Source organism: Lemur catta, chromosome 14 (assembly GCF_020740605.2).
Source record: "Lemur catta isolate mLemCat1 chromosome 14, mLemCat1.pri, whole genome shotgun sequence".
In the NCBI taxonomy this organism is placed as follows: Eukaryota; Metazoa; Chordata; class Mammalia; order Primates; family Lemuridae; genus Lemur; species Lemur catta.
Window position 1 is genome coordinate 10,353,985 of NC_059141.1, and position 288,358 is coordinate 10,642,342.

General features: G+C 39.3%; 1 protein-coding gene and 4 long non-coding RNA genes across 18 annotated transcripts; 2 read left to right on the plus strand and 3 right to left on the minus strand.

The window, feature by feature from the left end:
* Nucleotides 1-30,787: 30,787 nt before the first annotated feature.
* On the minus strand, nt 30,788-112,441 carry LOC123649610. 2 transcript variants are annotated; one of them, XR_006739087.1, is made up of 4 exons: nt 112,416-112,441; nt 110,407-110,547; nt 52,404-52,442; nt 30,788-31,196 (listed from the first exon to the last, which is right to left on the minus strand). It is a non-coding gene; the product is annotated as an uncharacterized LOC123649610 (long non-coding RNA). The 2 variants fall into 2 exon arrangements; XR_006739088.1 differs by lacking the exon at nt 112,416-112,441 and adding an exon at nt 112,299-112,313.
* A 56-nt stretch (nt 112,442-112,497) lies between these two features.
* FAM204A (family with sequence similarity 204 member A) lies at nt 112,498-147,410 on the plus strand. 6 transcript variants are annotated; one of them, XM_045567751.1, is made up of 9 exons: nt 112,498-112,580; nt 112,927-113,128; nt 118,771-119,012; nt 119,577-119,664; nt 119,796-119,826; nt 120,051-120,150; nt 130,036-130,125; nt 144,830-144,936; nt 145,235-147,410. In XM_045567751.1, exons 3-9 carry the CDS (start codon nt 118,779-118,781, stop codon nt 145,284-145,286), a joined length of 702 nt encoding a protein of 233 aa, XP_045423707.1. In that variant the 5' UTR covers nt 112,498-112,580; nt 112,927-113,128; nt 118,771-118,778; the 3' UTR covers nt 145,287-147,410. The 6 variants fall into 6 exon arrangements, with proteins under 6 accessions (XP_045423707.1, XP_045423705.1, XP_045423708.1 ...); XM_045567752.1 differs by having other exon boundaries at nt 112,535-112,580; nt 112,923-113,128; XM_045567750.1 differs by having other exon boundaries at nt 112,535-112,580; nt 118,774-119,012.
* Nucleotides 147,411-165,471: 18,061 nt separating this feature from the next.
* On the minus strand, nt 165,472-183,901 carry LOC123649692. Of its 3 annotated transcripts, XR_006739113.1 has the most exons (4): nt 183,864-183,901; nt 182,000-182,366; nt 168,906-169,611; nt 165,472-166,130 (listed from the first exon to the last, which is right to left on the minus strand). It is a non-coding gene; the product is annotated as an uncharacterized LOC123649692 (long non-coding RNA). The 3 variants fall into 3 exon arrangements; XR_006739112.1 differs by lacking the exon at nt 183,864-183,901 and having other exon boundaries at nt 182,000-183,515; XR_006739111.1 differs by lacking the exons at nt 182,000-182,366; nt 183,864-183,901 and having other exon boundaries at nt 168,906-175,688.
* Nucleotides 183,902-184,031: 130 nt separating this feature from the next.
* LOC123649693 lies at nt 184,032-191,731 on the minus strand. The gene is made up of 3 exons (XR_006739114.1): nt 191,438-191,731; nt 185,432-185,880; nt 184,032-185,114 (listed from the first exon to the last, which is right to left on the minus strand). It is a non-coding gene; the product is annotated as an uncharacterized LOC123649693 (long non-coding RNA).
* On the plus strand, nt 189,022-212,553 carry LOC123649695. Of its 6 annotated transcripts, XR_006739115.1 has the most exons (5): nt 189,022-189,098; nt 193,610-193,795; nt 194,358-194,556; nt 207,968-208,031; nt 210,557-210,762. It is a non-coding gene; the product is annotated as an uncharacterized LOC123649695 (long non-coding RNA). The 6 variants fall into 6 exon arrangements; XR_006739119.1 differs by lacking the exons at nt 207,968-208,031; nt 210,557-210,762 and adding an exon at nt 212,021-212,553; XR_006739120.1 differs by lacking the exons at nt 207,968-208,031; nt 210,557-210,762 and adding an exon at nt 211,820-211,990.
* The last annotated feature ends 75,805 nt before the right edge of the window (nt 212,554-288,358 follow it).

The window sequence follows — 288,358 nt, forward strand, 5'->3', positions numbered from 1 at the left end:
GCTCACAGAATCCAAAAGAAACACAAATCAGATTCCAAAAGCCTGGATGATAATTTGTACATCCCTACAGAACCCTTTCTAGAAAGGGCAGCAGAGGGAAAACCGCACACACAACACACAGCCAAACTTCTCAAATGTCCTCTTTTCATCTTTCTCTCCAAAGTGCTCCAACTCATTCTTATCCCATTTTTTTCAAAACTCCAGCCCACACAGTGGCTCCCTGCGCCTCTGCTCCCTGCGGCTCCTTCTGTGCTCCGGCCCTCCCTGCCGCAGGGCGATTCTCCTGTTCTCAGCTTCCTCCGACCTGCATTTCCATCTGTCCATGGCCACGTAGCAGCAAGTGCGAGGCCAGGAGCCAAGTGTTGAGGGAACTCTCCTCTTTAGGAGAGAGGGGCAAGGTCTCACGCTGTAATACACATGGTGTCCATGAAACATTTTCATGTCATGTTGGACAGACATTTTTGAAAAGTAGCTTAGGCTATTAGGGGATGATTGGGAAGTAAAAGCAAATAGTATTTGAGGAGGGAGCTGAGGATGATACTAGAAGGGATAGGGGCAGCAAAGGGCAGCAGAGAGGAGAGGGGTGTGCTAGAGGGGGCCTGAGTATCACCAGCCACCTGGGATCCCTGAGCTGTGTTTTCCGCATTCCTAACAAATAGCAGACGGCTCTGGAACCTTTATCACTGTTCTAGGCACTTTTATGTGGATTGATTTATTCTCACACCAATCCTAGGAGATAGGAACTTTGGTATCCCCATACTACAGATGAGTCAACCGCAGCATAGCAGATCTCAGTGACCTGTCTGAGGTCACAAAGCCAGAACTCAAAAGCACGCAAAGCCTGGCCCCAGACCCTACATTCTTACCCATGGTATCATCCAGCCTCCAGTCACACAGAGGGGCACCCAGGGACTACTCCAACACTGTAGATTAGTCTGCACCAAATGAAGCCTTTTAGAGGAAAAGAAAGGAGGCCTTTGCCTGCACAACTGTTCCCCTGAGCCTAAAACTGTGCTGGAGCATGGTCAGTCCTTGAGAAATATCTGGTGACAGACAGACAGACAAGGGTGTCTTGTGGGAAGGGGATAATTTTAGCATGAGAGGAGAAAGGGAGAGATCTCTCTATAGCCATGCAATGGAGAATTTTCCCACAAATCCTATACTAGATGGGCCAATACTTAGGGTTTCATGTCAAAAAATAACCAGCCATCCAGGAAGACGCAAAGCTATCAGAGTGGTTTCGGCCGAGTGGAAATTGCTTTTTTGTTTTTCCTTAGAAAAATATAGCCTGGAAGCATAAGGGATGTATCCTTAGAATAAACCTTCTTAAGAATTACACAAATATGCCAACATCAAAGGATGTGAGTGGAAGCATCAGGAACGTTGCCTGGCATAGGAACAATATGTCCCAGCAGGACATCGCAGAGAAAAGAACAGAGAATGTCCAGACACTATAATTTTGCTTTTGTTTTAAAACAGTTTATAAAGGATAAGAAGGACTCTTCTAAGGTGCTGGCTCAGGGGCCCAGTTTAAACAAATGCCATTGAGACCCACTAATACAAACTCTAAGTCCACTGTAGCCTCAGGGGACTTCTTCGCCTCTGTGGACATCAGAATTGTCCCTGTGCTTCTTGATGGGACTTGCAATAAAAGCAGAGGAATCACTGCAGAAGGTCAATTTTTAAAAAAGATTTTCTAGTGCAGTTTTTCCTACCCAATGTTAAGCTTTGGATTAGCATCCAAAAATGAAGGTTATTTCTTTCTATCCAGCTCTAATTCTGAATCTGTGGAGGGCTGCCCGTCCTGTTTAGTGCAGAGAATTTCACAGGCGGTAAACAGCATCTGGGCATCGCTTACCTCCTTTGATGTTTAACACAATTTACAATGAAAGCTTTGGGAGACATTTAAAACCGTGCAGGGTCCTAAATCATTAAAGGAATGTGGTGCTAGACTTAAAAATGATAATTGAATGCATTCAACAATAAAGCTGCCAAATCTTAGTGGCCTGTTTGCTAGAGGCTCTTTTGGAGAAACTGAGCTAGACTAAAAAAAAAAAAAAAAAAAGCACATGGCAGAACTTCTCAAATAAGAAATTGTTGTTGTTACACAATTGAAAAATGGATTGACGTAGGTAAAAAGAAAAAGAAAAATAGATTAGCTAATAAAATAAAAAATACTAAATGATCAGAACATAATCATACTAGACACTTTTTGGCACGTTTGACCCAGATACCCTCCTACTTCTGTGAGCCCCTGTAATTGTCAGACCATATACATATAATCCCTTTTCACTAGGGCCGAGTACAGCCTGGTTTGCCTGGGACAGTCCTAATTGATGTCTGTTATCATGATGAAAATTTAAAAAAATTTTATTATGGGAAACTTCTAAAATATATACAAATACACAGAATAGAATAGCAAAGCTCCATGTATCCTTGTTTCTTCTCCTGTACTTATTTTTAAACAAATCCCAGGCATCATAATTATAAAAAAAAAGAATTTTTTTTAAAAAAGCATAACCATAATACCATTATCACACCTAAAATAATGAACAATAATTCTAATATAATCAAATATCAAGTAAGTCTAAATTTTTTACTTTTCTCAAACATGTTGTAAACGTGTTCTTTTTAAAGTTTTTGGTTTGAATTAGGATTCAAATAAGGGCACATATTGATGTGTTTATTAAATCTCTTTTCATCAATAGGTTTCCTCTTTTTTTTTCCTTTCAATTTACTATTTTGGCATCATTATTAGTTCATGGATTTAATAATATTTTACGTTTTAATTCATAACAGTTATTATCCTTATTGATGTTCACATTATCTCATGTTTGGCCAGTGGAAACTCCTTCAAGTTAGCTCTTGAGTTCTTTGACACGGTCCCAATAGTCTTTGTTAGCTTCCTTGCTTCTAATATAACAAGCTGGCCCTCATTCATCTTGTACATTTCCTGCATCAATCCTGGAGTCAACTATTGCTCCAAGAAACCCTGTTTTCTTTTAATGAGACAGTATTTAAAGACCACAATCTGGGCACTTAGGCTGCTCATTACTGTTGGTTTCATGGTTTCTGGGCTTTTCTGGTGGATACAGCTAGGAAAATTTTAAAGATAAAACATATCATGAGTTTACGCTGATACTTCCAATTCAAGTTCAGGATTACAGGGGTTTTATTTAAAACTTTTATCTTGCATTTGCATCTTCATTTTCTCACACTGAGGATACTGAATCACCAGTCCTTATACCGATGCCTTTCCCACTATTCTGATCTCACATATTTGGAGTTCTTTCATATTCATAACAGTTGATCTTCAGTATTTGTATTTTGATGTAAATTTGGCTGGATAAAAAATATAATATTACATTTTCTTTCCTTGATTATCTTAAATATATCATTCCATTTTCTTTTGGCATAAAGCACTATTATGCAACAGTCTGATGGTAATCTTATTAATGGTTTATTTCTAAATGTCTTGGTCTTTCTTGTTTGGATACCTAAAAGATTTTCTTCTTCTTAAAGTCAAGTGGTTTTTCTTTTCTTTTCTTTTTTTTTTTTTTGAGGCAAGGTTTCCCTCTGTGTCCCAGGCTAGAGTGCAGTGGTGTCATCAGAGCTCACTGCAACCTCACACTCCTGGATTCAAGCAATCCTCCTGCCTCAGCCTCCTGAGTAGCAAGGACTCCAGGCATGTGCCACCATGCCTGGATAATTTTTCTATTTCGTTGCAGAGACAGAGTCTTGCTCTTGCTCAGGCTGGTCTCTAACTTCCAGCCTCAAGCAATCCTCCTACCTCAGCCTCCCAAAGTGCTGGGATTATAGGCATGAGCCATCGCACCCAGCCTAGTTTTTCAAGACTAAATTTCAGTGTTAGTTTTTCTGAGCTTTCTCCCCTTCTTTCTTTCCTTTCCCTCCCTTCCTTCCTTTTCAGATCCATGCTGTGTCCTTTCAATATGTAGTTTCAAATGACTTTTTATTTCAGGAGAGTTTTCTTCAATTGTAGCTTTCAGTATTTGATCTATTCCACTGCTTTGGTTTTCTTCTTTGAGGTGGGGGACTCCCATTATACATATGTTGCCTTATTAAAAAATTTTTGGCCTATCTCCTATATTTGCCGTTTTCTTTTGAATCCTTTTTATATCTTTATTTTTTTCTAATTAAATTTTTTTTTCCTTTTTGCCTTATAGCTCATAAGGCATTATGTTCTGTGTTTACTCACTTATATATTTCTTATAATTTGTTCTTAATTTATGACATGATTTATTATTTTATTTCTAAATTTTTCCTGAGTCCTATAACCTCATTTCTGAATTTTTAAAGTTCTGACCTATGATTTTCTTTTATATTTTCCATAATTTTATATAAATTTCTCTTTTTCTTTTAGCTCATTTTGAAATATTAGTTACACTCCTTATCAATTTTATGGGCATCTTTTCTGACACACTACTTATTCTCTTTTTTAAAATAATAACTTTGTATGGGATTCAATCACAGTCGTATTTTGTTGGTCATTATTATGTAAAGCTAGCTTTCTTTTACTTTTAGGTGGGAAGGGTAGAGTTACAGCATTTTTTTCTCATTTCACAGTTCTAGAGCTCCCTTTTCTGAATTTTTCCCATAGAGTCATAAAAAAAAATGAGGATACATACTTCAGAAAATGGCCCCCTATGTTGCCTACCCACAGTTTTATCTGGATCTTATTTTTTTCCTGCTGTCCCTGTCCTATTCTGGATTCTACTCCCAACATTTCTCCTTAGTGAGGAGCTATGTTCTTGAAGCCAATTTTACTTTGTTTGTTTTGAGAGTTCATAAGGCCCAGACCACTGTAGCCCCTCCAGACTCTTCCACAGGCCTTTGTGCTCCCTGAGAATTGGAGTGTGCAAAAATTCCTCTCACTTTTAGTTGTTGCCTTCAAGTTGACCTGCCACATTTCCAGAATGTATCTGTGGGGGATCTGGGGCATCCTGTTCTCAGGGCCATTTTATGCCCCACAGCTTCCTTTTGCTTCTACCCACACAGAGACCACATAGATCTTGTAGCTCTTAAAGATTTATTTGCTTTTGGAATTTATAGGGATACCTGTCACTTAGGCTTTTTGGGTAGATACTGCTCATGGGTTTTGGTTTTGGTTTCCTATTTGCTCTAACTGTAATTAGGGAAGGGTTAGGGAGATTAAAAAACTATAATGCTACTACTGCATATTCTAAGCATTTCTTCCCAATGTAATTTTTTTTGGTTTGCTTTTGTTTTGATTTTTTTTTGTTTCTTTTTTTAATTTCAGAATATTATGAGGGTGCAAACGTTTTGGTTACATGGATTGCCTTTGTACAGTTTGAGTCAAAGTTATAAGTGTGCCCATCACTCAGATAGTGTGCATTGTACCCATTAGGTGTAAATTTACCCATCCTTTCCTCTCCCCTCCCACCTGCTTGATTTCCATTGAGTTTTACTTCCATATGTGCATGTAAGTGTTGATCAATTACTTCCAATTTAGTATTGAGTGCATGTGGTGTTTGTTTTTCCATTCTTGCAATACTTTACTTAGAAGAATGGTGAACAGTTCCATCCAGGTTGTTACAAAAGGTATTAGTTCACCATTTTTTATGGCTGAGTAGTACTCCATGGTACATATACCACATTTTATTAATCCACTCATGTATTAACAGGCACTTGGGTTGTTTCCACGTCTTTGTGGTTGTGAATTGTGCTTCAGTAAACATTTGAGTGAAAGTATCTTTATGATAAAATCACTTTTTTTCCTTTGCATACTCAATAGTGGGATTGCTGGATCAAATGGTAGGTCTACTTTTAGTTCTTTGAGGTATTGCCATACTACTTTCAATAGAGGTTGTACTAGTTTGCAGTCCTACCAACAGTGTGTAAGTGTTCCTTTCTCTCTGCATCTGATGCCAGCATCTGTTGTTTTGAGACTTTTTGATAAAAGCTATTCTCACTGGAGTTACGTGATATCTCATTGTGGTTTTGATTTGCATTTCCTTGATGATTAGAGATGTCAAGCATTTTTACATACGTTTGTTGACCATTTGTCTATCTTCTTTTGAAACGCTTCTGTTCATGTCTTTTGCCCAATTTTTAATAGGGTTGTTTGGTTTTTTTCTTAATGATTTGCTTGAGTTCTTTGTAGATTCTGATTGTTATCCTTTTATCAGATGTATAGCATGCAAATATTTTCTCCCCTTCTGTAGGTTGTCTATTTGCTACATCATACCAAACAGGGAAAAACTGAGAGTATTCCCACTTAGAACTGGAATGAGACAAAGTTGCCCACTGTCACCACTTCTATTCAACATAGTGCTGGAAGTCCTAGCCAGAGCAATCAGGAAAGAGAAGGAAATTGAGAGTATCCAAATGGGGAAAGAGGAGGTCAAATTATTATTCTTTGTTGATGATATGATCTTATATCTAGAAAAACTCAAATATTTACCAAGAGAGACTCCTGGAATTGACAAATAAATTCAGCAAAGTCTCAGGTTACAAAATCAATGTACACAAATCAGTAGCATTTCTATACACCAATGACAGTAAAGTTGAGAATCTAATCAAAGACTTGGAAAATTGGATAACCACATGTAGAAGACAGAAACAGGATCTGCACCTCTCACCACTGACAAAAATGAATTCGTAATGGGTAACTGACTTAAACCCATAGATATCAGCCTAGGCAAAGAATTTATGAAGAAGACCCCAAAAGCAATCACAGCAACAACAAAAATAAATAAATGGGACCTGATCAAATTAAAAAGCTTCTGCACAGCCAAGGAAACAATCAATAGAGCAAACAGACAACCTCACAATGTAATTCGTAATAGAATCTTTTTTTTTTCTTTTTTCTTTTAGAAGTGAAGTTTGGATGATAAATTACATGGTTAACTTACTTATCCTCAATCAGAAATCCAAATGACTGTGAAAACCAAAAGATTTTGAACTCATCTGGGGTTCAAGCCTGATCTGAATTTACTTGACAGCAAAACCTTACCTGGCCTGACTTCAAGGTATTTATAAATTTTATTTGTTCCATTTATTATGAATATTCATACATTTTCCTGCAGAGATGTTCATGTCTTTAATTTTAGAATGTGGCCCCAGACCCAGTAATGATGTTATATAATATACAGTATATGAACCACATTTCCATTATGAAATATGAAAAGCTGTAAAAAATGATATGCATTTGCATCCAAAAATTTCAGATAAGGAATTGCAGACCTATAAAAGACTTCACCCTCATTGTCACTGAAAATTATAGCAGGATGGACATGTGTCCAAAGCCAGTACATCAGCTCCTCTCTCCCTGAAATCAGAAACAGGGACTGTGGGATGCTGGTGGGGCTGTGTATATCCAAGGCTTGAACTGAAAGGACCATAGAATCTCCTGGGGCAGCAACGTCCAATTCACATGTGTGGAGAGACAGAAAAGGTTAACTAAAGACACAGAGAGGTGCATAGAACAGGTTTAAAAAGGTCAGCTGTGAAGAGAAACCACAGGACTGGAAGCAGAGAGTAAATGTTGCTTATTTCAGATTTCCAGTTCATGATTTCAATCACTCATGAGGCCCTCCCTCCCTCAGGTTCCTTGAGTCACCCCTGTGTCCTTCTAATCAAACCCACTGTATTGCCTTAGCCAGCTGGGATGGATCTCTGCTATTTGCAGCCAGAGTGCCTTTAATAGGACACACCTATGGATATGAATCTTCTCCCCCAGTGCCACCTCACACAGTGTTTCCACTAGATCTCAACACAAAATGGTGCAAAGTCAGAGTCTAACCACTTACCCACTAGCTCATTTATTTATCAGAGAAGCTCTGAACTAGCACCCAGGGCTGCAGCACAGATATGACCCAAAGAAATGAGATGTAAAGGAATGAAAGGCATTGTCCCCACCTTCGAGGAACAGCTTCAGAGTTCAATCAACGACATTTTTCTTGTGGCTGTCCCCCCTCTATCAGACGCTTTCCTCTAAGGCAGAAGTGAACATCTAAAAATAGTGTAAATGTCACAGCTGCAGAAATGAGAGGAGGGTCTGACCAGGATCATCTCACGCAAAGCACAAAAAGCCCTTAGATTTGGAAGAATTTGGAATTCACTCATTCAACCAACAATCCTCCATGTGTCAGACACTGTGCTAGGCTCTGGGGAGATGGCAAGAAGTAGAACAGAACAAAATCCTGGTCTTTGTAGAGCTAACATTGCCCTGGCAGAAGATAGATGGCAAGCAAACAAATGAATCGTCAGATGGATGAGAATTACGAAGAACAGTACATCAGGAAAAGGGAAGAGGGAATCACATGTGGGGTGAGGGTTGCGCTGTTATGAGATGCTCAGGGAAGGGGAGGGCAGTATAGCACCAGGTGAGACAGGTAGTGGGGCTGGTCAGGTGATGGCCAGGTAAGACTCAGGTAACGGTTCTCCCAGGCCACTTCAGGGACTTGGGTTTTTAATCTGAGTGTGGTGGGAGGTGCTTGGAGAGTTCTGAGCCCGAGTGCCATGGTCACTCCACCTGCTGGGCAGGGAACAGACTGCAGGAGGCAGGGCAGGAGCCGGGAGACCTGGGGGCTGCTGCAAAGCTCCAGGGAGAGGTGGTGGCGGCGGGTCCTGGGAGGCGGAGTGGAGGTGGGATTCTGTGCTCAGGACCATGTGTGTTCCTCTTCCAACTCTGGAGTCAAATTTGCCTGATTCTTCCTGGGAGTTTTAACAGTGTGTTATTTTTATGATAATTATGTGTTGCAGGTTTATTGGCATCCCATGTTTGATGTAGCAATTTATGAAACAATGACACCATTTCATACCTTTCATCTTAGGGTTTGAAGACGATGACACATTTTCTGCTCTGAAGAAGCCAATTAATTAACCTGATTCCAACCTTTCTGCAGAGGAGGGTGCTACTATGCCCATTTCAGAGCCAGTAGACTGAGGCCTTGCATTGCACATAAAGCCCATTTAGCCTTCAGTTATTCCCTCTGTACTTCATGAGCAGAATTTTGATTTCATAATATCCTCATCCAATTTTTTTTTTTGAACTTTTGGAACTTACATGTAGGTAGAAATGGGAAATATTTAGTCTGGAATCTTCATGGTAGAAAAAGGGGTAGGAATTCTAAATAAGAAGTTGACTTCCCTTCCCAGATATATTCGGGAATGAAGATTCTAGAAACCCTGTACAGTGGAGCTACTTCTCATGTACATTTAACATGGGCAAATTTCAACTCTTAAGTTTAGAGAGAAAAGGCAGAAGAGACGTGGCCAGGTGGGAGAATGTTCCCATGGAAGGTCAGGCATGTATGTGTTCGCCTGGCTCAGCAATTCCATGTGTCATCCACTGGTGGACATCAGCCAGAGTGACCCAGTGTCCTTAGTGGGTCCCAGTTCCAATTTCGAGCTTATTGCTTCTCTTAGCATGGCCTTGTTTTGAAAGATTTGCATTTTGGCTTCCTAAGTCTAAGCCAACTATTTGATCTGGTGCTCAATCAAAGAAACTGATTTGCTCCCATGCTGGAGGAAAAACCATCTGTGCTAAATGGTCTGATAAATCCGTATTCCCCCAGGAGAGGCATGGTACAGTCTTGTACTCCCTGGGCGACGGGAGGCATTTTTAAGAATAAGATGAATTTGCACTGTGTACCCTCTTGTTCCTACCTCTCTGCTGTGGGGTCTTAGGCTGGGCGTCAGGGGTCTTCCAAGAAGATCTAAGAAGCGTGGGCACTCCAGGAGAGAGGGGCCCCTTGTGTGTAATTGGAACTGATGTGCACTTGTTTGCCAAAAGGCAGTCAAGTTTATCTTGGAATTTTTCTGCCAAAGTCATGGTCATCTGTAACTATGTGGGCTGATGCACCTCTGGAGGCTTAGGAGAGCAGAGTAGTCAAGGATTCTTTGGATTCAGGACAGATTGAATAATCTTTTTGAGAGTAAGAAGCTGCTGCCTCCAGGCCCAATCCGTTCCTCTGCTTTCTCTGTGGAGGAGAAAACCAGGCAGTACCAGTCACACATACATGTGTGTCTTTTCTGATTGGTCTTGGTTGCAGCAATAGGCCAGCTGGCTGTTTCAGAAAAAAATAAAGAGCTCAATGCACATTGCCTGTGTTGGCCAGAATTCTACCACTCTGCCAAGGATGTCAGAGGGGCAGCATCTGCACCCATGGCTGTCATGGGCATTCAGGCTCTTGGATAACAAGATAAAGGGCAAAAGCTGAATTTTCTTGTGCCAAGAGGAGGAATAGTATCAGAGCCAAGAAGATCAAACCACTGCTGCCGAGAGTGGTTAAATGGTACCCATTAACCTCTGTCAGAACTGGAGCCCTGGAGCGGGAATTTTGCCAAAAATCAGCCCTGAATGAATAATAAGGTTTGGCTGAGTCAGTATAAGCATGGGATGGGGGCATGGGAATTTATAGTGAAAGGAGCTAAGCTGTTCCATCCCCAGTCTGTAAAGACGAACCCCAGGGTTCGAATCATGCATTTGGTGAACCGCTGGGAGGAAGGTCCATCCCTTGTCCCATGGAGGAAGTGGACAAAGGGGGTTCCTGCTTGTTGCGGTCATGCTCCTGGCAAGCGCCACTTCAGATGGGGAGTGTGCATATCATTCCAGGCCAGGAGTTGGCCCATGTTGAGTGTCTGTCTTCTGAGAACTGCTTCCCTGCTTCCTGTTCCTGGCATCTAGGGGACTTGAAGTTTCCTACCACCACTAGGATTTGTTGGCTCTCTTTTTCGCCCTGGCAAGAAAAGAATACTCGCCACATGTTAAACGACGGTTACATTGAAACGAGGATTTCAAGTGCTTTGCTAGAGAAAGGATTGGAGACACTGATCACCTGAGGGTGTCATTTGAAAGCCCACAAGCAAATACCCAAACACCACTCCGGAAGAGATTTCTCTTTCTCATTCTTTGATAGCTGATGAGCCTGGCTTAGCTTCTTAGCAAAAACCACCTTTCCCCCTACTAATGAATTTGGGTGTTCACCGCAGCCAGGCAAATAAGCTAAACACTGCACTGAGCTTGATGGGACGGTCATTAACAAAAGCCATTTATCCCAAAGCAAAGAGCCCTAAAATGAGGCCAAGAGCAGCACACTCCTGCTGTCTGAACAACTCACTGCTTAGTAGAGTTGTTGCTTCTGATTTGTTCTGGATCTTGTACTGTTTGGGTTTCATTTTTCCAGTCACTTAAACGTTCCCAGTCATTTAATGTTAAGGAAAACTGATCACTTCTTTCAGGAGTCAATTCCGCTTTTCTCAAGTGAAGCAGGTCTGCAGAACCTGAGGTTAGAAGAGGTTCCATCCCAGGTCACCCGCCTCTCTGACGGGGAAGCAAAGTAGGAGCTCATTTTTAGAGGGTCTTTATTAAAGGAAATTTAATAAGCAATTTTTGAGCAAATGTACTTTAGAATAGTATTTTTAAAACTGTAGATGATAACCACAAGTAGTTTAGGACCAGCCCAGCATTAAAAAAAAAAAAAAAAGAGTGAACTGAAACAGAGCAGAGCAGGACTGAGCAGAGCATGTCACCTACAATAAAGGTAAGACTCACGTCTTGAAATTTTGTTCCAGTTGCATGTATGTAAGTGTGACTGGGTCACAATGGAAAATACATTTCTTATAGCGGATCATAGTCAAGAAGGCTGGAAGGTCACGGTGTATAAGTGACTTGGATTCCAGTCTCAATTCTGCCACTGCCTCTATGACCTTGGGCAAGCCATTTTCCTCCTATGAGTCTTGGTTTCTCATCTGTAAAATGAAGCAATTCTCCATAACGTTTCTTCAGTTCTAAAATCCAATGATTAAAATTCCAAAAGGAATCAATTTCAGCATTTAACAATTATTAATCACACAAACATAAAAATTCTTCTGCATCGTAGACCTCTGTCTTCTGTGTTTGGAAAGAAATTCTTCCCAAGGGTCTCTCAAGTATGCGGACCATATAGATGGGCAAAGCCCAAGAGGGTAGAAGCTACTTTATTAAACCAACTTGGCTCAGGGACAATCCCTTTAGGTTTCCAATGGAAATTTTATACCATATTTCTCTGGTTACACTACAATTATATTTTGGTTATATTTGAAAATATACACTCATTCTCTTTTGGATGGTGGGGAAAGGCAAGTGATTGCTCAGGAAATGCTGAACTTGATTTGTGTTATGCCTGGTGGGGTATCAAAGCAGCATTGATCTAATAAGAGCAACTAAGAAGACCAAGAGTAAGTCCAGCCCCTGGGTGGACAGCGATTGAGGGCTGCTTATTGCTAGGCTGAGGTTCTTTTCCAAGACAGTCTTTAAAACTCTTGATTCTTTCCCTTCTAAATTCAGAAGCACAGAAGAGTGAAATTTGGATGGACCACATGCTATTACTTGGATCTCATTCTGGCTGCTGGGTATCATCTTCCAAATTAATATCTCCCCAAGTTCACAGAGAGAAAAACTGAGGCACCTCAGGCACAGCCAGGAGTCAGCTGTGTTCTGAGAGTTAAAAAGTCTCCCTTTGGGAATGGGTTCTGCTATACAGCTGGAGTGTGGATGAAAATGGGTTCCTGTTCTTCAATCTCAGGTCTGAATATAAACTTGAGCTTTGCAACAACCAAAAAGCATTATGTTCATTACTACCATCTGAGTTCATTGTCTAACTTTACCAGTGAAATTTTGTAGCCACCAAAATGTCAGAATGGGAAAGAAGCATCCAAAACCATCTCATTCAATGCCCTTATTTTCAGAAGAGGAAAATGAGGCGCCCACTTCTAGCCACCTTTTCAATGTGTGGATGCATCAAATGCTTGGGTCTCTTTCCATAAATTCTATGGAGATATTATTTTTCTCTTGAAGGCTGAATGTTGGTAACTGGTTGGCTAATTGTAAATGGAGCTTTGCTTTACCTTGGCTTTTGCAATATTGAATTTGAGTATTGGTAAACACAGTGCTTACCAATGCCATACAAAAATCTGACATCTCCTATCCGTGACAAAGTCCTCTCAAAACTCAAAGCCTGAGATGCCCCTACATATACAAGAAAAGTAGTGGGTGGGGGGAGGGGACTTTTTTACCTTTGATTTTGACCCCATTCTCATAAATGATGCAAAATGTGTCATTTATATTAATAGCCCAGAAGAGCAGTTGCCAGTTGTAATATAAAAAATGATACCACAGAAACTGAGACCTGGTTGTGGCAGATACTCTGTCAAAGGAATGATTTATAATCTGGAAATACAAGCGGCAAGAGAGGCCCACCAGCTAGGGCTGTATCATCTAAAGCAATCAAATCCCACAAATATAAAGCAATTTTGTATTACCATTTCCAAGTGCTCCCACAATAAGGACTCTTGTATGCCCAAGTTTAATATTCAGAGCAGAAACCACAAACTCTAACAGCCGCTCCTGGTCAAGATAGTTAATAACAGTTCCCAGGCAAAGGCAGCTGTAATAGCATCGCTCCAAGCAGCTAGGGATTTGCTTGTATGTCAGCTTCTCTCTCTCTCTCTGAGAACTAGAAAATGATGGTGGGTCAGACATCCATTTGCTTTATATATTGATATAATTTCATCAGAATTTATGATGTGGGAATTATTGCACAGGCAAGAAATGTAATCTAACCTTCATCTCACACAATGCAGGAAAGGATTCTATGTTTTTGAGAAAAATATATGGACTTGTTGAATCAGATTACGCACATGCAATCCTAATGGATTTCAATATTTCCTTGGACAAGTCATTGCTATTTGCATCATATGTATTAAATCGGCTTGTATATAAGACATTTTTACAAATAATAAAGAATTATAATGCCATTTCTTCTTTCATTTTCTCAAGTTCTGGCATGTGTGTTCATCTGGTAAATTTTAAACATCTGTGCGTGTGTAATAGTTTATCCTAATTTCTGCAGCCCACATTTAGACTCTTAATATCCAAATATTGCAATAACTTATATAATTCTCTTTCATCCTTACAAAGAGTTTGTGGAACTTCAAATGTCAAGTGGAGTAAATGTTGACAGCCTTCGAGGACCATGTCATGGATGATCATCACAGTGAGTCCATAAGTCCTCCTGTTGTTTGGCTTTTGGAGCCATTTTTATTCCCTTAAATTCTATAGCCCCCTTCCACTGGGAATCTGCATATAAAATATGTTTTAAAATTAAGGGCTTTCAAGATGGCACTTGTTTCACCTAGAACTAAATGTTCTTCAAATCAAAAATTCTTTTCATGTATTTTAAGAAAGAAATAACATCTTACAAATTCAGAGCAGTGCCCTAAACCTGTATGTCTACACAAGCATCTTTTTGTAATAATTTCTGATTTCTGCTACTGACATGGCTATGTAGATCAATGACCATGGTTAATCTAGGCAACCAAAAGTCACTGTTAAAATTGTTCTATATATGGTTCTGTTGAATTGCAAATACATAGTCCAGGTAAGATGTACATAATCTGGAACTCAGTTTTTGAAAATATGTACCTAAAAGAAGGTGTCTTTAATCCCAATAGGAAAAACTTATGTTAAGTTGCCTGATGTCTCTAAATGATAATAGCTACTCTTCATTTTGTACCTAGGGCCACATACTATACCAGGTGCCTAACGTACATCATCTCCTGTCCTTACCTCCCCTCTACTTCGAGGTCACCATTATTACCCTTATTTCACAAATGAAGAAGTTAGTGCTCAGAAAGGTTAAGTGCCTTGCTCAAGGACACACGAGTAGTAAGAGGTACAGCCTGCATTTGAATCAAGGTGTGATGGATTCCAGAACTTGGCTTCTTTTTAGTGCTTCCTGTGGCTGCTCCTTCCCAAAGGCTGGCCAGGTTAGGGCTCCTTTCCACTGTTTTTTGAACACCCCAAAGCCATTCCCACCTCTTTGTTCCCAGTTATCTCCTGCTACAGAAGTTCCAAAGTACTTTCTGAGCCATAAGCAGAGATATATGGAGGTGGGCAGGTTCAGGCAGCCATTTGTTTCCTTGAAAGACGAACAGGATCAGAAGCAGCCGAACAAACAGCCCTACCCCTTCTCCTCCCTGCCTTGCAAGGGATGTAGTAGCTGGTGATGCAGCAGCCAGCTTGCAACCATGAGGAGAAACTGAGAGCATTTCAGACATTGCCGAGCAATGGAACCAGTGCTAGCGGCTTCCCACCTCCACATGTCTTATTACGTAAGAAAAACAAACTCCTAAAATGTTTTATGTAGGGGTTTTGCAGCCAAATGTTCCCTACGGTACACCCACCACCCACCATATAGAAAATTCATTCAGTCCCTTATTTTTCACAGGAGAGACTGAGGAAGGGTTTTCTTACCCCTGAGCCTCTGGAGGGTCGAATCTGGTGAGGAGGGGCTGGGTGACTGGCTCCCGGTCAGAAGCCACGGATGGGATGTTTAAAAGTTCAGATGACCCTAAGCACAGATGTGAGAGTCTCAGGAGAGGGGTAAACCCAACAACATTTGCTATCACTTGAGAATCACTTTATTATCTTACTCACTAAATCCACTCTTGTCTTTTGAGAGGGTTCTTGATCACCGAATAATAATGTGTTTGAATAAAGTTGCCGAGTTGTGAAGCCACATGGGATTTAACTTTCCGTAATCTCCTTCCACCAGTCTTGTCCATCCTTATTTCCATCCTGGTTGTTCCATTAGGACAGGGTTGCCAGATTTAGCAAATAAAAATACAACACATCTGGATTTCAGATAAGCAACGGATAAGTTTTTTACAGTAAGTATGTCCTATGGAGTATTTGGGGTAAGTATGACCCATGGCATATTTGGGACATATTTTATCTGGCAACTCTCCTTGAAAACTCTGTCTTCAGCCCAAAGAGTTCACACCAGGCCACCCACAAAGCGCATAAAGTATCTCCTGTACTCGACCACTCCATGTTCTCTGCTTGCGATACTTTACTTTCTCATCTGCACCAATTCTTAGGGTTTTTTTTTTTTTTCAAATCCCCACTTCTGCTCAACCCCTTTGATTCCAGAGTCTGACGGGGTGATTTCTATCTCCAACTTTCGGCTCTTTGCTGTGGGTGGATCCACCAGGAGCTCCTTCTTCACACAAACACGCCTATTGAACCCTCCCTCGAGCAGCACCGCCCTCACAGACCGTCCCCCCAGCATGGGGCCAGGAAGACAATCTCTCCTATGTCAATGGTGATAGTAGCTTTATTTCCACTTTGATGATGACATGTTGTTCATCCATTTATTTATTGGACAAACAGTGATTTATTTATTTATTTATTCATTGGACAAACATACTGTAATTTATGCCAGGCACTGTGGGGAAAAAGTGAATAAGACATGGTGCCTGACTTTGAGGAGCCCACAGTGAGTTGCAGAGATGACCTAACAGCAAATGACTGTGATACGGTGCTAGCAATGCTGACACGCAAGTAGACAATGCTCACAGGATCAGAGAAGAAAACGGCCTTCTGAATTTACCAGGGGCATAAATGTTACTCCTCTAGCCTGGCTGCTCTTCCTGTCCCTTATCCAAATCCAATCTTGCCTATTGGCTCGGTTTTATACAATTTCCCACTGATCCATCACTTGCTTTATTGATTTCATGGTGTCAGTCTGGCACCTACGCTGGAAATTCCAGAGGGCAGGCACGCCACCTCCTTTAGGTCTGCCTGCCTGCCTCGGCGCAATGAAGGTCCTCAACAATATTTGTAGAGTGAAACAGTGATGTGCCTTTTAAAGCAGGGCTTTTAAAAAATGGAGGAAACGAGAGGATTATGTGGCTTTTTAAGGGCTACGGCAGAAGTAAGCTGCTGAGCAGCAATTAGAGGTCACAGCTTTGGAATTTGTGGTTACTAGTTGAACTGGTAGAGTCAAGCAAGGGTGGTATACACATAATTCCCAGCTCCATCCAAAGTAGAATATCTCTGGGCCATATCCTGTTAGTTACCTCAAAACAGACCTGATGTGTTGTTTTTAAGCATTCCTAAACTACATAATATTTACACAAACACTCGCAACGTGGAAAGCCTTCTTCTCGTCTGTAGTGTGTCATCACGTATCTTTAGGGGTCCCTGTTGGATCCTTTTAGCTGGCCAGGGTCTCTGCACCCATGTATTTAGAGAATCACTTCTGCCTGTTTGACTATTCTGTAGGTCTGTTTTTACTTGAGAGCACGCAGAATGGAAATGCGGCTGTTAAATTAATCAGGCCTTGGTGAAATATGTCTACTAGTAAGATTACTGAAATTTACATTTTTGTTACTCTTCGATGCAGGCAGGCCTTTAACTCCTCTTTGCAAGATCTTTCCAGAACACATCTCAAGAGATCCAACTACTCCGATAATAATGTTGGTAATGTTGGGGCAATGTGAAAGGGGGAACTAACTCTATTACTGTGGTTTACTTTTAACGCTCACGTAGGGATAAGGGGCTAAGCGGGGGCTTACACTAGACCAGGCAGGGCTGGAAAGTGTGGTTACCCCCTCCAGCAGCTCGAGGCCCTAATCAGATTGTCTTGTTGAGTTGTGCTGCCTAGAAGGCCCTGTGCTTGCGCACAGAAAGTTGATGAAAAGGCAGCTCTTATTATAGATTTTCACTGGGAAAATGTGCTCTACTTACATCAAGAATGCTCAAAAATAATACTGATTATCATTACTGCCTGAGAAAAGTGACAGCTGTTAGCATTTTGAATTTGTACAATGTCAAATGGGTTAAATGACAGAATGACCCCATTGATCTAGTTCATGCTGCAGAACATCTGATTTGGATGAAGTCAATTAAACATACCTTGTGGCCAACCTTGTTTGTTTGCTTGTTTCTCATTCCACTGTGATCCTCACCTAAGCTCATATTGCCGCAGACACAGTTTACTGCAAAGCCTCCTAACAGCTCTGTTGCCTCCAGTGCTCCTTATTCAGCCTATATATTAACTCCCAACTGGTACTTTAAAAATATCTTCTCTAGAGGGATCAAACTAGAACCACAGGAACCTCCTCCTTTTAAATTCTTTCAATAATCTTTAACATCATCTGAAACATAGGCTACTTCCAGAAGTTTCAGCAAAGATTGGAAAATGAAATTTAAGAATGCAAGAATAAACAGAATTAAAAGTAGCTTTGAAAATTGGTTTGAAATGTGAGAAAAGACTCCTCCTGAAATGAGTATTTACCAAAATACCCAAAATATTTCTGAGGATGGCTGGAATTTATATTCAAAGAGATAACCAAAGATGCATAATTATTAAACATACACATCCTGATATGGGGAGAAAGAAAGACAGGGAAGGAGGGAAGGAGAGAAGAAAGGATGGCAGGAGAGAGAGAGAAAAAGGAAGAGAGAGAGAAAGAAAGAAGGAAGGAAGAAAATACTGAGTAAAAAAGAAAACAGAATTAGCTCATCATTGGAAATAATAAAAATCAGAATTAAAATACTGAAATTATATCAGTAAGATGGAAGGTAAACTAGAGTCATATAAGCCAAATATACAGCAAAAACAAACAAACAAAAAAATAGAGAATAGATCCAAGGTGAGTAATAGGAACTCCTGAAGAAGAGAGGAATATGTGTACATGAGGCTGCAAACTGAGAAGGCTCATAAAGTCAGTGTGAGACAGACAGAGACCAGCACCAAAATAGAGCCTCGTGAAAAGAAAAAGGATGTTGCTAGTTTACAAGTGAAAATATTGAGGTTACTTGTAAGGGAAAATAAACCGGAGAGGCTTTTTATTCTTTCTCACTTAAATGATCAAAGTTAGAAACACTGGAATAACATTTTGAGAAGAAAGAATGTGGCTAAAGAATGCTTTTCATTCAGGCAACTGAGTGAGTCCTTCATTTATTCATGTAGCTTGGAGCTCTTAGGAAACGTGGAGGGCTCCGGGGCTACGGGGGAAGGGTAGCAACATAGCTATGGGGGATGGGAGGGAATCATCCAGGGAGCAGCAGAGTGCAGAGGGCTGGGAGAGGGAAGGCTGGGTGGACTTAAGGATAATCATTAAGAATGATTATCAACTGTTTCCAATAATAACTGTACCCATCTTCAGAGGTGGGACCTTAGCCTACAAGCCAAAGAGGGAAAATGAAATCTCCAATCACAGAATAATCCCTATACAGATCTGATATACACAAACTAGAGAAGGGGGCTTGCTTTGTTGTGGTATGTGTTATTGATATTAATAGTTTCATTTTACAAATAGGGAACTGAGGCTCAGTGAAACCAAGAGATTGGATTACATTCTTGATTTTAAATCCAATGACCTTTTCCCTTGTGGATTTCATAAGAACCGTACAATATGACAACAAAAGACAGATCAAATATAGTAGTAATTATTTCACCGCCATCATGACTATCCTAAGCACTTATAGTACTGCCTGGCACATAGTAGGCCCTCAAATAAACGTATTTCAAATGATTGGCTTACTTCATTAATTAGCTAATTAATTAAAACTGTAAATGCTCGAAAGTGCTTCCATTAAAAGGTAAACTATCAAAATCAATTACATAATTCAATAGAAGAGACACACTTAAAAGGAATATATTTATACAAATATAGTAAAACAAAAGCACGAGGAAGAGGTATTAAAACAGAAAAAAGAAAGTAGGATCTAGATTATTAATAGCAGTAACATACTTTCATACAACAAAGTATAATAAGGATAAGCCAATGACAAAAGATTAACAAAGGCACAAGAATTCTGAACAAAATACTTACAAAAAAATCTCTAAAATTCCAGGTGGAAAAGATGAAGTGCCTTTAGAGTAGGAGATTTAAACCTCATATTATCTCCCTACATATCAAATAAGTAAACAAAAAGACATTGAGAAGGTTGAAAAGATATATAATGATGGAATTAATAAATATGTGCTAGATTTTTATCCTCTAACATGGAACAGTCCTTGTTTATGTATCCTTAGAATATTTAGAAACTGAACACAAAATAATTCCACAAGGAAAATCTTAATAAACTTTAAATCCCCAAACTACAATTTGTTAAAACTATGCTAAATGGACCCCAAATTACTAAATATCTCAGAATTTATATATGTATTAAACACAATACAATTGTTTTAAGAGCAGACAAGTAAGAAAATAATGGTAATTTTAAAACCTATATAGCTATATACATATGTAAGTTCTGAAAGCATAACTTAGACTTTTTAAAATTAGATGTCTTATTCCAAAAATATAAAGTGACATAATATTCAATTTTAGGATTGTAGAAAAGAGAGTAAACAATAAGCCGAAGCAAATAAGTAGAAGATAATAATAAAGATACAAGCAGGAAAAAGTAAATTATGAATATGAAATTAAATAATTGATAAATTTAAGCACTAATTCTTTTAAAATATTAATATATTAGAAAAACCTCTGGAAAATGTAATTGGGAAGAAAAATCAAGAAACAAAATTATACATAAAACTATCAAATAATATTACCACTTTTCTCACCAACATCAAAAGGCCAAAAGAACCCATAGATTAATATAAGGAATAGAAAATTCCTATTATATTAAATTGTTTTGAACATAGAAAAATATGACATATTACCTAATTCAGTCTCCATGAAAATATAGTTTAATCAATATAATTCTCATTCAAAACAAGATGAAGATAACAGAAAACAGGATTAGAAAGACCTATTAATATATATGTAAAATTCTGAAATAAAATGTAGTAAGAATCATTCAGTAATACTTTAAGAAAATAATAGCCCAGAGCACTGAGTTTATTTCTAGAATGCATGAAAAGTTCAAACTAAGAACTAAGAATAAAATTACTGAAAAATAATTTGTGAAATAATTTATACTTGTAGATTAAATAAGAAAAAAACCATATAATAAATATAGCAAAAAAAGAATTGGACAAACATTATTTATTTCTAACTTTAAAAATTTAATTGGAATAGAATATTCTTAATATGCTAATGAGAACCAATTTAAAATACAAATAACTAATGTTGATAGACATTGTGAGGAGTGACTTTAAAATCATAAGCTCTAAAAAGTACCTATGGTCAGGTAGTCTATGGTATTGGTTAAATACTTTTAATGATCAGCTCTGCTGGGAGAAGACTGACATCTTCTAATAAAGACTGATAAGCTTAGAAAGCATTTGTGCTCCAATAGAAAGCTGCTCACTTGCTTCAGGCCAAAGAATTATGTTGGGTCAGTGACAAGATTCTATGGCACAGAGAGTTACCTACCAAATAGGTATTTTTGCCCCTTCTCTCTCAAATGGACAAAAGTTTTACTTAGGCACATTCTGCTGACTAAAAAGATGACATCTTTACCTGGCTCCATTACAGTAGCTAGATGGGATCATGGGTCTCAGTTACGGCCAATGGGCTGTGGAACTTCTGGGAAGTCTTGTTAAAATGTGGGTGGTGTACCTTTCTTTCCTCCTCCTTCCTTCTTCCTGTTGTGTGGAATGAGGATATGATGACTGGTGCTGCAACAGCCATTTTGGAGTATGCAGGTGAAGGCCTTTGTGGGTGGAAGCAGAAAGCTCTTCCATCAGAGACTCAGCTTGAAGGAGACTAAGCCTTTAATAAATATATGATACATATTCATATGTATCATATATTTATATATGATAAATATATATTTATATAAATTTATATATTTATATAAATTGTGTTTAGCTAAATATATGTATACTTATTGCTGTGAATCTGTGAGACTAACTCATTTGAGCCATGGTTTCATGAATCTCTATTACTCACACCTGAATTTTATCCTAAGTCATAAAATTCCTAAGAAATAATTTTGAATTGACTCTAATATTCAGATAAATGTGAGATAGGTTCCAAAGTCCATGATAATTTTAGCTTAGTTAGTTTTTAAGAGTAGAAACGTTAACACATTGACTACTGAAAACTAATCTTCTGTATATTTAAAAAAAAAACACAACAATTTCCACAATCAGATGACTAAGTAAGGTACTTCACTTTGGAAGACTTTTGACTATAAATAAATTAAAGATGAGGAATGTCCATCAAGATGATGGTTGAGGTTTGGGTTTTATAACAGTTAATGTACAGTTTTCTTTCTAGCAATAAATAAATATATATAATAAACATATGATATATATTTATGTAAATTATGTTTAGCTAAATATATGTATACTTATTGCTATAAATATACATTTATTTTATATTTATTGCTAGAAAATATACAATTTCTATAATTGGTTAGCAATATGCATAGTTTTAGCCAAATACAAATTAAACATACAAAATAAATTACATTCTTTTATACCAATAAAAAGTAATTAGAAATTACACAAGGGCCTTGTTTACAATAACATTCAAAAATATAAAAACCTAAGAAATAGCATAATAAATTATATCAATGACTTATATAAAGAAATCTTTATTGGAAAATAGAAAAGCTTAGAATAAATGACGCATACAATACTATTGATTTGTCCTAAGATTACATATAGGCTAAAGTAATCCAGAAGTTTGAAATTCCAGAAGTTTATTTTGGAAAAAACAAAAATAATTCATGACTTCATTTGGAAAAGTAAATGGGTATGATTCTCAAAAAAGTTTTTTTTTTTTTTTAAAAAGCCAATCCTATCAAATATACCACACTATAAAACAACAGCAATAAAAAAGACAAGACTAGAATGCTAACAAATAAAATACATCAGTGAAACAAGACAGATACCCATAAATTAAATAAAAAAATTAATACACAGTAAAGCATCATAAGCAATAAGGAAATGAAGAGAATGAGAAAAAATGCTTTATTCCTTACTTCCTATATACTAAAAATAATCTGCATGGAAAGCCTAAAATAATCAAAATCAGTGAAAATCAGCCAAAAATAAAATAGAATCTCAGATATTTGGAGGGATGAGAACTTTCTAAAGATTGGAGCAACTGAAGGAATTACAAAGTAATAAATTGCAAACGAATTTCAAAATGCCTCTACAGCGAAAATATAGAACATAAAAATAAATTGTAGCAGCCTATTAGAAAATATATTTATATAAAAAATGACAAACTAGTACTTTTTATAGTATAATAAAGATCTTAATCACCTTTGTAAGAATAATATTAAGATTTATTATAATAAACAAATGGACCAGATTTGCCCAATTTAAGTATGAAGAAATACATATAATTTGTTTTAATGTTTAAATTAGCTAGTAATAAAAATGCAGATAAAAAGTACCATCTATTTCTTTTAAGTAAAAACTAAACTACCTAATACCTAATGATTATGAGATTTTTTTACTGAAATTGGCAAATAATAATTGTTGGAATTAGTAGAAGTTAACATAATCCTCTTGGAAAAAATTTTAGTAATATAATTCAGGATCTGTGAAATGTTTCTACTCTCTGACACAGCACACTCTTGGGAATTAATTCAAAGGAAATAATTAGGAAGTAAAATATGGTATACGGAGGAACATATTTACTGAAGTATCATTTGTAACAGCAAAAAAATTTTTTTAAAAACTCAAAAAGGATAAAAAGGAACTAAAAAGCAACCATTACAAATTATAATTATAAATATTATGCAACAATAAAGAAGTTTTACATGATAACATTAAGTAAAAAAAAGCATATCATAAAATTGTATAATCATTGTAGTACAGTTGTATAAAATGTGGGTAACAGTCTGAAAGAAAGAATGAAGAAATTCTAAGAGTGGTATCATGCTGAAATTACGGGTGATTTTCCTTGTTAAAGTGTTATGTATTTTGGTTAGGAAAACCATTTTGATCAGAGTGTGTGTGTGTGTGTGTGTGTGTGTGTATGTGTGTGTGTGTGTATGGTGTCGTGGTTAGGAATTATGTGAACTTGAACAGGTTTCTGGAGATCTTTAAGGTTCAGTTTGCCCATTTATAAAAAGGAGATAATAAAAGGAGCCACTTCATTGAGCTGTTACAGGGACTTAATGAGGTAATACACATAAACACAAAGTACCAATGCCTGGCACTAAGTAAAAGTTCATCAAGGTTATGGAAGGAACAATGACTTTGGGAATGATGGTGATGATCCTACTGTTGTTGCTGTATCCCTGTTTGTATGTTTCCACTGGTTCTCCACTGTTCACAGAAAATTATTCAAATTTCAAATCTTGACATTTAAAGGTCACCATCATTTTGCCCATCCTATCTACCTAATTTCATTTTCAACTCCCTAAGATGAGTTTTCTGCTCTAGTCAAGCCAATCTGAGATTTTTTGTACAGTTTTGTAAACATTTGGCTACTGAACAAATACTGAGAAACAGTCATACTTAGGCAGTTCTTCACATGCTGCAGGTACATTTATAGTCTAGAGGAGGGAGACAGAAAACAGACAGCTGAACAAACAGAACAAGAAAATTTCAGTCACAGGCCAGGCTGCTATTGTGCTGTTCTGCACTGTTCTGGTTGTGTTGGTTAAGGGCAGATTACACCCACTCTGATTGGTGGGTACCTGTCCCATACCTGTTGTTAAATATTTAATATCACAACTGTTGTTAAGTATTTTAAATATTACACAGGAAAATCAGCATCATGTCCATTTGTTTGCTTGGTTATTATTACTTTTTTTTTTTTTTTTTTTTTGAGACAGAGTGTCACTTTGTTGCCCGGGCTAGAGTGAGTGCCGTGGCGTCAGCCTCGCTCACAGCAACCTCAAACTCCTGGGCTTAAGCGATCCTACTGCCTCAGCCTCCCGAGTAGCTGGGACTACAGGCATGTGCCACCATGCCCGGCTAATTTTTTCTATATATATTTTTAGTTGTCCAGATAGTTTATTTCTATTTTTAGTAGAGACGGGGTCTCGCTCAGGCTGGTCTCGAACTCCTGACCTTGAGCGATCCACCCGCCTCGGCCTCCCAGAGTGCTAGGATTACAGGCGTCAGCCACCGCGCCCGGCCTATTATTACTTTTAATAATAAAAATAAGTCCTCTTCACCAACCCAAACTCTTACCATTTTTCAAAGCTCAACCCACAGTCAACCCTCTGCAACTCAGTCCTCTGCAAGATGCCTCCTCCCAGTGTTCTGTTCTGCTCACTTCTCGTTTCTCTGAACATTGTTATCTGTTTCCATTTTTCTCTAACTGGACAGGAAGATCCCCAGGGCTGAAAACATGCTGCTGTTGACTGGTTGGGTTTGCTTTTTGTTTTTGTTAATTCTTAAGAATTTCTCACAGTTTCTATCCCAATGCTGAACATAATATGTGCACCCTATAAATATGTATTTAAATAAATGGAACATTTTAACCAAGAAAAGATCATTTATTCATCATAATTCTGGTTTACCTCAAGAGGAGGTATCCAAATTGACCCATCAATAACTCCAAAAGGAGATTTTTGAAATTATTTTCCCTAGGCCTGCTTCTGTAAGAGAGCAGTTCTGAGAGCAAATGGGTGCCTTGATCTATGGCCTGGCCGGGAACAGTGTCAGATGTACAGTTATGCCACATTAGGTGATTTCCTTACAACAAGGCTCTTTAACCAATATGTGAGCAATAGCTAAAATCTTGGGGCCGTCTTGCTTAATTGAAGTTCCTTCTTTCTAAGATGGTACCTTGTTGCCAATACCTAGACATCCAACTCGGAGGAGGAAACACAAGACGTAAAGATGATAGCTTCGTGATCAACTTGGATTGAGAGCATAACTTAGAGCAAAGGCTCTATCCTCACCTTGAAAGTGCCCTGTTATAAAGAAATCAGTCAGCTTTATGCTGGCAATGCCCCAGCTCTGTATTAACTTCCAGATTAATGTCAGATCATACCCCGGGAATTATTCATGAAGCCCCTCTGTACAATGTGATTGCAGATTTTGGCATCCAGAGTGAAGTCTCATTGTTTTATAGATTAGCTTCTCTTCCTGTACTACGGAAGAGACAATGATCTGACACAACTTAGTCTAGGGGGAAAAGGAGTTCATGTTTTTCACATGAAAAAGCATTTGTCAAGTGAGAGATCCCAGGTCTCACTTACACTCCACCTTGAGAATGGAGACCCGCAGCCACACTGAGAAGGCGCTGGCTCCAGACCCATGAATGGCGACTTTCATTGTGGATCTTTCCCAAGTGAATGGAAATGGCTCTTTATCTACGCTTAGGAATTAGTTTTACCAAACTGTAGCTCTGCTAATCTCTACTACATCATCACCAAATGTCATTTCTGTGTGTGGATGAGGAAGCCTACCTGTTTCCAGGCAAGGGTACCAATCAGCAAACATACTGCAATGAATCATTGAAGACTATTCAATGTAACCAAAATATTAATGCACACTCAGAAGAGGTTTAATATTTTACTGCAAATGTCGTTACCTTAGTAATCAGCATGTCTTCATTGTGAGACTTTAGATTGTTCAGAGTGTGACTTTTAAAGGTGAAGAATGGCAGCTTGTTTCTTGTTTAAGCGGAGTTTGCTTATTTTACTATGTTTACAACAAAGATAATGGTCTTGAGCCATTTTACATGGGTCCATCTGGTACATGAGTTCTTTACTTTCTACGAGATAAATGTATGTGTGTTCATGAATGTGTATCTAGGGATATGTATGTGTGTATGTATACATATATATGCTAAACATGAATATATGCATATATAACTTTTATATAAAATAAATATATTTTTATGGTTCTAATTAAAATCTCTTATGGAAAAATTTAACAGAACATTTATCAAAATGGGTGATATACTAACCTAATAAGAACTTATATTTTTCTCCTCATTAAATTACATTAAGTTAAAGCCATCAATCTGTATATCCTAGGTTCTTGGTCAGTATTAGCAGGTTAACAGGTTTGCCTAACAGATTTTTCAGTTTGTGAAATTTTTCTGGAAGAATAAGTCTATGAACTACAATTTGAATTTGAACCAACTTTCTCCCTGTTGTCTCTGTTCCCCAATTATCAGATTAACCATTTTTTATTCAGCTGTTTGTCCGAGATCTATATCTATCTACATATACATCAACAGAGTATTGGGAAATCATCTGGATCATTTAATTCAATGATTTAGATACCTGAGCAATAATATTCTCACATGTATCTCACCTCTACTTGACTATATGTTTATAGATTTGACCTGAAAATGATTAGTTACTGAGAAAGGAGATTAAGGAAGTCAGACAAATCAGCAAGAGATTTGGTAAATCCATTATGAAAAACCACATAGAGTTTTCTCAAAAAATTAGAAATAAAATTACCATATGATCCAGCAATTCCACTTTTGGGTTTTTACCCAAAAGATTTGAAATTACTCTGTTGAAGAAATGTCTGCACTCCCATTCACAATAGCCATGTTACGGAATCATCTAGGTGGCCATCAACAGGTAAATGGATAAAGAAAATGTGGTATGTGCACACAAGGGGACGCTATTCAGCCTTAAAAAAGAAGGAGATTCTGTCATTTGTGACAGCATGGATGCAACTGGAGAACCTCATGCTAAGTGAAATAAGCCAGGCATAGCAAGACAAACACAGTGTGTTCTCACTTATAGGTGGAATCTAAAACAATTGAACACATAGAACAGGGAGGAGAATGGTGGTTACAGAGGCTGGGGGCGGGGGGGAAAGGGGAGATGATGATCAAAGGGTATAAGATCTCAACTGGACAGGAGAAATATTTTTTCTGAGTTCTATTGCATAGCATGGTGAATATAGTTAATAGAGTATTGTACATTTAAAAATTGCTAAGAGAATAAATATCAAATGTTCTCACCACAAAAAATGTTTAAGTATTTGAGGCGCTGGGTATGTTAACTAGTTTGATTTAATTATTTCCCATTGTATTCATAAATCATAATACCTCTTTGAACCCCAGAAATTAATACAATTATAAATTATCAATTTATAATTTTAAAGGGAGTAGAAGGTATGTTACTAAAAATAGGAGTTTCACCCACACTGGTAAAAAGGAGGCCACCGCCATGGGCTCATTCTGTGACCCAAGAATGTTAACCTCAATTTGTTTTCCTCGTTGGAAATTCATTAAATAAAGAAAAACATAATTTAATATACTGTAGATTCTAATAATAATTTCACTTGAAGTTTTATACAGATATGGTTTATCTTGGCCTGGTGAACTACATGCAATTATTTCCCTCTTAGATCACTTTAGCTATTTGGAAAATTTGATAAGAGGGGGATTCATTATACACTGTATACACTATATATATATATATCTGTGTCTTATACCTACAAATGCTGCACTTCATAGCAGAGAAAAAATATCTTCTGGCAGATCTGCAATATCCCCAGTTCCTCTTCAGCAACCCTTAAGAGTGTTTGAGTTAGCACCTGTGCAAGCCTACCGACCCACTTTAATTCTGAGAACCCTTCAAGAATATTCTGTACCACAGTAGCATAGAATTTTTATCAAGCACTGAAAATGCAATTTTATTTCATATAGATGAAACCTTGAGTATAAGGATGTAATGTTTTGCTCTGGTGTATTACTACTGAATTTATGTTGCAAATCCCATGTTATTTTTTGTGGGCAAATATGTCCCTTCTACTTCTTGGTTTTCCTAAACATGAAGTCTCCCAACCCTGGATAAGTAGGACTTCATAGCTCTTCTATCATTCTTTTAGAACATTATGACATTTTCCAACACAGAGATCTCTCAAAACAAAGGAATCTCTTGGCAAATTACAAAGTAGGACCTCCAGATGAGGTTTTGTGTTCCATGATGGTCTTTTTAGACCACTCTTCACCTTTAATTACTTGTTTACTATCTGTGTGTCCCATCTGTCTGTCAGCTCCAGATTGTAGGGACTGTGTCTGTCTTGTTCATGTCTCTGTTCTCTCTAGCCTCAGGTCCATCTGTAGGCACAGAGAGGGCACACACCAAATATTTGTTGAATGAGTGTATGGATAGTCTCCTCTTTAATGTGTGCCTAATCCATAAAGCCATTTCAACTCTTAGCCTTCCTTTGTAAAGTCCTACAAAGAAGATCAACAATTCCTGTGAAGTTAGCTCTTTTTCTCAAGAATTGTGATATAAAGAATATTATCAATCGCATACTTCAACATCTTGCTGCCAGAGAAAGCCAAGAAGACACTTCTCTGAGTAAGATTTCACTGAAAGTTTTGTTTCTTTTCCTGGAGATGTGTCCATTCTCAATTTAGAAGCTCTACTACTCATTCCCTTTGAGTAAATGTTAAAAATCCTTAAAACAAAGATCTGGAAAATCTGTACTCCTGTCTGTTCCACCAAGGGCATTTAACTGAGATCTCTTATATTGTGCCATTTATATGATACTACCCAGCACAGCACTCATGGAGTGCTTTCTATGTGCTAAGCATATATATAATATACATATGGGTTTTAACCCCTTACAACAGCTGTAGGAGGCAAATAGTATTATAACTTCATAAAAGTTATACAAAAAAGTAAACTCAAGCTTGGAGAAGTTATTTTTCTTGTCCAAGGTCACACAGTTATTAAGAGTCAGATTTGCACCCAGGCAGTCTGGTTTCATGGCCTTAACCTTCATGATATTCTGCTTCTTAATGCTGTGAGAATATTATGAGGGTGGTCCTGATTTTGTATTATTTTTTCCCCGCTGCCAGATCCTTGGTGCCAGGGAAGGGGCACATACAGCACTTGAGTGTCAGAGAGAGATGTTAGAATTTTTCATGGTTTTCACTCTGACAAATTCTCTCCATGTTTAAAACAAAAAAAAGGTAGCTATGCTTACAAACAGAAGAGGCAGAATAAACTGTTGTGCCTGTACATATTAAGAGAGAAAAATGCATTTCTAAGAAGCTCTGGTAGAAAAGGAAAAATTTATTTCTTAAAACACCAAAATGCTTTGCTGTGGCTGGGTGAAAAATCTACCCATCTTAAGGAGAAATCTTCCGGCTATTTCTGCCGTGTAAGCAGCCGTCGATCCATCCAGCAGAGGGCAGACGAGGTAGCAAAAATCTCCAGGTTTCCTCCAATTGTGCTGCCTGGGCTCTTAGGCAACTCTGGGGGCTTAAGGCAGAGGCTGAGGATGCAGGGTAAGGTGGTTGTTGCCAGGCCCTTAGTACAGGGATAAACATTCCTGTTTCTATGGGAGGATAAATGGACAATAAAAAACCCTCGACAGAAGGATCTGGCATGTCTCTAGTTTGGATATTGTGTGTGTGAGAAAATTTGATGCTTGTGTGTTAAATTTGGCATCAAAACACAGTTGACTCCAAACACTCTGGCAGGGACCTCGATTCTGTTTTCATTAAGGAAAACGAAAATGGGAGTGGGAAGGAAGCTGATGGGAAATCACAGAGCTTAGAGGAAGTTTAAACTCTTCAGCAATAAACTTAAGTTGTCGGAGATGAAAAAGAATTTTTGTTGTTGCTTTATTTTATCAGCATTTTCACAATACATGGTGGTGGTAAGGCCAGGAGGTTCCGAATTAGGGGACCAAGGGTTGTGCCTGTCTCTGCCATTTTTACATTTGTGAACTGTCACTCTCCTGATGTTCTTGTCTCATGACAGTGTTGTGAGGACTCACGAGGGGCTGGGTCATTGAAGTCAGCATCTTAATATTTTCATAGAAAATGGTCTTCAAAATCACGAATTCTATGCTGGGGTTTATACACTGTTATAATTTGGGAACTCTTTTGAACTCAAAGTTATTTTGAAAACATGTGGTGTGTGTCCTGTAGTATGAGACAAAACTAGGAATTCAAAATATTCTGGTGAGCTCTCAAGGATGATCTGTGACAGCCATGATAACTCCACGCAGATACGGACTGGCTGACTCCTCAGCACAGCATCGACTGCCCTTTCTTCCAGAGTGTTCTGTGGAATGAGTTGTGGATCATACTGATTACCAGGCCTTCAGAGCGGGGTAATGATGCAACAGCACATTCTGTGGCCTTTCCCCTCGCTATATTTTATTTTTGCAGTTGAACAACACGGAATGGGCAAAAGGCTGTTGTCTTCTCATTTTGACAATAACGTAGCAATAAAACAATAATAAATAAATGAAATATGCACTTGGCTAGGAATCAGTGGGCTGAATTTCAGAGCAACACCAGTTTCCACGGCCGGGTTATCGGTGCTGCTTCTTCATAATGGAATTACCAGCAGCCTGCTCAGCAGTGGTGGGTGAGGGGCCTGCTCTCACAAAACACCCAGGGGATTGGGATCTGACACTCAGGGGTCTCAGCAGCTCCTGATATCATGATTTGTGCTTTCCTGGCCGAGGCAGGTGAACTCTTCATCTGCAAGTCATCAGGTTGAGCCCCCACTGGGACGGACACAGCCAGGAGCGGGTCTGTCCTTCAAAGGGCATGATTCTTTTCTGTGCAGAAAAATAGGAGCAGCAGCCAGAAACTTCAATCAGCGCTTTCAGATACCAAAACTATGACACTACCACACTGGTGTCATTAAAGCTAACTAACCATATTAAACGAATATTAAAATATGGGCTCCTTTGCATAACATAATGAGCAAAATCGCTTTTAAGTTTCTCCCGGTGCTTTGAGGTGAGGTGGCATTTACATTCCCAAACTTTGAAGTCGGAACAAAATGTACAGGTAGAGGGTACTAGATCAAATAATAACCAACTTCAAAAAGCATTTTGGCTGTTGGATGTCCCAGGGCTAATTTCCTCTAGACATTTTAAATGTAAATGTCTAAACTCATTTAAAAATTGTAAATTGGTCTAGGTTCAATCAAAAAGCATCCTGACGCAGAACAGGGAGACTAGGCTAATTGTCATTTGTTTGTCAAATGAATTCCATTTGGAAAGCAATGAAACCTCCAAGCTAATTCTTTTAAGGTGAGCTGGTAGTTGTATTATCAGTTAAATGCAGTAAAATGCATAATCATACGATGATAATGAAAACTGAACCTGTGTTAGCGCTGGGGCTCTGCCTGCCACAGGGCATAGAGTGATGAAACTTAAGTACTATAATGTTGCCTCGGCCACAATGGTACCAAGTCTGGTCTTTAGCCTTACAGACACTTTCTTTGCATTTTAAAAAACTTTATCAAAGCACCGTGGCAATATAGAAAATGTCAAAGTGAAATGCACTGTAGGCAAATTGAGATTTCATTAAGTTTAAATTTATTGCTTTTGACTGATGTATTACCATGCTTGTTAAGAACCAGTAATTTGGAATATCTGTCTGCCTGGTAAAATAGCTTTGTCTCCTTGCATATTACTTTGTATAGACTTTGAAAGACCACAATAATTCAGAGTGAGCATGGGATGTTTTTTAGCAGTGTTTGGAAAATTGTTAGGCATCCAGTCTCGCATTCTGATAAACTTCCACACACTTCGCCAACGTATTGGAGGTTAATTGTAGAACTCACATTTAAGGGACTTTTGTGAGTCTTACCAAATGGTATGATGGATCCAAAAGTGGAGAATTGAAAATGTCTCTTCTGCTGGTATGTTTCTTCTTCATACTCATGACAGTGGGCAAAGATGAGTGATGAATGACAAATGATGATCAGGCAACGGAGAAACAGAACTATAGTGATTTAGGGAAGGCAGATGGTGTAGTTCAACCTAGATATTTTATGAACAAGGAAAGGGAGACCCAGAGGTTACACAGCTCTGGCAGAGGTAGATGAGATCCCAGGGTGCTCTGTGGTCATTAGGGTCTCAGCCTCAGTGTCAGCTCCTTGGAGAAAGGCCTCCCCTCCCAGGTCTAGCCTTGAGGCCCTGGCCCACCAGCATTGTGGGTCTCTAATACAGCAGTTGACAAACGTTTTACTCAAAGGGACACCCAGCAGGCTAAGGGGCAAAATTGATAATGTTGTGTAGGTACTTAAATGACAGCAGAGAAAAATTTGCACAATATTTTTATGATGAAACTCAGAATAATTGAGTACAATGTTTTGTAATGTAAGTCTATGAATGAGAAGAAAGGAATTCTTTTTTGGGAGGATAATATTTTACCCATTGGGGTCCAAATGTAGAGACCATTCTTAGCTCATGGGCCATATAAAAACAGGCAGTGGGACGGCTCTGGCCACAGGGCATAGTTTGCAGCCCCTGATCCAGCACATCACACTAATGGAGTTTTCTCCACTGGACACAACACTCTCTGGAATTACCTTCTGATTGTTCCCTGTTTAATTATCAATCCACTCTCACTAGAAATCAAGGTCCGTGAGAACAGAGGCCTTGTCTGTTTGGGCTGCCTCTGTTATCTCCAGCTCCATGAATAGTATTTATTATTTGTGTGCCTGGTACATGGTGGTTACTCAATTTATGTTAGGTAAATATAGAGTGAATTCAGAGTTTACCACCAAACCAAATATTTAATAATATATGTAATCTACCAAAGGGATGGGAGATGCTCATTGTTTCTATAGTACATCTTATCTGCCTTACAGCAGTGGTATTATTTGGAATGAGAAATAAATAACTCAAACTTCAGGTTATTTCTGATTCATATCAAATTTTAGTCCCTAAATTCCTTTCTGATTTTACTATTACAAGGAAATGATAATTAACCACAACATGGCATATTTAACTAATAACACCCTAACTATATCTTGTTCATGATCATAAGTGAGTTGCACTCTGTCCAGCTGCCATGTCACTTCTCAACCTCCCAGTCTGAGCTTTCTGCAGGGGGAAAGCAGGACCCATGCAGCCATGCTCATGGGGTCAGGTTAACACCCTTGTGAAACCTTTCCTGAGGACCCCAACTTCATTCAGCCCCCTCCTCTGAATACTGTGTACTCTGCATCATGCACTGAGCTTGCTCTATTCTGTTTCATGGTAGCACTTGATTCTCATTCTTTCATGGGTGTCAGTGTTATCTGCCCACATGGACTGGGTAAGCCCCTGAGGGCAGAGCCCCTCTCCTGTTTCATTGATATGCCATACAATTCCTATTTCAGGCATGAATTTGCATTTTTTTATTAGAAGAACAAGATAAAAATCATTAAAAAGCTCATACCAAGAATTTTGTCTTAAAACACACATGTACACACAAAAAGTGAAGAACTTCTCAAGGTATTCATAGTCAGCTCAATTTCTTACGTCACTAATTTACAGTGAAGATTCGTAATCAAAATTGAGACCTTGAGTCACTTCAAATGTGTAATCCATAAATAATTTTTTCATTATTATCAGTATAAAAAGCATTTTATGAAGGTGTTTCACATCTAGGTTTTTGGCAAGGTTTTCTTGTTGGCTTCCAATTAATCAAGGAATTCAAGGAACCAACAGAATCAGGTTTGCCTAGACTATACTTAGTAGAAATATGAACTCTTTAGGAATCTGTTGTCTACATATATCTATCTCCTGAGTGACTACCTCTAAGATCCTTCCCAGAATCTCTGATACAAGCAGTCTATTCCATAAGACTCTGTTGGAATGAAGCAATCTCTGTTTTGCTAGCCTAATGAAAAGAATTAGTAGGAAGACAGAAACGGCCAGATTCCCAGGGGAGGCACCGATCATTTCCACACTCATTAACATCAGAGGGTCTGGCAGGGAGACATGTCCCATTGGTGTTCTGACCCAGGACTGGCCTTTATGGCAGTGGTTCTTAACTGGGGGAGAAAGGTCAATTTTGTCCCTCCTGGGACATCTGGCAATGTCTGGAGACATTCTTGATTATCTCAACTTGGGAAGAGGAATGTTAGTGGCATCTTGTGGGTAAAAGCCAGGGTTACTACTAAACTTCCTTCAGTGCACAGCGCAACCCCCACAAGAAAGAATTATCTGGCCCCAAATGTCTATAGAGCCACTATTGAGAAGCTTTTTTTTTTTTTTTAAGGCAAGCTTTCTTCATTCCTTAGCTTCCACAGTGCAGATAGAGAGCTGGGCTTTTTTGTCTTGACATTTGGATCATACATAATGGGACCAAATAATGCCAATGATGATGAGATCAATGGAATCTGAAATTCAACATGGAGAGGTGCACCAGAGAGTGTCAGTCCTTTGAAGCACATTAGGTCAATGAATTTGGAGGAAGAGGTACACCAAAATACCACTTCCCCCATGGTCAGCATGACCATCGGTTGCCTGAACAACTCACATATCCCGGTTGAACTGTACCTTTTATAGTCCTCCAGCACCCTTTGAAATCTCACTGCATTATCAATTTACTAAGCCCTAACTAACCAAATCACTTATTTACTAGAGAGTCTAATTTATAATGGGAACTATATATATATTTAAACTCTAGATCATAGTCTAGAATAACAACTCACTCAATGTATGTTCCATTACCTTCTGCAACCATAACAACAACTAGATCTAAATGATGACTCTGAAGCAGTATATGACCCTGACTCAGCAATGAAAGATGATTTGGAGACACACATTATTTCATAAGGCAGGGGAGTTAAGAGGAATTTCAGCCAGAGTTGAAGAAAGGAGTTTCTTGGAACTGCTAATCAGAAAATTAAGTCAATTTTCATATTTTAATTTATCAACATTTTATGGTATGTTAAAATATTACATATTGATAAAAAACACTATGGCTTTCTCTGAGTTATCTATAATTCTTTGAGTTATCTATCTCTGAGTTATCCATGGTTCCTTATCTACAGTTCTTTATAGTTACTAGAGCTTTACTGGATTGAATCTCTTGAAACAAGTACCTAATATTATGCTCCAACTATACAAGATATGTTTAATTGGGGCTATATATTTACAATCCTCACAACAATCCACTGGAGTTTGTATTATTAGCTGCATTTCATAGATCTCAGTATTGAGGTTTAGAGCTACTAAATCAGTGGTCCCCAACCTTTTTGGCACCAGGGACCAGTTTCATGGAAGACAATTTTTCCACAGATGGGGGAAGGAGGGAGGCAGAGCTCAGGCGGTGATGCAAATGATGGGGAGTGGCTGTAAATACAGATGAAGCTTTGCTCCCCCACCTGCCGCTCACCTCCTGCTATGCACACACACACCCCTTGCTAAGTTTCATGGAAGACAATTTTTCCACAGGGATTGGGAGGGTTGAAGGGTAGCAGTGGAACTCTGTGGCCCAATCCCTAACAGGCCATGGACTGGAACTGGTCTGCAGACTGGGGGGTGTGGGACAGCAGTACTAAATGACTTGTCCAAGGTCATATAGCTGGAAAGGACATCGCTATCTATGAACCCAAGTTTATAAAGCTTAACCACTGCATGCATATATTGAAATGCTTAAATGCTCTTTGTGGTTGTTGGGTGAAATTTTTATGACTCCATATCAAAGTGGTAAAAAATACAGTAAAAATCTGTTAAGTATTTGATTAGTCTGATCAGTCTGGGCAATCTATATCTCTAATTTCTGAGGACACAAAAGGGAGTTTTATGGAGGGAATTATTTGAGTTTACATCACCCTAATCAAGTTGACTGGGAAATAAACAAACAAATCAACAAAAAAACAAATAAACCAACCTTCATTTGACTCTAGAGCAAGAATTTTCAAAATGTGGTACCTAAACCAGCAACATCAGCATCCCCTGGGAACTCGTTATCAATGCAAATGATAAGACCTCATCCCAAATCTACTAAATCAGAATCCCTGAGGGTGGAGCCAACATTCTATTTAAACAAACTATCCATTATTCTGTTGGACATGCATATTTGAGAACCTCTGTCCTAGATATAACCTATATGTTACCCACTGGTGCACTTGTGCTCATAACCTCCACGCTTATTACATCTCCGGCACTTTAATTGAATTTTTTCACATTCTTTGCCCTGCTTTTATTGGTAAGAAACAGTTGACAATAATAAGCTGAAATCTCAGACTTGTTTAAAAAGCCAGCTTCCCCAGGTGTATCCTAATAAATTCAACATGTGGTCAGCTCAATCTCACACCTTTTCTACAACTATAGAATTATAGGATGCTAACTGATAGACTCAGCGTGAATTTGGCAGTGCTGCAACTTCCTGAATTTAGGTGGATTTTATTTAGGATAGTTTTAGAATTTGATGTAACTTAGATTTGATAAAGTTATTTTAAAAATTGGTAATGCATATTGGATGTGAATGATAGCTCTTAATTATATGAAATAGTTAAGTATTTTTAAACCATTCTGAGTCAATGGGAGATTGCTGTTTACTTCTTTTCACTCTGGAGCCAGCTAGCCAAATTTTTAATAGAAAACAAAGTGCTTTCTTTGGGTGGTCATTATAAAACAGAAAAACATGCTGATTCTTAGAGAATTCCTGCTTCATACACACAACTTCCAAATTCAAAAAATTATAGAACATAAGTGGCTCATAAAAAAATAATTAGAGTGCCTGTTTTGGGGAGAGAGTCCTCATTTTGATCCTTCTCTTCTGTCCTATGATGTCTCTTGGGAACTAGCCCAGGTTGGGAGGTTGGTGAAAGAAAACTAATGTTCTACTCAGCAGGCTACTGCCATCCCCCCTGCAGGGACATTAGACATTTGCCTTGAATGCATCTGCCAAAGATCATACTTTTTAACTTAATTCTGCTGGACTTGTAAGATCCAACATGCAAATTCATGTATCAATACACTCATTTATGGAAATGAGGCAAGAACTAGTCAAGATAGTGGAGAAAAGAAGTGGTAGTCCTGTTCTAAGTTATCCGTCTGCCATCCTATCCTCTGGATTCCATTGAGATGATCTTAATTCAGGCATAGATACAAGTTTCAATAAATACTCTCTATAAAGGGAGATTGTTTAATTCCATATTAGAACATACAAAACTGTGCAGCATAAAAATATATTTACTGCAGTTGCCATTAATGTTGCTATAGGAGGGAGGCAGGACAAACACATCACCTTGAATAAGTTTTACCTTTTTCCACCTTATCTCTTAACGTGTTATTGAGTAGTGAATGGTTTGTGGACCATGTTTATTTCAGCTCTGGAAATAGGGTCTGCCTCTCAGGAGAAAAAAGATAGATGTTTCAAACCTCTAGCAGTGGTAAGTGGCCCTATGTGAATAAATTTGAAAAAGGGAGGCTCTATAAATCTTCGCTATTAGCATTATGATGCCTTGCATGAGGAAACTTGTGCTAGAGAAAAGTTGGAAGCCATGCTACACATAAGAAGCGAATAAAACCCTAACCAACTGCCCCTACGCCTGACACACATACCCCCACCACGCCCCGCCCACCCCCCATACACACACCAGTTCAGCCTCCAGGCCCTTCAGTGTCTGGAAGCAACAGAAGCAAAGGCCCCATTTGGCTCAGGGTCTCCAAGTCCTGTTAAACATAAGTGTCAGACAGCCGTTAAAGTCTAGTCTGCAGGACAGTATCCGTGGATCTGTAAAATAGCACCTATCGGACAAAGATATTGGAGCCATCTGCATAGCTGCCTCACGAGTGCAAAATCACTCCTGGTGGAGGCAGACATTTGGAAACAGATAAAACCCATGAAGAATGCCTTTTTTTGACTTCAGAGATTAATGTAGATGTGAACACATTACTGCTGTTTTAGGGAGACTCTTCTCTGTTACAGATAACCGGGGCTGGGAATATTGGATTACCTAATAATGGCTCGCTTTAGTTCTGCCATCAGCACTTATCAGGTACATTAGTTTAAAACCTGCAATTTTGAACTTAGCATTATTGAGCTTTCCGAAGATTAAATTACTGAACTTTTGTTGGTGAGTGTCTCTGCGAAATTTCCTGAAAAGGATAGTCCTCCTTTGTATGAAAGTGAAGCCAAATCACATACTTTATTGATATTTATAGACATACAAATGATAGTGCTAATGTACTTTAATGTCTGTCTCCTTGATGGAAAGGCTATGGGCTGTGTTTTTGGGCTTTTGTTTTTCTTAAGATAATGTGGAGTACTGTAGTCTCTTTGTGAGCTTAATCAGAGTAGGTAGCTTTTTTTTTTTTCCCCTTTTTGTTTCCCCAAAGCCTTATTTCAAAAGAAGGCTTACACTAAAAATGTTTTTCAAAAAAAGGCTCCATGTTTGCCCCTGATATGGGTATAGTCTTTGCAGTGTTCCAGCACCTAAAATACATTCCTACCTCTGTCTCCTTAGTGGCTTAGGTGGAAAATTTAGGAGCATGGATGCTTTAACAACAGCAAGTCGATTTTAACACTCTGTACTAGAAAATACCTGCACTGAGGGAGAGACTCTTAATCTCCAAGCCATGAAGATTTAATGTTTTCAGAGTAATTTTACAGACATTCTGCCTGCCAATGCCCAGTAGGGTTTAGAGTTCTCGAGTCACCATAGGCTTAAGCATCCAGGCATGAACCAACTTTGTAATTCTGAGCAAGAGTAATCAATGTTGATCTGTGGTGACTGGGCAGAATTAAGAGATAATTTACCTGCCCTCTCTTTAGGGAGTTTGTATACAACTTCTGCTCATTACAGGTGATTTAAAAGCCAACTTATGGCAAAGACAGAAAGGAAACCAGAATATCCCAGCCAAAATTGTTAATAAAGTCTTGAATTTCTCTGAGAAAGGAAGGAATATGAAAAGATAATGGTTACGTTGCCTGCACATATTGTTAAGATGCTGGGGAAAGAAGTGGGATTTGTTAGAACAAAAACAAAAATAAAAATTCAGTGTACACCAAAGACCATTTCTATTCTGGTCATTCTTAACATTCTGAAGGCTTAGGTTTCTGACAGTCATTGGCAAGATGGATTTTTGATCACTGGTGTGTCCATGATGTTCATAGTTAAAATGTATTTTTGATCTGAACAACATCTAGGGCTTGGTAATATTTTGATTAAAAACTGAACTGACTGAAAAGTTTGTAGGAAATATAAACAGCAGGCCAAGATGAGTAAGATGCTTTATACTTAATTTTTTATATTGCTAAAATAGCAAAGCTCAAGCTATTTCATGTTATTATCATAATCCATAAGCATTTAGCAACCTATGTAAATGGTATTTGCCACTCAAGTAACACAAAGAACTCTATCTTAGTAAGTCAGAAAACTGTAATCTGTTCCCATATCATTTCTAATGTCCTGGTAGAGGGCTCAGTTTCATTTAATCAGAAGATATTTTTAGTGGTGAGTTGCTCTAAGTGGCAAATCTAAAAGTAATGCTCTTAGAATCCCACTGATATTAGACAGAAAATTCTGAATTATCTCTCTCTACTGCACTGGTTCTGAATTCTAAATTTGGACATCAAGGAATCTTTCCAGGGGACTCTGTTTTCCTAGCATGAATTAGAATACAGAGTGGGCTGAGATTTGCCCCCATCCTTCTTTCTAGACACCCCTAGCTTGTATTTCTCACTGGTATATATACACGTGTTTATTACACAGATTCACTCCCAGGTGTGGGAATGTATGTAAATACAATTATCTACAATCTTTTAAATGATTCTTTGAGTCTGGTCAAACTCTCCAAAGGGTCTCTGGCTTCAAATAGAGCTTTAAGTAAATAGTTGATTTTATTTTTTATTCAAGTGTCAGGAGACCATCTACTTAGGCTTTTTCCCTGGCCATTTAAATCACCGATGCATGAAGTCAGTGAGAGGAATGGAGTAATTGCTCTTTAAACAAGACACACCGTCTTCAACTGCAGGATAAAGCCAGGAGTTAGATTCTGCCTGGGACGCCGAATTCTCCCGGAGCACAAAGGGAGCGCAGAAGACAAACAGGTGTGGGGCACACTAACGGCACATAGGGTTCCACAGTTCCTTCTCAGAGATCTCAGAGATGGTGACTCCAGAGAGGCGAAGAAAGGAAAAGCCAAGAGCGAGAGGTCACCTCGATAAGTACAAAGAAGTCGCTCCCAGTGCTTTATCCCATTGTGCCTGTTACACTTATTGGTGTGAATAATGTTGTTTTGTTTTCAGAAAGACAGTCATGAGTGAAAAAAAGAGCCGTGAGTGATAAGCCGAGCTCAGGAAATTTGAGAATGACACATTTGTGATAATATATGTTAATTTAGTTGGAGAGATGTGAATATTTTCATAAAGAACAAAGAGAAAGACAGACTACAGCTTAGATTCACTTGTTTAGACTTTTATATAAGCATTACCCATGTTCAAAATGCACAAATCTCCTGGAAACAGTTTTTTTTTTTTTAAATACATCTTGTTGTGGTGGCTTATTTATTAAAATTACCATATTTTTCTTGCTTTGGAGATAAAAACTCTAGTGGAGCCAGACTTCAAATAGATGATGTTCTGAGCACATCAAAACAAAGAAAGTGTTTCTGAAACCAAATGAAAGCATTTTTTGAATGACTCCCTCATCCATTCACGTCTCCTTTCAGCTTAGCGGCTCTGGCTCAGATAAAGTCCCAAACACCTCACAGCCTATTCAAAAGTATCAGATTCAATTGGAGGTGAAGAAAATGGGCTATCTGCAATATTCATGAGTTGGGAACTTCCCAAGTTTGACCATTGTCTCAATGACTTTACAACTGCTTGGGGTATGCATTACATAACAGATAGTCACAGGCACCCAGCACTTCTATCAAGCCAAGCCTTGTAAGTGAGTCCAAAGGATGCCCTCACCCTGCCCTGCCCCAGCCCCATTCTTTCCTAATTCACGTCCCAAGAAAAATACTGCCCAGTCTTTGAAGTCTGCTATCCTACTCCTTGGTTTACCAGACTGAACTAAAGGCCTCGATAACACTTCTTCAAGTTCGTGAACTAAAATGTTTTGTTTTCACAGCATTTGGGGTAGTTTTTTTCTCTAATTGGAACAAAGCGCAGTTTAACACACCAACACTTTCTGAAATAAAGAGACAGATTCATTTATTGGGACAAGGTGAGACCTAAGCAAGAAAGTATTAAACGGTCTGGGTAACCCTGGTTCTGTTCTGCCCCGTAGGAGCAGAATTTTCAAGGTCCTACTATTGAATAAGGAGTTGCAAGATGAAAGTTCTACCACTTTTAATATTTCCTCTTCAAAATAACTGTCTTCTGCCTAACACTCAACTGTAACTGAGGTCAAACACAAGTACCTAGAATCTTATACATAGGGTTATGGAAAGGACCCCTGGATTGGAGCACCAGCTCTGTGTTTAAATTGTGACCTTGGGCAAGCAACCAGATTTTTTTTGGCCAGTTTTTCCATCTAAATAATGAGGGTTCTGAATTTCATCTCTAAAGCCACACCATTTTATCTCTGTTGTTCTCCTTCTACCCCAAACAACATCTGAGTGAGATGGTAAGCCAAGTGTAAAGTCTAAGACTGACCCTGAACCTGGTGGAGAAAATTGAGAGCAAAGGCCTTAGAAATACCAACAAAGCTGGTTAAGTATCTGTAGAGGGTTGAATTATGTCCCCCAAAAAGATATGTGCACATCCTAACCCCCTGAACCTATGAACGTGACCTTATTTGGAAAAGGGATCTTTGTAGATGTAATTAATCAAGTTAAAGAGCTCAAGATGAGATCATTTTGGATTACCTGAGTGGGCCCTAAATCCAAAGACATGGTGCCCCTAAAAGAGACAGAAAAGGTGAAGACACAGACACAGAGGGGAAGGCAAAGTGAAGACAGGGGCAGAGATTGGAGTGATGCAGCCACAAGCCAGGGAACGCCCGAGGCCGCCAGAAGCTGGAAGACAGAAGGAATAAGTCTCTCCTTGAGCCTTCTGAGGGTGCACAACCCCTCTGTTCCCTTGATTTCACACTTCTAGACTCCAGAACTTTAAGGGAATAAAATTCTGCTACTTTTTTTTCTTTTGAAACAGAGTCTTGCTCTTGTCGCCCAGGCAAGAGTGCAGTGGCGTCATCATAGCTCACTGCAACCTCCAACTCCTGGACTCAAGCGACCCTCCTGCCTCAGCCTCCTGAGTAGCTGGGACTACAGGCACACACCACCACACCCAGGTAATTTTTCTATTTTTAATAGAGTCAGAGTCTTGCTCTTGCTCAGGCTGGTCTCGAACTCCTGACCTCAAGCAATCCTCCCTCCTCAGCCTCCCAGTGCTAGGAAAATTCTGCCATTTTAAGCCATCCAGTTTGTGGCAACCCTAGGAAACTAATTCAGTGCCAGTTTGGCTGCCCCACATTTTTTCCCTGAGAGGCCACAGGCACACTCTGTCCACAGGGTGCATGGGGCTACGCCAGGCACAGCTGCCATGTCTCTTCTTCTCACACGCCAGTGTTGACTCAGGAAAGACGAGCATAAGACACATTGGAAAGCTGCAGTGCTATTGGCCATATCTGAGCTGCTCCCTCAGGAGAAGGCAGCTTGCCTCTTCTGGCTTCACCATATGTCTCCCCTCTGTCTGCCATGGTAGCATGGAAAGTCCAGCCACTTAACTTCAAGTCTGTGCTCCTTGAAGGAGTGACTGGCCCACTTGTACATTTTCAGAAAGATTTCAGGAGGTAAAATTTTTCCAGGCAGGGTTTATTAGCAGTCATGGGCTGATCTCAGGCGAAGGCAAAGGATGCAGAAAGGAGTGTCTGCTCTGCTGTCCTTACCTGAATCTTCCTGACCACCTGCAGAGAGCATCTGGGTACCCGTTTGGGTGGGAAAGAAAGAAGGAAGATTTCATGGGGATGGCCAACATGTAGGACTGTAAGGGAGGAACTCTAGCTGGTAACCCAACCCTCAGAGAGGTCGTCTCAGTCACTTCCATGCAATTCTGCAGTTCTCCGAGCTCCCAGTGTCTTCTTGCAGGAAGGGAGGCTGACAGAGATGAACTCGTTGGAGATGTAGCTTCCCCCTGCAGCTCTCGCCCTCAGGTCTGGAGCTCCAACATACCACGTCCCCAAGTGAGAGGCCCAGGAGGGAGGTGGGATGCCTTGGCACGGCTCACAAGGACCTCCACAGTCCACTGGGTCCCTTCTCATCCCTGTCCAGGCTCATCTGTCATGTCCACCTCAACCTGAACGCCTTGGCTTTGCTGGACGGCTCCCTGCTTGCCGTCCTCCACTTTCCATCCATCTGACCAGCGCTGGTCTCCCTTCAGAGTTCAGCTTAGAGGTCACTGCTTCGGGGAAGTCCTTGGAAGTCTATATTGGGTTATGTGCTTTTTGAGGAGCTAAGCCACCTTGACAGAACTCTGCCTGTTTCACTGAATTGCCAACAACATTTTCTCTACCTGCCTTTATCTCCCACATACACTCTTTGGGGACGAGTAGCATGTCTGCTTTTGCCATTTTCATTGTGCTTTATGTATCTGTAATCACATATATGACACATTAATATGGCCTTATAAGAATTTCAGGCATTACATAAACATGAAAATAAAAAGTGTATGCCCCCCTCACCCTAACTAGACCCTCAGCGTCCAAATGGTGACGTCTGACAACTGTTTGGCAAAACTCCTATTCCTAGTTCTGAATCTTTGCATTCATAAACATGTGTACACACACTCCATCTATCTATCTACCTTCTCTTTCACGTTACTGTATGTTTTTTTTTTTTTTTTTTACAGCTTGTTGTTTTCCTTTCACATCATGTGTTGGAGATCTTGTCATGTCAATACATAGTGATCAACATAATTTCATAGTAACTCACTTGCCGATAGATAGACAATCAGGTCATTGTCACTATTATGGGTCAGGTAGCAAGGCTCATCCCCGTTCATACATACTGGTGCACAAATATAACTATTTTTTTGGACAAATATAATTGCTGAGTTAAATTTTTAGCCACTCTGACGATTTCCACAGGGACCCTTCCTCCCCCTTTTCCTTTGCCTCTTCCCTCGGAGCTTTCCCAGAACTGGTCCTATTCTAAGGGGCATTCTACCTCTTTTTTTGAGCTGTAGTTTCTGCTAGACTCTAGCTTTATTTTTCCATAGATTTGATCCCTTCTATCTTTCAGAAATTTCCCAAATCTCTGGCTAGTCTCTCATATTTCCCAGCACTGTTATGAAGAGGCACAAACACTCACACCCTCGTTCTGATGATTTGTGGGAAGTAGAATGTGGGAGGAGGTTAGACCCGTGGGCTTAGCCTGCTCTCTTGAGCCAAGTTGTGACAACTGCTCCACATCCAGTGCCCAGCATCAGTACTTGACAACTGTGTTGCATGGAAAAAGTATTTCTTGAGAAAATAAATAAATTTTTGCTTTAGGCAGGTACCAACATTTGATCAAGGACAAAAGTTCCCTTAAAGGGACTGATTAGGAGCTAAGTGTGGTGGCTCACACCTGTAATCTTAGCACTCTGAGAGGCCAGGGAGGAGGATTGCTTGAGGTCAGGAGTTTGAGATTGGGCTGAGCAAGGGTGATACCCTGCCGTCTCTACTAAAAATAGAAAAATTAGCTGGGAGTGGTGGTACACGCCTGTAGTTCCAGCTACTTGGGAGGCTGAGGCAGGAGGATTACTGGAGCCCAGGAGTTTGAGATTGTAGTGAGCCATGATGATGCCATTGTACTCTAGCCAGGACAACAGAACAAGACTCTGTCTCAAAAAAAAAAGGGACTGATTTGGTACTGATTTCTGTATTAGTGGATTATCCTACAATTACGGACTCACAATTACAAGACATTACGCAGCTAACTACCTATGCAGGAGTAAAAGTGGAATTGGTTTGAGGGAAAACATTTGCATCCTTAACTTCCATGTAAGTTCAGTATAAAAGACTATTCCTCCTTGTTCACGCAGGCCTTGAAAGCGCCTACCAGACAGTAACAAGTAAATTTAGTGAAACTCTATTTGATGACTTGTGTCCGATAAAAAGACGTGTTGGCATACATGTCAGGCACTCAGCTGCTTTTTAAATTTCCTTCAGAGATGTGATACCACTTAGATTTAAAGGGATACGTGGCTGTTAATGGGGCAGCATCAAAGGATGCTTAAAAACAAGAACATGCCCAGAATGCTTAGCTTAAATTTGCCAAGTTCCACTTGAGATTCGCGGAAACACTCTAGCAACCTGGATTCCATTTATTGGACCCAAACGGGCGCTCCTCTCCAGCCCCGCGCTCCCTCGCGTGCGCCTGCTGACAGGTGCTGCAGATGTGAGGCCTGCCGGGCCTTCCTCGGCAGCCATCTGTTGGCGAGGCCTTCGCTCCTCCAGGCAACAGGCGTGTTGATAAGAATATACACTTTCTGCAGTTGACAGACTTTGCTATTCAAAACACTGTTAAAAAAATGGCTATAGGAATTTAATTAGCAACTTCCATTAAGAGATTAGATGAGAAGAACAAAGAGAAACCAAGGGAAAGGCTTCTTAATAAAACCGGAGAAGCCACAGAATTATTCATAGCATAACAAAGGAAATGGAGAATCTGCTCCGTAAATTGTTAGAGGTGACAGATATATTCTGATGTTTTCTCACGGCCCGGTTGGTCTGTGACTAATGAGGCACAGCGTGAAGGGAGGAACTTTAAAGAGCACCTCTTAGTGGCTCTATAAAGTAGCAGGTGTGGCAGTGAGCAGTGCTGCAATGCGGGGAACCTGTGCGATTTCAGGTGCAGATGTGTGGCCCCTGGAGTCTGTGGCTAGCTGACCTAGCTCCCACGTTCAGGGACTGACCCAAGTGGGTCAACTGGCCTATCACTGTGCCATGGCCTCCGTCTGCCTCCAGCAGCTGACTCACGGGTGTGTGTGGGGTCCACAAGGGCAAGAGACTATAAATGGGCCAGAACAAATCCATTCCTTCTACTAAGAAAACAGTTTCCAAGAAGGTATTTTGCAGTATCATTGCTATGGGTAATGGGCAAGGGCAGATATTTGGTTCTTAATGTAAGGTCAGGGGAATCGCAGACTTCATTTTGTTTATACCCCTTGTCTTGGCTAACAAAACAAATGCTTGGCTCAAGATCCGATGACTGAAGACCCAGTTTCTGTGACTCCTATGATTCCTTAATGCCAACACTCTTCCTAAAGAAGGCATAGCAAAGGAAGCAGGTGAAGAAATAGGCCAAGTAGAAGTGCATTCTGGAAAGCAGGCTACAGCCCCAAATGCTAACAACCATTCCTCACCAGTAGCCAATTCCATCAGAATGAACTGTTTCCCCAAGCCTCTGAGACAAAATGGTTTCTGTGTTACAAAGCATCTTCTGATTTTGATCTTATTTAAGGGGTTAATAAATAGATTCACATGGGAATCCCCAGTGCCATATCAAATAGTATCAATGGAAACACCTAGCTCATTATTCTCAGCTTTTAATTGACATAAACTCAGATATAGTAAGATTATCTTTACACTTTCCAGAGGAAGTCCTGGTATCCACAGAAAATCTGAAAATATAAAGATTTACATAAATTTGGGTTTGCACAAAAACTGACTGATGCTGTAAGTCTGTCAAACGCGTGTGTGCATACATTTTAATAGACATATATGTTTAGCAAAGTTAAAATGAAATTCTTATGAGATTAACTATCCTTAGCTCCAAAGTCAAAATTAGGTAAAAAATTGCATTAATTAATAATTGAGTCATAGCCTACATACTGTCAATACAGGATATCTCTGTAATGGGTTGTAGTTACTAAAAGGTTAATTAATTATTTTTATTTCCAAGAAAAAAAATAAGGCTAATTCAAAATAATGAGATAGGTAGGTGGATTTAAGGTGGGGTGGGGGGAGCTAGAAAATTCCTGATGGCTTGGCAAAAGAGCCAAAGGAAATTAGCATCGTCGTCTTTTGTTCTTGTGAATTCAAAAGCCGTTTCTTGTAGTTGTTAGTGTAAAATGAACTAAATTAGAGAATGTGTGATTTCGGTGGTTGCTAAATGTAGCCTGGCCTACTTTTTGTGGTCATAAGGGCTGCTCTCATGCCTTTGTAGGTTGACACAGTGATGGCCTCGACCCCTTCTGGAGCTCAGACGTCCTGGTGGGCTTTCCGATGCCACCGCTCCCTCCTGCTCACCTCCTGCTGACCAACCCCTTTCTTCATCCACCCTGAACAAAGGTCACGTATGATGCATGGCTTATAGCTAAACAGTCTTTATAATGAAGATGGAGAATCACTGATCTGTGTTTCTACAGAAAGAAAGGGCTAGAAAGGGCGACTGGCAATAAACATGATTTCTTGACACTGTTGGTAAACGAGGTCCCCACTCCCACCCCATAGTTCCCTTTCCCCCTCTGCAATGCTCTAGGAGACCCACAAAACATACTTTTCTCTGGATCTGCTTCTTCTAACCCCAAATTTCAAATTGAACAAATTTTTCTCTTTCCTTCATGTACCTAGGAAGTAAAGGGGCTTTTGTGGTCACTTCTGGTGTCCTGCAGTGTCCCCATTGCTCTTGGGTTTCCTCTGGCTATCAGCCTGGCTTAGCCCTTTGAGCTCTGTGCTATAATCCTGTGGAGCTCTCCCAGGCCTCAGCTCCATGTAAGAATACATCTGTTCCTCAAATACCTCTTGAGCACTTGCCACGTGTTAGGCTCTGTTCTAGGCACTGGAGATAATGAGGAAGGAAGGAAGGAAGAAAGGAAAGAAGTAAGAAAGGAAGGAAGAAAGAACTATCTGCCCTCATTGAGCTTACACTATGGTGGAGAGAGCCAGGCAATAAACAAGTAAAGAATGATGTTAGGTGCCATGAGTTTGCATGAGCCTAGAGGAAAGATTGGAAATTCATTTTAAATGTGCTAACTTCAGGGGAGAGAGGAGATTTACATGTGGGTCTCTGAGTAGGAGTTAGAAGGTGATCCTCCCATAGGGCAGGGGCCATCTCTGGCTTGTGTACTTTAGGGGTCCAATGAGAAAAATGAATATCAAACATATCCAATAGCTCCCTTATAGGGGGGCTAGGGGGGCCCTGTGATTTCTTTTCTTTTTTTTTTAACCAACCAACAGAAGCTCACAGAGCTAAGACTTAAACCTATAGTCAGTTCAAGAAGAAGCATGCACATGAAAATTAAACACCTCCTTAGATTTTTATTTTAAACAAACACGGAACAGAAAATCTTAGAATGAGGACGCATGCTTGGCTCCTGATCTTGAGAAGTCAGAGGTGGCCAAAGCTATTCGGAGATGGAGGGGGCTATCTGATCTTTAGGGAACAGCCATCCAGCTGTCCCCAAGATTATCCTTAGAAGAGAGACACTGTCTCTCCATCCTGCAGTATCTCTTTTAAACTTATGTTTAAATAGCTATACTTAAATGATAAGGCACTAGCCTTTCACCTCCAGGATCCTAACTGGATTCAAACTCTAGTCTTCTGGGAAATGAGTTTGGTCCTCTAAGCTAAGCCTCGTAGACAAAAGTCCTTATCTCTAAACTCCAAGCATAATTCAGCCCATCATGGCAGGACTGGAAGTCTGCTCTTGGGGAAAGAAAGGGAATGAGCTGGGGTTGAAAGTAAATTATTGAAGTAGTTAAATCAATCCTGAATTCAAATCCCAACTATTTAAATGATAGCACCTCTCTGTCCAGACTACAAAACTGCTTTTCAGCACCAGGCTTTCTAGCTGTATTCCGAAAGGGGAGGAAAGTCACTTAGAGCAGTTAAGCCTCCAAAAATGAGGTCAAAGCTGCAAAGAAGCACAAGCTTGAGCACCTTAATAAATTTAAATTTTCTTTGAATAGTTTCCTTATCTACCTTGGAAGAATACCGCACGTCTTTGCCCCATATGTGCTGCAAGCAACGGCCACGACTTTTATCTCTAATATACTTGAAGATGTCTAAACATGTCGGGGAAATATCATGTGCAAAGATTGTGTGTTCTAAAGCAAATTCAGTCAGTTTAGAATAACATAACCAATGTTGTCCCCAAACACTCTAAAAAATAAAAATAGAATAGAATAAAAAAGGGACGACAGAAGAACTTGTCTCCAGTTTCCCCTACTTGACTCAGAAAGGAATAATTGCAGGGAAGGAGCTTTGACAACTTAGCCTATTGATGAGGAATATGCTATTGAGGGATACTTTGACTGTTTTGAATAGTTTGCTTTCCAGGTATTTGGAGTCAGGCATGTATTTCCCCCTGCTTTTGGCAGGCTCCCACCCCTCCATGTTCCGTTTATCAAGTTAGCATTTTGCTCACAATAAAATGGATGACAGTTTCATTACAGAATGGCATCACTTGTCAAACTTTGAATTACTGATCATAAAAATATCTGGTATGCTTTGAAGGATTGTTGGAGGACTTCCATTTTTATACATATATATTTTTATCAGTAGGACTGTTTAGTGCAACAAGGGAAGAGCAGAAGTGGGGTGGGGGGTGGGGGGCAGAAATCCAACCTGGCTGAGGAGCCCAGGGTTTGCTGTATCCTACCCATACAAACAAGCCTCTATCACAGCTCTAGACAGCAGAAATAAAAGGGAGCTTTTTGGCTCACAGCTATAAAAAAAATTATCATAGTGATGAAGTTCCTCAGCCATCAACAGAGCTGTGATAACGCTGTTTGATGATGATTTTCCCATGAATGTTAAACAGCCGCCACTGCGGAGGCAAAGGAGCTTATCTGCACCTAATACTGATCTCTAATTCCTGCCCTTCTTGAACCATCCATTTTCTAACAGCATTAACTGGCAAATTTACATCCCATCTTAATGCTGCTAAAGAGGACAGGAGATGAAGAGTAAATGACAGCAGTGTAATGAGGGTGGCTTTTTTCTCCTTTCTCTTTAATGGCTGAAGATTTACACAATTGTCTGTAAGCTTATATAGAGAGCTTACCTGAACCTTTTCCCAGCATGGATTCAACTTACAGGAGCTTTTGTTAACTAAACACACATAAATATTTTTAAGGAGGTTTAATAGTGTGACTTCAAAAGAAAGCCAAATGATGGAAAAAGAAAAAAAAAATTAAATGTCATAAATAATATAAATGTCTTAAAGGGCTAATGATTTCTGAACAAACAAGGTTGTAAAAATAATGTTCTATTAGGTAACTGCAAAACTAAAAAGATTTCAAATATTAAGGAATGATGAACTAAAATAAGGATTTAAAGAGAGCTGTGTTCCCTATGCCACCAAGACCCGGGATTTCTCTGATCATATAACATCCATCAAAATGCTACCTGTTCACTAACAGGGTGTGAAGAGATAGAAGGTAATTTCAATGGTAAATCTGCATGTACGGAGCTACAATCGCTAGATGTGGGAAAATCCCATTTGTGCATCCTGATGATAAAAGTAAACCAAATAAGAATCACCATGGACGAGCCATTTAACTAACATCACAGGCTGCAAACCTTGAAGTTGTCTTTGACTTTTCCCTCTCTTTCATCCCCTTTATCCAATCCATTACCAATCTTGCTTTTTCTTCCTTTGAAATGTTTTTAAAATGTGTTCCCTTTTTTCTCCCACCACCCCAACCCTTGTCTCTAGCACCTCTCAATTTAAATATTATAGATTCCCCCTGTTTTCCCTGCTTCTAGCCTCTGTGGGTCCATCCAAAGTATTATTAAAATAATACTGTGGTATTTTCACCATACAATCTGACTTAAAAAAATATATTAGCATCCCTTGCCCCAACTGCTTTCAGCAATGGTTCTTGAAATGTGGTCCACAACAATAAGTACTTAGGCATGAAATTAATGAAAGATGTATAAGACCTGTGCATTGAAAACTATAAAACATTGCAAAGGGAAATCAAAGACCTAAATAGATGGAGAGCTGTACCATATTCAAAGATTAGAACAGAGATTGGCAAACTTTTTCTGTGAAGGATCAGACAGTAAATATTGTTAGTTTGTGGAATATTCTTCTTTGTTTTATTTTTATTTCCCTTTCAAAATGTAAAACTCATTCTTAGCTTGGGAGTATACAAAAATAGGCTATATTTGGCCCACAAACCAGAGTTTGCTAATTCCTGGGTTAGAAGATTCAATACTGTTAAGATGACAATAAGATGGCAGTCTTCCCAAATTGATCCATGGCTTTGAATGCAATACCAACCAAAAATCCTCACAGGCTTTTTTGAAGAAATTAATAAGTTGGTTTTTAAAATTGTATGGAAAAGCAAAGTACTTATAAGAGCTAAAACAATTTAGAAAAAGAAGATCAGAATTGGAGGACTCAGACTACCCGATTTGCTGACTTACCATAAAGCTATAATAATCAAGACGATGACGCACTAAAATAGATCAAGGAACAGAATACAGAGTCCAGAAATGGATTTGCAATTAAATGGTCAATTGATTTTGATCAAAGATACCAAGGTAATTCAATGGAAAAAAGATAGTCTTTTTAACAAATGGTGCTGGAACAACTGGATATCTGTATATTAAAAAAGGAACCTAACCACTACCTCATACCATACACAAAAATTAACTCAAAATAGATAATTTTTTAAAAATAAAAATTGATGAGTTTCATCAAGATTAAAATCATCTTTTCTTTCAAAGATGTAATTAAGAAAACAAAAAGTAAAGTGACAGACTGGGAGAAAATTTTGCAAAACATAAATCCTACATAAGGTCTGTACCCAGAATATCTAAAAAATGCTTACAATTTAATAAGACAAAAAAAAACAATTAAAAAATGGGTAATTGACTAGAAACTTCACAAAAGAAGACAGCCAATAAGCATATGAAAACATGTTCAACATCACTAGTCATAAAAGAAATGCAGATTAAAACTACAATCAGAAACAACTACACACCCACTAGAAAAGGTCAAGTATAAAGACTGACAATACCAGGTAATGGCAAGGATGTGGAATAATTGGAGCTCTCATGCATGGCAGGTTGGGATGCTAAAAGGTGCAGCCACCTTGGAAAACACTATTTCAGAACCATATAAAATTAAACACGTACTTACAAAATGATCCAGCAATTTCATCCACAGGTATTTACCTAGGAGAAATGAAAACATATCCATATAAAAAATGTGTAGGTGAATGTTGATAGCATTATTGTTTATAGCCAAGAACTGGAAGCAGCCCAAATATCTAATAGCTGCTCAATGTAATAAATAAATTGTGGTATAATTCACTCAATGGAATTCTACTTAGCAATAAAAAGGAACAAAATATTAATATATGCAAGGATAAATTTTTAAAATATCATGCTAAATGAAAGAAGACAAACATAAGACTATGAATGATTCCACTTATATGAAATTCTAGAAAAGACAAAACTACAGTGATGGAAATCAGATCGCTGGTGGCCTAGAGCTAGCAGGGAGGGGAGGGAAATGAGTGCCAAGTGACACAAAGGCATTTGAGAACTGTTCCATACTTTGAGACTGGTATTAAATTTCATTACACTGTACATTTAAAACTGATGAATTTTTTTATATATAAATAATACCTTAACAAATGAAAAAGAGAGAAACAAACTACAAAACTTCAAGTTTTGGTGTCGTATATATAATAAGAAGGTTATCCACAATTATCTGAAAGGAGTATTAAAATACTCCTCCCTTTTCCAACTACATATCTGTGTTAGAATAGACTTTCTTCATTTGCTCCAACCAAAGAAACATACCAAATCATATTAAAGGCAGAAGCAGATATGAGAATCCAGCTGCCTTCTATTAAGCTAGACATGAAAGAAATTTTGAAATATGTAATAATAACATCATTCTTCTAATTTTTTGTTTTGGAAAATATAGTTATTCCTAAAGGTGTTATTTATGTTAACATATAATGGGTTTATCACAGTCATTTAATATGTTAATGTTAAAAATTTTACCGTTTAAAAAATTTTTGTTTCAATTTCTGTATGGTAAATACCAACAGATAAAACCTATGTAAACAAAAGCTCGTTGGGGTTCTCAATAATTGTTAGGAGCATGAAGGGGTCCTAAACCCTTTAAGAACTGCTGCCTTATAGGACTGAACCCAAACCAAGTTTCAAAGTTCTGCATAACTAGGATGCTCTTATCCTCTGGCTTTATCTTCAGTACCCTTAACTGGAACTTTCTCTCCAGCTGGGCTGAGGTTTCTCTCCATTTCTGATTTCCAGGCCAGTCTCATGACTACCTTATGTCGTTCTCCACCTTAAAGTTCTCCCTAATCTTACCAACTATGTGACTTGGGCAACTTTTTTTTTTTATCCTGCAGTTTCCTCATTTGTGGAGATCATAATACAACGAACTTAATAGAATCACTGTGAGGAATAAATGAGTTTATGCAAAGCACTTAGAACATTACCTGGCAGATAGCAAGCTCTCAGTCCTCATGAGATTGGACTGTACTTGTCATTGCCATTGTTACCTTCCCTGCCTCTCATCTTTGCAAATGCTCCTTCTCCATGTTCCCTAGACCAACCTCTCCTAGCCTAAAACTGACATCCATAATGAACGAGTGCCACTCAGTTTTGCTCTTTTTTTTCCCAACTGCTCAAAACATTTTCATTTTACCTCTCAAACTATATCTAAAGCCCCTTTAAACCAAACTTTTTTCTTAGGCATATTTTACTTAACACAGAACTAGGCAAGCAATATCTAACTTACTTAACAAATACTGACTGCATTGTTTTTACAGTTTCTAGCCCTGTAGCATGGGAACAATTATAGTGTCTTTATTATCTACCTCATGGATATGTTGTGATAATATATGCAAAGAAATCTAATTTCCTTTAATGATGAAAAGATCCATAAGCCAAACCAAGCCCTCTTCTTTGTGTCCCAGTTTGTCCCAGGGCCATGATAAGGAATCTTTTCAGACACCAATTATTGTTAAAAGGATACCTTATTTATATTTTCCCTTAGTACTCTGTATTCCTTTGGTGTATTGAATTTTTAATACGTCACAATGCTGTTCTGTCAAATAAGCATTAGGGAACTAGCAAAACTTTGGCTTTATAGGACACATGAAGATGACATTTTCTATTGACCTTGTTAAATACATTTTCACTTAAAATTTGCATCATCAAGTTTCTGCCCATGATATTCTCAGGAGGAATGGGGTTAATTCATTAAAATCCGAAATGAACATGACCTCACTGGCATTTTCAAATCATTTTTGCAACATTATTATAACTACCTTATTATGTACAGAATTTTTTCAGATATGGTGGTCACTAAATTTTAGCCAAAATCCCAACTTTTCTCAATGTTGAGCCTAAGAAATCTTGAGTAAAATAATTTCAAGATGTTGTGCCTACACCCAAGGCATATGTGGGAAGGTATCACACTGAATTAATCGCATTGACTCTATGCACACCAGAGGGAGAATATTAATTCATTTAAGAAACATTTACTGAGCATAAACTATGTACCTGGCACTGGGGAGATAGGGGAGGGGCTGATTCTAGCAGCAGGACACAGAGCACAAATGAAAGCTAAATAAATGAGATAATTTCAGATGGTGATAAGTGCAATGACTGCAATAAAATTGGACAAGAGTACACAGAATGACTGGGCCCGGATGTTATTTGGATAGAACAAGCTGAAATTGCAAGTAGTTATTTCACCGCTGTTCAAACTATACATCTAATGAAAAAATGCTAAGAGGGATTACCTCTGTGCGGGGTGATTTTATTGTCTTTGCACTGTTCTGTGTTTTCCTAATTTTTTACATGAGCATGTACTACTTTCATAATCAAAGCAAAATTATATGTACAAGACTTTACTCTGATAGCAACCAAATTCAGACTGTGTTGACCCTGTGAGTACAGAGACCATAGAGATCTAAAATTCTAAACAGAAACTATTATCTGTGATTTTTATATTCATTATTCAGCTGCCTATTAAATGAGTTATTATTCTTAAAGCACCTAGAAGAGTGCTTAGCACCTAGTTAGTGTTTGTTTGTGTGTTTGCTAAATTAATAAATAGGTAAATATGGTGAAATGATGTCTAACTTAGTTTAACAAACAACTTTGGGGAAAACTACCATGTACAAATCTATTTTCTAAGGAATTGTGGAGTATAAAATAATGAACACAACATGGTCTGAGATTCTATTTAACTAGGTGTCCTGTACTAGGATGAATTGAATTACTTCCCCTTTGTGATTGCACTGCTTCCTCCTGTAGATGAGAAATCTAAACACCCTCTGAAGGATGTTCGTTACAGTTTATACACAGGCGCCATAAAAAAACTGTGGTTATTTGTGTGGGTGAAGTGTGGCAAGTGATAGAAACATCCCCCAAGAAGAGATGACCTGAACCCAGGCATGGTGAGTTGTTTGCAAACACAACGTAGTCCTTGACATTTCTGGGAATAATCATTCATTATGTTTACATTTGCTTCACATCGTCATGTAGAAACAACCCAACACAAACTTTCTGCCAGAAGACAGCAGCTAGTGACATTAAACAAAATATGTACATCTAGTCCTTGTTTTGTGAAGGTATTTCTCATATGAGAGGCTGGAATTAATGGATTTCCATTGTGGATACAGTCACGGTGGACATCTGTGAGCCAGTTCTGAGGACAGCCTCGGAACCCCTTGCGTGGGATTTCTTCTCTTCAGCAGACAGAAGGCGAATTTTTATAACATAAGAGAGTTTCTTCCTGTTCTCACTTCTTGTCAAATCTCAGCCCCCAAAAATGTCCTAAAAAGCCCATCTTGAAAGTACTTTTGGGAGGCAAAAAAAAAAAAAAAATCACAGACAATTTTAATCTGGCAAATACAGGCAGTTTTCACTTTTCAGCCCCTCATTCTTCATATTTCTGCTTATTCAGCACTGCTTAATATGGATCTAAACAGGAAGTTTCCAACTTACAGATGTGCTTGGTTCTAAAATTTACCATTAGGTTGATTATGTGGATTTGAGAACAGTTTCCCTCAGGAAAAAGAAATGTTTTGAATGAATGTCAGGCTCCCAGGCAAGACCAAAAGCAAATTTAACTCAACGTCCCTTAAACATGATAGCCTAAGGGAAGAAGAGAGTTGGTGTGGGAATGTGTACTTGCTTGGATATGGATTATTCGTCTCCAGAACGGTCCCCAATCAACTGGATGTTGTTTTCTGGAGGAACCTTTTGTAACTTTTGAATTTTGAACCAATGGAAATGTTATCTATTCCAACATTTTAAATTTTTTAAAAAAGGACCACTTATAAATTGATATAATATGAGGCTCTGGTCTCAGGAACAGGAAGTAAACTCAGAGGAAGACAGAATTTTACTTTCCTTCCTGCTTCATAGCTGGTCCTATGTAAAATTTGGGAAAGCAGCAACAAGAAACTTTATTTTTCTCTTTCTTATATCTCTCTTCTGCCTCCTGGTGACCCTAAACTCTGCCTCAGATGCCCTTATGACTCCACTAACCTCCCTCCTCTCTCCTTGCAGTATCATCTGTTGTAAGAATGCTTCCCCTCATCTCCAAAGTCTTTAGTTATTTTACTTACTTTTCCTCCTCCCCATATCCCATCAAACTTCATATTCACCCCTTAAAACTTATTGGGAGGTGAGCAGCTGTATTAAATTGCTTTACAGTGAACATGAATGAAAATTTCCCAACTTTCAATGAATTATTTGCATAGTTCAAAGGAATGGTTCTTAAGGGAAAACAAGAAATGTAGGTATTGCAGGGTAGGTACGTTTTGGACCTGGTGGACAGTTCCTGGATCAGCCTGCTCTAAAATCCCTGTGTTCCTCCATATCTCCATGGACAACTCCACTAAAAGCTTTGGGTTCCCCCCTGCAAGGTCTCTCATGGAGGTAGCTGGAGGGACCCCAACCTGTGTTCCCCCATTGGGGTGGCTGGAGTGGGCCCAGCTGGGTGCTGTTCAGGCCGATGGGGGCTGTGTGTGACCCCAGGGTCAGAGCTTGAGCAAAGCACTCCACCTGAGATGTCGAGAGTGGCTGGAGCTAGACAACTGAGGAAGTCAGAGACCTTGAAGTGCACTGAGGCCAAGCTGGGAGAGCTTCAGTCAGTTTCAACACCGAAGGACAAAAGAGAGACATGAAATAGGAAATAAAGTCACCAGTCCGGATCCTGGTAGACCTGGAACAGGTGAGAATGATGAAAAGGAGGTTTTGGGTAACAGCCATGGGCCAGACTTTACTGTCCCTGGCTTCCCATGATGACCATCAGCTGAGTGGTCCATGGAATGCCTTATAGGTATGGAGCTGAACAATGTGTACAAACAAGCATTGTTCTTTGGTCTGCAACTATGGCCCTGACTTCCTGAGGTTGTTTTCTGAATAAACACTTGGAAAATTATGAGTATGCATTCAAGATTTTGCTTTGTAATACCATGCTTTAAGATGTCATAAAGTAGCATCTGTGGTTTGTCCACAACTGTTGTTTCCTATCACCCCCAGCAAAGATATCTTTTGAAGTTTTTTTTTTTTAATTGCTTTCTTGCTGTCAGTACTAGTTCTAATATCAGAGAAACCAGAACTTTCCACCTGAGCTGCCAATAAGGGTGTTTGGTCCCTGTAGGCTTAGCCTTGGCTAGGTCTGCTCATACACTAGACATCCCTCCCCAGGGTCTAGTAGGCTTTGAAACCCTAACCTTTGATGTTTAGGCACCTGGAGTGGACAGAGCTCTGGCTGTCTCATGAGTCCTGAGCCATGGTCTCTTTCCTCTACCCAAGTGCAAGACAAGCCTGCCCATCTGGCCCTTCTATCCCAGCCTCTGCTACCTGCCGTCTCCCTGGCACCCAGCAGAGCCCTATGTCCAGCTCCCTCTCCTAGGATCTGCCAGCTCCCTTCTCTTAGAGCTAGACTAGTTTCCAGATGCCTGTGCCTAGTCCTGAGAATGGATTTGTCATCCAATCACCTAGGGTTGTCTGGATATTGAAAACTAAGTCCATCCAGAATTCTCAACACTCTACTCTTTCTACTACCTGAACTACTTACTGTAAATGTATCCTCTATGTCTCACGTTAACTTGAACCTCTGCCTGGTCCTGGCTGTTTCTTAACTGCTTCCTCCCATCCCTCCAGCCCTTGCACTTCATTATGGGGCACGATAGTTTCCCTAGCTTCTGTTGGAGCTGGTTCCAGCTCACAAGCAGCCCGTGGCATGGCTCCTAGCATGTCCCTTGGCCAAGGACTTTCATCACATTGGAGGGTTCCTGCTCAGGCTTTCTGTGGCCAACGCCTTGATTATTCAAATGGCTGCATCTCAGAGTCCATTTGCTGATAGTAACAACATTGCTACAGCACTGTAGAATTTGTCGTACACTATCTAATTTGATATGCATAAAACCCTATGAAATAGGTACAGATAAGAAAGCTAAGGCTCTGAGTCATTTGCTCTAAATTACTTGGCTGAAGTAACTAAGTGGCTAAGTTAGGAGCTAGATCTGGGTACTCTTTCCTCTAACATGCTGCCACCTCTGGTGATGTAGGTCACCACAAGAAAGTCAAGTCTGATTGGTTTATGATCTTGATCAAGAAGCTGTGAGTTATATTCCTTCATTCAATAAATGTTCACTGAGTGCCCATTATGTGCCAAGCACTCTTCCTAAGCACTGCTTAGGACACATCAGTCAACAAAAGGGGACAAAAAACCCAGTTCTCACAGCACTTGCACTTAGTGGTCTATTCCTTAGGAATGCTAGATTGTTAGTCCTGAGTTCAGACATGACTCTGCCCCTAGCTTATTCTCAACAAATGGAGATAACTGTACTAGTGACTTCAGGCCTTGTCCAGCCTTGGATTTGGGCGTCAGTGGTTTGGCCCTCGAGGAAGCCTTTCAGTCAGGAGCTGTCAGTCTCCCAGGGAGTCCCTGATTTGTTCACTACCTCTTGGCAGCAAAACAACGACAGCAAATCTGGACAATACTGTTGAAAATTATCTCAGAGAAGAAGCAAGAAATAAGATAACACTATTATTCCTTAGTGCAGCTGTTGAAAAGTGTTGGTGATTCAATAGACAGGGCACATTTTAATGTCAATATTTCCAGCGAGGCCGAATAAAAGCAACTCTACTATGCAGCTTGATTTTCATCTGGTAATACAAAAAAAACTATTTCACTGGTAAAAATCATTTTAGGGGAAAAACACACAAACTAAATCTGGGCTAAAAATCTAGCATTTTTGTGGTGCATATTGAGCTTTAGCACAGGAAATAATACATAGTTGATTGGATTCACAAAATAAGCCTAAGAGATCTGATACATGCTGTAATTATCTTAGAATCTTTTGTACCACGGGAGCATGAAAACCCGACTCCCTGTGCTGTCAGAAATGTTTTCTTTCATTCCTTTTTTTTCTCTTTTTCTAATCTTCCTTAAAATATTGGTGTGAATTAAACTCACCGAGGAGGAAACCAGTGAACATCTTCTATAATGCAGTTATGAAAATAAAAGCAGAGTTGTTATTACTCCCATCTGCGATGCCAGATGTTTGCAGACTGGTGTGGGAGTTGCGGCACATTTCTGACCCCAAACTCAAGACCTGGTTAAATGTGTTTAAAATATCCTCTTTCCTGCTCCAAACATGAAAATGCAATGGAGGAAGAGCAAAAACAAAAACATTAATACCTATAGGCTGCTAAGAGGGCATGGGAGATAATCACAGGCAATGCCAAGTGGCTTAATCGGAATTTGGTGGTATGCATTGTTTATGACACAGAAGGAGGGCAGAAAGATTGGATCGCACCATGCAGGCTTCTGTTATTTTAATAAAACCACACCCTGTCTGACTACCGCCGAAAGCAGGAAGTCCAGTATAGGAAGTTTCCTCAGAACTTCTATCTTGAAATGTCAGAGATAATATAAATTTTCCTTTATTCATACATCCAGAGGGTCAAGAGTGGACACATATAACAAAACTGAAAATACTCTGTAATCAATTGTAATATTTCTTTGTCATTTGTTTAAGGCCAAATGGTCTGCCCATTTATCATCTTAACACGAAGGTCTGAGGAAATGCTCTCATCTGGGATCAGTTCCGCTGCCCATCACTTTGTTCATCCATAATCTTTGGAGAGTGGGGCTCCCTTTGCAGGCTCTAATGAGAGAGCATGGGGAAATGATATGTCTGGCAGAGTACTGAACTTTTGCTAACAATCTCTAGACTTCTAGAAGTTTCTTTTAAGTACAAAACATTTGAGAAGTGCCCCTGATAATATACGTGCAATTTGATAGGCCTATAACACTTAGTTTTTCAAAGTTCAGAACAAACATATAATAATTGTATTGACCCGCAATGGCATGAAATAGTTTTCATGACAGTTTGATGACAAGGATATGAGGAAAGAGTTTCTACACAGGAAAGATCATGCATCTCCTTAACTCTGTTGACAGTAAAATATGGATTTCAGCTTAGTCTGTGGCTCAGGAATACACTATTGAAATAGTAGTTTTATGTCTTTCTTTTCTAAGACCAAACAGGATTATAAGTATGACTTACTGAACAAAAACCTCAAGGATTTCAAAAAAATAATTGAACTTTATGAAAACATAAATTAATTAGATGATAAGAATTTGTATCATATTAAGGCTAATGAATTTCTTAAAGTTTATATTTATAAACAATTGCTAGTGTACTTTCCTTCTAAATTTAGTCATGAAGCCTACATAAATTTTTTGATGTGAATAATTTTTATATATTCTAGTTATATAAAAAAACCTGGAATGATTAATTCCAGATAATTTATTTGTACTGTACAGAATAATCCCTTAATGTATCTGTTTTGAAAGTTTGGACTTTCATGTGTCATTTTTTTTTTAGATGACCCAAATGTGTCACATATCTTCAATTTTCTATGTCCTGTGATTTATAATCAATAATTAAACAGAGATGGAGGGAAAGGATGAAATACCTTTGTTTCCTTGCCTAATGGTATAGAGAAAACTACAGATTACTCTAGATCCCATTTAATCCAAAGGTTTTATAATAAAGTTTTATTAGAAACCAATGTTTATTAAGACTTTTAAAAGACTAAATAATTCTTCTAAGCCACAAGGTTTTCCATCTTGCATACACAGATTTTTATGAAGTCTTCATATAATGTATAGACAATAGCAAAGCAGTTGTCTATCTCAGTTTTCTCACCTCCAAAATGAAGAATTTAAAAATTTCCATCTATTAAATAATAACTCTAAAAATCTCACAGTAGTAAATAATTCCCAGCAAGTAGAAGAAAACTGGTTATAAGAAGATTTGGGTGTATGCACTTTACAATGGGCTTGGGGCCTCAGAACTGAAATTTTAACCCCTTTGTATATGTTTTCTGCATACGGACATGCTATCATGTCAGTATACAAAATGCTAATGGATCTCTACTTATTCATAATCAATGGGAGTCATTACTCTGGCTTCTTGCATGCTCTGCTCAACATACTATTATTTGCATCTCACATTTAAGACAGAGAGGTCTGTTCCTCACTTCCCTTGTGGATAGAGCTGGGAATGAGAGCATGATATCCAAGAGCTTAACAGCAAAATCTGAAACACATTCAGAGGGCTGTCCTCAACAGATGTCTTAGTGAGAGCTCCAAAGTGGGGCCAGGGAAGAGTGGAAAGTTAGGTCACACTGTGAGGAGAGAAGTAACTTGCCAAGGAGTCAGTGCAAAAAGCAAGAAAAGGGCTCTTGAATTTATTGCTTGGGTGTGGGATCTGGTTCTCTCTCTGGGATCTGGGGAACAAGTGTTCCTTCTGGCTTTATCCTGGAGGGAACTACTGAATCTTGGTCTACAGGAATGCAGAGGATTTGTATGACCTTTTGGACACTGCATTTAGAAGTTTCAAAGGCTAACAGGCCTTGAAGGGACAAGGAACAGCAGAGGGTGGGATCAGCTCAATCCTAGCTCTGAGTTTACCAGCAGTGGGGTCTTACACAACTTTACGTAACATATGAGCCTTGATGTTTTCATCTGTGAAATGAGAATACAATTCACCCCTCACAAGCTTTAGGGAGGAAAGGGGCTACCACAGATGGGCCAACTAGCCCCCTTCAGACCTCTCTTCCCCAAGGGGGTCAGCCCTTGCCCTTTCCAAACCCATCCAATTATTGGCTGATTTGTTTTAAGTCTCCTGCTCAACTTGTCTCTTTTCTTCTACCCACAAACAGGGCTAGTTTTACTGATCCTAGAACCACTTCCTTGGCTCTGCTGCCTCCTCATACTATTATTCCCACTTGCAACCTTTCCTTCAGAACTGAAACTCTTAGGAGAGAAATAATCTACATCTTCTGCATCTACCAAGCCCCTCTTCAGCTCACTGCAACCTGGCTTCAGCCCCATAACGCTAACAAAACCAGTAGTCAGGCTACCTTGGCATCTGCAGGTCATTGTGATGCAAATGGCTACACACAGAAGTATTTATACATGTATTATATACATACACACATACACACACACACATGCGCACGGTTCAGTACACCCATATATTTCATTGCTCCAGCAACTGAGAGGTTCTAGAAGCAATGACACTCCAGTAGCAAAGCACTTAGTTAGTGTCCAGATCTTGGTTTCCAATACCATTCTCTAATAAAGGGAACCAGGGCTCCTTAGAGAAACAGCTGATTTTAGAACTGGGACAAGAAGCACACAAGGTGATTCTGGAGCATACTGTAATGCCAGAAAGTAAGTGTCTTAATGTCTTAGTGAGTTCAGGCTGCTGTAACAAAAATACCCTAGACTGCGTGGTTTAAACACTAGAAATTGAGGCTGGGAAGTCCAAGATCAGAATACCAGCATGGCAGGGTTCTGCTGAGGGCCTTCCTCTGGGTTTGTAGACAGATGTCTTTTAAGTTCTCACATGGCAGAGACAGAGAGAGAGAAGAAGAAGAAACAAGCTCCCTCCTGTCTCTTCTTATTAGGGTTCTTATTCCATCATGAGGGCTCCATTTTTGTGACTTAATTACTTCCCAAAGGTCCTATCTCCAAATACCATCACATCGGAAATCAGAGTTTCAACATATGAATTTTGAGGGGACAAAACATTCAGTCTGTGGCAGTAAGGAAGTTTAAAAAAAAAAAACTCACAATAATAGGGATATATCAAAAAGACACAGGAGTCAACCAAAAAAACTCCTAAAGGCCAAAGCTGGAAAAATGTAAGCAAAATAATAATAATAAATTAGTACTGGATTATAACCCACAGTATAAATAAATATCCATGGTGATATAAATAAATGATTGCATATATAAATAAGTGGGGGAGAACAGAGAAATCTCACATGCATAAGAATTTCAAATAATTTATTTAATTGGAATTCTCTATCCTCAACAAGGTGGAGCATAACTTCCCATTCCTTTAGTGTGGATTGTGCATAGTGACTTGCTTCCAAAGAGTATAGTATGAAAATGGGAAAAAAGGATTTACTTTATAGGGGACAAACCTGACAACCACTATCTTAGCCAGGCGATGCAAGTTAATATCAGCAGTAAAAATTTCTGTTGATAGTATGTACCTTTCATATGATGAAAATGGCAGTTTACCTCTGTCAGTCTTGCTCCCAAAAGTCCATATCCCCTCAGATATGGAAATCATGAAGAAAAACCTCAGATAAATCTCAACTGAGAGACATGCTACAAAATACCTGACCAGTACTCCTCAAGTACTCCTCAAAACTGTTGAGGTCATCAGAAACAAGAAAAATCTGACAAACTGTCATAGCCAAGAATAGCTTATGGAAATACAATGACTAATCATAGCATGGCATCCTGGATGAGACCTTAGAACAGGAAAAGGACATTAGGTAAAAGCTAAGGGAATCTAAATAAAGTAGGGACTTCAATTAATGATAACATATCAATGTTGGGTCATTAGTTGTAACAGATGTAGCATACTAATGTAAAATGTTCATAATGGGGGAAGTTGAACAGCCAAGTACATGTTGAGTACATGTTGCAAGATCTCACTTACATGAAGCTACAAGAACAGCAAAGATAATCGATAGTTTTAGAAGTCAGGATAGTTTTAGAAGTCAGGATTTGGGGAGAAGGGAGAGGGTAAGGACTGGGAGAGACACAGGGAGTTTCTAGGGAGCTAGTAATGTTAATTTTCTTTGTGATTTTGTGGACACGTTCACCCAGTGATAATTCATCATAATGTTGTCCTTTCCCAATGGGTAAATTCACCTTCAAATAGATGAGAAGCTAATTTAAAAGATACTTTTGAATTCAATGACTATTAGCTTTAATCAAACTGGTCTAAACAATTTTTCCATTTAATATGTATTTTAAAAGTAAGTTATCCATCAAGAACAAGGGAAAGACAATCACTTTTACCATTGCCATTCAACATTTTTTTCTGGAAATTCTAGCCAGAATAATTAGAGAAGAAAAAGAAATAAAAGGTATCCAAATTGGATAGGAAGAAATAAAACTATCTCTACTCACAGGTAACATAATCCTATATATGAAAAATTTTTAAAGAATCCATAAGAAAACTGCTAAAGCTAAAAATCAAATTCAGCAAAGTGGCAGAACTCAATATAAACACACAAAAATAATCTATTATCTATATACCTGCAAGGAACAATCCAAAAAGAAAATTAAGAAACCAATTCCATTTACAATAGTATCTAAAACAATAAAATATCTGGGAATAAATTTAACCAAGGAGGTGAAAGACTTGTTTAATAAAAACTATAAAACATGACTAAAAGAAATTAAATAAGACCTAAATAAATGGAAACCCACTCATGTTCATGGACTGGAAGACCATATTGTTAAGATGGCAATACTTTCCAAAGTGATCTACAGATTCAATGCAATCCCTATAAAATTTCTAAGAGCCTTCTTTTTTTCAAATTCTCAAATTCATATGAATTGTAAGGGGACCCAGATAACCAAAACAATCTTGAAAAACAAGAACAAAGTTGGAGGACTCATACCTCCTGATTTCAAAACTTAGTACAAAGGTATGGTAATCAAAACAATGTGATATTGGCATAAGGATAAACCAGTGGAATACAATTAAGAGTCCAGAAACAAACCCAAACATTTATGGCCAATTGACTTTTGACAAGGATTCCTACTCCATTCAATGGAAAAAGAACAGTCTTTTTAACAAATGGTCTTGGGACAAATGGATTTCCATAGGCAAATGAATGAAATTGGGCCTTTACCTCACACCATATACAAAAATCAACTCAAAATGAATCAGCCACCTAAATAGAAGAACTAAAGCCAAATAGAAGAAAACATAGGAGTAAATCTTCTTGACCTTAAATTTGGCAATGAATTCTTAGATATGACCTAAAAGCACAAACAAAAGAAAAAACAGATACATTGGACTTAGCCAAAATTTAAAACTTTTGTGCATCAAAGGACACCATCAAGAAAGTACATAGATGATCTACAGAATGAAAGAAAGTATTTGCAAATTATATACATGATAAGGATTTAATATCCAAATATATAAAGAACTTCTAAAACTCAACAACACAAGAAATCTAAAACTAAAAAATGGGCATTTCTCCAAAAAAGATATACAAATGGCCAATAAGCACATAAAAAGAGCTCAACATTATTAGTCATTAGGGAAATGCAAATAAAAATCACAGTAAGATATTAATTCACACCTACTAGAACAGCTAAAAAAAAAAAAACCCAGAAAATATCAAACGTCGGCAGAATGCAGAAAAATTGGAACCCTCCCTTGTACATTGCTTGAGAGAATGTAAAATGGTGAAATGTAGCTGTTGTGGACAATGACTTGGTGGTTCCTCAAAAGCTAAGCAAAGAGTTACCATATGTATTTGTCTGCTTGGGCTGCCATGTGAAATACCATAGACTGGGTGGCTTAAATAAGAGGAATTTATTTCTTACAGTTCTGGAGGCTGGTAAGTCCAAGATCAAGGTGCCAGTTGCTTTAGTTCTTGGTGAGAACTCTCTTGCTTGTGGAAAGAGAACTCTGGTGTATCTTCCTCTTCTTATAAGAGCACTAATGCCATTATGGGGGCCTCATTCTTACAACCTTGTCTAAACCTAATTACTTGCCAAAGGCCTCATTTCCAAATACCATCACATTGGGTATCAGAGTTTCAACATATAGATTTGGGGGTGACACATTTCCCTAGCATCATACAACCCAATAATTCTACTCCTAGATATATACACAAAATAATTGAAAGCAGGGATTCAAACAGGTAGTTGTACACCACTATTCATTGCAGCATTATTCATAATAGCCAAAAGATGGAAACATCTCAAGTGTTCATCAACAAATGAACAGATAAACAAAATGTTATATACATACAAAGGAATAATCTTCAACTATAAAAATGAATGGAGTTCTGATACAAGGCTCAACATGAATGAATCTTGAAGCCATTATGCCAAATGAAGTAAACTAGACACAAAAAGATAACTAATGTATGATTCCACTTACATGAAATATCTAGAACAGGCAAATGCGTAGAGACAGGAAACAGATTAGAGTTTAACATAAGTTGGGGGGAGGGGGAAATGGGGAGTTATTGCTTAATGTATACAGTTTCTGTTTGGGGTGACGAAAAGTTCTAGAAAAAGATAATGGCAATGGTTATACAACACTGTGTATGTAATTAATACCACTGGATGTACACTTAAAAATAGTTAAAATGACAAATTTTATGTTATATATATATTACCACAATAAAAATTTCAAAAAAAAGTTAGTGTACATAAGAACCGTAGAGAGAGAGAGAGAGAAAGTAAATTATCCATTATGAACTTTTATTCAATTTTGGGTTCAACCTGTTGCTATACTGTATGATAGAGTAAATATTTATATATTTGTATTTTCCCCTTTCCTCTCCATTCACACAATTACACCTCTGGTCTAGATCTAGTTTTTCCTCCCCTGTATTACTGCACTAGTTGATCTTAGGGGTCCACTCCAAAGATTTTATCTATCTATATATCTATGTATCTATCTATCTAATGGTGATGGTTGTACAACATTGGGCATTTAAATAAAGCTCCTGAGTTGTACACTTTAAAGGGGTTAAAATGGCACATTGTATGTTATACATATTTTACCACAATAAAAAGCAAAAATAAAAAATTTAAAGATCAGGGAGATTAGAGAAGTTGCAATTAAGTAACTGGTAGAGATTAGATCCAAATGCAGTTCCTACTGATTCTATGGTCTACATATGGTTAGACACATAAGAATTAAAACTGCGTAGAACTATCTATCACTTAGGATTTTTGAGCCAAGAGGTAATAGAGCAAAAGAGACCTTTACCTATGATCACCCTAGTGGAAAGGATAGGCATGGAGAAAAAGTGGACCCCAAGAAGACAAGAGTGGTGCACCACTCCTAGCAGAAATGAGGTAGTTGAAGAAGGCCTCTCATTATCCTAACACATTCAGGAATGTGTCCTCATCTCCCAACCAGATGAATGTTAGTATCACCAACGAAATTGAGCTCATTATAATTGGCCCTTGGGCACTAGATGTCTGAGAATACAAACCCCTCTACAGACTGTCTCCCTTCTATGGAGACAATGATTAAGTTAATGTATGATCAATGGGGACAGAGGAAGGGCAGAAGACAAGGTAAGATATAAAGGATATATTTTTTCTACCTTTTACCCAAATTAAATCATAACTGACATTAACACCTAATTTTATTTGTCTTATCTCCCTAGGTACAAATTTCAAAGTTCTACCTGCCTTTTTGCCAAGGAACCCAGGTTTTATTGTTGTCTTTACATATGGACTATAACATAAAAATAGGTAAATATATCGGCACCTATCAGTACATGTGATTACTGATGGGGAAGGAAGGAGTGTAAGGTCAGGACAGGGTGTGGATACTGGCGGGAGGGTTAAATTCCCACCTGCCTACATTCTCTGGCTTTAAATGCTGTTTCCGCACATCTGCGGTTAGAAGAGAGGCCACAGTCTTCTATTGCTGCTGCAGCTGAAGCTAAGTTGACAAATCATATTTTGCAGCCCGTGGAGACCCAGCAGAACTATCTGGAGACACAAAAACTACTGACACTTATGCTCTACTCCTTGGTTCTCACATTTTCCCCCAAGAGACTTAAGCGATAGAGTTTTAGAGAACTTGCCAGATTTTTATATTCTAACAAGGCAAAAAAAGAAAAAAAAAAAAAAACCCAAAGCAGGTCTATTAATTCAATGAGAATTTTACATACTTATGTGTTCAACTGCCATCCCTTAGGATGCTCAGGGCTTTCCACTACAGGAAGGAGTATATTGAAGCTGAAAGAAGATATTCCTAAAAATATAGCACAGAAGAGGTTTCATTATGTTGGTATATAGCAAAACAACAGACATGCAAATCGAAAGGTCTCTTGGGCTACATAGCAATATAAAAATGAAATAAGAGTTTAAATGTTAATAACACTTAGGAAAGTACCTAGCAATGTGAGGATTGCATTTAATCTCATAGACTTGAAGCGCCTTGAGAGCAGTGACCACATCAAGTGAGCAGTCATGTCCACTGCTGCATCTCCAGTGTCCAGCACAGACACAGAGTAGGTGCTCAATGTGTATTTGCTGAATGGATGGATAGTAATACCACTTAAGTTGACTTCAGCAATGTCTTATAATCATTCTAACTGCATTACAAGTAAAAGAGACTCTAAATGGTGACATTGGAGTAATACAGCAGGATTTTCATGCACTGTTGGAAAAAAACATTGCTTCAGTGCACAGTTGCTGCAGATGTGAATTTAAATCTAAAATAATTATACTTGTAAATGTTTTAAGGTTGCATGGTAATTTGAGGCTGATTCAGCTGGCTACTCATTTATCATAATTTGAAGTGAGTGGAAAGAAATCAGAAATTACAACTCTTAACTACTTTTCAAGGTTGCATCTCTCCTTCTACCTCATTGTGTCTCATTTTTTAAAAATTGGTTTTGTCCTGCTGTTGTACCTACCCAGTCTGACTCATAGGAGGATTCCCATATCCCTAGTTATCTTGGGCTAGATGTGGCAAATCTCTTCTATCTTTGGTTTGCCTGCAGTGAGTTGGAATATCTCAAAACTAACTTCACATACTCCATTATGGAGCGTCCCCTCTCGTGGGTCACATATCCCACATCCTCAGTCTCATTTGGCTTAAGTGCCACAATCTGTGACAAAGTTTGAATGGTCAGGAGCTAGAACAACATACCCCTCTGAGCTTTCCTTTCCTAGGTTATATGTGGAGCTAATATTACTTACCTTGCAATATTAAAATAAGAATAAAAGAATGTGTATAAAGTACCTAGTACTGTGATTGGAACACATTAGGGATTCAATTAATGGTTTGGTTGCTTTTCCCATTTTATTTTTCTAAACATAAGTCAATATCAAATCTGTAAAGACTTTATCACCTGATACTATAATATTTCCACTGGGAAATTAAAACACATACACACACAGAGCTCTTGGATCATTTTTTAAAAAGGAATCCAATGAATGCATTTAAAATATCTGTCTAACGTTATGTAGTATTAAAAAAGTAGTCATATTCACCCTTTGAAACTTAAATTCGCTCTCTAACCACCTAACCTCTGGAAGTTCTCTGCCTGACTATTAAAAGCAGATGATGAATCACACTAAGAAGAAACTCTTATTGCTTCTGGATTCTTACCATTACTGCAAATCCGTAAATTGCCCAGAACTACAGCTTTGAAGGCTGTTAGCTACTAAGATTTATATTATGAATTTGCACTTAATCTTTGATCCTGACATATCTTTTAAGCTTCCTATTTAATTATTTACTAGATATACCTTTAAAAGCCCCTTTGAACCAGCCCTCCCCATGGCTGCTGTGCACCGCTCTTACCTCTGCGCAGGTGTTGTAGATCCTGTCTTCCTAGGGCCTGTGCTGCACCTGCCTGTCTGTGTCTGGGGGACTCTCCTAAAGGACTGATCAAGGAACTTGTCTTGGTCTGGAACTCAGTCACTGACATTTTGACTGACATTGAGCATGAAAATCACATTACCCTGGTTGTATAAAACCTTCACTGGCTACCTGTAAAGTACAGGATTATGTGTAAAGTCCTAGTTATTAACTTACAAGTCCTTAAATTGACTTGGGTTTGAATACCTCAGAGACATTCTGGAACCATACATCCCCAGTCGTTTTCTTTGGTCTCACTCAATTGGATTAGTTCTTTTTGGCTGAAGACATTGAGCTACAGGGCATTTTTAATGTTTGCTCTCTACTTATGGAATTTATTAACCATGGAGGTCAGGCTGTCTTACTCTCTGTCAAGCTTTCAGTCCAAATTTAAGAGGTACCTTTTCCAGATTGCTGATTTGGTTAAATAAGCCATAAATCGATCAACTGTTGTTTAGTTTTTGAATCATTGTTCCTCTTTGGTATTTTCATGAATCTGCTCTAAGAGTTTGTTTGACATGTCACAATTACATTTTATATTATTCCACTTAATATCTTTTTTTCCCCCACATGCTGGCTTGAAACACTGTCAAAGTGAATTTACTAATTAAATGCTTTGCATGACATATTACCTTTTCCCATCTGCTTCAGAGGATGTCACAAGGACAATGAGATGTTACATGCAAAAGTACTTGGATTGTGAAACATCAGGTTTTAAATTCAATTATGTACATATATTCACCTTATTTTGGTTATTAATCAGTCACTCCACTGTTATGGTGCTCAAAAATTAATTGTTGAATGATGAGTGAATGCCAGACACAAAGGGGAACACAGGTATAGGTCATGGATTTCTTCAGCAAATTTTAATCTAGTTTCTTTTGATAAGGCATAAATATGTCTAAAGTTAGCTAACAATAAGACAGTTAAATAGCAGTCAGAGACAACAAAGAAAAATATGGCACAGGATACCACAAAATTAATGGCCAAATGTATTCCACATATAATTATACCTCTGTAATTTCTTTCTTTTTTTATTTCAGAGTATTACAGGGGTACAAACGTTTTGGTTACATGAATTGCTTTTGTGCCATTTGAGTCAAAGTTATAAGTGTGCCCAGCACTAAGATAGTGTGCACGGTACCGGTTAGGTGTAAATTTATCTGTCCATCCCCTCACCTGCTTGGTTTCCCCAGAGTTTTGTGAAGCCTCCTCAGGCTGGTGCAGAGAGGGGGAAATCTGATTGTGAGAGGCTAGATTTGCACTGGACTCATGCGTGTGTGTAGGAATGGAGCAGGCAAAAAAGTGGTGGGGAAGTTGTAGGGTATTCCAAGAAGATGTAATAATGGCAGGAAAGAATAATTCACCATGGTTTTATTTAATCTGGAGGAGGGGCATATAAATTAAATCCATATCCTGGAAGATGATTTAGGGGGGAAAACATAGTAAGTAGGGCTTTAGGACATATTTATCAAATTAAGAGATTCCTCATTTTTTTAAATGAGGAGAAAATATTTATTTCATTTTTCTTAAACTCTCAAGACACTTGGTTGGGGTCAGAGTGATGGGTTAGGCAAGGATGGGGATATCGGGAAAGTTCTTTAGGGAAGTGAAAATAGACTCAGTGACTGGTTGTATTCTCCTTTCTGCTTTGGCTTCTCCACTTGAGGACTGGTTGGTGGGACTGCAGAGATGAAGTGCGAGAGCTAATGTTAGAACTTGATTGCTTATTTGAGCATCACTGCTGCAAATATTTAAACATATGAAATCTCCCTTAAAGCTCTCCCATATCAGTCTTTGAATCCTGTTCGGAAAGAAATGTATTCTCAACATGGCATAAGAAAGCACAGTCAGTTCAATCCAATCCAATTCAATTCAGGTCAGCAAGTAACTACCATGGCCTTCTGTGCCGTGTCATCATTGTTGCCACCGTCAGGAGGCAAAGGGAAGTAGCAGAGCTCAGAATCTACTTGCAAAGATAAGCTTCACATGTGGGAAACTTTCATCCATCTGGTGGGACAGAGACTAAGTACTAAGATTAGTACTGAGCATTGTCCATCTGTAGTCCCAGAATTCAGACGGAGGAAGAGAAAGGATTTATTCTGGCTCAGTGGGGTGGGAGACTCATTCCTCAAAGTGTGGTCCACAGACCAGCAGTGCTAGCATCACTTGGAAGTTTGATAAAAATTCAGAACCTCAGACCTCATCTCAGACTGCTGAGTCAGAATCTTCATTTTAATGAGACCCCAGGTAGTTCATGCACATCCCAGTTTAGGAAGCTCTGTGTCAGAAGACACTAACCAAGCTGTGCGAGATTGAAAACATTCAACAGACACTCTGAAGAAAAGAAACCTAGGCCTGTGGGGTGCTTTGTACTCCAATTTTAGTTTAGTACTCCCTAAATCTCTCCTTCTGGCATATCTCCTGGACTTTAATGGACCTTGCACAGAGTAGCCAAGGACATGGCTGGCGTCAAGTACAAGGAAAGTGCCGCTTAATGGCCAACCCTGTTGAAATGTACTCCTGAGTTCCGAGAGAAAAGTAGGAACATTTGGAAGGTGGGCACAGACTTGGGAATAGGCAAGGACTGAAAATGCCCTTCGAGCATGTCTGGCTCCATGCATAAGTGCCTGCAGCTATGGATTTGAGCCATTGCTTTCAACAGTTAAAAGAACTATACATGTGCCAAAAAAGAAAAAAAGAAAGAAAGAAGAAGAAGAAAAAAAAGAAAACAACCAAAAAACCCACCAACTTGTTTCTGTCATATGAGTTCATGCTTGTCTAGTTTGAATTAATTAGTTTATTATGAGGCAGGAAGAGAACAGACATTTTAATGGAATTGGCAAAACCCAAGCTACAATGCCCAACAGAATAAACTAGAAGTAAACAGTTATGCCATGACTTTCTTCATATGAAAAGAGTTCCTCACGCCTAGAATTAATAGTGATTAAACAGCTACACAGAACATCTTACAGTTATTACAATGCCTTCCTTCCTTCCTTCTTTCCTTTCTATCTTTCTATTAATATAAGCTTTAAAAATAATGTAGTACTCATGCAAATCAAAACTAGCAGAAAGCTTGCCAAGGCCAAGATGTAATTGAAGATGGCATTTAAGCCTTGTGTCTCCTTTGTCTCCAGAGATATCATCATAAAATAAAAGACTTCATCAGGTAATGTTTTCTTCATTATTCAACATCACAATTCTGAAGCGAAAAAAGATAATTAGCCATACGGTACTGTCGACATATAGTTTATGAAGAGCTTCTAGTTAATTAGTTATGGTAAAAGGTTTCCATATAGTCATAATTACTTCATATTTCAGAGGAAAAGAAGCAAACATACATGTATTTTATTTTACCTGGTGACAAGTTTATCAAAGTGATGCTGATGTTTTGATGATCCTTCGGCACCTTCTTCAGACTTCCCAGGATATAATGCAAAGTGTCAGAAGGGGATTTTAACAGCACGAGTCTTGTTAACTTTAATAGGAGCTACACATCTAAAATCTTTACACATCATCTTGCTAGATTCTATAAGAAAATATCATGTTCTTGGTGTCCTGAATTTCTTTTGTCATAGATGCAAGGCTTACCTATGAACTAATTCAGAGAATGGTCACAGTAATTTTGTTAACGTGTGAAACAAGCCACCTTCATGAGAATACTTTCTCTATTCTAATTTCTAGGGTCAGCTGCTGAACTAAAACTGATGACAAAAATAATATACTGGGAAATGTAGCATTCTATATTTGTTTAAAACAATTTTAATTTATAAAACTCTTTTTTTTCACTAAGTGTTTATACTAAATTGGTTATGCAAGACTGCAATCTAATTAAGAAATGAAGAGAACTTGAAAATAAAATCAATCTTCTTGGTTTTCCTGTTTGTGTCTGTACCAGTTCCAATAATGTCTTAGCTGAGGGAACAGCCCAATGACCTCTGTCATGTCCTATGCCCACCTGGGTGCTCTGGAGCACAGGTTATCTAATCTCTAGTGATTCCCACCCCTCAGGGAGAAAATTAATCAGGTAGCAACATGCCCTTGATTGTTAATCTCTGAAGATGCCACATGGCTGATGTACTCGTAAGTGTACAATCAAGGTATACTCAACCATGGGGCTAGAACACAATTTTTCTCAATACCAGCTGAATTCTTTATTTATTAGAACAGAAGACGGAAACCTGAGATATGTGCTAAGAAGGCATATGGACTGCTTTTCTGCAGCACCATGCAAAATGCTAGTGTCACCTTATCTACTGCAAGTTGCCAGCTGGTCAGCTTCAAGAGTTGGTAGCAGGGCTCATGCTCTCTACTCCTGCCATATTGCCTGATAGTATAATACTTGTAGATAGCTATATGGGAATAATAATAGTTGTCATTTCTTGAGTGCTTAGTGATGTCTGCACTATATTGCATACTATATGGATTTTTTTCACTTAGTTAAGGCCTTGCCACCTGTTAGATGAGTGACTTGGGGGCAAGGTACTTAAACTTTCCAAGCCTTGGTTTCCTCATTTATACAATGAGACTAATAACAGGATTAAGACAGATAATGCAAGGAGAATAGCACAATGCCAGACACACAGTAAATGCTAAGTAAATATCAGCTACTGTTATTTTTATTCTGAGAATAACTCAAGACTTAAGTACTTTTTATTATACTCATTTAACAGATGATGAAACTCAAATTTAAGGAGGTTAAATCATATAGTTAATATGTAGCAGAGCTGGAATCCAAAGCCAGGTCCCAAACCCAAGCTATTAGCCTTATCAGAAATAACTGTCGTAACCCTGAACCATTATCTTCTCCCTTGACTTTGTCCCTGGACTCTCCCATCCTGGAGACATAATGGAAAATAGGATCTAAAGCTTTAGTTCCTAGGATTTAACATTGTTGCTTGGCTTTTGTGTGCATCTGGGGGAACTAGGAGCCTGATCTGTGTGTCCCTACATTGCTTGCTTCAACTTGCCAGACTTTAACTGCCTTCTATTTATAATTTATTTACTTCTATTTGAAGGTGGTGGGGGGAGAAGAAGCGCCCAGCTAGAACTTCCCAGACACTTGTTATCCTAGTCTGCTTGACCGGTCTCTTGTGATGAATGGCACGGCTCTCACTGCTCGGGCTTTTTCTCTATAATCCTCCCGGCATGGTTTCTGTTTCCAACATTCTTCTCCAGGATGCTAACACATTTTTCTTGGATAAGTCAGGAAGAGACCTCCTCATTTCCCTAGCCAGAGAAAAATAAGTCTCAACAGTCAGCACCTCCAACATCCCTTCCACCTTTTCAAGTGAACCAAAAAAGGCAATGTATTCTTAGCATAGGTTTCAAGTTTGCTAAATACAATCTACAGTGTGCAGATATATTGATTACATAGGAATCATGCTAATAAACTATGGTTTTCATAGCCTAACTGAAGAAAGTGACTAAGTAAATTATATTTGATTGGGGGCATGAAGAGCCTGAATAAGCAAGATCAAAGAGTCACCGTGTTGTCATTAATGTGATTCATATCTGGCATCCTTATTTCCACCCTAAATGTAAACATATGAGTTATGCTCCAGACATGAAATTATGACACAGAGTAATGCCCCAGTAAAGAAGAGCCATCTTGAATCTTATTTCTTTGAGATAATTAAGATAGTATTTACTATTTCTATGTATTTTTAATGGGAATATTTTTAGCTACGATTGTAATCACTAATAATCATCCTTCAACCTAGGAAACAAATATAGATTTAGAATGACAAAATAATGCTTGGAAGTAATCTCTCTTTGTTTCTTCTTAAAGGAAGAAAAATGTTTTAGTATTTTTAAAGTGAATGGTTTCTAAAATTTGTGATAGTTCAGGTCCAATTAACATTTTAAGCTTGTTTATACAGAACACCACAATATTCAAAGTTCCTGAATAAATAATTCTCAATTAAGTGTGTTAATTAATTCTCAATTAATCATGCTAACTTACACTAATTTCTAATGTAATTACAAAATTGAAGATTAACCTGGAAATTTGGAGGAGCAATGTTTCTGTTAACTAAATAGGAATAAATTATACAGGCAAGAGCAGAGGTAGGGTTCTTTTTATTTTGTTTGGCTAGCTCGATGCCTACGAAGTACAACAATGAAATCTGGGGACATCTGCCTTTAGTACCTAATCCACTTGCAAAATTGTGGAGTCAACTGTATCTTCCATTTCACTCCCACCTGTGTCCCTTGTCTTCAACATTCCTTAAGTTTTCAAAAGCTGCAACTAACAATGAGACCAACTCTAGCCATAAAATGAAAAATAAGACCAGGTCCTTCTAAAGCATTTTGTCAGTATCTGCCAAGACTGTTGAAAAGCCACAAAATTGCTAGACTTGTTGACTATTTAAAGGGACTAAAAAAGTGTGAGAAATCTTTGTTTGCTGAACTGAAATTAAAGACTCTCCAGGTCATGCCCATTATGATTGTGGCTTGAATTACAAGGATCACTGTCTTATGAAGGTTCAAATACATGTAAGAGAAAATCAGAGTAGAGTAGCTGCTGGTGGTGATAAAGAATGCCATGCCTTAACCATCGTAAGAAGTGGGCACGTCTAGCCCTGATTTCACAAAGTACCGCACTTTGCACACTAAAGGATATTTACAGAGTTTGAGGGGCTAAATTTCTCTATGACTTACTGATATTCAATCAGTTAATAACCACAGTGTGTGTGTGTGTGTGTGTGTGTGTGTGAGTGCATTCCCCAGTGCCAGGCTCTGTGCTAAATCTCGAGTATAGAAAGATGAAAAAGTAAAGCCCTAGCTCTCAAGAAGCTCTCACTCCAGCAGAGGTGATGGATGCTTCATACTTTTCTCAGCAGAAGATTGCTGCTTAGAGAACACAAGTTTATCAATAGGAAAAAAAGAAAAGAAGAAAAAGACAAGACTACTAGGGAGAATTTGGGGAATCAAAAAGACAGAGCACTTTGAGAATATGACTCATTGAGCAACAATTTCCATCTCACAGTTCACATTACGGACCTATCCCAGACTCATGGACGGAAGTATTTTGAAGGTTTACACAGAGTGGAATAATTCATCTCATTGCAAAGCTATAAGGAAAGGGTCATCCTTGTTTCCTTCACCTAGAGGCTCCAGGAGAGGTATTTTCCCATGAGCTAGTAATGAAGAATCCACTGGAATCTGATATAATCCTTATTTCCCCTCCACAAAGCTTGCTGACTTATGTTAGGTCCTAAACCCACTTTTAACTCCTAATGAAAACAAATGTTCTTCTTCTGAGGCAGGGCATCTGTGGACCTGGAGAGCTGAGAAAAATAACAAACAAATGTTTCTCAAGTACTTTAAATATCCAAAATGAATTTGCCACATTAGAGCCAAGTATTATTAATGACAGGAATTGCTAACGTGCTAAGAACAAAGGAAAGTGCCAAGCACTTAATCATTCATCTTACACTTTTTAATTTATTGTGCGTTTCTTTAATAGCAAAACTGATCTTGTTATAAATTATTAGTCATAAATCACTTGGTTAAAATCTTCTGACTGTTCATTTGAGTAAACCATAAGGTATATTTCTGCTATAATTTAAAAAGCTACCAAATGAGCTATAATTCATTTACTATTAACATCCAAATAAGAGTTATAAACCAAAAGAAGAAAATGAGTCATGGTTGCATTGCAAGAATTCACTTCAGAGAAATACTAAGGTTATTTACTTATATTATTTTCAGTACATTGGGATTAGCTATTATTTGCAACTCAATCACTGGTAGCACTCTGTTTCATGATAGAAAGTGCAAGATACATGATTAATCCTGACATGTTACCTATTAACATTAATCTAGATTACTGTCTTCCAACACTAGTTTGTTTCAACTCCAGGGTATTTCCAACTACCTTAAGAGATTTTACAGAATTCTTCCAAATTCCCCAAACAAAATTAATTTTAATTCACATTAATGTTAAAAATAAATATATGCCATATGGGAGACTAAGGGACAGAAAACAGAAAACTAAACTAATAACTTAGACCAAGATTCCAAATCATGTGCCAACTCAAGGATTTAGATAACACTTTTTAAAACATAAACTCTCAATAAATAGGAGTATCATTCTGAAAACCGAGAAAAATATTACTGAGTTTTAAGCCCTCAAACTACATTTTGAGGTCTCTTGATGGAACACTTTTCTTTACGATGCACTGATTCTAGCTTCAAAATCATTTACAAACTTCCTTGTTCTTTCTAAGTTTAGGTGCGGATAATGTTTCACCCCTACATACTGCTGCATGGTTTATAACACACTTTCACATGCAGTATCTCACCTGGTAAGCAATGCTGGTGACATGTTTGGCCATGGAGAAAGAGAAACTGAAGAGGCTATCTCAGTGAATGATCTACACTAGACATAATCTCAGGTGGAATACAGGTTATTCTACACTGCTGAGAGTTTGATAGTAGCCTTGGGGCACACTTGGGAAGCAATGGGGGATAGAGAAAGCTGCTGCTTTGCTTTCACCCTCTCAGCTCCAACACCACCTATAGAAGCTAAATGATGCACGAATTTGGCTTCCCTCTATCCCACTCCCAAATAAATTAGAGGGAGGGATGGTTGGGAGCCAGTGGCAGGGGGGATAAAAGAAAATGGTGGGTTTAGCATAAACTGAATTTAAAGTAAGCAGTGTGGGTAGGGATCATATGGAGAAACTGGGTGAGCAGGTAGGTAGACCATGTGGATGGCAAGTGGACAGCTCAGAATGGGGCCCTTTGAAATGACACCTACTGATGAAAGCACTTGATATGCAAAAGGAGAGCCAGAGAGAGGCTCACTCACTTGTTTAAAAAGACCAACCCTTACACACAAATTACAAAGATGTTGTGCTTGTTATAATACTCAGGGTATCAAGAGTGTTTTTTAAGCCAAAATTTCATCCCTGTTTGTGATAATATGAACCTAACCCATATTCTGATTTTAATACTTACTCAGAAGAACATACTTAGAAATAATACCTAGTTTTAATGTTTTGAGCACGAATATAATTTTCAATATACCTAAAACTAAATAAATTTACTGATGATATCATTATAAGAAGGAAAATACTAAGGAAGCTATTAATAATTTGGGAATTCTGGTTCACCTAGGTAATGTTAGATCTACCTACTGAAGAATTACATTAGACTCTGATATTAGTAAAATGCAAAGCGGGGTGGATATGATTTTTCATGCTATTACGGTATTCTCTGAATCTCTCCCTGCAGGTGGTGGACACAGAAAAATATAAACAGACTTTGAAGGAGTTTCTGGCCCCTGTATGACAGCCAAGAATCATAAAACTAATTATCTTTAGTTGTTTTAGTAACAGTTGTTCATCCAACTTTTTGAAAACTCTTCAGCAGTCTATGATCCTGGCTTCAAGAAGTACAGTTCAGCATAATAAACAGATATATCAACAAATAAGATTAACACAGTAAGGTAAGGGCTGCAAAAGAGTTATGCACAAAAAATTCTAGAAGCTCATAGAAGGGAGTGATAAGCTCCTTCTAGGGGAGGTAGGAAAACTTTCTCAGAAAAGGCAGCATTTAGATTCGCAAATGAAGAAGAGGAGTTACCAAGTATAAGAGAAGGGCATTCAAGGCAGAGGCAAGAGCAAATGAAAATGCATGAAGGTATATTAATAAAATGTACGTTCCAGGAAGAGGGAGATGTGTTGTATGCCCAGGGCATGGAGTGCATGGCAGACAAACAGAGAATAAGGGAAAGTGTACAACGTAGCAGGAGGGTAGATGTAAAGGGGGAAAGTTCTGGAAATCAAGGCACTTATAATACAAAAATCTCCAGGAAAATAATATTGGACTTGGAAATCACTTTAGCCTTGTACTTTCTCCCAATTCTGAACCTTCTAGTAGTTGATTCAAGAGAATACCAACCTAAAGATAGAAATCAACAAGAAAACACAACTTTATCTCTAGAAATATGCTTTACAATTTATTTGCTGGAACACACTTATTTTATACTGAACTCATGGCTTATTTTTAATATTTAAAAATACTAAAAAAAATCTAGAAAGGATTTGTGCCTTGATTGTTAAGAAGTGCCAGATCCTTACAATTCTATTGGAAAAGTAAACGACTTCATGTGTACAAACATAATAAAACCACAATCCACATTTACTACTGAACACTTACAAATGAGACCAAATTTTCACCTCCTGTGTGTTTCCTCTAGCTATAATCTTCCCAACTCTACTAAGAAGCTGCTGGGAAGTATGCCTATCATGAAAATTGCTCAATTTTCAAAATGATCTATGAATCATAATGGGAATCTTGGTAGTTAAGTGCCTACAATAACATAAAAATGCCTCCCAGCCCTTAAACAGGTGGTAGAAAGAGGTCAGAAATGACCCTTACAAGGGTCTTTTTTAAAATCCATTTAAATCTGAATCTCCCAGATAACATTAAATGTTTAAAAACTAGAGGATGGTTATAATAAGATATATAAGCTTACGGTATGATAATATGATGAGAAACATAGCCAAGTTCCTGGGTTAAATCCTGGGTCCATCACTTATGAGCTGTGTGACCTTGGGCAAGTTATTTACCCTCTCTGTGCATCAGTTTCTACAAAATGCATGCAATAATAGTACCTACTATAATGGGGTTATTATAAGTGTGCTGAGTATCTTCTCTTTGCCCCTCTAGTTCCACCTCTAACCTCTCTCTACCCTGCTTATGTACCCTGGAAGACCAGCTCATACAAGTGGCATCAATGAGCTCTTTGCTCTTGGTTGTCTGTTGGGTTTGGCTGATGGGAGGCACTGGCAGGAGAGTGGAGGCAGGAGGAGAGTGGGGATGGAGTGTTTACCCCTCTTGCTCCCTTGCTGCCACGTTGCCATGGGTTGTCTGCAACCCAATGCTCCTATCAAGCGGCCTCTGGGAAGAGACTCTCTCTGGGTACGTCTAACCATTCCCTCTCTGTGATCCTTTAGAAAGGCCAGGGGATGGTAAAGGCTCCCTGCTGCTGTGAGCCAGGGTGTTGCACAATCCCCTAGTGCACTTTCTAAATCCCACTCACACGTTTGTAAATATTCCTTTTATTCAATTCGCTTCAATTTATCCAATTTGAGCATGCCATCTGTTTCCTGCCAGGATCCTGGCTAACAGAATGAGTTCCCCTTTGTAAAGCACTTAGAATAAGAGTAGGCCCATGGTAAGCACTATATAAGTATTTAATAAACAAATAAAATAAATGAGATTTAGGAACTTTTTTGTAGTTGACATTAAACATATCTTTCTGTACCCTGCTATACAAAGCAAAATCTTCAGAAGCTTTTTCCCAAATAAAACTGTTCTTTTCAATAGACTTTTTGTGTATGGAATAACCATCATTCTATTTTTAATCATGTTTGTAGTGCTTTGGTTAAAAAATTCTGTTAAGTAAAATATTATTAAAGTTGTTTTTTATTCGACATGAGCCTATGGGGAATTTATATAACTATATCCATTATAATCATTACATATATTATTTTTTCCTTTTTAATATTATACTTTGTTGTCCTTTATATACCTTTTATCATATGTGCAAGATTGTCTCCTTTGGTGTTTTAAAACAGTTTGGAATGTAAATATCTATATTTTTTATTCAAATCATCAAAGAGAACAGTATTTCACAGATGTTTCTAAAATTTTAAATGTATCTGATAAAAACCAAAGGCTTGTTTTGTGTGCTAAAGACAAGAGATTTTTGCATGTCGATTCCACCTTTTCCATCCTTCATTTCTTGAATCTAAAGTTCTGAGACCTCTTTCTCCTCACCCCCATTTTATTCCAGGATATTTATCTATTTTGTATACTACTACTTTTTCAAAATCACTTAAATCAGATAGCAGGAGCAGCCTTCTAGTTTGAGATTTTGTTTACTGATTCCCGTTTTGACAAGTGGTTACCTCAGATCTTAGTGGTAACATCTCCAGTATTTTTAAATTCTAATTCATTTCCTAATATTCTGCAGTACGGCCTCAAGCAAACTGCAAAAAAGAAAAAGTCTGAGACTTCATGGATCTGAGGGTATCCTTTGTTTTGCACTTACACATGGATGACTGGCCTAAATGGGATATTTCAAGGTCCCCAATTTTTTCCTAAGGGTTCTATAGATGTTATGCCAGCATCTTGCAATAATTGCTATAGTAGAGAAACATGAAGATAATCAGGATTTTATCATTTTGAAATTAAGCAAGTTTGCTGGCTAGAAGACCAAAAACAATAATTATGTCTTTTACTCCAGCAACAAACATTTGGAAAATATGAATCTATTTTTAAAAGACACTATTTACAAAACAACTAAAAGTATATGGTATCTAGGAACAAATTTGCCAAAAATTACGAAACTTTATTGAAATACATTTAAAAAGATCTAAATAAATAGATATATTACACTCATGAATAAGAATAAGAAGACTTAGTATTATAAAGATGTCAATTCTCCTCCCTAAAATCTATATATTCACTGTAACTAGGACTATTGGTTATATTATGAAAAAGATGTGTTTCTATCTCACACCATACAAAATAAAGTCAATGTAGATTCAAGACCTAAATATGAAGGCAAAATGTTAAGACTTTTAGAAGAAAAGAAAGTAGAACATCATTATTATCTCATGGTATGGAAGGGTTTCTTAAGTAAGATGAAAAACCACAAGCCACATAGAAAAATGATTAATATTACACTTTAAAATTAAAGACTTTTACTCATTAAGAAACACCATTTAAAAGTAAAAAAAAAAAAAAAAGGAAAATAAAGAAAGCCACAGACTGGGAGAAGGTATTTGCAAAATATCTAACCGACAAGGATGAATATAGAACTCAGTAAGAAAAAAGACAAACAATTCAATAGAAAAATGGTCAAAAGACAGAAACAGATATTTCATAGAAAACTATGGATTACTAACAAATGAATAGAAAGGTGATCAATCTTAATAGAATCAAGAAGGACTAAAATAAGATCACAGAAGATACCATTTTGTACCAGCTGTATTGGCCAAAAAATTAAAAGTTCTGAGGATATGAACTATTGATAAAGATGTGAAACAGTAGAAACTCATAGAATGATAGGCTGGAGTGTAAGTTGTTACAATTACTTTGGACAGGCATTTAATGTTATCCAACGAACATGCACATATCCTCCTATGATCCACTAGTTCCACTTTTAGAGTAGTGGCTCTCAAACTTGACAGTGCATCAGAATCTCCTGGAGGGTTCATTAAAACACAGATTGCTGTCTGCACCCTCAGAGTTTCTGATTCAGTAGGTCTGTGGTGAAGTCCCATTACAGTATTTGTAATGCCAACAAGATCCCAGGTGCCACTCAGGCTGCTGGTACAGGACCACACTTTGAAAACCACTATGCTAGAGAAACTCCCTAACATATACTTATGAATTCATGTACAAGAAAGTTCACAGCATCATTTTTGGTAATAACAAAAAATTGCTTATTGCAAAGTCAAATATAGCAAGAAAAAAATTGTAACTAACCAAATATTCATGGAAGGGAGGATGAAAAAATAAATTGCAATTTTTTCATTAAACATTGTGAAGTGGTAAAAATGAATGAACAGCAGCTACGTGCATCAACCTAAATGAATATCGGAAAATACAATGTTAAATACAAAAAACAAGTTTCAGAAGAAAACAGAGTATAATACCATTTATTTTGAGTTTAAAAGCATCCACAATTAAACTATATATTGTTTAACAGTAAGTGTGCTTATATTAAAAAGTTAAGGTAATGATAAAACTCAATATAATGGTTACTATGTGGAGGTGAGTGGAGAGAGGGAAAATCAGAGAAGGGAAAATAGTGGAGTGTCCAACAATATTTGGTTATGTTTTGTTTTTTGATTTTTTTTTTTTTAGAGATGGGGTCTCGCTGTGTTGCCCAGGCTAGAGTGCAGTGGTGCAGTGGCTATTCACAGGCGTGATCATAGCGCAAGACAGCCTCAAATTCCTGAGCTCAAGAGATCCTCCCACCTCATCTTCCTCCTGAGTAGCTAGCTTGTCTTATTTCTTAAACTAGATGGAGAGTACACAAATGTTTGACATATTATTTTTAGGTTGCTCATGATATATGAAATATCTAAAAAATAAATTTAAAATAACTCTATGAAATTGAAAATGGACCCTGAGCTTTCACTTTCAAAGTTGAAAACTCCCGGGGTGGGGAAAAAAAGAAAGTTGAAAACTCTCATGTCCCCGTTTTAAGTGGCTAAGGATATTTCTTGGTTTATGATATTACTTTTTTTCAGTTCTGAAAAATGTTACTCTGGTGTGACTTTTTTTCGTGCCTTTACTATTTGTTTGATCTTGAGGATATTTTTTCACACAATTTAGATATCCCTGTTATTATCCTTTTTATCAGTCATCTTTTCTTGAATTTTTCATTTCTACCATATTCCAAACATACTTCTTACATTTATCATCTATTTCATTGTTTTACTTTCTAGCATCATCCATCTCATGAGAATGTTTTCTTTTTTAAAAAAAATTTAATAGAATATTTTATTTAGCCCAATATATCCAAAATACAATAGTTTTAACATGTAACTGATATTTTAAAACTTATTAATGGGCTATTTTACATTCCTTTTTCCTACTAAGTCTTTTTTTTTTAATTTCAGAATATTACAGGGGTGTAAATGTTTAAGTTACATATATTGCCATCTTTCATGATGACTTTCATTTACAGCTAGATTCCATCCATTTAAATTTTATTTTGCCATGGGAAAAAAAATATAAATTTTTTAGGTTTATCTCCAGCCAAGGATTCTTGACTGAGATCCATGAAATCTCTGAAATCATATGTAAAATTTATGTTTGTGATTTTTTTTTAATCTGGGGAAGCGATCCATATTTTTTGCCAGACTCCTTAAAGTGTTTAATTCTGAGAACTATTCTGTTCTTTTTACGTTGGGGAAAATCTGCCTCAAATTATTTTTCTGTTAATTTATTCTCCATTAAGTTTTCCTTATTGGTAAAAATCTTTTTTTATTTTACAGTTATCTTAACAGGGTATCACAGATCAGTTTCTTAATTTACATTTTGATTAATAATCCAGATATTTTCATGGATCTAAACCAAAAAATTAAAGCTAAAATTTTAATTCCTGACCACAGTACTGAACATTCTAGGAATCAGGTTATGAATCAGAGGCACAATAAGATATCAAATCTTCTCCATTTTTGTTGTATAAAAAATCATGAAAGTGAATACAGAAATCTTTGACGAGAAGGGGTTGTTTATAGCTGGCAGAATTTTGGAAAATGTGTTGGAGGAATTGGCATTTCCCCTGAGCCTGTAGATGGGTAGGGACAGGAAGAAAAAGTAGGGAAGGGGAAAGACAAATGAGGTAGGGGAGCAGCATGGTAAAGACAAGGTATCAGAAAAGTGCACGAGAGTTTGGTAAAATGAGGCATTTAAAAGGTTGAAAGTACGTATACAGTGGCAGCATGAGATGTGTTTTGCCCTTTGTTTCCTTTTTGGTAATATTTACAAACAGTGAAATGCACAGATCTTTAGAAACGAGTTTTAACAAATGCATGCAGTTGTATAATATGTTCCCAAACTCTATGAATACAGAATATTATCATCATCCCAGGAAGTTTCCACATGCCCCTTTCCAGTCATTTCCAGCCCTTACTACCCACTCCCTCAAAGGCAATCATTGTTTTGATCTTTCAACATAGATTAGTATAGCCTGTTCTCAAACTTCACATAAACGGAATTATACAGTATAATAAGTCCTGTTTTTGAAAGACTTCTTTCACACAACATAATGTTTTTGAGATTATTTATGTTGTTGCCTGTATTGGTAGCTTGTTTCTCTTTATGGCTGAGTAATATTCAATTGTATGAATATACCATGGTTTGTTTAACCATTCTGTTGATGGGATGTTTATAACTTTCAACTGTTATGAATAAAGCTGCTGTGAACATTCTTGTATACATTTATTTTTTGCGGATATATGCTTTCACGTCTCTTGGGGAAATAACTCTAAGTGGGGTTGCTGGATCATAGGATAAGTGAATGTTTGCGTTAAAAACAACTGCCAGGTTGTTTCCTATTTTACACACCCATAACGATGTATTAGAGTTCTGGTAGTTCCATATCCTCACCAATGTATGGGGTTGTCAGTCTTCTCAATTTCAGTGGTCATATAATTATATCTCACTATGGTTTTAATTTGTATTTTCCTTATGATTTGATGTTGAGCATCTTTTTATAAACTTATTGGATACACACACACATATATATCTCCAATACATATACTATATATATGTATGTGTGTGTATGCATATGTGCACATACATCTTTATAAAGTGTGTCCAAATTTTTCCCATTTTTCATTGGATTATTTGCTTTAGTCTCTTTACTATTGACTTGCAGGAGTTCTTTATATATTTTGGATACAAACTTTTTCTTAGATGTATTTTTTGTGAATATTTTCTCCCAGTCTGTGATTTACCTATTCATTTTAGCAAGGGTATCTTTTGATTAGCAGAAATTTCTGATTTTGTTTATGTCTAATTTATTAATTTTTTGTGTTACGATTATTGTTTTCTGTATCTGGTCTAAGGAAGTTTGGTTTACTGCTAAGTCTTGAAGATATTCTCTCATTTTCTTCCAAAAGTTTATACTTTTAGCCGTTATGGTTAGGTCTATGATCCATCTCAAAGCAATTTTCATGTATGGTGTGAAGTAGAAGCTGAGGTTCTTATTTTTCCATATGTGTATTGAGTTGTTCTGGCACCATTTGTTGAACTGACTTCTCCATTGGATTTATTTCATTAATTTCTGTTCTTTATTTTTTCCTTTTCCTTTCTTTTAATTAATTCTGATTTACTTTGTTCTTATTTTTATAGGCCAAATCCTAGGCCATTAATTTTATTCCATTCTTTTATTTTCTATTATAAGCATTTTAAGCTATAAATTTCTTTCTAAGCACTGCTTTAGCTGCACCCTAAAAATTTTGATATGTTGTTTTCACTGTCACTCAGGTCAAAATATTTTCTAATTTCCCTTATGTTTTCTTCTTTAACCTATAAATTATATATAATATATAATTTGTCATTTAGTTTTTAAATATTAGGGAAGATATAGATACATTTTTACCATTGATTTCTAATTTAATTCCTTTGTGCTCAGAGGACATACACTGCTTTCAATCTTTTCACATTTGTTTAGAATTATTGTATGACCCAAATATAGTATGTCTTGATGAATGTTCTACGTGTGCTTGAAAAAATGTGCATGTTGCTGATATTGGTGTGGTATTCTATAACTATCAATTAGGTTAAGATGGTTGATAATGTTCTTTAAATTACCCATATCTTTATTCATTTATTTTGCTTAATTTTTTAAAATCAAATGTTAAGAATGGAGGGTTAAAATCTCCAACTATAAATGTAGATTTGTCTATTTTCCTTTTTTAATTGTCAGTTTTTATAAAAATGCATTTTGAAATTCTGTTGTAGGACACATATATTTAGAATTGTTATGTCTTTCTGATGCAATATATCATATATGTGAAACCTAAAACTACATTTTAGAATAGACCCATCTCTCCATGACATTTATCGTGTATATTACATCTACATACATTAAATTTCCTCAATACTCTTTCTATTCCATTTTCTTTCTGAGACTTAATTATTATGTATGCTAGATCTTTTTATATTGTTCCACAGGTCCCTGAAGCTCTGTTCATTTTTCCCCAGTATTTTTTCATATGTTCTTCAGACAGAATTATGTCTATTGATCTGTCTTCAAGTGCTCTGACTTTTTCTTCAGTAATTTTCATTTGCTGTCAGGCCCATAATACAAAATTTATTTCAAGCATTGTATTTTTGGTTTTAGAATTTCCATTCAGTCCTTTTCTATGGTTTCTAGTTCTCTATTGAGATTTTTGTCTTCATTAATTCTTTACAAACATATTTTCCTTTACATTCATGAACATAATTAAAATAGCTGATTTAAAATCCTTATCTTGCTGGAAGCAGTGGCATGTGCCTGTAGTCTCAGCTACTTGGGAGGCTGACGTGGGAGGATCACTGGAGCCCAGGAGTTCTGGGATGCAGTACGCTATGCCAGTCAGGTGTCCACACTTAGTTTGGCATCAATATGGTGACCTCCCAGGAGTAGAGGACCACCAGTTTGCCTAAGGCAAAGGAGGGGTGACCTGGCCCAGGATGGAAATGGAGCAGGTCAAAACTCTCGTGCTGATCCGTAGTGGGATTGCGCCTGTGAACAGTCACTGCACTCCAGCCTGGACAACATAGTGAGATCCCATTTCTTAAGAAAAATACAGTAAAATCCTTGTCTGCTAATTACTTATCTTAGTGTCAGGGTCCATGGATTGCCTTTGGCTTACAGTTTTGTTTTTTCTTCATATATCTAGCATTTTCGATAGTATCCAGGAAACTGTGAATGATATGTTATAGAGCCTCTGGATTCTGTTATATTCCTCTGAAGAGTACTGATTTGTTTTAAGCAGATAGCTAACTTGACTGACTTCAAACTCCAAAGTGTCTCCCTTGCAGTGAACAGCAACAGAAATCTCTGTTTAGTTCTCCTAACCTTAGCTGGGCTACTTAAACACATGGTTCAGGGGTCAGCCAAAGACTTGTGCAGAGTTTATACCTAGAACATGTTACTTCCCCAATTTGGCTCTCTTCTTTCCAGGATTCCTCCCTCACTTTCCAATTACTGTAATCATCCTGAACTCTATCTCCTGGCTCTTCATTCCAGTAAGTCTACAGTTTTTCTATTCAAGTTCTAGTCACCTTTATTTGGCATTGGTTGGGTCTTGCTTTCCAGCAAAGAGTTGTAATAACGGGAAACTTTCCCATTGCCATTCTATTCTTCCAAATGCAGATTCCCCTCCCTTGTCCGCCTGCTTTGTTGTTCTAAATTGGCTCTGCATAGCTGCTTTTTATATTTTGCCCAAAACTCATAACTGTTATATTTAGGAGGATTACAGAAGCCAGAAGTCCATTTCATTTCTATTTCAAGTTTGTATTCCGTGGTTATTCTTCTTCTCCATTATTTATTACTTTTTCCTTTTTGGGTCCCAGGGCTTCTGCTGCCCAGAGTCTCATAGCCTCTCCTGAAAACATTCCCAACAGGCCCCATCTTTGTAATTACAGAGGCCCAAATAAAGCCCAAGGAGCCAGACAGGGTATAATGATGTGCTATCAATTACCTTGTCTTAGTTCATACCTGGCATTTTCTTTGAAAGCAGTATAGTTTACAGATCAAGTCAGAAAATATTTACTGAGTGTGTACAAGGTACAGGCTCTGTGATAGGCCTTTTGAATACATTGATAAACAAAACAGTCAGGTATCTTTGCCCTTGGGGAGTTAACATTATGAAGTAGGACACAGACAATAACTGATAGACATAATTAGAAACTTCTGCTAATCAAAATATGCCATTGAGAAAGTGAATAGGTAAATCACAGACTGGGAGAAAATATTCGCAAAACATATATATAACAAAGGGTTGGTATCCCAAATATATAAAGAACTCCTACAAGTCAATAATAAAGAGATGAAGGCAAATAACTCAATGAAAAATGGGGAAAAATTTGGACACACTTTATGAAGATGTGTGTGCATATATATATCTCTATACGCAAATATACATATATATGGTGTATGTATTGGAAATATACGTGTTAATATAGACCTAATAATGTTATAGTATGTATTAATAGTATAGAAGGTGGTAATTTACCACCTTCATCCTCATTTCCAAAGCAGTTTTGGTTGTTTGAAATTGCAGTCATTCCAACATATTCATTTCCCTTAACTTTATTGACTTGTTAGAGTTATTTTTTTTTTCAGAACTAAGAAACAGGCAGCGAGCCCTGAAGGAAAAGCACTTAGCATTAGCCGCTGCTGTGACTCAATTTCACCACTGGGTGGGAAAAAATGGAAGGAGCTAAAGAGTAATCACAAAGGGATAGACGGCAAAGGAAAAGCACAGTTCAGTTATTGCTAAATTCAACCTAATCTTAACTCTCCATGTGACCTCTATTCTACCTTTAGTGCAAGGATCACACAATCAAGTGGAGTAATTTCATCACAGAATAGTTGTATTGTGCACAGAAACTAAGAAAATATTTATTTGGCACAGGATTGTGTGTGTGTGTGTATGTGTGTGTATTCCACTTTTCTCAATAGCTGGATTTTTCATATATTATATATAATATATATGTGTATATGCATGTGTGTGTGCATATGTATTCTACTTGCATTAATACATATGTATTTCATATATTACACATGCATGCATATGTAATATATGTGTATAAATTATATTATAGGCCTTCAACAAGCCACTTTGTATTCATTATGTTTCTTACTTTCTGTATTTCCTGCTGCTTTGACATCTTGAGGTCCTGCTGATCCTGCAGAGACTGCCCCTCCTGGGGTTAGTCAGTTCCTGGAGACAGTAAACACCTCCCCAGGAGTACCTTTCATATACAAACCAACCAATCCAAAGCACACACCCCCAGCCACCTCCTTTATCAGGCTCTTATGCTCAGGGACACATCCCTTCGTCGTAATTACCCAAGGGCTGGGTACCAGAAGTCTCAGAATAGTCCCTGTATCCGTGGCCCGGTGAAATTTCTCAAGCTAGCCACTCCTAAACCTGCCTACCCTGCTGCCTTTCCCTCAGAAACTTCAATAAGGGCTGCTGCCCACGTTTCCACTTAATCCCTCTGCCCCCTGCCTGGCCTTCCTGCTTTTTCCACGTGGTCCCACATGTGTGTGCCCTGCCTCCTGTGCCTCACCTACTGTTTCTAGGGACCTGTGAATATAAGAACTTCCTCCTTCCTAGCAGTTATTTCTGTGTCCACATAGGTCAGTATACCTGATTAAAACAAATCCCAGGTACATTTTAAAACATACTTTTAAAGCTCTTTTGAGGTATGGTGTTCCTTGTATGAAAAATTTTTTGTATATGTGCACCATCATCATCATCATTGCTCACATTTCATAAGCTATGATCCAAACTTTGGGGTATTTAATCTTCACAATAACCCTACAAAGTAGAAACTATCATTATTCCCATTTTACAGATGAAGAAACTGAGGTATAAAGAGGTTAACCCACCCAAGTTGGAACTAAGATTTAAACTCAGTTCTGTCTGACAAAGCCATTATTCTTAACCATGGGTCAGCAAATGTTTTTTGCAAAGGGGCAGATAGTAAATATTTTAGGCTTTGCAGGACTTATGACTTCTGTTGTGCCTACTCATCTCTGTCTTTGTAGTAGGAAAGCAGCCATAGGCAACAATTAATGAGCATAGCTCTGTTCCAGTACAACTTTATTTATAAAAATAGGTGGTGGGCTTGAGTTGGCTCATGTGTCTGTTGTACTTTCCCTGCTCTCACTAGTCTCCACTGCCTCCATGATGGCAAAGATTCTGATTAAGACTGAAAACTGTTCCTCTCTATCACTTAATAACAGTGCTTGTCAGAGGCAAGTCACTTGACCACTCTGGCTCTCAGACCTTCACTGCTCTGGACTTCAATCCCTTAGATCTTGGTGGGAACAGAAAATTGACTTACATTGCAGCTATGAACTCTATAATTCTGGGTTTTGAAGAATCGAGCTTAGCCACAAGGAGTTGTGGATGGTCATAGAAAAGGAAAGAGTATGTTAATGTCCATGAGGGTGGCTGAATCCATCTAAAGGATACATTCATATGTAAATTGTCAAAGAGCCTTATTTCTTTTACCTCCAAAACAGTACATGGAATGGTGTACCATGTCATAGCCACCAGGTGGACAAGCTGGCAATTCTGTTTAGGGCAAAGAGCACGCCTGGTGAATTTTCATATGCATCAAGCACAATGCTAGGCACTTGATAATCCTTATTTCACTCACAATACTCATATGTGGGCAGCTGTGGCCATTTGAGGGTGAAAGAGAATGGAAAGGATGTCAATATCCAGAGGGTTGTAGGCAAGGGCCCCTCAGAACAATGCCTCATTTGTGAACCTGACAGATCCAGAAACTATTATTTTTATGGCTAGTGATGACACACTCAGTTACTATATTAATGGCTGTATGCTCTGATGCATAGGCCAGAGTATCAATTTATTCATTTAACCAGGTGTATTCACACCTAATGGGCAGTTGGTTCAACAATATGTGCTAAGACCTTGGGAACAAAGATAGAGAAGAGGACACGGTCTTTGCAATGAAGGAACTTTTGGAGGGTCATTGTACATCTCTGAGGGATATGATGGGTTTTGGGTGGAGATGGATTAGGGACAATCTGAAAGTGGGTTGGGGAACACTCACCTAGAGCCTACCTATGGGACAGAAGGAAGAACACAGAACTGGCCGCCCAGGAGATCTTTAACCCTTGCTCTGCTCCATCTCCTTTTGAGACTTTGAACAATGATAATGGCGAATATATACTGAGCTCTTACAATACACCTGGTACTGTTTGCTAAGTGCCTTACATATATGACCTGACAAACTGAATCTGAATTCCCAAGTGTGACAGTGTAGTCCTCTTGTGATTGAGCCCCGGCATCTCATGCTAGTTTTTTCTGCTGTACATGCACCCTACCCTGCAGCCATACTGCACTGCTGTCATCACTTTCACTTTCCAACTTTAGTTGACATGATCTCTTCCACCTGAATTGCTTTCTCCAACTCAGTCCGTCATAAAGCTGGCCATCTTTCCAGGCCCAGCACACAAGCTAACTCTTCTCCGAAAATTGTCCTTGGCAGGGACCTCTTTTCTGAATACCTATAAAACTTTGCACCTCACTCAATGGCACTTAGGTATCTTTTTTAAAAAAAATCCATCTTAACACACTTGGTTCTGATTATAAAAGTAAAACATTGCTCATTGTAAATAACTCAAACAATAATGGTGAAGTTTTTGTAAAAACACATCACACTCCCCTCGTGATTTAAGTTCCTCAAGACTGTGTTTTATTCATCTTTATATCTCCCCAGAATCTGCCCCCTTTAGTGCCAGATGTCTATTACTACATGCTTGGTTCATAGTGAGAACTAAATAAGTATTTATTTGAGTGAATGAATAAATTTTGCTTAGGACTTTTATTGCTAAACCTAGAGCTGATCTTTAAAAAGTATGTGTGACTTGTGGTTAATGATATTATTAACATGTCTTTATTTCTAATATTATGATAACTCTCTAAAAATTACTAATAAAATTATTTTATTGCTAGATTAATAAAATGCCTGTGCTTTTTTGGAGTGTTGGGCTAAATCCATCTAGGATCATTTGGTATTACTGGAAATTCTATTGCCTCTATCTTTAGACCACTTTAGAGATGAATTATAATATTTAATCCATGCTGAGAACATTTCAGTACTTCAGGTTGTTCACCTTTCAAAGTTCCTCAGGTATCTGCAAGAATTTGTAGTTAAAATATTCCTGGGTTGTAGGTCTTAACTACATTGAAAATTGACTGCACATTTTTATCATTAAATCATGAGCATCAGGTGACTTTCACATTTCTGCCGAAAGCATGTTTCTTATTAGGCTAAAGCTTTTCAGTCTGTACAATTAATGGTTCATAGCACACTAGGGAACATTTATTAATTTTCATTTTACTTGTTTTTTGAAGGTTATGGGGGTTAAGGGTTCTAAGTTGGAGTTATTGAAATTTTAAAAGGTGTAAATAGGTAAATATTATGGTTCCTGGAAAAGTGAGACATTTTTCCCTTTAAGTATGTGATTAATATTACTAATAAAAATGTCATCAGCCTTCCCTGCCAGGGTGATGCAGTTAGAAAGACATTTTGTATGTATGTGTGTGGTTTACTTTCCATATCTAATATGACATTTTGAGAGACTGTTTAATATAAGAAAATTACTTTTAAAAATAGATTCTTGATGCTTTGTTAGTCTTATGCAATAATTCTAAATGAAAAATAGTATCTTCCTATGCATTTATTAAAGATTTTGCTTGACTATATTTGATAGCTTATATCGGTGCTTGAGACATAGGAATTTTTTCTCTCTCATCACATTATGCAACACGAATACCATTATTGTTGAAGGCTAAATTTCTGGAAATAGGCCTTCCTATACTTTTGAGGATAGATCACTTATTTTATTAATATATTTCAATTTACTTTCATTCATAAGCAAGTTTCTTTAGTAGTTATTTCCTTATGCTACCATTCATAGTACATGGCATTGATTACAGTAATATATAATAAAATATTTAATTTTGACATCAAAGCAGTACTTTTTAAACAGCTGTATTGAGATATAATTCACATATCATATAGTTTACCTATTTAAAGCATAGAATTTAATGGTTTTTAGTCTATCCACAGAGTTGTGCAACCATCACCACAATCTGATTTTAAAACCTTTTAGTCACCCCAAAAAGAACTCCTGTACCCATTAGTAGTCACTCCCCATTTTCTTCACCTGACCAGCCCTAGGTAATCACTAATCTACTTTCTGTCTGCAGGAAAAAAAAAGAAAAGCAGCACGTTACAAACAAATTTTAATTATCTCAAAGTTTTGGTAATCTTATAACCTTATTAAAACTAATAATTCAATATAATACTCGGTTACATAATGGCATTTTTCATCTTCCTACAATTTTTATCTTTAAAATGAAGCATTAGGTTTGTAATAATTTCAAATCCATTGTTAAATGGCTAGTGTTATGCTTGCCTGCGCTGCCCTTCCAATTGGTTGATACTACAAGAGTTTTATATTTAAACCTACACAAATGCAGAAATGTTAAGTCAGAAATATGGTGAATATTTAAATGGTTAGCATGAAATATGCTCAGAGCAGAATAACTTAGGCAACTATATTGTCTCTCCTATTTATTCTTCAGTTCCTTCTCCCTCACCAACACATAAACACACACAGAGACACACACCCACTCACACAGTAGTCATGGCCACATATAGTGAGCAGACTTTGTGCAGGGACAAGAAGAAATAGCAGTACATGCCCAGTATTGGTATTTTCTTATGCACGTTATAAAAATAACATGCATTGTGTATTTTGATTGCATATACATATGGTTTATTTCTAAATCACAGTGGGAGTCACAGAATATTAGAAGGCTAGGAGTGCTAAAGCAGAAAGCAGAAATATATAAAATAGTACTCTAGGTAGATGCTTGATTCTACTGATTTTATTCAGAGCATTATCAGAAAACCTGGGGATGATTCATCTGGTTACTCATTTGTTCAACATCCAGTTATTGACTGATGACAATGAAAAGGGCACAGTGCAAGGCCCCATGTAACAATAAACAGCTAAAATTCAGCTTCCTTGGGAAGTGTCATCCAATTTCAGCACATAAAAGGGTGGGCTTTCTTCTCACAAGGCAAGTGCTCAACGAATCATGCATCTTTTCCTTTTTCTTGAAAAACTGCAGCCTATATTTTGCAGGAAGATTCAACATAATTGGTATATACCCATCTTTTTAGGTGAATTAGGCCTTAACTGACAGATAACCCATTTTGTTCTAAAATTCAGCAAACTCTCAGAAAATCTTATTCCACACAATCTTTTGAATATGTGATTTGCCATTTATATTTGATGGCCTTAAGAAAAAAAGTTATAAAAAGGTATTAATGCAAGTAGATAATAAAGCTGCATTCTATAAATCTATAGCAGCTTACAGTAATCATTAAAGCATGCAAAAGCCTTTCATCTATTCAAAAATATGCAGTGCACAGAATGTCTGCTAAGGTGCATGACAAGTCAGAGTTAAATATATATTAATAAATGAATTAGCTTCATAAATAATAGCCATAATGACATTTTAGGAGACAATAAGTCTGAGGATTGTCAGAAAACGGTTGATGTATGAGCTTCACGTCTCAGTGATTCTTCAAAATGAATAGGCTTTGCGAGATAGTTCAGACCCGCGACCAGCCTATTTCCTTGAATAATTTACTTGTTGTCAATTTGTACAGCCACATTACACATGCAAATTGTGCTGCCTGTGCAAACACCACTTGGAGATGATAAAAACAAATTTACGAAGGCTATAGAAGAAGGATTTATTTCACTTTCTCACCCAGGTCAAGCAATACATGTATCTGACGATTGTGTGTACCCAATTTTGTTGTAATTATATCAGCAAATTATTCCTTATAATCTTATTATTTTTAGCAGTCTCCTTGTGCTTGGGATAATTAGCTTTCTTCACTCAGTGTAAAAACAATTCAACTTGCCAGCCAGGTAGGGCATAGCTCCATTATCTGTTTTGGGTTTAAATTTATTCCCTATATTCTTGGACACTTTGTGTAAATTAAAAATTTCATAGTCCCTAATACTGTACACGCTGTTCATTCAGTGATGAATTAAGGCCCCTAAACCTCTCCGTTTGCTATTAGATATCTCACCCACTTTATATGTTAATCTGTGCTAATGAATTCCACAACCCCTAGCCACAGTGAGATGACTAAAATTATTACCACTTACAGAGATATGCCTTTTTCATTTAAAGTTCAATTCAAATTGCTCGCATAAACAGTCTGCCACACAAAGATACCTCCTATAAAGGAGAGTTACTTACCTATAAGTAGAGTTCTCTGAAGGTAGTATTATCTTTGGATGCACATTCCTAGGTCACGTGCCCTCAGGTCTGTGGCATGGGGGGAGAGAATTCCTAGCTGATGGGTAGGTCTTTCTTTCCTTGGGGCTCTTCATTAGCTCCCTGGCCTGTATTCCTGAGGGTGACTTGTGCCACACCCCTTCACACAACCAATCCAATTCTTAGTTAAACAAGCCCCACGGCTGAAGGCCTGGTTACCATGAACAATTGCTGATGCTCAAGAAACACAGTTTCCACCTGAATGAAGTTACCTATAAAATAATGTGCCTATTAACTGAAAAAAAAAGCTAGTTTTTTAAAACATATAATATGTAATTTAAAATCTATACAATACTTATTTACTTTGTATATAAGTAACATTTTTATTATGGAACTAATACCCTCTCATTATGGAAAACTTAGAAAATATACATTAAAAAAAGAATAAAAATCACACCAACAGTCCTACCACCCAGTGATAGGTATCTGCTATCTGTTCTTACAGACTAGTTTTTTACTTAGATACCCCCTTAAAATGACAACAAAATCACCTTATCATGTCTCAGTCTTATCATGTCCCTCTTCAACCCAATCCAACCAGAGGTTCCAGGACAGGGTGCCTGCCCCATTTGCCCCTGTCTTCAACTTAACCCATTTTAAGAATGTTGTTTGCTGTCTTCCTCTAAAGTTGAGTGATTCCCAGAGTTTCAGGTGCTGAGCCCTTTCCTCCTTCCCCTTCTCTCTCCTCAACAAAACATTCAAACAAGTTATCCTGCTTTAGCTCTAATGTACTCTGTGATTGCCACCTTCCAAAATAATCTTTCATAAATGATACTACAGGCCCAAAGTGTGAGGGGCAGTCTTAAGGTAGGTCCTTCATTGTACTCTGTACACATGGAGTGTCTCAGGAATATGGGGGGTGGTTTATTTTCGCTGCTGCCTCTGCGTTTGTGCCTCACAACCACTGTGGAAGCAGCCAGAGCAAGTGCCGTTATTCTTGTTTTGCAGATGAAAACATCTAAAGTCTGGGAGGCTAAGTCACTTGCCTAGGAGAAAAGAATTAGTATCCAGGTCTTTGTGACTCCTGAACACAGGACTCCCCATTTTAATTCTTGCCCTTAATTGTCACTTATGACTTTGGACCTTAGGGCACTTGGTGTATTTTCAGTATTTCTCCTTAAAGACAGATCATTTTCAAAGGTAAATCTTTGGACACCTTGTAGATTCAGAGATTCATACATTATTTTATTTTTAGGTTCCTTAATTATTTATTACCTTGAGAAGGCTATTTACATTAAGCAAATATTTTGCTTCAGGAGAGTTTATAATAGTCTACCTTTTATAGTATCCTCTGCTTAAAAGTCAAAACAACTTCTTGGGAATGAGATTTTTCAGTCTGTAGTTAAGATATACCCACAGATGAACTTAATTTGATACCACACCTGGATACAGTATGATTAGGATCCAGCCTAAGCCCTTCCCACTCTGTTTGCTCTTCTCTTTTTGCCACAGGGTCACTCACAGCATTAAGTGCCCATGCAGTTAGGATGGCAAATCACATGTGACATATGGTATGGGAATAACATCAACTTAAAGGAACAATTTAATACATCATTTTACAATTTGAAACCATCACATGGATGATAGATTGAGCCTCCTATAATTAACCTACATTAATATTTGGCAGATTCAGATGCATAGCTCTTAACATCTAATCTCACACAAAGTGCTTTATGTTCTTCAGTAATACAACTCAAATGTATTACTGTAATTCAGCAACTTCTCTGGAACACAGTGTGTTCACCTAATTATCTCATCTCCATTTATGAATCACAATTGGGAGGCTGGTTCTAGCAAGACCAAGCGTAGAAAAATGTGAAGTAGGCGAGGGTGGCTTTCTGCATCTCGACGATCCTCAGGAGGGGCTCCCTCCTTCCTCCTCCCAGTCTTCCCCCACCCCTTCTGGATGCCCTGTGGCCTGCTGGTCTTCCTCCCCCTCATTAAAACCACCTTTCCTGAACCCAGATAGTCATCAGTCACATTGCAGTGCAGTTAACTACTAAAGCTTATTGTGTTTTCACTCCCAGGATTACTTTTGCTTTGACAGGGACAAACTCTGGAGAAAATATTTAGGGACCAGGAAAATGTCCCAATGACCATCAAATGATGTGACTTGGCTCAATGTTCTCCATTGCTATAGACATTTTAGCTGTAGAATTGTTGAATGCCATTTGGGAGATCTGGGTTCCTTTCTGGGTCCATGTGACAATGTACTTTCTTTTTCTTTTCTTTTTTTTTTGGCACCCCATATACAAAACTGGGATAATAAGAAACCTCTCACATGATTATTGTGAGGAATAAATTAGTTAATATGCATAAAAGCACTTGGAATAGTACTGGCATTTAGAAGGTACTCAGTTCATTTTTTAGATACTCTTCTTTCCCTTCCTCATCATCCTTTTGTTTCTTGAGGGAAGCATTGTGGTACAGAAGAAAGCACACAGGCGATCCTGGGCTCAGAGCCACACTCTGCCATTTGCTAGCTATGTGATCCTGAGCATATGACCTTTCTGAACTTTAATTTCCTTTAGTATAACACAGTGATAATAAGAGTAACTCATATGGTTTTCATGAAAATTAAGTGAGATAACGAATATCTTATGTTTAGTAAGGTGTTTTGTACCTAGCAAACACACATTAGTGAATTATTATTATTAATGCTAATAAAGACAGAAGACATACAGATATTTAAATTCAACAACACAATTTAAAAAATATAAATCGTCTCTTACAGTCTATTAAATATGAATGTCAGCTTGTTTGCATTTAAATAGTGTTTTCAGGTTTATGAACCATAGACAACATTTTCTTTCTATGAATATTTTCCTACTATCCAAAGCAAACAAACAACTGAAAAACACAATGGTATTATTTGGAGAAACCATTTCAGTGAAATAATAAGGAGATGCTAGTGACTGAACTATTGGTATAAAGAAAGGTTTAATATATGGGAAAATATGAAGTATATGTTAATAAGACTTCAATGAACAAAAAAAGTAAAAAAACAAAATACAGAAATTCTGTTAAGCAAAATTACGGATAAAGGTTCTTGAATTTCTATTTAATTGAAAAATTAGCAAACTTGGAAAACTATTTTTTCTGTCAGCATTTTTCAAGTCCCTTTACTAGTTAAAAATAGTTTATCATTATATTAAAATAGAATGTAAAATAATTATCTTTATGTCAGAAAAGAATGAATCCTATATATACCATATTAAAATAATAATACATAATTTACTTTATAATTTCAGGGTACTTTTTTTAAAGAAAAGAAATTGGTTCTAACTGTTTCCATTAAACTCCCTGAATTTTACTTCTTTCCTTCCTCCATAGAAACAATTGCCAAATTCTTTATATTTATTCCCTCTTTTTCTTTTTTTTTCCAGAGCCTATGCCTGAAATAGAAAACACAATCTTTTATTTGGGGTTCAGTCCTATCAATACTTTTTACCCAGATTATTGCTATAGCCAACTAATAGGCTTCCCTAACTACAGTATACATGTCTCTATTAACCTGTCTTTTAAGAATCTCCACAATTTCATCTCTACTCAATTTTTCCATTTTTCTGATGGTGAAACTGAGGTTCAAGAAGTTTAGATAGTTGAACATAGTCACACATCTTTGTGACTTCACAGTCCAGGGTCTTATTAAACCATGCTACTTTTCTCTAAATATGGCCTATTATTTCCGAAGTTTTCTTAAAATGCATTTTCCTATCATACACACCTGTTAAGCTATTTATGTCCTTCCTAAGGCCAATATATATCCTACCTTTACCAAGAAACTCTCCTGGAATCCCAGTCTGACTTCACTGCTTCCTACTTACTGCAATCATGATACTTCACTCTAATTTCAACATAGCACTTAATATTTTCTGCTTTATATTAGGGTTATTTACATCTATCTGTCTCCCCAACTAGATTTTGGATTCTTGGATGGCATGCACCATGTCTTGTCTGTCTTATTTAATCATCCTTCCCTTTCATCCAGTGTTTCCCACATTCAGTGTTTCCCACAGTGCTTTGCATCTAACAGATATTATATCAATGTTAAATAAATTGAATTAAAATTCCATTTTAAAGAGAAGAGAGTGGGGTTCTGTGTTTTGTAGGAAACTTGAGTGTGTGTTTTCAGTTCTAATGGCAATTTTTAAGAAAAATAGCAATTATTAATTAGGTATTCTTGCGTAGAATACTTTTTCTCAACAAGGATACATTCTGTATAGGTGAAGAAAATTTGTGCCAAGTTTATTCATTATTTGTCATTTAAATATTTACCAAGTTCCCAGTGTCTAGCACTGTAGATAAATGATGCAACTGTCAAGGTGGTACTGAACCTAAGTAGTATCAGTCCTTGATCTTAAAGAATATAAGCTGAAATGAATAAACTCTAACAACAAAAAGATTTTGTGAGAAACAAAAAGAATGTTTAAGAAGATATGCACACCTGTCTGAATTGCAAACACTTCTACTTCCCAAGTAAGCTCCTGTCTGACAAAACTTTCCACACATAGTAACTATAAACTCTGAAAGAAGCAAAATAACTGCTTGAAGGCATTGAAGAAGAAATAAAAGTAGGCAGATACTGGAGAGGTCAGATACTTGGAAGAAGAGGAAGGCAAAGGGTGTATTTACCATTGTTTTGCAGCTTTATAAAATTTATTTTTATTTTTATTTTTTAGAGACAGGGTCTCACTATGTTACCTAGGCTGGTGCGCAATGGCACAATCATACCTCACTGTAAGCTTGAACTCCTGGGCTTAAGGGATTCTACTGCCTCAGCTTCCCAAGTAGTTAGGACTACAGGTGGGGGCCATCTCATCCAGCTAATTTTTTAATTTTTAGTGGAGATGGGGATCTTGCTATGTTGCCCAGGCTGATCTTAGACTCCTGGCCTCAAGTAATTCTCCTGCCTTGGCCTCCCAAAGTGCTAGGATTAAGGCAGAAGCTACTGCATCCAGCCTGTTTTCCAGTTTTTATTGTGAGAGCAGGCCACAGCCAGAGCTGTGTAGGAAGGCTAGAACTTGAATAGAAATCTGGTCTTACATGGGAAAGAGTTTGGGTCAATAATAGCTGCTAGATAGCGAAGTGGAATATTGGAAAGAAGAGAGATAGAGGGTGATCCTAAATTCTACATATAAACTATGCCCTACTCCTGGATGACCCTTGAACTATGCAAGTGAAGCACAGACTTCAAGGAGTCCAGCTAAGGCTAAAATAACTGAACTTAAATTTGTGTTGCATCTATTGCCAGGGAGACAAAGCTTGCACTTTGGGCTTAACCAAGTTAACTGTCTGCTTTTTTTAAAAAAAACTAATATTCTTTGGAGAAGCATGATAGACTCCAGACTGTGTACAACATATCCTTCATAATTTCCAGGATAAAATCCAAAGTTACTTGTTATATAAAGATACAGGAAAACATGAACCAGTTACAAGAAAAAAGAAAGTCAGTGGAGACTAACTCTGAGATGACAAGGTTGGAATCAAAAGATTGGAATTTTAAAGTATTAGTAATTACGCTTAAGGGCTTAAAGGAAAATATATTACAATAATGAAAAGATATGAAACCTCAGTTGAGAAATATAAATTATAAAAAAGAACTAAATAGAAATTCCAGATCAGAAAAAATATATAAAGTAAAAATTCACTGGATGGTTTAAACGCAGAATGGATATGATAGAAAAATCAAGAGAACTTGAAGACAGATCAGTAGAAATGATATACTCTGAAGAACAGAGGAAAAAATATTTTAAAAAATGCTCAGAGCCTCAGAATCCTGTAAACAAATATCAAAATATCTAATATTGGAGTAAAGTAATGAGAGAATGAATTAGAGAAAGTATTTGAAGAATGATCAAAAATTCCCCATATTTGGCTAAAGATATAAATTTTATAGTTTGAGAAGCTCAGAGAACTTCAAGCAAAATGTATAAAACATAAAAAGCACATCTAGAAACATAGTCAAACTGTTAAAAACCAAAGATAAGGAGACAATCTTGCAAGCAGCCAGAGAAAAATGACCTATTTTCTACTTGGGAGCAATGATTTGAAGGACTTTTAACATCACATCAGGAACAATGGAGGCTAAAAGTGGAACAACAGCTTTAAAATAATAAAATCATCAACCTAGAATTCTATATCTAGAAAAATATCCTTCAAGAATGAAGGAGAGTTTCACTTCTACCTAGGATGTAGAAAGCTGCAAAGAGCATTGATCTTATCCTAAAAATAAAAAAGTGCTATGTAAATAACAAAATTATAAATTGCCTTGAATCCACAGGAGTCTAAGTTCACAGGGCAAACAAGTAACTGGAAATCCAAGGAATGACAGTTTCCTTCAGGAAGCAATGAGATAAGAGCACTGTCTCCTGAGAAAAACACAGAAAAAAGGAACAAAGATGAAATGGCACAAATAGAAAATATCTAGAAAGATGGTACATTTAAACCTCACTGTTATCTATAATTACATTAAATATAACCGCTCCATCTATAATTAAAAGAGATTGATAGGATAAAAATGCAAGACCCAAGTATGAATTGTCTATAAGAACATACTTTAAATGTAAATGCATAGATATGTTAAGAATAAAATAATGAAAGAAGATATGTCACACAAAAACTAATTTAAAAAAAGCTAGAGTGTCTATATTGATATCAAACAAAATAGACTTCAGAACAAGGACTATTACCAAGGAGAAAGATGGCTATTACATAATGACAAAAAGGATAATTCACAAAGAAGTCATAAAACCCCTAAATATATATACACCTAAAAACATAGCTTCAAATACCAGAAGCAAAACATTTAAATGAGAGATAGACATATCCATAATAATGGTTGGAAAATTCAACATTCCTCTTAGTAATCAGTTGAACAAGTTGACAGAAAATCAGTAAGGAAATAGAAAACCTTAACAATGCTAGCAACCAACTTGACCTAATTGATGTTCATAGAACAATCTACTCAACAACAACAACATGTGTGATCAAAAATTTTAAATTATTTTTATATAATACCAATGAACAGTTGGAAATTGAAATTAAATATAGTTCCAATATGGTTTGCAATAACAATTTACAATATGGCATAAAACTATTAAATAGTTAGGTATAAATCTAAAAAAAAGTGTGTGATCTACATGCCAGAAACCACAAATTATTCATGAAAGAAATTTAGAAAAACCTAAATAAATAAAGAGGTAAACTACCCATGAGTTAGAAGACTTAATAATGTTAAGATAGCAATTCTCTCCAAATTGATTTATAGATTTAATGCATTCCCAATAAAAATCTCAGCAGTATTTTTTGTAGAAATTAACAAACTAATTTTAAAATTTGTATCCATAAGAAAACAAACTAGAATAGTCAAAACAATTTTGAAAAAAAAGAATGTAGTTGGAAGACTCACACTACTTGATTCCAAAACTCATCATAAAGCCACTGTAATTAAAACAGTGTGGTATTAGAGAAATGATACACACATGGACAAGAGGAACAGAATTGAGGGTCCAGCACAAAGATCTACACATACATGGTTAATTTGATTTTTAACAAAGGTGCAAAGGCAATTCAATGGATGAGGAGTTTCAACAAATCATGCTGGAACAATTGGATATCTAGGAGCCAAAAAATAAACCTTAACTTATGCTTTGTACCATATATATAACTGATGCAAAATGGATCACAAACCTTTCTAGAATAAAACAGAGAGAATAATATTTGTGACCTTGAATAAAGCAAGGATTTCTTAGACGTAATAAAAAGCACAAACCATAAAAAAATTGATTAATTGAACTGCATTAAAACTGAAAACTTCTGCTCTTAGAAGCACATTGTTAAGAAAGTCAAAAGACAAGCCAGAGACATCATAATTCATTAGAGAAATTAAAATTGATACCACAACGAGATAACACTACACACTTATTTGAACAGCTAAATTTTTTTTAACGTCCATACCAAAGAATGTGGAGCAACAGGAATTCTCATACATTGCTGATGGGAATACACAATGGTACAACCCCTTTCGAAAACAGCTTGCAGTTTCTTGCATGGTTAAACATAAACTTATCAGGCAACTCAGCAATCCCATGCCTAGATAATACCCAAGAGAAATGAAAAGCTTTTTTTTTGCCTCCACAAAACCTATATGTGGGTGTTTTTAGCATCTTTAGTCATAACTTATAACTCCTCAAATTATGAAACTGAAAACAATCCAAATATCCTTCAAGTGATGAATAAATTATATTAGAGCTAAACAATGGAATATATTACTTAGTAATAAAAAGGAACAAACTGCTGACACATGCAATAACATGCATGATCCTCACATGCTTTAACACATTGACTGCCACACTGGAAAAAAAAACTTTTACCCTGGGGCCATGGTGTTTTATTAAAACAAAACAATCCTTTCTAATTTGTTATTTTTTATGTTTTCTGTGTGTGAGTTATATGCAGCACAATCCATGTTCATACAATTAAATTGTCAATATTAATTGTAACAATAAGAACATCAACAAGTAAGATTTTCATGAACCAATTGCAGGGTTTTGCTTCATGTGGCTCTGGGCTCAAAACTAGCCTGAGTTATATGCAGCTCACATGGCAGTCAATGTGTTCAACTATGTGAACTAGGCCTGATTCAAAAGACTACATACTATTTTATTTCATTTATATGACTCCATTACGGAAATGGCAAAACCATGAGCATAGAGAACCTTTCAGTGGTTTACAGGAGCTGGAGGTGGGAGAAGCGGTTGACTACGAAGTGGCATGAGGGAACTTGAGTTGATGGCAATATTCTGTATATTGATTGTGGTCATGTTTACATGACTATATGCATTTGTCAAATCTCATGGTGTACACATTATAAGGGGTGAATTTATATTGTATGTAAATTATACTGTATATAAATTATACCTCAATAAACTTCACTTGAAACAAAAAAGAATGAAGGTAAAGATAAAAGAAAATTAAGAAAATCTGTCGCCAGCAAACTTATACTACAAGACATGCTAAAGGAAATTCTTTAGAATGAAGGTAAATGAAAACAGATGTAAGCTCAGATTTATAGGATGGGATGAAGAGTATCGGAAATAGTAAATATATGGAAGAAATAGTCTTTTTTCCCTTTATTCTTTTAAAATACATATATAGTTATACAGTTTAAAGCAAAAATGATTCACTTAAGTGTGAGATTTACAATTTATGTAGATACAGTATATATGACAACAACAAGAATGGGTCAAGAGCATTAAATGAACCTGTAAAGTTCCAAGGTTTCTATATATTAAATGAACTGTTAAAATATTAACTTTAAATGGCCTGTGAAAAGTTAAGAATGGATACTGTAATCCCTAGAATGACCATTAAAAATAAAACAAGGAGGTATAGATAAAAAGCAAATGTATGAATTAGAATGCATTTCTAGAAAGGATCTGAAAGTAGCTTGGGAAGAAGGAAGACCTTGCTCTAGGGGTGGGGAAAAGCTGAGAGCTGAGAGGGCAAGAAGTTAAGGTCTATGTGGCTCAGCAGCTGATGTGGTTGGTAGGCTGAAAACGTGTCTATAATTCAAGACCACAGAGTGCAGCATGCTTTTCTTAACTGAAATTAAATGGGTGTAAACTTACCCAAAGTTTGTAGAAAGCAATTTGAATAAATTTCAAAGACAGAATATAGTAAGGTGAAGATTATGTGAGGCAGATCATTAAGGATGTTATCAATTTACAAATACATGGTTTCAAGTATTTATTTCTAAATAGTGATAGGAAAATCAGAATAGTTATTTCATTAGAGGCAATGTTCTGAGTGGTGATTAGATTCCTAGGCCATAGAAGATAATGCCACATTGCAATACAAACCAAACAAAATATTTAAATAATAACACTGAATAAGAAATGACTTCCCCTTACTTTGAATGGTAGAAACTTTGGAAAAGATTCCGAAGGGTTATTCTGGGCACATTCAAGGTGAGATGTTTTAATTAGGTTTTTCACTTTAAACTTACAACTTTCTTTTTCTTCACAAGCACATTGTCGCCTTGTGCTCAGAAGTTATGATTACTGTGGTGGGTAGTGGTGTATTGTGGGTTACAAAAAAGAGGATGGGGAAGAAGACACTGAAGTTACTGGACTAAAACTGGTGAAGAGGTTTCTAGATGATGTACCTGTTATTGTTGTCCCTGTATTTGTGTGGAAGAGATTAGCTGATGTGGAATTTTCATGCCCCTTTGACCTTCAAAAATCAAAGGAGAGGCAGAGAGAACTTTTTAGGCTCTCTCAACACCAAAAGGAAAATGTGCTGGGTCATCCCCCAAGAGGAGTACCAGGAGGCCACCTACACGATCACCAATCACCTAGAACAGCTTCGTTGTTGTTTAGAATAAACTGAAAATGTGGTGCTGAGGGTGGAAAGGAGGTTGTTTGTAGGGGGTGTTTGAAAGTCAGATTTAATTAAAGATGTGTTCTGAAAATTTTAGTAAAAAAGGTATCCCCAAGGGCTTGGTTGAATTCATAAAACTGAACACAGAATGTAGGGAGCAATAATAAGAGTAAAGTCATGAAAGCAAGAATGGGAGGGAATGAATAAATGAATGGGGAAAATATTAGACTTGATGCTCAGAATTGCCTCTTATACTCCCATTGCTTTGGCCAGATGCTGATTATTTTTTCTATAAGGCCTTCTAGCTAGGTGCCTTTCATGTTGGTTCAGCTACCTCCAAATCCACCTTTCATAATCACCAGACTATAGCATCAGTCTCACTGGAGCATCTACTTCGACTTGTCACTCTCTGGACTGGGATCCTACCATTCTCTCTACTGTATCAAGTTAGAACTTATCTGTTTGCCTTAGGGGAGGCTCCATAGTCTGGCCCAAGCTGGTTTCTTATGTCTTCCCTAAATGATGGCATTCTTGTCACTCTGCATTTGTTCATATGATGTTCCTAAGCCACCTTCCCCATATTCCTTTTCATACCATGCACTGACATCTCCACTTCTGCCATCCATCCATCCTCTCCACAAACATTTACTGAATACCTACCGCCCGACAAGCACTGTCATGCAGGAGCTCGCAACCTATCAGAGGAGATGACCCATGACAACTAATTGTATTTCAATCTGATAAAACCCTAGCTATGCTAAGTACCAACTATCATGAAGACACAGAGAAAAAAGGTGTGAACTGCATGAGTCAGGAAAGGTTTAACTCAGGATGTAATATTTGATCTAGGTTTTGAAGGATGAAAAGAAGTTTAACAGAGAAAGGTATACCTTTAAAAGAGAAAGGTATTTCAGATAAAGGAAATAGTATATGCTAAATTCCATCTAGCTTATATTTCCATTCTTAGGACTTCCATAGTTTGTACTTACATCATGAACCTCACGATTTTAGTACTTACTGTATAAAATACATCATTTATAACCATATTACATGTCTCAGACTACAAACTTCTTGACAGGCCAGTTCCTATACAGTACTTCTTATGAATTCTCAACCTTAGCACAGTGCTGAGCATTGGGCACAAAGTAAGGATCACAAAGGTATTGATAAATTAATACGATACTATATCAACATTTATGGGCTTCATAGTTTTTACATGTAAGGGAAAGAAGCTAATATTTACTGGCCATTGACTACAAGCCAGGCTCTATGTGAAAGTTTTACATGTGTTCCTTCATTTAGAGAGATTAATCAGGCAGTGAGGTATTTTGAGAAATGAGGGTATTTGGAAAAGGGAGACTAACATCAACTTCAATGCAGCAAACCAAGAATGATTGAAGAGGATGCCTTGACAGGATCTGATCACTCACTAGGTACTGAGAGGGAAGGAAAGAGAGGAGACATTTTGCTCCCAAAGCCTCTCTCTTCATGAGCTCCCAGTGGATGCAAGATTTCACTGTGTAGTAATGACGTCTATACTTTATTGATGACATTGTGCTGGGATTCATCAGGAACCTCCTCTTGAGGCAGTATGCAACAGTGGGGAAAGTGTGAGCTTTAGAGTCCAGTGAAACTTCCTCACCCTGGTTCTGCACGTTACTAGCTGCGTAGCATTAAGCAAGTTTCTTAAATTCTTGAAGTCTTAAATTTCCTTATCTATAAAATAGATACAATAATAGCTATATCACAAAACTACATAAGATATTAGATATAAAATACCTAGCATACAGAAATGCTCAATAAGCTTCCTTCTCCTGTTGTGCCTCTCTCCCTGTGTACAACCTGTTGGACCTGAAGGATTTAAAAGTCCTAGATACAACCAATAAAGAAAAAGTGGTTTTCTTTGGCAACCTCCTATACAATAGAAATTTTGTTTCCTTAAATGTCAACTCTCATTGATGTTATAGTGTTAGTTGTTCAACATATTCTTGGAATAATAACATTGTTTATAGATGCTTCAGTTTTCAAACTTAAAAAGTAAATCTAGATATAGAAATTGTCATTCCTTAGTCATGAAGGATATCAACACAATCCTGAAATTCAGAACTCTCTGGTTTCAATTCTTTTGCTTAAGTCACTAGACCACTTTTTTTCTTCAATGTCAAAAAGAGGCATTTTATACAGAAGGAAATTAATTATTTTCATTCTCAGTTTCAGCAAGAAGCACATTTATTATATGTTAACAAAGTTGTATTCACTTTTGCCAACTGAGAAATATTTAAGGCATTTCATTATATTTGGAGAAATTCATCAATCAGAGATTTAGCAGCCACCATAAAGAACTTCACAATTAGTCTTTTATATCATGGGTGTGACTGATAATCTCTACACTAAAAAATTATTAAATATAAGGAAAAACTGTTCATAAACTGTAATATTTCTTGGCAAAGAAAAACTGCTTTGTATTTTTAAAGATATGGTTGAGAATTTAAATGAAACTTACATGCTTGAAATTAGTGCCAGATGCAACACAATTCAAGCACAATTCACTAGCTGCCTCAAGTATTTCACTGTGATTTAGTAAAAGGTATTCAACAACTCTATGTTTCATAGAAATCTCACTAATACAAGTATTTCATTCACAAAATGCATGGTTTGGCAGGTTTCCAGGACAGGAATTTGCTGAAGGGAAGGTAAATTTATTGATTAAAATAAATCAAAGGACTGACATTTCCCCTAAAAAACTGTCCAAACAATAATACTCAGAAACTGACAGTCTTACAACCAGAACCAGAAGAAAATTATGAGCTATTATTTATATTTGTCATAGGAATCCAATAGTATCATAAACAATCTGATATTTGAGAATTCTCAAATTAACATTGAGAAACTTAATTTTAAAATGCTAGATACTTTTGAATTAAGACTTTCCAAAAGTCTTTGATATGAAATCTGGTATTTGTAAGTCTTCAGAGTAGTTATAATTATATTCTACCTGTACTCCTTGCATATTTATATGCACTAAATAATAAGCATTCTTTGAAGGAATACATGTAGACACAATCCAGATAGTTCTTAAACATGCCAACATCACTTCCTTCTTACCTCATGCCTCAGTTCTTCCCCTTCCACTCTCATTTCCCATTCTGGTCACATTTCCATCATCAGCAATTATTATAGACTGAATGTTGGTGTTTCCCCCAAATTCATGTTGAAGCCTTATTGCTGTATTTGGAAATGGGGCCCCTAAGAAGGAAATTAAGGTTAAATAAGTTCAGAAGGGTAGAGCCATGATCCAGTAGAATTAGTGTCCTTATAAGAACACAGAAGAGACACCAGAGAGCTCCCCAAACCTGTGTACACAAAGAAACGGTCAAGGGAGCACAAAAGGAGAGGGGGACTGCTGTCTACAAGGCAAGAGGAGAGGCCTCAAAATGAAACCAAATTTTTTGGTACCTTGATCTTTGACTTTCCAGCATCCAGAACTGCAAGAAATTTCTGTTGTCTAAGCTACCCAGTTTGTAGTATTTTGCTATGGCAGCCTGAGCAGACTAATAAGCAATCAAGAGGCCTAATGCAAACATTTAGAATAGCACTTCCATACACATCCTTTCTTTAACTGCTTAACTTTTTAAAGATTTGGATTTAAGGAAAACCCTACTAAGAAGCTGAACAGATTTGGCCAGGAGAGTTTCATACAAATCCTTAAATCACTCAGCCTTGCTTCTATTCTAGAATCAGAGAATGTGAGCATGAGAAGGGGCCTCAGCGACCCAAGTTTGTTGATTCAGGTTTTGCTTTGATTCTGGAGTTACAGAAAACCACTCTAAACATGGCACATCTCCTGGAAGATGTTGGAGGTCAGGTGGGATAGTGTATAGTTAAGCAAAAGGCGTAAACATCTGTCTATGCTAAACAAAGATATATTACTGAGTGCAACACAAAACATTTATACACTATTAGCTTGCTTCAAAGAAAGACATTACTGATCATGTCAACAACAAATATCTAAAACTGAAAATTACTGTGAGCCAGGTAATGTGTTAAAAGGGTTTATGTGTATGGTAATCTCCCCTATCCACCAGGAATACATTCCAAGATCCTCAATAGATGCTTGAAACCTGGAGTAGCACCAAATCCTATTTGTTTTTTCAGTCTGACAACTGAGATGACTGCTAAGTGACTAACGGGATGGTAGCATATATAGCATGGACACATTGGATAAAGGGATAATACACACTGCTCAAGATTTCATCAAGCTACTCAGGTGTGCAAATGGAAACTTATGGATTGTTTATTTCTAGAATTTTCCATTTAATATTTTCAGTGAACCCCTGTTTGACCACAGGTAACTGAAACCGGTGAAGCAAAACCTTGATTGCGGGGGACTACTGTATTATATAATCATCACAACACTAGAAAATTGACAGGTACTCTTAACCTTATTCTTATTACATAGCACTATTTGCGAAAATGCAAGCATTTCTAAAATAGCCCTCCTCTCATCCCTATCACATTTCACTACTTTATTTCCCTCACAGTGCTTTTTTCTTGTTTGCTTTTTTCCCCATGCTCCCCAACATCCTAGGCAGGGCATAACCCAGTGCCTTCCACAGAAAAGGAGTTGGGTCAATTTTTGGCCAAGGCCACACAGCTGGTCAGTGACGCATTCCGGACTCCATCACCAGATGGTAAGCACCGGGAGAGCAGGAGTTGGAACCGCTAGCTGGTAACCAGAGGCTGCTACGGTGCCTGGTACACAGTGGGCGCTCAATAAGCATGTTTGGGGGGGGGAGAAAAGAAAAGAAAGAAGGAAAAAGGAAAGGAAAGGAAAGGAAAGGAAAGGAAAGGAAAGGAAAGGAAAGGAAAGGAAAGAAGGGAGGGGGAAAGGATGAATAAATGAAGACGTTTGCCGAAGGACCTAGAGAGCCTTGGCAACCATTCTCCCTCCTGGTGGCCTGAACTCAGTTCAATGTCTACGTCAGCATTTTCCTCACCCAGATGCGCTGCTGTACAGCAGGGAATGGAGAAGGAACAAAGCCTTAAAAAACGTTCAGAAGGGAAAAGCGGTAAGAGAAAAGGGGGTGGGGGAGAACAAGAAGAAAGAAACTAACCGCCTCCTTTAGGTCGCCAGAAAAAGGAAGCCAAGCGAGGCCAATTGCCATGGCGACTGCAGGGCCAGAACGGCCCCAGCCCATTGGCTGAGACGCCGAAGCCAATGAGAAGGCGCGATGTTGACGGGGTCGTAAGATGGCTGCCGGGACGCCGCTTTCTGACGGGTGAGTGCGGCTTACTGCAGGCTGGTTACCGGCCGGCCCGGGCGCTGGCGTGGAGAGTCCGGGAGGGCCCCGTGCGGGCAGCTGGGGGGACCAGCGTGGGCGGCCTCTCAGCTCCTCAGCTGAGCTGCCGGGAGCGGGTTAGAAAAGCCCCTGGCCCGGGCCCGGGGGAGGGCGGCGGGGCCGCCCGCTCTTTCTTCAGAAGGGGCGTCGCAGCGCCTTCCCCGCTCTGTTAGTGGGAGAAGGTTTCTCAGTCCCACCCCAGCCAAAGTGGAGGGGGGGTGCGGTGAGGGAGGTTTGAATCGGGAAAACAGCATTATGTTTACAGTTGCTGTATCCCGGAAGACAGCTCCAGTTAACGGGAATGTCAGCAGGCCAGACATCCTACGCTGGAATCCGTGGCGCTTAGTTCTGTGTCCGGGAGGGGATTCTCCCCGTTTGGGGATTGGAGTGTGGCGCTGCCGCCAGAGAGTCTGCGGAGTTCCGGGTGGCGCAGCCAAGCAGGAAAAGGTGTACCTTTATAGAGCCACCCTTTTGCAATCTTGAACGTTGTAAGTATTCTCACAGCAGAATCAACTTAAAAATGAACCTTGAAATGTTACTGTATAATTGTAAATCTTTCCATGTAGGTCTGGGGAAGTGTTTTCCAGGCCTCGACTAAACAAACACTTTAATTCAAACATATGCATACATGCAAAATCCTACTAAATAAATAGTTTATCTGGATAAGCAGATTGTCAGTTTAAATTCGAATTCAGGCCTGCGATCACTTGTACTTTGTATACCTTTTTGAGAAAAGGCAACACATTTATTTTATAAAAGTGAATAGGACATTTTTGTTAATGTTGATGTTACATGCTTAAAAATATTTTAGTTAAGTAACCAATTCCAAGTCAAAGGAACTGATTATTGTGTAGATTATTTAACAAGATCTTCAGATTGTTGAGTGGTGGCTTATGCTTGTTTTACAAGTAAGATTAGTTTTAGATCAGACGGGGTTCAGATTTCTGGGATTTTTTATAATTGAATAAGAAATATGAGAAATAAGACAGCTTCATTTTATGAAAATGGAATTTAAGTTCTGGAATATTAGAGACAGGAAATGTTTAGCCATGGAGCCGCTTAGATTATATCTTTTGAGTTTTGGTTATAAGCAGCTGCCTCGTCTTCCAGAAAATATGACACTGTTACTCAAACCTCTGATTGTGACTTTGATGTATACAATTTAGTATAGCATCTTACATAGCTTTTTGTACTTAACAAGTACAGAAAAAAAAATTCTTAACCAAATACAAGTCTGTAATTAGAGGCTAGAGTCATTCTTCAGACCCACTCTTAAATCCTTGTCTCCAAGAATATGTTACCACTTGTAACTTTGCCCTCTAAAAATTCATAATGTAAAGGCTTACATCCCTATTTTTGTAAAATGAATAGATCACAATGCATTAGACAATTAAGTTGCCTCATCTGTAAAAGGGGTATAGATGGTGATTCCTAGTGGAAGGATTGTTGTGGAGATTAATGGTAGACCAAGGCTTGCCACATTGTTTGTATGCCATGTGTAGCAGTAACTTGCTTTGTTTCCCCTTTCTGGTTCTGTTTTTTCTGTCTTCTGTTGTAACTAGAGTTTCCTTCCCCTTCTCAGTGTCCTAAGGTACACAGCCTTTCTGAAAACTAGTAGTAATCTTGGCTAGGTTGCTAGGTAGAAGGAAAAAACCTTATCTATTGGGGTATTGGGGTTTAATAAGGATTGGATCTCACTAGGAGAGAATGGAGTGTTACAGAAAAGAGTGAGTGAGCTGGGTCTGGGCATTTGGGGTACTTATTAAAATCATAAAGAGACATTTTAGAGCTGCAAGACATCTCAGAGATCATCTGAGCAAACCTTCATTTTATAGCTTAAGAATGGAGACCCAGACAAACAGTGGCTTGCCACTAATCACGTTGCTCAGGACTAGAAACTGTCTTCTTTCAAGACAGTGTTTCCCCTCTGTAACCAATGGTTCCCAATCCTTGCACAATGTAGAATCATTTTTATTATAATTTGATATCGCCATAGATGCTGTGTTTTGAAAGATTGTGTCTACTATATTCATTAATTGCTTTTCTTATAAAAATCAGGCCTATAGCTACTAATCAGAGTCTTTGATGAGCATGTGGTTAAGAATAATGCTGCACTGAATTTTTATCTCCTCACCTAACCATGGATGATACTGTCTCACTGGGAGGAATAATAAAATATGTTGGGCTTTTTGAATATTGAAATTAGCTTAGAGACCCCCGTTACCATCCTCATAAAGTTTGTGAAAACCTTAGATTAGAACTGCTGAACTGTACCTTGTTCTTGATGCATTGTTATTTGACCAAATATACTAAATAATAATGACTATGGTTGATTTTCAAGGGCAAAAGAAAACTTAGCTATTTAGATTAGGACCGTACATAAATATTTTCAGTTCACAGTAAATTGTGTCAGGCCTGGACTAGAGATGCATTCTGTGCAGTACACCCAGAATGTTTTTGAGAATAATTGTGGGATGGAATAAATCTTGACTCTGGAGGTAGAAGGTGTCTAAAATGAAGAAGAAGGTAATATTCAAAGCCTTAGAGAAAAAAGAGATTCTGAATCATTTACATTTTCCTTGGGGCTAAAATAATTAAATTAAAAGTTATTTGTGTTATAGGCTAAAAAAAATGAAAGCTTATGATTTAATACCTTGACTGTTATAAAGACCTGGCTGTAATCTACACCAAAAAAATTAAGTTTCTATTTCTCTGGTATTCCACATCTCTTGAGAATGTCTGAGTGAATTTTCACAGTTAAAGGACAATTTGAGATTATGTGCTTTAAAATAAAGAAATACACTCCAAAAGGCATGAGTAGGAGACATTTCAAAGAAATACAGAATCATCCTCTAGAGCAGCCAAAACAGGAATACCAGGAGGCCTAACATGGTGCCAGTTGGAAACTGTACAAATGACATATATATGCTATGAATAGGAAGACAGTGTTTTCAAACATGAGCCCAAAGCAAAAGTCACTAAGTAGCCTCTCCATATTGGCTGATTTGTGATTGAGCTGCTTCTTACACTGGCAACTCCATTTTGAGGCTCCACAGTGAGTGGCAGCAGTTATCTGTGTCTGTGAGTGGCTCCTGAGTCTCCCTTGTATTCGTTTTTTTTGTTTGTTTGTTTTTTTAACAGTCACAGGAAAATGGCTTATGACTTTAAAGATTTTTAAGAACTGAGTTAAGAAACATACCTTATTTGAATTTTGCCTTATTTTATGGATTTGGAGGTGGATTCCACTTTTTAAAAGTTATTTTAACTTTTCTTTTTTCTTTGGGTACACTTAAATTATCATACCAGGCAAATGCCACATTGAGGACAGTTCTTAATGCCACATCAGCAAGAGCTACAAATAGGTAATCTTGAGAAAGTCCAAAAAGCCATGGAAAATGCACAACTGCTTGAAGGTTGATTAAAAAAAAAAAAAAAAAAAAAAAGACGTGCTCTCTCCAGGGTAACTGAGACTGCTCCCCAGAGAGAAGCATGTTTGGGTGCCCAGAATAGACTGTCACCCTGCAGAGATGCTAAAACAGTGGTCCAACAGGAAAACCTGTGCCACTGCCCATTGGAGCAGCACATGCCTTTTTATGAGCAGTCACATCTGAAGTCCAAGTTGGATGATACTTGGCTGCTGATGGACAGAAACCTGCTGTGTGTGTGTCACTCCATGAGGCTAGGTATTTTTGATTGTTTTATATATTTCTGTTCCCAGGATCTGGAAGAATGTCTGGCACACAGTGGACATGTAAAAGCTGCTGTGGACAGGAAAAGAAGACCCCAGTTAGCATCACTATTTAAATTAGGAAAATGTTATTGTCCTTAAGTCCTTAAATGGATAATGAATCTGAAGGTATATTATATGCCAGTGTCAAGTCATGTTAGAGCTTATTACTGCTCTCCTCCCCCTACTCCTCAGAACAGTAGAAATCTTTTTATTAATAGTATAACATGTTTTCTAAAATTGGCATATTTTTCATGTCTTTTGTGCTATCAGAGAATCTCAAGAGTACCTCTATTCCAGCTTTTAAAATCCACAGGCAAGGTTTAGGGATGAGTCCAGGTTTTGTGGAGCCTGGGATTATATAATTTTGTGTCTCTTCTTTTAAAAAAGAAATGCAAATTCTGGATAGAAATTAGGTACAGTGCTTTGGAAGGACCTGTGCAAATGAGGAGCCTTGACGTTTAAGCTCCCATCATCTTCCTGGTAATTTGCCTCTCTTTTTAGTGCTCCATTCAGAAAACCAAATACTTAAGTTTTTATAGACACTTGATGGCAGACTGGATATCAGGGAAGTAAATGATTTGCATCAGTTGCTAAATGAATACAACACAAATATTAGAAACTTCAAAACTATTTTATGAACCCTGCCTCTGATGATAGAAATGACAAAAATGCAATACATGGCCACAGAAATAATAATAGCAAAAAGAACTTAATATTTATTGAACCCCTAGGACCTCCTAAACACTGTATTGAGGGGCTTATCTCATTTAATCCTCGGAATAACCCTAAAGCAGTATAATTAACCATGCATTACAGATAAAGAAACTGAGGGTCAGAGATGTTAAGTGATTTCCTCATAACAACGCTAGTAGGTGGCAGAGTCAGGATTCCAGTTGGAACAGTTAAATGCTGGAGTACTTCCTCATAAAGAGCCAAGAAAATATTTGGTGAGGATATTGCAGAGACCCAGCAACTGATGAGGCAGGATCAAAACCAAAAAGTAAGGTCTGATTCTTTGGACTTAGGATGAGGTCCTTAAAAGATAACAGAAATCTATTAATCAGAGTAGTACAAAATCCCTTGATGCCAGTGTCTCAATACTAGGTTAATCACAATATGAGACAGGAAACCTGGCAAAACAGATTTCTGTCCTTCCATTTTATTCCATTAGATTGGTAGTAAGTTGTGAGTGGTACAGCCAATTTCTCTATTTTAGACATATCTTTAAGGAACTGATTTTGGCTCAATATGTATTCTAAAATAAATTGTACCATGGAGACCAATGAAAATGTACTCAAGTGTAATTTTAACAAATGATTACAACTCCTGACTTTTAAAATCACTTTTATTAAACTTAACAACAGTTAATGGTTCTCTCTACCAATGGCCTGTATAGCTGATGATAAATGTTATCCTGAACTTTAACATTATTTTCCCAAATATAGTATTGTTACTCAGGAAAGCTGTATGTTTTTGTTAAATTGTTAGGATTATATTTCATTTAGCATTATTTTAGCAAATAATATTAAATTTCAAACTAGGTCATTCTTTTTACTACCATACCTTCCCCAAACTTTTTACATAGCTTAAAAATTTTCTTTTAAATGATTATTTTCCTGCTCCTTAGACACTAAGCTCCCTGAAAGTTTTATTCATTAAAATATGGGTAAAATATCCATCTTTATTTTCTCTAATTGATAAAGCTTGAATATGGTATTTAAATTTTTAAATTGCCTGCAAAGTATATTATTGGGCTATTAACATTCTTGGGCAATGAATGCTTTACTGAATTTGATTTTTTTTAGATAAAGCTATCCATATATTAGAGAATTAAGGTCCTACTTTCCTTATTTGTAGGTACATGTTGTAACCAACTTGTTTAAACTGCTTTTAAACTGTTTTTGGTTTTTACACAGTGAAGATTTTAGTTATTTTAATACAGAGGGTTCATCCCATCCCATTTCAGATTTCAAAAAAAAAAGTTTAGGTGGACTGTTATAATCCCAACCATTGTTATAATCATTAGGTTCCTGGGGTGTCTTCTAATGGTTTTAACACATTAACTACCTAGTAAGTTGTATTGAACTCATGCTAGTTTTGAGCCAAGGGCCTCATGAAACATATATAACTGCAGTGGTTCCTGAAAATCTTACTTGTTGATGTTCTTATTGTTACGGTTAATATTGACAATTTAATTGCATATAACTCACGCATGGAAAACAACAAAAAATAACATTTTTTATTAGAAAGGATTGTTTTGTTTCCAAAGTTTTTATTCTATTTTCATAATAAAATACCATGGCCCCAAGGAAAAAATTTTTTTTTCTATTGTGGCAGTCAATATGTTAAAATAATTTCCGTGGCTATTCTATAAGACTAAATTCACCTTTTTCCTCATAGAAGAAAAGATGTGGAGTGGGCTGCTACCTTCTGGCCTAAATGAAAGTGATGTTGAGTCGAATTCTGAAGATGAAGCCACATTAGAGGACTCAGGACTTAACTTACAGGAAGATACAGAAGATGGAACCATTCGAAAAACAGAAATCTCAGATTTCCCAACAGATGGATCTAAAACTGAAACAAAGGCAAATGTAAATGCATATGAAGAGTGCCCTTCTGGAATTTCCTTAAATATGTGGAATGTAGGTTTTCTCTGATGTGCTTTTTAAAGCCGTGTGTGTGTGTGTGTGTGTGTGTGTGTGTGTGTGTGTGTGTGTGCGTGCGCGTGCGCGCCTTGGTTAAGATGCGTATGTTCTTGGGACCTAACAGGGAAGATGGACTCAGAATGCTTTTGTTATTCTTTGAGGCAGTGGCCACTTAGATACTTGCTTTTATTTTTGTTTTGTTTTCATAAAAAAAAGGAAGGAGAAAAAAAACCACTATGTAGGATTAGCTATTTTGCCTAACATGAATACATGAGGAATTTCTGTCTTTATTTTATGTCTTTTATCTATGGACCTACTATTATCTATATGAATCATTGAGTTTCACTCTTAAATTATCAAATGACTTATTTAGAAATAAATGAATATCAAAACTCAGGTTGTGAGACTCTCAGAGACTAGAGTATCTCAAGAATTGACTACTGTTGTTAGATTGATATCTTTATACATGGTAGGATATAATTTTTTTTTACTTAACATGTTTTTAATTGCATGTTTTTCTGCAAAGTATATTTGCTTTTTATATTTTTTTCTTTTACATAGAAATTTCAAGAATTGCACAAAAAACATTCTGAACAGAAAAGCTCAACCTCAAGATTCAGAAGGAAAAAAAGAAAACGCTCCAGAAAAGGTGTTTTGTTTTAATTCAGTTTGTCAGTAGTGTTAATGCTAAATTGTGGCTCAGTTAGCAATTTTTTGAAAACATAATTTTGAAATAACAACCAAATACACAGGTATTGATACTTTGTGAATTCTTTTCAGATAAATTGAAGAATGAAGAAGAATCTCATAGGTGGGTAGAATTTAAAATAGTTATTTATTCTAGACAGATGTAAACTTATCCAAATAGTTGAACTACTTATCTCTGATAGTGATCAAACGTAAGAACTAGTAGTTGTAGTATAATTGTAGTAACGAATTAAAAACAGGTAATATAATTGTAACTAATTAAAAACAGTACAAATAAAAATGAGTACATTTTATGTAAAACAAAACTTATTGTTTATCTTCTTGCAGTGAACAGTCCTCAAATGAAACCCAGTGGAAGGAACTTACTCAGTATTTTGGAGTCAATGATAGATTTGAACCTGCTGTTAAAAAGAAAAAAGTTGAGAAGGTAAGATCTTTTTTACTGCATCTTACATTATTAGCTAGTAGGATATGTTTGTGATGAGCCTTTCCTAAGGTACTTGTCTTTATTAATTTATTTGGTTAAAAAGTTCACATGCCCTCTGTGTACCAAAAAGATGCTAGATAAACAAGTAAATATATAGTTACAAATCATTAAAAAATGTTGAGAAGAAAAATAACAGGTTGTTGTGAAAAAATTAGGATGGGTATCCCACTTTAGCTTGGGTGGTCATCCTTTCTTAGAAAATGGCATTTCACGGAGACCTGAAGGTGGGAAAAAACCATCTCTATAAAGAATGCTAGTGCTGAGGCATGGGGAAAGGTCCTAGGGAAGAAAGAGTGGTCCTGGGACACTTGGCTAACTGTAAGAAGGCCAGCCTGGCTGGAATGGGGTCAGCAAGGAGGAGGGTAGCCCATGATAAGATTAAAGACGCAGGCAGGGAGGGACCAAACTGTATAGGGGCATAATAAGGAAATGGCTTTTATTCACAATGCAGTCAAGAGTCATTAAAAGGTTTTAAGTCAAAGGAGTGACATGGTCTACTTTATGTTTAAAAAGATTGCTCTGGGACGGGCACGGTGGCTCACGCCTGTAATCCTAGCACTCTGGGAGGCCGAGGCGGGCAGATCGCTCGAGGTCAGGAGTTCAAGAGCAGCCTCAGCAAGAGCGAGACCCCGTCTCTACTAAAAATAGAAAGAAATTATATGGCTAACTAAAATTATATATAGAAAAAATTAGCCAGGCATGGTGGCACATGCCTGTAGTCCCAGCTACTCGGGAGGCTGAGGCAGGAGCATTGCTTGAGCCCAGGAGTTTGAGGTTGCTGTGAGCTAGGCTGACGCCACGGCACTCACTCTAGCCTGGGCAACAGAGCGAGACTCTGTCTCAAAAAATAAATAAAAATAAAAATAAATAAAAAAATAAAAAGATTGCTCTGGCTGTTACATGGTGAGTTGATTGTGAGGCAGCAAAAGTAGATGAGAAGAAAACAGGAGACTTCTAGGTACATGAAGATGGTGGATTGAACAAGAGTGGGGCTGCTGAAGGTGGAAAAAAGTGGATGGATTTGAGGTATAATGCAGAAGTAGAATTGATGATATTTGCCTCTAGATTGCTAATAAGGTGATAGGAAGGGGAAGAGAGCCATTCAAGGTTTTGCCTTAAGCAATGGTGTGAATAGTGATGCTAGTTACAAAGATAAGTTTGGGAAGGGAAAAGATTTAGATTGAGGCCAATGCAAACTTTAGTTTTGGGCATGGGTATTACGGGAACAGAGCACATGGTTAGTATAATGAGGTAGTGCCTCAGGAGAGTCTGAGCTTGAGATACACATTTGGAGTAGTCAGTCTCTAGGTATATTAATACTTAGTAAAGGCTTGAAAAAGTGAGTAACTCACGTATTCACATAGGTGAGTGTTGACAGGGCAATGTCAGTAAACTCAGAAAATCAAGTGTGGAGTGGTAGAGCTAAAGGTTCAGGGGCTAGGTGAAGCCCAAGTGTATTGTATTCTGTGTGTATAGACAGATGCTTCTTCCATGGATCATTGCTGTAGACTACTATGTGTACTCAGAGATCTTTGCCATTATTCTGTTCAGTCAGTATTTCTTGTGAAAAGCCTCTGATTGTAAATCCATCATTGGTTGGTATTGTGTCATTGAGAGTGCACACATTAAGGAACTGTCACAACAGAATTTTATATGTGAGTTTTTTGATTCCAACTTTGCAAAGAATTCTTATTATCTAAAAATAGTCCCTAGAATGTTAGGGAGTTGGAACCCTTTTGGCCGCAGCTAATTACTGCTGCTGAGCAACTTCCTTTTTACAAATGTTGTGCAGAAATGCTACATTTCTTACAAAGAAAGATCACTGGTAGAGTTGAAACTAAAACCCAGGTTTCATGACACCATACTCAGTTTCCTAGGCTCACTGCAGAAGGGTTGGTAACTGTTTGAAAGAATAATTGGCATGCTGTTGACCCTTGTGGTTTTGGGGGACTGAGAAGAGTTGCCTTGTGAAGGGGGATGCTCTTGACTATACCAAATCTGTACTAAAGCATCAGAGAGGAGGATCATGCTGACAGCCTTGGCCCATGAGCCATCTCTGGCAGACCTGCTATATATAGTCTCAGCCACTGACTGGATTGTTCTTTTGAGAGAATGAATGGTTAAATATTGGTTCTACTGGGAAATATTTTTAAAGTTTTGCTTGTGAATCAGTTCATCTTTGATTTTCAAGTATTTGCAGTATTTGTTATGTTTTCTCTTAACTATAATGACTTTAGAATGTCTAATTGTTTCTTAGTAAAGTTAAAGCTATGAAATTAACTTTGTAGCCATCCCAAAGAGTAGAAATTCAGAGAAATTTTTTTAATAAACTATCTATATTAAAATTTTATTTTCCTACATATTAAATTATACCTTCTTGATACTGGGCAGAAATGGCTAACTCATTCATTGTCTAGAGTTTGGAATTTGTGTGGAGTTCCTTTAATACAGGATACTAGGATTCTTTGTGCAAAATCTTTTAAACAACTCACTTTTAGGAACTACTATGCTATTTCACATTATGCATTAAATGTGTTGTAGAAGAAAATTATAAGTCAAACACCATTTTAAATATGAAATCTCTGTTTAAGGGAGACTGCCAGTAAGTCCTTTTGTACTCACCCATTGATCTATTTTATGTTTGGGTTTCTTAACAGTAGACATTTCTCCATATAAGTGGCATCTGGCTAAGGAAGTTGTGGCAGTCTTATAAACAAGGATACTGACCTGGCCAGGCTTACATCTGGCCAGGATTTTGCCAGCACTTAACATCCTTCAATTAAACACAAGCATAAAAGGAATGGAAGGATTTAGTGAAACCAAATTCTTTCATATTCTCTTGGTAGTTCAGTATAATTGCATGCCAGCAGGTCCCCACTTGTTCTTTCCTTGGGATCACTGTTTTACATGGTATCCCTTTTGCTGTCCTGCTAAAGTCTCTACTGTTAATACAGCAGAGTAAATAAACTTAAAGAATGTCCACATTGGCGGCACCAAGATAAAAGCCAAGAATAAATGTAAGTCCAGCAGATAGTAACTATTGCTCATGAAATCTAGAGAGGATCATGAAAATCCGTGATGCAGTTTGGGCAAAACTAGCAGGGATTTCCATCCATTATTTTATTTCTCTGGAGCAGAGTTTGATCTGTTACTGTATCTCAGAGAGCCTTTTTATTTTGTATTCACTCAACCCTCTAGAATGGTAAAACAAAACAAACTTCTTAATCTTATATCTATCATGCAGTCTTTTTCTTTTTTTCCTGTTCTTTTTTTGTTTTGGAACACTGCCAAGCTGAAACTGTTGTTCAACCAAGAATGTCTGTTTACAACACTGCTGTCACCTGCTTCCCAGACAATGCAGAGGCTTGTAGTTTTTAAATGTAATCTTCCTAATATCCAAAGCTGTTTTAAAATGTTCTTTGTATTAAATACAGCTATAATTGTGTTTCTGGCAGCAGTTCTGGGACTTACTAATAATTCTGTAATCATAACAATTATTTTGAATCTGTGGGAATTTCTTTAGAATAAATTTCACTCATTAATTTCACTATAAATGTCTCAGATATTCTTTGGTTGAATCAATTTGATTAGTCAGCAGTCATTATTGAAGTAGTTTTACATATACTTAACGCATACTTTTTGGCATGAAAAACCAGAGGTACTTTATGATTGTACAATGTCTTTGATGATTTTTTAAAGTGGTTTATGAGAGGAAACTGCTATAGTGTAGCTCTTTCAAACTTATTTTTTTTTGTTTAGCAGAATGCTTTTTCCAACCAGGTACTCACATGGTACTCCAATACATAGATCACTTAAAAGGCTTGCTACCTTGAGTGGGTGAGGAGAGAGGTGTAGGAGTGTGAAGGGAGAGGTGTGGGGGTGTTGTAGTGGTATCATGAAGTTCCCCTGGTGTTGGTTAGAACGCATTCTCTCTTGATCCCTATGTAATCCCTGTGGAGTCGGTAGGTAGGGCTAATAGTAGTCTTGTGATACAGATGAAGAAACTGAAGCTCAGCATAGTTTGCCTAAGGAAACAAACAGAGCAGGTAAGAAGTGAAAGAAGACTTTAAACCCAAGTCATTTTGGTCCCAAATTTAGATTTTTCTGAAGTAACAGTTGAACTTAGTTTTTACTTACTCAAATGATTTAAGTGGCTATGATTTATATATAAAAGTAACACAATCATAAATAAGCACATGACTTACAGATAAAGGTAGCTCTCCCCCCAACCCTTTATGGAGAAATTACCTCATTTTTTTCTTCTAGTTGTTTAGGTCCAGTGAAGCCAACTTCAGTAGATAAGTCATAGATATTAACCTTTAAAATTAAATATAGTATCCAAATATTTAGTAGCAAAATTTCTGTAGAAATATAATGTGGTGCTGTTTGACTTTAAGAGCTTTAATTGCGTAAAGATATTCTACATATGCACATATGGATGTTAGTCCATAATGTTAAACCTAGTACGCATAAATTTCTTAAATATTTATAGTCATGTCTTTTGACATCTGCAGTAAAACTTTGTTAATTAGAGGTTAGTTGTTGCCTTGTGGGAACCTGTTTGATATTGCCCTTAGATGAATTTTCCACCTGTGGCCAAATTGCCATCCCAAAGTTGCTTTGTCTGTGTTCAGATGTATCTTAAGCTATATTTTGATTCTGGCCAAAAAGCAACTTAGAGGCACATGAGAACACTGCAAGTTGTTGGCAGCACTGCTGTGTCTACTGCCATGCCTGTGGTATGGAAGATGTCGTCATAGACAAAGCAAATAAAGGCTACTCTTGGGTCCAACTTAAAATTTGCAAAAAAGCCTTTATGCTCAAATTCTGTTTCATGAGACCACTTACTGACTCTGGGGTTGAATTCTTGTTTGTTTTTGTGCTTGGATCTGAGTTCTTAAAGAACTATGATGAAGTCTGTAGCCAATAGAGATAAGCCTTCTCTTTGCATTAATGGTATCCTGATATTTAGATAGTAATAATAGAAGCAGCTTATTATTTATTGGATGATCACTGTATGCTAAAAACTTGGCTAGGTATTTTACATATATTTTCTTTAACCTTTATGTTAACTTTGTAGAAGTTGTGGTTTTATTCTCCTTTTACTACATGTGAGGTAACTGTAACCCACAGAGGTTTCCAAACTCATTTGGGGTTGCTTAGTTCATAAGTAGAGGAGCTGGTATTTGAACCCAGGTCTGACCTTGCCAGCTGTGCTCTTTGTAACCTGCTATGAACTTATGATCTTAAGGAGATGGAAATGTTTTACAGAGGAATTTTTTTTTTTACTAATATAAGCATTTTGAATGTACTTGGAATGTTAATATGTTCTTATAGAAACAAAGTTTGAATATACACGTGGAACCAGAAATTTTTTAGAGCTAAAAGGCATGATTATACTTTACTTAAATAAATTGCCAGAAAAAAAGGAATGGAGAAAAAGAAAAACAGTTGTACCTAGTGAAAGTTTGTTGAAATTTAAAAAAACAAACAAAATACTATTGAAAGCGCTAAAAATGAAGTTGAAAATGTATTAGAAACTTAGGATTTTTATTTCTAGGAGGAAATTTTGATCATTCAAGTCAATCTTCTCATTATCTCTAAGGAAACTGAAGCTTATGAGTCAAGTACTTCATTTACCCAGAGCTTTGACCACATTGTCTTTAGTCTGGTGCTGCCAATATATTTTGTCCTCACCCTTAGATGCTGCTCTGAATGGCTGGGGGAATGGCAGTTGGTTGATGGTGAAAAGATAGATTTATAATTTTCACTGACTTATTTTCAAGTGGAAATTATATCTATAAGCTCTGCAGTTCATATGATTTTCTAGAAAAGGGGAGCGTTCTTGCTTTTTCCCCTTTGTGATGTTAACTTTTAAATTGTGGCTCCATGGTGCCAAGAGGAAATTAGCAAGTTGATGCAACAAAATGACTCCATAAGCAGACCACCTGTTTATTCATGGGCATTGGTGGCAGAAATAGAGTGGATGCCTTGTTACTCACTGGTCTGTGCTCATTTTAGGTCCTGGTGTAAAGGAATGCAATACCCAGATCTTACATAATCTCAGAAAACCTAGATAATCAGGTAATTGAAAGGGAACAGACCTGCTGTGTGGTACATCCAGGACAGGCTTAAGAATGGATGCTGTTAGTGATCATGTTGCTGAGATGAACAGGTTTGGGTTGATGGATTACTTGGATGTGATTGGGTAAGGTCTGGGTTGAGATATTAGGCTATCCTAGAATTTGTGGTACAAGGAAATTGAAGTTTGATATTTTAATGTATTTCATATGTCTCAGTGGCATTTGAAGAACTACCTAATATTTTGCACAGGAAGGAAAGAGGATTGAAATTACATTTTTTAAAGAAAATAACTTTATTTCCAATATAAATTTAAGAGTAAATATAAAGTTCTAGGTACAGGTAGTGTACTAAGCTCTGGGAACCCAAAACAGAGAAGATATTATCCATGCCCTCAAGAAATGTATATTCTAGTAGAGGGATAGATTTATATCAAGTGCAATACATGTGACCCTTTTTTCAATCATAGGGGCATTATTATTTCAATATTACAATTGTGGAATTCTCTTGGGAACTTTTCAAAGCAGTGGATATATAATAAATGTTCGCAGTTGGGATGGGGTCCTTTCAGTGCTAAAGCGAGCATGGATAACTACGCTGTGAATATTGGCTCTAAGCACAGACTGAGTGCCTTCCAGGCTGAAGGAACTGGTCAGATCCTGGGAAAAGCCAGTGACATACAGTCTGCCCTTGTTGAGCTCTTGTTGAGCATAGAACCCAAGGGGGAGACAGAGGCACAACTCACTGCAGTGTGTCAGACCAGTAAGTGCTGTAAGGACACGAGTTACGGCAACAGCACGGAGTGGAGGACAGAAAGAGAAGATCAGTTTGGAAATTATTCTGATATTCCAAGTAAGGGATGATCAGGACCTGAAGAAGCACAGGAGGACAAAGTGAGCAACTCTGCCAGAATAGAGCTCACATGGGAGCAGGGCTTAGAAGCATTAAAAATAATTGAGGATTCAGTCAAGGGTGACCTAGTAGGAGGAGAAGCAGGGCAGGAAGAGATGAGTTTGTTATAGATATAATAAAATGGAAGACTACCTTGGCAAGGCCTTCAATATGAAGATGACTAGTATGTAGAGATGTAGATTTTGGTACAGGGGAGAAGTCAGATGTTTTGAATTAGAAATATAAATCAGTGCGTGAGAAGTGAAGCCCCAGGATTGAGTAGATTACTGGGGAGAGTGAAAAGTAAGAAGGAAAAAAAGCTAATCACAGAACCTTGAGGACTTCTAAGATTAAGGAACAACAAGAGATAATGGATAGTTTGTTTTTTTTTTTTCATGGTACAAAATGTTTAATATACATGGAACAAGTATAGTACATCAAGGCAACAAAATACACATGGAAATATTAGCATGTAATTCAGATTTTCTGGGGGGTGTAAACTGTAAACACTACCACCTAAAATTAAAGATTGAGACATATATTATTTCCTCATGCAAACAATAACAGACTATCTTTAGTGTGAAATGAACTGTGTAGAAACCTTATTTCATAACAGCAGATGAATTTTATACCAAGAGCTCCAAGAAAGGAGGAAAAGTCATGATCCTCAGATGTTATGTTTAAATCTGCATTTAGCAGCATCTTAAAATGCACAAATTACTGTATATATTAGATAAATCTGAAAATTTTTATCATTTATGGAATCTTGGATTTCCTTCTACGTTATAAAAAAGTATGGGAAAAAATTAACAATTTTTTAAATTACTAAAGGATAATAAGTTGACATAAATTTTAGCCTGCATCTGAACCATGTGGATTGCTGGGCCCCAGCCCAGCGTTTCTGATGCAGGAAATTTGCATTTCTAACAAGTTCCCAGGTAATGTTGATACTGCTGGTCCAGAAGGTAAACTTTGAGAACCACTGGCTTAGAGTCTAGTTTGATAAGGTTAATCATGGGTTGCAAACTAGAGAGGGAGGATGAAAGAGTCCAGGAAGGGACTGAGAAACTGTGAGAATAAATATGAGAGTGCCAAGGATTAGGTTCCAGATGAAAACAAAGCAGGCTTATTGGGTAGGAGGATAAGTGGAAGAATTATATTTAGGGAGCAGAATTCTAGATTGTGAAGCTTTGAGGGTAGAGCTTTCATGATATCTACAACATGACCTACAGCAATCCTCCTCAAAGTACTGGTCTGCAAAGATATAAGGAATGTGTGCCTGAATAACTCAGTGTATTACCTTCCTCAGTGAGAATGTCTTCTTACCTTCCTCCTGCCCAAAAGTCATCTAGACAAAACTGTGCTTAGTCATGAAGCGGATTTGCATTTTGGAACAAACTCCTTATTTTTCCCATGGATTAACACTGTGTACTGCCCAGAACTGGTACACAGGCACTGGCCTAGAGTATAGACTTCTGAGGTAGGTAGAGTTAGAGGTCCCTGAAGATGAAGGATTTTGGAGAAGTGAGTCCAGGATGGTGTTTGGACCATGAGGAGAAGAGTTATGCAGAAATACCAGAAGGGGAAATTTCTGGAGACTAGTAGATGATCACAGGACAAAAATCGGAGGAGAGCATTAGAGCCATGTGGCATAGGGTCAAAGACTATGAAGAACTATTGAGTGAAGGTCTCTAGCTGCAGTGGGGAGCAAGCAGAAACGCCTGTTGGCCTCCCAGGTACTTAGGTGGGGTTATGAGAAGGAACAGTTTTCCCTTAACAACAGACATCAGTGACGACCTCACTGGTCTTGTTTCTGTGATCTTTTTAGGCAAATTATGTTGTAGTTTTTTTTTTAAGTCTCATTTCAACAAAGGCTGCACAGGAACAAAATTTCTCTCAGTTGACTAGCATAATCAAGCATATTCTTAGGACTTCTGTTATTAGATAAGGAAGAAGAAATCTTTAGTAGATACAGTATTAACTGAAAATGTGGGAGTTAAATGATGTGCTAGATAATTCATTGTTAGAAGAAAATTTTTTCATAAGAATCACATTAGACTATATTTTAAAATTTTTATTACCTGTAGTAACTATTTTCATAAGCTAGAACTCATATTATTTAAGTCTGAATATCTTTTCATAAATGTATCATGAGTTTTACCCTAGTCGGTTTGGTAATCCCATGAAAATTTCAGTTATGATTTCCTGAAGTATATGTCATTTCCTCCCATGTTTAATATTCAGCCTCATGTCCACAGTCAAAGACTATGAGGGGTTGTTAAATAAAAGTCTTGAGCTATAGAAATGGGCAGTATAGACAAGGAGGAAATTGTGGTTGAGAATGGAGGCTCTGAGCACACCTGGGTTCACATGGTGGCCTTACTACTTACAGACTGCCTTTGGCCAAGTTAGGGAGTCTAAGCCTCTGTTTCCTCATCTTTAAAACAGGGTAACATTACTATTTCAAGGAGTTGTTATAAGAATTAACTGAGCTTTCTTACAGTACTAAGCCCAGGGTCAGTCACATATGAAGCACTCCATAAATTTTAGCTATTATTATCGTCAACATTATTATTGTTATTAAGGGAAAGCATAGGCTTTGGAGTCACAAAAATCTGTATTTGCATCCCCTTTTTATTAGTTCAAGAAGTTATATGACCTTGGGTAAACTATATAATGTCCCTGAGACTTCTGGCACCAGTGGGCATGGTACCAGCTATCTTGTGGGGTTATTGTGAGAATTAAGTGGTCTATGTATGTAATGCATTTGGTGTAGTCCTGTGACATAATCTTGGCTAGCACGTGTTTGCCTTTCCTTCCTGCCTTTAATTTTTAGGTTTCTTTTCTTTCTAGTCAGGCCTTGAAAAGAGGATAGACCAGGCTGTGGAAGAGTGGAATATTGAGAAGGCTGAGGAACTCAGCAACCAGCTAGCTACTCGAGAGGTGAGTCATACTGATTACACATTTTCTGTGTTTCCGTATTTTCTAAAATGAATATGCATTCATAGAATATGCATTCTTTTTATGATTATTAAGTTCAGCGTTAAGATATTTGGTCTAAGATTTTCCTGCTCGTCCGTTTTCTTCCCTCTTATTCCATCATTTACTTTGAAATGTTATGTTTTATTTTTGTCTTTAATGTTTTTAAATTATTCTGGTCAAAAATTTATGTTGGAAATAACACATGATTGATAGTCAACCTTAGATTTTACCTAGATCGGAAGGTTTTTTCAGGTATGATTAAAAGGCTAGCTTTCTTTTTCCATTTGCATCTTTCACTCAGTTTAACTCTCCCTGAGGGCAGCTATATATTCTAAAATCACATCCCTCAACCTTTTCTTAACCCCTGCTAAAATGCTTTCTTACTTATATGCGGCACATCTCCCTCAGCCCTAAAGAATTTTCAGGCTTTTTTTCTATAGTATAAAACTAGTAGATATGTTAAATATTCTTTTTCCAAGAAGGCCACAAGAAGATTGTGACTTGTACTCCCCAGGGCAGGGGCCTAGTATTCTGCCAGTTGAGAACTAATGTCACATATAAAGAGCTCAATATTTGCATGCATTTGTTGTTGTTGTTGTTGTTTTGTAATACCTTTTTGTCCTTTCTAGGAAAATCTTTATCATAGCTTTTATTTTAGTGCCCAGATCCTTACCTCGTTCACTTCATACTTTAACTACTCTATTGTGTTTAGTTATGTAGAGAGCATAATGGATTATCTGTGTAAACTGCTGGCCACACTTGCTATTGTAACTCACTTGCGGGTAGACTTTTTTCTTAAACTGAGACTAGAGATAAGTGTATGATTTCAGTAAATTCTTCTATGGAAATACTTTTGTACTCTTGCATCATTAGATGTCAAAAAATCTGTCACTGATAGCTATTAGTTGTGATTTTTGTGTTTTTCTTTCTATTTTTGGCTGCGGGCCTAAAGTATCTTGTAAATTTTACATTTTCATGTAGAAAAGAAAACAAGTTCAGAAAATGGATTCAGAAATCATCTTTTTTTCTTTAAATCCTTGAAAATCATTTGTCACATTAAATACTTCTAAGGGCTGGGTCCAGTGGCTCATGCCTATAATCTCAGCACTTTGGGGGGCTGAGGCAGGAGGATTACTTGAGGCCAGGAGTTCAAGATCAGCCTGGGCAACATAGCAAGACCCTGTCTCTAAGAAAAAAAAAAAAATTAGCCAGGCTTGGTGGTGCATACCTAAAGTCCCAGCTACTCGGGAAGCTGAGGCAGGAGGATCTCTTGAGCCCAGGAGTTTGAGGCTACAGTGAGCTACGATTGTGCCATTACATTCTAGCCTGGGTGACAGAGCAAGACCCTGTCTCAAAAGAAAAAAAAAAAAAAAAAACCAAAAAAACCCACTTCTGTGTACAATTCAAGAGTGTGAGAGAGAGAGAGAGAGAGAGAGAGAGAGAGAGAGAGAGAGAGAGAGAGAGAGGAGTGTGTGTGTGTTAGAGGCTAATATAAAGGACTTTATAAAGCCATGGGCTTCAGTTAGGGGCATAAGCAAGAAGTAGCATAAATAGCAGTTACATGGCCTTTCAAAAAATAAAATGACATTTTTTATGAAGTATTTTTTATTGTGGTAAAATATATATAACATAAAATTTATCATTTTCACTACTTTTAAGTGTACAGCTAAGTGGCATTAAGCATATTTACATTGTTGTGTGGCCATCACCACAATCCATTTCCAGAACTCTTTTTATCTTGCAGAACTGAAACTCTGTACTCATTAACTCCCCATTCTCCTCTCCACCCAGCCCTTGACAACCGCCCTTCTGTCTGTATGAATTTGACTACTGTAGGTGTCTCATATAAATGGAATCATATAACATTTGTCCTTTTGTGTCTGGCATATTTCAGTTAGCATAATGTCCTCAGGTTTCACCCATGTTGTAGCATGTGTTGTATTTGTTACATTCTGGGTATGTGTTGCATTTTGTTTATGCATTCATCCTGCAGTGGACACTTGGTGTGGCCTCCACTTTTTGGCTATTTTGAATGGTGCTGCTGTGAACATCGGTGTACACATATCTGTTTGAATCCCTGGTTTCAGTTCTTTTGGGCATATAACCAGAAGTGGAATTGCTGGATCATAAAGTATTTTTAATGTTTACTTTTTTTCTTCCATCATTCTCCCTTTCCCATCTTACAGTAGTACTTCCTATGCTTGCAGTTTGACAATTACTCCATTTCATCCCTAGAGTTGTCATATTTTGGTTCATTGAGTGTAGCTTTCATTGTATATAATAGCATTTTATTACTCTATTTTAGAATAGAAAGGTACACATTTTACGTTTTAATAAAGTGAATTTGAAAGTGTTTTGAATGTTGCCACAAACTAAGTAGGCTTTCAGTGTTAATTCTTGGTTATTGCAATGGCTTCTTCAGTATGAATAAGATAGGGGTGCTTATTCCTAAATGATGAGCTATATGCCAAAAATCGTCTTTGAAATTCTATTCAAGAAATAGCATCTATTGTTTGTTAGTAAGTAGACTATTTTGGCATTGGAACTTACATGTCTGTAGAAGTACTGTTAGGAACAGTGGCTTTGTTTCTTGGTCAGCTTCAAAGTATAGTTACTTTCAAGTAACTCTACCTAAAAGTGTAGCAAAATTATATCAGTAGTATATCTAATCTCCAAATTTTGGAGTTGACCATGAAAATGTCAGGGAATGGTGGGGAGGGGCAGTGCTTGTGGGTTTGGAAGAGATTCCAGTGGGTGGGTACCTTTTGTGACTGTAAGGGTGGGGTGGTATAGTGAGACATCATGATGGGGATAGTGAGGAATGACTCAAGGTCTAAGGGGGACTGAAAAGCATATAAGGCAGCAGTAACCAATCAGGGGGTTGTGGAAGGTGGTGGCAGTCTGGCCTGAATACTTACCTCATCTGGATCAGGAGCAGAACCTTTCAGAGAAATGGTACTTAAATGCATCACAGGTGATGAAGTATTCCATGTTGCGCCACATAGAGAATAAGCGTTTCTTGAATGCCTTAAAAAATTCTGGGAATATGTTACTGGTTGCTGTCAGATGCTGGCTGGTTTGGAATCTGCTAAATAGATAAAAGCTTAAGATGGCCACATAAGAAAAGTCAGCAGAGCCTTAGCGCTTGGCTGCCCTATTGTTTTTAGAAATGCTATGGATTTTGTCTCTTCACTGGTCTCTTCAGGATCACGGGACTGAACAAGCTGGTGTCTCATTACCATCGCTTGTCCAGCCTTCCTTTGGGAAGACCCAAGAGTTACGTATTATATGATCTCTTCCAAATGACAAGGTGACTGACCAGCAGAGTCCCTCAGGTCGGTTAGTTTCCCAGATTTCTGCCTTGCTAAAGTAAGAAAGAGTATGGCAAAGCCTAGTCTGAAGTGTTAAAATATGAGCCCCACGTGATTGTCAATGGCTATTTTTCTTTGTGTCTTTTTCTATTTATTAGTTCCCTCACCTGAAGCAAGGGAAATTTACAGAGAAGCATTTATTTTACTGTAGGTTCTGTGCTTCTTTTAGCAGTTAGTAATGCTGACATTTTGAGATAAACACATTTTACATTTTTTAGGAAAACCTTTTATTTTGAAATTGTTTCAGGCTTTGAGAAAGTTGCAAAATTTGTAAAAAGATTTCCTATTTGCCCTTCACTTGGATACCTGAAATGTTAACATTTTACAACATTTGCTTTCATTTTCTCTAATTTATGCACTTTATTTAAATTTGCCAATTCCACTAATTTCCTTTGTGGCAAAAGAAAATTTTCTTTTTCCTGGTGTACGATGTTGCACTTTGTTGTTATGTTTCTTTAGTCTTCCTTAATCTGGACTAGTTCCTCAGTCTTTGTTTCTTAAGACCTTAACATTTTTGAAGAGTAGAGGCCAGTTATTTTGTTACATGTCCCTTAATTTTGGTTTGTGTGATGTTTCCTTATGATTAATTTCAGGTTATGCATTTTTGGCAGGAAAATCACAGGAGTGATGTGTCCTTCTCACTGTAAGATATCCAGAGGCCTGTGCTATTTTTCTCATTTATTGATGGTTTTACTTTGATTATTTGGTTAGGGTGGTATCTCTGGCTTTCTCTATTGTGAAGTTACTATTTTTCCCATTGTAATGAATAAGTATCTCATGGGAGATGGGAGATAATCTGAAACTGTGTAAATATTATCTTTATCATTGTATTTGCACCCACTAGTTTTAGCTTCCATTGCTGATTCTTTCTTGCGTGGGACAATTATTATTATGGTGATTGCCAGATGACTTTAGATCTTAAAAACATGATTTGTTTGTACTTTTCATATTTACCTGGCAAACCAAATCTAAAATTTGGCTTAAGTGAGATATTGGATTATAGAATCTTTTATGTATCCATGTTAAATCTCTCAGTATATCTGGACAATTGAGAATTGGGTATAGTATTCCTAAATGGTGCACTGGGATGGAGTCACCATGTGACATTCTGCCCACCAGCACTTGCCTATTAACTCAGTCCTTACCTGCTTCACTAGTATGCACTGGTGAGCTTTCCTTCCTGTGTGTAGTTTGAAGCTGCTTGTCACAACATACAGAAGTAGTGCTTTAAAGGCTTCAGAAATGTGTTTCTTTTCGGGATATTAAATTTCTGTTTTGCTGTTTTATTTTGTCATATTGCTATTTTAGAATGGAAATTGTGTAATACTGACTAGGTGTTTTACATTTTAAGGGCTATTTCCTGGCACACACTATGACAAATGAGATTGCTTTAGAAATACATGATATTTTCAGCACTTGTAAGGATAGTAAACGTTTTTCTGGTAAAGTATTTTATGGTAAAGTAAATTCATTTGGTATAGAATTATAGAATTCTAATTAAAAGAAAGAACAATAATTCGGGTCCTGTTCTTCTCCCTGTATAAGTGGGAAAACATCTGGAAAATGTTTGCTGTTCAGGCACAGACGTTGGAAAGATACTGGTGTCATGTTCATTAAACAACCGTGAAGAATAACTAATCAAGATGGAATTCTTGAATGAACAGTTTAGTTTGAGATTTAATTTTTCATATTTATTCCATTGGTGCCAATCACTGTAGATATGCGTGGATGGGATTTTGAGAAGTGTGTGTGAGTTTGGGGGCAGAAGCCCTTTATGAATTAAATGTATACATGCATGGTAGGTGTCCTTTTAGAAATCAGGTATATTGGTTTTTAATCAGTACCGTTTTCTTTTTTCAAGCAGCAGTGACTGGGACCTGCTGATAAAGCCTTTGCTCAGAGGCACAGATCCCAGAGTTCTTAAAGCCTTTTCCAACCATAATAAGTGAAACTAATTTTTGATGTTTAACATTTATAAGCCTGTGAAACCAATAGGGCAGCATCAGTATTGAGAAAAATGAAGCCAAAAGTCGAACCATGTCTGAGAATAGGCCTTGAAAACAGTTCCTCAAAAAAACGGTATGCCAAAATAAGGCTGTCAGTGTGCTATCGTGGTGGCACAGCAAGCACATGGTTTTCCAGAATCACATTCCCTTAAATTAATGATGACATTAAGGATGAATATAATCTGGTTTGGGGGGGATGACTCAATCAAGATTGTGGTTTCTGTCATTGTTGGTTTTGCCATGTAGTAATGTCATCATTTTGAGGCTGTTTCCTCCTCTTGGTTAAATACTTCTTAGTTAACGGGGGATAGATGAAGGAGAAACATATACTTGGGTTTGTGTTATACTGACAAAACTGTTGCAATTTGAAATATATATATGTGTGTGTGTGTGCATTACGCACATACAAGTATTTGAGCATATTTGTGGCTCAGACTTGGTTGGAAGTACATTCCATTCAATTGATAGTAATCCTTGAAAATGCCATCCTTTGTTAATGTCTTTTCTTACATGTTATCTTTGTTACAATCCAGATCATACCAATTTATAGAAACCAGTAGAAACAGGTATTTTAAAATTAAGTATGAAAGCCTTGATTTGACTAAGAAGCAGTCAGATTTTGTAAAGAGGTTTTCTTTTTAGGCATCTTTATGTTAGCCTACTATCGATAAAAACCAACTCTGGCAGCAAAACAGTGAGTTTCTACCACCCAGCGAGTCATACCTACATTAACTGGGTATATTGCTCAGATTGATTTTAGTTATCCCTGTACAGTATGATGGCAGAAATGAATGGGGAAGAGAGGTTGTCTATGAATTTTGTTTAAGCATTTTTATGTTCTTAAGGATTAAGCTTTTTTGTAAGGAACTGAAATAGGATGGTCTTTGACAACAACAAGTAATTGACTCCTTAAAAAAATGCCAGTACTTCATGTTGTAACATTATTATAACAATTCTTTGCAACCTAGAAAGAGTAGTCATATTGTTTTTTGATGATTTGCAAAATGTTAATATTCACATCTGAGATATTTGGTTATAATCCACTTCCATCTTTGCTAAGACCAAAACCCTTCAATTTATACTAATGATATGATAAAATGTTTCATATTTCAAAGCCCATTTTATAGAACTCGTAAGTGAGGACCTGAGACAATGACATCAGCTTTTAGTGTTGTTGAGTTTAATATTTATTTAGAACATAACCAAGGTATCACAGGTAGAAGTGATTAAAAAAGATAAAAAATATATATGTCATTTTAATAGTATCTTCTTTATAGATATAAATAAATATTATGTTGGCAGAATGAATTAAGCCAGAAATTTAATTTTACTTTTAGTATATGAAGTAGACTGCTTAAATTTTTAGATTGTAAAGTGTAGGTAAAGTTAATAATGTTGAAGTATTAATAATCTGTTAATTCTTAAAGAAGATAGGAATGGCCATTTAAAAAATTTAAATTTGAATTGATTGAGTTGTATTCTTTCATAGCTAAGTGAATTAAGTGCTCTCTACATTTGTGCAGACTATTAATTTGTAGCCTAAGTTCTCTTTTTAGAGCAATTCCTAGAAAATCTGAAGGTGTTCTTATCTAAGAGGTCAGTTATCAATTTTATGTAGATGTAAGTGCTATTGTCTTGATGGAATAGAGGCTTGAAGTCCCCTTCCCCCCACCCTCCAAAAAAATCCTTCCCAAACAATATAATTTTGACAGATTTACCTGTCAAAATACCTGGAGTATTATTATATCTAGAGTTGAAAATTGAAACATTTGCTTAAATTTTTGAACTAGAGATGTTTAAAGTTACTTCTCATCAGTGCTATTATATTTGCATCAAAAACAAAAACAAAAAAGAACCTGAATTGAAAGACATATTATAGTGAAGCAGATCTTTCAGTTCTAAACCCTTTATTCTATAATCCAGAGAAGAAAATTGTTTTCTTCTTGTCTTTGTAAATACTTTCTTTGGGTAGAAATATCTTGACAACCATGTTTCTAAGGTAAAAATAGTTTGCTCGGATAGAAAGGTGAACTGTATATTCCAATTAGGTATTATGAAAATTTATCACTGGAACCTGTTACCCTGTTGAAGGATGGCAGGTCCTTTCTGTTGTCTTAATTACTGTGATTTCTAGCTGCTGAAGATTGGGTAAACAGTAAAAATGCCTTAGATTTTATTTATATATATTGATTTTAAATTTCCTATCTCCATTTCAACATTTTATTTTTATGGAAAGGTTATTTTGTTACTACTACCAGGGGTGTATGTGATGAATACAATCTAACTGTAGGGGTTTTGCTCTAAAAGCAAATGGTTGTTTTTTTTTCTTAAATGATTATTTCATATGGAGTCATATAATGTCTAAAAACTCTCTTGTAAAATGCATTTTATGTCTTTCAAATTTTGCTACTCTGACTTTGATCCCTTACCTTTTCATTTATTTATTTATTATTTATTTTCTCTTTCCAGTTAGGCGGTAGAATTTAGGACCTTTTTTTTTTTTTTTGGTATTTTTTCACTGTTTAGCAATGGGAAACGATATGGGACTGTAAGGAGGGAAAAACCTCACTGAATAGGGTTCTGCTGGTCAGCAGCTTAAGCAGCCACCTAGGAAAGGTGGGAACTCTCTGCCTTCGGGAGGGGGATGTGTTTCTGTTAAGGATCATTTAGAATTGACTCCCTTTCCTTAACTCTGGTCATCTCTCAGTGCTTTCTAATTTAAAACTTCCTCCGTGTATCATTTGTAGTCTGCACATAGTCTGTGGGAGGCTTTTAAATGGTTATTTTAATTCTTTGAAGCCTTGTTCTCCTTAGTTCTTATAAGTAATTCAGTTATTACATATAGATGAATAGTTAGGACAATGTATGGAAAATAAGCTGGATCTGTTCAACTAAGGGAGGGCCTGAATGAATTCCTTTGCATCTAGTTTGAAGGTATGTTTGTTTCCATAAAAATGGTGTACAGCAGTGACATTAGAGCATTTTTAACATCAGAAAAGTAAGATTAGTGCTCAGTGATGGTTTTATTCTCTCAGAGTTTTAGGTGTGCCTACTCAGATCTCACTGCATTGAGGATGTTGTCTTTTAACCTTTGGGGTATGATTGGGTGATCACCTCAAATGGTGTTCCTTGTGCTGTCTTTAATTATGTTTATCTGTGCTTTTAACTAACCTTAAAAAAAGATTTCAGATGTTACAAGTCTAATTAAAGAGACAGACAAAGCACAGTTTATACTGTAGATTTTTTCTGCAGTTCAATTAATCAGCATGTTTTCTCTTTTAATTAAAACCATTTTAGTAAATTAAAGCCCACAGCAAAACACATATATAATTTGTTTGTAATTAGCTCTTAATTGGTGGTAGTTGAAGCTTAGCACCCTTGGTTTCTTTCTTCATGATTGCCATTTTATTAGCAGCCAGTCATTAATTAATCTTTTTCTAATTAGCTTATAAAACTGTTGATGGCACATTATTGTAAATGTGATTTTAAGTTCAAAGCTTGTTAATAGGCTTTCTTACTTAGAAGAACAGAGATAAAGAAATTGCTGAAAACAGTACTACAGTTCTTTAAAAAAACTGTCTTTCTGATGGGGGCTGTGTAAAGCATCTTGCAGCTTATGGTTAATTTTTTAATGCTTTTTTCCCCCTTATGAATGGAATAAGTTCCTTGAATATAAATGTATATATCCAGGACTGATTTCAACAGTATAACATCTTTTCTCCCTCCTTCGGAATACTTCAATCTACGTATAATTTCAAGCCTTAATAGTCAACATTAAAACAGGTGTTATGTGAACTATTTCACTATGAAATTGAAGTTGAGTATATGAGTCATATCTTACGTACATAGACACACGATGAAAGATATTTGTGAGTGTGTGTGTGTGTGTATATATATATATATATATATATATATATATATATATATACACCTTTTTGATGTGTTTTAAAAACAGGATTTGTTGGGTTATGCTTTGAAATAAAGTGGTAATGAAGTTGTAGATATAAAAATAAATAATAGGTGTGTGCATAGTTGTACACACATAGGTATATGTATAGTAAGCAAATGTATGCAAACTTGTGCATGTACGTTTTAAGATGACAATGAAATTAGGTGATTTCTTAAAGAAAATGATTTGATTTAAAGTCAGAGTTAAATGACTGGATATGGTTTAGCTTATTGACTGTCATCAGAGCTTTGGCATTTCAGGTGTGACAATGGAGGGACAGGTACCAAACCAAATGTACATGTCCTGAATTTACTATAGCACATACCATATTGAATTGTGGTTTGAGTGAAACACACTAGCCACATTATATTCTTTATTTGAAATATACCCCCAATTTCATAAAACTCCTTAACTATGTGGCATTCTGAGCTGTTTTTTTAATCAATATTAGTGCAAAGTTTTGAAAGTTTATAAAAAAACCCACAGCATCATTAGTCATTGGAAGTGCTTTTTCTTATTTGCTTCTTGAACTTTGCATGTTTTTTCAACTTTCGCTATTTCTTTGCTTGTTTTTTGGAAGGCATTTTATGATGCCATGCAAGAGACACTAGAAAGGGATAGCTGACAAGGAAAAAATTAAAAATTGGATAAAAAGTAAATGAATAATGTCATATTACTAAAAAGATGAGAGGCTAATTTGTGCCGACTTTTTGCTAATTTTGTTCAAGCCTCAAAATGAGGAGCTGTCACCCGTTCTGTGTAGCACTGATGACAGTGCCAATGATCCATGAAATAAGCTGCCGCTGGCTTTGTTCTGATAAGAATGAACAAATCTGCACAATGTTCGGCTCCCAGAATCTCATTTTCATACTTGCATGCAGGCTAAAAGAAATAAGCTGTTTGCAGGCTTGATTAATCAGACATTGGAGGGGTTTTTGTCTCTTTGATCTCTTTCGTCTCCTAGGTAACTTGCTTGACATTAATGTTGAGCTTGAGTAAAGACAATCAGGAATTGTCGACCAAACTGATATAAAAATTAAAGACCTTAACACTTTAAGTACTCCAGTAATGGTTCCGCTTTACTTCAGAAAACATCTGTTTTCATTTAATTAAAGAACAAAAGAGAATGGCATAAATATTTTTCATAGAGACCTATTATTCTATAAAAAGTTAAAGTATGATAATTGGTATTTTTAAATAAGTGCCTTGAAAGTGTTCAAAAAGGAGGAAAACTTTATAAATCTGTTACAAGCTAGTAATTTTGAGTTGAGTAAAATATTTTTATGAAATGAATAAGAAATTTACAGTTATGCTAGATTAAGCTGTTTGAATCAGATCCTTCAAATGATTATCAGCAAACTTTATAATGACAAGATTTTGCAAGAAAAACTAACTTTATTTTGAAGTTTGTCTTTTAAAAATCTGTACTGGGTTACAAGGATGTGCCATTATATCTATTTTACAACCCAATATGATTTACACAGGCTAAACCTGTAAAATTGAAAGGAATTAAAAAAATGTCGCCGTGCATTTGCTTGAGGTTATGCAGACGCTTTTACAAATCTTCCAAGTGGCTGTAAAGATGAATGCCTCAAGGGTCCAGCTAGGGCCCTGCTTTTCCAACCAGCTAAAGCCCTTATCTTAAATCCAAGCAAAGTACCATTAATCTTTTTGAAAGACCTTTTATGGCTTTTAATATATCCCAAATTAGAACATTTTACACCCTTGGTTCCTGAAATATGGTGATAAAAAGCCTTTAGAGCTTAATTTTCCTTACTGCATGCTCTGACCAATTTGCAGTTCTTTGTGATAATGTTTAGACACCTTAATTAAAATGCAGCAAAATATTGGATGTTCTATATGGAAAATGCTGATACTTTGGCTACAAATACAAAAAATTTTGTATGTATTTTTATTCATTTAAAAAAAATTCTTCCCACATTGTGTTGCTATAGTTATCTGATGACCTGAAACTATTTTTTTTAATATAAAAACCATTGACCAAGCTTTTGTGATGTTTACATTGGGCATGAAGATGCATTTTTCTTTTTATAGAAGCGACAGGGGATTCTTGTCGGCCTATTTTATTTGTTTGTAATACTGAAACACAGCACGATATTCTTTTATATTCTGGAACTCGAGTTCGTCATCTTGACTGGGAAACTGCATTTCTTCTCAACCGTCTCTTCCATAGAAGGTCTTATTATCCTTTTATACTTTCAGATATTTCTGTCCTTTTTTTCTTCACAGAAATAAGTGAAACACATTCATTTTAAGCATGTGAAGGACACAAAAAGGCTATGACTTTTCATCATCTTTACAAGCTGGAAGATTTTTTTCTGTATAGAATAAATAGACCAGGTTTGTTCAGTGTTTATCAGTTGAACATTTCACGTAACCTAACCCAAGGTAACATACAGTTAGAGAATATATACCTTTTACGGGAACAGGTCTGTCTGCAAGTGTTGCCTATGTACCTAATTGTTTATTATATTTATTTAATTCACACAGTGATGGAATAGTTTAATGTGTTCTAATAAATTATTTCTAACCAGTTTATACTGTATTAAGGAACATACGTTCTAAATCTTTATTGTGATGCTGCTTATGCTGGATTTGGTCTTAGTGTTGCTGGAACACTAAAAGCTTTTATATTCTTAGAGGACATGAGCATGTCAAAGTGAAGGGGCCATTGAAGTTAAATGACTGCGTGTCCAGACCCCCGAGATGCTCTTTGGTTTGTCTGTCCTAAATCCAGGACACTCATATTGGGAAAATATCAGCTATCTCTTAATTTTCAACAGTTTTAGAAAATAATTTTCTCACATAGTTAACAGTACATGACAAGTATGGTTCAGAGCATTTTTGTTTCTTACTCAAAGTATAGGCTCATTTAAATATAAGATAAATTAGCTGACTGGGTCTTTTTTTGGTGGATGAGTTTGATAAAACTATATTATATGTCAAATTTTGATATGTAATACATAGGAATGGTGTTAATGGAATAATATAGATTTTTATGTTTTACCTTTGGGGGTTTGGGGGAGAGGAAAGAGATGAAATCGTCCACATGAATTTGGACAGACCTATATATATCTTAAGCACAGATAGCAAGCTGTGTTGTACATCAGAAGACAGTTTATTAGGTACATTTACTACTCCCCTAGTATCCCATTGTATCTCCACATTTCCCAGCCCCCTTGCAGTTAGGTATAGCCATGTGAGTAGTTCTGACCAGTGGGCTGTGAGCAGAAATGTGTCACTTCTGGACTAATGCATGTAAGAGCTAGTATGAAGCCCTTCAGCTCTTGTTCTGCCATAGTGAACCTGAAAGCCGTATGTTGAGTTGCTGGCCGCCACAAGGTGGAGGACAGCCCTGCCTATCCACAGGGACTTTAAGTGAAACAAGAAACAAAAGTTCAGCCGGTGAGATATGGCCATTTGTTTAGTTCTGCAGTGTTGACTAGCCTAACTAGTTGACAGGTACTAACTTGATGCTTTATGTGTATGACAAATGGGATAGCTCTTCAGTGTATAGGAATTCCATCTTCATGATAGATAATGCCACAGCATCCTTCCAGACTTTCCTTTTCAACTGGGATGATTATGTTACAGCCCTGTGAGTCATAGCCTTTTTTTTTTTTTCCTTTGGTTCCCTTAGGTGACCTTTTCTATGATAAAGAACTGGAATTAAAAAGAGAACCAAAAGAACAGAGCCAGTATTGAAGCAGTCAAATGTAACCGATAACCCCTCCTCCTAGCCTCACAATTTGAAAACTTCCTGTTTTTCTCAATGCTATATCTCCAGCACCTAGGACAGTCCCTGCCAAAAGCAGTTGTGCCTCCATAAAATTTATTGAATGAATGTTATCCTGTAAAAAGGATGACAACCACATTGCTGCTAATACTGGTTTGAGTTTTGAGAAGACACTGAGGTTGGTCTGTTTTACAGTTAATCATTCTTTCTTCAGGGGCTTTTCTGTTGGTGTTGACCACCTTGGCATCTTGGTTTGATTGTCAGCTTCCTTCCATTTGCTTATGTTCTTTATATGTATTCCTTCCTGGACTGAAATACCAAATCGACTTTGGCTTTCATTTATAAACTCCAGCCAGTGCTTGATTACTACTGCTTGTCCATTTCACCCTAAAGGGAACTCTTCTCCAGGATAAGCTCAAAGACATTTCAAGCATGCCAAACCTCGCTTTCCTAAATTGGCGTCTTTCCTTACACATGTGCTGTTAACCTCCTGCCATGCAGATCTCTAAAACTTAGACTTTAATACATTGACTTCAGAGTGGCTTCCAGGTCATTTCTTCTCTCCTACCAGTCTGCCTACTAATATGAATTACGTTGAGTGTAGGGATAGAAAAGGCAAGAAACACCAGAACGAGATTTTTAGCCTTTGTTGTTTAACCTGAGTTCTTAATGGATACTCTTGAGCCATCCAGTGAGCGGGCATTTTAAAAATAAGAGTACCTAAAACAAGACAATACCACTATGCCCGTCCTGGAGATCCTTGCTGTAGAACAGCTCTGCAGCCAGAAAGCTGGGTAGAGCAGAGTGTGTAAACTGTAAGGTTATGGCATAGAGGCTAAAGGGCTGGAGAAATACAGAAACAAGGACTGTTTTAGGTTGAGGTAGAGAACACTTCTGGGATGGGGGATTTCATTTTGAATGGACTTTGTAGGACTGGCATATGGGTGTAAGGGGGTCACACAGAGGGTTCTGCACAGGGGACGCCTTGGCACTCTTGTCCTGGTGCCCAGCCTTTTGCCTCTAAGCACTCCTATATTCTTTTTTCTCTCAGTGAATTAAAAGCTGTTGCCCATCATACAAAGTGCATTTATGAAGTAGTAATTAGTTTTGCCATGTTTTATTAATCACATCTATGACTGCCAATCAGAGCTTCTGATCAGCGTGAGATAACTGGTGTGACCATACTGAGTTGCTATAATTCTAGCCCAGAGCAAAGAAACTTGATGTCTCTGTCAGTGTCTGCAGCCTTATCAGGCATAAATTCCTGCTAAGCCTACTGCAATGCTGAAATAACTTGAAGATCCTCATTACTACCTTTGTGGACCCTGGAGGGGCCTCTTTGGGAAGGATTTCTGTCCAGGAGACTGGTATAACTAGGGTAAAGGGTCTGTTGGGAGTTAAGGGAAATATGGGCCATATCTCTGTATTTGTTATACTTTGTCTGAGGGGGCCTAAGCATAGAATTTCTAACTTCTAGCCATGGCTTTCTTATCCACAGGTTCTCAATTATTTGTATTATTGTTGTTGTTGTATTTGCTGGAATTTTTATTTTCCCCTTTTTCTCGTCTTTGTAAATTCTTAGCTTGGTGTAAAAATTGCCAAAGCAATTGCCTGCCACAACTTCGTAAAAGCCAAAAAGGAGGCTGAAAATTCACAGGCTGCTCGAAAAAAGAAGAAACTTGCATGGGGGTAAGTTTACTTAAGATTTTTATTATTAATTCTACTGACTTTATACTAATTGCAAAACTCCTGCTAATATATTTTGTGAATCCAGTTTGTGTGTAATTGTTATTCATTTTACTCTTTGTATCTTTGTTGAATGCTTATGAGATTATAAATATAAAGGCATTGAGATTATAAATATAAAGTAATCATTGGAATATGACAGATTTTCAAGTCTGTCTTACTTTGGTCTCTTAGTAAACATATTACTTTAGCAAAGTATTTTTTTAAAAATACATTGAGGTTTTTTTGTTCTTCATTTTAGGTTTGAAGCAAAGAAGAGATGGGAAACCAAAAGCAACATGGGATATATGTAACTTGTGAGAGTTCTTCAAGACATTTGTAGACTCAAGTGCTCAATTTACTGAAAAGATTTTCCTGCTTATGCTAAATGTCAGGAAATTGATAGAAATAGAAAAAAATCAGCATAAAATTTGGGAGTTGATTATCGACTCTTTTCAATCTTTCTCTAAGGAATTCATCCTATTGAAGTGAATAAAATGAAGCATTCTGTTATTTGTATGAAGAAATCTAAGAAAAAATATGGAAAAAAAGGATAGGATTTTATTCATTTGTATAGACCTACAGTATAAAATCAATTTTGCTTTTTATCCATTTGGTATAGCATAGCCAGTGAGCTCCTTGTACTTTCTTATCTGTACTTGGTATAACTGCACTTTTACTGGAATTGTGTTTTTAAGATTGGCATGTGTTTATAATGGATTAGTCATAAGTGCAGAAACATCTCAATTGATACTGTCTATACAAATGATTTTAATTACTTTAATGTTATAAAAGTAATTTATTGATTTTCTATTGGAGGCAACAGAGTTGACATTTCAAAATTACATAGTAAAAGCAATTGGTTAATTTTTATGTTGATAAAATATTACAATAAAAAGGGACAGAATATAGTATTTGGAGGATGATGTAAATTGAGCTTTGCCTAGAAATATCTTCCTAAATTTCTTTCTTGGCTATATCATTCTTTAAATTATGAGGTAGTTCTTAGAAGAGAAAAATGGTATAATTGTATTAAACAGACACTTATAACTCAAGATAATATAACTTTGAACCTTGTAAGACCTCGTTTGTTTTTACTCCTCTTTCCCACTACTTAAAAGATGGAATGAATTAATGAGGAGAAAGGGAGGATTGGTACTGTAGGAAGTAGTTTTCCTTAGATGTGTGTGCTTCATGGTCTTCTTGAGAAGGAGCTTGGAGGAGTGACATGACAAGCTGGTAGAGAAGACCACAGCTGGATGTTTTAGCACCTCCCCACTCAGTGCTCAGCAGAGGTAGAGAACTACTTACTGTGGTTTTCATCATCTCCTTTCCTCATCCTTTGTTAGAGGTTTTCTAGCTGTCTGATATAAACTTTCTCTGGGTTGATAATATAAATTCAGGAACATATAAAATGAGACATGATCATAATTATATTACTGTTATTTTTAGATTTAAAACAGTAACAAAATTTTATCAATTAAATGGTGACACATTTTATGTTCTGTGTTCTGGAATAAGTGAATACCTAGTTGCTATTTAAGAGGCTAAAAATCATAGCTTGTTTTCATTTAATTGAGAAAGCCTAGAGAAAGCACACTTTTAGTAGATTGTGTGTCATACTAATTCATTATGAAAAGGCATCCAGACCTCTAAGATAAGCTTGGAAAATCTTATATTTTATGATTTAGAATTCCCAGTTCCATTTTATAGATACAATCATGTACAGTTTACCTACAATATCCACTTCAAACTGCTAGTAGGTAAATACAAACTTACAGGAACCTTTCCTCTAAAAATCCTTTGTAGGGAAATATCTATTACACTGTCCAGTGGTTTTGTCTGAAATATTAAAAATGTTATTTTTGAGCAGGTGAGTGGTATGGATATTCTCACACATGGGGCCCCGACACAGGCATTTCCCTTTGGCCTCTGCCTCATTTTTCTTTTCCCGTATCCACTCCGTAGAGCACTGAGTGACACACCTGCAGGCATGTTTCACTACTCGAGCAGAGGCTTTACCAGAGTGGCCTCCTGTAGGGTCTGTTCTGGGAGCCTGTCTAGCCATGGAAGCCCTTCTGTAGCCCACTCTAGTGCCAGGATTGCTCCTTTAGCACCTTTCCCAGGGTTCTCATGTCGAGGGGAGCATTTCAGCTGAGTGGACAGCATTGTGGTGGAATCTGATGCAGCAGCAGACCCATTTGATAAGGGAGGCTACATCTCCTAAGTCTCCACTTTTTGGGGGGCGTGGGTTGTGGAAAGCTTTAAAACATGGCACAGCAGAAGAGAAGGGGTGGGAGCAAAGGATTTGGGGGAGAGGAAGGGACAGGTTGTCTTGGGTTGGCCCTGCTGGCATATCATTTGAGACCAGTTTTATTTGATCAGCTTTAATATGAATTAGACATTTTACTCATTAAAGCAATAAAATGGGAACATTATTCCTAGAGTACCTGTGTTGCCTAAAGGGTATAGTCATTTGTCCTCTCCATTCTGGTCATGGCAAAATAAAGATTCTTTTGGGATCAGTAATAACTTCAGTTCCTAAAGCTTTAACATGTGCATTTACTACCACCAGAATGCCTGAATTAGATTAGTAATGTAAACGTCAGTTATTGTTAACTGAGATTAATATGTTTCAGGCCATTGGTATGGCATTAATGTAACTGTGATTTACTATTTAAGTACTTCAGGCTAAAACAACTTATGAAAGAACAGTAATTTTGAGCTTTACAGTACTGGTTTAGAGAAGTGACGTTGGCAGTGCATTCTTGTTTGGGAGCCCTCAGGATGTTTCTGATTTTCAGCAGAACATTCTATTTCTTTTACCAAAAGGAGAGTTTGAATATATAATCTTAGGTTTGCTATAATTAGGTCTGATGACAGAGTTAAATACCTCAGCCAAGAGTATAAATCAGTACTTAAACAGGTTTCTGCAACTGATCATAAATTTTAAACTCCATATTTTAAACACTTATTTTTTTAGGCAGACAGATAAGGGAGGAGCACACCAAGGACAAGAATATAATGTTATCTGAACTTTAAACAACAGCTTAGAACCTCACATTTAAAATCTACTGATTTTTTTCTTTTTATCTTTTATCTAAAATATTATCTTTTAGATATTTTAATAACTTAGTAACTTTAATAAGATGTTTTCATTCTGAAAATATGAAGATACAATTTGCAAAATGTCTAAATTTTTAGATGTTAGGTAAATGTACTACTTTTGATAAATGTGTATCTTACAAACTGTAAAAAATATTATATGAGGTTGATGTTTAAATAAAATGCAAATTGTGTGTTATTTTTTTAAGAGATATTAGGGGAAGCAAGCTGATGTTATGTCAGATGCCATTTTGGAAAATTAACTTAGTGAAGCCTAGTAGTCAAATTCAGAACCCACTGAATTCAAGTTTTTCCATGTTGGCAGAAGTCGCTTTTATTTTTAGTATCTGGCAGAGCAACAAATGCTTTGCATGTCAATTTAATATTTTTTCAAGCCAACTGTTTATTCACTGGCTTAAAATTTACACTCTACTAAAGTCTTAGCTCTGACTTTCATGAAACAAATAGAAATATTTGGACAAAATATGTACATTAAAATCTTTTTCCAGAACCAAATGTAGATTGGCATTTGTGGCATCAGTGCCTTCTAACATAGTAAGAGTCTGAAAGTACTTTGAAAAGTCTAAGGCATTGTACACCCATAGCAACGCATTTCAAGTAATTAATTTTTATTATAAGGTAATCATAATAACATCTTTCTAGATTTTCAAATTTTAATGAGCAGGAGTCTTTATGCTAGAGAGTAGAATATGTGCTAGAGTAAGTTTCAATGAACTATCAAGAGATATTTTTATTACTATATATTTGTTCTTGACCTTTGTTGCATACTGAGACAATAAGGTCCATTTTTCATTTTTTGAGGTTGGGGTACTCTGTAGATATTGATAAAATGAGCAGAACTTCATTCTGTGGTCTTTATTATTTTATCCTCCTTCCACACTACTCACTTTAAAAGGAAAAAAAAAACCACACGCACTTCTTAGTGTGTAGCTGTAATCAGCACAGAGACTACCTGGGAGGGGATTCTTGCCTTCAGTAAAGGGACGTGGCAGCATGTGGCCGAGGATGATTGCCGTGAGGAAACTTAGGAGTCGAACCGTTTTGCTCTAGTATCAAAATTAAGTGTGTCTGCCCTTCAGCAGTATCTCCTACTCACTTGTGAGTACTCTGGAGGTATGTGTTCACTTGGCTGGAATTTCTTCAAATACAGTCGTGCTGTCAGAGTAGCTTCCTGCCACATTGGCTTTCGTGATCTTAATCCCTGAAACAATTATAGGCTTCTAGGGGTACAGTTTATTAAATGCCATGCAGTATGGTATGTTTTCAGATGTGCTTATAAAATCAAGAATTAGCTGAGGGATAATTATCTTTTTATTAGTATTAGTAACTCGTTTTTAGATTCAAGTAGAAAAAGCATAAAATTTTTCTAAGAGAGATAGCATTTTTAAGAAACTGAGTTTAAGTGCATGTCTTTTATATCCAGACCAGGTTTCTTAAGGAAACATAGAATACAAAGGAATGAAAGGGGAAGGGAGGGTAGTGTCCCGGAGAGGCCTCAGCTCCTAAGTGCTCCCCTGCTGGGTTTCCCCTGTGCCTGCTCACTGGCGCTATCCTGGCAGCTCCAGCCCACACCTCCTGGGCCCGTGGGCTGCCTCCTGCCGAATTGCTGCAGGGGGCCTGCTGTGTGACAGGTATGGAATGAGGTAATCTTTTTCCACCTCTAATTTCTGAAGGGTGTGTCTGTCCAGTTATTACTTGTTCACTGAACTTAAAGCTTTAGAAAGTAACAGCTATGGTACAAGCTGTAATTATTGATGTCTGTTTCATATTCATCTGTAAGTTCTGGCATTTGATCAAGAAGTTAATATATCACTTCATCTGCAGGCTGAATGCCTCAGCTATAAAGGTTTTATTGTTTGATGGATAGCATATAATTATGACTGCCCAGAATAAAAAGTGTTTTCATTTGTAAGGTGGGTGATACTAAAAGAAGTAATTATGAACGTCACAGGGAATAGTGAAACAATGAAGCTTTGCATTTGTTTTTCTTCTTGAGACAGGGTCTCTTCCTGTTGCCCAGGCTAGAGTACAATGGCGTCATCATAGCTCGCAGCAACCTCAACGTCCTGGGCTCAAGGGATCCTCCTGCCTCAGCCTCCCAAGTAGCTGGGACTGCAGGCACATACCATCGCACTCCACTAATTTGTTTTTTGTAGAGAAGAGGTTTCCCTATGTTGCTCAAGCTGGTCTCAAACTCCTAGCCTCAAGTGATCCCCCTGCCTCAGTCTCCCAAAGTGTTAGTATGACAGGCTTGATCTACTGCACCTGGCCGAAATTTTCTTTGAATTTCTCCCTAGGTAATTTAAGAGAAACATTTACTGAATACCTACTATATGTCAGTACTAAACTAACTTGCAGATTCAAAGGTGGATCAGCACAGTCTAACGGGAAATATATGTAAGCCATATTTTGGACAACTTGATTTTTAAGTGGACTGTTAGAAAATCAGTGACTTTTCCTTTGCTGAATACAAGGAAATAATCTACACGTAATAACCTAGACTTGAATTTTTTAGTTACTTGAGTATATACAGGATGTTGAATTTCCTAGCTGGGCAGTTAGCTGCCGTTGCTCACTAACTTAGTGACTGATGCACACGTGCTTATGTCAGAGTAGGTGGGATTGACACCCTGTCACCTTATTTCTTACGCTCACCCTACAGGTGAGGGTCATTGTTGGGCTGTGACTCAGGAATGAATGCAATTATCTGTTCTGCACACTAGACTCAGTAATTTTAAGCTTAAAGTTTTCTTACACTGTATCATCGTGTCCTTTATGTTGGAATGGCTGTGTCACAGCGCCTGCCCATGTTAGGGTAATGCCAGCTTCTGCAACAAATATTCCCCCCAAAATATAATGACTTCAGCACAACCGAAGTGTGTTTCTGCTCATGGGACAAATGAGGATGTCACTGTCATTGGGGGCGCTGCTCCATGTGGTCACACAGACCCAGGCTGACAGCAACCCTCTACCTTCTTTCCCTAGTAATCCTGGTGTCACTGTCTCAGTCGGCTGGAAGGGAAAAGAGCATGGAAGAGCAATGGTGGGAGTTACGGGCCTGGCCTGGAAGTGGAACACATTCTAGCACTGGCTACAGTTTGGTTACTTCACCTCACCTAACTGCCAGGGAGGCTGGGAAATTTACACTGGCTTTTTCCCAGGAAGAAAAGGAAGTAAATTACAGTAAATAGCTGTAGTATCTGCCACTTTGCCGGAATCACATATGACCTTGAAGTGGTGACTAAGTTTTGCTGATGTTAGTAGCACAAACTGCTGTTTGTGATTTGATGTAGTCATTTTTACTTGGTCGTGTTGACAGAGCCGAGTCAAAATAGCCATGCATGTAACCATGTAGTGTGCACGATGCTTGCTGAAACAGCATCAGGCACTCAGGGAGGCAGAGGTGGTGCCTGGTGTAAGTCACAAAGCACGGCTGGGACTTCACCAGGTAGATGCATTGAAGCAAGTGCATCCCAGGCAGAAGGAGCAGCACGACAGAAGGAGGCGCAGCAAGGACTTAGCGTGGGGCTAGGGGTGTGAGAGCAGGGAAGTGGGGCGGCAGAGAGATGATGCTGAAGAGAGTTGTCTGGAACCAGCTCACACAGCTTTGCAAGACACACTGGGGAGTTTGCACTTGTGTGGGGAGGGGCGGGTGCTATGGGATGAGGAAGGTAGAAGAGCAGGCTTTTGAATAAGAGTAATGTCATTAGCAGTTTAGTCATATCAAATTAGACATTTAGTAATATATTTGGTAATGTAGTTCATATTTAGACTTGTGTCAAGGTACCTGTGGAATGTCCTGGAAACGTCAAATTGACAGTTGTATGCAGAAATCTGGAGGTCAGAAGAAAGGGTTGTTGCAGAAGTCAGGTTGAGGAAACAGGTTTTAAAAGGTGGCATGTCAACAGCAAGAAGCACCACTGAGCTGTCAAGCAAGACAATGGTGGAGAGGCGACTGTTAGAGTTAGCATCAGGTGCCACCAGTGATCGTGGCCTAATCAAACATCCAAGCCAGGATCACAATCAGTGATGCCTTAGGTCAGGTTTCCTAGAAGCAGTGCCTCAGATCTCTCCTTGAAGGTGATCTATGAAGGTGTGCACTTTATGTGCCTGTAAGGGAGAGAGCAAAGCCAAAGAGGAAGGGAAATAGTTGAACAGGGTAAAGCCTTGGCCTGGTGCACAGGGGGAAGGCCCTGTGAACCCCTCTTCTGGCAAGGGAGCTGGCTTATAACCTCATGTCAGTCAGTGCCCGGGGTACAGGCCAGCTTTTTACCGGGATGAAAGGATGGGTGGGTGGATAGATATATACGTATATACCTGGTCCTTCAGTTAAAATGTTTGAAGTCTTGTCTTGGTGTCCTTAATAAATATTCATTACTGATTGAGAACATAAGCCTTGGAACTACTATTGTTCTACTGTAAAATTTTTTAAACACTTAGGATTTATTATTATAATATATGCTCCTTGCCTTAAAGAGACACTTTAGTTCTACATACATCTTAATTCTATATGCATATAAATGTCTAGCAGATTAAAAATCTGAAATTCTTTTGTTACTGTTTCCATACAATGCTGTGTTCCATCCCTCTAAGGAAGCCAAACACACATTATGCTTGTTGTATAGACGAGAAAACCAAGGTGCCGAAAAGCTTAAGGGAGAACTCCGCAGCCATCAGTCTGGAAAAGGGCTGGGATTAGAACCCAAGCCAGTGGTTTTTGCCTCTTCTCTCTATTCCAGTGATTCTCAAAGTGTGACTCAAACCCACCTGCCAGCAGAGTCACTCCAGGGTCCCTCTTTGGGAGCAGAGCATAGGATTCTGCATTTTAAAAAGCTACTCTATGATTGGTGCATACTAACAAAGACTCATTGTCTTGGAGCAGCCCCTCCTTCCTACACGGGGAGTCTGGAATGGGAAGGAGGAAAACAAGCCAATGGAACGTGCACATGTCTTATCACAAACCATGGGGTGGGAAGCTATACCGTATAGTATAAATTCTGAGTAACTCCGTTAATATAATGCTCATGTCCCCAAACAAGTTGGTTTTACTCAGTGTACCACTTCCATTTTCAAAAAAAGAATGGAAAAGAGAGGTTCCGTGTCAGAGAAAATTGGAATCCTCGCTTGTTACTTGCTTCCTTGCCAGCAGTGCTCAGAAAGAAAAAAGAAAAAGAAAATCCAAAGCCCACGTACATAAAAGTTCCATTCCCTACGGTGGAGGGCTTAATTAAAGTCCTCAGATGTTTCTTTGCACCTTGGAAAGCATTTTTATGAAATTCATGTATTACTAGAAGTGTCTCCAACAATCTTGCAGTCAAAAACCTTGTGAATTGTGTGGCTCCATCAGGAGCAAGCTGCCTTTTTCAAGATTCACTGTCCTGGACCCTTTACCTCTGCGGTCCCCAACCCCCAGGCCCAGCACTGGTCCATGGCCTGTTAGGAACCTGCTGCGCATCACCACCTGAGCTCTGCCTAGCCCACCCCCTATCCCCCCACCCCCAGTGGAAAAACTGTCTTCCATGAAACTACTTGAGAACCAGGCGGCACAGCAGGAGGTGAGTGGCAGGCAAGGGGGGAAGCTTCATCTGTGTTTACAGCCAGTCCCCATCACTCGCACCACCGCCTGAGCTCCACCCCCTCCCCCCTCCCCACCTGCATCCGTGGAAAAATTGTCTTCCATGAAACCAGTCCCTGGTGCCATAAAGGTTGGGGACCATTGCTTTACCTCTAGCCTGTGGCAGTGAGGACTGCTTAAGGGCCTTCAACTGCCAGGATGGCACTAGAGGGTTTTCCAAAGTTAAGGTCCGATAACAGAATCTGGATGAAATGAATCCTCTGCCCCTATTTCCTTTCCTCATTCTTTCCATAAATATGTATTGAGGGCTTTTGATGTGGCCGGCACCATAGCACACACTGAGGATGCTGCACTGAACAAAACAGAAAAATCCTAACCTTCTTGGAGCTCATATTCTAAAGGGGAAGACAGACAGTAAACTCGAACATCACACTGGTCTCCAAAGCAAGGTCCAGACCAGCAGCACCAACAGCACCTGAGAAATGTAGAAATGCAAGTGCCCGGGCTCCAGGCCAGACCTGAATCAGGAACTGTTGTAACGGGACCTGCAGGGGACTCTGATGCACACCAGAGTCTGAGGAACACTGGACTCTCGGATGGCGATAAGCTGTGGAGAAAGAGAGGGCCCGGAAGGGTATGTTGCTGCACATTGGACAATGGAGCAACCCAGATTCTGATTCCGGCTCTGCCACTTATGAGGTGTGTAACCTCAGGCAGGTTACTTAATCTCTCTGTACCTTGCGTTCTCCTGAGAAATGGAGATAATAATAGTACCTATCTGATAGGGATGTGGGGATTAAAGGAATTAATGAATATGAAAGTGCTTAGATAGATCCTGAGCCGTAGCAAACAATATACTTGTTGGGAGACAATTCTTGCATTTCTGCACATCTTGCAAGCAAGGCACTAAGTACCCTTTTGATCCAAACTGTCTTTGCAAGGATGTTTGTATATAAACAACCTTGGGAGATTGAGATAGTGTCTCACTTTGGAGCAAAGAGCAGCCGTGCTTACTCCCCTTACGAAAAGATCCGGTTCCCTAAACTCAGATAATCTTCTTTAATGAAAGCCATCAATGAAAGTGTACAGGTGTCATTTGGCCCTCTTAGTGTCACACTGTAGGAATCAGTGCAAAAATGCTGATAGCTACTTCTATAAGTAATAATCTGTTTTTTGTCTCTGACCCAAGAGCCAAGTGTCTTCTATTAGCATCCATGAAACAGTGGCAGACTTGCTAACTCGCAGGCAGGGTGAAATCTCAGTCTCTTGATGATGCTGTGTAAGTGTGTAAGCGTGTTACAGTTATTGTAGTTATTACTCCCCACTGTGCCAATATTCTGGAAGAAACAAAAGTGTAACAGATGGCTTCAGCCTTCGAAGAGTTCCCAAATGAGCCAAGGAGGTTAAATATCTACATGAAGACAACACAAAAGACATAGAATAATAGGAAAGCACAGGCTTTGTAATCAAGCTTGAGTTTGAATCTGGATGCTCACCAGCTATGAAAACTCTCTAAGCCTCCATATCTTACTTGTAAAGCAGTGTTACTAATAATGCTTACTTTGTGAAGTTGTGAACACTGAGATAATGCATGTAGAAAGTTTAGCACAAGGTCTAGCATGCAGCAAGCGCTCAGTTATCATTACTGGTATTGCTGAATTCTTTTTGTGCTTAGGATATAGCCAGAGCATTTTCGATCCTCTCCCCCGATCTTTAGGGCAGTAAGTCTCCAATACTGTACTACTTTCCAGGCAGAAGCTGCTTCCCTTGGAACCCCCAAATAACAACTCAGTATATCCCTGGATTCTCCCCCAAAGAATTTCCCAAATCTAAGCTATGGGTGGAGTAGCTAAAGGACTGGCTTTGGAGTCAGACAGCTCTTAGTTCATATATACTTTGAGGTTTAATATGATAATATAATATAAAGTTTATATGGTTGCTGGTGAATATTTTATTAATGCACATAAAAGTCCTAGCCCACAATAATGTGTTCAACCAGTGTTAATCAGTGCCCTAGGCGGGAACACCATGATTTAATGGGCCATTCAGTTTTCATGACGATCCCAAGGACCTTTCTGAATGACTCATACCTAGTAGGTGTTCGATAAATATTTGTTGACTGACTTGATCTGTATGTCCAGCCCACTAAGACAGCCAAGAAATCACATCCGTATATCTGTCCCAAATCAGCAAGATCATGGACACCTACAACATAGTTATTGCTATTTTGTTCCTCTAGTAAATGCCACACAAGATCCACTTCCAATCTACTTGTTATTTGGGGGTAGCAAAGGGTTAAAGTAATTTAGGTATCAGGGGTTCCTTATAGTAGAATTGTGGTTTTTAAGACAAGCTAATGGTTATTTGTAAAAATAGGTTCGTTCAATCTTATTGATCTTGTGTATAATCCTGAAAATTCTACATATGCTTTTAATAATCATATTTATCCTCCCCTCCATTCTCTAGTTGTGAGAAAAACCAATTGTCAAAGAATTATCAAGCATCCCTTGGCCCTAGGGGACTGTGTAGTCAAGACCCTTCTGGAAGCAGAAAGGAGGATAAGACAAGAGGAGGTTTTCCAAAACTTAATCCTATCAAGTACCTTACTTGACCTCAAAAAATACTTAACTGGGGTTGGTAATTGATTGACAGGAAGGGGAACTCAAAGAGGGAAGTAGGGAATGTATGAAAACACATAAGTAGTACTGCCCAGAGGATGAACCTGAGAAGTTCAGCCATAGGTTTTCTGAGAAGATGAAAGTGTAGGCATTAGCGTATTCAAGAATTAGGCAGAGAGTTTTCCCCATTTGGAAGCTGAAAAAGAAATGATCTGCTGCCCGAGACAAAGAAGAAAATGATTTGGGCCCAGAGGGAACTGTCACTCACATGTACACTGTCCAGGAGGCTGTAGAAGGATTACAGCCACCATTTTGACTTCTCTAGAGTGAAGCAGCAAAACAATGTCTAGTGGTTGCTAGGCAACCATTAGCCCATCGCTGCCCTTTTCCATTAAACATTATCTGCCTTCTTAGATTGTTTTAATTTATTTTTTAAACAGGAAAGGTAATGCAACAGAGAATTACCGGTGCGACCTAACATTGAAAATGCGTTTGAAGTTCCCAAATCAGTGAAGGCTTTGCAAAGGTTAGATCACTCTCAAGTGGGTGTTGAAGATAGTGACAGTTGATTGAAACACCTTCCCCAAACATTTCTTCACTTGCCCCCAGGTCTCTTAGCGCCGAAAATAATAACACTGAAGATAAAACAATAGTCTCTGAATGCTGTAAGACTTAGGGCCCAGGATCTTTACGTTGATCCAGTTTGAATGATCTGAGTCCTCTGCTATGACCTGCCCCAAGGTAGATCTTGCCCTAAATCAAGTTTCTCTGTCAGCAAAGAGTGGTTGTCAGAGGTGGTAAAGTGGAGCTCTGGCTCTGGTCAGCTTCGCAGATAGCTAGAAGCATATTATTCACAGAACCTGAGCGTAAACACTTGGAAATAACACCTGCTTGTGTAAGGAACACTTTCTGGCCCAACATTAAAAGTACCTGGTAGGAGAGAATAAGTATCTTTATTCAGAAGCCCATTTGCATTCAGGTTTTAAAGATACACAGATGACTTACACAGCAAGAGGGTATTGAGGTGCCCAGCAAGAGGGAGTAAAATCAGGACGGGGAAAGAGTTACGGCTGGCCTGTCATGCACCACGCACATAGCTTATCTTTTCAAATACCTGTGGGGACAGTCTAAGAAGGGATTCAGGGAAAGTGGAAGAGTTGATTCTGTGGACGGGCTCAGAAACTTAAAGCCACACACATAGTGCTAGTGCTCTCACTCCCACACAGCCAAGGTCGAGGAGATGGGAGTGGACCTGTGGCCTGCAGAGGGCCCATGCAGATGGCTCGGTTCCTAGTCTCCTTCTCCCACTCACTCGTATGACCTTGGGCAGCTGTCTCGGGTTCTTTTCCTGTAAGTGAGGGTAATAATAACTTTGGTAATAATAATTGCTGGTTGTGAAAATGCAGCAATACAACGGATGGTAAATGGCAGTTATTATTATTACTTTATGGTTGCTATAACCACCACCTCCACCTCTAGCACTGTCCCTCTACAGCTAGAGGAACACAGTGTGGTGTATGTCGTTCAGGATGCTTTAACAGGAAGGGACTCCAGGCACGGCTGTACCCATCAGATTTCTGGCCTCTGAAGTATTAATAATTGATACCCTACCGGCAAGGGTGGGTCAACATTGTGACACCTGCTAGGATGTGGACCCTGGTGTGACAGGTGTCAGTCTGATTGTCCATGCAGATCCTCACAGGTACTGAGATACAGATGACATCCTTTTTTTTTCTTTCCTATGTGATCAACACAGTGCTAAGCACTTCCTATGCTCTATTTTATTTAATTTTACAACTCTGTGAAATAGGTACCATTATTATCCTAATTTTACACATGAGGAAGCTTATGTGCAGAGAAGTTACAGAACTTGCCCAAGACCAAACCCAGAGCTCTGCTAGTGCCGTATTACCATGGTGACCCTAGCCTTGCTGAAGTGGGCCATCTGGTTATAAGGGAAAAGGAGGCCTGTGCAAGTCACACATCCACGTGGTAAGGTCCCCATCTTCTGATCGGCCAACCAGGTATATAGGACTATAGAGGCTCCATCCAGCAGCAGCATTCATGTGACTTGCATTCCCAAATGACCAACAGGCCCTTCCTGATGCAGCCAACAGGGGATCAGAGACATTTACACGAGATGTGCATTGTGGTTGGCGGGGGTAGAGAATACATACATGAATGAGTAGTGACTGGAGAAGGAGGAAAGTTGGAATTAGAGGAATTTGGTGTCTAGATTCAGCAAAATGAGAAGTAATTCACTCAGTTATTTATTCCTTTGGCATACACTCAGTACTGCATGCCTGCATATGCCATGCACTGTACCAGGTCATGGTGCTAGAATGGTGAGCCACAAAAAAAAAAAAAAAAAAAGAAGGCAATCTTCCCTTTGTGGTCACTTCCCTCTTACAGCTTACGGTCTAGTGCACAAAGACTTCATCAAAGAATCACCCAAATAGATAAAAAGTCTACCCAGGTTAAATGCTATAAAGGAGTTTGTGGCTCCAGGAGGGACTATGATAGGGGATGTGACCTGACTGGGGAGACTTCCCTGAGGAGGTGAGCATGGAGCTCAGCTCTAGAAAGTGAGGCGGGAACCAGAACAACAGAGTGTGGAAGGGCTCCCTACGGAGGGAACAGCCTCTGCAAAGGCCCTCTAGTGGGAGGGAGGAGGCGGGGCGTGGTTAGGGAAGCACTTGCACAATCTCTAAAATTTGTCAAGCCCACATGGAGTCCAGGCTCAGGGATCCCAGGGCTGCTCTGTGGGAGTGGGGGCCAACATGTGGACCGTCCTTGCCCCAGCTCCCTGCAGCAGCAGCTCTGCCGTGTTCTCAGCCTGTGCGAGCATCACTGGGGGCCTTCTGCCTTTCTGTACATCTGTCACCCATTCTTGTCACTGAGTCACAGCCTTTGTTGCCCTCTATTGTTAAAGAGCTTTCACTCAGAGCTTTTATGTCTGCTGTGGTCCTCTGCTCCCCAGGGGGACTATGGTTGTGGAAGAGGCTGCACTAGGTGGGAAAACTGTCCCAGGAATGCAGCCATTTGACCACAGGACATCCACGGGTGCTTCCCATGCATTCTCAGAATGACCAGCCCTTCTCTCCCCTACCCGGGCTCGTACTCCTCCTCTGCACTCCGGTTTCGAGTTTTAATCAAAAGTCATTGCTGTGGAAATCATCTAAACACAAATCCCCTTCATTTTTTGGATTATTAGAACTTTGAAATTGGCACATCATTATAACAATCCCATTAAATTATTGTATTTTGTTACGAAAGGATAAAGTGTTTTTCGTCTGGAGAGTTTTCGGGGAATTATGGTCCAGCTTTTCAAATTGCAATAAAGAAACTTTGAAACCGGAGAACGTGGAATTTAAGATCTATTTACGGGGTTCCTGAAAATGGTGCATGACTGGAGCTGCCCGTGGGCAGGCCGCTTCACAGAGCGTCTCTAGCCATGAACCGTCTGCCGGGAGAGCTCAGCCGCCCGCACCCGCGTGGCTGCATGTTCACGCCCAGATGGAGCACACGCCATTCTGGGTCTTGATTGCAGGGCGTTAGTGCTGCCACTGTCCAGGCAGGGTCCACAGGGCATGATGACGCAGGCTGAGGCCACCCTGAAGACTGCCCGTTTGGCCACCAAGAGGTGTTGCTGCAAGGCCAGACTTGGGAGGAGTCGCCACAGTCCTGGCCTGGCCCTCACTAGCACAGACCCAGCCACCTGGCCTTGCCAGACCTTCAGAAGTATTCCCACGCAGGGAACTTGACTTGTGTCGGGTGACTTAACTTACAAGAGCCTGATTTATGTAAACCAGATGCTAATTTATTAATTTACAGCGAGACACAAAACTACCCAAGGAACTGGACTCTTGCATCCATCACATTAGCAGAGTCTCTTCTCGTAAGAAAATGACACAGGAAGCCAACATCCCAACCTGCCATCTTTAGCTGTGATTCCTTCCTCCTCTTCACTGCTACCGCAGGCCCCTGTCCACCCACCTCTGCCACCACTCTGAGGGGCGCCATCTTCCTTTCTCTGTGTCAGCACATTTCCATCAGCTTCCCATCCTCTAGGTCTTTCCAGAGTGCCTTTGCTTGTCTATGTTCCAATCTTTTAAGCATAGAGTTGTCATTCAATCCTCTGAGACTAACCTATTGTCAAGTTCTTGGTGGTGGCTGCGTTTCCCATCGCTGCACGGAACGGCCTCAGGATGGCTTCTGATGGCGTGTGTATGCCACAACCAAGCTACTTAAGCATCTTCACGCCTCCCCGGAAAAGAATACAATTAGCTTTTCCCTTTAAATAAACTTTCCAAGCCAGTCTATTAAGAGTTATCTGCTATCTGCCACCAGGGAGTGTGGGCAGGTGGGGAGCAGCTCACTCGCCTGTTTGATGAGAGCTGGGCGGTAAGTTATAAATGAGAACCCACCTGCTCAGCATGACCCTGCTGGCACCTCTGACCCCCAGAGAATGTTAACTTGCACCAGAAGAAAGCAACCGATTTTCCCCGAAGCGACCATGCTTTCCTCCATGGCCCCCAAGCGGAGCAGGGCTGGGTAGACCAGGTGTAGACGGAGGTTCTGCCCGAGGCCACTTGCAAGGTCAGGCAACGTCCTCCCGGGGCCTCGCTCAGGTTTTGGTCTCTCAGAAGACGCTGCTTTGCCGGCCTTTGAGGGGTTGAAAACCAACAGGGTTTGTGACAAAGAAGTATAAAGTGTGACTCCGAGCAGGGAGCAAGCATGGAGGGGGGAGCCTGGACAGGACACCGGGTGGGCAAGCTGCCACTCGTGTTCCTCCGACTTCGTCACCCTTCTCTTCTTTCTTTCTCTTTGGCCCAGGAAGTGATTTAACATGTGGCTCACAGCTGACTCTTGCAGGATCTCAGATGAACGTTGAGAAGACAGGTAACACCTGGGTACCTTTTTACCATTCTGTGTGGACAGAGGATGGGCCAGATGGCCAGTCTCCCCCACCCCTTTGTTTATGGAAAGCTTCACTCGCTTTCTAACAGGGAGACAGAGGGAGGGTTGGGGAGACACTGGGATTATTTGTTCAAGGACAGGAAACAGTGTGTGTGAGCACTGGGGCTCTGCTAAGCCAGTGGGTGTGGTCATGGTTACTGGGCCCCCGTCCCTTCCCAAAGCCCCCAGCTGATCAGGACTCCTTGAAGGTATAATAACAGTAACACTCTCATCGCACTTACCCTGAGCCAGGCACTCTTCTAAGGGCAACAGCAACCTTTTGAGGTAGATGTGCTGTTATTCCCATTTTACAGTTCAGAAAACTGAGGCCCAGAGAGATTAAGCAACCTGCCCACGTTTATCCCGCTGTGTAAGTGGCAGAGCCAGTAACGCAGATCTGGAGCCCAGGTTCATTCACAACCATCTCTCCACTGCTTTCCGGAGTGGAAGGATCCTTGAGGTCATCTGACTCAGCATTTCATTGTCACTCGCTCCTCAGCCACCTTCATAATCTTTGCAATATCTGTAGTTCCACCTCTAATGTTATTTACTTAACATTTTTCTGTTAATAATTCACTATGTTTACTTGAATTCACTTATTTTAAGAGGAGTCTTGATATTCCTGCTAGAGATGAAAAAAAAAATCAGCATTTGCCATAAATAGAATGAAAATGTAAAAATAAATGCAGTGAGAACAATGCTATTAAATTTTGCTTAGGTACTGCTGCCCACACAAGTCCTGGAGCTCTCGGTACCTGAAATGAAGGATGAAGCAGTACTTGTTTCCGTGATATTTTTATGCTCTCTCGGGGCCTTTGAAACCTCCTTGCCTGCCTCCTGTGCTCTGAGAAAGCAGCTTAGGCCAGGGCTCTCTTCTTACCACCAAGGAAACTGAGGCTCAGAGAGGGAAACTGCTGTGCCCAGGAGCACACTGGTGGCCAAGCAGCCCAGCACTCAGGGCCCCCGACTCCAAGCATTGTGGCCTCTGCACCCATTTCGAGATACATTTTTGCACATGCCTCACCTGCCAGGTTAATTCCTGGGTTAACTCGCATAACTTACATCTTAACTCTGGCCCTGTCACCTCACCTGGCCCTCTGGTTTGCACGTTTCCAGAGCAATTCCACGCCTCTGCTGTCCTAGCTGTTGTCTATTCTGAAGTTAGCTCCTGGCCATGTGTGCTGGGGGTGGGACGCTGAACTTGGGATCAGGATCCCTCGACCCAGTGGAGTCTGCCTCTCACTGTGGCATGGGGCACTTAGTCCAATCTGCCAACCCATCTATAAATTGAGGGCAATGGCACTTTCTCTGGGTACTGCAGAGGGTTGTTAGGATCCTAGTGAGGTCATAGATTTGCAAATGCTCGGGTGAAAAATGCTGCCCTAAAAATACGAGCTCGTATTCACTCTAACACTCGCTTATGGGACATGCACAAATATGAGACCCACACTAACGAAGGGACAAGGTGTTCAAACAGACAAAACAGGTGCCCCCAGGTTGACTCACGTATTTGAGGGACATCTCCCAGCTAACACATGAGAAGGAGGGAGGAGTTGTTTCTGGGGCAAGGCCGAACTGCCCCGATGAAGCGTTTGGCTGACTTCGAGGAAAGAGATAAGAAAACTAAGAGTCAGGAATTTGTGCATTGAAGTCTGGGGTCACTTAGTGGAGGGACACAAAACCTTAACAAAAACTTACGAAATTCATAGACGCTGAGGTGTGTAGTAACGAGTAACCAAAATTCATCATGATCTCCTGAATCAAGGGCTTTGCACTCGCTGTTCCCTCTGCCAGCCTGATCCTCACCTGTTTTGGTCTCTGCTCAAATGTCCCCAACCTCAGTGAGGCTCACCCTGACCACCCTGTTCTAAAATACATCCCGTTCTGGCTCTTGGAAAGCCTCCTCTATGTTTTTTTTTTTCCCCATAGCACTTATCATCTTCTGACACACTATTTGTTATCGATCGATGTATCTATCCATCTACCCATCTATCCATCTGTCTTTGTGTATCACTTACTGTGGCTTTTGTGTGACTCCCTCCCACGTCTGCTCCATGAGTGCAAGGGTGTTTGTCCTTCTGCCTGATAGAGCCTCTGGCCTGAACACAACCCGATCTCTTTCCATCTCTGCCCAAGCCAGGGCTGGGCACGTGGAAGCCACGTCCCTTCTTGGGCCCGGCCTCTTCCCATGGACTTCCCAAGAGGACTTCCCTCTAAAGAGCTTCTACAGAGAAAGAGGTTTAATTTTTTTCCCCAGTTGCCCAACTTGCTTTGACTATTTCCGTATTTCTTAGCTGATTCTTCACAAAGTCATTTATCAGATAACAGTCAGAAGCCCTGTGATGTGACTGACATGGGGAGGGAGAAAAAGCAGTCAGCATCGCAATTTACTCATCCATACGCATTCGCTTAAAAAAAAAAAACTATAAAGGCAAAAGTTTAAAATTAGCAACCAAAAATGCCCCCGCTTAACTTAAGTTCTTTTTAGGAATACCGTTGCCATAGCAACTCAAGGCCAATCTTGGTGGTCACTTTGTGCCCAATTCTATTGAAGCTGAAAATTACCTTGGTCTTGTGCATATGCTCGGCCGGCACAGTGAAGACTGGGTTACAGAAAATTAAAACTTTTTTAGGCAGTGAAATTACTTTTACTGGAGCAAAAGAAACCTCTCCAATCTAAGTGTTTTTCTTCTTTAAAAAAAAAAAGCATAATTTGTTGGACATTAAAATAACAAAAGGGCTTTGAGAAAGGATTATGGGTTTCTGATGTTTCACCACTAGAATAGATTTACTTTATATCCGACTGATGTTGTAATCTTGCATTCTGAGGTAATGTTTTAGCTCTTTCTCTTCACATAAATAAAGATTTCAATGATAGCCCTTCATTCCTTCTCTGGAGAATTCCTTTAGATTTTTTTCCCCCCTCGGACTCTCAGACTTATAAACCATTTCACCGGGCCGGCGTACAAATTGGATGCAGGACTTCTGTCTCCGGCAGGGAACTCATTACCAGGGGTTTTTATTGCTACAAGCTTAAGACGGAAAATGCTGAAAGTTTGGAGAATTTGAATGGGGATGCTCAGCCTCGGACGCTTTTCCTCGCCAGGAGGAGGAGAAATTCAGTTTTTGAAATGGAGAGTTCAAAGTTCTGTTCTTAAACCAAAAGGCGCCTGACCTTGGCATTTCTCAGAGCCCAAGACTGCAGATGAATACTTTCTGGAGGGTAATTCTGATTTCAGGGGGAAAAAAAAGCGCCTATGTTTATAACCCTGGCGGGTCTGCTAATCACATGCACCTCCTCTCCCCCTTGGAACCTCAGGCCTACTCGCCTGCAACTCTCTCCGGGCAGCATAGATTTAATTAGGGCTAAATCTCTTTAAAAATTCACATATATATTCCTTGCCATGTAAAGCAACTGCAGAAACTAGCCCGGCTTTGAATATCTTTTGAAACCGAAACAACTGTATGTAAATAAAGGACTGTTATTTACCAACAAGGGAACAAAAAGCCCTGGGCACCCTCTCAGCTCCCAGCCCGCTGGAGGACTTCTCTCCCCAGCAACTTCATACTTATTAGCTTGATTGCCAACTTGGGTTTATTATTCACAAACTCACCCTGAGCCCGGCCTTTGAATGCAAAGAAAAAAATGGTGTTTATGTTCCAGATTTTTTTGCTTTATTCTCATGACTGAAGTAAATGATGAAGTATTTTCTGCTTCAGCAGAAGCAGCAGGGAGGAAGTACATGCTGTAATTACCTTAAACAAGCAGGCAGCAGAGAGGAGACCGCTTCTGGAACTGCTTGGTAGGGGCCCCAGAAAAGGTGGGGACACTGGACTGCTGGGTCTACACCCAGCCTTCCACATCTCTGCTCCCTTGGGCAGTAAGGAGAGACCCACTCACCTTGCAAAGGTGGCCTATGGCCAACTTAGTGACAGAAATGCCCCCTCCAGCCAGTAAAGTACCTCCTTTTAATTGAGTGTTCCTTGGATTATTTTTATTTATTTATTTATTTTTAATAAGATATAATTTATTAAAATGTTCATGAACACAGGGACATGCATGTCACTATTATAAGTATCATGTAAAAATGATGTCAATTTATGTATATGGCGTTCATACCCTTAGATTATTTTTAAAGATGAATATTTAGGAAAATGTTTCAGTGTTTTAAAGGAAAATCATTTGTATTTGACCAACACAAAATGATAGGGACAAAGCTAAACTTTACTGGAAAAAATTCTATTAAAATATTCATCACAGTAAACACAAATCTGAATCAAAGATGCCTTCGGATAAAGATCTTGATCAGAAAAAATAAATCAGGCAATTGTCAAAAATACAAATAGTATTCAGTGTTTGACCTCAACAATAATCTCAAATTCTGATTTGGAATTTGGTTCCGATATACTCAACTTACCCCATGATCACTAAAAAAGTAAAATAAAATAAATCAACTATGTCTTCATTTTATTTTCAAAAGCATTTGTCCTTGGGGCTTAGGCTTAAAAAAATATTTTTACTAAACACAATCTTCAGAGCTTCTCTGGCAAATAACGATTCCTGACTGTCCTTGCGGAGGTTGAGAGGGGAGCAGGTGACTAGTTTGGGTCATTTTGGCCCCCGCTGCCCTCAGCTCTGGGTGGCACTGAACTGAGCACTCCTTGTTTCTTTCCCTTGAGAAGGGTGGCAGATTTATTTCTCCTAATTTCTCCTGTACTAGAGTGTGTGCGGTGTTCCTTCTACTACTAATTAATGTGAGAATAGAGAATCAAAGTGGGTATCCCTCCAAAGAGTTGTTTTTGAAGAGTGACAAATTAATCCCCTCGGATATGTCTGGAGGCAGGCAGGCAAGATATCTTCTGTTTTGTTCTGCAAAATTCTGCAAATAGATGTGCAAAAAATTCATTTTTAGAAAAGATTTTGTTGACAAATTTTATCCACTTCAGAAAACACACACACACACAAACACACATGCATACACTTACGCCATTTCTGGGAAACAATTCTGAAAAGAATATATTTTTGGACAATTGAAAAACTCCTGTGCCAAGTTCTATTTTTTGCTGCCTCCCCCAAACGCTATTTCCTTCCACCCCACCGCTGAGCAGCCAGGTTGGGGGTGAACACTGCTTTAAAGAAAGAACTAGGACATCTCTTCCCTCATTTGAACCCTACCATAACCCTGGGAGGTATTATTATTGCCCCCATTTTACAGATGAAGAAACTAAGGCTCAGAGCTGGTAAGTGGTTTATGCAAGTTGCATAGAGAGTAAGTGAATGCTGGAGTCGAGATTCGAGCCCAGATGGCTTTAATCCAAATCCCAGCTTCTTCCCACCAGTTTCTCCTGACTTCCTGCAGATTTCATGGACAGCAGCATGAAAGTTGGACCTTGCAACTACCTCAAAGATTAATATACGAATGGAAGATAATTACAGGTCATGCTTTAAAGTTAAATATTTAGTTTTTGCTTCATGCCCACAGAATTAGGGCATTAGTTTCTCATAAATCAATGCCCTTCAATCAATTATGTTCTTATTAATAGAAATAAACCCTGAGGGTAAGCCATAATCAGGCAGGCTAAACATGCCATCCATTGAAGTCTTTTCTTCCCCCTCACTTAAAGAAGGTAGCTTACTTAGTAAATGTCACTGGAATACCTTCCTTTCTTCCAACTTCATTTTGTGCCAATTCCTCCTCTCCCCTCCCTGCTACCGGTTCAGGAATTGGTGCCCACGGCATATAATTTGCTTTACTTTTTGCATCAGTTCTTTAAAGCATTATACTTCGGCCAGACTGCATAAAATAACACTGAGATTTGCTTTTTCTTTTTTAAATCCTCAAGGGGAAAGGAGAAGAACTGACATTTCTTGGGCTCCTGCTCCATGCCAGGCATTGTGTGCTGCGTTATGTTGCTCTATCTGTCCAGCAGCGCTGGGTGGGTGGGAGGAATCGTGGTTTCTGTTTAATGGATGCACGGATGTGGCCTCCAGGAAGTTGAGAAGTGAATGTGCCTAGGGTGCAGGGTGAGTGAACAGAGCACTACCGTGTCCTTCCAGCCTTGCACAACTCGTCCCTAACAGCAAATCAACAAGCACGTACAACAAGATGCTGGAACAAACAGTTCTTGCCAGAAGCTTCACTGCTGCAGTCTTGGAAGACAGGTACTGTGTACAGTCACTAATCGCCTCCTCAAGCCCACCTTGGAGGCGGGGAATCTGCAAGGAGGTAAATGATTTACCCAGTGTCTCTCTACATTTACTTCGGGGTGAGGCAGGATTCAAACAGCAGTCCTTTTTCTTTAATTCCATGTGCAAGTTGAGCATCCCTAATCCAAAATCCTGAAATCTGAAATGCTCCAAAATGCAAAACTTTTTGAGAGCCAATGTGATGCCACAATGGAAAACTCCACACCTGAATTCATGCCACAGTCAAAAGTTTGCTTCGTACACAAAATTATTAAAAACGTTGCCTTCAGGCTATATGTATATAAGGTATATGTGAAACATAAAATCAATTTCATGTTTAGGCGTGGGTCCCATCTCTGACATACCTCGTATTGTATTTATGTATATGCAAATATTTCAAAATTTAAAAAAATCTGAAATCCAAAAAGCTTCTGGTCCCAAGCATTTTGGAAAAGGGATATTCAGTCTGTACCATATCTCTGTCAAAATCATTTAAATTCATTACAGAATAGTAAGACTATGGCTGAAGGGCAGCAAGTAGCATTGCCCCCATTTTACAGATGAGAAACTTGAGGATCAGAGAAGGCGGGTTAGTTGTGGTTGTGGCATATCCTTTGTTACAATGTTGGCATGATTTCTGAGTTCACAGAGCTAGTGAGGGTCAGAGGCTGGACTCAAATCCTTATCTCTGGTTCCTGGATCAGTGCTCTTGACGTCTCCATTCCACATGACACAGATTTCTTGATAGTACATTTTATATTACACATGTTACTTTATATTATTTGTTTATAAATATTAGGTTAATGTTTATTCCTGGCTGATTCACAAGGAAGGGCAGATTGTGGCTAGGTAGACAGTTTGCATTTGGACTGTGATTTGCTTTATTTAACTGAAAATTACTGCCTTCACTAAGGGGTCATTAGCACATCAAAATGGTATTTGTTGAGTCAGGAAAAGTGATACATTATGCTTGCATTTATTCTTTGGTCCCCAAAGACTAATTGTTGGTTTGTATTTTTAAACACCCTTTCAAGTGCTTAAGAGCTCCTAATGAATTAAATTAACAAACTATTAGGCTTAAGAATAGTGGTGTCAACGCAGACAACAGTGTTCCAATTACTGGTGCTGGACACCAGGATGAGACGGTGTATGCGACCCTACAAACCTCTCTATTTCTAATGCTACTGGATCTTTAACCAAGTGTTTCTCCTGCATCATTGTGTGATCCATGTGTCAATCCTTTGACATGGGGACTGAAACTGCCATTTTACAGATGAGGACGCTGAGGTTTACAGAGGTGAAGCAGTGTGCCAACTCAGAGCGAGTAAGGCATATTTGCATGTGGGTTTGGGGAACCCAGAGCCCCTGCATTACCCCAAAGAACACTGATTTTGCAGATGACACTTGGTTTGACTTTGGGCATACACAACACTTTTGGAGTTTCTAATATAAACTGCCCAGAGCTCACCTCAGTACTGGCGTGAAGGTGATCTCCCAGGATGCCGCTTAAAGATCTGCCTTGGATGCAGAGGCCAGTCTCTCCATGCAGCTCATTGACTCCAGGAGACCATTGTAAGTACCATAGGAAGTTGTTAAGAGAGACGTTTGGGGGCTGCCCCTCACATCTGATGAGGTGCTCAGCTGCTTTCTTTGAGTGGAAGGAAATCCAACCCTGTTCTGTGGAGATAAAGCAGCAGCCACGGTAGGAACATCTGGAGACATTCTCTAACTGAATCTGTTTCCAAGGGCCTAGAATACCAGTGTTTCGGGCTGATGTTCTTAATCCTAATTATCACCATCATTTTTAGCTTACTTGGCATTGAATGCTCAGCACTACGTGTACATTTATCATATCGAATCATCTCAACTGTCTTACAAGGTCAGCACTATTGCTTTCCTGTCTTGCAGCAGAAGATACCAAAGCTCAAAGTGGCTGAGGGGCATCCTGGAGTCAGAGTGGCCACTCCTCAGACTGTGTCCCAAGGCACTTTGCCTGAGATGTCCCCGCTGGGCGCCTTCCGTGGGTCGTTCTCGCTGTGTTGCTTGTCTTCACGGTCCTGCCCAGTGGAGCTCCCGATGCAGCAGACTCATCACGCCCTCTCAAGCCAGGACCGGCGCTAACCTGAGATGGTCGGCGAGATGAGTCGGAACGAGGTTCGGGTCACTGACATGGCCTAAATCAACCACAAACAGCCCTTGTATTTTAGGGCACCGGGGAAAGGAGCCAGGAATCACTCAAAATGAAAGGCCTCCACTCTGTGGGAATTGGGTTTCTGTTGCATTTAGCAAAATAAATTGGCCCTGTAAGAAGTTTTCTAACCAAAATCTAGCTTCCCAAATTCAGCCTCAACCCCACCCACCTGCTATTCTGAGATGTGTGCCGCTAAGGGCGGGCTGCTTCACACTGGGGAAATGTGGCTTCTTCCTAATGTGTAATAATCATTCTTACCACTCAATTACTTAAGTAGAGAAGCACAGGGCCATGTTATTTCAAAAGAGCCTCCCGAGAGTAGGGCTGGAGATCTCCAAATGTTACCCAGAATTAGCTGCAAGAGGGCAGGCGATCAGATCTTTTAATATGTACCCAGGGAATAATGCATATATTACGTACTAGTAACTCAGGCAGTGCCTTAACTATTCCTCACCCTCTCATTTTAAGCTCAGACCTGGAAAACACCCTGTTCCTTCTCTTCCTGCTAAGAGATAGCTAGTCAAATAGGAAGAGAATTCAATTAGGTCTTTTCTGTTACTAGCAGTGGGGAAGGACAGGCTATCTTCCTTCCTCCCTTGCAAACTTAGCAAACCCACTTCCTGGTTGGAGATCAAATAGCAGTTTGGCAGAGCTGGGGGAAAAATCAGTAAATGAAGTAGTGGGGAAAAAAGAAGTTAAATTGTTTGGTATTGTGCAAACAAGAAAACCCCCTGTATTGTAAGACATTTCCCTATTCTGTTTGGGACATTAGTGGCTACCTTCTGTTTTGGGTTTTCCAATAAGTGAGGATTTAAAGAATTCTAGGAAAAAGATGTTTTGGGAAAGTTAAACCTAGCCCATTTTCTTGAGAAATATGCCTTTCCCAAGGCAATTTTTTAGCATCTTAAACCAGCACTGTTTCCTATGAAAAAACAGGAGCAAAAAAAAAAAAAAAAGGCCTTTAGTTTTATTTCCAAGATTTTCATTTAGATTTCATGTAGAATGGCAACTTGGAAAGGAGCTTTGATTTTTCTGGTGGCACAAGAACTAAAATTAAATCTGGGTTTAGCTAAAAATCCCCAGTGAATAATGAGGATTAAATGTTAGGGATCTGTTTGCCTATGAAACTTCTAATTTCATTTTGATCAGCATCTCCGACTGGTCAGAGCAGAGGGGACACTTTACATTTACAGGAGCGTGGAGACTTCAGGCATTCTGCTTGCTAGCTCTGCGTGGATCTTTACACCGAGTGAATAGCTGTGCATTTGTAGTAGAATCAAGGGCTAAAGAAGTAAAGGGAGGGGAGATTACCCTTTTAGAACTTGATTCCCACTAAACCAAAGGTAAGCTCTTTGTAACTATCGATCAGGAAAGAAATCCTCTTTTATTATTCCACAAATGCAGGAAAACCTTTTCTCCCTGTGCTGTTCTCCAACTCTTCTTGCAAATATAGAATTTACACTGACCTTGTGTTTCTTCTCGTAGACTTGCCAATTCTGAACTTTTATGATCTTTATCGCTGAATGTTTTCCCGCCTTCAATATGTGAAGTGGAAATACAGCAGTTGGTGAGTTAAACTTTTCTATCAAAAAATGTTCCAAAGCCATTTACCATTTTCAATTCATCTCATAAGAAAAACAGTGCGATCTTGGTCAAGTCATTGCAGCCTTCATTCAATATCTCACGTTCAGTATCTAAAACAATTATACTCAAGGGGTAGTGATGTAAGCACTTCAGACTTTTTTCTATTAGGATTCAGAGATTATGACTCTAGATGGGTTCTATGTACTTCTGGAGGAAATATAATTTTTTTATTAATGTTCTGCATGGCAACAGTCAACTTTGCTCAACTTATAAGAAGTCTTTGCTGATGGTTGCTGGAGGTCGACCACAGTGGAGGTGAAGGGAAATGATTAGCAGATATATGTTTTTGTTATTTTAGTAAAAATCCATGTGCCATTTGTAATGAATTGAAGGTTAAGTGACAATTTTTCTTTCCAACCACTCTTGTGTAGTCTCTGAACTGAAAACTGGATTAACCTTTAATTACCCTCAGTGATCTCTCAACCCCGAGACATTACCACTCCTACTAGTAGTATTTGCATATATAATTTAATGAGAGAAACATCTGTTTGCATATTTGGTATCATTAATATTATGCAGATGAACAGATATTCACAATATGATAGGCATTCGTGCTGATGTCTCATTTTCTTTCTTCATTTCTAGTCTTTCTTCCTCCACCCACTGATTGAGCTGGACTTGTATTAATTAGAATTAAGGGCTGTCTAAAGCCAATAGCCTTGTGCAGAGTGCACAAATGCAATGTGATCTGCATGCCTGCAAAACCACGTTTTATTCAACTGGGGAAAAGCAGAACTGCTGGGTCTTACAAAGTGGACATCATAGAGGCTTGCGTGCGTGTGTGTGTGTGTGTCTGTGTGTGTTTGCACGCGCTTTAAAGAAAACTATGTTTTTCCCTCTTCAATCCAAATTTTTTAAAATTCTTTTTATGTCTATTTTTGGAAGCACTTGCTTTCATACGCAACTTTCCTTTGATGGCCATAGCAAATACTTCCTACGTGGAGTTTAACAATTTTGGCACTGACAGAATCCGTGAGGGCCAAGCCAATCGAAACTTTATTTTCCCGTGAGGCTCACTGAAGTCTAACTGGGTCAAACGAATTGCCTATAGTCACCTTAGTGGCTAGTCATGGCGCTGGATCTAGGGTCTGAGCCTCCAGACTTCAAGACAGGTTTGTTTTTTTGACTGAACTGTGCTGCCTGTCTACATGAATGAAGTTTCAAGATGTTTAAGCAGCCAGTAAACCCATTTTATACAGTTTCATAGAAAATCTATGTGGTTACCAGTTGAAGCCACCATTTTAAAGGTAAACTATGCATTGCACATATACAATCTTTATCAGCAAACATATTTTGTGTACATGTTTTGATTCCTGCATATGCAAATTTTTAACTTTTGCATTGCTCCAGAGATAATGACAGATTTTTAAAAGATTTTCAGGCCTTTAATTTCATTTTTCAAGACTTCTTTTGATATGAAAAAAATGAGTGCTGCTTCTTTATGCCTTTTAAAGTGAAAAACTCTCAGTTCTAACGTAATTTCACCCCCTTCTGATCACAAGCCTTGAGCCAGGCACCACCACTTTTTAGCACTTCCAGCTTCTCAGCATATGCCAGGGAAATTATTTTATGGAACTACTCCCCGTGACTGTATTGTCTCATCAGACTGAAGAAAATTCTTGGCTTTCATTAGTGAATCTATCCTCATTAATTCAAACTAAATGGTGGTAGTGGTGAAGGGGCGGCCAGATTAACTAGTGAATACTTTGAACCATAGAAATTTTTTATGGGAATGTACTATTCTTACTCCCATGGATGTTCTGTAATGAAAGCTGGGCTGTGACTCTAAAGGTCTTTAGGAGACATGATTAAATCAATTGGTGTGTGATTTCACATCCATTATTTGTAGGCAAAGGTGTTTTACAAAACTATTGGAAGCAACTTGTTCCGAAGTATTTTTAACATCTAATTTATACATGTTCATTTATATGATCTATAAAATAAAAAGCATTTCTTTAAAAAAGGAGGGCTAGTTCAGATAGCATCTGGGTTATGATCATTTCCAAATAAATAAGATTTTTACCATATTTCCCAAGTAGAAATGGACATAATATGACAGTTTGATTCAAAAAGACATTTTGAACACCTGCTGTAAACAGAGCACTGATCAGGGATTAAGTTTCTGTCCGAAGTACAGTTAGTTTGTGCAATCATTTTAGATCTCCATCTCCTACTACTGTCTGGTAAGTAACATTTTAATACGAGGTGAAAATGTGTCCCATCCAATTGTGACTATAAATACTGTGTGTGAATGCCTGACACCTAGGAGGTATTCAATAAGTATTTGTTGGATGGATTAATGGATGGATGGTTGTATGGAGAGGTGAATTGTGGCAGCATAAGGCATCCTGATTCTCCTAGCCATTTCTAGAATCTCAAGGACTGCACTATTTCCAATGACCTAAGTACAAATTCTAGTCCCAGGACTAAGTTTTGCAAAGATAGGTATCTACATAACTCATGGCGTCTAGCAGTAGCTGATCTATCATGTATTTTGTGGGCATCCAATATGGGTTCCTGATCACTCTGGAATTGTATGGATAGTAGTTAAGGGGTGTGTGTGTGTGTGTGTGTGTGTGTGTGTGTGTGTGTTGTGGGAATTCATAAAGAATCTATGGAAAACTGCATTTAGTAGACAATTGGCAAGTATAAATTAGATTCTGGCTCTATTGTGACTTATATGTTCTTTTATTTATGCTACACAACTCAGTCTTCTTATTATTTCATATTAATTGACCTATATACACTGTGTTAGTTTGACCTCTGGGTGCTCTTATTGTATTTCTGGCCATGCTCTAGACTCTAGAACCTATTGTATACACTCTCAGGTGTGTTGACTTTTGGGTCATGAATGGGTTCACTTCAAGACAGGAGAAAAAAGATGTTACAAAGTGCAGGACCAGGTTTCCCCTGTGGGCGGAGGCTGTGTAGGACGTAGGGGACACGTCTGCTGACCCACTGGTTAGGACTGCTTTGGCGCTTGCTGTAGTTGCACTTCACCTGTTTCTGCCCTAATTTGGTATGAACTCTTGGAAAGTGATCAAGCTTCTAGTTGCACGAGGGAGTGGAAGCACAGATGCCTTACTGAGGTGGATAGCAAGAATCTCTGGGGCAGATCTTGGGCTTCCATGGATGCATTAATTTTGAGGTATTTGCACTGTCAATGATCCATTGTAGCAAGGAAAGAAAATACTAGAACTTTCATTAAAAATTTTGATTGAAAAGGTAAGAAATAAAATGAACATTATTAGTAGTTATTATGCAGCTTGAAATCAATACCTGTATATAATTTAATCATAACTACACATATACTAGGGATGAGCAGATGCTTTCTTAGGGATGGGGATATATATATATATATATATGATCAGGGAAGTTTGGAGACCTCTAGTCTATGGGAAGAGGCGCAGTACTTTCCAGGATAGCTGAGTAGAGCCCTTGCCCAGCTCCTGAGGGCTGTCTCCTGTAGCCCTGGGCAGTCTAGATATCCCAAGCAACCTTCAGGTCTCTCAGTGTGCTATGCTGTTGTGTGCCTCAGGGCCTTTGCACCTGCTATTTTTTCGACCTTGGATTCTCTTTTCCTCTGCTTAGTAAATCTTTATTTTACTTTTAGAAACAGTTTCCTGTGCTTGTTGGGCAGCATGGATCTCTCTATGGGCCCTACCACCCTCTCCTTGTAACTCTATTACTGCTTTACATGTTTATCACCCTTATTATTTTTTGAACAGCTGGAGGGTAGAGCTTGGTTTTTATACATTCGTGTGTAAATGCTTGCAGAATGAATGAAAGCAGAACGAAGTCAAATTAGTCTTCACTGACGACTCGCTGCAGGGTTTGCAACCTGTGACTTGTTTAGGTTACCAGGAGGGGTCGCTGTTGGCGCTTCCCGTACTGGCCAGCGCCTGGCTGTTGGATCTTTTCTGAGCAATAGATTCCCTCCCAATATGGCAATATGGCAGAGTCCACTCAGTTACCTCCTTCCCTCCCCCTTCCCCCGCTCTCTCCCCTGTAAAGGGGACAGAGGCTGAGCCTAGAAGGCAAAATAGAGTCTCTGACTTTATAACAAAACTTTTGAGCCGAGGTACCTGGGGAGCCCCCAGGATGAACACCTTGCTGGGTGGACTCCCAAATGCTGCTGGAGAAATTGTTGATGCTACCCTGCGGCTTCTCCTAGACCAGAGCGGCTGTTCTGGAGCAAGCAATAGCATATAAAAGAGGCTTTTGAAAATGTCAATGACTGAGAAACAGCAACCAACACTCATGAACTGATTTTTTGAGGCATAAAACCACATTGCTCCTTCTGAATGCATCCGGGCCGGGGGATTCCTTTAGCTTCCATGGGCAAACTGGGTAGAAAAATGCACCAAACTCGGCGAGATCTTTGTGTTAATAACAGTGTTGGAGAATGCACAGCTGTTTGCCTGACAACCTGTGCTTTTAAAAGATAAGTAATTATGAAGGCATTGGTACGAATATAAAAGGGGTACAGAATGTCTCAGTCCCATCCTTTAAGATTGTTGTTAATTTTTTAAAACTGTATTTTAATTTAAGGACGTTTTTATACCTTCGTAATAAATTAACATTTCAAAAGTACTTTTACCTGCTGAGATGGTTCATTCTGCTAATATGGGTAACGCTGTGGACTCGAATAATTAGTGTAAATTGCCTTTGAATAACACAGAGCTGGGAACAACTTTAACTTGCTAGAGCTTAATGCCCCTTGCAGTACAGGATGAAGAGTCCTTAATGGGGCCTGGAAAACAACTAATACCTACAAATCAAAGGAGAAAAGCCGGTTTTGATGCATTTGTCTGAGAGCGTGAGTTTTAAACTAAATTGTTAACACTTCCTCCCTGCTGAGGGTCATGGATTAGCTAGGCTGGGAGATTCTTTGAGAATCTTTCACACTGACCAGGGGAGGTAGGGGGTTCCAAATACAAGTGTTTTCTTAACCCTAATCCCTACCTCCCTGACCAGGACAGCTCTGCATTTCCCTCTAATTAGGTGAAGAATTAGGAGGTGGATAAATGTGTTCAGGGATGAGGATAAAGTGATTAGTTCACTCCAGACCATGATAGTGATTTCTAGGCGCTACTTAGTTCCTTTCAAGATAATAACTTTTCTCTTTTTTACAAAAACGTATTCAAGCGAACCTCAAACATGTATTTATAGGCAATGATAATTATCTTTGGGCAAGTTTGGAGCAGCATATTGACAAACTATTTTTATTCTCCTCTGCATTTGTTTAATTTTCATAAGATTTTTATCCCATGGAGAAACATCTAGAGCAGTTTCCAGTCTAAACCAAGTATTATAATTATTTGTGCAAACTGAAAAAAATTTAATAACTTAAGCAAAAAAAAATGTATTCACATTTAAATGATCCTTTCAGAGAAGGGGGAAAAGTACTTGTTGTTTAGGAGCTGTCTGAGATAAAACCATTTTGACACATTTTCTGCATATGAATAGATTCTTCTATGTATGCCTTTTTAAAAGGATCTTATAGATATTCCTCACTGACCTGTAATTTTAATTTCAAGTTGATTAAACGCAGTTACCAAATAGCTTCAAACTTTGGTGATATTAGCAGCCTTCACCCATGATGAATATCCCAGGGCTACCTAGCCCTCGAAATCAGTTTCTACACGAAAAACTCAGGTACCAAAAAGAACATGTTGCCTTTTACACTCCGACAATCAGTTCCAGAATTACATAGAAAGTTTCCTCTGCTTTTGCCCTTTTAGCTCGCTTGCTTACTGAACATACCGCCGATTGGTCTCACCTAGTACAGGTCTCCCTGGCTATAAACACAAAGGGACAATAACCTCAGAAAAAAGAAAAGTGACAGCAACAAACAGCACAACATTATGTTCTTCTGCCTCTTTTCCAAGGACATTTGAGGGCTGGAGGCGTTATTCCTCTTGGTCCTTTTTGAAAGCCAGTGTTTAGGAGCTTCGAAAGGCAATGATCTAATTGTGAGCTTTTGGAACAAGTTCTCCCTGTTTCATCCCTCTTGGACATTCATCTCTGTGGATTCTAAATGAGCCAGAGCAAAACAGAAGTGAGAAATCAAACTGGAGATGTGTGCTGGGTCTCCAGTGTAAATTTCTGAGTTAGCCTCAACTGACCACAAATAGACACGGCCATGGACGGCCTCTTCCCTCTGGAAGGCACATCCTGTTATTATTATCATTATTATTATTATTACTTAAAATAAAACTTCTTTTAAGCTGAAGTAAGTTTTCCTTTCCACTCCTACAAATAGCATGGCTGGTGTAAGGTTCGATGTTTGCATAATGTCCAATTATGCTATACAAGACAGATCACACTACATTAGCCAGGATTATGTTGCCTCTTGATCTTATCAGCTTTGTTTCCTAAACTACAAAAAGATCTAACACAGTGCTGGTTAGCAGTTTGGCTTAGACAATCTCTATCGTCATCCATCACTGTCACTGGTTAGCAGGAGGCATTAGGCACAAAGCTAAGAGACAGGAGGCAGAGCTGACACTGTCTTCCGAGGCTAACTCTCTAATTTCCCATTTATACCAGCTCTTAGGCTTGTCCTCGTTACTACTGAAGCTTTCTTTTCCTTGATTTTTTTTTCTTTGTAAGAGGAAATAGATACCCGTTGCCTTCTGAAGTCTTATGGGATATGTTACACATCTCAGTGGTTGCTTTGCTTGATTTTAAATTCTTTGTAACAATAGGTAAGAGAGGGAGTGTATATAGAAGGTAAAATTAAAATATATATTCCCAAACTAAAATGGGAGCAGTAAGTCAGATGCCTGAGGGAGAAGAGGCTGATTAGTGATTGAATCTGAACATTCTCATCTTCTGCGTTTGGCTCCACGCACACAACGAAAATTCTCAGCAGAAAGGGTACAGCCAGTCTAGCAATATGGATGTGGCATCTTCTTCATCAAATGTGAGATTATTCCAAACTTGTCCATTTCTGCCTCAAACTCTGATTCTTTTAAATGGCACTAGGAGCTAGCCAGGAGCCTGGATTCTGAGCCACTCTTAATTGGACCAGGTAGTGCTGCGCTGGGCACTTGTGCCAGGTCAGCAGCCTTCATGGGGACCCTCATCTGGAGACAAGAAATGGTACAAGATTCGGAAACAGAATCCATTACCCTACTTGTGGTCAAAGTCTGATGGGATCAAGTAATAGGAATCCCATAGAAATATCTATGTGTCAAGTAGTAAACTTGATAATTGTAAGAATACATTTCATGCAGCAGGAGAGAATACCCAACCAGAAGATTAACATTTCTGTTATATAATTACAAGTTCAAGGAGTTCAGCCTCTTATCACTCTATAGTGAGTATAGAAAGTAGAAGTGATCCTCTTTAATTTGTAATTATTTAACTGCAATGTGAGGTCCGGCGGCCTTATTCTTACCCTTCTGGGCTGGAAGACATTGGTATGCAGAAGCCATGCGAGAAGGCACAGTACACTATCAGAAGAAGACATGTTTGATTATTCTTTAAAACCAACTAAGAGAAGTTAATCTCATTGAACTTCTTTTTATTCAACAAAAGAGTTGGATGTTTCCAAGTCTAATGTGACTATAATGTTCATTAAATGGACTTCTTTACACCTTTAAATGGATTAACTGCACATCTTTACAGTCTAATTATTATACATGTCATTCAAAAAAATCACAGATCTAATTCAGGGGATGATAAAGGCCTTTCTTTTGCGACTGTGGACAAGACATTGTAGTAAATGGATGTGATTTTTATCAGGGCCATTTTTTCAAAAGGGCACATGTTGCTCCCAGGAGGTGGGAGGGAAGGACGGCACTGAATGTACTGAATTTTTCTGCCCTAGTAATTTTATTTTAGAGATTTAGGATCTGACCACGCTGGTGCTTGCCGTGCCAGGTACCTTAGAGGTTCCTCCCGCCTACGTCTGCCCAACTAATGACTTCAATCTGTCCAAGACAGCTCTTGGTCAGATAAGCGATAAATTATGGACGGCCTCCGCTCCGTCTCAGGGCTTTGGGGCTTCTCTGAGTTCTCATACCCAGACCATTCTTGGAAGTGAAAGAGACTCTCTCACCATGCTCCAAGAAAATAACAATCCAGTTTTCACATGTATGTTTGATGTCAACTCTGGGCTTGTACTTGTCTTGCAAGCTCATACTATTTTTCCTTGCATTGTACCTATATGGAGTTACTCTGGAGTGGTGGATGAGGACCTAGCGGAGGAGAGGAAGCACCCAACCCCTCTCTGGACACCCCCCTTGGAGCCAGTCAACAGCCTCCTTACCCCCAATCCTGGCTCCCGCAAGGGACCCCAGGCTGGACTGCAGCTGGGAATGAGAGGCATGTCTAGAACATCCTCATGGCACTGAGGGAGAACATGGATGGTGTTAGGCAATGGTAGGTGGAAATGCCAGTACAGCCACTTCGTGGTGATATAACTAACAAGTTACTCAACCTCTAAAACCTGAGTTTCCTCACCTATAAATGGGGATAATTATATCCACCTTTCAATGCTCTTATGGGGATTTAGAAACAACAAATGTATAAAGGGACTAGCACAGTCCCCAGCACACAGTAGGTGCTCAATAAATTCTAGGCCCCCTGTCCTTCCCTATCAGCTGTTCCTTTCACTCCCCTCTCCAATGCCACTACTCATTCTTAATTCTCAGTAGCGTTCAGTTAACTCTGAGTAAGTTCTTGCTTCATAAACAAAGTGTAACAGCCCAAAGTTTACCTGTCCTAGGGTTCTTTGCCCTTTGAAAGGAAAATCCTAAAGCACTCAAAATTTCCAGGAGCAGTGGATTGCTGGCCAGTGGGCTCAGTGTCTGGGATAGCTGGATACTTCCTTGGCACAGGCAGCCACAGACCCATGTGACCATAGCCTCTCCCAGCCAGAAGCCCCCGTTCAGGCTCTGTGGTCTCAGTCTCAGCCTGGTGCCCGAAACTCCCCCTAGAGCCTGCCTACTGCCTGCACTTCCAGCTCTGGAGTATGGCCCTGGGTTAGCATGTGCTGTCCCCAAACCTGAGTATCCCACTTTCCATCTTTGCCCACCTCTGTTGTCCTTCATTCCTGGCATTCCCCAGGGTATGGCGGCAATGGGTAGGGACACTCTCGGAGACTCCTGTCTTGAGAAAACTCTTTCATAAATCATTTAAGACCCACGTCGTACCAACATCAATTATCAGAATTAATTGCTCCTTAAAACGTAAAAAATTGTGCTACAAAGAGTCAACATTAGCTTGGGAACTGTAAGTCTCTTCCTCGAATCTTCAGAAGGAGCACGAGGCAGGTACCGGGATAAAGCAAACATCAGTGCGTTGTGTGCTAGGTTCTGTGTCCCCGTTTCCAAACTAATAAATACTGAATGAGTAAATAATTTTGTTTTCTCTCTGTGTTATAAAGATTCAGTCCTATTTGGCCAAGTAACTTCAGGGAATATCATTAAATACATTTCAAGTAGTGTTTTCTTTAAGCCATATTCTGCTCTTGGAAGATTTCTACGGACCCGCTTAGAAAGTCAAAGTGGAAGGAGGTCTGTGTGTGGTGTGTACTCAAGTGTAAAAGGCTCCTCGAGACTGAGACTTGCCAGGAGAATACTATGAACATCATATCCATGTTATACGGAGAGAAACCAACAGTGGGAAGCACACATTGTTCGCTCACTCATTCACTCATTCGTTTTCTCATTAATTCCAAACGGTCTACGGTGGTGTACAATGGAAATTAAATGACAAGAATTAAAACCTTACCCAAACAATACATTTGTATAATTAATGATAAAAAGCTAGAAAAATTTAGTTATAAAGACATGACTTAAGGATATTTAAGAATAGAATGCTAGTATCTTATTAGCTATGTATAGGGTGTATATATAATATGGATATGATGTTCATAGTGTAAATGTGTGAATTACATATAAATAATATGCATGTTACATATGAGATGATATTAATTCCAAAAGTATTAGCCATTAATGTGGTATTTCCACATAGGAAAACATACATTCTTATTTCAAGATTTTTCTCTACAAAAGCATTCTGTATTTCCACCATAGATTTTTTCGATCTATGAGCTAGGAAGAAGAAAACAACCTCACTGTATTTTATGTTAATTTTATCCTAGGTTTAGCAGGTAACAGACAATAAGCTTTGATTTGTATGTATTCAGAGACCTGACACCAGCTTCAATGCTTGGGAGGGAGAAGAATCTTTGTTCGGGAAGTTACTTATTGGACAATTAACATGTGGAAACTATACCAAACAGTATGTGAAAATGGTAAATTCATGTTGAATTTCCAAAGGGCGGAGGCTCGTTCTTGCAACAAGACCATGACAACTCTTGCTGATGGAATAAATGGGATCATTATATTTCAGTCTCCAAGTAATTATCAGAAATGAAGCTTTGTGAATTCTTTCCTAATGGGGCCACCTGTCACCCTTCAGTCTTTTGTGTATAATGGCATTTTGTTTCTGAAAACTTGGACCTGCGTTTAGCTCTTCCAAATGTTAGGGACCATGTCCTGATTCACCCCTGTCTTGCTATGATGAATAGACACACTTTCAGCTGGTTTTGTCTCCTCCACCCAACATGTGATTCTGTGTGTCCAAAGTGCCTGTGGCAGGTATGTAAAGCTATAGCAAAACCAGTTGTTTCATCATAATTATTGGCTCATTGGCAGGCTCAATTGCTGAGACATCCGCGGGGAGAGGGGGTTGGATGGTAATTTACTCACCACGGCCTCCTCCGGCTGCCGCCTGCTGCCAGCTGCTCCGGGCATGTGGCGGCTGCACCAGGCTGCTTCTGCGACCCAGGACTGGAGCGTGGCTCTCTGTGGGCTGTGGTCAGGGGACTGGGGTGTCTGGGATCTTGCTCAGGGCTTGCACCAGAATGCCAGCTCCACAGCTTTTCTGCTGGCAGGCTGGTCGCACGTGCTCAGCACTTCTCCTCTGTGGGTGGACGGAGAGTGCAGCCTGGATCTGAGCTTGCTTGTGTGACTCAAGGCTCTTGAATACACAGTGGTCTCGTGGCTCTCTGGTCGATTATTCAAGATTTTTTCTCGACCAAGGCATTCTACACTTGCCATCATAGATTTGTTTGATCTGTGAGACAGGAAGAGTTACACAACCTCACTAAATTTTATGTTAATTCTGTCCTAGTCTTACTGGGTAAGACACAACATGCTTTTATTTGCACTCCATTCAGGGACCTGGCACCAGCTTTGGACGATGGAAGGAAAGAGGATCTTTGTTCAGGAAGTTACTAATTGGACAATTAACATGTGGAAACGACACCAAACAGTATGTGAAAATAATAAGTTCACATTCAATTTCCAAAGAGCAGAGGCCTACCTCTTCCTTTCCCCACAGATCGAGAAACTGTGTTTGGTTCAGTGATATCTTCAAATGGCAGACGTTCTTCCAGAACACTGAGTGGCCCTTTGAGGGGCTGCAGCTTGGCAACCACTAAAGATCCACTAATGATCTCCTTCAGTGAGCAAAAGTGTATGGACAAAATACCGCAAGGAACTGACTTGATAAGGTCCCTTCGTTAGGTCATGCCTTGTGTTGCTCTCTCTAAAACAAGGGAGGGGGGCCTTGAGAGTCTCTGTCATTGAGTGATGATGTGAAAGCGCTTTTCAGGGCTTGGGAGTGTGGGTGGGAAATAAGTTGAGTCCAAGTCCATGCCATCACAAGTGCTGGACCAGCTGACCACTTTCCTGTCTTGTGGAATTACAGTCCTATAGTCTGTATGGGTCAGGGCCATAACACTACTGGGAAATATCATTTCACCCTACTTAGGACTTCCCATCACCAACTTTCTAAAAGGTTCAGATTTGCATTAGTGATGCAAATTGTAATCAGTAATCAAAAGTGGTCACTCCTAATGCAGGAAGAATCCCTGATACGCTCTTATGTCAACACAAGACTTCCCTGCTCCAAATTCGCCCCAGCGGGAGTGCGTGCCAATTTGACATCTTAACCCATTTCGGTCTCAAATTCTCTTGCAAGTGATGGTTCTTCAGAAACAGCCCCAAACCTCCCCTCCCTCCCTCCAGCTTGACAAGACACAGTCACATCAGCACCTGGGTGGCTGAGTGGAACTGAGCCCTGCCATCCTCATGTAACAAGTTGTGTGATTCTGACCACAGTCCCCAAATTGACACCTGTTGAAATAATATTGGAACCACGTTGTAACTAATTGCAACCAAGATGTCAACTCAATTAATCTGACAATAGAAATACCCAGGAGCTGCGGCTCATGCCCAGGCTGGTGCTCTTGGTCAAGTCCAGGCCTGTTGTCTATTACCTGACAAGCCCAGGACAAAATTAACACTAAATATAAGGTAATTTAATTAACTCCTCCTATCCCAGCAGGCAGGTCCCAGCACCCTGAGTGCCCCAGGCCTTCTAAAGCAGAGGAGTGTTGCACCCCCAGCGGGTAAACATTTAGGTTGTGCTTTCATTTTTTAAGTGGATGGTTTGAAACCAAAAATCACTATGAAACTCCTTCGGCCACTAAAGCAAAAGCATATTTTTTTCTTACCCTTTAAAGGTATGGCCATAAATTGCATGAAATTCATTCATAGGAAAACATACCTTGTAAGAGTCAGGATCCTTCAAGGAATACATGTGTTTCCTGGAAAAAAAGAGAGAGAGAGAGAGACAGAGAGACAGAGAGGAGAGCATGTAGAAGATCTGCTTTGAGAGGAACAATGACAACAAAGGCTGAAATTAATATATATAATAAATATAAGGAAAAAACACTTTGTGAAATTGTTTTATTATAAAGATATTTCTTGAGCTAATATTTTTAAGGGGCACAAAAGCCTCTTTTCTTTCCAAATTTCAACAATGCTTGCCCTTAACTCTCTCCTCCCCAGTGAATGAACATCAACGTATTTAATTATTCTTCTCATTTTCTTGCTTTCCAAGATTAAGCCAACACAAAGTACATGTACCGACAATATGATCTTTATGATTGCAAACCAAACCATTCATTCTGTAAAGATAAAGTGGACAAGCGGAAAAGGCTGGTGGGAAAATGAGACAGCTATGGCTGTATATGTTAGCAAGCTGAGCCCTTAACTTATAAATAGACCCAGAATGAGGCTTTGCACGGGTGCACGGGGTGGACGACCTTGGGTGTTCTGGGTGCCAGTTTCCTGTCTCTTTCGTGAAGGAGTTGGAGCGCATGAGCTAAATTCCCCGCAATTCTATTGAGTGCTGGATAACTCAGCTGCGAAGACACCTGAAGCAAGTGCTTCTCAGCCGCAGTTGCACATCAGCGCTACCTGGGGACCTCTTAAATATCCCGGCGCCTGGGCCACGTCCCAGACCAATTCAGTCAAGATCTCTGGGGGTGACTCCAGCATGTGGCCAAGATGGAGGGTCGCTAAGCTCTCATTCTTGCTGGTAAATAGGAAGCAGAGATATGTAAACATTTGCCTGCCATCCTTGAGAAGAGCTGGCATTTTCTTGATGGGAAAAAAAATCAAAGAAGTTGCTCAATCTCACACTGTATTTCCTGGCAAACAGCTCAGGAAAAATTTAAATCAGTGACAGAACACAAGTATAGATAACAATAAATGACAAGTGTCCTACGGCTGTCCCCCCAGCCCGCTGATGGACAGAGCTGGAGAAGGCCACGTGGCCCATCTCAAGCTGCAGGGCATGGGCCGTTGGGGAACACCTAGCGCCGTGTCGCTTTGCTTCTTTGCCTAGCGCTCCCAGCCTCCAGGGAGGCGCTGGCAGTGCCCGCCGACCTCGTGCCCTCTGCAAAGCAGCTACCTGGCGCACTTGTCCCTGACCTCCCTTCAGGAGGCTACAGATGGGAGAGAAAACAGAGCCCTGTAAGAAACAGTCAACATGAAAAGCAGGTTAAGGTGAGCTCTTTTAGACAACTGTACTGGGTTGAACAGTGTCCTCCCCAAAATTAATGTCCTTCCCAGAACCTCAGAATGTGATCTTATTTGGAAATAGGGTCATTGCAGAGGTTACTCCATACTGGAGTAGGGTCCTTAATCCGATGTGACTAACATCCTTATAAGAAGAGGCGAGACGCAGAGAGACGCACAGGAGTGACGCCATGTGTGTGCGTCTGCTGTGTAGCTGTAACAAAACACCACCCACTGGGTGACGTAAACAACAGAAATTTATTTTCTCACATTTCTGGAGGCTGGAAGTCCAAGGTCAAGGTGCTGGCAGGTTCGGATTCTCCTGAGGCCGCTCTTCTTGGCTTGCAGATGGCCGTCTCTCAAGCTGTCCTCACAGGGTCTTCCTTCAGTCTGTGGTCTGCGTCCTAATCTCTTATAAGGACACCAGTCATATTGGATGAGGGCCCAGCCTGATGTCCCCATTATGACTTAGTCACCTCTTTAAAGGCTCTATCTCCAAATGCAGTCACAGTCTGAGGTACTGGGGGATAGGACTTCACCGTATGAATTGCGGAGGGGGTGGGGGGACCCGATTCAGCCATACCACCATGACGACCGAGGCGGAGATTGGAGTGATGTGTCTATGAGCCACGGCTGTGCTTGGAAGCCCGTGACTCTCTGAGATCCATCTCTGTAGCTGCAGCACCAGTCTGGTATGGACAAGGGACCCAAGTTACCTGCTGAATGAATGAATGAATGAATGATTTTAAACAGGGAAGTGATTTAAACAGGAAAGCAGCTCCCGGGCGGCATTTTGTGCTCAGGAAGCCAGTGGCCCTGGGCTCTGCTGCTGGCTGTATCCAGCCACTGGTGTCAGTCAGAGGAAAGAGTCAGGATATGCCACCTCCAGTATTCTGTGACTCGGTCGCCTTTCTTATAGTCAATGAATGTGGCAGGGGCGTGCACAGTCCTGTTTCCCTCACGTGCTCTTGAACTTGCCAGTGGACCAAGGGATATAAATCAGCCCCTTGAAGCCCCTTCAGGAGGGAGGGGACCCTGAAGGGGAGGCCTGGCAGTGCTCAGTGGTCACTCCTCCAGGTGGTCGCAGATCATGGGAAATCATAGGGTTGTGTACAACCCAGGGCCTGTCTGACAACACAGCTTCTAGGGCACTGGGTTTAATAAAGCTTTTACATGTAGGAGGATGGGAGAGAAGGGGCAGATTGAAGCGATGGGGCCCCAAAGTGAAGAGCTGCACCAATTAGCTCGGCTAACCACAGGCAGCCTTTATCCCTGGCAGGAAGCACCCCAGCACGGCCAGGGACAAGCAGCAGCTGAGAGGTGCCCACTTCTTCAAAGGGAAAATGTAATTTGCAAACAATCAACATCTTAACAAGCTATAAACAAGCAGCCCTGACTTCTAGCAGATTTACTGATGCTTGAGTGACCAAAATTCACAATGTTTTTCCAAACCAACTTTGTCAATTTACAGGCTGGTGTTTATTAGGACAAGTCCCTGGGCAATGCCGCCAGCTCAGCTTCCACCCCTACACTGTCTGTCGGGCGAGTGTCCTTGCACTTGTCCAGCCTGGCTGCAGGTCCAGGGCAGCCTGGTCATGTCGTCTTGCCCTTTTCACCATGTTACAGGCTGGCCTGGTAACTGATAGGATGGGATCTGTTTGTTTTGTTTGAAAATTCTAGCGTTTCAAAAATCACCCATCATTTATCACTCATCTGAGATGAGCAATTGTGGGTCGATGCCGGCTGGATGCTTTTCCTGCAAACCCCTCCTCTCTCCATCTCCCCCCACCTCCCCCCCACCCCGGGGGAAATCAAGAAAAACAAGATTCTACTTGTCCTGTTCCTCCGAGACTCCTCGGAATTGCTGGAATCGTCACAATAAGTGGTAGTAATAGAACCATATACAGGATTGTAAATACAAACTGCTCCATGGAGTGGCAAAAAATAATGAAGTAATTAGGTGAACTATTATCAGCACCTGTGACTGATGGGTGCAAGCACGTTTCTAGCTTTATTGTATTGTTACTTGTGGGGAACAATGCACAGATTCTGAAGTTGCATAACTTCCTGCCCTGTGTCCAGCGCCCCCTCCCGAGGGAGTCAGACCTCTTGGCGTGGGTCGATGCCTGGGGCTGCAGCCCAGTGCCCCAGGCTGGGGAACAGGTGTATGGGGTCTGCAGAAACACACAGTGGGGAAATAAGAACCCCGTTTTCCAACCCATTAGGGTTAACACCACTTTAATTAGCAATTGATGTGAAGACTAAGAGGTGCTATTTATGACCATTTCTGGGCTAAAGATGGGTCCCATGGACAGACCCAAGCCATGAGCCCGCTCCGATGTGAGACAGTTGAGGGGACGGGGACTCGAAACACAACTCACTGCTGATTCTCAGTGGAAACGGCCGTTCAAATGCTCAACCTGCCTTCCTGTACCTGGCAGATGCCCTCCCTCCTAGTTGGGATTTCTGCACAGAACTGCCCAACTGCTAGTAATCATAATCATTTGGTGATGATGATAATAGTTAACACTCATAGTATTACTGTGCACCAGGCCCTGTTTTAAGCATTGCATATATACTTATTCATTCACTCCTTACATCAACTCACTGAGAAAGGTACCATTATCATCCCCATTGGGGAAACTGAGGCACAGAGAAATTAAATGACGGTTACAGAGCCAGGTTCCAACCCAGGCAGTTTGGTGCCAAAGTGTACCCTCTTAGTCTTCTGTTCACTGCCCTGCTTAAAGCATGCCTTTCCATGGTTTGGACCAAGGGACATTGACAATGTGTCTGGAACAGGCTGGGCACCAAGGAGGGAAGTGCAGAAGTGGGGAAAGGGTCATGCTAAAAACCAAGGCAAGAAGATGGTTTCTCACAGACTTGCCAACTGGCTTGGTAGAACCCAGCGCCTTCCTTGAATGGGGAAAGGCAGACATCCAAGTATGACCCTCCTGCATACAGAGGTATGGGTCACAACTCCCATTATTATCTAGAGAAATGGACAATGTGGACAAGGTAAATCCATTTTCGCAGACACACACACACACACACACACACACACACACACACACACACACACACACACAAGCTTCTTCTGAGCTTTCTTCTACCCAGAACCTCTTGGAGCCCACAAACTTTGGCTGGCTGGTTACTTAAGAATATAATTTTTCAACTAATAGAGTTTGTTGAACTGCTAGCCAGGGGATTGTGCTTTCTAAGTTTCACTCTCTCGGGCAGGCAGAGTCATTTATTTCTACTACCTAATCAACGCTTTTGGCGTCAGGAAGCCAGACAGAGGAACTTCAAGTCACCCAACTGCCATGGACCTCAACTTTCTTATCTGTAAAATGGAAATAATGACCCCACCTGCCACATACGCCAACTGTGAGGATTAAATAAGTTAATACATGTTAACTGCTAATTACTATTATTTTGTACAAAGGCAGATTGCTCTGGACGCTAATGAAGCTTAAGCTTCCTGTCTTGCCCTATATTGATAATTTTTGTCTTCTTTTTCTTAAAGAGAGCCCCCAGATTGGATAAGCTTCAGGATCCTCAAACCTGGGTCTACCCTATGATTATTGAGAAAAGGAAGCTTTTGGTTTGGCTAACTGCCACAGCCTTACCCAGCTCAAAAAGGCAAAAAACTTCTAGGTATTAGGCATAAACACACGAGTGAAGGACCCTGCTTTGTGGACAGGGGTACAAATTTCTTTCTAAGAAGACAAGAAGCCATAGAAGACAGCATGTGCTAGACTCATTTGAGGCTGACCGAATTGTGCCAGTTTACCTGGGACTGTACTAGTTTAAAAGCTAAAAGCACCATGTCTTGGAAAATCTCTTGGTCCTGGGCAAACCGGCTCAGTTTGTCACCTTACTTGTTGAGGACGGAAGCATGCCACTGCTATTCAGCTAGCTGACTGCCTGGTGCATGGTAAGTGCCCAAAAAATATTAGTTGGATGAAAGGAGTGTAAACCAACCGCTGGTGCTCAGAGGAGGGACAGTGCGCAGAGATCTGAGACGGGCAGGTCGATTTCATGGAAATCCAGTGTGAAAAATAAGCCTGTGATGGGGCCATTGGATCCAAAAACTACAGTTATTGGGGGAGGGAGTGGGTTGTGGAATGCGATGAGGGGAATCCCCCAAACGCAGGGGGACTGCTTAGACCTCGGGACAGTTTCTGTTTACTTTTGTGTACTTGGTAACAGACAGTATGTCTTCCATTTAGAATCTCCACATTATCCTTTCCTTCGCATGCAAACAATGCCTGCGTCCAAGGCAGAACCCCGAATACAAGCTCAGTCTGGTGTGGGAGGGGTGATAAATGGTGCCCGGGGCAGGCAGTGGGCTTTGAGTGTGCGGGTGAGCTGCTCAGGCCCCGATTCCACATGCTGTGTAGACTCCAATTACCCGAAGACTTAGAGATCAAACAGCCCAACTGTGCCGCACAATAAAGGAGGAGGTCTTAATCTTACTTTGCGCTACACCCTTCCAGCCAGACCGTGCAAAACAATGCATCGCATTTATGTCCTCCTGAGCACCAAACCTTTCTGAAATTGTCTCGGGTTATCCCAGCAACATCTCTATAAAGTGGACAGGAGAGAGAGGAGATATTTTAAAGAATCGTGTGATTCCTGCTGGACTTGGTGGAATATCATGGCAACCACAGATGGCTTTATCAAAACCACACACTCCTGCTTTGCCAAAGACAGAGCACTTTTAAATGTTATTTATTTTTAGTTTTAGGTATATTTTTAATGGTGTAGTGTTGGTTTGTGGTGAAAATCGTTAGCATTAGCCTTTAGCTGAGCTGTGGCATATGCACAGGGGACTTGATAGCTAGAAAACAGGAAAGCCACGAAAACGCCAATGGCTAGAGATGGGAACTCTGAAATTTTATTTTTCTCCCCTCTCATAGTACAAACAGGATTTGTAGTAAGGCATAATGCTGCTAAAATTAGTCTGGTTTCTTTTTCAACTATAACATCAGCTAATAGGTAAATATGACAGAAAATATAGTCACTTTGAACATTTAAGATTAAGAAAAGCAGAAAGGCTGGATTTTTTTTTTTAGACATCTAAATATGTAGGCAACAATAGAGACCCAAGAGGGCAAATCCGTTTTATTTTTACATACCAGTAGTTTTTAAAACAATACCTCTAGCTTTCAGACAATAGATTTTTAAAAATTAAGAATAGTGTGCTCAAGTGATGGAAAATTTCAGGATTTTTTGATACGTGACTTAATCTGTATAATAATCAGAATCTTCATGTTACTACTTGTTTACAGCCTTTTCTAAAAATGAACACTACAAACATCTTAAATCGATAAATCTTTCTCTTAAAATAAATCACTTTGATAAAAGGAGTGGAAATATTTAATATACGTTTGAGATGTAGCTGAAGCTCTATCACAATTTGTGGATCAGGATTACAGTTCAAAAGGCAAAAGCAAATATCTTTTGAGGTTGAGCATTTTATATTGAAAACATATATTTATAATGGAAATTAATCTTAACATAAAGAGGAAATGATCTTGTAGGATTTTCTATTTTGGAACTGATATGCTAAATCATTTCTTATTTGATGGAGTTAAAAAGCAGTTAACATGACTTTTAAAGCAGCATTTTTCAAGTACTGTAAACATGCTAGCATAGAAAACTAGAGAGAAGCAAAATTTTCCTGTCTGTGAGATTCTTAAACAATTTATTTTAATTTTAGTTGTTTATAATCAAATATTGAATGTTTCCCCATTATTCCACTGTACTCGTACACTGCTTATTGAATAATTTTTGTGAAATTTACAGCCAAATGACTTATTGTTTCACTTTGATTATTTTGAAGATACTTCACGCTGATTCTTAATGCAAGAACTCTTAATGCCCTCACTCTATTTTGAACTAATTGCTATTACAAGAAAAACCTGGAGGTATTTATTTTCCACTACTACTTTTGGTTTTATTAATTCTTTTGCTATAATAGCCCCAAATTAGAAAGTTCAAAATCAGATTGTTGATAATTGTGAAATGTGATATTGCAATCCATGGCAAAATATCATGATTATGCACATGTGTAAGGATTAAGATGTCTCAGGAATTAGCACTGAATACGCTCGATAAAATGAGGCACCTGCCACAGAACCTGCCCCCTGTGCCTTTCGGCAACGCCAAACAAGTCCTCTGGGTTGGAGAAGTCACAGCCAGGTCATGGATTTCTGCACACAGTGATGGTTTCTGTGGGGGAAAAAAAGCAGTGAGTATCACGCTACTTACCTTGCTTTCTGCTACAACTGTTGCAGGCAAGAGTGTCTCTGATTGCGTCTCAGTTTTGCATATCTGGATCCTGAAAGAAATCTTTTCCCTGACTACTTCTTAGTTGTTCCTTAGGACCCAGGGATTTTGGAAAACACTGTGGCATGCTTTCCTTCGTGGTTCCTCTGGGTTTAAAGCCTTAAAGATGGACAAACGTTCCGTGGCTGCCCGACAAGCACTGAAATTCGGAGTAGCCAAGCTTGTTCCAAAAGCCTTTACCGCGGCGTGAGCGCAGTTTCACAGATCGCCACTAGATGGCGCATGACAACCATGTGTGTCAGCCGCACGCGCAGGCGGCTGCGTTTCTCCACAAGGTACCAAATGTGATCTACAACAATCCCTCCAAGACAACTTCTCTATTAGATTACCATTATCATTTCAGTCTCTAGATGGAAACTTAAATGGTCTTGATTTACGTTTTGGAAGTAGGGGGAAATTTTCACTGGGAGAGCCTTTCTGGGAATGCACACTCTTCTGTTTATGTATGTTGTGTTAATAAACACTGGCACTTAAAGCTGAATTAAGACATAAACATTAAGTGTCAATTCACATCTACCCACTTATCTACCAATGCTTCAAGAAGCATTCATTAAGTGTCTACTGTGCGTGAAATGTAACTTGCGCTTCTTAAATGTTGAAAGAACATTTTATTACCAGGTATTAATACAAGTATCAGAAAATAAAGACGTCGTTCCATGTGGTACAGTCGGGCCATTAATATAATGTTAAAACTAAGTACAGCAGCTCTTCCTTATCTGAGGTTTTGCTTTCCATGTTTCACTAACCCGTGGGTCAAAAATATTAAATGAAAAATTTCAGAAGTAAACAATTCGTAAGTTTTAAATTGCATGCTGTTCTGAGTAGCGTGATGAAATAGTGCACCATCTTGCTCTGTCCCACCCGGGACGTGAATCATCCTTTTGTCCAGAGTATCCGCGTTGTCTAAGCTACCCACCCAGCAGTCACTTAGTAGCCATCTCGGTTATCACACGGACTGTCGCAATATCCCAGGGCTGTGTTCAAGTGACCCTTATTTTACTTTATAAGGGCTCCAAAACACAAGAGTAGTGAAGCCGGCAATTTGGATATTCCAAAGAGAAGCCATAAAGTGCTTCCTGTAAGTGAACAGGTGAAAGTTCTTGACTTACTAAGGAAAGAAAAAAAAATCATATACTGATGTTGCTAAGATCTACAGTAAGAAAGAATCTTCTATCCATGAAATTGTGAAGAAAAAAGAAATTCATGCATAGTATGTATAGAGTTCAGTACTGTCTGAGATTTCAGGAATCTATGGCAGTCTTGGAACGTATATCCTTCGGATAAGGAGGACAATTGGATGCCCCTGGAGTTTCAATAGCTTTATTTCTTGATACAGAATAAATCTGAATGTCAGGGACAAAAATAATCACAGAAAGCACCTTACAAATTCTTTTCTGCCTTATAACAAAATATAATTCCCCTTGCCTTAATAAATGTAAACTCCTATAAAGAAAATAAATTAATAAACCATACAAGTTGTATAGTGGAGTCAGTTTCTCTTTTGTGTCCATTGTCACCAAGTATAGGAATGATATATTTCATGACATAATTAATTTTTTAAGTCTATATAAAGATAAACCTTAATAACAACAGTTTTATCACAAAGTTTTCAGAAAGACATGACAAAACTTCTTCAAAAGTTAGTTCTATCCATGTGCAGAAAATTAAGAAATCTCTAAGATCATTTCTACCTTTAAAAGTCAATGATTTAAAAAAAAAATTAGCAGCATTTGAATTCTTTCACCCTTTTCAATATAGGTGTGATATTTCTTCTAAGCCAATCTCTAACTGAAAGGAAAGAATGGTCTCATTTTTAGAATTACTGGCTGTTTGTTTGAACTGAAGAATTAGTTGCATTTCAAAATACGGACATGCCTAATGAAATGATTAAAACATACAGAACATTAAATTATAAGCAGATGGGGGTAGAACTAGGGGGGAGGTGAGTTTGCAAGAGACCTGAGTCCAGGGAAGCTGACAGCTTTGGGTTTTTCTCAATAACACAGAAGATGATTGTTTAAGCAACAGAGGGTAAGAAAACAACCTCTGGAAGACAAATCAGTCTCTCTCTCTCTCTCTTTCTCTCTCTGACAGACAGCAGCCTGCAACAAGAGTCAGAAAGTAAAAATCCACGTGTATACTAACAGTCTGGAGAAGGCCATTATCGAAAGAAAATGGACATTGACATGGACACCTGGAACAGGAACCAGGAGTCACCTTGCAAAAGTGTCATAGCAGTGAGAGATCCTATGAGAGCCAAGGAGGTCACACTGGCCCAGAGTAAGTCACGGTTCAGGATTCGGGTCCACATCTTCGTAAGACAGACATCTCCCTGGCTGATTTCTGGTCCCAGTGATTCGTGAAATGCTTTCCCTCCTCCTTCCCTGAAATTTATCATTTAAAATGCTGCTCTGTAGAGTTAAAAGATAAGAGTTTGATGAGATAGAGTTGACAACAGCTAGAAAAGAAGTTTAGGGGATGGGAGCAGTTCACAGACTGTGAAAATTGTCTGTTAAGTGGCACTTTATGGTTCGGCAGAATCCATGAGAGTTTTATCTTGAATTTCTATCGGGTTGCAGTCAGCAGGGGCTGGTTCCCTGGAAACTGGCTTTTTTTTTTTTTTTTAAATCTATGTCACGGCTCTATCTTTCCTGAATATACAATAGCAGTTTCGACCCATTTGAGCTGCCTTCCTAAACAGTGGCACCGATTGTCTCCGAGTGTGGGTTAATGGATGTAGGTCTAGAGATAAAGGAAATAAACCCTCTAAGATGTTGTCTAATTTTTAAAAGGCATCTTGCCTTCCTCAGTTGTGTGTGTTCTTTGTCCTGGATGTCTGCAGGGGAGAGGACAGCACTGCTGTGGTGACGGTGGCTTGCACCCAGGGCCAGGGCCAGGCTCCGAGTGGGGGCGAGGGTCACCTTTGGAATCGGAATCGGTTCTTGCTTTAAGAGCAGAAAGAACACCCTGGACATGAGTCAGTGCACACACAAACAGACATTCTCCCCACGAGGGAACTGGCTGCTCTCCTTCTGTTTCAGGTAAGAGCCCTGCCCGTCCTTCCAAGCTGCCCCCAGGTGTCCGCGGGACTAGCACTTCCGTGTCTGGCAGCGAGCACTGCTCTCTCTGAGAGCCGACCAGTTATTGCAGAATCTTGTTTCCCCAGCATCATCCACCAGAGAAGGTGCAAGCTATCAATCTCGCTCTACTTCATGCCTAATTAAAACTCTCCCAGCCATCTCCGCCGGGAGACAACGGCCGTGTGTTGGGGAATTGAGGGACAGGGTCTCTTTCCCAAATAATTTACCCCATTTACCAGGAAGGTCAGGGGTCAATGAATTGCTTAGCTCCACCAGCCACACGGGCTGGTCAGGGAATCCTGTCCGCCCACCCCCCTCCTCCCAACCTCCCCGCTCTGACCATGGGGGGATGTTTAGCTTTTCTCTTTAATTTTTAAGGTTCTGTTGAATGTGTCTTATTATAAGCCTCTTTCAGTCTTTGGAAAGGAAATGGTCCATAAATGTATAAATTTAACATTTGTGTCTAAAAATATATAAATAGTATCTACTGAAATTCCACCTTTGGAGATGCACTCTCTGAAGATTTGACAGCGTTCCCATCACTCTGTGAGCAAAGAATGCTATCAGCTTACACCTTTCCTCAGCAGCTACTGGCCGGTGTGGAAGGTGGGAGCCCAGACGGAGGCTGGGAAGGGCAAGGGCAATGCCTTGGTGGCCAACCAAAAGCAGAACTTACCAAGGCATGGAGAGGCAATGAGACAGAACTGACCTATGCGGCCGGTGTGGGGAGGGGTGAGAAGGAGCCAAAGGCATGTGGGAGCCACTCTCTCTGTTTGCACGTGGCCCACACCTTTTCCTGGTCCCTCCAGGATCCTGCAGGAACAAAGGGATGCCTGTGGCCCTGCAACTGTGCTGGGAGGAGCAAAACCCCTGATTTGAGTTTCTGGCTCTTCCCCCATCAGGCATTCCTCCATGGAGACCTCTAAAAACCCAGCTGAGTAGTTGTCATCATCATCATTGTGTCCGGGGAGTAGTAGAAGCCAATATATTGAGAGCTCACCACATTCCAGGCACGTTCTACACACTTCACCTGCATGATGCTGTTTAGACGTGACGTCATGGTTGTTTGTGAAATAAGTGCTACGTTCACCCTGAGCCCTGGTTGGGAACAGTCCTTGGCACATAATACGAGCTCCAGGAAGAACAGTCACTGCCAGTGCTCCGTGTGAAGGGCTTGCTCAGGGACAGTCCTTTGAAAGGGAAAAGAGGGAGCTCTGTGACCTTGTAGGTTCCAAAGCGAGATTAATTCCACACAGTTCCATGTCCTTGTGGAAAACGCTAGGCTGCTGGATTTGTAGGCCCCATACACCTGGCATGTTACCCTGGGCATACACAGGTGTGCTGATCCAGGTTGGAGGGATTCAGAGACGTGGATGGGCTGCCCCTTGCCCTTGAGGATGAGGAAGGGCGATGCAGAGAGGTGAATGGCACGGGGTACAGTATGTGCCCAACATGCCGCCTCCATGAGCTCTGCTCCCAGCAGCATTTCCCCACCTTCATGGGCCCAGGAAGCACCTGAGGGAGGTGGGGAATGACATAGACACCTGAGCCCACTCCCAGCGATGCTGATCTGCTGAGTTTGGAGTAGGCCGGGAAGTTTGCATTTTCCCCAAGTTTCTCAGGTGGTCCTGATGCTGGAGCCACGGACTCCTGCCTGGAAGCAAAGACCCAGAGGAGACAGGGATCGGGACGGACTTGGGTGGTATTGGGCGTTGGCTTCTCAGGAAGCGGGGAGGCGTTGAGTGGGCTGTGACCTTTATTACAAGTAAGACCATTTATCCCAATTGGGGACCTCATGCTTTCCAGAAACAAACCACAGTTCTTCAGGACTGGGTGCCTACACGGGGAAGCAGAGACAGACAAGTCATGCCTCCTACCTTGGGAACGGAGGAGCAGGAAGAGGAAACAAGGCTCAGATTAGCTCTGAGGTCCCCAGAGTGCAGTTCAGGGCCCTGGGCAGCCGGGAGGAGGCCGAGGGGGGCCTCACTTGACTTTCCATCCAGCTGCCTGGATGCAAACAGCTGAACTTCAAAGGCAGCATGGGGCTTACACAGGCAGCTGTGGATGTGTGGGTGGGTGGGGCGCCAAGGGGAGCCGAGGAAAGGGCTGGAGGGGGGAGAGAGAGAGAGATTCAGGGGGGTAAATTAACAGCTTTGGGCTTTATTTACCAGGGGAGGTGGGCATACTTGGGATTGTCTTCCACTTTTGTGTTTTAATCAACACTGAATAGTAAAGTTGCCCTCGTAATCCCTTGAATACCCATGCAGAGAAATTGTTTCATGGTAATTTCATCTGAAATCCTGTCCTGAACTCACACTTTAAGGACCACCACTAACACTAACACTTCCTAGGAGCCAGCAGGGGAGGGACCTAGAGCATCCAAGTCCCATGTCGCTCCCAGCAGACGCTTTTTTACCCCGTAAGATGCAGTGATTTTAGAGACTTTGGCTAAGGGGTGGAGAAAATTCCAAACAAACAAAAACCAAACCACTCAGGATTTGGAAGACAGAACAGTTAAGAGCCTGAACCGTGTTCTGTCTGAGGAAGACAATGGAAGACAGGGCATTCTAGCAGTTTCACAATAGGTGAGAAGATGTTATCGAAGGAATCGCTTTCAATGGCTTAAGTTACAGGAGGGAAAACATGGGCTCAGAGCTTGAAGAAGTTAGAAAAAAAACCGACAAAGGAAAAAAAAAAAAAACCCAGGGATTGTGCAGAACAAGAGAACAAGCAAAACAAGGGAATGAACTGCCAAAGAAAGTGGAATTTCCATCCCTGGAGCTATTCTGAGCAAGAGGAGGGACCTCTTTATTACAGGTTGTTTAGAGTAATGAACTCGATCCCACCACAATGCATGGGAATGGACTAAATGACCCAGGCAAAGCTCCTTCCAGTCCAAACAACTCCATAATTATTGACCCAGGTGGCCAAGGGTTTGTCTCAGAGGATGGAGAGTTCATTTTCAACTGACTTGCAAAGGCTCTGTTGCCAGCAGTGCTTTGTCATTGACTGGATCGTTTTCAAGCGATGTCGTTCAGCAAAACCTCTAGTGGGGAGACCCACAAAGCAACCTGTTAAGCGCTTGCCGAGGACCGTGAGGGCTCAAGCCTTTCTGGCCAACTTTGATTCCCAATTGCATCGTGTAGGCTTAGGAAAGGTCCTGGAGGTCTGCTGAGGAATTCTGCCGCTCCTGGGAGAAATGGAAGTCAGCAAATGCTCTCCGTGTTTGAACTCTCTAGAAAGTTCCACCTATTTGCTTCTAAAGCTGGTGGATGGACTTTTCCCCTCAACGGCCGTGGAGCAGAGTCTACCTCCATCCTGTTTGCAGTCATGTAGATGTAGAATGACTCCGGCTCCTACTCTGCACGCTGCTGCCATGTTTTCTCACTGGAGACAAGGATGTCCTACCCTCAACAAAGTCAAACAAAACCCCAACCAGCTCTCCCTTCTCCACTTCTCCTTCATCTCTGGTCTCAGGGAGACCATTTGAAAAGGAGTTTTAGACAACCAGTTTTTAACACTGCAAGTCCTTATACGATAAATATTTTGTAACAATAATTGAACAAAATAAAAACATGAGTCCTAATTTTTTCAGGCTTTACCAGCTTGAGGGGGTAAATGGCACCATATTCTTGAATAAACCACACCCCCTGCCTCTTGCCCCCACCTGCGTAATGCAGAGGCGGCTCCCTCTGGCAGTCCACTGGGGCTCTTGAGTGAGCGCCCACGGTCCCGGACAGTCCACCCTGGATCCCTCCCCAGAAAGCCACTCTGAAGGGGGGATTCAACATCATTCCTGCTGCCAGGACTCGCAGTTACAAAATGGATTCCCCGACTACAGCACTTGTTCCAGATGGTTCCAAAGTGGCAAACACAGGGGCTGCGGCAGAGCGGTGCTTCTCAGACTCCTCTATATGTCAAAAACACAGGTTCAAGTCCTGTTGACACATGGGTAAGTCCCCTGTCCTTCAGCCCCCGCCCACCCCGTAACACGCAGACACCAGGTATGGGGCTTGGCCAGGGTACTAACACCTGGGACAGGTAAAATCCTGCTGTGGCCTCCATCACCAAGGGGCAAGGACGAAATTCCCTCTTGCTTTGGGCTCCCAGGGGCTCCAACCACCAGCCAAGCAAGAATGAATTCAGCTGTGTTCCTTGCCGGCATTTTCCAACTCCAACGACCATCACAGTTTTTCTCAAGCTATACCCCTGACACAATAATTCCCTCTGAGTCATTTTTTTTTCAGGGAAATAATTCTGTGTACAGAAAAGCTGTTATGGACAAAGATGTTTACTGAAGCATCATTTAGAACAGAGAGAAATCAGAAATTGGCAAAATGTTCAACCATTAAGAAATGGTTGGGTAAATGACTATCTCCTCAAAGGAATAGCGCACAGCCATCTCTGTGATTGGCTTAGAATTGTTTTTTTTAAACCTTCCAGTTACTTGGTTAATAAGCTTTTGTCTTATTAACAATTCTTTACGTTAAATTATCTCCGTTCAAATAGCTGGAGTGGCTCTGTCACTTGGGTGAGATTGCAAGTCTCTGACCACAAATACCCCCCAAACCTCACCATACATCCTCCCACTTCACAGAAAAAACAGACGCCTTCAGCTGAGAATTCCCCATTTCTCACATTCCAAACATATCCGTGTATCCACATCTGTTCTCCGCTCGCACCTCCTTTCCTGTTTTACAATAATTAAAGCCATCTCTTCTGTTTAGAACCAAATCCTACATGTGTGCCTTTGATTCCATCCTCTTGCTGTCCTCTCGGCAAACCTATGCTCTTAACTAATTACCAATTTCCCCTCACATAGTCCACATTTTCTCAAATAGATCCGTCTATTGGCTTTTAAATATGTTCGAATCTCATAGAATAAAAAAGCTTCCTTCTTTGGCTCCCAGCCCCCACCAGCTGTCACCCTGTCTCAGCAACCAGACTTCCTCAGGGGTTGTGTCAACCCACTGCCTCCGTTTCCCCGCTTTCTACCTATTTCTTGATTTACTCCAATTCGGTTTCTGGTCCCAGCAGTCCAGTGTTAGGTCCTCAGTGAGCACCACGAGATGGTTATTCCTGAGGGAAGTCCCTGCTTCTGCCTCCCACTGCCTCCGACGTGGTAAGAGCCCTTTTGCACAGTACACGCACTTACCGCAGGCAGGATTTTACGTTTGCTCAGGGGGTTGATTGGTTGATAGTGGTCTCCCCACAAGTTGCGTGTTCCAAGCAATCATTGACCTTGCAGCACCCTTGAACTCTCAGAGGCTGGCTCTTTCTTAAGATAGATGAGTGTTTGCTGAATGAATGAATGAATGAATGAATGATTCAGACTGGGGACTGCTGCTCTCAGGACATTGCTCTCTCAATCTCTTTATACTGGATTTGGGCCGTAATCCTGAATGTTGAAATCTTGAAAGATCAAAATGTCTAAAGTTGAAAATCCTGAAAAATCAGAATTCTTGAAAATTATTTAAGAGACATTTATTCACATTTTTAAAAGGGAATTTGTTTGACAGAACACTTCATAAGACATCTTACACAATAAAATAGGCAATAATAACATACACATTTTTGCAAGCATAAGCACCCAGGTGTACTAACGACAGTTGCATGGGTATAATGGTGACCAGCAGAAGAACCATATTCACAAAGAAATTGGTCGTTTAGGAAATGTCCTTTTTCAAGGAAGAAGGGACAGGCTCTCATACCTGATGACATGAAGAGATGCTGAACCTGAACTTACTGGCTCGTACAACTTGGAGACCATTTCTGTTAATAATCAATAAAAGTAAAAGTATTTCCTTCTTAGGAGTATTTACTGAGTGCCTAGCATATTTTATATTACCTATGTGTTATACATACTAATATATTAAAATAACAGCTATGTTTTGAGCAGTTATACCCATTGCCTCATTTAATCTTCATAAAACCCTACAAGGTAGGTATGATTATCAATCCTCTTCTGTAGATAAAGAAATTAAACCTTGGGGAGTTCAACTTGCTCAAAATTCTACAACTAGTATAAGGCAGAGACTTATGTTAAACCTGTACTCTGTACATTAATTTGGGTAGAACTGGCATTTTTGCTATGCTGAGTCTTCCAATGCATGGATAGGGTATGTCACATTATTTATTTAGATCTTTGATTTGTTTAATTGGCATTGTGTAGTTTTCAGCGTACAAGTCCTGTACGTGTTTTGTTAGATTAACAAGTATTTTATATTTTTGAAATGGGAACACAGAAATAGTATTGTATTTTTAATTTTGATATTGTGTTCCTTGCTAGTATATAGAAGTAAAATTGATTTTTACATGTTTATCTTTTCTCCTGTAACCTTGCTGAACTCACTTACTAGTTCTAGGAGTATTTTTTCTAGATTCTTTGGAATTTCCTATGTGGATGATTATGTCATCTGCAAATAAATCAATTGATATGATTATGTGAATTTTCTGTTATTATGATGAATTATGTTGATTGATTTTCAAATATTGAACCAGCCTTGCATCCCTGAAATTAGTTCCATTTCATCATAGTGTATAATTCTTTTCGTATGTTGCTGAATTCTATTCACCAATATTTCGTTAAGGATTTTTTGCATCTCTATTTATGAAGAATGTTAGTCTATAGTTTTCTTTTTTTTTATATTGTCTGGTTATTTTGTGGTTTTGCTATCAGAGTAATACAAGCTTAATAAATAACACTGGGAATTGTTCCATCCCCTTCTATTATCTAAAAGAGATTGTGTAGAATTGGTTAATTCTTAAAACATTTGGTGGAATTCTCCAGTAAAACCATCTGGTGGGCCTGGATATTTCTTTTTTGGGAGTTTTAAAATGATGAATTCAACTTCCCTAACAGGACTATTCAAATTATCTGTTACATGTTGGGTGAGTTACGGTAGTTTGTTTGTTTTTTTCAAGTAATTGGTCCATTTCAACTGAATTGTCAAAATTATGTATGTAGAGTTGTTCTTACTATTCCCTTATTATCCTTTTGATGTTTTCAGAGTCTGTAGCTATATTCCGCCGTGTTTTATTCCTGATATTGGGAATTTGTGTCTGCTCTTTCTTTCTCTTTGCCAATCTTGCAATAGGGTTGTCAATCTTATTTATCTCTTCAAATAGTCAGCACTTTGTTTCATTGATTTTCTTTATTGTTTTTCTACTTTTAATTTCATTGATTTTTGCTCTTGTCTTTATTATTTGCTTCCTTTAGGTTTATTTTGTTCTTCTTGTAGGTTTTTTGAAATGGAAGCTTAGATTATTGATTTGAGACTTCCCTCTTTTCTAAAGTAGGCATTTAGTGTATAAATTTCCCTCTCAGCACTGCTTCATCTGTGTCCCATGAATTTTGATATGCTATATTTTTCTGTTATTTAGTTTTATGCATGTGTTGATTTCTCATAAAATATACTCTTTTATCCATGAGTTATTTAGAAATATGTTTTGTGGTTTCCATATGTTCAGAGATTTTCCTCTTATCTTTCTGTTATTGATCTCTATTGGTCACAGAACAACCTCTGTTTGATTTTGATTCTTTTAAGTTTGTTAAGGTTTGTTTTATGGCCCAGGATGTACTCTCTCTTGGTACATATTCCATGGGAATTCTGCTAATATTGAAGGAAGTGTTTTCTGAATATATACTAGATCCTAATGGCTGATGGTGTTGTTGAGTTCTTCTATAACCTTGCTGAGTTTCTGTGTAGTTGTTTTATCAATTATTGAGAGAGGTGTTGGTGTCCACCTATGATTGTGGATTTTTCTATTTCTCCTTTTAGTTCTATCAGTTTTTGCTTTACATATTTTGCGGCTCTGTTGTTTGGTGCATACACAGTAAGAATTGCTTTGTCTTTTTAGTGGATTGACCCTTTCATCATTATATAATACCCCTGTCACTGGTCATTTTCTTCATTCTGAAGTTCTGGTTTTCTTTGATTAATATTTTCATGATATATCTTTTTTCATCCTTTTACTTTTAACTTGCTTGTCTCATATTTGAAGTGAGTCTCTTGTAGACAAAATATACTTGGGCCATGTTTTTTAATCCACTGTGCCAATCTGTATATCTTTTAACTGGTATATGTAGACCGTTTACATTTAAAATTATAATTGATATGTTAGGTCTTAAGTCTCCCATTTTATTTTGTTTTTCCTTGTTCCTGCTGTTTTCTTTTCCCTGACTTCCTGAGGTTCACTTGAACATTTTCTAGAATTCAACTTTGATTTATCTATAGTGCTTTGAATATATCTCTTTCTATAGCTTTTTAAGTGGTCGCTCCAGATATTATATTTTATATGCATAACTTAACAGTCTATTGATGTCAACTTTTTACCAGTTTGAGTGAAGTGTAGAAACATTATTTTCCCTTATGCCCATTTATCCTTCCCCATATAATAAGATTGTGTTAAATATTTTCTTTAGAACCACGTAAGACAGTGTTATAATTTTTTTTTTTTTTTTTGAGACAGAGTCTCACTTTGTTGCCCGGGCTAGAGTGAGTGCCGTGGCGTCAGCCTAGCTCACAGCAACCTCAAACTCCTGGGCTTAAGCGATCCTACTGCCTCAGCCTCCAGAGTAGCTGGGACTACAGGCATGCGCCATCATGCCCGGCTAATTTTTTCTATATATATTTTTAGTTGGCCAGATAATTTATTTCTATTTTTAGTAGAGACAGGGTCTCGCTCAGGCTGGTCTTGAACTCCTGACCTCGAGCGATCCACCCGCCTCGGCCTCCCAGAGGGCTGGGATTACAGGCGTGAGCCCCTGCACCCAGCCACAGTGTTATAATTTTTGCTTCAACCATCAAACATAATTTAAAAGATTTAAGAGGAGAAAGAAAGTCTATTGTATTTACCCATTTTTCTGCTTGCCATATTCTTTCTTTCTTCCTAACATCCAAATATTCCTTTTTTTTTTTTTTTTTATCCTTTCCTTTCTGTTTGAAAATCTTCTGTTAGCTATTCTCTTATGGAAGGTCTGCTGGCAACAAATTCTTTTAGTTTTTATTTATCCGAAAAGATTTTGATTTCCCCTTTATTCCTGAAGGAAATTTTTCCTGGGTATAGCATTCTGGGTTGACAGTTCTTTTCTTTCAGCACTTGAACAGTGTTAGGCCACTTTCCTCCAGCCTCTGTGGTTTCTGATGAGAAACCCACTGCCACTAGAGTGGCTTTCCTCCTAGAGGTTAAGATATCATTTCTCTCTTACTGTTTTCAAGATTTTTTTCTTTGTTTCCAGCTATAAGAAGTTTAACCATGATATTTCTTGATGTGGATTTCTTTGGGCTAATTCTGTTTTGGGGTTCACTCAGATTCTTGAATCTGAACATTTATGGGCTTCGACAAATTTGGGATGTTTTCAGTCATTATCTCTTCCAGTACCTTTTCAACTTCACTCTCTTTTTTCTATCTCTCTGAAAGCCCAATGGCACAAATAGTAGATCTTTTATTGAAGTTCCATAGGCCCCTGAGGCTCTGCTTATTTATTTTCAGTCTAATTTTTCTCTGTTGTTCAGATCAGGTCATTTCTATTGTTTTATCTTCAAATTCAAAGACTTTTTTTTTTTCCCACTATACCTTTCATTTTGCTGTTGAGAGCATCTATACAGTTTTTTATTTAAGTCACTATATTTTTCAGTTATAAAATTTTTGCTTAATTTTCTTTATATGTCCTATTGCTTGGCTGAAACTTTATTTTTTAAACTTTTTTTCAGGTTGCTCATAATTACTCATAAAAGCATTATTATGATGGCTGCTTTAAAATCTTAGGCAATTTGAATATATTTGTTATCTTAGTGTAGGTATCTATTAATTGTCTTTTTTCATTCAGTTTGATCATCCTGATTCTTGGTCTGATGAGTAATTTTGATTCAGATCTGAACATTTTGAATATAATGCCGTAAGATTCTGGATCTTATATAAGCCTTTTGTTTTCATTGGCTTTTTGTGTGTGTGTGTGTGTGTGTGATACTACTCTGACAAGAGAAGAGGGGCCGTTGCCTCATCATGGCCAGGTGGGGGTGTAAGTCCAGTTCCTTCTTGGACTCTGTTGACACCCAGTTTGGAAGCGAGGGATTCCCTGTTAGTGCCGGTGGGTGTGAGCGTTCTCTCTCTCTCCACCAGGCCTCCAGTGACACCCCTGGGTGGGGTGGCCTCCTTCATGCTGGAAGGCTGTGAAACTCCTGAATCTTCAGGTCCCCTCTGCACCACCCCAGTGGAGTGGGGCACCTCATTACTGTCGAGTTGGGCTTGAAGTTCAGGCTTCCCGTATGGTTTTACTGATACCACAGGGACATGATGGGCCATCTCTAAGCCCACCCCTGCAGGAGGAGTGTGAGTGGGTTTTGGATGTCTCCTTACAGCCTGGTGAGGGTGGAAGTCTAGGTTCACCACTTGGCTTTTGCTGTCCTGGATAGAGGGGTGGCCACAGTGTTTTCTGTGATGTTTACCTGCAGGAGAGCGGTTGTTTACCAAACATTTTCTTTTGTGCTAGGCTGCTCCTTTCCTTGTTGGCTTGCTAGAGAGATCGGCCTTTTGTTGGGGCTTTTTAGGTCTGAACCTGTTGGCGTTTCCAGGTTGCTGGCTTCTCCAGCACCCAGACTGGGATATATGAGGCAAAAATAAATCTGGAGATCTCATCACTCTCCTTGTTCCTCAGAGCTCCTGGTTGCTAGCCTGTCTGCCTTTTTTTTTTCTTACCTTCAGCATCTTCTTATATTTGTTTTGTATATAAGGTCCAGGGTTTGTAGTTGTATTTAGAGGGAAAAATAGGCAAAAGTACATCTACTCTATCCTCCCAGAAGCTGAAGTTCTCACGTAATCTTTATTTTTAAATAAAGATTTTCTCTTAAAAAATGTTTTTGAAGATATAGGTTGCACAGAAGGAAAAAACAAATACAACAAAAATAAAGCAAACCTAGAAGTGAAGTATGAAGATAAATACTCAGCAAATATTTTTTTAGAGAACTCTTTAATCATTAAGACTACTTAAAACCCATTACTAAATAAAACAATGCTCCTTTACATTTAGAGTTCTGTATAATTTCTTAAGTAATTTCTCATCCGTTATCCTATTTGATCCTGCTAGGAACCCTGTAAAAGAGGAAAGGCAAATATTATCATCCCAGTTTGACAGAAAGGGAAATGGCTCTATGAAAATCAGAACAAAACATAGGCTCCACCAAAAATTTATATTCAACAACTGGTATATTTATTTTCCTACTGCAAAATAAATAATTCTCTTTTATAAAAAATAATGAAAACTAATCTTTTCAGAAGGCTTTTTTCCCCATCCTCTGAAAAGAATATTTTACCTGCTATAATGCTTCCAGGATGCAACCATGAGGATACTTGTTTGGAATCAATGAGAGGATGGGAATTTACTGCTTCTCCAACCTCTTCAAAAATACCGCACCATAATTCCTGCAACTCATGAATCATCTTTTGGAAGTCTTGAGTTATATTCTGAATCCTCATCTGGACCCAAGCTGGAGAAATGGCGTCTCCTTTGAATTTCAGATTCCTTCCGTGCAGTGGAGCCAAGCCCAGCAGTGTTTGTTCTACCTGCGTCTGCAAGTGCAGCGGCCGAAATGTGGGAACCGTTTTGAGGAACGTGTCATACTGAAATGAGACGGTACCTCTTCTGACCCCGAATTACAGGCAAAGTCCACTGTGGCTGAATTTTTCTTGGGGCACAAAAACATCTCACAGGATGGAAACATTCCTCAGGTCTGAGTCTCCACCATCTGCCTACCGAGTTCTGCGAGAGGCAGAGGGTGCAGGGAAACTAACTGGCCGGGGGGCTTTCTTCTGGAGACACAGCACGAGGAAGCCCTGCTTAGTGTGGTTGCCATGTGCAGATTTAAGAGACTGAAATATACAATCTACTGAAGAGGAGAATGAAGCAAAACTATACGCTAAGACATGAGCTATCTTTTATAAAGTCATGATAAGAAAGGATGTGTTTGAGAGCAAGGAGTTGAAGACTGGCCGAGTGTCATACTGAGTTAATTGAGGGACTCAGTAATGGCTCACCCACAGATCCAAGACATTATGGTGGGGAGAAACTATTTCCCCACGAGGCCAAGGTCTGGCTTTCCTGTTCGTTCTCAGGAAGCATCCTTTGCCCATCAGCTCTGTCTAAGATAATTGCTGGAGGCAAGAAGGCTCAGTCTCTGCCTTCCAGGAGCTTCCAATCCAGCTAATGAGGCCAGACCTAGAGATGAGAAGATGAGGAGGTGCTAAGTGAGGGGCAGAGACATGTCACTGGCCCTAGAAAGGAGGCCTGAGATGTGGAAGGGGGAAGAGATTTCAGCCAAAGAGGAGAAGGGAAGAGGAAATGCAAAGGGTGAGTCTGCACTGTATTTTGAGGGGCACTGATGGAAATGCCTCTAGGACCACACCAAGAAGGGGGTTTATAGAGGGACATAGTGGTAAAGGGGGCCCACGAGGAAGCGCAGTGAGACTGGGGCTTCATTCAGCAGAGAGGGAGAGCTCCTAAGGGCCAGTGGGGAGAGGAGAGACCCACAGAACGAAGCACATCAGGAAGATGAATCCTGCAGTGGAGTGTACCACGGACTGCAAAGAAGAGACCCACGTAATGTGGTGACAGGTCATTTATTTAGAAAGAAATGTTCCCTTTTTATTAAAACAACAAACCTTCATAAGGGAACAAATAATTCGTATCCTCTTGATCTGTTTACAATTAATACGGTCAAATAAATGTCCAAAGTCCAAATTCAGCCAAGTTCAAGGTTTATCAACCCTGGGGATTTCCCTAATTTAATCACAGAGCCATTATTCAACATCCTCTGAGCATCTTTGAATCCCTGCACTGGATTATGCTACAACATCTAATTTATGATGTATAACAGAAACTACCATTTTCTTTTACTCGCCAAAACAACAACAACAAAAAACTCACAATTTTTAAATGGCACATTCACCCCAAATTATAAAATTTTGCTTCACGTTTGTATAACCACAATCCAAACCCTTTGGCATTTCAGCTGCCTGTGCCTGAGGGGAAGATTAAGGAATTCAAATGGTTAAAAAAAAAAAGCCAAACTGAAATGTTTACAATAAGCTTGGAAAGAGGTTGGTTGGGTTTGTCTCAGCATTCAGAACTAGGAATGCCTTTTGAGACCACCTTTTATAAACCTTTCGCTTTATGGGGGGCTGTGGAAGATCAGCGGGGTTTTGGGGCCTGTCACCTCTTTGGTTAGTGGCCAGGGAGGATGGTGCTAGACTCACCCTACGACTTCACCTTCCGATGTCCCCTAGAAGGAATGTTTATTCTAAATATCTTGCACTTTAGATACATTAAGTATTTTTTAGGACATAAGAAAAATAACTTCCTTCTTTCCCAAAGTCTGATTCAACCATGTTTACTGAGAGACCGCTGTGCAGGAAGAATCATGCTAAGTGCCGAAGACGTAAGTGAGAAAGACCCAGAAAAGCTCACGTGCTGGAAAGTGGGAGAGACAAGCACTCAGAGAGTGGAACGTTGGCTAACTGCCATGCCGCTGACACACGCCCACGAGCACTCGGCAGAGCTGCCCTTGCGAGAAGCAACTGAGTGACAAGTCAGCCTGAATTTGGAGCCATCTATGCCTATAACTTTGGGGGTGGAGCTGTTTGAAATCACTGTGTTTGCGTTTAAAATACGTGCCAGTCTCCCCACCATTGGCCTCTTGTGGCACCCAGTTTAGGCTGCCCTGAAGAATAAGGACTCCCGTTTATCCATCCACTTGTCGTGTCCCACCCCAGCCTTCTCTAGAGTGAGTCTCACATAAGTCACATGCCCCATATTTTAAATCAGACCTTTCTAAATTAAGTGAACGGCTAAGCACTGTGGCACGTGTCTGTAGTCCCAGCTACTTGGAGGCTAAAGGGGGAGGATCTTTTAAGCCCAGAAGTTCAAGTCCAGCCTGGGCAATATAACGAGACTCCATCTCTAAAAAGGTAAAAATTTTAAAAGTTTCAAAAAATTAAGTGAAAAATCTCTCTAGTCATTTTCTTTTGATGCTTTTTTTTTTGAAATTTAATTTTATTTAAATAAATTTTATGCTATTTCTTTAAAAAAAAGGTTAAGGCACCTATAATGAACTGAAGGAATAACAGTATTAACAAGTAAGTGTATTAGTTTCCTAGGACTTCCACTGCAAAATAGCACAAATGAGGCTCTAGGGAAAAATTCTTTCTTCCCTGCCCCTTCTTAGTTTCTGGTGGCACCTGGCAGTCCTCAGTGATCCTTGGCATGTGGCTGCATCACTCCAATCTCTGCCACATAGCCCTCTCAAGTGTCTCTCTGTGTGTCCTCTTCTCTTCTTACAAGGACACCAGTCATTGGATTTAAGGCCCAACCTGATCTAATATGACCTCATCTTAAATACTATCAGCAAAGACCCTATCCCTAAATAAGATCATATTTTGAGGTTCTAGGTGAACATAAATTTTGGGGGGACACTATTCAGCCCACGACATTAAACAACAGGGGAAATCAGGGATAGGAAAGGGGAAAGACATTGCCAAATGAAATGAAGGGTCCTGTGGTGTTAATTTCTGTATCTCCCCAACATTCATATGTTGAAACCTAATCACCAAGGTAATGGTATTAGAAGGTGAGGCCTTTTGGAGGTGATTAGGTCATGAGGGCTCTGCCGTTGTGAATGGGATGAATGCTCCTTTAAAAGAGGCCCCAGAGAGGCTTGTCCCTTCCCCCATGTGAGGATACACAGCAGGTGCCATCTGTGAGGAGCAGACTCTCACTAGATGGCATCTCTGCTGGTGCCTTGATCTTGGACTTCCCAGCCTCTAGAACTGTTAGCAATACATTTCTATTGTTTATAAATGACCCAGTGTAAGGGATTTTTTTATAGCAGCCTGGACTGACTAAGACAAAGGATAGGGTTCATATTCCAAATGTCTGCCTTAGGGTATCCACACTGTTAGAAGCTGGTTGCAACTCCTTACATAGCAAAGTTGCTATGATTAGGAGCTTGAGCATTTGCTCACTTGCTTAGGGTTTAAATCCTGGCTGATTTCACCAGTGTGATTTGGAGCAAACTACTTAACCTCCTCATGCCTCAATTTCTTCATTCGTGAAGTGGAAACAATGGCTGCTGGGAAAATAAAATTAAATAAACCATGCAAAGCCCTTGTCCCAAGTGAGTTCTCAGTGAAAGCTAGCCATGGAAATGTTGGCTATGCAAGATCTAGAAGGCAAAAAGTAAAGGAAGCTACAAAATTGTGGTGTGGGAGGGGATTTCAAAGGAATGATAAAGTCTGGCCAGGGAGCTTAGGAAAGGTGTCATGCAAGGGGAGGCCATTAGGACAACTTGTACATTTCGAGTTGAGTGGGAAGATCCTTTGTGCAGCCACTCTGGCTTTGGGAGACAGGGACCAGTCCAGTTTGGCTGGAACATAGAAAACAAGAGAGGAGGTGTGGGGGACTCGTTGCAAAGATAGACTGAACCCACCTGTGGCATCAGGGTGAAGAGGCTAACCCAACTGGCACGAGTGGTCCTCATGTCATCTGCCCAAGGTTCGATACCTCAAGGAGGGCACTACCTGGTCTCTGCAGGAGCCTAAACCAGCCCATGCCCTGTGTCTCTGTACTGCCCCACTGCTGTTCCTCCTCATGTCTGCTGGTTTTTGACTCTGTTACATATTTTGTGGCCCTGCTTTGATGTATCTTTAACATTTCCTCATCACTTCTCATCAGAACTGGCCACTGTTAGGGTTTTACTCTTCCCTCAGATGTTTTATTCCAAATTTTACAACCTTGTATCTATCATATATTTCTGTCCACCCTCTACTTCTTTATCTATAAGTAGGGTTATATCTGTGACTCTGTGTCTGGTCCACTATGACCCCTGGATCGTTTCCAGCATATCTCTGGGATTCACAGGCATTCTAAATCTTATCCTAGCCTAATTTGCTGCTTCCTTCTCTGCAGGGCACTACAATGCGCTCACATGGTACTGCTCTGTATCAGAGATGTGGCAGGCTGCTCTACCCCCAGCCACAAACCATAAAATTAAGAACGGCAAGACTCTCTTGATTAATTTCATTTGGCTGTCTTTAAATCCATTAAAGAAAATGCCTATTTAAATCATTCTTTTGCAAGCATATTTGTAAATAATACTTAAACACTTCATCTAATTATTCTTACCACAGCTGAATGTTAACAAATTGAAGATGAGATTTATGTTTAGACAGCATTAAGGTACTAATTTTTTCTCAACAATAGGCATTGCAATTGACAGAATTAAAACAGAAAATGTAGACCAACAAAAATTAATTTGCACCAGGCTTAATAGTGTCTCTAAGTAAATCCAGTCACTCCTTGGCTAAGAAAAGCCATAAAAATTTTCAAGAAGAATCTGAAGTTTGGGATTCCACACTAATTGTCTTCCCTCCCCTTTTATCTCATCCCCTTTTCTTGTTCATCTTGACTGCAAAGGCACGTGCAGTTTCCATATTCAAAAATGCCTTTGGCTCTGCTGGGGTAAGGAAGTCGGGGGAGAAGGGGGCAGGCCAGGGAACCACATAAATAAATGGGAATTTCTACATGGACATGAGGATTTTCTTTTTCATTTTTTAAAAATGAGAATAAGGCACGAGTATAAATTCCAAAAAGAGCAATTTATTTAAGTCTATCATTTTTGGCAACACAATAGAACGCACATTGGGATGAACAGTCACAAATCACTCCCCTTCCCACTGTCTGTTTTCTCCACCATATGTCGTGGAGAACACAATTCACATGGCGAAGTTTCGCCTCCTTTCGATGTGAGAAAGCATATTGTGATATCAGCAGCCTGGTCACCGAGCCAGTGTTTTCCGGAGCAGTGGGGGTGGGAAGACAGCGAAAGTCGGGAATACAATGCACCTTCCAGTCAGAATATTTTTAAAAGCCTGAAGAGCCTTAAAAATAGTATATTCCCCAGCAATACTGGCGGGCCTGACCTGGGCTGGCTACGTCCCGCGATCGTGTTCATCAACTCTCAGAACTTCCGGGCAAGAAGACACTTGAGTGGCCACCGACGCAAACACGTGGCTTTGATGACCTATCAATCTCATTTTTCAGTCTGACATGTCACACAGTGGTTGCTGTGCTTCTCCATAAACCAGGGCGATGTGTGAGCATAAAGCGTTTGCTTAGTGAGAGAGGTTATGCTACTTTCCCATGACCCCCATGGACTCATTTCCATGACAGGTTGAAAATGGGACAGCAGAGAAAAGGTGACCCTGGCCATACTCACCATTCCAGCCTCATCAGTACCGAGTTGTAACCCGACAAGCTGACATACCCGCAACATATCAACATACCCGGAGACAAACTCAAGCTGCATATGACCCCTCAGTGCCGCTCTCTGTTCAGCATGAAAGTGATTATTGGATGTTCTTTGTGTCATAGCTTTCGTAATCTCACATCCACGTACATGGCACAGATGGCCCTGATGAAACGAGGCTTTCTAGGGACGTTCCAAGCTGACTCAGTAAGAGGTCAAGTATTTTATTCAGCCCTGCTCTTTCAGTTGTTTAAGGTTGGGGGGGGAACACTTGTGCTTTCATTTACAGCATGACAATGTTTGAAACAATATTTTAAAAGTTTCCATCAGTTATAAAACGCAAGTTAACCTTCATGAAATGTCATGGAAAACAAGAAAAATCTTGGGAGTTTTAAGAATCACAGGTAAAAAGTGAATTTGATTCCCTCAATTGTGCATCAAACTCTTTGTCTAAATTAAACTGAACAGATGTGGAAAACATGAGTCAGGGGCTCCCCGTTTAATTCTAAATGAGCTTTCAGGTTCCGCTTCCTATGGCTGATTTTAGCCTAAGCCATCTTATTGCCTAAAATCTGCAACTTGATACTAAAAGCTTGTCAAAATTAAGTGCATGCTTTATACGTTTACATTTTTACAGTCTAAGTGTTTTTCTTTGATATTCGACAGGAACACAGGTTCCCATGTCATCTGGCCTTGAAGTACTTTTAGAACTTTCTCCTGGACCAATTTGAGGGAGCTCAAGGTTGCGGTGAGTTATGGGGCCTTTAAGCTCCCTGCCCAGAGGCCAGCCCTGGGCCCACACTTGAGGGCTAACACCTGTTGGCTGGACAGAGCAATTAATTTTTTAAAAACTGCGGTAAGCCGCCAAAAATCAAAGCTGGGGAATAAAAATATAATTTTACCTCTTGAGCTTCCAGGGGTGGCCTTTGATCTCTCCCAATGCCTGTGTGGCAGAAGGCGCAGATCTTAAACTTTCCTCCAAAAGAAGCACCTTTGAAAGACACAAACACCTAGAGCTGCCCGGATGTCGCTATCCTCTGTCATATAACTCTCGAATAATTACGCTGATACCTAACTGAGATAGTTGCTCACAACAAAAAGGCAAATCTACCAAATGTCCCCCTCTTTAAAAAAATTATAATTGGAAGCTTTTAAATTATGCTACAGTCCATCCCATGTAAGATCAAATGTTATTTCCCTAAGATGTGATAGTTGGGTCTTTCCGGCTGATGATTATAATGTGGCATTTGTTTCAGAATGTCTGTACATTAAATAGATAACTGTGAACTTCAAAGACTAAATACCAACCGTGGGCTGGGGCACGGCCACACATACAGCCTCCCTCTTTCTCCAAACCCTTTGGTAGCCAAGACAAGGTCACTGGTCAGGGTAATTTGCAGGAAAAGTCAATTTCTCAAATACCGAAGCAGGTGTTGTGGCACTCTATGACAATTTACTGAATCTAAATTGAGGAAGTTGAAAAAAGCAAAGGTCGTGATCCACAGGAAGAAAGGAAGAAAGAAAATCTCTCTGACTGTATTTTTAACTCCTTTTCAACCAGGACACACTCACCAACCAAGATATTAAGGCTGAAAATAAATAAACGAAAATCAGAATATCTCACTCCAATCAGCAACTTATCTGATTTCTTTAACTAAAAGGAGAGGACTTCATGTTTGCTTGCATTCACACGGAAATGAGCTCAATTTATAAGAGCTAAAGAGCAGCTCTTCTGCTCTTGAGGTTTGGGAAGCAAAAATCAAACCAAGATGTCAGAACTTTCTATCTTAAATTAAAAAGTCAAATAAATAATATATATTATATGCTACATACTACTTGGCATAGAGTATAAAGAATAGTTTAGAGGCTAATATATGATAAACAGATAATATTTAACCCTGGATATTTTATTCTAAATTCACACAATTCCTTGGTGCAGCAGGGAGAGCGTGGGATTTGGAGTTAGAAGATTTGAACTTGAATTCTAGTTAATTACTCATTAACTGGGTAATTAGAGCAAGTCACTTAACCTCTTTAAGTCTCCATTTTTCCACCTATAAAATTAGGGGTTGCTGTAAGGATTAAATGAGCTAATATATGTGGAAGCATTTGGAAAACTATAAATATTCATTCATCAGGAAGTATCTATATATAGATACTCTGCTCTATATATTGGTAATTCTGTAAGCTAGAGGCTCCTGTTCCCACATAAAGAATTAGTTTAGATATTTTAAATAAATTAGTTAGAACAAATTGTTCTGATTGGAAGAATACTCATATTTAAATTTGCATGCCAGACCTGTTAACGTACCGTCTAGTGACTTGATATGAGTCACATGATTGTGTTTCAAAACTGTGTTTCATGCTAAAATGGAGAACCTGTCTGAGTGCTTGTGCTTTGCAGAGGGGGGTTCCATAACCACGGGAAGTTAGCCACAGAGCCCCACCCAAGTGTCCCGGAGGAATCCTGCCAGCAGCACTCTGGGTGGCAGCCTCACTTCCTCCTCTGCTCAGGGGGTCACTTGAGATCTTCCCACACCTTCATTACGTGAATCACAGGAGATAAATAACGCATTAGGACAGGGGCTGGCTCATTAGGTGCCCGATCACTTATAGACATAATTGATTTTATTATTTGAATGAATTCACAGACAAACACACTTTGTTTTGCATGAAACAGGATGAAATTTATTTTCAATTTGATTTAAAGTAATTAGCACATTCATTTTCTACAGCATTTTTAATCAAGCTAAATCCTAGGCCTCCTCATGAAAGAAAAACTAATCACAATATTATCTTGGAACTTAGACAATATATTCAACTAAGAGCATAGGACAGGGGTAGGGCTATTTTACTTGTATAATATATTGCAATGGATGCTTTACTTACAAGGCAATAAAAAAATACATTCATAGACTTTCTGTCAAATCATATTTCTAATCCTTGTCTAAGAGAACTTAAAATAAGAAAATTTATTGGAAAAACTAAAGAAAATTAGAAGGCTCCTTCCCTTTTCTCTCTCCTTCCTTCTTCCTTCCTTCCTTCCTTCCTTCCTTCCTTCCTTCCTTCCTTCCTTCCTTCCTTCCTTCCTTCCCTCTTTATCTCTCTCTTTCTTTCTTTCCTTCCTTCTTTCTTTCTTCTTTCACAAAGGGACACATGTAGCTTGGGAATGTGACCCTGATCTCATTAGCCAGGCAAATAAATAAATACAGTAGAATACACAAATGCAGGTGGCCACACCTGCAGGCACGCCGGCTGGGGGACAGGGCTCAGTCCTGAACAGGCCACACTGGCCCTTTTTCTACCACCACTGACCGTCCTGCAGGCGTAGCTGACACTACTTTGCCTCCAGCAAGGTCAGGGCACAGCGTCACAGGAACAGAGGCGGCATTGTCTCCGTGCTCACACGGAAACCCCGTCACATGTGCTCTGATCTGCAGCTGCAATGTGGCCTCCCCCACGGCGGCAGTAGCAGGGCCTCCCTCGAGCGCCGCCGGCCTCATCCATGAGCCACCTTGCTTCCATGAACCTGCCTTCCATAAAGTGCCTCATCTTGGCTTTTTAAAAACTCTTCAAATCTTTGGTGAATGTGAGAATTCTCACCCTCCCTGTTTGTACAAATTGCCTTTAAATGAGAAGTTATTTGGCCTGTGCTGGGCACTGTCACCTGAAGCCAAAAGCTCAATGGGCACCATGATTAATGAATTATAAACTGATTCGTTGAGCCATGACGATAGTACAGCACTGTTGTAAGCAGGAACTAATTATATGTGGAAATAATCATTCAACCTGAGAAAGGCATTTCCTATTCATAGAAAATACTATGAAGAGATAATACCTTAAAGAAATCTATACGCTATTAGCCCAGAGAAAAGATTATTCAATCTTTATCATGAATTTGTGGAGAAAACTTAAATTTGAATTTTGGCTTTATTATAGGTTTTGCTTTTTTGGTAAAAGAAGTGCTACTTGATTACTTGATTATAAGCAATTTAGTACATGGCCAGTTCTTAAAAAAAAAATAAATACAAGTCTTTTAATTTAAAGCTCTCAATTTGTGTTTCATTACTGAAGCCTCCATAGGGGAAGAAAAATGTCTTTGAAACTATAACACAAGTTTAGGGAAAAATTTTGGTGATTATTGTTCACTTATTTTCCTTATTGAGCTAATTTAATTATCATTGAGATACAGACATTAGCTCCAGTACTGGGCTTCTCACATCTGTTAGTAAAGATTTGATTAGGGCTACACAAATGTGCTAGATTAAACTATCTAGTTGGTGAAATTCAAGCCACCTGGATATTTTAGCAACATCAATAAGAATAATTCTCTTTTTCAAAATCAGTAAATCCAAGCTATATTAAAAAGAATTAATTAATGAGTGCCAGATAGGCAAAACAAACATTTGACAATGAATCATATTATCAAAGGTTTTGAGGGAGATCCCTCTCAGCTTATGTTTAGATGTCAAATTATATTACCAAAACTAAACAATCTGTTAAGATGATGTCTTAATGCAATAAGTCTCCAGTGCCATACGGGGTTTTCCTCGTTTTTTTGTTTTTTTTTTTTACTTCTCAAACATTCTTAGTAGAAAAAAGATATGCTCTATTTACCAATGATAATCAAATCATAAGACATTTGCCCCAAAATGTTCCCTTGGTTATTTCCAAGGGCTGTTAATATCATTTAAATCCCACGAAAAAAGAAAAACTATTACAAAGTTTGGTTAATGTATCACACATGTCTCTTGATGTATGTGCATCATAGGAGGAGCTTAGCAAAGAGATGAGTATCTAAAGGATTAATATATAGACATTCGGTGTTTTATAAAATACATAAAGAATTCTATAATTAGAAGGGACTCAAAAAAATCACCTAGCGCAGGGCTGGCAAATGTATTCTGTAAATGGGCAGACAGTAGATAATTTAGGCTTTGTGGGCCCAATGGTGTCTGCAGCAACTACTCAACTCTGCCCTTGTAGCCATAGACAAGAGTAAACTTATGGATGTGGTTGTGATTCAAGAAAATTTTATTTACCAAAGCAAGTAGCAGACTGAATTTGGCCCACGAGCAGTATTTTGATGACTCTCTGTGGAGCCCAACTTCCATATTTTAAAGATCAGACACCTTAAGCCTCATGGAGGAAAGTAACTTGCTCAAGGTTAAACAGCAAGTTAAACAGCACGTGGTGCAGCAGGAGTTGAATTCGGCTCTCCCAATTTCCAGGGAAGCGCTCACACTTGGCCGAGTTAATTGTAATGACACGTGAATGGTTGGCCAGGCCCAAACAGAAGGTCCGCCTCTGCCTTAAAGCACATCTAAAATGCTTCATGCCTTTGATGTCCCCAGAATTGTGGTGTGTAGATGATTCCTCGAGTCTCCAGAGAATAAGTTGCTTTTCAGAGACCTGAGCGGAATCGCAAAGAATATTTTTTGGGAAAGGAACACAAACATTCTGACAGTTAACCAAGCATGAAAATGTTTGACAGAAAAGCCACACATGGCTTGCTTCATTAAAGACCATTTCAGTCCTGGAAAACTGCATTTCTATTGAATATTTATAACCACTATGATTGAATAAGAAGAATTTAAAGTGCAAAAAACCCTGTGTGCTGTGATTCCAAATTAAATCTTATTTTCACGGTTGACAGTGTTTTGTATTCCACAGGTTCGCCTGGTATAAGGAACTGTCTTATTACAACGCCCCTTTCCAGCGCCAAATAATTAGACTTTCTAGATTAACACTCGAGTCACCAACATTCGTTTTCCACGGGGCTTCCCCCTTTCACATAAGTCAACCTTTCATTTGCAGGAGATCCTACATGGAGAAGTGGGTCTGGGTCTTTCTCTGTGGAAATCTGTGTGGAAAGGCTTTGTAATCATTGCTCTGAAACTGACAGTCCAGAAAGACATGATTGATGAGAGGGAATTGGATGTTTGAGTCAAAATGGACCGTCATTAACTAACTGAACCAAGTAAATGAAATGGAGTTTCCAAGGGGCAGTGGGGCACATTCTTCTTGAAAACATGGGCCCAATGTTCAGGATGTGTTTTACCGAGGGGGGTGGGGGAGCGGAGGCAGACATTACTTAATGGCTCCCAGCTTGCAAAGGTGAAATAAACCACACTACGTGTACATATATTTTTTTTCTTCAGCAGTTCTCTGTGGATGTGGATTTGCACCTCTCTCCCTGAACAGATGAGGATGCGTCGTCTCATGCGTCACACATTTTCCACACCGGAAATCACAAAAAAAAGGTTTCCATTCTAACAAATCCAAATAAAATTCTGCTACTGTAACTGTTTTCTGGCTTGGGGATTTTAAACCAGGTTAGAAGTAAATTAAGCTGTATTATTGGTTACTTTAGTTTATATAAGCAAACAAAATTGCATACATGCACAAGATAAAACTAGACATTTATGTGACATCATATTTTCATATATGGGTCTCTTTTTGGATCAAAATAACAGTTGATTTTTTCATAAATTTTTTTTGTTTTACACTACTTCATGTTAGAACTTAGCTTATACATAATATAAAGTACGGCTTTAGAATATAACTAAAAAAACCATACATTACTGAAATATTAGAGCACATAGATTTTTTTAAACATTTGAAATAAAAGTTCTACTTCTCCCTCTCCCCATAAAAAAATCTACCAGATTGCTTCAGGTCAAGGATAACAAAAGCATGAATGATTCAGATGAACACCTTTTGAACTTTCCTCAGGAAGACTTGAGTGGTAGGATAACTTAAAGTCTTAACCAGAATGCATGCAGGTGGCCATTTCTTGGCTTGAAACATCTTGAAACAGTTTCCGCGCCTAGCAAGGAGGCTCTTGTGTCAGAGTGTGGCTCGCTCAAGGGGGAGGGAAAGAGAGTATGCAAATGAGTGCATATGTATTAGCTCAAGAGCGAGACCAGTCACCTGAAGGTTTAGCCGTGCAGAAGCTCATTACCCTCCTCCCAGAAGCCGGCCAGAGTATATACAGGGAATAAAAATGCATTTTTCATTATGTTTTAATCACTATAGAAATTTCTAGTTTGGCTTTTGTAATAGGCTATTAGGGAATACTGGACAGCATGTTATGCAAGAATAACAGAGACAAACAATTAGCAAACTACTGAATTGGAGTGGATCCACGGTGGTGGATGTTTAATTGTAAGACTAAACAGATGCCTGTGCATTGTTAATGGGTGGCAATCTTGGCTGAGCTATCTGACTTATTCCTGCCTATAAAATAGAACCTGAAGCAAGTGTATAAGACTTTGTATTTTTATATTAGCTTTATTCCTTGTTCCATGTTAGGGTCTTACTTTTGTTCTTCTCCTAGTTTATATTATCTTGAAGTACTTTGTGCACCCTTAGAAGCTACTTTAGGTCCTTTGTAGAACTAGAAAGAGTTACACGTATAGTTGGAATTTTATATAGTTATGGAAATTTGAAGATGATATCATTCACTGATAGGCACAAATTATTGTAAGAAAAGCTGAAGTCATTAGCCCAAATAAAGGATTAAAGTTAACAATGGAAGCGATCCTAGAGTATAATTAATGAATTCTCTAATTGCTCTTCCTGTGTTAGTTCATTAAGCCTGACTATCGAGTGGATATTCGGGCATCTGTCTCCAACATCTGTCATCGCATTGATTCCTTGGGTTGACGCCACTGAAGCCTGCGAAGAAGGACGTGTCTTTCCTCCTTTCCTCTTCTTTGCATTTTCCTCCCAAAGCTGAACATGCAAAACCCAAAACCATTCTTTAATATGATAGTATGACAATGGACAGAACCACCATGAGAGAGGTTTAGCTCACCTGAGATTTACAGGGAATGGTTGGAGATTATGCTCATTTCAACCTTTGCTGATTCAGTTGTGCATGGTTGACAGCGTGGCAACTCCTGGCTATGTGGCATCTTTGGGCTCAGAGCTTCACTGGTGTTGAGACAGTAGATGGGCAGACATCTGCCCAGGTAGGTGCCGTTCTCAACACTCATTGGCTGGGTGCGAGTTCACAGGCAGTGTGTGGCTGCACCACAGGACCCCTCCCAGCAGGAAGCTGCTCCAGTCTCACTGTGCTCAAAGACTAGCAGCAGAGAGAAGAAATGAGCTGATCTTTTCCTTGTTTTGTGATGACCTTTATTGAACTGGTGTTCTAGATAACACACTCACTAAAAATTGGAGAAGCAGAAAAACCTAGAAGAAGATAGAGGCACGGAAAGAAACAAAAGGTGAGTCTCTATCATTTAATCAGCTTGTTAAGTTCCAGGACTTTACATTAAGAAAGAATAGCTCCTTAGGCTATTGTTAAAAGGGAACAATAACAATTGAGCTGCAGAGTAGTTGGTGGGGAAAAAAGCAATCCCAGGATAAGTTCAAAGCTGGAATTTGTGTTGGTTGGGGACAGCATGCTGGGTTAAAACGCTTTCCCAGCAGATACGGGTGGGGGTTTGGATACCCAATTGAAATGAGTCCAGGATATATATCATAAAGCTCAATGCAACTTTTAAAATAGATTGGCTTCAGCTTGTACTTGCAGATGGTCGTGTGTATAAATACCTGCTCATGGCCATTACTATTGTTAATGTATAACATTTGGGATGATTCAGAGTTCCAGGGCATGGATCTATGAGGAAATGCTGCTCTCCTGTAGGGAAGATATGACATGCTACTGTTTTCTTCTTTTGCAGGAAAAAAAGTCCAGCAAATCAGTGACACCATTACAGCCAGAAATTATCTACGGGGCTCCACTCCCCCAGGCTATATTTCAAATTTTTGTGGGGATGGGAGGATTATATGGAAGTTGGTGGGGGATAGAGAATCAGAAGGTTTAGTTTCTAGTCCGGGTTCTGCCACCAAATAGCCCAGTGACTTCAGACCTCAGCAGGTCTTGTCCCTGCTCCATCTTTGTCTGTAGAAGAAAGGGTAAACTCATTGATTTCTAAAGCTTCCATCCAGGGCTGACTGGTTTGGACATTGTGTCCTTTTTCTGTCTGGAGAAACAAGGCTTATTCCCTGTGGGTAGTGGTCTTAGAAAATCCCTCTCAGTGAGTAAACTGCTCTCTTCTTCCTCCTTTTAATTCAAGTTGATAGTGTTTTGCATTTTAAAATTACTTACATAAAAAGAGTTACCAAGAGCCATCTGATCCATCAATCAATCCAGTAGACCCCAGTTTATTATCTGATAGGTAAATGCCTTCATTGATTCATTGGTTTATTCATTGATTCATTCATCCATTCAACAAATATTTACTGAGTACTCACAATGGGCCTGTCACTACCAAGAGGATAAAGCAAAGGACAGGACAGAGTCGTCCCCACCTTCCTGGAGCTTACAATTGGATGGAAGACACAGATTTTGAAAAATAAGTAATTACGATAGAGTGAAAGGAATAAAAATGATAAGGAGGTATTGAAAGCTGTGGGAATATTTAGCAGGGAAGAGCCAATCCAATCTAAGGGCCATGGAAGGTGCTCTGTGGCGAGCTGACATTTAAGCAGAGCCCTGAAGGTGAAGCACAGTTAGTGATTTGAAGAGAGGAATGGAGAGAGAGTAGGGAGTGAAAGTCATTTATCCACATTTTGTAAGCCACCTGAGAGATGAAGGCATCTGTCACAGTCAACAGGATCTTAAAGGGCAGCTCAGAAGGGGAGAAGGGGAGCCTTTGAAACAGAAAAAGGTGCAAAGTCTGATTCTGCCCTTTCGAGCGCTTGATGGATTCAAACAAGATGTGTCATACAGGTTCTTACTTGCAAGCAATAGCCCTTGGCTCTAGAGGATATATGCACAAAAAATATTTATTTAGAAGGATATTGGGCAGGGCCTTTTTCTTACAGTCAAGATGGAATAAGGCGGACAGTATTCACTTTCCTGTAACAATAAAAAGCCAACAGAATATAATAAACAATGGCTTTCGAGACTGAATACGAGACAAGAAGAGGAACAGTGATCCCTGAGAGACAGGCTTATGAATGAGGCGAGCCCTGTGATTGCCCCAGCTTCCTGCTTGGCTGCGTGCAGGATCAGACAATCTGGTAGACTCCTTCGGTTGAAGAGATGGAGCTGAGCCTCTGCAGAGACCAAAGGAGCTAGAGTTTATGGGACAGAGAGCTGGGGAGGGAAGAGCAGCACAAAAGGAGAATTCCAGAAATCTGCAGAGGGTCCCCTGCAAGTATCTAGCCGACTATGGATCATTGCATGTGGGTGAAGAAATTGTCCAAGCCCAGGAAAAGAACCAACTGAAAGGATTAGAGGGAAGAGCATCCAACATACATATAGGACTGGGAGAAGTGCGTGTTCCCACCCACCAGAGGGAAAACCCTCTTGATTCACAGAGCACCGGATAGAGGACACTAAAGGGTCTTACCTCAGTAGTGGGAAATAAAAGTATCTTTAGACTGAACACAGCTCTGGTACCACCTAACAAATCTTAAAAGCAAGATCCAAATGGGACAAACTGTTTTCAAATAACTTAACTACATCACAGAACAAAGCTCAAGAATATTTACAGGAGTACAAAAATGTCAAACACCCCATAAGATGAAACTTATACTTCCTGGCATTCAAGTAAAACTAACCAGGCATGCAGAGATGTGGGAAAATATGACCTGCAAAAATCAATCAAAACCCATCCAGGCCATCAGAGATGTTACAAGTAGCAGATAAGAAGACTTGGCTATTGTATACATACCGTAAGTTTAAAAAATTAGGCAAGGACTTATGTGGAAGATACAAAAGACTCAGATTTAACTCCTAAAGAGAAAAGCTACAATGTATGAGATGGAAAATACCTCACATGGGATAAGAGCAGAATAAACCTTGCAGAGGAAAGGATCAATGAACCTGAAGATGTATTAATAGAAACAAAATGAAGCACAGAAGAAAAAAGAATTTTTTTTTTAAATGAAGCAGCATTGGTGAGTTTTGGAACTTCAGTGTCCTAATATAATTTAAACTGAAATCCTCGAAGGCAAGGAAGAGTGGGGAACAAAAAAAATTTGAAGAAATAACATCTGAAAAATTTTCCAGTTTCATGAAAACTATAAATCCAGTGATCCAAAAAGCTCAACAAAAGCCAAGCACATGAAACATGAAGAAAACCACACCTAGGCACATCATAATCAAATTGCTTAATAGTAAAAATGGTTTTAAAGACTTTTTTAAAAAAGTAAAAAATCTTAAAGGAGCCAGAGGGAAAAGAAAATCACATTATATACAGGGGAACAAAGAAGTGGATTCTAACAGATTTATTGTCGGAAACAATATGAGATGATGCTAGAGCAACATCTTTATAGAGCTGGAAGAAAAAGAAACCTGTCTACCTAGAGTTCTACACCATAAAAATAGCTTTCACAAACAAAGGGGAAATAAAGACTTTTTCAGATATATGAAAGTGGAAAGAATTCATCAGTAGCAGAAACTCACTATAAAAAATCTTGAAAGATGTTCTTCAGGCAGAAGGAAAATGATGCCAGATGGAAATATAGACTTTCACAAAAGAATGAAGAGAACGGGAAATGGTAGCTACACAGTTAAGTAAATTTTTTTCTGGTTTTAACATATTTTTAAATAATTGACAGTTTAAACAAAAATAATAACAATGTAGTGTGGGGTTTGTAACCAATGTAAAAGTAAAAGGTATGATAGTAGCTAAAGCCTGGGAAGGGAGAAATAGAGGCAGATGATTGAAAAAATCTTATAACATATGTGATGTAGTACAATATCACTTGAAGGAAAATTGCAATAAATTAAAGAGGTATACTATGAACCCTAAATAAATCATGTAAATAACAACAGAGAGTTATGGTTAATAAACTAACAAAGGAAGTAAAAATGGAATAACAGAAAATATTCAATCCAAAAGAAAGCAGAAAAAAGAGGGACAAGGGAGCAACAAACAGAAGGGATAAGTAGAGAACAAATACCAAGATGACAGACTTAAACCTAACTATATCATTAAGTATGTTAAGTGTAAGTGATCTGAACCCCCTAATTAAAAGCAGAAATTATAAGACAGGATATACTCCCTATAAGAAACACACCTTGTATATGAAGACACAAAGAGGCTTAAAATAAAAAGATAGAAAATATATACTGTGCCAACAGTAATCAAAAGAAAGTTTGAGTATCTATATTAACATCAAAGTAGGTTTCAAATCAAATAATATTACTAGAAATAAAGGTCATCTCATAATCAAAAAGAGGCTACTTCATCAGGGACATAATGATCCTAAATGTTTGTGTACCTAATAATAAAGCTTCAAATTACATGAGCAAAACCAATGGAACTGTAAAGAGAAATAAAAAAATCCACAATGATGGTCACAGATTTGAATGTATCTCTATTACTCATTGATCAAAGAAGTAGACAATCACTAGGAATGTAGCATATCTAAATAACACTATCAACCGACTTGATCTGATTGACGTGGCACACTCCAGCTAACAACAGCAGAATACACATTATTTTTAAGGACATATATCACATTTACCAAGGACTATATTCTGGGCCATAAAAAATGCTCAAAAAGTTAAAAATAATTCAAGTCAACACAACGTATATTCTCTGACCAAAATGAAATTAAGTTAGAAAACAATGACAGAAAGATATCTGGAAAATCACCAAGTATTTAGAAATAACATACTTCTATACAAACCACTGGTCAAAAAGAAATCAAAAGGGAAATTAGAAAATAGTTTCAATGGAATGAAAATCCAAACACAACATATTGAACTTTGTGATATGCCGTTAAATAGTACATAGTGGTTGATTTATAGTACTAAATGCCTATATTAGAAAAGGTCAATGATGTCATTTTTCACCTTAGAAAACTAGCAAAAAAAAAAAAAAAAGAGCAAATAAAACTCACAATAAGAAAGGAATAATAAAGTCAGAGCAGAAATCAACAGAATAAAAACCAGAAAAACAATAGGAAAAATTAATGAGCCAGAAATTAGTTCTCTGAGATCATCAGTAAGAATGAAAAAGCCATGATGATCAGGAAAAAAAAAACCAGACAACAGAAATTACCAGTATCAGAAATGAGAGAGTTTGGTGATATCTCTACAGAATCTGTAGATATTAATGATATAATGGATTTTATGAACAATTTTATATCAGTAAATTCAACAGTTTAGACAATATAAACAATTTCCTCAAAAGACACAAACTATCAAAACCCATTCAAGAAGAAATAGATAACCTTAATAGCCCTATGTCCATTAAAGAAATTAAATTTATAGTTTAAAATGTTCTTACAAAGAAAACTCCAGGCCCAGTTGGCATCACTGGTGAATTGTACATTAAAGAAATTAATAATAACCATGCTCCACAAACTCTTATGGAAAATTGAAAATGAGGGAATGCTTCTCAACCCATTTTACAAGGCCGGCATTATCTTGATAGCTAAACCAAACAAAGACATTACAAGAACAGAGAACTACAGACCAATATCCTTGTGAACACGGATGTAAACATTCTGAACAAAATTTCAGCAAATTGAATCCAATAATATATAAAAATAATACATCATAACTGTCATGTAAGTTGCTTTCACATTAGAACAGCAGTCATAATTCACCACATGAATAAACACAAAAGAAAAACCATTTTATGATCACAACACATGCAGAAAAAGCATTTGACAAAATTCAACAACGATTGTGTTGACAACTCTCAGGAAATTAGGAATAGAAGAGAATTTCCTCAAATTGAGGAAAGGTGTCTACTAAAAATCCACACCCAATATTATATTAATACCTAGTGGCAAAAGACTAAAATAAATTCTAGAAAAATGTAAACTTATGGTGTCAGAGAGCAGATCAGTGGTTACCTAGGGATGGGAGATGAACAAGTTGAAGAAAACTTTTGAGCATGATGGATAAGTTCATTGTATTGAGGGTGTAGATCAAAATTTAGTCGTGCACTTTGTGTACAATTTATTGTACATCAATAAAGCTTTAAAAATTCCATCAAAAACTGGAAAAGTATATTTGCAACAAATATAATTACATTATATCTATAATAGATCAAAAGCTCATATAAATTGATATAAAAATACTAATAATTTCTAATAGATAAATGGGCAAGGTCACATACAAATTTTAAAAATAATAAAAATATGACCAGTGTTTTAAATGAGCAAATGTTCAACTTCACTGAGAACTGAGGAAATGGAAATTAGAAGAACTCAAAGATATCCATTTTTACCCTAGAAAATTTAATTTTTTTTTTTTTTTGAGACAGGGTCTCCCTCCCTATGTTACCCAGGCTGGAGCACAGTGGCTATTCGCAGATACTATAGTAGTACACTGTAGTCTTGAACTCCTGTCCTCAAGTGATTCTACCACCTGAGTCTCCTGATTAGCTGGCTATAGATGCTATAGAAGCAAAGCTGGAAATATTTAAGTGATAAAAAAATGTGCGTTAAAGTATGACGAAATAGTCTCTCATACATTGCTAGTGTCCATGTAAATTTATATTATTCTTTTGGACAACCATTTGGCAATATGGATTACAAATAACATACAAACTGAGCCTTAAAAATGAACCTGATATTGATGCAGTAATTCTACAACTGGGAATCTATCCTATGGGAAACAAGTTTAAAAATGGAAATCTACCCCCTTTCCCACAAACATACTCACAGAATAATACTTATAATAAAGTAGTCTTGGAAACAATCTAACATTGAACCATAAGGAACTTTTTTTTTGTTACTGTTACATAAATTTCCTGAAAAGTAATGCAGCCATATAAATTCTATTTACAAAGATTTCATAGTAACTGGAAGATCTGGAGGAAAAGATAATGCTATAATATTAAAAATAAAAAAACAAGTGCAAGAAATCACAGTATGATTATAACTGTGTTTTTAAAAAGTATTTTTACAAGAAAAAACATATTAAAGATTACATTTGAATGCATCAAGATGTTGACAATGGTTTTCTTTGGGATTCTAAATTTACTGTTGAATTTCTTTCCTTCTTTCTGTTACTTGTATGTTTCCATTTTTTTACATGATTATATTGAACTTTTGTATTAAGGAGGAAAACATCCTTTTTAAAAAAGCAGAAAGTCTGACCAGTTAGTCACAGATTTTACAATTTGAGAATAAAAATCTGAGTTCCATTTTTTCCTCTAGCTATTTGGAGACCATTAAATATAGGCAGTTTCTGCTCATAAATTGATATCCGGAAAGAACACTACCCAGTTCCCATCTTTGTCACCAGCTCTCTGAGTGACAAGGTTTTTTGTTTGTTTGTCTTAAATTTAAGTTTCTTCATCTTCTCTATGAGAGAATGTGGACTAGTTTTATACATTCCTTCACCACATATTTCCAGAGCGCCTGTTCTGGGCACGGTTTAAAGGTAGGGACAGGGGAGCTGGAGACCTTATGAAGTTCTCAGAGTCCAAGATCCCCTCTAGGGAGCTCTCGTGACGAGCACGCTGCTGAGAACTGGTGATTTTCCATGAACCATCCTCAGGGGTGGGGCAGCACCGCAGTGGAAAAAGGCGTACAATGGTCTCCCTCGCAGAGAAAGGTGACCAGAGCTCACAGATCAGCGGGGTAAATGCACATGTATCCTGGGAGCCAAAAGGAAAAATAAGTTCAGAGGAAAAAATTTTTTAAAAACCAGACAAAAATAAAGCCTAGCATTTCTTGGTGCCCAGGCAATGCATTCACCATCGGCTCAGAGAAAAGTAAGAGTGCAAAGGTGCTTCCCTGGAGAAGGAAATGGCAACATGTGGGAACAGGGTAGGATGGGGAAAAGGCAACGTGACAGTGATGTCTCTGGGTGTGTTTGGTAGGGGTGTGTCCACTCTGAGTGCCAGGAACTTATAACGTGTTTACTTGGCTCCAAAGATTGGCGCTTTTGTAGTAACTTGGGAAGACAGTCCTGAATTGGGTCGAAAGCTCTACTTTCGCAGAAGATTGCATTGCTCCAGCAAACGCCTTGACCTTGGAACCCACCCTCCTTACTTCTAGACCTCCTGCCTGTCTTTTCCACTCTGACTTTTTCATGTTGATGACTCTGGAGGAAGTTGACCTTCATGCATTCATGGGGAAAATGTGCTAGCCACCTTTAGCCTGAATCAACATTACGCTTCTGATGTAAGCCTAAAAAAGAATATATTTTGACTTTCTTCTATAAGCAAAAAGGGATCGTTTGCTGATGGTTCTTTGTGCAATTCAAAAAGGAAATTATGAGATGTATGTAGGCAAGTACCAACTTGTGATGACAGTTTCTGAGAAGATGCAGAATATATCAAGAATATATTGCTAGGAATTCTCTGTTTGTTTTCATTATCTAATGTGCACTAGGATTGGGGGAGGTGAGTGTGTGTGTGTGTGTGTGTGTGTGTTTCCATGTAGGGAGAAAGTGAAAAGTTATTAACATTTTCATCTGCAGAAACTGATTGAAATTGTGTTCATTGACTCACAAGTGGGATCCATTACAGGGTGCTGGTTGGCAATGTCTTCTGAACAGTATGTCGTGAATGAGAAATTGTCACGCCAAAGGCAGCTGCGGCTGCTGCTTCTAGACAAGCGTTTTGAGGGGTGGTTTTCAAGGGGCCTGGCTCAAGCTGGAGGGCCCTCCAGCCTCCAGGGAAGGGTTTCATGACAGTTAATGGGTCACATTGTAGCTTGTCAGCTCCTAGGAAAAGCTGATCGGCTTTCTAAGTCCACGAGTGACAGGATTAGTGCTTCCAAAATGCTTCCATCTTGACTGTTTTCGTCTGAAGCTGTTGGAAAGGGCTTTGCCAAGAAAAGCAAAGAATAAAATCAAAACATGCCGTGTCCTGCGCTAATGTCCTTGCTTTCACAAGTGCAGGTGCCAGGGACTCTAGATGGGACAACCCCCGAGGGTCCTGGTGCATCAGAGGACCCATTGCATGGCTGGGCGGACACAGAGGGCCGCTGTGCCCACTTCCCTTTGGCCAGGGCAGAGCCATCATGCCTGGGGATCCTCCACTCCAGGGGGGAATGACAAATCCATCCAAAGGGCACATTCTCTGCCAGGGCAACAGTCTGGTTTTGTGCAAGACTCCTGGGGTGCGTGCATTTTGTTTTTCATGCTGTCCCCTCTCAGGAGGCTCGATTTTTCTCAATGTTCCCCTCTCCATCACAGCACCTACTTGTGTCCCTCTATGTGGTTTGTGGGCTCCCTGCTACCTCTTTTCAGCTTACCCCTGCCTGCTTTCACTGGGACCAAGGGTACCTCTGTTTTCTTGTGAGCAGACTCACTTTTGTCATTGACATTTCCTTTGGACATTACTTTTCTATCTTTGATCTAATTTCCATTCCAGCCAGGAGTGTCAGAATCTCTGCAGTGACAAATCCATCTAAGGGGTATATCCTGGCCAGGGCCCACGGATGGCAAAATGTGGGAAGTGGGACATTTGTCTGCAGCATCTCTCTACCTCCCCTCTGACAGGTGTCCTGTACCGCAGTCACCTGTAGTGAGTGAGGGACCCTGAGCATTTCCTCGTCTCCTTCGCCTTCTCCCATCAAAACTTACATATCCTGATGCCAATTTCTCAGAGCCCTGTTAGGAGCTAAAGCATATAGCTTATAAATAACTGTCACTTCTCCCTGGACCTTTTGGTATTTCAGCAGGGTCTCTCAATGTTTTGAGCTGAAGTCGGGGAGCAATGTTGGCCTTTTAGGTTCTCTGGCAGAGCAGAGGGGGAGAGCATTTTGGAACGATGGTGGGAGGGCACGGGCTGCCATTTAGGGTCCTTTACATCATGCTTGGAGGGGACTGTCCAGGAAACTACGGCCTTGAGAGAGTTGTGCTAAGTCCAATACACTCAGCACAATTTGTACCGTGCTGAGAAAGCAGTGCAGCTTTTACAGTACTTCAAGAATTAGCCTTAGCCCCACAGTGTGTGTGCACAGGTGTGTGTGTTAGGGTCACGGTGCATGGTTGTGCAGGTTGTGAACTGCTAAAGGGCCATATGCAGGGAAGCACCATTCACATGGCAAACACTGCTGCATAGGTTAGCTATGACAATCAGATGGCAGGGGCCTATTTCCAACTGGGAGACAGGAGAGGCCAACGCAGGTTTTAGTGAGAGACAGAGAAGGGAGAAGGTGAGAAGGGAGCCAGCACTAAGAAGTAGGTCTGAGAAATTAAGAGAAAATAACTAAATTGTGGCTATTTCATTCAGGCCCTAGATCAAGCCCTACCTGATTTAGTCTATTTAGCTCTTGACTGTAAAGTTGCATGAGCCAATATAGTCCCATTTTTGTTAAACACATTTTCATTAATTTATAATACCTGATATTTTCTCATTTGAACAATAGAGATAATAAAACATAACTTGAAGGACTATTGTAAGCATTTAAAAATATACATAAAAATGCCTGAGTATTGTACACAGAAGCCACTTGTTTGTTAAATAAATGAGTATTTTTTCTCATTAACAAATACATATGATTTTATGAAGTACTAATTTTAATAATATACCTTTTCACACACTTTCCCAATTTATAATTTGATTATGGAAAATTTTGACACTGTTGTCAGTTGCTCCTGCCCCAGGACCTTTGCACTTGCTGTTCTCGCTGCCTGGAAAGCTCTCCTCCTCTTCCATGACTGCCTGTTAATTTATTCTTGTCTCTGATCAAATGTCATTTCCCCAGAGAGCCCCTCCTTGACCACAAGACTGAAAATATCAACCTCTTTCCAACCTCCTTATTCCTCTTCTCTGCTTCATAAGGAGTACTGATGCTTCATAGCATCAATGACTCACTTCCTGGTCCCAGCACACGTTGCTCTGTTCAGCTGTCCCGTGTCTGCCTTCCTGCACTTGCGTGTGAGCTCCTGAGGACAGCTCAGCTCAGCATCTACAACGGTGCTTGACACATGGCAGCAACTCAATAAATATTTATTGATTGAATTTGCTACAACCAATTTCTATATGTCAACTTGGCAATTACATTAACTTCATTGTTTGGTTTTTCAACATTGAAAAGGAATCTCAGTGCCTGCTAACCTCCCTGGATCAGCTCACGTGTCTCCAATGACTGAGGCATAGGTGGCTGAGAGTGCAACCTGCCTCATTTATTCCAGATCAAACTCAAACACTCATAATGTAAAGAATATCACATGCTTCCTCATGGCACCGAGACATACTTTTCCAGAGGATTAGCTTATAAGAGTCAGATAATCCTCCTGAGTTGGATAAATAGATCTTATAGAAATTCCTGGGGCACATGCTATATAAGGCCTTTCACTAAAATTAAATTAGCAAAAAAAAAAAAAAAAGAGCTTTTCTTGGGGTAAATTAAAGTTGGTTTTCTTTTACAAGCTGTTTTACACTATCACAATCTGATAGGCAGGGTCCTGCCCAGACAAATCGGGTGATTCACATGCCTCGTTCAGAACCTTGTGCCCGTGCCCAGGGGAGAGTGGAGAGCAGAGAATGGCTGGAGTTGTCCAAGGGGAGGCACATTCCGGACTTTTAAACAAGGACCTAAGAATTCCAGTGATTTAGAAAAACTACTTGATTAAGTCGGTACCTATCACAATATGAAACGTGCAGAGGAACTTTGATGAATAAAAACACCATCCTTTCAGCTGCCTCCCCACCCCTAACAAACCAAAGCTGAGATTTTGATTGTCACAGCCCAGCAGCGTTTGTCAATAGCTGTCACTGGGACAGTCACCTAACCTGGGGCGCATCCACAGAGCAACACTCAGCTTTGCTTCTCTCCTGCAAAAACGTGGGGGCCGGAGAGGTCAGTGCAAGCGCCCTTCCCTCCCTCAGGTGCAGCACTGTCTCCGCTCTGGACTGAATCGCACAACTGTGCAAATATTATACTTTCATATATCATCTGTAGTAAGTGTAATACTGAGATCTAAAGGTAAATAGCTGGAGAAATTGCAGTTGCGTTATCAGACCGACATTCCTGTCATCACAAATCAAATTGTGCTGTGTGCAGCCAATAGCAAATAGTGGTTTTAGTCACAACCTTTTCTGTGGGCTCTTTCGGACCGTGTATACAAGGCTATGATTTTGGTCAACAAATGATGAGATAAAAACATATTTTGTAAGGGTTATTCTGAGCTAAGAGGGTTGACCTCTTTATTTTAGCATCATATATTTTCTTCTCACTAGAAGGAGTCGGAAGTAAATTGGGGGGAGCGAATGTTCTCAATATGATTTAGAACAAGGAGAAGAATAGATTTGAATTGGAATATTAGAACACGGTTAGGCCCTGAGAGGAGCTGGTTTAACGTGTCATGTCTTTGCAGATGTCTCCACTCCAGTGCTCAGGCCTGAGGCTGTCTCTGTTCTGTGGCAGTGAACAGTAGGTGAGGCAGGTTGCCCAGGTGTGAAGGTGCCAATCAGGATGAAGAGAAATTCATTCAATCAATTAATCCACTCACCTATCTATCCACTCACCCACCCATCCATCCATCCACCCATCCATCCACCCACCCATCCACCCATCCATTCATTCATCCATCCATCAGTCGAGGCCAACCTTGAGCCAGACTCTGTGCTGGGATTTGAGGCTATAAAGCAGCTCCCCACCTGGTTATTTATATAAGCATCAGGACAAATAACACGTGGGCACTGATGAATAGAAGCAAATTATTACTCGTACAGTAAGCAGTAAAAGGATTTCCCAAGGAGAAAGGCTCAGGTTCAGTCTGGACCAGAGCAAGAGGAAAGCCATGTGGGGGAATGGAGGGTCTAGCCAGGGTGAGGTTCCCCAGCTCCCTCTAGAGCTGTGCTATTTGAAATTCCCACAGGTACACGGAGGAGTGAGTGTTCGGGCATTTCTCTTATTGGGCACACAGGTAGCTGGGGGGAGAGGCACACGCAGGGACGGGACCTGGGGAGCCCTGAGCGGCCAAACATCAATGATGAAGTCAGCGGCTTTGTTACACATGCCCAGCCCAGAACAATCTCCATGTCCAGGGGAATATGATATTCTCAGTGGTTTAGGCCTGGGCCACAGGTTTCCTACTGAGCCAGAGACAAACATGCCAAGAGCACATGAGCAGAGAGTGAGGGTGGGCTGGTTACTGAGAGAGAAGTCAGGATGTGGTCACCAGAAGAATGACAAACGGAAAATGGGCAGCAGGGAAAATACCTCTCCACCTGGGGTAAGCCAGCTCGTTCAAGGTCATGTAGACAATAAGGGCAGAGTAGGATTTAACACCTGGTCTGGCTGTCTCCACTATCCCTGTTTTATCTGGTTCTAATTCAGCTTATCATACCAACGGGTGGTCCATTTGTCCAAGAAGAGCTGGAAGCATCGTGAGTTTTTTCTTATTCTCTGGTAACTTTGTAAACTTCAGAATTTTGTAAATAGGAAGGTTTTCAAAGTTCTTTGATCTCTTTTCGTATTCCATCACAGATAAATAAGGCTTTGTCTTTACCCAATTCAGGCATAGATTCAGGAGGTAGCCAGATTTTCCAGCCTGAAAAAAGATTTAGAAGGCCCTCAGCACTTCTAAAGGGGGTTGGGGAGGGAGGGACACAGTTATCTGTAGTCGTATTCCATTCCGTTCCATAGAGAGTGACTGAGTAGCGACTCGATTCCTGGCAGTGGGGAGGTTGCACTGTGATTAAGTCGTAGCTTCTGCCATCAGTAGAGTGGGGGAGACACCCATGAGGCATATATATAGCAAATGATACAGATAACAGCACACGAGGCCTGGTGTAAAAGAGTTTGCCTCCCACATAAGATGGAGAAAATACCAGACACTTATTTTCCCAGCCTCTCTTCAAACTAGCATGTGGCACGTTGACCTGGGCCCCATCCGTCAAGTTCAATCATCCTAGACTTTTGAACTAGTGGCTCAGACAAGCAGGGACCACAAAGGATTCTTTTTGCTAGAGAAGGAAGTGGAGGCATGATGTTGGTACCCACTGTCGTGGTGACAGTGATGCTAATGGCAGCAATCAGTGCTGGGCATTAGCTACAAGTGACAGCATCATCAAATCTCCTAAATGAAGCAGTTCTGTGGCTTGAAATTAGGTAATATTTCTGGCCAGTAATGATACATCCCAGTGATTTGGAAAACTGCCCCAAATCCTTTTGCTTAAAGCGCCTTTTAAAAAAAGTACCAGCTTTAGTGAGGCATCATTGGCACACCTACACCACAGGTATTTAAAGTGTACAGTGGGATAGTTTGACGTACATGTGCAACTGTGAAATGGTCACCACAATTAAGATACAGATCCCTAAAGTTTCCTCACACCTTTTGCAATCTCTCCCACCAGCACACACTCTCCTGCTCCTACTGATCTTCTAACAGGTCAGTTGCATTTTCTAGAATTTTATATAAATTAAATCCTCCAGTGCAATGAACTGAATGAATGTGTCCCTTTCACATTCACATGTTGAAATCCTAACGCCCAAGGGGATGGTATGGTAAGGAGGGGGGCCTTTGGGAGGTGGAGCCCTCATGAATGGGATTAATGCCCTTAAAAAAGGGACCCCAGAGAGCTCAGTCCCCCTCTTTCAGCTGTGTGAGGACATAGCAAGAAGACAGCTGTCCATGAATCGGGAAGCAGGCCCTCACAAGATACTAAATCTTCCGGTGTGTTGACCTTGGACTTTCCACCTTCAGGACTGTGAGAAATTTTGGTTATTTAAGCCATCCAGTCCATAATATTCTGTTATAGCAGCCCAAGGTGACTAAGATATACAGTGTGTCCTCTTTTTTGTCCGGTTCTTTCCATCAGCAAAATATTTTGAGATTAATCCATGAGGTTGAGTGTATCAGTGGTTCACTGCTTTTGATTGCTGAGTAGTGTTCCTGTATGTGCATGTGACACAGCTTGCTTCCTCCCTCCCCTGCTGATAGACACACCTGCTGAGGGCCTGCTAGTTGTTTCCAGTTTGGGGCTATTATAAACAAAGTTTATATGAGCATTCACATACGTGTCTTTCCATGGATGTACGCTTTCATTTCTCTTCGGTAAATATCTAAAAGTGGAATGGCTGGATCATATGGTGAGTGTTTAATGTTTTCAGAAATTGGCAAACTGTTTTCCACATGTGATGTCCATGTTACATTCCCACCAGCAGTGCACACTCAGTCTTCTTCCTTTAGCCATTCTAATAGATGTGCAATGGCGTTTCATTGTGATTCCAACTTGTCCTTGACTAATGGCTATTGATGTTGAGCATCTTTTCATGTACTTATTTGCCGTCTATGTATCTTCTTCAGTAAAATGTCTGTCTACGTTTTTCTTAGGGGTCCTTTAATTAGGTTGAGAAAATGCTCTCTGTTTCTAGTTAGCTGAGACTTTTTATGAAGAATAAATGTTGGATTTGGTTAAATGTTTTTATTGTATATATTGAGACGATAAGATGGTTTTCTTTTTAATTTATTAATATGGTGAATTATATTGATTAATTTCCAATGTAAAATCAGTCTTGCATGGTGATCTTAATGTGCTATCTTTTTTACTTTTTTAAATTTATTTTTATTTTATTTAAGCATATTATGGGGGTACAAATGTTTAGGTAACATATATTGCCCTTGCCTCACCTGAGTCAGAGCTTCAAGTGTGTCCATTTCCCAGATGGTGCACACCACACCCATTAGGTGTGTATGTACCCATCCTCTCCTCCCCACTCCCATCTGCCTGACACCTGCTGAATGTTATTACTATATGTGCACTGAAGTGTTGATCAGTTAAAACCAATTTGATGGTGAGTACATGTGGTGTTTGGTTTTCCATTCTTGCGATACTTCACTTAGTAGAACGGGCTCCAGCTCTATCCAGGATAACACAAGAGGTGTTAGATCACCATTGTTTTTTGTGGCTGAGTAGAACTCCATGGTATACATATACTACATTTTATTAATCCACTCATGTATTGATGGGCACTTAGGTTGTTTCCATATCTTTGCAATTGTGAATTGTGCTGCTTATAAACATTCAAGTGCAGATGTCTTTTTTATAGAATGTCTTTTGTTCTTTTGGGTAGATGCCCAGTAATGGGATTGCTGGATCAAATGGTAGTTCTACTTGTATCTCTTTGAAGTATTTCCATATATATTGTTGGATTCAATTTGCTAAAATTTTGTTTAGAATTTTTGCACCTATGTCCGTGAGAGAGATTGGTCTGTAGTTTTCCCTTCTTGTAGTATCTTTGGGTTTGGTATGAGAGTAACACTTGTTTCACAGTTGGGAAATATTACCTTCTTTACAATTTTCTGGAAGAGTTTATATAGCATTGATATTATTTCTTCTTTAATGTAGACTTCACCATTGAAGCCATTCAAGCCTGGAGTTTTCTTTGTGGGAAGCTTTTTAACTACAAATTCAATTTCTTTAGCAGGTATAGGTTATGATAAAGCCAGAAGGTGACTGACTAAAAAATAAATGAAAATGAGAAGAAATATACTTGTATGAGAGTTGCGTTCCATCTCATCTAGTGTTGATAACACCAACTCATCTCAAAGAAGCAAAGGAGAAACAATATCTGGGATGCTTATTCTCAAAAAAAAAGCAGACAAAGGGATAGAAAACAGGTCATACAAGGCAAAACCAAAGGGTCTGGAAGCTTTATCTTAGAGAGGAGAAGGCTAGTGTATAGTGTGACACAAAGATTGTTTTGAATAATATGCTAAGGCATTCATCTAAGAATGAGCACTTCCTAGAAACAGTGAAGAGGAAATTCATGCAATAGTCAGAGTTGGATGAATGGACCTTTCAGGTTCTGTTAATTCTAACAGGCTAAGATTTAAATTCTCTTTGATTATGGTGAACAAACAAGAAGAACCTGACTTACATCAAAGCAGAAACTTTAGTTCAGTGTAGGGAGAATTCCAACCCTGTCAATGCAAAAGCAAATAGACAAACAACAAAAACAACAAATGAAACCCTGGAAAGAAGTTTGGAGGAAGCTGGGTGTTCTCCAGCTCTGGAGAATATGTAGCAGCTGTCCTGGATAGCACAGATCATCAGCAGCAAACTAGAAGATGATGGTCTCCATCTGGCTACAGGCGTATTTTATTCACCTGGCAAGGTAGCGTTGAAAAACAAGATCACACCTGTGTGTCTTAGGTGGGGGAGGCATCATCTCATTTGCCACCATCCATCCACTCTCTATTGCCTTAAATTTTTTATGGGATGTCTGCTGTAGTCATTCATATTACCTAGCTGGCTCTGAAGGCAGACACATTTGAGACTCTGGTTTAAGTATTCAGTGCTCTGAATTTGAGGTATTAAAACCCACCTTCAGTCTTAGAATTATAAAAATCTGAACACAGGATTTTAAGTTGAAAATTATTATCACATCTTGAACTTTCAGTCTTTTTTTTTTTAATACTTGCTAACATGAATTCATGCTCACAGCAATGATTCAAAAGTAGCATTTGGACATAGGTAATGTTTTCTACTCCCAGGATTTCTGCTTTCAGAGATGAGTTTGCTAAGATTGCTTGCTTTCTTTCCTTTCCTTCCTTCCTTCCTTTTCCTTTTTTTCTTTCTTTTTTTTAATTTATAAAGAAAAGAGGTTTCTTTGGGTCATGATTCCGGTGGCTGGAAAGTTCAAGATTGGGCAGTTGAATCTGGTGATGGCCTCAGGCTCCCTCAACTTGTGGCAGAAAGTGAAAGGAAGTGTGCAAAGAGATCACAGGGCAAGGGAGAAAGTGGGAGAGAGACACCTAGGAAGTTAGACGTTTTTAAACAACTGTAAGCCATTCTAGGTTGATTATGCCATTAAATATTGAATGGTGAGACCCAAACATCAATAGTGAATAAACATTTATTTACATATGCTTAGAATATATTTCTAAACTCCCTCCTAAAACAAACAAAATAAACCAATGAAACCAAAAGATATTTTAAACAAATGGACTTCTAGATAATGAAACAATCTTTGTTTTCTACATGTAGAGAAGTACTGGAGCCATTTTGATCATCATAAGAAAAATGGATAACTAGCAGTTCTAAAAGTTTCAACTGTAATCCAGGCAGAAAATAGCCTTATGAAAATAAATTCTGATCATTTAGGCAAATCACAATTATTGGAATTCTGGCCATGGTTCTTGATCTTGTGCATCCAAGAATAATGCAAATGTAAAAACATAGCGGAGAACTGAGCACAGGGACTCCTCGGAGGTCTGTGCTGGTGACTCAATCTGCTCGTCAGGGTTCTTGTCTCTCTTTCCCTTATCTTTTTAGCTTCAACTTGGAATGAGAAAGTAAGGAGAGAAGAGGGCTAATGAAGAGCAAATGTCACACCCTCAACATGGCTTTAATGTTTACTATTTCAGAAACAACAAAAATTTAGGTTAAAGAAACCGTTTTATTTTTTTCTTTACACAGAGCAGCAAAATTCCACACTCAATGTTTTGAAAACCAGAGCCTCCTAAGTAAGAGCTTAAAGTTATTTCTTAGTACTCATCTAAGGAGTTTTGGATAGGGTCATATTTTGAACATATGTATAAGACAGCATTCCATAATTGATTTATTAACATATGAGGTCATGTTTATGATTTCTTTCTGAAATATTTAAAAGCAAACTATAACTGCATAATCCTATAAAATCTATTCATCACAAACCTGCTTCAAAAGTTCATAAAAAGCACAAAAAGAGCCAGCATATTGTATTTAGTTACGGTTGAAGTTTGTACTCCAAAGGATAAATGAATACGATTTGTATTTGCTATGGATCAGGCTGTGTTTTATTCACATTGTATTACATCTCAGGAGAGAGTCTGCTAAATAAGTCCAAATGGCAGAGATTCAGAAATCCAGAAAAATGCAAACATCACATTTCTTTTTTTTTTTTATGGTGGACAAGACAGGAATGATTAAGAAATCCTTTAGAAAATATTACATTTTCAAATGTTTTCCAAATGCCATGGAATTCCTAAAACCTAAATCTCTTCTCATCCCATTCATCTTTAACTATCTTGACATTGCATGCGATCTTTAAAAGTATAATGTGTGTACTTTGCTTTGCTAAACCCTTTTAATTTAGGTTTCCTGGATCCTTTATATTCAGATACATTATTTGTCATCATCCCCTGCAGATCTCAATGGTTACCAGAGAAAACTAAGACCCTATGTTGGCTCAAAGATAGGGTAGGCTGTTCCTCCCAAAAATGTGTGTTCTAATACCACACTTCTTTTATTGAGGGTCCCTGGAAGAGGTAAGATATTGAACCAAAGTTACTCTTAAGTTGCAAACATTATTAGATCTCTTTCTGAGAATAGTTTTTACTAGAGGAGAAGGCAGAGATCTGGCACTTGTAAGAGTCTTTAGAAGGAGAAAGAGAAAATTTGTGGAGAAAGGGTCAAGAATCCAGAGAGGGTGGGCTTGGAGTATCAAAAACAAATAGCCTATTTCACAGCTCTCCTGAGAAGATGTTGGAAGGTAAGGAAAGGTGAAGAAAGGGATATTGCCTGAGCACACCTGCGTGCAGGGACATACTGTCACACACGTGGTCCTGTTAATCCAATCATAGTCTTGAGAGGCTACCTTTTTTTTTTTTTCTTATATGGATATGGGAACTAAAGCATAATTTTTAAGTGGATAAAATCATGACTCCCATACAAATACACATGTTCCAGAGGTTTTATTTAACTCATTCATTAATCAGAGAACCAGTAAGATGTGATAGATCGAAGGACAATCCTTTGAACAGACCCATACAAAAGCAATCATGAATGCTGAAATGAATTTGCTAACAGAAGCAAAACTGGTCAATAGTCACATGGTAACGACCAGTTACATCTCCACAAGGATAAAGTTTATTTGTATCTGTATGGATAAGAATCATTGGCATTACTATCACAGAGTTGTAAAATAGCTCAAACACAATGAGAGGTGTAGACTCCTAGAGGGTCAGATAACCCTCTGGAGGATCTACTTAGACCAGGTTTCTCAATCTCATGTTGGGACAATTTCTTGTAGCAAAGGGCTGTCTCGTGCATAGCAGGGTGTTTCACAGCATCCCTGCCCTCTACCCACGAGATTCCAGTAGCAGCCCCCAAGTTGTGACAACCAAAAAAACCATCTATAGACATTGTCATTTGTCCCCTGGGGGACAAAATCACCCAGGGTTGAGACACTGGTTTAAACCCTGACCAGTATTTCATTGAGGACACAGTAAACTCTGCCCATTTCCAAGTCTTCTACAATTTTTCCAGACAGAATGAGGTTCAAAAAAGTTAAGTACCTTGGCCGTGATTCCATAGCTACTAGGATGTCAAAACTATTTCTGACTTCAGAGCATATTTCTTTTCATTCCACACTCTGAAAATAGGAATTGGTGATATATAGATCCTTATGTGAAATACTCTCTTAGTAATTATAATCCAAATAATCCCAGCCCTTCTTGCACTTGCCCTAAGAACCAGTTCTGCTTGGTGTCACCATTAAGAGAAACACACATCTGACTCCAGAGGTCTAGAAAAATAATGTTTTCACTGAAGTCTCTTGAAGAAGAGAGGAAGTTAGAATTTCATCTCACAAGAAAATAGCGAAACTTCTTAAAACTCTTTGTAGGCACCTCACTCTGGAAAGTAGCCCCACTTATCTTTGTAGCTGCTTCCTTAGTATCTCTTCTGTCTCTTGGGGACTCCAGCATGCTTCTCTCACGTTCACCAGTCCCATGCTACACAGGGAAGCACTGCCCCTTGCAACAATTTAGTCTCTCCACATTCACCTCTCCATTCATTAGTCTGAAGGGAGAAAACAGGGTAACGCTGTAAATGTTCACATTTTGTTATTTTTGACCCCAATGCAAAAGTGAAAATTTCTTCTTTTTAAAGAAGAAGCTGGATACTAGCACATTTGAAGGTCTATTGATTGAAAGAATCCGGAAGCAGTAACACTGCGGGAACAATGAGCACTCCTAGCACTCAGATCTTGGTTTCTAAATACCAAGATCTCCACTGAAAACCACAGAGATCTTTAGAGACTTGTACTGGGGTAGGGAAGGAACAGAGTGAGCCTGGAAGTGCTCAAAAATTAATGGGAACACGTCAAAAAAAATACAGGGGCCAACTAAAGAAGTTCCCATCACCAAATTTGGGACAAGTTGAGAAGCAGAAAGAATAATGAGAGTTATGAGTCACAGCACAAAGAATTCATGAGTCCATAGTGATACTAAAAACAAAAAGACAAATAAAAACCTTGGGGTGCTGGACAGAGAGGGACAAGGGAAAGATTTTCTCCACCAAAGAATATCAACTAATAATGTAGAAGGAATGATAGAATGGTAAGATGGTATCTACAGCTTGTCTGTAAGATTTTAATTTAGATAATTCCTCCATTATCTACACACACACACACACACACACACACACACACAAATCTCTCTGCCTACTTATCTATCTGCATATATTTGGATTTCATATAAGAATTTTTAGTTTCCCTGGCTAAAATAAGTTTGAAAACTACCATGATACAATTTATTTTTATATATCTTATTTATATGTCTGCCTAGAATTCATTGTGTAGGTTTAAAAATTTTAATTTAGCCATACTTTTATTGTTGCCAAGTTTAGAATTATTTATTATGCTGAAATGAATATCCTTGCCCTTAATTCTCTGTGTATATTTCTACTATTTTCTCCAGATAAATGTTAATAAGTGGGCCGGGCGAAGTGGCTCACGCCTGTAATCCTAGCACTCTGGGAGGCCGAGGCGGGTGGATTGCTCGAGGTCAGGAGTTCGAGACCAGCCTCAGCAAGAGCGAGACCCCGTCTCTACTAAAAATAGAAGGAAATTATCTGGCCAACTAAAATATATATATAGAAAAAATTAGCCGGGCATGGTGGTGCATGCCTGTAGTCCCAGCTACTGGGGAGGCTGAGGCAGTAGGATTGCTTAAGCCCAGGAGTTTGAGGTTGCTGTGAGCTAGGCTGACGCCACGGCACTCACTCTAGCCCAGGCAACAGAGTGAGACTCTGTCTCAAAAAAAAAAAAAAAAAAACTCAAAGGACAGAAACGGTTTTTGAACTTTTGGTACAGATTTTCCAGGAAAAATCCCTCCAGCTGTTGGCTTGCATGACTTTGTGATTTATTAATAGAAACAGTCATGCTAATTTCTATTTTCTGGGCACCTATACTATGCCCTGCAGTTTATAGACAGCTTTCATTGTCCTCCCAGCAACCCTGCAAGGTGGATAGTATTTTTCCATACAAACAAGGGACCCGAAGCTCAGAAATTCATGTGCTCAGAGTGAGAAATCAAGGTACAAGATGCTCTAGATTTTAACTCATTTTATAGCTCTCTAGAGCCTATGCATTTTCCCCTTGGCCAAGCTACTGCCCTCAATGTACTTAGAACAGGGTCTCATTGCCTTTGACTTTGTGACTCTCCATGCTTAATTTTCATAAACTACAACCTATTCTTCAGTGCCTAGTTTGGATCCTATTCCTCAGAAGGCTGGCCAAGCCAACACTGCCTCTCTGCCCCACATCTCACACAAGGGTGTGTGAACAGGACCACATACACACACACACCTGATACCTCCAATTCTCATCCAAAATCATATGATTCTTTCTCCCCATTCCACGTTTGTTATCTCCCTTTAGGACCTTGGTTCCCAAACACATCAGTGTCTTTACTTACAGTCTCAATCCTACAATACAACACTTTATAATCACTACACCAATACCAGTTCCAAACAACACACCTACTGTGTCAAGTTCAATTCCTTGCAATTCTTTTCTGTCCTGAGCCTATCTCCCACTGAAGGTGTATACTCAGCATTGGCGTGAGAATTCTAAAGCAGGGTGGCACTGTCTTGCTGAAGGAGCTGACCAGTCTAGAGTGTCACTGATCAGAAGTCTCAGTCCCCATCAGCACTAGCAAGGGAGCGTGAGACTGGGCTGGCTGCATTGCCCACGGACATGCGTGGGGCGCTTCTGAAACGATGGGGGAGAACCAACAGGAAGAGTCAAGCAGTAGAAATCCTTCCCTCTAGCAAGGGGGTGAAAAGGCAGTGACAGAAAGAGAAGGAGGAAAAACTGGGCTGATCAGGAATGACTTTAGGGGAGGGAGAATTCCGCCTCCCCCGCTCCCCTACCCCCCCCACCCCGCCAAGCTATGAGGGCCAAAAGGGAGGTGCCTCCATGGCAGCAGGGCCTGGTTCCTCCAAAGGGCCCAAATGGTAAAGATCAGAGTCAGGCAGGACATGCAGAGTGTCACGGGGTGATGATGAAGCAGCCACGGTGTGCCCCCGCCATGATAGCTCAGGTTAGCCTGAGCTCTACACTCTGGATCTCAGGTTTGGATTTAACCCAGTATTTAAAGCAATCTGTGTTCTCCAAACGTGGAGCTGGGAAGAAAGAAAACTCAGCCATGTGAGGGAGTTTTACGGATAAGCCCCATGAGCATTCAAAAATGCATCGTATAGAGCAAAATACAACTTACAAGGATTTAGAGAGATTTCTGACATAGACCATGAAATCTGGCTCACGGAAACATCCGTGAGTCAGGGGTATTGCTCTCAACAAGAAAGAACTAATTCCACTTAGTGAATTATTGCTGAATATGAGACCAAAGGAAAGTTAGTGTTTAATTTTAGTTAATATAATTGCTGCCACTTCACCCATCTCCTGCCCTCTTTGTGGCTGGCTCCTCTATTGCCAGGATGCATAGATAGCTCAGAGGATATATGCTGGCTTGTGGCCCAATCAAGCTTGAGAAGGAGCCCCAGTCCTATATTCACAACCTAAAAGAAGCTGAAGGCAATATATTTGGGTTGCAGATGCAGAACCCGCTGATAGGGAGGGCCAAATGTATTTATTGACAAGAATTGAGTATAAGTGGACTTGCACAGTTCAAACCTGTGCTGTTCAAGGGTCAACCATACTTTTCACATTAAGGTGATGTCAATTGATGCCAAGAGTTCTTGTAATTGGTTTAGCTTAGTATGTATGAATGTGCTGATAGCCACATGAGATATTGCGATAGTCTCTCACTATGTCTTTCCCCCACAGATACTCATTCCAAATAGTCATTCCTTGGTATCTGTGATGGATTGGTTTCAGGAGCACCCTGCAAATACCAAAATCCATGTACGCTCAAATCCCTGATGAAAAATGGTGTAGTATTTGCATATAACCTACGCAAATGATTTAAGTATACTTTAAAACATCTCTAGATTACATATAATACCTAATACAATATCAATGCTATGTAAATAGTTGTTGTACTGTATTGATTAGGGAATAATGAAAAGAAGAAAATAGTCTGTACGTGTTCAGTAGAGATGCAACCACCCATTTTATTTTCCAAATATTTTGGATCCATGTTTTGTTGAATCCATGGATGCAGAACCCATGGATACAGAGGATTAGCTATATAAATAACATGGTCCTCTGCTGGGATAAAAATGTATGTCGAGCTTCTTAATAAACAAAACAAAAATCAGTTCTCACTATCTAATCTCAAATTAGCAGCCATAAGACATAGAACTCTTTTCAATCAGCTCTCCCCAGACAGCTCCGTTTTGAATGGACTGTGCTGTATTGCCCATCAAATGCATGGCTGGGACTACAGATGTTGGAGATGCTAAGGGATGTCCCTCTAAGCCCTTTATGCTCTATCCTGTTGGCAAATCGGAGCACCCGGCTATCAGCACAGAACAGTGGTTGAAAGCACGGTATTTGGACTTGGGTCTGAGTGCTAAACCCAGTTCTGTTACTTAACGTGTGACTTTGGGGAAGTTACTTCACTTTTTGTGCGGGACTCTTCCTTTGTAAGAGGCAGATAATTACAGTACCCACCTCTCGGGATTGGGGGTGGTGGTGTGTGCAGGCGCTCAGCACAGGGCCGAGCACGGAGGAAGTGCTGAACACATGGGAGTCGTGTCGATGAGTAGACTAACGGTGGCCACATGAGCTCTCTAAGGAAAGCTACCGTGGGAAGCTAAGTTCCGAGGTGTGATCAAAAAGGGAATTCATAAGCTGGATTGGATGCAGAAACAGGGGAGGTAAAATATCTTCTCAAAGTGTCCTCTGTTCACCAAGCTTGAACAGCCAGCCTTCCATTCCCAGGCCTGAGCCCTTGAGCGCAGCCCACGGACGCTGCCTGTGTCCCCTCCGCCCCTTTCCGTGGCTGCAGGGCGAGCACAGCCACAGCGGGCACCTCCCCCAGGGACCGCGCCACTCGCACCTCTGGGATCGGTTGTCCTTCCACCGCACAGGTTTCCTCTTTCTTGGGGAAGAGGTTCAGTCCCGGTCGCTCCATAATTTTTCCCTGATCATGTTCGCAGACACGGCTGTTGTCACAGCTCCTCAAGCACGATGCCACTTTTTAAAGGGAGATCGTTTAAAGAATGGTTTTGATTTTTTCCATTTTATGTTCATAATTAAACCTTTTCCCCTCAGATTTTGTGACATTGATCCCTGCATGCTGTCCAACCAGCTGTCTGTGTGCTTTTTGTTTTTTACCGTATAATATGTTGCTTCATAGTCTTTCTTTTTATCTTTGGATATAGGCAGAGTGTTATTATTTAAAAACTCCAATCAATGGTATTTGTAAAAGCATATTTCAAGAGCTTTTAAAACTTACTTGAGGGTAGGAAAAAAGGGGAAGAGAGGGCAGCTGGTTTAAAAATAATAACAACAGCAGTAGCAGCAGCAGCATAACTGTGCTTTTTCTTTGCAAATCCAAGAGGAAGAGCCGGACCCCAAGAAACAAGAGCTATTTGCCTTGGTACAGAAATAAGTCATAGATTATTTTCTTCTTTCCATGAAATACTATTCAAACCGAATATTTATATTCTTCCCTTCACTAAAATGCTATTGAAAATGAATATGAATCTTGTGGGAATTTAAGCGTTGCATATTGTCTAGCTGACAGAGTCATTTATAAAAGTTGGGATATTTTATACCCCATCAGGGCTTAATTAGGGTTTATAAAGATCACTGGCAGTTGAAATAGAAATATTGTATTCTTCCTTCCCCCTAATGGCTTTCCCTTCTTCTTTAAAAGGGCCTTTAAAACTCATTTAAGTCTTGCTGAAGTTAATCATAAAGATAGATACCAACCGTTCTGCAGGGGAATCTAATCCTCTGCACTTTCCTCCTTTCTCCCCAAATTTCTTGGATAACCATAAGCAGAGTTAGTTCCAATCCTGACCCTTCTCCTAATCGAGTTTTGAAAGGAAATTTCCTCAAACAAGAAGGTGACTGAAAAGACACGCAAAGCCCAAGACATCTGCACCCGGAGAATTTCAGCTGACTTAGGCCAAAGGATGGAAAATGAACAGTTTGGTAACTCCAACGGCAGAAAATTGCTGACAAATGGTATCTTTGCACAGGAGATATTAACACTCTGGCTGTGAGGGTGCAAAATTGAACAGATGGCTCTTCTAAATGCAAGGCTCATATAATCTATTTCCATTTGTGTTTGTTGTAAACTTTTATTTTAAATTTGGTGCTAAGAACAAAAAAAAAGTGTGTTAATGACACCATCCAGGGACAAAGTTGCAGCGGCTTCTCTTTAAGAGCTTAATTAATACAGGCCTTGAATTCAGCCTGGGGTTCTCATCCTCTTCCCGTTCTTAAGCTTTCCTGGGAACCGATGAAGGTGAAACTTCAAGGGAACTAGAATATGCGATCAGATAATAACTATACTAAGTTTGTCCTAAAGCGGGACTTCTGAGGCACTTTGCATCAAAAGGGACACCCAGAATCGTTCTCCCTCTGCCTGCCTTGCCTCTTGTGGACATCCTCAGTGAGCATTTTACTGAGCTGCAACCGTGAGTAAAAGGTGAGACAAAAATCTTACTATGTGGCTGTTTATTTGTTCAGAACAGACAATAGGTTGACCAAGACATAATGCAATCGTCAAAGGAAACTGTCAAAGCATGTCCATTTTAAGTTTAGCTGTTAAGTCTAGAGCAGGACAAGAATGTTTTAGAACATTTAGAATCTACAAATTCCATCTCTCTGGTTATGCAATATGGTGAGTTGTTTTTGTCCTGTTGCTCTCAGAACAGGTATTTGGGGAGCTGGATTTTGATCTTAACGTGTGTACATGTCTAATGTTCTCGACCAAATCCAAGAGCCCCCAGAGGAGAGGCTCCATCTTATATTTCCTTGCATCCCAGTGCACCGACTATGAAGACCGTGTTAAGTGTTCACTAAATGCACGTCAACCGAGCTCTCTAGCCAAGTTTAAAACGAGAGTGGAAAGATCACAAGCAGATCATTTACGAATATAGAAATTGAAAGACCAAATGTTGAGGAAAGTCAGTGCTGAACAAAATCACTGTATAACACAACGAACCAGCCTCATGGTCTGTAAGCTCTGGGTCTCTTCCAATGTGTACACTTCGGTGTTAGCTGCAAGTAACATCATCTACTGAAGAGAACTGGGTAGCCCTGTGAGCATTCAGATGCCACATCACCCTCATCACTCTGCCCTGTGCTGGCGTCAGAAAATCACTGTGTCTGTCGGATCCTCAGGTGCATGGCACAGAGACTGACACTGGATCATTTAGGCTGCAGAGAGTTTGGGCCAAATCAAAGTATCTCTGAAAGGCCTAGAAAATGTGGCTGGAGGTCGCACAGCCAAGAGCAAGGCTCACATGATACTGCAGAAGTGATCTGGTAGATACCACTGTCACCGGCATAGGGCACAGATGCTATAGTTTGCACCATGATGCCACCACCACCAGCACTGGACATTAGATGCTGCCCCAGGACCACCTCACCTCGGGAGATTGATGCAGTTGTTGCTGGTGCCGCCTCTGGGGAAAACCAGCTTCTTTGCTGTACCAACTCCTGATTGGAGACTGAGGGCTCCCTCCCCTTCCCATGACTGGTGGAGGTGAAAGTGCGAGGGAAGCTAGCAAGCAAGTACCTGGCATTTTTGGCCTCTGTAGGAGGAAGAAGACTGTGTCATACGGGGTGTGCCTGTTTAAGGGGGTGGTCATTTCTGGGATAAGAAGGGGTTCAAATGCTGGCCAGATGAAAATAGTGACAAATGTCCACTATATTCACTGTTTCATTAATCTGGGGTTCTGTCCAGCACTGGAGCTCCCTTTGCTCCCCAACAACCCATCCTTCCAAGCCGCCATTGCTCTTCCACCGCATGGCTGCTCTGGAACATCTCACCTGTTCGCGCTCCATTAGCCCATAAGCTCCCTCAGGAGCCCCTTCTCTGCTACATTCTCAAAGCCCAGGCCCTGGCACAGCGCCAATACATACTTGATTGATGAATGAAAGTTTATCTGCTCGGAAGCTGTTCTCTAGGCAAGTTGCAAAGGAGAGTTGGGGCAGTGAGAATAACTCCAGTCTTTTCCACTTTTCAATCACAGGCTTCAGGGCACCTGTGGGCCCCAGAAACCGCACATGCATGTTTTTTTGTGCATGTGCTTACGTGCATTTCTCTGCAGAGAAAATCCATTGTTCCTATGATTTTCTCAGAGGAATCAACATCCCCAGAAAGAACCCCTAATGTAGATGGATGGCATTTATTTATGTTTGATGCATACTTAAAGGAAGGCGTGCTTGCTGTGAATATGTAAAAAAAATATCAAAATCCCACAGTAGGATGTTTCTGTGGAACAGAGCAGCACGTTCCTTTCTCTCTTTATATATTTTTACATTTTATACATCAAAATTTTTTTCTGTATTGTTTTTAAATAAGATTACTCAAGCTTGTGCAGTTGGAGTGAAATGCTAGTAAGAATGTAATTTGGTTCAGCCTTTCTGGAAAGCAGTTTAGCAATGTGATTCATGAGCTTGAAATTCATGTTCATATCCTTTGGCATAGTATTCAAATGTATCGAAATCCATTCTAAGGAAATAATCCAAAATGTGAATAAAAAATTGACACAAAAAGATGTTCATCACAGTGTTATTTATAGCAGCAAAAAAACCCCAATGTAAATGGCCAATAACAGGCTAATGGTTAAATACATTACACACAATGTATAGTTACACAACTGTTAAATGAGATGTTTATCAAGGCATGGGGAAATGCTGGTAAAATGATATTAAGTGGAAAGGAAGGAACAAAATTATAAATACAGTATTACTTCAATCATATTTTAAAAATCAGGAAAAAATTAAAGGGTAATATATATAACAGTTACTAAACTGGATGATTCCTTATTTCTGCTTTATGCTTTTCTTTACCTTTAGTCATTCTAAATTAATACAAAATTAATATGTATTAATTTAGAATTAGAAGAGATGACATGAACATTGTCCAAGGCAACACATAACATGGGGCACGGGCAAGATTCAAATCAGGCCCACCAGAAATGAAGCTACATTTGTTCTGCCACATCAGGGGTCACAAACTCAAAAGCTACAGGAACTGTCAAGTGCTGTCAATGAGCCAGGAGGATAGAGTGTGTCCATAGTAGGAATTGCTGGGGACTCTGGTGCCCTGGAGGCCACGTGCCCACCTGAATGAGGCAGCCACTCCTCTTCCAGTCACTCTCTTCCGTGGGAGAAGACAGACTCAGTGTCGCTAGATCTTTGAGTTGTTTTAAGAGAAACCAAAAGCCTAGCTTTTGAATATTAAATATCTCCATGTTTAAATGTTGATAACTAACTCAAAATATTTAAAAGCCCCATGCAGGTCACATGAAGCTGATTTGAGATTTCTACTCTAAACCACACCCCTGTCCCTGCAGCTGGGTTTCTGTTACCTGGATGAGTCAAGCACCTGTCCTAATCCTGTTCCTCAGACCTCAGCAGTAGCCTCCAACATCTGAGTCTCTGGAAAGATTTGACGAGCTTTGATCAAATTGCTTATATTTGACACACCATAAACATGAAAGTGGACTTAAAGCAACTTTTCATAATAACATTTCCCTGTGTTCCTTGGGCCACACTGATTAAATTAGATATTTAAATTTAATCAGAATGAAAAAGCAATGACACAACCCAAGCAATAATCTGGTCACTATTACAGAACGCAGATATTTTTCTGAGTATAAAGTCAGGGTACCAGTATCTTTTCCCAGAATGACACCTTACAGTTTATATCATATAACACATGAACAAAGATAGAATAAGGTAGAGCTCTGTATATCTAAAAAGACAGCTGCATGGTAAAATTCTAGGGGAAAAAAATAAGCATTCTTGCAAAAACGTTTCTAAGGCTGCAATCCAAATGCCTGACCAAGCCTAAAAGGTCCTTCTTCTGGGAAAATCTCACCGTCTACCTATGCACTTGCCTTCTCAATTTTCATTGTGAGTTTTAATTAAGGAGTCAGAATTGAACCCTTTCCCCCAACGTGTATCAACTAGGACCTAATGGAGCAGGCAGCTTTTTCCAAAATGTAGGGTAATATCTTTGTCTCCTACATAGGAAATCTCAATTCACTGGCAGAACATTGTGCAAATATTTTGCACACTGCGATGTTTAGGTGTTTTTCAAGATTAATTGTTTGCTAATATTCCAAATTACCCTCTGTAGGTACAGGCGGTTGCTTTTCTTTCTTTGGCATAGTGCTTTTATTTTGACAAGAATGTGACAAAGGATTAATTGGATCTATTTATTCCTCAAATGTTGGACTCTCAGGGAATTCACTAGTTCCACTTCTAATCAAGAGCTAAACTGGCAAGTCGGTAGTTAGCAAAGTTGGCTGCACTTCTGCAAATATCAAATGTCTGTGAACAAGACGAAGAGCGCCGTCTCTCCTTTCTGGTCAGATGGTTTCATTTAAGATCCAAAGGGTCAAGGGTCACAGCATGACCTCATCAAATTAGACCCAACTGAGAGAGGTGTTTAGCACAACAGAAAGGAAATAATCTGAAGGACATTAAATGCAAATGAAATGGCCATCTGCAAACTTCAAAAAACACCTGATCTAAAAAAATAAATCTCCCACTTAAAGCTGAAACCTTGCCTCCTTCTCCCCTTCGGAGTGGACACAGAAGTTTGTTCTTGTAGCTGCCTGACAATCACTCAACCTGCCAAAGCCCATTTGCATTTAATATTCCCCTTGACTTTTTCAAGTTGAAAAATTGGGCAGTGATCTCCAAGGAAAAAGAAGAGGAAAGTTTGGGCATGAATGTTACTCTTTTGCCTCTTGTGCCAGGATGGCCAAATTGGTCACAGGAACCTTTGATTTCTAAAACCCGAAGCAAGTCACCGGGGCAAGTTTATGTGACCATCCGTGGGCAATTCTGGGGAGTGGGGCCGTGAGATGAAGGTCCTAAGGATGATGGGGATTATAGTTTATTTTTTATTTATTCAGAATATAAGTCTTAACATGCCAGGAACTGTGCCAGGTCCTGCAGATGCACTTTGCTAAGCCAGCCAGACATGGTCCCTGTCCTTGGGACACGAATATTCCAGTGGTTACCGTAAAGCGGAACAAATGCTCCAGAAAGTGTGGTTTGCTCAGAAATACCCAAGCATTACCCAGAGGTGCCTTGTCTTGCCCAGATCCAACCCAGACAGAGAGGAGAACAAGGTAGGTGGTGGCTCTTCTCCAGGGCACCAGAGTTAAGCCCTTGGGTGATGCTGTCGCTGGTTCTGTCGGCCCTCTGACCAGGCATGACCTGCGCAGGACACGTCACCTGTCTGGCCCTTGTTTCCTCATCTGGCTAAAAGCAAAGGTCGATAGGTAGGTAGAAGTGGAGCTACTCTCTTGGTATAAGAACTTTCTAAAAACATAGACTTCTGGCAAATTCGTTGAGCTGCTTTGTGAGAAGGTGAGCTTCTCCCTCACTAGTGCTTCCAGAAAGGGATGGAAAACCACTAGTGAGGGATATTGGTGGGAAAATTGCAAAGAGAAGGTGACTTCTAGAGCCAGTTCCAGCTCTAACATCGAATAAGAAGAAGTAGGAGGAGGAGGAGAGAAGAAAAGAGGTTTTATTTTTCAGTTGTAAAACTCTGTAATTCTATTCATTTGAGTGAAAAATCACTGTGAAAATTTCACCCACATTACATTATCAAAAAACTCTCATTTGCCCAAAAATATCGGTTGGCTGGTGCTTCTTGAAGTCATTCAAGGCTATGACTTTGAGTAACTTAAAGCAAGCTTTCCCTTTGGCAAAATTTAAATTTCCTTAAAAGACCATGTTTAATAACTTCTTCAAATATCCTCTAATGTATCTTATAGAACCTATGCAATACACAAACATTTGTAATCTTTATCAAGGTCTGTGAGCTTTCTCCTGATGCTGTGTAGGGTTTATCTTTGTGGCACTATTGCTCGTCAGTCGTGGGAACTGGGAGGCTTTGCAGGCTCTGCCACCTACCAGTGGTTGTATCTTGGGCAAGTTCTTTAAGGTTTTTGAGATTTAGTTTAATTATTTATAAATGGGGATTGTAAAAAAATGGCCTGCGAGGATTTTATAAACTGTAAAGTACTATGGAAATGAAAGGGAGCTATCACTGTTCTTCATCAGTGTTGCGCACCAGGGTTCCCATGCATTATGGTGCAGAAATGTTGGTCACATAAAGAGGGATCTTCTCACATCAAGACCCTTAGGTGTCTTTTTGTTGCAAAGGTGATCTGGGAAATGAGCTATGAGCAAATATTGCTTCAGAGATAATATAATAATAAGTTTGTGGTTCTGCCCCCATTTTCCAAGACTATATATGAGGCAAATAAAGATCATAGCTCATGAGAAAAAGTGAAATGAAAGAAAAAGGAAGTATGTTATCCCGAGTAGTATTTGAGTAGTATTTTGTTTGTCCACTGACCAGGGTCCACAGCCATTATATCCAATAACTTGTTACTCTGAACTTGCTAATTTATCCTGTGAAAGCCTCTGAAAGTCAGAGAGAAGTCAATAACATCAGAGGCTCTGACAGATTGTGTGTGTGTATATGTTCATTTGACGATGCACTGTCATAGAGTTTTGGGTACGTGGGATCTTGGACTTAGCACAGCTGCTTTGTCTAAAAGCCATAGAGACATTAGCAACCATGCATGCTGCAGGGGTGCATGAAACAGTGGAGCAGAAGGGAGGGCAGAGGAGTAAAGGGAAGTGGAAGGAGGTGTGGACCAAGTGCAAAGAGGACCTGACTGCTCCCAGCTCTGCCATCATCTGTTGGCAGATAGATATCAGGAAGTCTTGGGGGCTCAGTTAACTCATCAAAACAAAAAAGAACTGAACCAGGTGCCCTCCGAAGACTAGATAAAGATGTAGCAGAAGTTTTGTAGGATTTGGCAGTGGAAGGTGTGGGTTTGGGCAACCAGCCCTATCACTAGTGGGTTATGTGATATACAAGTCCCTCGCACCTCTCTTAGTCTTGCTTTTCTCATCTGTAAAATATACCTGTAATACCTATTGCACAGGGCTATAGAGAGGATTAAATGAGAGAATCAAGATGGAAATACTTAGTTAAGTGCTACAGCAATGGCAACTTGTTTATGGCCACCAAAGTGAAGGGAAAAGAATATGGGAGGAGAAAATATGCACTGAAGAATATAAATGGTTTCTCTCTAGCTAAGATGGATCTGAAATATTAATGGCTAACACTGGCTTCCTTGGAACTAATGCACTATAATCAAGCACTTTTCATCATTAAGCATTTTTAAACGCATCAATAGATAAGAGAAGCCAGACAAAAACATTTAGATCCTGGCCAAAAAGTAAAAGAACTAGACATCTAGGATGGTGTTTTAGCCTGTGTGGTTGGGATATGGAAATTCATCATGTGTTGCTGGGATCGAGAAACTTCTTGGACCTGGTGGTGATACAGGATAACTTCATCAGCCGGGTGCTTGCTAGGAAAAGAGAAGGAAAATTAGGGCATGAGGTCTAACTGTCATCTTTGGGGATGACGACACCTCATCGATCTTGTGTCATTTCAGAAAACGGCCAATCACCTCCCTGCCTTGGAATTGGGTCAGGAAGCAGTGATCCAAGGAGGCATTTGTTATCAGTGAGGAGGCAGTCAGTGCAGGTAGCGGGGGATTTATGAATTTGAGCCCAGGAACGCTGGGTGTGGGGCGCACATCTGGCCACAAGATGCTCTTTGGCTGCCTTTTGGATGGAGAGGCTTGGTCACAGGAGGTCACGGCAGGTTCACTGGGATTGCATATGGTGGGGGCTATGGTGAAAGTAAACAAGCCACCCTCAGGACTTCAGGCTCCCCAGAACAAGGATGAGGAAAGAGGTTCGCTTGTGTGTATTTGCAGAATCATGGAACTATTAATATTTCTTAGTGCTTAGAAACACAAAGCTGACAGCTCTCTCTCATCAGTCAGTATTGAAAGTTTTCTGTGAGGACAATGACAATTAAAAAGCTACTCAAATCAGAAGAAAACTGCTCTAAAGTAATTACCAAAGGGGTTAAAGAAAACATACATCCCAATGTGCTATCAGTTCTAAAAAGTAAATCAACAATCAAGTCCACATAATTCCTATACAATACCTGTTGCTGTTTTCTTTTAAGTTATATTGGTAAAAGATTTGAATGAATTTTAAAAGCTATCTTTGATTTAATTTTGTTCTTTATTTCTTAAAATTGATATAATGAACTAGTAGTGGAGAGAATAAATAATAAGGACAAGAATTAAACTGGTCACTTTGTAGTGCTTTTAGTAGAGGGAAAGACCTCCCCCCAAAAAGGGTTTGTGACTCAACTTGGGATTAGAGTCCTAAGGAAATCATTTATTTAGTAAATTTGGTAGCAGTCACCAGTACTAATGCTATATCAAAGAAGAAAAATGTGTTCAGCAACAAGGGTGACTTTTTTCCATCTGCCCTAGGTTTTGCAACTATGGCTACACAGCCATCTTGGTTTTGCATCCATGGGTTTCACAGGTTGAGGACCAGTTTTTATATTCATTTCCTAGTGTGAAAAGTCCACACCATGAGGGTGGTTTAAATTCAACCTCCACATCTACATGTGACTTCATTTGGATTTCTCATGGGGGACTCCTTCCAACTGTATCCTTGGCCCTAGATAAAGAGACACTTCCTTGTTGCTTTTCTTCTAAGATTCAGATCTTTCCCTTCCAAAATTCCTTCTGAAGGTCTCAATTTCTAGTTCCTGACCCTGCTCAGGCCTTAAAACCCAAGCTCCAGCTGTTTTGGCCCCTGGGTCCATGACCCTATAATAGCTTCTCAACAGCTGGCAAGCTTCTGTACTCAATTTGCATTTGCACTCAATTTCTGGCATGCAAAGATTTTCCTTTCTTTCTTTCAAGCTCAGCTGTATGTTTTTTTGTTTGTTTGTTTGTTAGGTTGTTTTAATTTGTTTGCTTTTTATCCTGAATTTCTAAGGTATTGTAACAGGAGAGTTTCACATTGGCTCAGATCACTAAGTTGTCAGAACTGGAACCCCACCATAAGGTTGATAAAATGAATTTCTCCAAAAGATTCATCAGATGGGTTTCTTATGGAATTGACTTCATAATGTCACTCAATGCCTTGTCTCTTTCTGTCATGTGGATAATACTGTATTCTTGAAATGGGCCAGGCCTGGCAGTGTTGGAGGAAGAATGCTGAAGAGGAGAGAGAGTTGAAGTCTTACTCCTTTCACTTCCTGACCATGTGACTTGGGACAAGCCACTGAACTTCATCTATTCAATGAAGACAATAATGTCAGCTCCTTACAAATGAGCTGAAGGTATCATAAAATTGGAGGAGCAATTTTTATTTCCCACTTGGTTTTCACTAGCAGCAGAACCAGGGTTTCTAGTGAAGAAGCATGATGGGCCCAGAAGATCAGATCTATCTACTAGTTTTTGAGAACTGTAAGGATCAGAGTTATCCCGTGAGATAGAAGGAGTTTTTATTTTTTAAATTTTTATTATTTTTATATAGCCCTTTTTAAAGCATGAGAAATACAAGAGTTTTTTATTAAGGCAGGAAAAAAAAGTAATGTTCTCTGATATTTCTTGTGTAGGAGCATTGAGTGTGGTTTTCTTCACTCACTGTGGATTTCCATGGCACTCATCTCTCGTACCATGTATGATGTCATCAAATGGAAGCCTGGCCCTAGTTCTATTTAGACAGATATGCACATCCTCCCTACGTAATTTCAGCCTGATGAATTTTCCCATCAAATATTCCTCCTTGATTTTCCTTTATTGAACTGGCTTCATGTTTTTATTGAGCATTGCTCTGCTCCCCATCTTGGAGGTGAAACCACTTAGTGTCAGAGTATGAAAAGTATATTGATAACAAAGACAAAAGTGTATTTCATCCAAGGTCTGGGACCTGGAGTCACAGCCTGGGATTCCAGAGAGGGTCTCATCCACTTCCACACATGTTGAAGAGGAGGTGAGAAATGATTTCATACCATCACCAGGGTTTCTTTTCCTAGGTGACATGTAAGAGAAAATGCCTTGATTACCAAAGATTTTGGTCTCAGTATAGAAAGTCTTCAGATATTTTCTTAGGAACCTTTCCATCTGGAAGAAGGGATATACATGAGAAGGGTTATCTTACCAAGAAAGACCTACCAGCTGGACCATTCCAGGCAGAGTGGTAGACCCTGAAGAAACAAAGAGTCTAGGTTGCTGCAAATGTGTCATATAAATTCACATTCTTAGAAAAACATGTTTAGGAGCAACAAATAGGTGAAGTTTCAGTATTCTCTAGGATTCCTGAATCAGATACAACTACCTCAATACTGACCTTCCCAAATTAAAGGCTCGTGGCCTTTCTCAATTCACATCACAGAATTTGTTTATTCATTTTCCATCCATGAAAAAAAGATTTCATTCCTCCAAAGTGAAACCAGTCAAATGAAGTTTTGAAAATCTACTTTATATTAACTATTAGGCCTGAAACAGAAATTGGTATTTCCCAGAAGAGTAATACTAACACTCTATTGGGCAGGATAAAAACTTATACCCAGAAGAGTTGCCTGGCCCTTGCTAGGGACAACATAATAAATTTGTGAAGTAATTGACATTTTGAAAAATAAAATTGTTTTGTTTCATCCGTGAGCTTTTCTAAGTGATATGAATTCTTTGTAGTAAACATGTATTACTTATATAAAAAGTAATAATTTTCCTTGACAACTGAGGAGGAAATATCCCAATAGATATTCATAATTCTAGGCACTGGAAACACAGATGATTATCATTTTCTTCTGTATATTACCCTATATTTCCTAAGTCTTCCAAAGTTAAACAAGTAATAAGAAAGATACTGAAGTGGAAATAATGTAATAAGAACATAATCATTGATATCTATAATTTTAAACAGTTTTTAAAGTGACATTTTATTGAATGCCATCAATTAACTAAACATACAAATATGTAAGCTTTCAAAAATCTATCCTGGTAAGTCCCAAGTGACAGATTTTCATCACAAAGGGATATGAAATTTTTAAGCTCAGATAATTTATGTGTTTTAATTTGAGCCATCTTCTTTTCATTTGACTAGGGAAAATACCTTCTGTACAATGTTTAGATTTTTTTTAAAACTCAGCATCATTTTTGTTTGACCATCCTTTGAGTTTGAGAAATTTTAAAAGTTCCAAAGGTTCCAATACATTGAATATATAAATCATTAAAAAAAATACAAATTGACAACTCTGCCCTATCACACCACATTATTCCCCAAGCTGCAGGGCCAAGTTCTCAGGAGAGGTCATTCCTCATGTCCATAAAACTGTTCTCTTCCTTGACAGCAGAAGGAGAAAAGGAGACCAATTCACAAAGTCAGCTTTCCTTTCTTTGTGCCTCTTGGGGAGCATTTGCTTTACCTCCCTAGTTTCAAGCCTTTCTGTTGCGAGCAACATTTAACCAACATGCACAAGCCCCCACTGGGTACAAGGCTCTACTCTGGGTACTGTGGCAGATTGTGAATAAAACGTAGTTAAGTCATCGAGGAGCTTGTCATCTACAACGGAGACAGAGATGTAACTAATTCATCTAACAAAAGCAATAGGACGTAGGTGCCTTGGTAAGGCTTCAAGGAAAGATAGGAGCGTGACTCAAGAAGACATGAATTTTAAGTGTGGAAGGAGGAGTTAAAGAGGGGAAGTTATCAGAGCCAGGATTTGAAGGGCGGCCAGTAGGAGATGTCCGCTCCAAAATGAAAGACCCTGAGCAGAAAGGACTAAACTGAGGGAGATAGGAACATTTACAGCAGGTACAAGGAAAGAGAAGAAGACTATTGTGGTTGGGCTATGAAGGTCTGGGAGAGTTTCAGTAATAGATAAAGTTTGAAAGAAACTTTGGGTCAGACTATGAAAAGACATGAATAGCATATGAAGAGGTTTAAAGTTTCTTTTAGCTGATGGAGGAGAATGGGCATTGAAGGATTTTAAGCATAAAAATCACCCAAGAACAGGGCCTTGCTCTCCATGTATTGAGATCTGCTTTAGGCCTCCCATTGAGTTTGGCAGTTTTTCATCAAATAGATCAAACAGATCCTGCACAAGTAGTACTTATTTTTATATCTATAAATATAAAATATGAACTGTTTTTATTATCCTTTCTAAGTGAACATTGCTGAATAAAGTAAAGGTATACGTCATATTTGTTTTGCCATCTGGTCCCACACTGAACTTAATTGTAATAGATTTTTCAGACTGTTCTTTTAGGATGTATAAATCTATCATTTATAAATAATGAAAATTGTGTTTATCTATCTATCCATTTGTCTATCTAATGTACTCATTTCTTTATTTTGTTTTATTGCATTAGCTAAAACATCTAGTGGCTATCTATCTTTGTTTTCACCCCTATTTTAATGGAAATGCTTCTACTATAGCACCGTTAAGTATGATGCTGGCTACTGTTTGGGAAGAGTTATTAAGTATAACTATTGATTTTTACCAAATACTTTTTTTGCAAATGTTGAGATGATCACATGATTTTAATCCTTTGATCAATTGATGTGCTCCATTACAATAGTATATATTTTCAATATTAAACCTACTTTTTAATCCTGGAATAAATTACATGTCATCATTTTTTAACAGCTAGCTGAAATTTAAAGTTTTCATTTCCTTTATATTGCATGAGTTATTAGTGTAGGACTTTTTTAATTCCAAGAGTTTATAAGGATTTTAATTTGAGCATTTGTTATTAACATTTGATTTAATTGCGTTGTGGCCAGAGAGTGTAGCCTATACTATTTCTACTTTAAGAAATTTATTAATATTTTCATTTGGGACTAATACAGAGCCAATATCTATAAACATTTTATGGGTGTTCACAAAAAAATGGTGCATTCTCTCACGTTAAATTCTACGTATAGCTATTAAGCCAACCATATTAGTTACGTTGTTCAAATCCTCAAATTATTATTTTTTATCTACTTAATGTACTGAGGAAATATATAAAAAACTCTCTCTACTAATATATTTATGTTAAATATTCCCTATATTTTAACGGTTTTTGTGTTATATATTGTACCTCCATCAAAAAAGGTATCTTCCCATTTGATGTTTTGTCTGTACTGAATTGTTTTTGACATGATTCTTCTAGTTGCTTCAGAGCTTTGGGACTGGTACCTTATTCTAAGTGAAGTTGTTGGGCCTCCTGCGTGGGCCTTGCAAGGGAGTAAGGAACAGTTGACACAAAGTGCCCACACATGCCTCTGTCCCACTTCCATGCTTGTTAAGTAACGGCGGTTCTCAAACTTTCACATGCATCAGAATCCCCTGCAGGACTTCTTACAACACTGATTGCTGGACCCCACCCCTGGAGTTTTTGATTCAATAGATCTGCTCTAAGTCCTGAGAAATTGCCATTTCAACAAGCCCCCCAGGTAATGCTGGTGCTGGTCTGGGGATGTCGCTTTGAGGACCACTGTTATTTAGGAAATGGCTAAGAACTCCTCGAGGTAGAAAGTCAGGAGTTAGGATGTCCTTGGAGAGACGTTGGGCCAGGGCAGTTGACCTCCCCTTGTGGGGTAGTGCTGCTCCATCACTCAGAGGGCTTCACTTGGCCACCCTGCAGGTCTAAAGCCAAGAGCCTGTGGCTGAGTCCCCCTTCGTAGGGGGAGAGCTTTTGTAAGGGGGATACACGACATCTCTAGACTTGGGCAGTGAACAGCTGGGTGTTCCTAAGAACCAGCTGTGGACATGCAGAAGGGAACTGGGTTTGTACCTTAGAGGGAGGCCACTGGGGGACCCAAATGACCTCAGCAGAGAGGGACAACTCCAAACCAGGGAGGTTTTATTTGCATTGTCTCTTTGTCTGCATGAACCATGGTTTCTTTCCTTTTTTCCTAGTAATTTAGAAGACATACAGATAGCTTGTTTCAAATGGTCTTAGCAGTTGTTTTAAACTTAAAAAAAAAAAACTTGACTATCCCTCAATTTCTGGATTTTAACAGTTAAATACTGTCTGTGGACTTCCTCACTCCTCACCTTTATACAAGGTGAAGAAGTTAGCATATCGTTAACTTCGTTCCTCTTTTCTAACCCTATACATCTATGTTTTTCATAGAATATTATGACTGTTAAAACATCTAATTATTATTAGATGATCATTGTTTACAGAGTATTATTTATCACATTTACATTTTACTTGTAACTACCTTGATAAAGTTATTTACTTTTAATGCAGTTAATTCATACCAATACTTCCTTATTTCTATATTTAAAAAAACTCCTCTCTTATCTGTAGAACATCTTTAAAGTTTTCTGTTTGTTTGGGGAGGATTTTGTTTGTTTTTGGCTTTTGATTTTTCATCTTATCTTAGAAATAAATGATTGGATCAACATTATTTCTTTAAAGCACTTATCATCTACAAATTTTAGATCTACTCAGCAATCCTAGGAAAGAAGCTGGGTTTTATTTATGTCTGAAAAATTGAAATATCTGAAACATGAAACCAGGGCTAAGTTGAAGACAGAATCCCAAATCTTCCCACTTAGAAGTGCCTAAAGACATCCCCTACTTCAGCCCTCAGATGTCACAGAATCAGTGGGCTGAGTGATGAGTGTTCATGGTCAGAACCCTGAGGTATGCATGGCCCTTTTTTTCTGAATGAACTACTTGAAATTAATTTCTATAAAAAGATTAACAACCCAAATTTAATTAAATCCTATATTTTAAGTCTGTGAATAATATTGTTTAAGAAATACTTAATCATTTTATTTTCTTGTTTTGGATTAGCTGTTTAAAGACAAAAGACTTCAGGCTCCAATTAGCTGCTGCCAAAAATTGATTTAAATAACCTAATTGACTACTTGCTCTAAGCTACATACAGTCTTGGTGCTTAAATAATTTAATTACTTGCAAAAGTGGGTGTGAGCTTTATACCCTCTTATAAAATAATACTAGATCCATCTATTACCAAATACTCACTGAGCATCTGTCTACCCAGTTAAGCTCTGCCCTGGCATGGTAAGTCCACAGCACACACTATCAGCTCTCCCACGTAACAAGTGCTCAAGAAATATTTGCTTTTGATTAGAGGAGAATACAAACAAAGCCAAGGCCCCACCTTGGCCTCAAAGAGTTAATATTTGGGGAAAACAAGGCTTGAGGGAGATAGGAAAGCTAATATATGATTAGATATCAAATCAATGACTCAGCCCATGAGTTCGGAGGAGAGAGGGTAAGATCACTATCGACTCAAAGGTTGAGAAAACTTCCTGGGAGAGAAGCAAATTGGTCAGGTTAAGTGTTCCTTGGCTTCAAAGCAAGGAGAGAGCAGGAAAGAATGGGAGGGAAGGAAAATAAGAAAGTGGACAGAGGACATGATGTGGTGTTGGGTGTTTAGTACATATTCTTTTGTGCTGTTAGCTGTTTTTCATGTGCCTATGATTTGCATCTCCAATGGAGGGGAGGAATTGTGCATAACAATGGTGATGATGACAACAATGACAGTAACACCTACTGAGCTCTTACTATGGCCCAGGAAGCAGCTGTTATCTCATCTAGTCTTCACACCTCCATGAGGAAACACATCCAATGGGCGGCTCAGCGGTTAGGTAAACTGCTCTGCTCACACACCTAGAAAAATACAAAGCAAGAAGCTAAATCCAAGCCAGCAGGTCCCAGGGCTAGTGTCTCATGGGTCCAGTGGTTCTGCTTCCTACTTCCTGAAGTTGGTAATATAGGGTCTTACACCACAGGGGTGCCTGGTGTATTTCCATCTGTTCATTTACTGACTCACTGAAGCAAAGGGTATTTGACGGAGGGTAACAAAAAGGGAAAGCATAAGTTAGATAAGGAGAGATTCTGGAGGGCTCTGGAAACAAGGCTGAGGGACTAGGAAACAAGGAGTCTTCAGAGATTCTGAGCTGAGTTTGGACAAAAGGCCACCTCTCAGGCCCTGGCTTTGCCATTCAGTTGTCCATTCTACAGATCACGCTTTGCCTCCTTACAAAGATAAGAGAACAAGAAAATCTGTTTCAGGCAAATAGTAGTAATGACAACTCCTTTGGGGGCGGTGGCCCTGTCCAGTTTGCAAAGCTCCCCTCTGCGGTTCCTGGAGCAGACTCCGCTGCCTCCCAGTCTTGTGTTCCCTCCGCACCCTGCCCCAGCCAACTTCTTGAAAGAGGAAGAAACCCTCCCACTTTTCTGTTTCTCTCAGGGAATAATATAATCACCCTCTGAGTTTACCTAGGTTGTTTTTTCCCTAAATAGTTCATAAATTTTTCTCGATCATTTGAGCCACTTATTAATATTTATCTATTCAACACCTGTTTACTGAGGGCCTAGCTGGGTCGGTACTGTCTTTGATACGAGAGACACAAAATGCAGTGAGAGAGACACAGTGCTTGCTCTTATAGAGTTCTCCGTCTAGCTGGGAATGCAGGCACTAACAAAGGAATTAAAATCAAGATTGAAGAGTGTTTGGAAGGGGAAATACAAGGGCAGGGGATCAAGGAAGTTAGGGGGGAACTGGCTTCCTCTAGGAAGTGCCATTTAAACCGAACCGTGGAGGAGACAGAGAGTTAGACCAGCTAAGGAGGCCAGTGCGTGTGTGTGTGTGTGTGTGTGTGTGTGCGTGTGTGTGCGTGTGTGTGTGTGTGTGTGTGTGTGTGCACGCGCCAGCACTGTTTGGGTATTTGGAGGCAGGGGCACTGGCAGATGTAGGGCGGTAGAAGGATATGAGTGTTTTAGGCGGGGTTGGGTGGGGGTGGAAGTCTGTGCAAAGGCCTGGGCATGAGGTGGAGCTCAGTGTGTTTAAGGAGCTAAGACAAGTCCAGTGACATGGCCGTGTAGAGAGCAAAGGCGAGAGTGGTTTGAAAGCAGCTGAGCAGGTTGGTGGGGCCAGCACCTGCAGGGCTTATCAACCACATGAAAGGGTTTGGGCCTGATTCTCAGGTAATGGGAAAGCACTGGGGGCTTTAGGCTGGGGTGACATGAATTTGAATTTTTGAGCATCTCTATTTAGCAGAGAACGGCTGGAGAAAGACAGGAATGAATGGCGGTGTGGACACCAGGGGGGAAGCGGCTGTGGTCATTCATGGGAGAGATGCTGGGGGCAGAGGGAACAGGGCAAGTGTCTGGGGCCCAGGCAGGGTTAGAGTCAACAGGAAGTGGTGACAGATTACATATGAGAGGGCTTCCTCACGTCTCCCAGGCTTCTGGGTCCAGCAACTGGATCACTCCTTGCCTGCTTATCAACCCGTCTCCCTCCTGCACATGGGAGAGAGCTAGCCAGGAGTGTGCAGCAGGAAGATGGGCCATTTGCCTAAGAATTCATACTTGCTGTACTATTAACCATCTAAATAGGTTCCTCTGGTGCTCCCTCGCTTATTCAGGAATTTATTATCCAAGAAATGAGAAGATTCTGTACTTTCCTTCCCAAGAACCCTCCATAAAGGCCGAGATTTACTGAAAGTAAACTTCATACATTCCTGGCATCTTTCCACCCATAGAGATCAAAGTCCACCAGAGTCATTGGCTTGGGCTATAATGACCATTCAGAGTTTAAGTAAAAATTAATGAAGCGCACATTTGATCCCATGTGAGGAAGGACTTTTCAGAGAGGAAATGAGCTGCCTGAGGGGGCGAGCTCTGCTCACTCCTAAGGACTCAAATGTCAGCGTCTCTTAAGGTGCCAGCCCAGCGTCCTCCAGGCAGAGTTCCTCATTCCGTCCTGCCCGCCCAGCACATGGTTTACTCCTGCACCAGAATCGTCACCTTCTCTCATTCCGTCTTATTACAAAAGACTGTGAATGCCTAGTCGTGTCCATTACTGTGGGCCGGCCTGTGGAAGGCACTCGAGTATTGAATGCATGAATGAGCAAGTGAGTGAATGAATGAAGGACGTTAGTTCAGAGACTGAGGGATTAAATGGCTGTGACGTGAGGAAATTTCAAGTCACAGCTAAAGAGTTGGGTCATAAGACTTTTCAGATGCCTTCTGTCGAAGCTGCCACCCTTCTTAGCCATGGCAGTCTCTGCTCTTGCCCTAAAGCCCTCGCTCCTGTGACCGCAGGCCAGTGCCTGGGAAATCTCTTCTGACTCTACCCTACTTGCTGCCCCCCCTTGTAAAGCTTTTGCTTCATAATCAATTTGGATTTGGCAGTCAGGGCATTCCTTTGTTTTCTTGCAAGAGGGTGTCAGGGACACAGTTTCCACTCCTCTGTGCTCTGCACTTTCCAGCCACTGTGTGCTAGAGCTGATGAGCCACTGAGAAGGCAGGTGAAGAAGCCTGAGCCCTGGGCACTGAGGGGACTTGCCAAAGGTCGTGCAATGGAAGAGCTGGAACTGGAGGGAGGACCCAGCCATCCAGTCTAGGGAACTTGAGTGTCATATCATGCAGTATCCCAGAAGAAATAGTATATATGTGTGTATTTAATTAAAAAATTAATCTCTGTATTGTGTTTAGGTAACAGGGTGACCTTTTAAAAGGGAAGCATTTAAGACAAAGCAAGGTTGAAGCCATTGCCTTTATTATCATCCCTCCATCATCGGTGAGGAATAAAATGAAAATGACAAGATACCCCACACGGTGGTACGTAAGAGGGATATGAACAAGTTCCACAAAATAAATTTGCCCAAAGAAGCAGAGCTTATTGTTCTTATAGAGAAAAAGCATGGAGGGCTCTAGACCTAAACTAGCAGAAGCTTGATTCACAGTTCTTCCACTTTGATGGTGGCTCTCCAGTGAAGTGAATAATACCTTCTGCAAATGGAGAAAACAGCCATCACAGTGAACGGCCACAAGACTCAAATATAAAAAATGCATAACGCACCAAACACAGGGACCTGCCCGTGGGAGCCCCTTGATCAGCAATAGTGTTATGATTATTATCCTTATATTGGTTTATGAGGGGAAAGGGTAAATACTTCCAAACAAATTATATGTGTTTATCTGAAAAAGACAAGAACTATAAGGCCGGATTTGGGAAAATACTTGAAAACTTGTTTTAACATACTATTTTTTCTTTTTTTTTTACCAAATCATAAAAATTTGGCTGGATATTTTTGGAACAAATTATTTTCAAACTACACAAGTCTTAAGGACTCTTGGGCCATATTTACTCTTTTAAAAAAATTGCAATATGCTTATTTATTTCAACAAAACTTCATTAAACACTTAGCATGTTCAAAGAATTATACTGGGACTTACAAGTGCCAATTTTAAAATTATATTGAGAGCAAAGAGCTATTTGACCAAATAAGTAAGACTTCTAAATGTACCTAGATGTTCCATTTAAGGGTAGAACAACTGTAACAAAATTTGGGACACATGACTTTCATGGAAGTCATTGTTTCTGCTTTTGTCTGCAATGGAATAAAGTAAGAGTCACAATATATTTAATAAAAATACCCACAAGATCAGATCAGAATCTTCGGTTCAGGATCACTGTATAACTCATCATAATAAAAAATAAATATGTTATGATTTTCAAAAATAAGGTAAGAAAATCAGAACAGAAATAGAAATAAAGAATTGAATTCATTTCAAGGGAGGCAACATGAAGTAGCAAAGAGCATAGCTCTGAGGTCAGACGTAGCTGGGTTTGAATCCTGTCTGTCACTGCTCTGTAAGACTGGAGACAAGTTACTTCTTCCTAAGCCTAAACAGAGATAAGAATGACGACTTCATAGGATTGCTGTGAGGACTAAGTGGTGCTGAGGATTAGGCTGACTGGCTATCTGCCACGTACTGAGTATTCAGTAGACATCCATTTATGAAAATAAGAATTGGTAGCAAATTTGTTTCATGAAAAGAAGCATCACACTGATATCTGTGTCTGAATAAAGAAAAGCGTCTATCCTCAGCATTTATGTTGCGATTTATTTTATGTTTTTAACTTACTTGCATTACTCAGTGCTCCATGTTGACAGCTAGAAAGATCTGTTTCACAGTTCATTTGTTTCATTTCTGTTTTCATTTCCTACAGACACGGAAGCATATAAATACACTCACGCTCTTACCTTTGCACGTACCACAGCGGAGGTTCCTATTAGCTCTTTGCACTGGAAACTCAACCCATTCCAATATTAGGTCTAAAATACCCTGATAGAGCTCTCCGACTCTGACGTCTTTCCATTTTACACCCAAAAAAGAAATCAGCCTGCATTGTCGTTTACTTATAAACCCTGGCAAGTTCAGAATTATCTTAGAGGAAACATGTTCTTTTCTTTTCATAGTTTGAGTTTTAAGGAGGACAGCCCAAACGTTCAATGCAATAGCTTTAGCTATTTTTTTTTCTGCTAGAACTACATCCCCAAGTTTGAGTGAATCCACTTTCCCATAGTCCTTGAACAGAAATAGAATGAATAAATCAAATAATCTCATTTTGACCCATTCATTGTAACTACCATTTTCATGAAAACTTATATTAAAGGTACTCAAAAAGAAAAACCTAGTTGACTTGAGGTACCGTTTCATCTATTTCCTTTTCCTAATTGGTACTAATAAAAATTAGTGGCTTGATACGTTTTAGTAACATAGAACAGGGAGAGAGAATTTGACAATAAGAAGTAGTTAAGTGTTCCTAAGAATTGTATTGCTACATTAATTATTTCTTCAACAAAATGTATTAAATAGTCAAGATGTCCCAAGCTTTGTGCTATCTGGAGATAATATCGTTCTAAATAATTTAATTTTGAAGGTGGAGGAAGCCAAGCCCCCTGAACACACTTGATTGAAATCTCTTCCTTTATGCAGATATATATGAAGTGGTTTTCCTTGTGCAAAAGTAATGACACTGCAAACTGACTTCCTGGTCTCCTGGGTTCCTTGGACTGACCTCAGGGACTGCCTAGGATAGAGGCAGAGGATGGGGTAGATGCTAATGAGCTGGATTTCAGGTGTCCTGTGTTCACCTCTACCTCATTCAGCACAGCAGTTCTGTTTCTTACCTGTGTCCCCATAATTAAGTACATTGACAGATCATTTTTTTTAAGTTTAAAAATCACTAGTTTAAGGAATTCACATTATCATAGTGGAAACCAACAAATAACACTGATGTGCATTTTAAGAACAACGTGTTATAGTGGGAGGAATATTTCATAGGCAGACAGGAAGCCTGAGTTCTAGTTCGACTCTTTTCTGGACAAGCAACATGACCTTAAGCAAGGAGTTTCATCTCCTCGGGCCTCAGTTTCTTCACAACAGGCAATGACCTTTCTAAATGATCTCTGAGGTCGCTCTCAGCTGTAAGACACTGTTGTGTAATTGTATGATACCAGTAAAATAGCAGACTGAGGAAATGTTTGTGTTACACATATAACAATAAAATCCTTGATCTAAAGGTTGGGTGGAGCTGTGATGGGAGGCCTATTCTAGGAGAATGGGAATTTCAAATTTGAATCCACGTAGTAAGTTGGCAGGCACAAAGTTAAGACTTCCTAGTGTTTCAAGTTCAAGGTCTGAGACACATTCTTGGATCTTCGTTGGTTTCACTGATCATGCATATGAAAAAAGAATTCATTGCTTTCAAGGTTACATGTAAATGTCAAATAGCAATGGAAGGTCCTCTCTGAGTTTAACACGCACAGTGTACAGTTCAATGATTTCATCAATGTCTAACAAAATACCAGACGCCTGTTTTTGCTAGTGATCTGGCCTACCCAGGAAAGGGCAATGACTGAATAGCATGGAAGGAGAGCCCAATGCCCCTTGTCCTTTACCTTAACAGGCTGCATGGCCTCCCCTAAGTAACACAACTTTACTTGCAATTGCACTGACTTCAGCACATCAGAGGAGCATATTTATGATAAGAGAAGTATCAATTCATTCACTCATTCATTCAACAAAGATTTATTGAACACTTGCTATGTGGCATAAGGTCAGGTGCTCTTTTGTTCCTACGACCACCCTTAAAGATGAAGACGGTTTTAAAATGCTGATCACTGGTCCTTCCTGCCCTTGGCATTGTCCACTTTCTGAAACCACAAGTCACTGAACCTTAGCATTTCAACTTTCCCAGCATTTTCCCTTCTTGTGTTTTATAACCCCATGAAGTCATATCTCCCCCAGGCTATTGGAACACAGAGCTCAGCTGAGCCTGAAACCTACCCAGGAGAGAAGAAATTAGAAAAGGGGTGGTGGGGCGAGTTAATGGCAAAAACTATTCATATGGCACCACCCCCACAGGTCCAGCAGGTTCTGCGATAGCCCTACCAGCCTGGTTAGTGAGGCATGCCTCCCCGGGGAGGTGCCGGGACAGCCAGTTTCTCTGAAGGGCCCGCCAGGCCAAACTTCCTGGAGAAAAACCCACTATCCATAAAACACATTTTGAATAACACCAAAGTGCACAGTGACCCTTAGCTTTCTTCTTCTGAACAAATTGTTTAAAGACCCAAGATGTGTTGGGGAGATACCGGGCACTGGAGAATTAGCAGCAGGTGCTATTTATAGAGCCACTGCACTCGGCAGAGTTCCCTCTGCCCAGGGAAAGCCATTAATCTTCCCCAGCAAAAGAAAAAAGAAGTAATAAACTTAATAATGATTTAGAGTAAAGGAGAGAGAAAAAGCACTGAGGCTAATACTGAGGTGGATCTAAGCCAAGAGATTAGTCTCTCTCTGTGGAAAACAAGGCGCGTGCACACACACACAGATGCACACATAGACACATACACGCTCACATACACACTCGACATGGGCCTTGTTCCCTCTTACCTTCCTAAACCCACGGCTGCTGTTCAGCTCTCAAATAAAAAACAGAAGCAGTTAAATAGCTTTTCTTTTTCTTAGGCTGACAGACACACATAAATAGCGCACCACTGCAAAGACTGCAAATATGCCACACTTGAAACAGAAAAGCTAAGGCATCCAAGGTTTGTTAAACCTTACAACACTGTCGCTCACTGCTGCCTAATAGACAGAATAGAAGTGAGTTAATTCCTGGTTGATTTCCTTCATCAACAAAAAAATGCCAAGACATATTTTAAAAGATTCATACATTAGCACAGTTTAACTCATGTTCCAGGGTGAAGGCTTAATAGGAGCCTCCTCTCACGAGGAGCTTGAGAATAAGGTTTCTGTTTACGTACATAAAAGAGAGTCTGCTAGGTATATCAGCATGAAAACTCCTGTTCGGAAAAAGGTCTTTTGCATTAAGAAATTTTCTCTTTTTCCTAAAGTTCTCATGGACGGCAAACATGAACTATGAAGAGCAAAACACAAAAAGATAATTTTGTTTTTCGGAAAAGATGCATGAAAATCAATATGCTTCCAAAGGAAGTGACTGTCCTCATTTGGGTCTTTAAAGTTCTCAGAGAGTGCCAGTTAGTGGGAAGTATTTTCATTGCGAACAATTCTGCCTTTTTAAATGTTAAGTATCCTTTATTCCTGGACACCAACCAGAGACAATGGAAAGAAAGAGAGACCTGGGCATCCAGGCAGAAAACAGGCCTTGTAACGCAGCCAAAATGAATTTAGAATTCTTGTGCAATACAATGTTAAGGCAGGAGTGTTGAGTAGAAATGTGTAATGAACTCCAAGTGGCTGCCTTTCAGATCTCAAGAGCTGAAACTGACTTGACGCCGGAGACCACTGCGTCCCTGCTCAAGCATTCAAGTGACTACGGCCCCCGTGAATAACAATGAGAACAGCACAAAGACCACCACTTCAGCGTGGCGATCACGGATGGAGTTGGGCCAAACGTGAAGGGGCAATGGAACCTCCACAGCGCTTTGTGTGTAACAACCTAAAAAATTTGATAAAGACGAGATGCAGAAAAAGAATTAGGGATGGAGGCCAATTGAGTAAGTTCACACCCCTTTGGGGAAGCTCTTAGGATGCAAGAACACTAGATCTTGCACATTAACATCAGATAAGGAGGAGAATAGTATATTATAAAACTTCATTAAATGACATTTCTGTTAGACATACAGCTGTATTACATTGACTAAATTCTTAGTTATATGGAAAACATCATCTCATAATTTATATTAATAGTGCCTGTTATCTCAAGTGTTGTGCATCATGGTAAAGCTGTAAAGTAGATCCAGCAGGTATTATTATCCCCATTCTGCAAATAGGAAAACTGTAGTGTAGGGAATGGAATGCTCCGTGGGAAGGGGAGGGTAGCAGAACCCACTCTAGACCCCGGGTGTCCTGATTTCGATTTTACTAGTCATTATGCCCCAGCAAATTTAACATGGAACACAAAGTCTCAGGATGACTCTGACAGTCTCTAACGGTAGTTATGGTGTTATGGGGTTAACTGGTTGGAACCAGGTGCTCAAAAGCAGAGACAATAACAACTGTAGGCTGAATGGTAAACAGGAACAGCTAATCTTGCTCCATTTCATGGCCACCGTCCACATTCCTAACTCCATTCAATGACTTCACAAATATACACCCAGGATGAAAAGCATTTGAGATAGAGCCCGAGAATAGATAGACCAGCAGAGATTCCTTATCACAAATGGGGGAAAGATAAAAAATCAAGATAATGTTGAATTATTTACAGGTTAATGATGAATTTTCATAATAGAAGACATCACATTGTTATAAGGTAGCAAAAGTATAACTATTTTTCAAACTTTCTACCCATATGAAAGGACAGACTACTACACCAAGGACGTAGCCACCACCTGCTACTGGCCAGACTTCTGTGCTTTACACATGCACCCACTCACAAGTACCCTGGTCCTTTGCTCTGTTGCTACTCAAAGGATGAAATTCAGATAAGGCGGAATTGTCTTTGTTCCCGTTTAAGGCAGCTTAGAATTTTCTCCTTATAAGGGTTTCGGCAGTGATAGGGACTCATGACCCAATTCCACAGATGACATTAGAGTGAGACTCCATCTCTGTCTAGTCCCCAGCACCACTGGCATTCCATTTGGTTTTTCTTTGACAGTTCTTTTATTTTCTGTATAATGACCAATGCCTCTGATTTGCATTTCCTACTTTTTGAAAATGCCCTTTAAAAAGCTTGCTTACTAAATAGAAACTAGTTATGATAGATAAGAAGCATTTCTATTTTACTTCCTCTAATAAAAAAATTATCTGTTTCTGAACACATTTTTTAAAGGCTATTAATAACAAACCAGACCCAACTTCCATCCTGTGGGTTTCGTTTTGTCGGATTGTGTTTTGTTGGCTCCTTTGGTCTGAATGTTATTCAGAGCAACACACATTCCACCCACTCAGTTCTGTACGATGCAGGATTCCATCAGAGGGAGGAAGGAAAAGCGGAAAGGGCTGAAAGGGTGGTAGATCATGGATATGAGAATTATATGGAATCAAAGGATATCCTTACTTTAGAAGAAAACTCCAATGATGAGTCAAAATAGCAACATAATATATGAAATACTGAGAGTCCGTTTTTAAAATGTCTCATCTCTTCCTGAATTACAGAAGTAGTTAGAGACAGGGTAAGCAGATTAGTTTCTGTAGTCTTTAGTATTAAATTAGTTACTCAACTGCTACTTGATATTATAAAAACAAGATTTTGTGATATATAGAATGATAATGCTTTGCATCAAAATTTTCTCATTTATTTTTCAGAGATTCCACTATTGATTACAGAAAACGGGAGCTCTGATGATTTGGTTTTGGGGTAGTCATGTCTGTGGATACTACAGGATCACTAGGCTGTACATGAATATTGTTACTATTAAAAACACACAATGAGGACAACACTAAGAAGAATTCAATCTAAAGGAAAGAAGACAAGCTAAAAATCTGGATTTCATGTTAAAAGAACGGCTTAAACCAATGACATTTAATTCTCTCTTGGTTTAATCTCACAGATCTTGCCATCCCCAATATACACATTAACATTTGCTTTAGGTGAAAATAAGCAAAATTACACATGGCCATTCAACACGGTAGTTAAGATTTGCTCCATGGGAAGATTTTAAAAATAAAATCAATGAAAAATACTACTAAAAAATTCCTATGTGCTCTCAAACTAGGGGAAAGTCCATGATATAGATGCCTTTTGAATGTTTATGTCTGGGTTGTCGTTGAGAGTTTGACATCACAGAGATGGGCGCCCCTCATGGAAAGTGCAGCCACCTCAAGACACACACGTCAGCGGGTTGTGGTCCACCCACGCCAATGAAGGTTGAGTTTGCATCAAGGAAGCAAAGCCCTTGTGCCACGTGGCTACTGTGAAGGTAAGGAATCGCTCACTTGGTAAGGGAGTGGCCCAGGTTGGTCCACTTTGCTGTCCCCATCTGCCGTCCCAACCAGAAGAACAGGCAGGACCACACATAGCCTGGCAGCGCCAGCATTCTTCACCGTGTGTCTCCCAGCAGGTGGGTGAGTGCCTACCTGGAAGGCTGATTAATCAGTAATTCAGGTAGATCAAAATCACAGAATTAGAAGACAGAGTTCAATCATACCATTTAACAGAAGGAATGTCCTAATTGCCGTGGTGTCCGACACAGGATATGAGGCGAGCGTGGAGGGCAAGAGCCCCCCCTTCCACAAACCTGGTGAAAGTGACTCAGCCAGTCATTTTATACCAAGGCCTTAAAGCTCTCTACCTTAGTCCTCCAAAAACTTATAGTTCACCAAGTTTCCCTGGTACTGCCCAGTAAGGCTGCCATGCCAGCAAATTGCTAGAATTCACTTTTTTTTAAGAATTGTCAGTCAGACATATCAAAATTCACACACAGCACTCACGTGGGGATGTTTCAGATTTATAGTTTGGCAAAGGTCTCAACTCCTTCCTGACACTCACCGGCAGGCGATTTGTGAAAGCAGGACTGCTCCTGCCCAAGGTACTAGTCCAGTGACAGTGGGGAGGGACACCTCACAGTCTCTCTATGCAGGCTGTCCTGAGTCTCACAGCAGCCAAACTGCACAGTCACCAAGCCGGGCACCGACTGGCTCTGCACCCCATCCCAAGGCCTTTGGCTGCAGTGTGTCATTGGCGCCCTCGCGATGACCACTGCTCTGGTGGAGTCCTCCCTGCTCACACCCCTCTGCAAGCTGCAACCTCTGGCCAGGGGATGGCGAAGCGATTTAGACAACTGCCCTGTTCCCAGGCAGCTTTCAGAGGAGGGGAGTTGGATTCTAAACCTTCCTCTGCCTGTAATTCTATCCAGCTAATGGAGATTCTTTAATGACTTTGTTGGTAGAGACACTATCACAACAATTCTGAACTTGATGAATCATGTAAACTTGGGCTTTTTACAAACTCCTCTGAACAATATTGAGTCCCTTGTAGATTTAACTTAAAGACCTCAAGCTCTCCCAGTGATGTTATGTGAAGCACTTTTTAAAAACATGTTTGTCTCACAACCACGTTCTACTGGGACAAGCCAGACGCACCTTTGCTCAGGTCACTTTGTGCCTGTGCTGACTGAGAGACTGGAGTGAACGCTAACCCTTAGGTAAGTGAAGCCTGCAAGGTGTTACTGGGTTATCCCATATCCGGTAAAGAGCATCATATTTGCTTTCCCTACCTTTGAGAGGTTATTTACTCCAATTTTTGTTTTCTTAAGCAAGGCTATATTATCAGGTATAACTTCCAGAGAATGTAGACAACTCTGAGGATAAGGCAAGCACAGCCTGCCAGTGGCACAGGTGGGGTGAGGCCATGTGAAAATCCATCAGTTCACTTATTGAAACCCGGTTTAATGTCAGTCCATCCTCCTTGTGATGGAACCAGAGACCAACATCTCACCAACCTGGCCCGAAAATGAGGATCTGATTGGCTGGTGAGAATTTCAGTACAATCATTGCATGGAAAAGCCACAGTCGTACCCTTCGACCGAAACAGCAAACTCTTCCACGGGAACATCTCCCTACACGAGGTGCTGTTATCTGGCAGTTTTCATCTTTATCATGTCCTCAACTCGGTTGCTCTCAGTGTCTTTTGGGGTTAAGTGACTTTTATAGTTGGACCATGGGAGGTGGTAAGAAAAATCAGGAATCAACTGAAATCCAAAAATTGCTGTCCTCTAAATCTAAGTACGTATATACACACATATTATTAATAATTAAAATTTGTGTAGCTTCTTAGCAATTGAAACATAAGCACAAATGAATAGGCAGCACTTGCACAGGGTCTTGCACAAATTAGTGCTCAGGAAGTAGTTTTTAATAACTCCCATGTTGGGGTATGGGATCTTAGCAAATCTACAGTGTATGCACCTTAGTATTGGACACTGCAATGTAAAGAGCACACGTCTAGTTCTCTGAACAGAACTGTAGCTGCTCAAGCTGATGTGCCCTCCCTCCTAATTCCATACCATGCCCTCCCCTCAACCCTGCCTAACAAAGTCTGCTAGATGCTATTTGCAAATGTACATACAACACATACAATATTTAAGAAAACTGAGCCAACATATATATTTTAATATACACTGTTATACATAAAATATAATAAAAATATAAAACTGAAAGTCATGTTGCAAAAGAGAAAAATATCAGAACTTATGCTGACTTTAGAGCTGGGTTAAAAGCTGCCGTTAGAACTACACTCTGGCAATCCTACATTTCCGAATTACTTTGGGGTTTACAGATGTTTCATGATCGTTGGCCTTTGAGGGCGCTTAGTTATTTCGGCAATGGGAGTCCTGCCGACCCCTAGCACATCCACCAGAAAGGTGGGGTAAGATTTTTCTGGTCAGAGTTTTGCTCAAAATGGAAAAATCCCCTGAGGTACATTGATTGGAAATTTAAAAAGTTTGAACAGTTAGCTTATACAGTGTTTAACGTGAAAGCAGGCAGTCCTTGATGCCCCAATAGATTGACTGCATTTTTTAAGGAAAAAAATCCTTAATTGTCTCTTGTCAATTGATAAATCAGTAGCACATGCTGGATGATAGAGTTCTTTGCAGTATTGTTGCCCAGGTGTAATTGCTTATGTCTTTAAAACAGAATACATGTCAGTGACAAGAGAAACAGGTCACAATCATAGCTAGTCAAAGAGGACTGATTCTAGGGGAGTCTTTTCAAATGACCTTATTCAAATACTCATCTTTTATTGACATCTGAGTGTTCTCTCAGCAGAGAGAGTAGCTCCTTGAATTGAAAGGTTGGAACTGTTTTTGTGATGGAACAATTGATTTTTTCTTTCTGATACGACTTCACATATCAGACTGAGTTTCACGCTTCACCTCCATCAACACAAAATAATTTTTAAAGCGCTCCCAGAGGAGTCATCTGCGGGCCACATAGGTATATAAATATATACAATAGATTTTTTTATTCCTAAGACAATAACAAGGAGCTTATCATAAAAAAGGTAACTTATTCAATGGAAAGTTCTCCTACTTTATACCATGTGATGTTTCTCTTGTGCTGAAAATACCAGCAACTCCCAACCCCTTGGGAAGAGCGGACATGGAGACATGAATTTCCCGTTTGATTTTTTTTTAATTGCATGCTCAGGGAAATTATTATCCTATTTTTTAATTAAAGAAGAGCCTTGCTATCGAAATGCTCTCAGGCACGTCATTTGGGGCTAGGTAGCACGAGCACAGTTTGAGATGGAAAGAGGCCGCACAATGCACTTATTAAGGAACTTTCCTGGTGAACCACTGAAAAATATCCTCAAGTGTGACCATCACATCTGCATCAAGTTATGAAAAAAGTAAGGCTTGTTAACCTGCTGTTTGGAAACCAGAACACTTTTATCAGTTCATATAATTGCTAACCCCTTATTCACTGCTCAACACTGGAGAGTTCTTTACCTCCTAAGATCCCACTAATTGCTGACAGATTTGATTTCTCCCTGACAGCAGGAGTCCTGTTTCTGGCCTTTACATCAAGTAATTGCTTTATTTTTCTCCCTCTGCTCTAAAAAACGGAATTCCCTTCTCCCCTGCTTGAACCCCTTTAATGGCTTCTTTCTCTGTTATTAAATCCTTGCCATTTAAATCACATTTAGCGATGTTTTGAATAACTGATTCCAATTACTAAGGCTCTTACCAAGAAGCAGCTGAAAACGCAAGTCATTACTTGCCCACAGACAAGCGGCTACACCTTGCAGCCAAGTCTCTGGTGAACTGTATTGTATTTCTCCTCGGCACGGGGCAATTTATACTCGCAGGAGGCTGACGTTCAGCAAATATACAGCCGCCGGAGCTCTCTGACACTATCATTTGTGCATAATGGATATTAGATTTTATATTTATTTTATAAATAGCCCAATTCCTTAAAGAAACCGTTCCCTTCTTCCCAGAGTGGCCGGGGTAGGCCACGTGGAACAACAGCAGAGATGAGCAGCTGACCGCTCCGTGACCCACCGTTAGGGAGCTCTTCAAAGGTCTAATAAAAGGCCTGGTGGCCCAAACAGTGCGACAGAGCCGCCATGTCTGCCGGGGACAGAGCTCAGCTTGGTCAGATTTTGCTCTGACAGCCCACAGTTTGTTTTCCCTTGACATTGAGGAGTTTGGGAGGAAAATAAATCCTTGCCATCTTGTCTTCCCCTGCTTCCCATGCTGTTGGGTGCTGCTGCCCTTTTTGATTTTTATTTACTTGTCAGAGAGATGCATCCAACACATTTCATGACGTGACCATATTTCTGTTGTCATCTCATGATTTAAGGCTTTGGGTGGATCCTGTTTCTCAGTCACATTGGAGGTAAGATGACCGTGGCAATCTGATCTGTCACACTGTTTTGGCTTCACCAAAATAATATATTTTCTTGCTACATTTGCATTGATGAAACATGATGTTGTTGGATGTATTTCACGCAGGAAAGCCTCCGTTACACAAGGTATTTTAGCAGGTATGGCATGATTTAGACGTCTCCGGCTTTCTTACTTTAACTATTGAATAGCCAATTAATCGTATAAACTCCTGCATAACACATTGGGTTTAAATGGCTTATCAGGTAACCTTGACATGCCCTGGCATCATGGCTCCCAGGCAGATCTGGCTTAATGAACTGGCAAATGTGAAGGCAGAACTCACGATTCTAATTTGATTCACCAACTGTATGTCCCAGCTACAACTGGGGCTGAGGAAGGTTGTCACGAATTTCCAACTTGAGATTGTCAGTGAAATTAAAAGGTCTCTCAATGCTGTATATTACGTCTAAATGTGAAAAGAGTTTTGTGTGTGAGGCTGTGTTCAAGAGGTTTAATAACTATCACCACTATAAAAAAAATCAATGTTTTGTGTGACAAGTGATTAATTCTGCTATATGTTGTACTGGACTTTTCTCCACTTTGGTGGAGATCCAACAGGGGTATAAGTAAATTCCATGCAAAATAGAGCGATGACTTTTCTTCTTAAATTCATGGACATTTTGGGTTTTATCTTTTCATTAAAGTAGACATTTAAGAAAATCTTTTGAAACCCATTATTCTATTATTTGCCTCTCTTCAAAACAGTGACAAAAACCAGACGCATCTAAAAGAATTTACATGAGGTATCAGAATGACATGTCCTGCTACCTGCCATGTACCCGTGGAGCTATAGGAGGGCACAAGCACATGGACAGACAGGTAAGCAGCAAATTCACCTGGGATTTTGTACTTCCCATTTTTAAACATTGCTTCTTACATTATTTATGCTTGATATTTGTGAAAAGTGCTACCTTGCCCGGCCCAGAATCCCCAGTCTTCTGTTTGTATGTGGAGAAGGACGGCAAGGTGGTGGCACTGCCATCCAGCGTGTGTATTATTAATGTGCTTCTAGCCTGAAGGCCACTACCTCATTCCCTCAGAACCGGGGAAGTGCTTATTCATCCACAGAGACAAAAATCTTGTTATGATTCTGGGACTGAGTACATATTTGCAGAAATGGCCCAGCCTTTCCCAGCATCTATTACAAATAGGCAGCCCTCCATGTCTAGCCAACCCCCTGCCTACCTTTCACATCCGAGGCTCTTTGTTGAGAAATCCATTTTCAAGGGGGCTATCAAACCTCAGTGCTTAAGGGAAGGTTCCCCCAAACAAGCCCTGGGGCCAGTAGTATACTGGAGGGGAGGGACATCTGGACAGCACAGCTTTTGGGCTTTTAAATACCGAACTCATCCATCAGAGAGATGAGGGCAGGGAAGAGTCTTATTAGAGTCATCTCAATAGTGAGAAAAACAAGCCCTTACAATGACAAAATCATCACTGTAGTGGTTCAGGGCTCAGACTCTGGAGCCAGAATGCCTGGATTGGAAATCTGCTATTTATCAGCTATATAAACTTGGGCAAGTTACTTAACCTCTCTACCTCTATGTCCTAATCTCTAATAGGGATAATTATAATAGAATCTACTTCATAAGATGGAGGATTACACGAATTAAGCTTGGAGAACACTTTAGAACAGCTCCCGGCATGCTATAAAGACTCCACAAGCGAAGCTTTCATTAGCCGGCCCCGCGCGGCATCGCGCTGACCATCTCCCCTCCCCGCGTGGCATTTCCTTCCCCTTATCTGCTGGAAGCACCCAGAGTCCTCCAGCATTTGCTCTCTTTTTACTTTCCTATCAAAACCCATGCTCCAAGACTTTATTTAGCTTAAGGGAGAAAATGACTGATAAAATCTTAGGTCATTCTTACCAAAGGTACTTGTGCATTAATAGGGATCTAAAACTAGGATAAAGGAGGTATAAATGATGGCCTTTTAGATGGCAGCCAAGACGTTTGTGGATATAAGGGGATAGGAGGGATCTTCTCAGGGCCCTGAATTCATGCCACGATGTACTGAAGGTCACCCTGACTGTAGGATACTCCTTGTGGAAAGAGAAAGGTGTTCATCCATCACATTATTTTGCTGAACAACACTGACCAGGCTCTAGTGCTTTTCGATCTGCCTGTCCTGCACTTAGAAAACCCTCTGAGGATGAGATGAAATGGCTGACTTGCTTCTTGGCCATGGAATCAGACCATCTCTCCATTGGTTGAAAAGATATGACTTGGCATTCAGATCCTACTTGGTGGAGCTCATGGCAAGGGTAAAGAACAAAATGCTTTTGTTTGCATTTCTTCACAATAACTTTAGAAACGTTTCAGCTCTCCATATGGCAAAGCTTCACTCTGATCCTGAACACCTCCACAGAGCAGTATCCACAAAGATGGAGGGACTTGCTCCTCTTCTCCAAATATAAGAGGACTTTTGTGTAAGTGACATTTCAATTTGTTTAGTCTAGGAGAGGTACTATGGACCAAGGAGTGGCTGTGAAGGAGCCGGTGGCATACTGTTCTTCCTAAGGACAAGGTGGCTATGCTGTGGGTCTTGGGGAAAGGGCTCTGGACTAAGAATTCAGAAGACCTGGTTTCTCAGGGGTGAGCTGGGTGGCTTGGTGCGAGTCGTTTACTTGGACACAGAGGGTTGAACAGTCCCTTCCATCTTCAACATCTGATGTTTTGAAATGAATCAGTCTCCTGTTTCCAGGGATCCAGCTTCGGGTTGCTTATCCTATTCACTTGAGAGAGGAGCACAACATTATTAAAGATACAATATACAGATATTAAAGATACAAAGTATAATATCATTGAAAAGTATATTACATACTCCAAAGAATTATATCAGGCTGTGTGTATGTGTTTGTATGTGTATATTTACATACAAATTCACCCACCATTGTTCACCCTACGCTAAGCTTTACTGAGACCATCATTGTTTCTCTAGAGCTAGCCTTAGTGAGATATTTTAAGAGTATACAGGAAGGACTCTGAGCTTATCAGAGTAAAGTGCCTCAGAGGTACGATGTTTCCCTAAACATTCACAGTCATTTATGAGAAGGAGGGAAACTGATAGGATGACTACACCTTTACCTCTGAAGTTCTCTAAGGAGGCGATTGTGTATAGTCCTCACCTTTGAAACAAGCCTTAGAACTCATCAGGAGGATACATTCCTTTTCTTCAACAGTAAATATTTTTTTACCTTAATTTAAAGAAAGACCAGACATATAATATAGCATCTATTATTATTATCTATATTACATATTATGTAGAATATAGATAATAATAATAATATAACATTGGTATTGACCAAAATAGTTGGGCTCTGAGGATTGTCAGTTCTTCAAAACCTGGTAAGGCTATCATGAAATTCATTTAGAGTGTTGCCTTTAACAGACCACATCTGTGCCCTTAATGAACAGTAATTAAAACTCACAGCAGTATTCCTATTAGGTGATAGAGGGTTTTTATACGTACTTTCTAAAATAGGTAGACTTTAGATCATGTAGTCTGCTTTTCTGTGGGGGTGTCAGCACTCAGGAGGAAATTGAGAATTGAATCTAATTTTTCCATTCTTAGAGGACTAGGCACTTTTTAAAAAATAACTGTTAGTTCTGAGAATCAAAATTCTAACTTGATCATTTTCCAATATAGCGTGGAGCAGTGAAACATTACTGGTAGCAAATTTTAGTCCTGGTTCTTTAACAACGTGGTCCTCTCTGACCCTCAGATCCTCATTTGCAGGGCAGGGTGGATTAAATACTGCCCAAGATCATGCTTGGCTCTAACATGCTGTGAATTTCTCCCTGCCCTAATACTCCTGGCCTCAGCCACAGGGGGCCAGTGGCATTTCCCTGTATGCTCTGAGCTGCCTGACCTTGGGAACTAGACCCTTTCTACTATGAAATGTGTAAACAGTCCCTGAGTACCCTACCCCTTTACCTCAGAGCTCCATTTCCTTTTCGTTAGAGGGTTGCATGCCTCTTCTCCCCCTTGCCTGGCTTATGGCTCCTGACTCTTTGGCAGACAATGGATCAACTGCCTTCTGTTTTCTGGGATCAACCTGCTGTCAATCAGCAGGCTGTGATCTACAACTTGCACTGAACTTCTTAGCCGTGGGTCAGAACTCTTTTTGTCTTCCTGGCCTTTTCTTTAGCTCCCTTGGCTCCTGGTCCTGCCCCTGTGGGATGTTGCTGCTCCTCAAGATGGCCCTGAATCCTCTCAGCAAGATGTGTCTTGTCCAGCTTCCTCCAGAAGCTGACTGATACAGGAACTCAAAGCAAGTAGTTTATTTTAGGGGTGAAAGAAACATGGGTAGTAGAAAAAAAATAGTCAAGGAGGTAATTCAACCAACAAAGGGAGCATTACCGAGCAAGCTACCACATTGAACACCTGGACCTTAACACCGCAGGGAACTGTGAAAGCCAATGGAGAGCATGTGCTCAGAGTTACATCCCTATGGGGTGAGGGAGCCGGGGTATTTATGTCCCAACTCACATCGTCATCCAGTGGAAGGCAGGTCTCTAATTCCCAGGCACTTCCTGCCTGCCTGTGCTTGGGCAGACTGGGTCCTGCCCTCCAGAGAAGGCCCTACAGTAGGGAAGTGCCGGTGTCAGCAGTTGGGCAACAAAGAGTGTGCAGACCAATGGTTAGACAGAGGGACATGTGCAGGCTCCCCCAGCACACCTGGGGTCAGATACAGCCACGGGGAGGCCACCACTGTAAGGATTCTAACCATCACGTAAAAGAACTCAGTGATGAGACCCTCTGTCAGGCTCTTCCACACCAGCCTGTCCCCAGTTTGGCCCCTTCTGTGCCCCCTTCTCTTTCCTCCCAGCCTCTCTCTCCTTCAGCCACCTTTGCATCTGGGGCCTTGTTCTTCCGGCCGCCATCTCATTGCCTCTTTTCTCAGGTAATGACCAGCCTTTGTCCTGCACTCGAGGTCTCTGACGCAGGTATCTGGCGCGTTGCCACCATGTGCTTGCACTCTCCTGAAGTGCTCTATGTGTTTGGCTTTCCAATATTTCCCCAGCTTCTCCTGGTTTGGCCTCAGAAGGTCAGGAGTAAGGTCAAAGGGGTCTGATCATGTACCACGTCACGTTTGTAAGGCACTTTACAGTTTATAAAGGAATTTCATGGCGCGTTAGTGAAAGGGCAAAGAGTTAGAGTCAAAAGCATCCAGCTTGCTTCTTAGTTCTTGCGCGTTCTAACTCTGTCCAGTGATGCTGGACAAGTTATTTCTCCTTGCTGAGTGTTGTTTTCCTTACCTGTGGATAGGAATAATCATAGAGATACCTGCCCTCCTCTCTTTATAGGGGCTGTGATGAGGTTGGGCAAGGCAGTGGACTCCAGAGAACCATCAAGAACTTACTCTCCACCTCAGTTATCTAATTTGCCATAATTTCGGTGCTCACAGCAGCCTTGCGAGAAGGTAGGCAGGGTTATGTTTTCCTTGTTTTAAGGACAAGGGAACAGAGACGCTCTTGTGACTCTACTGCCAGAATGTGTAGTTCTCAAATGCATGCCAAGAATTATGTAGCTTCAAATCAAATCACATTTAAAATACATTTGTAATGTTACATTCTTGAAGAGAAAAGCAAATGCATGACATTCTTTGAATAAGTACTGTCACAAATCTGAGATCTTGGAACAACTGAGAGAGTATGATACTGGGGTCATTTAGAAGAAGTTTTAGTCTGCCTCTTAAAATTAGCCACAAAGTTAGTAGGATCAATCATTTGAGATTCTAAAATGTACTAATAGGGATGGACTGAGAAACTAAGAACTATGCGCTTATCTGTTATTGCTCTGTTTAAAAAATTCTCCCCAGTGACTTTTAATTTCCTAGATAGGGGGCAGCTAGCCTTTTGAAGAAACTCATTTATTTCAGCGTCACTCCAAGTTCCCAACGTAAATGTCTTTAGGGGCTGATTTGGAAGAACTAGGACAAGATCTACAAGACATTTCCACTATTGCCTGAAGGCAATTTGCATCTCTTAAAGATGAAGAGGCAGAGGTTAAACATAAGCTGAAACTCATCATGACTTATATACCATGAGATTTTTTTTATATATCATTTCACACAAATCCATTTTTAAAAGTTGAATATGTGATTTTTAAAGTCAAATATCTGCAAAGGAAATTGGACTGACCCGAATCTGCCTTCAATGTTTAACGGTAAGGATGTTGTGAAATTTGAAGCAATTTTGTTTTCCATGCACATATTCTTTTTTAGGAAGAAAATCTTTATTTGCTCCACATTCCTCTTTGTGCCCACAGAAATGCTTGATTTGGTTTGGTATGAGTCAAACAAACTATTCTCATCACAAGTGGAGCAAAGAAAAAAGAGCTTTTCATTCAAGTTATGGGTTCTGGAAAAATCTGTGTAAAAGCAGCCTATGTAACTGTAGTTGTGGGCCACTCTTTTGTGAGCTATCTGTAGAAGAGTTATTTTTTCCTGCACCCAACAGGAGAATAATGGGCACGAAAAAATTCAGACTATTAAAGTATAGGGAATATAAAAAAGTGCTTATAGAACTCCTTTTTTCCCTGATCATATGAATGTTCATGCATGTCTATGGAGAATTCTTTCTCTTCTCTTTCCACGCTTTACCCAAGATTGTGCCCCGTCAGCCTAGCAGGTTTAATAGTTGAACTACAAGACAGAAGCCACATCTAACGCTGAGTTTCATGAGATGATGTGCAATACATATTAAATCACATCTACCACTCATGCTGTGATTTGGTTAACACATTTAATAGGAATAATTATGAGTCTTAAATCACAATATTTAAAAGTGGATATTGAACAAAGAGGAAGTTAAAATGAGCCAAAGATAGAAATTACATGGTTAGCCATTTCCTCTAGTGTAGAAAGCTTCTTAGCAAGTGAAAAAAAAATACCATCCATGATCACAGGGGAATAAAAGTAAAACCTCAACAAACCCTCAGAGAGATTGTTAAACCCAATCATCCAGTATAATAATTTGGAGATAATGGAATAACTTCTTCGATGGATGCAACTGTCATCAACACTGAAAGTCTTTAAAATATCTAGCACATCAGACAAAGCTGGGATATTAAGACGAGAGCTGGAACAGGCCTGACACAACGAAGGAGGCAGAATGCTGGGGAGAAGCCGTGTGGTTTCCGTGGTGGTGGTGTTGGAAATGACCAGGGAAAACCTTTCAGCATCGTAGGTTCAGGAAGAAACCGGAAATGCCACCCAGTCTGCCCATCTGCCTGCAAGCAAGACCACACCAAAACTTTAAAAAAATCCCATGGGGCTTCCACATTGCAATTTAGTAGCATTGTTGTATAAGAAACTTCGAGGGGAAGAAAAGGTCATTGATTTGTTTTCCCTTCTGATAAACCTACATCAACCTAAAAGAGTTAGCTAAAGGCTCTAAAATCGTCACTGATTCTCAGAGAAAACATCGCCCGGGAGGGGGCAGGCACCAGGGTTTGCAATGCCTCCAGCTTTTCAAATAATCTTTGGAAATACTTACGTCTTGGATGTTGCGCCATTCTTTCTTGAGATCTCATTGGTGAAAAAACACTAACCAACAAGTAATGTCAAAGGATGAAAAAAAATTTCTACCACATTCTGTTTTTCATAAAAAATATAGATTTAATAAGTTTCTAAAGGAGAACAGAATGGCCACGTTAGAACACTGCCAAACTTACAAACTTTGACAGTCCCACATACTGAGACGAACAGGAAAATGCATTTCACAAGAAATAAAATACATTTTTCATCTTCTGGATTTGTTGAAGAAGAAGAAAAACACATCTGTCCCAAATTTCTTTGAAGAAACTGAATGGCATTCAGTTTTCCTGAGCCAATAGTCTTGCTCCTTTTACTGGGTTACCTTAGATGCCTTTTTTAAAGATTTAATGCTATAATCCAACAAAACCAACGAGACAAATTGAAAAATCTTTGTCTTTTTAAAACTCAGGGCTAGAAATAACATTTTTCTCAGATGTAGGAAGAACACAAATATAAGTAATTAAGTATTTATAAGGTTGTTCACCCCAGGGTTGCATAAGATAAATAATTACACCATTTTGTGCTTTTGTAGTATCATCTGAAAAATGGGGATGATCATAGCCATTTCATTGTTCTTTTGAAGATCATGTAAATTAATAATGCAAATGTAAGGTATATTTATTGTTACTCAATTTAATATTAGATTATGGCAGCGTAGAGAAATGAGTAACAGCATGGGCTCCAGAGCGACACTCCCTGGGTTCGAATTCTAGCTCCATTTCTCACTGCTTACTTAGCTTTAGGTGAGCTTATTAACCTGCCTGAGCCTCAGTTTGCTCATCTGTAAAATGGGGATAATCAGAGGGTCTACCGTATATGGTTGTTTTAAGAATGAAATGAGTGAACACATATTGATAGTAAGTTATGCTGTAAGTTATTTCTAGTTCTATTATGCTGCTGCTTCTGCTGTTGTTGTTATTGTTATTTGTGATATTATTCCATTCTAACTGGCCTCTTTGGGGACAGGCTGCAGTAACCTAAGTGGCCAAGGTTACAGACAAGGATGTCTGAAAGCAAATCTTGGGGCTCACATCCTCTGGGTTTCTGAGTTGGCAGTGAAATGAGTGGGGATGGGTTACCACATCCAAAAGGAAGAGGAAAAGAAGGGCCTGATTTGAGTCTAAGAAGCACAGGGAAGCACACAGAAAGGCTCAGACTACAGGTGCTTCCTGTGCCATGTGGACCAGCAGGGCTTTGTACCTGGTTCCTAGGGCTGCTGGCAGGGAGTCGCCCTGAGGACCTAAGGGCAAGACATCGGGAGCAGATACATCCCATCATATGACCTCCTGCAAGATTTTAAAGAATGTTTTGGAAAATATTACAAAATAGCAAATATTGAAAATGTTTTAAAACAACTCTCTAAAATGGTAAGGAAGTCAGAAATTGGTGTTAAGATAAACAATGCTCTTTGTAGATATAGATAAGGTAGACCTTCTGGTCTACCAGGGGACCGTATCATTGAAGGTAACAGTGTCTAATCCAGCAGACAGCCTTCGAACCATGTATATAAAGGACTGAATCTGTGTCTACTTAGTTAATTCAGTGAACATTGTAGGAAAAAGTAAGTCAAATCATTGAAGACACTAGTAAAAAAAATTAAAACCTAGCATTTGGCAATATGTAGACAAAAGATCCGAGGTACTGATTTTCAAGTCCTAGTTGTTTCCCCTATGTGTAAACAGAAGGTGCTTTTCTTGTGTGTGAACATTTTCTTCTTTGGGGAGAAAATCGTTTAAGATCTAATGGCACAACTACTTTTGATTTTGATTTTACTTTTCTCTTGAGAAAAAGAGTTAGGAAGAAATTTCCCCTAGGTAGTGCCTGGCAAACTTTGGCCATCTTAGAAATGTTCAGGGTACTTGTTTAGAAATGTAGACTTCTGGGCCCCACACCATAAATGAGGCCACACCTTTGACACGTGGGAACAAGTAGAAAGGTACATCAAACATATTAGATTAAGATATGTGTTTCAGAAAAATTAGCAGTGTGGGGACTGCCTCTTCATTCACCAAATTAGAAAAGGGGTCTTGCACTGAAATGTATTCTAGATTTTTTGATATTACTATCTCTAAGCCTAGTTCCCAAACCTAACCCCATATCAGTTGTTTTTGTTTGTTATACATATACATATACATATATATTTGATTATACAAGTTTTGTTTTTCATGTAATATAGAATTTATTATATGATTTAATTTGTTTCTAAAGAAGAACATAGTTTTATGGTTAGGGACTTTTCTGAAATTAATCAGTACATAAATAAAGGAATAGATGACTAGAAAAATACAAGATGTATGAGTGGAAAAACATTAACTGGGGATAGTGTTTTCCCTCCTTTTTTAATATATATGTTTTACATAACAGGAAATCCTCCCATTTATTTTTAGAAGGATGTAACATACATGCTTAAAGAAATAACCATAATCTGCTCTTTCATAAGAATACAGATAAGACCTACTGAAATTCCTAAATGCTACATTTTCTGGAAAGTTCCCAGTAATCACACAGATGGCCTAGGTTGAACAAAACACCATTACCATCAGAGAACATAGCTACCATGACCTTGAAATTCATAATCACCGTACATTCTATTACTTGAGATGAAGCTTCTGAACAGTACAATATTCCTCAAATTAAAATGGCTCTACTCAGCCGGGGGTGGTGGCCTGTACCTATAGTCCTAGCTATTCAGGAGGCTGAGACAGGAGGATCCCTTGAGCCCAGGAGTTCAAGGCTGCAGTGAGCTATGATTGCACCACTGCACTCCAGCCTGGGTGACAGAGTGAGACCTTGTATCTAGAAAAAATAAAACAAAAAAATAAATCAAATGGTTCTTCTCTTCTACTTTTGATAAGTAAATCCAACCTGATGCTTGCCCAAGGGCAATAGTTTCTGTGCATGCAGGACTCCCCTTTAGATTTTTAGCACCTGTTCTCTCTCCCTCCAGTTTATACCTGGGTTTTGAGGCTGGCTCCCTCCCTTAGATCCCCTACTATTCCCCAGCCACTAAGCAAACACTTGTCAACTCTCTGGCTGAGGAAAATCAAGCATAGTTACATTCAGGATTATTGATGTGGCTTTTGATATGACCAAAATGGACGTAAATGTGCTGTTTCTACAAAGAAAATTGAATACTTGGAAGATATGGTTAAGTAGAAATGATACTGATGTGTCATTATGTTTAAAAGCTAGGCCAGATTAACTATTATTGTATTTTAAAAGTCATTATTCTTTTCTTACAAAAGTCTCTTCTAAGAGAAGCCTTTCCAGACCTCATACATCTTAAATTCTAAACCTTGCATATTATTATCACTACTACCTAAGAATCAATGAGAGCCACAATCTGACTGGTGCAGAGGACATTTACTCAAGGACACCCAAAACCAGAGATGGGCAGAGAGGGGCAAGTATGAGAATGAATGTCTGTGTCTGTATTGATCCAACAGATTCATGATCTAAGAAGGCTAAACTGTGTGACAAGGAGAAACACATTACAGGGACAGTCAGGAGGTCTGGGTTCTAACTCTGGCTTTATGACTAATTAGTTTCATAGTGTTAGGAAATAATTTAAGTTCTGTGGGATTCAGTTTCCCCATTTGCAAAATAAACGGTTTGTACTAAATATTCGCTAAAGTCATCTCTGATATTAATGCTTTGAAATGAACACTAGTGTTTCTATTTTCACATATATGTATATATACACATATAGGCATTTATATAATCATTATATACAACATTAATACTTATCCTCATTTCCCTTCTATACAAAAATTCCAGATAAACTCCTTTTCTCCATGTCTAACAAAAAAACCAACTAACAATAAGTAGGTGAGTAACTGAAAACATTTTTCAGTTTGTCCATTTGAATGATAAAACCCTATGCAGACATTTGTTGTTGCAGAGAAGCGTCCAGTCTGTGAGAAACAGGAATAAAACAGAAAAAATGAGGTATCTGTCTCTCAAACCAAAGCCGTCAACAAAATTAGATTGACACCAATGATAAAGATCTTCTTGGAGCTCCCTGTTAAAAAGGCTCTGACAGGAAGAGGTGGGAGCTATGCACTTGCCCCCAGGGTCCTTTGCAAC

Coding starts and splice junctions, on each gene's coding strand:
- FAM204A (XM_045567751.1), top strand. CDS start 118,779: ATGTGGAGTGGGCTGCTACCTTCTGGCCTAAATGAAAGTGATGTTGAG. Junction 119,665..119,795: donor AAGAAAACGCTCCAGAAAAG/GTGTTTTGTTTT, acceptor AATTCTTTTCAG/ATAAATTGAAGAATGAAGAA. Junction 130,126..144,829: donor ACCAGCTAGCTACTCGAGAG/GTGAGTCATACT, acceptor GTAAATTCTTAG/CTTGGTGTAAAAATTGCCAA.